We start from the raw sequence: 265,451 nt of genomic DNA, 5'->3' as shown, positions 1-265,451 counted from the left end.
ACAAAGGTGGGGACATAGAGCTTGTAAAATCAAAACTCAGCTTTTATAGATAGAATAATATATATACAAATGTGCGTTCTAAAAAGGATAATTTTAGCACGTACATTTGTTTGCCCACTGACTGTCTGTGGGTCAGATCTAGTCAGATCTTGGAAGCTGAGCAGGGCAGGACCTGCTTAGTATTTGGAGCAGGACTGTTGGAACACCAGGTGCCACAGTGGGGAGCTGGAGGAAATATAGTTCTGTACAAATGCACTGTATTATTTGTTCATAATGACAAATTCAAGTTCAATCAAATGTGTGCAGATGCTGAATGTGACGCTTCGTTTAATCTGGCCGTACCGCCAAAGACATTCAAATCACAAAATGACCCCTCAACATTAGCAGCCTCTTTCCGGTTCAGACATTCTCAATTGTTTTCATCTGGACGTTGAGTATTTTTCAAATCAGGCAAAATGACTGTACATGTATTAAACATGGCCTCCGTCGAGATTTTTCATAGTTTGACCAAATGTAATAATTCCCTCTAATGCAGCACTGCTCATTAACCTCAATTACTCTTGCAGGAGGCTATCAACATGGCTTTCTCCATCTCCTCATAACTCCAGCTGCTCTGCTCGTTAGCCAGTTTAATCTGGCCGTTCAGACTGGGACGTAAGCCAAAGAAAAAACGGTACATGAGGTTAATCACCCTGAATTATTCTCCTAGAAAAGTCATTTGTCCATTCCTTGGTACTCTCCGTTTGCTAAGATTATGTACGTTGCTATTCAGTATGCATGGACTTATATGGGGTTAAGATGTTTCTGATTATGTCATTCATCAAGGTCTAAATGAGTTCTGACTTTGTTTTATTGTTGTAATTGTCCAATTAAACTGGAACTGAAAATTACACAGATGTCATTGATAAGTTCCTATGTGCTGATAACTTATGTTCAAAGATGTTTTCTATGAAGTACTTGTTCATGTTTCAGTTGGTGCCAGTGCTCCAACAGCCTAATACTGTCTCCAAAGAAAAGGTGATGGTCAGTGGTAGGTAGGGGTGGACAGTAGCTGTGCACCTGTCACAAACTTTCAGGACTTAATCCAAACAGAAACAGGCCGTTGAAGAAGCAGCAGAAGTGTGGGGAAAACAGGCTTATATGGATATATTTTTTATATATAGTTGTAACACGCGGTTATTTGAGATTTTATTTTCCATTTTTCCAATTTCATAAATTATACACGCTTTCCTGCGTCATGGTCTGGGTCCCTGGTCACTGCTGGTCACTGCTGGTCACTGTTGGTCACTGCTGGTCACTGCTGGGCACTTTTGCTCTTCAGCAGCCGTGCTTCACTCGGCCTTATAGAAGCAATAAGCCTCTCGCCGGCTTGTGGCGCTCGGGTCTTATAATATTAATGCATTTGCTTTAAATCTACACAACAATTTACATTGCAATATTTATTCAATATATATATAGATATTTATTGCCCAGGGGCAAGCTGACAGAAGCGCTAATCTGCACCATCGGCCCCTCTGACCTCCACCAATCGCTCACATACTCTCCAGATTCATACCAAATCGGGGAAATATCTTGGATTTCTGTAACCTATAAATATATTCAAAGTGCTTTACAGTAGTGGTGAGCTGTCCTGGGATGAGGGAAGTGAGGCTAACATTCTGTGCCATCGGCCTCTGACTCAACACCAGTTTGCAGTGAGCATCAGAAGGGCTTTCTACACGATGTGTCCTCTGTGCGTAACAGATAACTGCGTCCCAGCTTGAGTCGTCCTTGAGTCCTAACAGAACAGAGGAAATACCTGTTGACACGCTCCTCTCACCAGCTTGTGTTTTTAGCCCGTGACATTTCATTTACCCCGGTGTTTACTTCACTTTGACCAGCACTCGGAACCCCTCAAGTGCATTAAAACAAATTGATGCCTATCCGCGCCTCTTAGTTAAGAAGTCTGAAAAACAAAGGCCTCCAAACGCATGCAAAATGAACCCAAGAGGAAAGGAAAGTGACAGAGAAAGGAAAATCCCAGGGTGATTACCAGATCCGCGCCACGCTACAATTAGCATCACTCTGAATGTGAGATGGCCGTTTAAAGGGCAGCCGAGCATCCTGGAGAATTAAAGCAGGGCCTAATTAGTGCACTCCAAGCTGACAAGGGAACAGCCTTCAGCCCGAGTGAGCAGGGCAGTGAGGCGCGAGGAGGTGGATGGAGAGAGGGAGGAAAAGGAGAGGAGAGGGAGAGGAGAAAGGAGAGGAATAAGTGTGGGGAAAGGAGAAGTGTACAGTGAGGAGAGAGGGAGGAGGTCTGCTCGGGTCGACAGCAGCACAATGACAGTTACAGTGTGAAGATGCTTTACTGAACGTACAAGGTCCACCACAAAAACACCACATGTTTGTCATCTCAAACAGCGTTTCCCAACCAGCGGTACGCGGACACTTACCAGGGGGGAGGTGGAATGGTTTCAGATCTTAAAAGAAGGTGAAATGGAATAATATTTGAATAAAAACGTGTTTGTTGTAAAGATTTCATCCTTTAGAACGTTTCTGAACATCAGCATTGTTAAAACAAGAAAATATCCTTGTAATGATTGAAAGGTTTCTTAATAAACTATTTATAAGGCATTAATAAGCACTTTGACAGTTACTAGCATTTTTAGGTGGCTTAGTACCTAAAACATAAAAAAATGTTAATAAGCCATTGAATAAAAACATTGTGTTAATTTAGTTTGAAGGAGCCTTAATAATCAAATAATAAAGGCCTTAAAGGGCTTTTAAAAAAAACTAGTGCTTATGAATGCATTATACATAGTTTGTCACATTCACATCATTTTGTCTTTCACAATCACAAAATGTATGAATTTAGATGAATAAATAAACTTAAAGATTTCACTGTCGTCTCATAATCTCAGTAACTGTAATTGTTAAATCATGATGTTTCTTCTCTCAATAGTTGTAATAAAAATATGATATCATGACATCCATATATTTGAAATCTACAGGTCATAAAGCTCCTGTTATTTAACTTGTATTACTTTACAAGTACACATATTTAAACAATGATCAAGTCAAATGTTTCTTAAGTGTTGAAATGTTTGACTTTGTTTCCCGATCAAAAATGTCTTCAGTGTTTGTTTCGATTGTAAGGTTTTGCTTGAAATGAAATGACAGAATGTAGAATGTATGAAACCATCTCTCATGTTCTGTTTTCTTTTCTCATTCTTTCTGGACGTTTGAATGACCTTTATTTACCAGGACTGACACTTTCAAACAGCTTTTATCAGGGGGTAATATCCTGCTCAGCTCCAGCAGAGGCACGCTTTCCTTTCCCTCTCCTCTCATCTCCTCTCCCCTCTCCTCTCCTCTCCCCTCTCCTCTCTCCTCTCCCCTCTCATCTCCTCTCCCCTCTCCTCTCCTCTCCCCTCTCCTCTCTCCTCTCCCCTCTCCTCTCCTCTCCCCTCTCCTCTCTCCTCTTTTCTCCCCTCTCCTCTCATCTCCTCTCCCCTCTCCTCTCCTCTCCCCTCTCCTCTCTCCTCTCCCCTCTCCTCTCCTCTCCTCTCCTCTCCTCTCCTCTCTCCTCTCTCCTCTCCCCTCTCTCCTCTCCTCTCCTCTCTCCTCTCTCCTCTCTCCTCTCTCCTCTCTCCTCTCTCCTCTCCTCTCTCCTCCTCAGCAGCAGCAGTGTTCAGGTCAGGCCCCTGTGAACTTTGACCCCTCACCGTTAAATTACCCGCGCCCCGTCGGGTGTTGTGCCAAATGTCATGAGCGGCTCTAATCCTGTCTCTCTCAGCTCTGCTCTGTTCCTGTCCGGACCAATCTGCCTGCACGCTAACCTCCGCACAACCCCGGACCACCAGCCGAGGTCCACCCAAGGAAGCCCAGATTAGCTGAATATAGCGTACATAGCGTACACAGAAAGAGTCAAGTATGGGCTCCACTGAAAATGACCTTCACTTGGCAGATTGATTACGGAAGTAGTGGTTTTAAAACCCTTTATAATAACTAGCCTTAACAAAGCATGAGTAACAGGTTAAAGTACACAGATTGTCCTTTTCCTCTCCCTCTGTGCCTCAGAAAAAAGCTGTTTAAAATTTCCCAGTTTTGTGATCTCATAGATCAACATTAGCATGTAGGGGCAGGCTAGCTTCTGTTGTTTCCCCATGCTAACACAAAATGCTGATGAGGGAACGCCTCACATTTATTATGCAATGCATGCTTTCTGTATATTTGACAGACACTCATACTCAGGAGCAGGTTTAAAGGCCAATAACAATACAAATAATGCAGAATGTGTATTTTAATTCAATTCAGGAATATACACATTTTTGTTCAAAAGAAAATGTATCCTTTCTTTATATTTAGACTTTATTTAACCAGGAAAAGACAGTATTAAAGGCGGTATGGACGATTTTTCGGTGATTTGAGAACGCAGGCGGAAGTGCACATGCCACTCCCCCGTGCGGACTGATACAATACACACGTGCGTTTGTTTATTAGCGCAAAGGAGCGCATCACATCGCTCGTCTCCCGTAGATTTCTGTCCACTTCTGCGTCAGCTCGAACTGTCTTTCTCCGTCTTCATTTTGCCCCGTACACTGAGGGAACTATATTATGATAGATCCATGCGCTTAGGCACGCGGAAACGTGGGGACGAGCCTGACGCGGCTGCAGGTGAGCGGTAGGTGCGTTTTATGATTGATACGTGGCAGGACAAATGATTTATCCACGCCACGAGGAAATATGATAAAAAATTTGCTGAAAAAAATCGTCCCTACCACCTTTAACATTTCAATCCTGAAACTAGGGGATATATTTGATTCTCAACACCGATTTGGATCCCAAAATTATGAAATAAAAATATATATTTTGATTTTAGACTATAAATTGGCATTTTCAACACAAAATAAATGTACTGTCTTTATAAACCTTGTGGTTTTATACTAAAACTGTTGTTGTTTGGATTGATACTTGAGCATCTAGTTTCTAAACTCAGTTTCAGTATTGATTGATCTCTGTTTTTTGATACTTCTAATAGTGTTAAGACATGTCAAGAGATGTCTTTAACATTTAACCCGACTGATCAATCATGTGTGTGATAAATATGAGCAGACTGGTTCATAGTGGTTGGGTTTTGCAAGAAGATGCAAAAAGTCTAGCTGCTACTTTGGGTTGTAATAGAATTGTCTCGAACCGTGACACTGACCGTTGTGTAAATCCTTAGTTCCTTTTTCCTTTTCGAGAATCATTTATGTTCTTCTTGACACATTTACCGATATCAATAAATAAACAGTTCCCCAAAGTTTATCACACACAACTGAACGATTCTGCTGAAGAACAGTTGGACTTTCTTGGTGTAACTTTCCCCGGTGGAGGTGTGTGTGGTGTGGGTGGGTAATGTGGTGCCGCAGGGGTGTAAAAGTGCTGATGGCAGGTGAATGGAGCCCTGTCAGTGCAGCTCTGTGGCCAGGCGTGGATCCCAGCCCGGGGGTCTGAATGCTCCACACAGAGGAGCAGGCAGCACACAGCCCCCTGGCTATAGCTGTCACACTACAACAGGTTGACTCTAACTCCCACTGAAAACTCATGGAAACCATCACACACTTTGGACCAAGTTTGGAACCGGGAAGTTTGGTGTCGTGAAGGAAACGAGGGGAATAGTTAGTCAGACTCTGAAGCTCCAGTTAACTTTAATTTCTGTAAGAAAATAAAAGAACAAGGTCTACACAAGTCATACACAAGATGTATGTCTAAAGCACTAATTCATGATCATCATAAGTATTACACTTAAATGTGTTCTTTTAAAAGCAGCTCATGCAGTGTTATGTAATGCAGTGACGAGTGAAGTACATGTCATGGAAGTCCTAATAAAGTGAACTCATTCTTCAGTTCCCCCAGGGCAGTCAGGAGGTGTCCAATTAGGATAACATATTTTTTACCATAAAAATGTTTTATCATTCCACAAAAGACAGGCTGGAGAAGGGTGGGTCATCACACATTGGCAGGTAAAATATGGGTTATTGAGAGAAAAAGGTTGGGAACCACTGTGTAACAAGCTGTAACAAGCAATGTGTTAGAATCTGTAATAACCATTGTAATCTACACAAACATTGTGTAATAGCCTGTAATAATGTAACACACTGTGCAACACACTGTGTAAAGGCCTGGAAACATAAAACCCCAAACCTACACCAATATTCAGTACAATGTGATCATGTTAGAACACATTGTGACTAAACTCGTGTACAAACAAAGTAGAACAAGACCTTATGTCTCCTGCTTGTCCACCAGTGTAGGTCTGGGTATGATATTTTCCTAAACACATTTCATTCACATTACTGGCGTCTCCACTGGGTTCTGGGGTCAAAGTTCATCCATTCATTGTTACACTTCACTCATTTGTCATGATGTATTCTCTCTGGATTAAATCAATCCAACAAAACTGTTCTTTATCTGCCAGACTTTACATAGCAGTTCATTCAAATAATTCTCCATTATTAATTATTATGTGAGTAGAGTCAATGTTTCTCTCAGTATGTCCTCCAGCATCCTGATTTCCTGTACACGGATCGATCCAAACCTGTTCAGGCGACCTCTTTGACCTCTCCAGACCTCCTGCATTGTCTGTGGGCTCGGTTAATTTGATTTGACTGAGAAGTGGGGCTCAATCACTGGCTATTAGCTCAGATTTAATTAAACTAAATCGTGTTATTGTGCAGATGAGAAAGAGCTCTTGTGTGGGGGGACCTCATTGTCACATCATTGTTCCGCGGCCTCATTCAGCTCACTCAAAGGTTGGCAAAGAAGACACACAGCTGCTGATACAGGCCGTGGAGGCACACGGGCGTTACACGAGGGTTACAGAGGAGCAAGAGGAGCAAGAGGCTGCAAACCAGGCATTTTGCAGTTTTTCCTTGGTTAGGACAGGGGATGCTGGGACATGATCCCCTTGCTCCTATAAAGATTGTGTGAAATGAATTGAAAACGAATTGGAAAAAAAAGTAAATCAATACAACTATTGAACAAATATTCTTATATCTTTATTTAAATGTTGTAACCTGAAAATGCATTGGCTATAGTTTATCATAAATGCACCAGTTCATATATTGGATTTCCTATGCTGCTCCATAGTGAATATTCGTAGACTGCCGCTTGTTTTTGGCATTAGCATCCCTCTTCAGGCCTCAAAGCTGACTAATACTCTGGCCTCACATCGAGGAGGTTGCAGGTTCAATCACCTGGGAATCGATACCGCTGCGCCACCGTGTTGCCCGACTCTTTCCAAGCTTCCTTTTGTTATTTTATTTCATTAATAATATGTAAGTAACAATCATGTTAAAGTACATACATTATGAATGATGTGTATTGTTCTTGACCTTTAAACATGCTCTTGATTCACTTTACTTTGGTGTATCATGTTCTGGAACGTTAAATAATGCATACAAAGAAACACACTCTCTGTAAGGCATTCTCTCATCAGGGGAATTACCGTGGGGAAATAAAGAAAAACTAGCTTGCCCTGACATTTAATGTAAGCACAAGGTTGTAATGAACGTGATTTAATGACAGAAATGAGCCTGGCGATGATTAATGGACTTAAACAGGAGAGCTCTGGGTGTCGTCACTAATGTGGGAAATTTGAAAGAGTTATTGTGAGGCTTTGAGAAGACAAGCTCGTAAACAGCATTAATGAAACAAGCGTGAGCGAAGCTGAAAGTACGTTTTGATGAGGGAACAGTGTCATTTAGCATAATGTGTCCTTTAATCTGTTCTATATTGTCATTTTTGTATCCATGTATTGATCCAGCCTATGCTATTACCTCCTACTTTTGACAATTGATATTTACACAACTGTAATTGGCCTTCTTAACTTGTCAAGCATTGTTCTCTTTTACATCATTTCAACGCAAAATAATCCAAACACGTATCGAGCGAAAAGTGCACATCAATCAACCTCCCAACGTAAAGTGACATAAATACCATTCAATTCCATGAGATCTCACTCTACCTCTGTCTCCTTTAATACCGTTTTCTCATCCGGAATGACATGACATTTGTGCCGACGTGACGCGCTCTGTAATTGACAAAGCTCTCGTCCTCCTTTTGCCAGATCCGTATTGAACCGCTGTCTATTTGAAGAACGCAAATTCATCCCCAACCTGAGGTACTCCACCAAAAAACGCTGCCAATTTAAGACACCCCCCCTGAAAATGATCGCTGGAGCGGAAAACAAGGCGATGAAGATGAATGCGACTCTTCCCCTTCATTTGACGGGATTTAATTGACAAGCGGCCCGTGGATGTAAAAAAAAAAAAGAAAAGAAGATTACAAACGCGAGCCAAGCCGACGTCTCCGAATGTATGCAAGACTGAAATTAATCTACATATTTTAATAAGGTGCCAGTCGCTGAGGAGGTGTGCGCAAAGACATTTAAAGGATTATCAGACGCCGTGTTTGGTAGTTCAGAAATTCAATAAATATCTCGTACGTAGCGAGCAGAGATGATAGGAGAGGAGAGGATTTGGATTCTAAAGCTTGTATCTCTCTTGGATGGACCATATTTGAGGCAGTCTATGGGTTTCTAATACTTGGGCCGATTGGACTAATACCATCCATTCCAGAGTCTCGTACTTGGGATTTCATTGTGTAGATAATATAGCGGCTAGAATTTAATAGATTGTAAAAATTAGAATATTGGTTGCGTAATATTCATTCTTGAAGCAAGTGGGATTCTCTGTGGAGAAGTTGTGGTTTATAATCTTAGTTTTAGCCCAAAATATAAAGATTCTGGAAGCTTGGAACACGTGTTAGAGCTTAGTGACCAGCAGTTAAAAGATGCATGCTAAACACACAAGTAGTTGATAGTAGTAGAAGTGGAAGATAGATCGAAACATTCATAATACAGCAATTGTTTTTGAGGGAGGCAAAATTGGAATATCGAGTCTATCATCTATAAAATTATTGAAAATGACCTCAAAAAGTGACAGAAACATTGCGTAATCTTCCAAATAAAGAGTTTAAAGTGATGTTTTTACGCTTTTTACGATCTGTTCATGTTATATAGACTTTAGAGCCACATTTTAGAACATTCCTGATGCTTTGTGAAAAAAATGTCTGAACATTATTATCAAAATATGGCAAAAATATATTAATTTAAGTCAATATCACCCAATAGCAGGGACACATTTCTGGCCCTTGTTTACAGTGGTTGCTGCTGTTCATGTCCAACAAGAATACAATTACATACATCATAAAAAATAAAATTAAAAAAGAGAAACTAGTAGTTTAACCTGTCATGCACCAATGAAATAAGTGTATATAATGAGTGTAATGAAATTAAATACTTGAGGATATGGGGAACGAAGGAAAATACAACAAAAAGAAATGTGTGTGGATTTTTAAAATGTATTCGGATCACGGCAGCGAGCAGCAAGCTAATCGTTTTACTGATGAACACTGTTTAGTCGTTTATTTCCGTAAAAGTGTCTGTAATTGTGTGTCTTGTCAGTGCACATTGGGTCAGATGCCTCGTCTGATCATAGAAATGCTTGAATAGCTTTGAGGGCACGTCGCTCTCTTTTAGCTAGTGTCCAGGTCACCCCAAAACCCCTCGTAACCCTGCAGTGCCGTTTATCACAAAAAGCCCGAAATCTCTATTTTAAACAGATCAAAGTTCAACCCAAACGTGCCCTTAAATCCTCTTTGTGCATCATCCAGTCCATAGACGCTATCTCCACCCTGATTACTACGTGTCACCAAACAGATTTCTGACCACAAGCCTATCTCTCCCCGCACCTCTGTAGTGATACCCCGGGGTCACGTGGGGTTCAGAGGTCAGATCTAGACAGGTGTTTGAACATGAATGAAAGCAGGTCCTCAGACTCTCCACGTTCAGACGGGCTGGTTCCTGCAGGAGACCTCCTCGTGACCCCCGGCCCGCCATTAGACGCTGCAGATAGATGTTCTTATCTTGGCCTCCAGCTCCCCCGCAGCTAAGCCACAGAGCAGCGGCTGTCAATCAAGCATGTCGCGTAACGTCTTCTTCAGCCGGGAGACGGGACGGGGCGCAGTGATCGTTGACAAATGGCACAGGGAAGGAGGTTTCAGGACGATCGGAGCTCTGAGGGATGCAAGGGAATATGCAAAAAGATGTTATCACAGATGGATAATATCATTTGAACAGGAAAAGGTCAAGGTGAAATTTAACTGAGCGTCATGTGGTTGCACTGACTCCGCCCATCACGAGACTGAGGGAAGGCTTGAACCAATCAGTCTTTTAGCTGGACGCACGGTATCACAGATCACGGTATTTTGATTAATTACACCTTAATTATCCTTAATAAAGCATGAACAAAGTCTTAAATCATGACAAACAGTTTATTAAGAATGATTGAGACTTCATTAAGGAGTTAGGAGTTAGGGTTAGGAGTGAAGGTTGGTATATTAATAAAAGCCTGAATCATTTTTAATAAGTACTTTGTTCTTTATGTGTTAGATCTTTGTTCATGCTTTATCTTTATATTTGTATATCTATTGTTTATGCTATTTATTTAATACTTTGTACAACTTTACAATAAAAACACCCTAACAGAGACTTAATTCATATTGATCATACAGTTTATTGAGAATGATTTAGGCTATGTAACTACTTAGTTTCCTGATTTTTTCTTGAATTAAATAAGTCTTTGTTCAGCATTTTGGTTTATTTGAGAACCTCCCTAATTTTGTATTATTTAGTTGAAGTACATAAACTGTAATATACTGCTCATTTTACCCCGACTTGACCACTGAAATACAGAATGTTGGAGAAAACGACTCGCCGAGGTCCAAGTTCTGACCGACTACAATACAGACATAGAATTCAGTTTTTTTTTTCATTTTCAGGTTTTTTCCCATTTAAAAGATATATTTTGTTTTACAGTGTTAATCGAGCAACAGTTCTAATTTCTTCACATTCTAAAATCCATGAATTAATTAATACATAGCCAGGTCACAATTGAAACATTATTACTAGAAAAGTGTTTATTTACTTGGACACAATAACTGCAGAATTCCCTAAAGCCCATCTTTCCACGAGGTGCTAATTGAGAGCTGTGACCGCTGTGACAGGACCAGTGACCTCCCCCTGTCGCCCCGCTTCTTTATAAAGACACACATAATAACACGGGCGGTTAACTCTATGTACGCGCCACCTTCAAATGTAATGGACACTTATCTATCCTTGCTCCGTCGCCAAAAGGTGACAAAAAACAATTTATAACTCCGCCATCAGAGCCTCATTGTGGCGTGGATGGAGACGCTTGTCATTTGGGGTCTTTTATGGTGAAAATAGGTGTTTTTAAGGAGGGCAATGATGAGTGTCAGACTGTTAAGTACATGTTTGTGTGTTCTGCATTGCAAAAGAGCCGCGAGGTGAAAGGTCAAGCAGATGTAGGACAGACTCATTCAGAAAAGATAATGAATGTGTTACGTTGGCGAGTCTGAAATGTTGAATATGTTCTGTTATAACTGTTACAAATAAGAACAATTAAATAAACTTAATAGTGTGTTTTCGTACTGGACTCGTCATTCACTCACACATTCATGCACTGGAGGCAAGATAAATTGAGAAGAGTAATACAGTAGTTGTTTGGTTTTAATCTGACATTTAAATGTGTTAGAAATATATCATCACTATTTCATTAAATGTCAGATTTCTACCCCTCTGACACTGTGGCAGAGGGGCACTCAGGGCCAGCCGGGCCTCTCTGTGAGGAGTTTGCATGTTTCTCCCTGTGTCGGGCTGAGGTTCCTCCAGGCTCTGATCTACCCAAAACGTGTCCCCCAGCTCAAGATCTGGAGATGGCCCACTGCTCCTGAAGAGAGGAACTGAAGGATGGGTCAAATACACAGGCCACAATCAAGTGTACCATAGCCTTATCTTTGCCTCCCCAAAGATGATTAAAAGCTGTTTTGGCCGCAGGCTTTATTAGACAGGACAGTGCAGCGTGAAATGTGGATGAGACTGGAAAAAGGACATTACAGCAAACTTTTCGAGAGCTGGATTCAAACACGCTGCAGCCCGCTCCACATGGCAGGCATGTGGACCCTCCACTTGACCATGAGCAGCAGGAAATGACACATTTTTTATGCAACTTTTTTGTATGCATCCGAACAAAAACCTCTACAAACAAAAAATTCTACAGGGCAAGTATTGTAGATAATGGGACACAAAGCCAAGTGTGTTAGCCGAAGTGCCCGTCTTTTATCCGTCTAAACCCCTTTATTTGTCTTGATACAAAGGCAAAAGCAGAATGGAGCATGGAGGGGGGCACTGCAGTGAGGAGAGGAGGGGCGAGGATGCCACTTAACCCCAAAAAGCCTGTGTTTAAAGCCCTCGACATATGTAGTCTAGTCTGGCCTGGTTTCAGTCTCCAGCAGGCTTTTGTAATGTCATTAGCGTAGCATTAGCTTGTTGTTTGTTACAGTAAAGGGGTTTGGGGTCCCTGGGGTGCACAAGCTGTACACTATATGCTCAGGCTGCTACAGGAGCCTCAAAGGGTCAAAATATACAAGAGGATTGGTGTCTTCAAAGTAAATCAGGACATTTTAATTACCCGTCTAGATTTCACTCCACATATGTCACTGCAAATGCAAGGTTATCTGAGGTGAGTCTCGGAATGTCATTCATCAAGAACTATTCAAAGCCAGACACTGCTGGTGACTGAGAATGACTTCAGTTTAGAGGTATCAGTTTGAAGTATTTTCCGTGGTGTACTTTCATATATGTAAGAAAAAAACTGCATTACAAGATCTTTATGTCTTTATGAGAGAAAAATGCATTTGGAAAAACGTCCCTTGTAGTTACAATGGTCTTTAGGAGCAGGTTTGACAATGTTGTTTCCAAGTTATTTTTTTAGTTTCTATGTTGAGAGAGCCAACTGCCTTTAAAAGTGGGTGAGAGTTTTCTGACCTCATACTTTTAGTTAGAGTAATATGTTTGACATCGTGTTGTTTTGGTCTGTTGTGTTTTGCTCATCTATGTTTGCCAAAAGTCTGGTTATAGTATGTATGATAGATGTTTTTATTAGCAAGTAGAGCTACAGAGTTTTAGAGCTTAATTACGTCTCTTAGACCCTTATTTGCACCCAATCGGTTCTTTGACCTGCTGCCGACTGGAACTGGAGTGATCTCACAGGTTTTGGGGCAAAGACGACTTGAGTTTGGTTATTTAGTGCACACCGACTTCTCTGTGCATGTAAACGCTGCCTGCATTCCATAAGCCGGTACCAGGCCAGGAGTAAGCACTGATGCACTTTCAATGGGAGGGTTAGCGATAGCCTCCAAACATCACAAACTACGAAAAACCAGGCCTGTTTTGGCAAAGGACAAACCCTCAACCACACAAAAGTAACACAACATTCCTTAGAAAATATTACAGTTTGAAGTAGTGTTTTGTGGTGATTGTTACTGTGAGAAATAAGCGCCAAAATTAGCATACATGCTAACGACCTTGTAATAAAAATGTCTTGAATCTAACATTATTCTGGACATTAATCAACAATAACATAGCGGGTCACAATAGTTTAATATATATACACATATTATACAAATTCCCTTCTCACTTTTCTGGACTGAGATATCTGATGTTTTCCATACACATTTTTTTATTTGCTGCCTCATTAAAATAAATGGACATGAAAATAACAGAAAATATCCGTCCCAGGCAGTGTGTGCAGCTGTTATAAACACAGTACTGTTGGATGGGTCTCTAGAGGATGAAATACCAACTCCAATGTGTACAAAAGTATCTAAAATGCCACAGAAAGCACTTTGAGCTCAAGTAAGATCTGACCAAGCGTCAACCAGCAAAGTACAACAATCCCAAAACTCCCAACCCATCCACCCGTAACCCACGGCTGACCTTGTGTCTAAAAGCAGACACATGCAAATCGAAGGAGGAAGTGAACCACAGGACATTTGGAGGAGACAGACACTCTCTGGTATTATCTCAGTCATCAGGCGGAATAATGGCCCCGTGCACCAAAAAGCCCCCGTGTACCCCGCTCTCCCCTCCCCGCTGCCTGCCAGTCAAATCGGACGTGCTCAGAAAGAGTCGGGGGTAATCGACTAACCCACCCCAGCGACCCGAAACAGTCGTCCTGCTGGAAACCCCCCGGAGATCCCCGCAGAGCAAACACGATGGGGACATTAACCACTCACGCACATTTTTAACCATTATCCTAAATGGCTAGGACTGCTCTTTTCTCCTTCCATAAGGTTTGAGCCATTGAACAAACTCAAATGATAATCCGTCAATTTATTTCTACTTAGCGTTGGTGAATAATGGAGCAATATGAGTCGGAGGTAAAGAGTGTCTGGAGAGAACCAGAGTTGATGACAAAGTGTCCAACCCTTTTGCTTTCGGGAGATCTCGAGATCAAATAGCAGAGTGGAATTTGTATTTTCAGAGGCATTTACACAACTTCTCTTGCATTGGAGTTCAGTTGTTCTTGACTTAAAGAGTACATTGTAAAAATTACAATTTACTATTGTACTATATACCTTTCATTAGGGCTAGTGATAAAAAAACAACAAATCGTGATCTTATTATGGGACAATATCCTACTGAGATTAACAAATGTATTTTGTGTCAATGCAGCTCTGTCCGTAAATACTAAGGGAAATTGTGGCCTTTCAGTAACTCTGATTTTACCTTTACATTGTACTACATCGGTCAGAATGTGTATAATGCGTATAACGTCTTGATAGGACAGTTTGTTACAAGTGGCAGGCACCAGTTGGTCACTGGTTAATCTGGGTCTTTTTGTCACACTTTTGTCACATTTTGTCTGTGAGAATATAGAATTTTTGTAAAATCGAGCACAAACATGAGGAATAGTAACATGTTAGACCACGGGAGATTTTTGGTCACAGTCTCAATAATTGTGAATAATCGTTAAACTGTGATGTTTTTTCTCACAATAATTGTAACACTAAAATGTAATATTGTGACCATCTGGGGCCTTCAACATCTACAACTATTGACCTATTGAGTCTTAGGCGCTGTGACCACTGCATTTGACCCTCTAAAGGAAGGAAACTATATATATTTTAAAATACATAAAGACTTTTTTTCATATACTACACTAACAGTCAAAAGTTTGAACACACCATCATTCAATGTTCTTTTTTCTTTTTATTTCCATCGTGATTTCCAATGTTCTATATTGTAGGTGTGTATGCACAAGTATTAGATTCAGATTCCTTTGTTTTTATTACATTCCACTTGTCAATTCAGAATTTTAATGCCTCTGTGATGTCATGAAAAAAGAAAAAGTGTGACCAAACCTTTCGGGTATATAAAACTAATAATCCGAATCGAACTTAGTAATAATAGTGAAGAGATTAAAACTGAAATAGCTAGAATTATGCCATCCTAATTCCTTGGCATTTGCTTGATATGATATTCTATTTCCTGGCAGACACACAACATCAGCCTTAGTCTTTTGATTGTGTTCCATTCCTGGCTGAGTGCTCTGGATTGGTCACATGACGGGGCAGGGCAGTGTGCCAGGTCTATTGTTACTGTAAACACTCCGGGCCCGCACATTGGCCCCTGGGGAACACCCGTTTAATTGTAGCTTTTTATATGAATCCTGTGTAACGTGTGAACTCAGTCTGCCCCCAGCTCCGTTCCAGTCCCATGTGGGAACAGATAGCGCACTGCTGGGGCCGCGTTCTACCCATTTCTGTTGAGTTCAATGGATCAATTACTCAGACTAGTAAGTTTAGCAAGCTTCTATTGTAGATCGTGAGCATTTGTTCATTCAAATTTCAAGAAAATGCCATAAGACAAGAGTTTTTTAAGTTGTTTCATGGACTTTCCTTGGCATTTTTTAAGAGGGGAGGACGGAATAAAAATTAAAAATAAATGTTATTTTCACGTTTATCAAATCACATCTCTACCATCCAGAAGTCGGGTTGAATTTAAAAATAAAATAGTATTCTAAATACGTTTCTTGGATTCTTAGAATATAGGCCCTACTACCACCTCTCTACTGTATCTACATAATTATAATTATCAATGCATGACATCTAAAATAATAAACAATAATTCTGAAGTAACGATTATTCTTCATTTGAGAACTTTTCATTAAACAGTTTTATTTCAACAAAAACTTAGACAGAGCAACATTGGATGTCTAACAAATTATCAGACTTATTAGGGATATTAAGCTGCCTTTAACGATCATAAACATTTATGACAGTTATGATACCAAAAGAGTTAGGTCAAATCTGTCGAGAAGGATCTTCCGATATTATTTGAACGCAAGATTGACCAAAATACCTTGCGGACTGCCAGCTAGCCTCCGTGTTTGAAGCGTGTTACACTGGCCTGATGAAGGACTTTGGCCTTACGGTACGTACACACCGCAGACGCCTAAACGCGCCTGGCGCAGAATTTGAGCGTGTGTACATTTGAAAGGTTTACGCAGTGGACGCGCGCTCTCGACGCCACTATACACAGGCGCGAGTACGGCGCGCTCAAGCTCTCTGCGCACATGCGCAGTAGAGGTGTTGTCGCATGAGCAGTGGAGTTGTTGTCGGTGTGGCCTTATATTGTGTAAAATTGCAGATATCAAGAGTGTTGTTTTCACGTTTTTGGTTTGTCTCTGTATTTCACCGTGAATACATCGTACAGCTCCTTTCTCCCACACACGGCCACAATCAGTCTTTCGTCTGCCATGGTTGATGAGCAAGGAAAAAGTGACGCTTCTTGGGGAATTCCACGGGGAATACCGGAAATGCGAGGGGAAATACATACGTACGTCACTGGAGCGTCAGCTCTGATTGGCTGCTGCGGCGACTGCTACGCTTTAGCTGCAGAGACCTCAACATCTTTGAACGCGTCGCGCAAGCCGCTTTCGTCGCCTCGGCCGGCTCATACGCGCTCAAAGCGCCGAGAGCGTAAGAAAACGCACCAATCGCGCCGCAAAAACGAAGAAATCGCGCTGCGGATAACGCACTACGTGCTCGACGCGCGTTTACTATAGACTGGACGCTTCGGCCGCGGTAGTGTGGAAGCCCCTTTACAGTGAAGAGCCCTGTTCTGAACAAACATGCTGAGGTTACTGGTGTCAGAAATAGTTTGAGATACTGGGGACAAAAAATAGATGCATTTAAAAGTGAATTGAATCCAGTTTTAAAATACAATGGTTTGATATGGACATAAGAATAAATCTGCAAAGAGCATTGAAGAGTACATTCAGTGGTCTTAGATGTGAGTCATATGTATTTTGATACATTATAACAGCATAGTCAATGATAGGAAAATTAAGGTCAGGGTCCATCCAAAGTCCAAGATATTTGAGAGTCAGCGTTATGCATCATGGACCCTTCACTATATTGGATCTGAAAGTCAGGCGAGTGTAGTTGTACTTTTTGCACAAAATAGCATTTTTAGATGAACAAAAGGTAAATAAACCTGAGAACAGACTAATGTGATGGCACTTCCTGGTTCTAGTCAGGACCTGAGCAGCAGCGTTCTGGATGTTCTGCAGCTGTTTTACAGCGAGGCCAGTGAGCAGGCCGTTACAAACGCATGGATAAGTCTCTCCAAGTCTGGTTTAGACACTATACTTTTCATTTTGGCATTGTTTCTTAGATGGTAAAATGTTATTGATTTGACGTGGCTGTTAAAGTTCAATCATTATTTACGACTTAATTTAATGACAAAAAGCAGAGCTTCAGGCTCGTCGTCATTTAGGACCAGTAGCTCTCACCTGCCAATATGGCCTCCTCAACACATTTAGTAACATAGATGTTTTAGGTTAATGGGGGAAATCGGAGCACTGAGGAAATCGCCCAGACACAGGGAGAGCATGCAAACTCCATACGGATCAGACACTTTTCATTCTCATATTTCTTCTACAGAATAATTTCCCACTGCCTTGTAAATTTAACTTCTTTCCACGTAGCCACGGAAACAGCAGGTTCATGCGATTCCCCATTGTCTGCGGCCCATTACTTTGTTACTGTTGAATGCTGTAATGAAATGTTATGATATAAATACCGTTGCACTCTTGACTCCAGGAAGCCACATCCGGAGCTGCAGCTTTATATTGCAGATTTACAGTAAACGTGCTCACACTTCCCTGTCTCTCCTCTGCGCAGCCTTCAGGTTTCTACGCCTCTAATTTTAAAGGTGGAAATCTCACTCTTTGACATGTCCCGGTCGGGGTTGATTTGCACCCTGTCCAGCGGCACAGCTGTCCGTCCTCATGATGTCCAGAGGCGAGATGGACCGCTTTATTAAAATGTGTGAATGTAGGAAAAAAAGAAGTGAGACACGCACACTGTCATCAGTCAAGAGACGGAGCAGGAGTAATACTGTTGGACGAGGAAATGAATGCATACAAGAGTGAATTAGTAACATTTTTTTTGTTTTTAAATCCTCCATTATTCCAAACATGATAGAACATCAAAAAGTAGTTAAATCAGAAATGTTTCATTCCATTCTCAGTGAACAGAATGTTTTAAATGGGGATTTGCAGTGTGGACGGAAAAGTGCAAAACTAGCAGTAAAATAGATGTAGTTTTGCTGAAGTGAGTAACTTAAAGCAGCCGTACATGACTTTCTGGAGGTGGAAAGTTAAAACCATCCTTCTGAACAGATCCTATAGAGATAAATGATACTGTGGAATATTATATTTAAAGAACAATTCCATGGAACAAGCTGGAGGAGGCCGTTTAAAAAATGTGAGATGAATATGTGAGATATGGGTACTGACCTAAATATAACAAGAAATATTGGAGTAGTATAATCTAACTATTAAAACCAAGCCAACTGATCTATAAAAAACGGCCTGGAAACCCATCACATGGTCACTGTTTGATTCCAAACTTCCTGGGACCCCCATACCCATCCCACACTTCAGTACAGTACTACTCCTGTGTAGTAATCATTTGTATTGTGTACTGTTGGGGCCATGCACGGTAAATCTGTGCATGATTAATGATGTCTCTTCACAGCACGGCTTTAAATGGGATTTGGTCATAATGATACATTTATATGTATAACGTATATATAACTAATAACTTCATGCCGTCTCATCAGCATCTTGCAATGCCACATCTGTGAGTTGGGATGGATTATTAACATTAATATGAATTGCTCAGTAAAACCAATTTTGCCACAGATTCGTGAACAAGATTTGAGAGAAAAGGGTATTTTGCTTGTAGAAAATATGTTTAATATCTTTGAGTTCAGCTCAAATGGGAGCAAAAACTAAAGTTGCGATTATATAGTTGTTCAGTGTATGTGGCTGGTTGTGATGGGAAGGGCATCCAGCTTAAGTCAAATTACTGTGTGGCTGTGAGCTATGTAGGGATGCAACAATTAATTGATATAATTGAAGTTAAAAATAAAAAAATAATAATTGCTAACTTGGTGACTACTAAAGTAATCCAAAATCTATTTATGTAGTGGAGAAGATTTTCAATATCTTTTTGGGGGGCTAACCACACCCATCTCCTCGTCTCACATCGCCGCTCTGAGCTGGAACAATAGCTCTTTAATGGGACCGGGATCCGTACACGTCGCAGCCTTTTCTCTCTTCACACATTTGATTAGAACCGTGTTTTAATTTCACCATCAAATCCCTGCTCCCACCCGCGCTCTGATGCTGTCTACCCCCCGGCGCGCCTTCGGAGAGCAGCCTTCCTCCCCGGCGTCTCCCTAACTCCTAATTCATTTGGAGTGTGCGCGATTAGGGGACAAAAAGCCTCCTAAATTACTGTATCACACATAACAGCATAATTAAATTAATATTGGATGTAATAATTGCTTTGTGGATTCTCATTTTTCATACACACATCTGCTTTGTTGCCCGAACTATTAGCATTTGTCTGGCGTAATTAACAATTCGCTAATGGCATTTCTTTTTTTTCCAATTCAATGGTTGTCTATGAGCGTGGAGTCGGCATTTTTTTCATTTCCGCTAAGCCATGCAAATTCAAGCTACAAATATATCTTGTGACACGATAAAAGGCTGTTTTCTTTTTCTTTTTTTACGATTGTCTCAGGGCAGAGTCGTTTAGCCTCAATAAGTAGGTGAACTTTAAGGGAAAGGTGGAAAAGTTGCAACGTTTTAATGGTGAAAGGTTGGAAATTCTCAGAGGTGCCAAGAAAGGTACATTACTCTCAATATGAAGGCTAATATATCCTGCCGCTGGTGAAAAATAGCTACATTTGTCTAATGCATGTCGTGGAACTGGCTTAATTCTGAGAAATTATGGCGTCCGATGGTTTCATTCACTTTCTACCAAGGACATGAGCCTTTTACTACTACTTCAACACTTTGGCTTTTGGAGCACGACGACTTACGAGCATTTTCAAGCAACTACAAGCAGATAAAACGGCAATGAAGTTCGATTTAGAAATTTCCCAAAATATTTTACGAGCTATGAGAACATATTTATAGCGTTGCTTCCAAAATGTATGAAAAATGCAACTAAATGTGCTTGTATTCGGCGCATCACCTGTGTAAGTCAGAAATGTGATATGTGATAAACTTCAATGAATTGAGAGGTAGGTTACTTTTGATCGAGAAGAAAAAAAAAGGTTTTAAATTGCGACTTGGGTGGTGTCTAGATTGACCCGATACATTTTGAATATAAGTGAACATAAGTGGACATATTATGCAAAATCGTCTTTCAAGAGTATGCTACAATTGTTTTTCATTAAACCACACAAAGTTGTATTTAGAGTGATTCGTACATGTTTGAGTCATCTTTTCTCTGTGTAAACCACATTAGAGAGCATGTGCAAAATGGTACAAACAACAACATCCCATTTAACTTCAGAGCTATGAATCTGGGCCTCAAACTCCTGCCATGATCATAAATAGATACCTTTGGAGCATTCACAAACTGAACCAATAATGAAGGATTGGACCCAAACAATAATTTACATTGATAAAAAGGAAAAAGTTATCTTTGAACTCAATTTTAACCCAAAGTTGTAACTACAGTATACAATAGACAATGTGCCGTAGTGTCGCTGGATGACTTGTGTCGTCTCACTCTGTGTCGAGTAAAAACTGATAGAAAGAAACAAAAATGATCGAGCGGAGCGGGGCATTGTTGTGATGAAGGTATGGTGGCAGTGATGGTATGGTGTGTGCAGTGTAGAGTTTGCATTAGAGAAGGCTTCACATTGGACACATATCATGCACACGAGCCAAAAAGCAACAAGCAGAACAACAGCTCAAGTTCGCCATTTCTAACCATCCATCCATCCATCCATTTTCTACCGCTTGTTCCCTTTTGGGGTCGCCATTTCTAACCACTTCATGAAATGCCAAATCACACACACGGGCCAAAAAGCGACAAGCAGAAGAGAAACAAGTCCAACATATCTGACAACTGCAAGTGGGAGAGCCTTATGGGCCAGGACAATGCTAAAGTCATAGGCACAGAGAGCAATATATACAATCGTTGGATAAGGGAGCCACCAGACTGTAAACTGGGATGAGGGGGCTTACCAACTCTCTCATACCTGGGATAACAGTTCTGAAGAGTTGAACTGCTGATGGAGCTGTTTTCCTTCTGCTCCAAATTAGAAGACAGTGCCAAAATCTGTTTAAATCAGCCGACCAGTAACACCGGTGACACTTCTGAATACAAGTCTGAAGAAAACGATTCAACCGTGAATACCTAATGAGCCTAAGCAGACTGGAACTGATATATCGCCCATCCCTAGTTTGCATATTCTCATTGTGTCTAGGTTTCCTCAAAGTAATCTGGTATCCTCTCTCAACACTTACAAGAGTCAAATACTCCTGAACATGGAACATGGCTCAAATCCGTCAGTCAGCTTCAAAATCTAGTTTGTCTCCATCGATCGGTTCGGTTCAAGACACTTGACAAAATGTCCATCTGACTTCAACAATCTCTAATTATAATCAACTAAATATCAAACCGTATCATCCAGACATCCTGACAACTTTCATTTCGCCACATCTTCTTGTAGTAGCGTCACTCATCAACCTCGTTCCATCACCAAACCCTCACCAGCGCGTTCGTCGATATCTGTCGCCGAGCGTTGGCAGTTCGAACCCCAATAGTGTCCGGGCTGTGGTCTTGGAGATAACCCTCTGTATTTACCCTGACAACAGCAGCAGCAGCGTGTACATCAGTGTGGAGCAGAGAGCAAGCTAACTGACAGGTGAAGCTCCGACACTCTCCCCCTGCCAGAACTGTCACTCCGGATGAAAATGTCCCCTAGTTATCTGCCTGTGTAATTGCAGGGATGTTTGGTTAGCAGATTAGCACTCTGGAAGACTCTGCGTGCTGGTGCAGATTGAACAAACATGGAGGAGTGTAGGAAGTCCTGTCCAAGATCTCCCAGACGAGCTGCAGTCCGTGGGGAGCGGGCGGGGGACTGGACCAGCTGATAATGGTGCTGGTGGTTTGTGGAATGAACAATGTTGGAGTTGTTTGGAAGCCACTGTGTTTTGCGTCTTAAGTTGAAGATTTTAAAAGCTGTATCTTTGTTGGAGGCTTTTGACGGACAGCAACGTGAGATGTGGGTGAAGACCGGTTGGATCAGAGTTGCCATTTGAGCTGCAACTGTTAAAAAAATTATAATCATATTTTGATCACCGTAATAAATAATACACTCTTAAACTTACCTTTGTCTTTAGTAGTGTAGTGTCTGGTACATGTTTGTTGTGTCAATCCTGTTTTGTCGTTGTGCCAGTTGAAAAGTGACATGTCACTAATATGATAATATGATAATGTTATCAGTTTCACAGTTTTGAACAGGAAGTCAATTGACCTGATTCTATTAATCAGCTGTTTGAGACCAATATTGTGGTTTACAATGAAGCAAATGTAAAATAAAGATCTACTTATGTTTAAGTACCTGAAAAAGCATCATATGTCTCTTTTAAATCTCTACCTCAGGCAAGTTGAATTGGAATGTGCAGATGCTGTTCTTGAGCTAATTTATTTAACATGTTTTAAACACTTGACTGATGTAATGAACTTGAAAACCTGTCATGGTTAAATTTCTTCTTCTCCTTGACGGACAAATGAAGAATGTTAAATTTGCTTTATTCTAACTTTTGTTTTAACAGTCTGGCCATACAGAACATAATTACTTGTAACTACAAAAGGTGAGTGGATTTATGCTGTCAATAGCAAAAGACAATTTTATTCTGTCAACTGGTCAATAGTGTTTAGAGTGAAGCTATGTCACTCATCCAAGTAAGCTACTACAGTTCATTACATTCAATTACAGTAAGCACAGCTAGCAGTCACTCTTTTGTTGAAAATTAAAAACCAAAACCTCCCCACAAACTCCTGAAAATTTGTGTTTTTTAAGTTTTCCAATCATCTTAAAAACTTGCCCTGCATTGTGTCACTATGGTAACTACGGAAAGTGTCAGCGAAAACTACCAGCGCCTTCGAAAGCTTCCTCGACCGCGCGTTGCACTTTCTTCAGCCGCTGTGGCGCGAGAAAGATTTCCCCCCGCACATTTAAAGACACATTAAACGGTCAAGTATGCAATCACGCTGTCATCTCCACAACGCTCGGGTCATTTCAGATCCTTTTCATTCCACAATCGCCACTTTACACTAAGAATGCATTAGTTGGCCATGAGTGTAGCTACTGTATCTGGAAGTGCACCGGTTTGTGCTCCGGCTCCTTTGTGGCTGAATCTCCTCACCGGTTGACAGGCTATATTTGAGACGGCCGCGTTTCCCCTCCCTGTCTCTGAGGGTGGTATCCCATCAGCCAGCCCGCCTCCGCCTTAGCTGCCACAATACCGCCGTTCCCATCCACACTATTAAGACCCATTTCCATCCATCTCCTTTTTGGCCACGGCGCTTTTATTCCAGCATTCTTGCCTCTTTTCTTCCGTGTCGAAGAGTGACGGGCCAGGCTGGAGGTTCATGTTTGATACTGTCAGATGGGCCGGAAAATTAAAAACCCAATTAAAGTGGCAGCGCGGGGGTCAGCTCGTCTGCATATCAAAAGCCCTCCCCCGGCTACTGGGGGCAAATTATATCCGTTAGCGACTCACTTTGCTTAGCCGGCACCAGCACTTAAAGGCAGGAAAGAGGGCTTTGTCGTGAGGATTCCCCTTCATGTGGAAACCTCTCAGGCTGCTCAGGCTCTGGAACTCAGCCATTAGCGCTCTTATTTTAAGCCAGCAATACATGTGGATCGCTGCAAACAGACAGTACAAACAGGTTCAGCACCTTTAAGTTATCAAAACTTTCTTTTACTGTCAAGTCAAAAGCCATTTATCCCAAGAAGACATTGTACTACACATCATTTGAAGCTAGAAAATGTGAAATAGCGATGCCAAAATGTCAAATTTCCTTTCGAAAAAGCCAAGTAAATGATATCTTCTGTAAAAAGTAGCCCACATTAGCATCGTGCCCAGAGTATTGTGTCTGGGTGGTCATCCTCTGAAGTGTTTATGCTCAGAGCTTGGATAACAATGACATTTGCCTTTGTATAACCTCTTCTGCTCCCACTTTCCCGTTCCCCATCTCCGACAGCAGCATCACCAAGGCTCTTTTAGCTCCATCTCATTTACATTTAATGACATGATAATACACATTAGCAGACGATTTCAAATAATTACAGCCTTTCAGTCGCTTTTTACCCTCACCTCTCTCTCCCCCAAATGTGCACCAGTCTTTGCTCAAAAACTTTCATATTTCTAATGACAATAATAGAAACGCTTTCCCCAGAAACAATGCGTAATAATAGACAGAGGCAGAGAAACCCGGAGCAATTGAGAAAATGGATCCGGTGCAACGGGTGCAGCGGGTGGAGCGGGTGCAGCGGGTGGAGCTGGGTGGAGCGGGCGGGGTGGAGCGGGGTAGTGTGTATTTTTTGCTTAAATGTATATTTTTTTGCATATTCCATGTGCAGTGTGCGTCTGATGCATTATATGTATTTATTGACCTTTATCAGGAGTCCTGGCTCCAAAGGGGAGGAGCAAACTGGAGCGCCTGGAGGAAACCAACGCAGGCACGGGGAGAACATGCAAACTCCACTCAGAATGGCTCTGTGTCTCTGGGTCTCAAACCCAGGACCATCTTGCTGTGAGGCTGAAGTGCTAACTGCTGCACCACCTGCCGGCCACAAGAGGGTCACTGCTACGCCACAAGAGGGTCATTGTAGAAGCAAAATCACACATACACTATTTTAACTTATACCAGTGCATTATAAACCAAAATGTATTAAGAACCACAAGTATTCAGGGAATATGAAAAAGTAACTAAACCGTCATTTATATTCTAAATTTGTATTTTTGCAATTGCTCTTTTTCATATTTTTTCATATTTTCCAATGTTGTGTGTGTTTTAAATCCCATACACAGGAAGAACATGTACCTTCAACACCACAGTACTAACTTTGCACTGAATGTGTTCAACAGCTCTAATATCATCATCATGTCATATTCTTGGCTACTATATCGCATTATAGGATCTTTGCAAAGTGGACAGCACATGCAGCCTCTGACTGTCACGTCGGTGGATGTCACAGTCTGCTCTCAGCGCCAAGAGCTGGTTCAGCACCACAATGATACTTAAATGTAAAAGTATTCTGTTTTTACCTGATTTTATTCATACTATAATACTGATCTTTTTTTTTTAATACTCTGTTTCTTTTGCTGATTGGTTACACGTCAAAACATGCAACAAAGATAACGGGGATGGATGAAAGTTATTCTAATTCTGATGTGATATACAGTCCAAGCCATAACTTATATTTAACATAACACAACGCGACATGGACACAGAACACAGACTTTTCATTGTTCTTTATCATTCCTCATAGAATTATATTACCCAAACTAAACACTATCAAACAATATTATAGAATTCAATTACTGTCTGTGCCGCGGTGCAGCTTGTCTAATTACCATAACACAAAGCTATACACTTCCATCTGCATATGTATCCCTCCACGCCGCCATGTCGTAATGCGAAACAGAATCAGCTCCACTCTCTCCAATAACATTTTGTGAGAGAAGCGCCCGTGTGGAAGAGCAGGCAGCAGCCGCAGTGAATCTCCTCCTCCCTGTTGCACTGTCCTGCTCAAACAAATGGAAGCGCGCCGTCGGGATGTAAGTAATTCTATGTAAATTACAGTGTTAATGTTGTGTGTCGGGCTGTTGATGGTGGGCTCTTCTCTGGTGGCCCGGAGTCACGAGCCGGAGAGATGAATAAATGTGGCAAACAGCAGACAGCCTGGCCTAATTTCTGCTCTCCGCTCGGGGGACTCGGGGAAGACGGTGCGTGTCTTTAAATATAGCTGCAGGGTGATGCAACGAGACGACTAAAAACGGCTTAAGCGTGGTTATTCGTTTGTGGACTTGACGTTGAAAACATACTTTATGGACTTTGTGTAATCTTATTATCGCCTGTAATGTTCCACAATATGACAATAAACTGATATTATTTATTCGATTCTAGGTGTTTTTGCAGAGGTTTTACACTGACAACACGGACTCTACTGACATTTTTGTCTCGTTTTAGCTCAAATTAACTTTATACGGTCAAATGTGAACTGAACATAGTTTCTCTGTTGTTGTTCCGACTATGCAGAGCGTAGCTAGCATGATTGCTAACAGCGGGGGGAGATAAAGGACACTTCAACTCACCCAACAACAGTTACACATGTCCTCAACACTCAAAATGTGTTATTTAAAGAGAGAAAGGTCATAAGTTAAACAGTTTGTGATCCCAAAAACTGTATATGATTTTATATTTCAGATACAGTACAATCTAAATACTTTATATAGCGTTATAGACTTTTGTATTATTTGTGTTTTCATATGTTACAAGAGACAATGTCATTACTCACCATTGACTTCCAAACCCAAAGGTTGTGATGCAATCTTTATGTAATCTGATAACTTCTGTTGATATAACTATTCATTATTACTGTGAGATAAGTATAATATCATATTGACGTAAGCGGCCTACAGATGACCTCAGAGCTTTGCCATGTTAATAAGAATGCTGGACATATTCCATATTCATATTTATCTGTTTAATTATTTGGTCTATAAAACCAAAGTTTGTAAAGAGTTAATTTATGTCCAGAAATGGGGTAAACATCGCAGTTACGTTCTCATTTTTCTTTTGCTTTTTATTAATTTAGATATTTAATTTTAGAATTGTTAATTGCCTAATAAAGGCTGGTGCCCCGCCTAACTCCTAAAATATGATAAATAATCAAACCCACACTCATGCAGTTTGTCTGTCTTTGAATAACTACAGTACTTGGACTAGTAGAAATATTACATTGTGGAACTTTTCAGGTCAAGCAATGTCACTTCTGAAGAAACAAGTATAACATAAAGTATTTTTAAGTTAAAACGTACAAACCAGGCAAAATCCTCCCCTTACGTGATCCTGGCCAAGTTTTGACCGAAAAAATGGTATCCTAAAGTATAGTATGATAGAAATTAAGTGTTGGCTTGGCCCAAAATCCTGAGCAGAGGTAAAGTAAATTAAGACATAACACACAAGCTCTGGCCCTATCAAGTCACCACATAAAGATAGAAGTAACTAAAAAATATGTATTAAAATGATTAGAAATGCTTTATAGAAGTCTGATCATTTCTGAAACTTCTCCTATTTTGACTTTACAGAAAACAGAAGCAGATTCTCTTAATTTTTACACACTTCAAATTCTCTCCACTCTTCTTTTTAAAACATGAAATATACATACTCTATTTTTATATGACAATGTTCTCGCCATACATCTCAAAACAATATGATTACTTTGCCTATTTTGTTTTAGCATTTGGAATTTCACACTTTGCAACTTTTCCCCCCTTAACACACAAAATTGACATTGATAACATTTCACAAATCACACAAAAGTCATCAATGTTACAACACGTCGATGGCAGTGCAATAACAATATAACCGTTGTCCCTAAACCGTCTTATGTCCCAGATGGGCCCTCCCCGGGTGATTGTTTTCGGGACCATTTATAAAGCCGCAGGAGTAGAGGATTTACAGTGGATTTGGGCTCCAGCCTTCTCTGCGAATGAAGAAGTGTATCTGTGCATACCATTAGAGCCAGGCTAATGAGACGCCCGGCTCTCCCCAAAGAGTGCGTGATGGAGTGCCCAACGCCGCCATGCATACATTAGCACAGTGAGGTTAAACGCTGGAACTGACTCGTGTATCACCACACCGTCCTCAACTGCAATTACCTGGAGTTTTCATGCTTTGACTAAAATATTTAAGATTTTGCTAAATTCTTGTCAAGTTTTCCCCACCAGTTCAGGTTAGTTTAGGTATTTTCGCACACGGGCAGCAGTAGACATATGATAAATAGACACGGTGTTCAATGCTCATGCTATCGATCGCTTAGCAACTCGGCTAATCCGGGAAGATTTGAGGAACTCGGGAGCCAGGCCCTGTTTTTTTTCCTGTAGCCGTTAGCATCAGCGATTAGCATTAGCACTTAAAAAATGCAAGTCATGAAGAATCAAGAGGGTTTTGGGCTGAACCCATTGACCAAATTTAGGTCAAAAGCTTTGTTTTGTCATTGACGTGTGTGAACATTTTGAAGTTTTATTTTAGATAATAATGAATAATGATAATAATTATCTGAGCTGAAGGCTAGCTGACTTTAAACTGAGATTTTTGCTGTTGTTCTTCTGGTGAGAGGAGCAGATAAATTACATAAATATCATGGAATTAGATATCTTAAGGTTAAGATATTTTATTGTCCCTGTAACGTTTGGTTTGACATGAATCTGGTTTGCTAAAAGAATGTTAAAACTGTGAGAAAATGTTATTCTAATTTATACAGATGGAATTCTCTTCTTATGTAGAACGTGAGCAGGTTCTTTAACTGTTTTTATTACGTTTCTTAGTGTTTACTATGGATTTGGGTTGCAGCGATTAATTGACTACACACACCAAATGATTTTTATCATTTAAATTATTACATTTATATAAACAAACAAACAAACAAACAAAATAAATAAATATTGTATGCCACATGAAGGAGCATTTCTGTAAAAAAAAGAAGAAAAAAAGAAGAAGATTAACATTGGTCCTGTTTTGACCTACATACTTGGGTAGACTAAGCAAGTAAACTAATAAATTCAAGTAAAAAAATCGAATGAAAATGTAGACAAACAGGACCTGCAAATTCTTATTCACATACAGTATGTATAATTCACTTTTATGAATTCCGTTGATTTTGTGAACTTCCGCAGCTTCTCTCAGCTACCCCTCAGTCCTGGACTCCTAGACTTCCAAGTATTCCCAAAAGCCTTCGAGACGACTTGATCATCACCTCTAATTGGTACATCATTTTCATAAACCCTTGTCACCTACGCTCCTTCCAATCCAAATCCAGTCTACAACTCTACTACCACTCTTTGCCCAATCTTCCTCCTCCCTTTTTTTTAAAAACTGAGACGCCGTGGGCAAAAAGTGTGGCGGATATCCCAGGTATACTCGGCTTTGGGGTCCGCTTGGGTGTAATGGACTTTCGCTGGAGCCGTCCCCGTCCTCTCTAATTAGCGCTCCCCCCCTCGAGCTGTAACAAGCCGGCTGACAGGGGAGTCCTCTTTCCCCCGTGATAATGCCGGTGGATACCTGCGGGGGGAGATGCGGGCGCCGTTCTTCATCCTGTCAGCCATCGTGGGGCCTGCGCTGGGGCTTAATGAACCTGAAAACAAGAGGCTGTGTGGGGTAAAGTGGAGTGTGTGCGGAGAGGCCAGATGTGGAGGAGAACTGGAGAGAAGGTTGTGTTCTTCAGTGGGAGTATACAGCGCTGTTTGGGGATAAAGTCAATGTAATATGTGATGTGAAGTAAAGAGGACTGTTTAATTGTCGGATTGCAGATTTGTTGACCTGGTTTTTGGTTCATATCTCTGGGCCAATCCACATGAAAGAAGAACTGCCACAAAGTTCAATGTCATCTCTGTCAGTATTCACCTTATTCCAGAAGCCTGTCGGGCATCGCCATACGACATGATCTGATTTCCGACTGCCAACTTCAAGAGAAAATAAGTTCAACACAGACTAAAAAGCCAAATTCCCAGAGAATAGGTGCATTGTTGAACATTGGAGATTTTACACAAATCAATCTACTTTAGAGCATGTTTTAGTGGCCAGAATTTTCCCTCGTTGTCCATTTAAACTGAGGGAGTTTCCGCTGGACCGGAAGTGAGATTACAATGGCAGTGCCGTGGGATCACATGGGAAAAGAGGGAAAAGTGGGTGCGGTGGAATAAGGCATATATATATATGTTTAAAAGTTAAATCCCTTTTGTTTTGTTTTTCACAAAAGCCTGAAATAGTTTGATTGAAAGGATTTAAACCATGAGATGAATACTAAACTCTAACAAATAATGATATATTTATAGAATTAAATGTTTTACATTTTTTTCAAAAACAGTATATCTCCCATGCACGTCTTTGAAATCATGACATCAACTAATTCTGGAACAAGAACGCGACCTATTGGTTGTTTTCAGATTTTAGAATGTGATGATGTCGTAATCTCAGATCTCATTTTATCTGACAATTACTATTAGTGACCAGACTCATTAACTTCTTGTATTATAACACAAATCTGCATTTTAAGAATATTCGTTCTAGCTGCCCATCCATCTGTAGTAAGGGATCGTCTCAAAATGGGTTTGAAGCTGAAAAGACGTAATATTTTTCATCTTGGGCGACATGGTCCACGGCGGTGACATTATTTGGAGAATTCATAACTTCTACTGATAAACATACCAAAGGATGTTCAGGGAGCAGGGTCTATCAAGCTACTATCGTTTACTATCGTTTTATCAACGCGTTAACATTTTATGTGAAGCCAGTCTTTCGTCTTTTGAGGGGGGGAGGGGGTCCAGAGAGAGACAAACAAAATTACGTCTTTTCAGCTTCATCCCATTTTGAGAAGATCCCTAAACACTATTGGCCTGTAGAAGGTTGTGATGTCATCTGAAACGAGATGAAGTCACCACTATGTGATGTTTTCATAGACAACAATCTATTTTTGTGAACTGATGCGTTTCAAACAAACTCTCTTTCTCCCTTTCCTTTTTTTTTTTTCTTTTATAATTGCGTAAAACACATATTTTGAAGACGTAGAACTACAGTAGATGGTGGTAATTTCGCATTTGAGTTGGCTGTCAACGCCATTAAAAGTAACACAACAACAACCACCACCGCCGCCAATCCTCTTCACACATCCTGACTCTGTCCCTTACAGTAAAATATGGTTTGTGTTTGAGACATGGCCCTGTCCCAATAGTATACACATGACTAAAGTGTGCATTTTCTGAAAGAACATGAAGTGCACAAGGGCACGTGAGCTAAACAGCTGTTGTTAAACTGCAGGTACATTAATAATAAAGTCACAGCCCAGTTTAGTTCTGATCATTTGTTGAATGGGCCTCAAAAAATGACAGTTCTTAATAATTTGACAGTTGTATATTTCTTTAAAACATCATCAGTTGAATCCATTGTTTCCTGTTCGTGGGTGATCTGAGGATATGCACCAGTGGCACTGATCAGATGGGTCAAATATCCCTACAGGTACAATAAAGTGTACATTAACCTTAACTTAAGCTTAAATGCATTGTGAGGAATATACTTGCCTGAAGTCTGCATCGCTCCACACACTGGCTTGAATTACAAATCAAAACATTGTAAAGACACCCTGGACCCTTCAGCGGTTCGTCGTGAATACACATTTGAAGTATCGTATATATACCAATGGACTGATTCTATCCATAAGCAGTTAAAGCAATCGTTCATATCATGTAATATATACTACTTGCTGACAATGACAAACATATAATATTCTATTTATTACCAATGAATATTATCAGAAAACAATGCGAAGTATTAGATTGTTATTATCTTGTTGAATCCCACTTGTTAGTATACAGAAAGAATGTCAAGACTGTGAACCACAGAAATGTCTCTCACAGCCCATGAGTCAGCTCCTCATAACAAAGTGCTCTAAAACTAACTACGCACATTGCGTAGTTATTTCAGCTATTGTCCGGGAATAAATTGTACAGCAGCAGCACAATGTCGAATCTAGACAGTAGGAGAACATTTCATTTCAGCTATGTACTGTTTGTCTATTTTATTTTTGTGTTTTAATAAAAAAAATCCCCCCAAAAACTCTCTCACAAATCTCCCTGTCTCCAGACGTTTTTCACTTGTGCTGCTGACCACACTCCACATTAAAAATTGATCCTGACATCCTTTGGTCCTCTACTCTGTTTATCACAGGAAAAGTACACGGCTCACTTTATAAGAACTTAATGCTTGTCTAACACGACACCTATCGTGCTTAATAAACCAACACATCATTCACTGTCAGAGGGTCAGAGAGGAGGGGGGGAGCGGGCAGCCGGGGCCCGGGCTGGCTGTGGTGGTGGAGAGATGACGACAGGAGTGATGTGGCGCCCCAAAACGACAACTCATTACCAGGCTGCGCGGTGAGGGAGAAAGGGGTGTCCAGCACGCATACGCCCATGTGCTGACTACGCAGTTTGTCCCGGCCGTTCCCCCCGGCAACATCCTCTCACTCAACTGTGGCAGCGCCCAATCGATCATGTGTGACATTTGTGACATTTGGTGTGCATTCTAGCTGTGTATCTCCACCTCTCCCAAGGCAGAGGAGGGTCGAGGGTGGCTCATGTTCAGAGCTACACACAAACAACATGTAATCATGAATAGTCAATAGTCAGTTCAGCCGATAGAAAATTGAGTGAGGTAGTTTATTGAATGATAAAATGTTGAGGTTTAGACGCTGTTGTGATGAAAAAAAAATGTTTACTGTTGTCACGTTTTTGTCCTTGACTTTAAAGGACTTTGGAATGGGTCGTTTCATGGCAGAAACTGTCTTCACGCTCAGGTCCTGGTCCAGTCCTGGCGACATGAGAAACTGATAAATGTAAATAAAATCGAAACGTTCTTGAATTATAATTTCTAATCCTGAGGCTGAACTCTGAGCAATTCACAAAAAGATGTTTAGTAATTCCAAGTTTGTGTCACTACGAGACATGGCTAAAGCTAAACTAAGAAATAAACTACTTCCAGTTTCTGTATTTATTTCACTTCTCTGTCGCTGCAACACCACGTTTTAACCTTGCTTTATGTGATGCATTGGGTTTGAATAAGTTTTGCTGCATTCTTGTGAGTGCCATGCAGTTAATGCTAATGTGCACTATTAGCTTTGTATGCTAAGTCTGTCTGTTGAAACACTAATCAAGTTTGCGGACGACACCACCCACATCGGGCTCATCTCGGACGGGGATGAGTCTGCCTACAGGAGGGAGGTGGACCGGCTGGTGTCCTGGTGCAGCAGTAACAACCTGGAGTTCAACGCCCAGAAGACAGTGGAGATGATCGTGGACTTCAGGAAAGGCAAAGCCCCCCAGCCCCCTCCTCACCATCTCGGACTCCCCCATCACCACTATGGACTCCCTCCGCTTTCTCGGCTCCACCATCACCAGGGCCCCTAAGTGGGAGCTCACCATCAGCTCCCTCATCAAGAAGGCCCAGCAGAGGATGTACTTCCTTCGGCAGCCGAGGAAAGCCAAGCTGACAGTGCAGATGATGGTGTAGTTCTACACGGCCATCATTGAGTCCATCCTCACCTCCTCCATCACTGTGTGCAGTGTTGGGAAAGTTCACTTTCTACATGAACTAGTTTAGTTCATAGTTCATAATTCAAAATTTTGAACTAAGTTCACAGCTCCAAAAAATGAACTTGTTCAGTTAATTTTTTCAATATTAAGAGTCTAAGGACAGAGGACCCTGGGACATCGTCCCTCGCCACCACAGACATTGTCTGACTTCATCGCCACCACAGACATTGTCTGACTCCCTCGCCACCACAGACATTGTTGATTCATTTCTCCCTGTGGCCCTCAGAGGCAACTGTTGTTGTGATTTTGGGCCTTACAAAAATAAATTGATTTGATGATGATTTGATGATTATGCAATAATTGTTCTAAATTATTTCCACAGCCCAAATACAACCACAGGCAGCAATTATTTGATTAGTTTAATGCTGAAAATATGTGTCAGATTTCATCTTCATATCCAATTTTTAATCCTTACACAACCAGGATTTACATTCACATTGAAGGAACAGACTTCCCCCATGTGTTGCTGTCCATTCAGCCCACACTAGTAGTACTAGTAGTAGTAGTAGTAGTAGTAGTACAAGTAGCAGTTGCAGCTTTCAACCCCACAGTATATTCTCAAAAACATGAGGGAAAACTTGCTGGGCAAAGTTTGCACATAAATGTTAGATTGTTCCCATCCTCACCGACCTTATCATAAAACTCACGTAAATGGTCGTAGCAGCTCTCACACTTGCCAGATATAGGCTCTTTTTGGGAAACTTAACGTTTTTTTTTTTCCGCCTGGAAGTCTCTAGAAATCTGACACTTTATTGAACGAAAATAAAAAGAACGAATTTGCCGTTCACAGGCACCAGAATGAACACGTTCATATTATCGTTCTTCAGCAGTAAAACCGTTCGTTCAGTTCACGTTCACCAAAATTATGAACACGTTCATGAACTTTCGTTCAATGAACGCGTTCAGGTACAACACTGACTGTGTGATACGCTGGAGCCACAGCCAGGGACAAACAGAGACTACAGCACATTGTGCGCTCTGCTGAGAAGGTGATCGGCTGCAGACTTCCATCTCTGCAGGACCTGTACGTCTCCAAGGCTCTGGGACGAGCAGGTCGGATCACAGCCGACCCTTCTCACCCTGGACATGGACTATTTGAGCCACTCCCCTCAGGCAGGAGGCCACTCCCCTCAGGCAGGAGGCCACTCCCCTCAGGCAGGAGACTACAGTCCATCCGGACCAGAACCTCCCGTCATAGGAACAGTTTCTTTCCCTCTGCCGTTGTACTCATGAACACTGCCTAAGCACTTTGCACTCACTGCACTGTTCACTTTTAATTGCACTACATATTTTATTTATGTACATCATCACTTTATTTATCCATTTGTAATATCTGGTAGCTATTCATTGTCCATTGTTTTTGTATTTTTTATTCATTGTTCAATGTTTGATGTTTGTGTTACCACCAGGACAAGTTCCTATGTTTGTGAATCCTGTTCACTGACAAATGGCAATAAACCTTATACTGATTCTGATTCTGATAACGAAAAAAAATAAAGTTCATAAGTCCAGCATCCCGTGTCCTTAGACAAATGTCCCAAGCTCCCCTGTCCTTAGGTACTCCCTAAGGACAGGGGAGTACCTAAGGACAGGAGAGTAGGAGGGTCTCCTTCTCTGCAAAAAAAACTACTACAAAACCTCTTTGGGAAAAAGTAGAATCCTGGAGTTCCACAGTGAAGGAGAGCTCCGACTCAGATGGACAGGCGGATGCGAGATAGACAATGGAGCTGGAGCCACTCAGGAGGAGAACCAGTTCTTCCAGGCAGATGAAGAACCTTCCAGGCAGATGAAGAACCTTCCGGAGAGTTGACGATCATCTGGATCCATAGGTCATCGATGTGCCTGTTCCACTCCCGGCGGCGGGGAGTAGGAGAAGAAGGAAAAACAATGAACAGATTGCAAGTGAAATTGAAGATTAAATATTGTTTGATACAGTGGTTTATCACAAGATCAAGTCAAGTGTTGGGTCAGAAATTATTATTTTCTATTTATACTTGCCAAAGTGAGCCAGACCACTTTGGACGCTAGATCTTCACTGCCCCCTTTAGATTTAAATAGACCTGTATGATTTTGAGCTTTTGGACTACACTAATCAAAACGTGGCTTGTGTAACTTTTGGGTTGAGGAGGTCTGCTCCCTGCTTGCCACTGTCCCGTCCAAAAAGCCAACGGGGAAATAAAAAATAAAAGATCTCATCCACTAAAACATTATCAAATGACACAAATTAGAAGAAAAAAATAATCTAAATAACATGGTGTCACTTTGTCTGGCTCTAGCAGCAGTAGTTTTTGTTTCTTTTCTTGTTTTGAAGTTTGCTCAGGATAATCCAAAATCTTTACATAATTTAGATGAATTGGTCAGTTTTTAGTTTTTTGTGGCACACTGGCTGAAAATCAATGATCCAGGTTATGGCAAACTAGTAGAAGTATTTTCACATACTCACAAAAACACTTGATCTAGGGATTGTCGGAATTCTTTTCTGGTCATTACAGAAACATGCAACTACATTTTTCCCTTTTGCATCTTCTTCAAAATCCACTTTATCATACTAGAAAACCCTCTGAGGAACAGTCTGGAGTTGGAAGAAGGGCACCGCAGTCGTGTCGGGCCCCGGGCGTTACGAGCCATTACGGTGTAAACGGCTCCTGTGGTCATGTTGTGCGGAGAGGTCGCCGTATCGGGCCTGTGTCAAGCAAGATACACAATCTACCCCCACATACACACTAAAACATGCTCTTATGAAACAAGAGAACATCTGGACCAGCGCCACCTGCCTGGAGGAAGTCATCCAGTTTACACGCCTGTACATGAGGGGCTCGGGTAAAAGACTAGACGGGGTAAGGGGGGGGTGTATTTCCTGGATGTACAACCTTCACGCAATGGTGCTCCGCTGGGACGAGGCTGGAGGACGAGGTGGGGAGTGAAGAGCGTGCAAAAGCAATGACACACCAAGCTCAGATCGAGTGTAAAAGTAAACAGCCGTATTTTGGGTCGGGGCAGGAACTAGGTGGGGGAAATGGGACACCCCTGTCTGGTCCCGGACACGACCATAATGCCACTGCAGTTGCTTGTTTTACTCACGTTTAGGATAGCGATGTCCACTGAAAAGCGATATATAAATAAAAGTTATTATTATTATTATTATTATTATTATTATTATTATTATACAGGCAAAAGATGACATTTTTGGCAGCACTTTCAGTCAGGCAATAAAACACAACACCGTATTCAAAGTTCATTGTAAACATAATCTTGAGTTAAATTTCAATATACTTTAATTTTGTCTATCTATTTATTTATTTATTCAAGCCAAGTGCTTTTTTTAAAATCTACAATTGAATATAAACACAACAAAAAGGCATGCATGTAATGTGCAAGGTTATTTTCCACTTTGATGAGCTAAATGTGCTAAAACCAGTCTTTACATGATTGAGGTGAGGTTTAAATATCAGACAAACATAAAAGGAATGTGAAATGAATAATAACAACATTTGCAACATTTTGAGTTGTACTATAAATGTTTTGCTATAAATGATATATCAAATATTCAGATGTTGCATTCTTCAAACCAAAATTTACGGCATTAGTGATATAATATATGTGTTTTAAAATCATCATCAAGTTTCATTTGTCAACATTTGTCACCTACTTGATGATCTATGAGGTTGATGACACAATCTCATTGATCATATGCCCAAAGGATGACTAATTTGGTGTTCCTTTTGTGGACTTTATCCCCCATTGTTGAATTTTTTGTTTTGTTTTACAATATTGATTTTCCAGAGCGTATGTCGAAGTTTTCAAAAAGTTACAATAATGTGCCAACAGTATTCAAATGAAAACATTACCTCCCCATTGTCAGATAACTTCAATTCAACTGTGCAGCTTAACTGAGCTCTAAGCACTGGCCATCTGGCACCAACCCAACCTAGCATGCTACTAAACAATTGCATTCATTAGCTTAATTTATCATGGCAGTAAGCTCAATTTACTTTAGCCTGCCCCAGCTTAGCTTCATTAGCATTCAGCCTGCTGTTTCCTCGGGCCGTCTTGGCGATCATTCAAGCCGACTTCACGCATTCAGTACACAGATAGGAAGCACTCCAGGGTTATCTCGCCATACCTAAAGTGTTTAAATAAAAGCGTAGTGGAAGGTGGGAGTAAAGAGGGTGCGCTGTGTCAGTAAAGAATCCTGAAAGAAGGGGGAAAAAAAGAAGCTTGAGGCACGTGACTAAATGTATTCTGATAACTGAACAGCAGATGTCTCGCGCCGAGTTCTTTTGTTGGCCGGAACAGCGGGACCCTTGCACTTCAGTGGGCTCACTTCACACCGCATTCATTTGCCTGCCAGCTGCCAATTTGGGCTGGAGTGAGCGGAGGGGAAGACAGAGGAAGAGGCTAGGAGGGAGGAGAAGGTGGCTGAGTTGCGGTAGGGGGGCTCGCTTTTGCCGCGTTTTCCCCCCGGTGGCCAGTACAATTAGTGCTGTGCAACTATCCACACCTCCGCGCACAGCCAAGGGGGGCGGCCTTTTGTCTTTTGCCTGTTCCACAATGAGGAGCCAGGGACGGGGAGGACGGCGAGGCCTCCCGGGGTGCTGGTCGTGCTTGGGGTGCTTCCTGGTTTGGTAGGTCAAAGGATGCCGTAGTTTTGAAGGATGGAGCATGTTTGGATTGTGTCATGTTGGTTCATTAAGAGGGAAAACAAAAGTGCACTCCAGGGCACAGCAACGTGGGCGGGATGTGGAGGAATCTGAGCTTTTTATTGGCTGAGCTGAGGTTAGGTGACTACAAGTAGCGCTGCAGAAAGACCAACGTATATCACTTAGACAAAGTATGGAAAATATACATGTGGTGCAATTCTCACAAATGTCAATGTTTCCTGCGGTTGTTTCTTCAGACAATACACTTCCTAGATTATATCAGAATAGACAAGAGTTTATGCAGATTACATTTCTTGACATTTTCTCACACCTAAAATGTGTAAGAGCTGCTACATAACAGATGACTGCAGATGGAAATTAGCTTTCAAATAAATAATCTGGTATAAGGAATGGTACAGTAACTGTACGTCGTCCTCTTAACTGATAATTAAAGGCTTCAACTCAACTTAATATTTAGATTGTTCTGGACATCAAGTCAAAAGTTGTAGAAAACAAGATAAACAACAGAGCACTGCAGCTACACTCAACCTAGTTCAGTCCTAGAGCATCTTCAGCTTGTTTGTCCTGGTTCAATCCTGGTTCAAGCCTAGTTATGCCGACGACACTCAGATCTTTCACTGTCGGCAGGTGGATATGGACCAGTAGATTCACTCCGTCACTGCATCCAACAGATCAGTGTGTGGATGCAAAACAACTTTCTCCAGCTGAACTCAGACAAGACTGAAATCCTTGTCTTTGGCTCAAAGAAACAAAGAGAAAAACCTCCAGAGTCTTGCTCTAAAATCTACAAATAAAGTTAGAAATCTGGGGGTAATAATGGATTAAGCCATGAACTTAAACAGTGACGTCAAATCAGCAACTATTTACCATCTAAAAAACATCAAACAATCAAAAGTATAGTGTCTAAACCAGACTTGGAGAGACTTATCCATGCGTGTGTCTCCAGTAGATTAGACTGTAACGGCCGCTCACTGGCCTCTCCAAACGAGCTGTAAAACAGCTGCAGTACATCCAGAACGCTGCTGCTCGGGTCCTGACCAGAACCAGGAAGTACCATCACATTAGTCCTGTTCTCAGGTCTCTGCACTGCCCCCTGTGGCTCAGAGAAGAGACTTTAAAGCAGCTCTGCTTGTGTACAAGTCTCTCCATGGCCTAGCACCAAAGTACATCTTGGACATGTTAGTGCCATATGAACCATCTTGGACTCATGGGGCGGCCTCCTGCTGGTGCCCAGAGTTAGAACTAAAAAGGGATCGGCCTCCTGCCCAGAGTCAGGACTAAACACGTGTGACTAACCATCTGTGTTTCAGTTTTATAAAGCTATATCTGGAAGTCTTCCTGAAGATGTGAGACAGAACTCTACTCTGACAATGTTTAAATCCAAGCTTGTTTAGCTGTGCATATGCATTTTTCTCTTTTATGTCTTAAACTCCTTTGTGATTTCTGTCATGTCTTTGTGATTTTAATGCTTTTTTTCCCTACTGAATGAAGCACTTTGAATTACCTTGTGTACGAATTGTGATCTACAAATAAACTGTCCTTGCCTTGCCTAGTTTGGTCCTGGTTCAGTCCTGGACCATCTGCAGCCTGTCCGTCCATGGGAGTAGGATCTCTCCTTTACAGTGGTTCTCCTCGAGGTTTCTATTTTAATGGTTGAGAAGGAGGGTCTGAGAACAGGGGATGTTCTAGAACCATTATACATCATCTTTTTCACAGTTTATTTTCAATAACTTTCTGCTGTTAGAATCAACTATTTGAGTGTGTTTGTTGAGGACATGAATTGTTGTGGGGTGAGTCGAAGTATTCTTTAACACAACAGCAGTCTCCTCGAAGGGCGACAGTGAGAACAGATTAAATAATGTTCATAGGGACTTGGCAATGTCCCAGCATGCCGTGTCTATGGAAAAGAGATCTGACTCCCTCGGACAGACAAGCGCACACGTTCCAATTTGCAGATAGACAGTGGAGCTGGAGCCACTCTGTTCATATGGAGTAGAGACCGTTTCTCCAGGGACTCGAGGAGGATTTGGGTCCACAGGTCATCGATGTGCCTGTCCCACTCCCGGGGATTGTGAAAGAAGAAGAAGAAAAGGATGTGAACAGCAATGAACAGATCACAAGTTAAATTAAATATTAAATATTGTTTTATATAATAGGTAGTCAGAAGCAGAAGATAGTGCTCAAGCTGCCATACTTCCCCCAGCATAGGGCAGCGTAGCTAGTTACATACTCCCCCTTTAACTTATGTTAGCACCATTTCACTGTTATGCTGCTTCTGATCTGCATTTTAGAAAATGTGGATGTGATTTAGCCCTGAATCCCCTCATAGATTACAATGGACGAGTGACACGACATCTGTATCAACAGTTACATTTACATGCCACTGACACCTAATGCAAGTGTGAGATCTGATGTAACTGTCCTGTGTTGGAGCCACGTCCCTCTCCACACAGCAGCCCTCGCTCCTCTCCTCCTCTCACCGTTATTATCTTAATTGTGAGGACCATTCAGTGAGAGTGAGTGGTGGCTTTGTGGCGCTCCCTCACCCCATGATTAAAGCTGGTGGGAGAGATAATGCATGTATTGATCAAGGACTAGCCTCGTACAAAAGGCAGTACTACCACATCCCTCACTGTGCCCTCCCAGATGTCATTTCAGAGGACAAGCTCCACAAATAGCACCACCCTGTCCAATGTCATGCGCTCCTTCTCCTGAAAGTGTTTCTCCATATTTTTAAAGTCCATCGTCTTTAATTGGTCCCACTTTGACACTGGCAGCAACAGTTTTTAAGCACAGATGGTACATACTGTTATATTGTTGTTAAGCTATTATGAATGTGGTGTGAGTGATACTTTATTCTGTCTGCCCCAGGGCAACAGTGGCTTCAGAAGTATGAATGAATAACGCACAAAACTGTAAAGTGACTTTGAGCATCTGGAAAAACACCTGACTCACTGACAAGACGCATAATCCCTTTTTTCCCATAACTGTAAATTCATTCACCTGTACCAGGCTCTGGACTGAGGTCTCTCTCTCTCTGTTTGAAAAGGCTTGTAAAAGACTTTACTTGACTGAAGGTTACACTTGTGTCACTGACTGTGGCCTGCAGTGTGGGAGTGTTTGTGGTTGTCTGTTCTCAGCAGCAGAACATGAACCTGCTGAACAACTGTTTTAACTGAGTCAAACCTGATCTTGGTATTTCTTGTATAAATCCATAAAATAAAATGAAACGATCAAAATTGTTGATTAAAGACTTAAGATAAATCCAGACTAGACCAGCAACTTGATTAGTCACAAACTAATTGATTATTTAAATAATTGTCCAATAATGTTGCAATAGAATAATGGTTTTGTGGTCCAGGCACTGACTGTTCTGAGAGAATATGTTTTGTGACTCAGGCAATGCAGCAATTACACGAAAATAATGATGAAAACACTTTTGACTGTGAATATACTCCACCAGAATGTCCTCACGCAGCTTCACTTTAGGCACTTTATTAATCTTTAGAGGTTATGTTGCTAAAATATCTAAAATATGAGTTAATAAACTAGTGTTACACTTAAACCCCTCTTTTCCTTCCATCATTTGAAGTTACAAAATGTGAAATGCTAATGCAAAGGTTTCCTAAAGTAGAATTAGGATAACAGCCAGAATAAAGCATTTTACGGTGTAGCTCCTTTAAACAAAATGTTTTATGTAATTCCGTTTTGCCGAATGGAGGATTAATCTTAAGGCCTACATTTCCCTGCCTATCCGCGCTCCTGTCTCCAATCCGAGGGAGTGAATAATGGGATGTCCGTCAGCCGTGGGGCTCAAAACCGGATTGAAAATTTTCTCCGGGGATAATACAAAGCATTGGGACATTTGATGATTCATAATGTTCAGTTTTAGCCCAGCCGTGAAGTGTAGGGAAGATGACAGCAATCTCCTCCGAGTGCGCTGGTGCTGAGGATGGGAGAATCCGCACTAGATAAATATGGATGTAGCAAATCTCGCATTCTGTAATTCCGAGATGTGACAACTTCAAACTACTTATTCAGGCGCTCATGTGATGTTTAAGAATGGTTTAAAAGTAGGGAGTGTCCAAAAAGCAGTTCAGAATAATGGGGCTATGCTAGTCAATGGAACAAAGTTGTCAGCGTAGATAATAAAAAGTGTTTGACAGTTTTTGATTCATAATGCACTGATTTAGCTTAGCGACGGCGTCTTCTATTGTTAGCATTTGAGCGTTAAGCGAGGACAGCAATCTCTTCAAAGTTCTGCTGAGGACTGGAGAATCCCAAGTAGATAAATATGGATCCAGCAAATCTTGTATTCCGCAATTCTGACTTCTAAAAGAGCCAAGGCTGATTCGCTTGTATTGTCGGAGAATGCTTTAAAAAGAAGGGAGGGTCAGAAAGTGGTATAATGAAGTCATGTTAGCGAAAGGGAACAATTGCTAACAAAGTTGTCGTGTTAGCAGCACCTGTCCTGTCAGGAGCTGGGGGGTTGGGGACGCTATCCATCAGCGCTTCCATTTGGTATTTAATTTAGACTTTTATGAGCCTTAGAGGATGGGCCGTGTCATTTCTCTCTGCGTACAGGCACGGGGGATAAATTCCTCCCATCCATGCAGAAGCTAGAGCGAGATTTATCACAGTGTGGGTGCCAAGGCTGAAGATGGAAAAGAAATCTAAGATGGGAAATTGTTGAATCGAAGTAAAGTCCACACTTATCTGCTTCTTTAGCATTGTAAAAGGATAACTATACTGTAATAGATTGCTATTCATAATTATCTATTTAATTTACGACCCAGGCCACTGTCATAGCGACACTATGGAGACACAGTGGAAGAATGATGTCAATTTAACTAAGCTACTATTGACAAAGCTTATTACACACTATTTACGCATCATATACACGAAAGTGAACGTTTGATTTCTCCGCAAACAATCCGGAGCCTCAAGCCGCTCGCTTTTCAGTATTTCGTGGATTAAAAAGCCCTCCTCACTCTCTAGCTCCAGCCTGAACTAGCCTAGCGTAGCCTAGCCGCTAGCGTCATGGCTGGATCTACCTTTACCTGTTTGAGCTGTCATATGTCGAGTCAGAACCCTGGCTCCTTCTCTGATGATAGGTGCGTGAAGTGCAGTGTAGTGGTAGTTTTGGAGGCCAGGGTTACGGAGTTAGAAGCGCGGATCCGCTGTTTAGAGGAGCTTAAGTCCAGTTATAGTTCGGTTTTAGCGCGAGGGCTACCGGACCGCGCTGCAGGGCGTAGCATTAGCATTAGCAGTAGCAGTAAGGCCGAGCTCAGCCCCTCAGCGTCTCCCGTGCAGCCGGGACTAGACCAGGAACAGAATAGGGACCATTTTGTGACAGTTCGGAGGGGACAAGGCGCTAAACGCCGAACCTCAGAGCGCCGTGAGCTTCACGTCTATAATAGGTTTTCTCCCCTCAGCGATCACACGCCCGCTGAACACACGAGAGAAACTCTTGTAATCGGGAGTTCTATTGTCAGAGACGTGAAGCTGCCAGCTGCTAGCGTTAGGTGTTACCCGGGGGCCAGAATGGGTGACATCGAAGGAAACCTTAGGATCTTAAAGCGGAGTAGGACCCGTTTCCGGCGAGTCGTGGTTCACGCAGGCGGTAACGACGCCCGGCGGAGACAATCAGAGGTGCTCAAAGTTCAAGTAGCCGCGGTGTGTGACCTAGCGAAGTCGATGTCGGACACTGTAATATTTTCTGGTCCCCTGCCCAATCGGATCAATGCTGAATTGTACAGCCGTCTCTCAGCATTCAACAACTGGTTATCCAGATGGTGCCCTCAAAACAACGTTGTCTTTATTGATAACTGGAGTGCGTTTTGGGGAAAGCCCGGGCTCATACGCAGGGATGGCATCCATCCGACTTCGGAGGGTACATCCCTATTAGTTCGGAATTTGACCGATAGTCTTAGTCGTGTTAAGTGACCATCTAGGGATGAGCCCCAGGTGCAGAGCAGCAGTTCAAGACGCTCCTCTGTCGCTGAACTCTCGCCCGTTCTGTTACATGTGAAGTGTTCAGATTCAAGACAGATAGAGACTGTGTGTGTCCCTCGTGTCCCTCGTACAAATAATGCCAAAAAGTCACATCTCAGAAAAAATATTTCAGGCGTCAGACCAAATAACTTAAGGAAAATAACAATCACAAATGACACAAATACACAAATGAATAAACACGTAAAATGTGGACTGCTAAACATTAGAGCAATTTCCTCCAAATCGCTCTTAGTTAATGAATTAATTAGTGACTATAACATAGATCTTCTAGCTCTAACTGAAACGTGGCTTCAACAAGACGACTACGTCAGACTAAATGAGTCCACCCCACCCACCCATGTTAACTTTCAGACTGCCAGGAGCACAGGCCGAGGTGGTGGTGTGGCAGTGATCTCCCACTCAAGCCTACTCATGAGCCCTAAAACTAACAATGCATTTCACTCATTTGAAAGCCTTATGCTGTCAATCACATGTCCAAATATGAAAAACCAAAAAGGAGTTTTGTTCATAGTTATCTACCGACCTCCTGGTCCCTATTCAGAGTTTTTAACAGAGTTTTCTGACTTTATATCAAACTTAGTGTTAGCCTGGGATAAAATAGTTATAGTTGGAGTCTTTAATATCCACGTGAACGTGAGTGATGACTCTCTCAGTAATGCGCCTTGTTAGACAGCATTGGTTTCACTCAGAATGTAAATAAACCGACTCACACTCACAAGAACACTCTGGATCTTGTCCTAACGTATGGAACAGAGATTAGTGACCTCATTGTCCTCCCTCAAAACCCTATGTTGTCAGATCATTTCCTAATTACCTTTCAGTTTATTCTTAAAGATCATCCAGTCCCACAAAATAAAGTTATAATGAAAAGGACAATATCTGAAAAATCTATCTCAAAATTCAAAGAAATAATAGAGCCAATATTCAGTGACATGTCATGTGATCCTGCTGAGAACAGCTTTAGTCCCAGTTTAAGTGATCAATGTGTCGACTTGACCATGAATTCTCTGAAGTCTGCTCTTGACGTTGTCGCGCCGTTAAAACAGAAGGTCATTAGGCCAAAGCGCGCCTCCCCATGGTACAACCAAGAACTGTGTTCACATAAACAAAAAGTTAGAAAGTTAGAGGGATTATTTCGTCGCTCTCACACCGAAGAATCCCTAAAAGCATGGAAAAGTTGCCTGCTGTCCTATAAGCAGGCTCTGCGTAAGGCCCAAACCAGATATTATTCAAATCTAATAGAAGTCAACAAAAGTAACACTAAATTCCTTTTCAGCACTGTAGCTAGGCTAACAAACTGTCACAGTGCAGTAGAGCCCTCAATCCCAGCTACACTTAGCTCTGATGATTTCCTCCTATTTTTTAATAATAAAATAAAAACAATCAGAGATAAATTAGATGAAATTACCCCCGCTATTAGCCCTGAACTAGCCCAAGCTGTAAATCTAACGTCCCATATAAATCCACCTGTAAACTTAGAAAGGTTCACAGCTGTTGATCAAGCAGAGATAACTTCAGCCATTATGTCCTCTAAAAGCTCAACTTGTGTCCTAGACCCCATTCCAAGCAGACTCCTCAAAGACATTCTTCCCCTAATTATAGACCCTATTCTTAATATAATAAATACTTCACTCGAAAGTGGCTATGTTCCACAGTCCTTCAAACATGCAGTCATTAAACCTCTTCTGAAAAAGCCTAATCTAGATCCCGACCTATTGGTAAACTACAGACCTATTTCAAATCTTCCCTTCGTCTCTAAAATCCTTGAAAAAGTTGTAGTAAAACAGCTTTGTCGCCACCTGCAGGACAATAACTTATTTGAAGTTTTCCAGTCAGGGTTCAGAGCCCACCACAGCACTGAAACTGCACTAGTTAATGTCACAAATGATTTGTTATTAGCCGCTGACGATGGACTGGTCTCAATCCTGGTTCTGTTGGACCTCAGCGCAGCGTTTGACACCATCGACCACAACATTCTACTGCAGAGGTTAGAATGTGATGTAGGTGTTGGAGGAACAGCCCTCAGCTGGTTTAAATCCTATCTATCTGATAGGTTCCAATTTGTTAATGTAAACCAGAGCTCCTCACCAAGCTCTAAAGTAATTTACGGTGTGCCACAGGGTTCGGTACTCGGTCCAATTCTGTTTACTCTTTATATGCTACCATTAGGCAACATTATCAGAAAGCATGGCATTAACTTCCACTGCTATGCAGATGACACTCAGCTGTATTTATCAATGAAACCTGATCAGAGCGATCAAGTAGAGAGACTTAGTACTTGTGTGAAGGAGATAAAAACCTGGATGACACTAAACTACCTGCTTCTTAACCCTGAAAAAACCGAGGTCATTGTGCTTGGCCCTAAGCATCTACGAGACGCTCTATCTGAGCAGATAGTCACACTGGACAATGTCAGTGTAGCCTCCAGTTCTACTGTAAGAAACCTTGGAGTCTTATTTGACCAGGAGCTCTCATTTAAAGCTCATATAAATCAAGCTTGTAAAACAGCCTATTTCCATTTGCGCAACATCGCCAAAATCAGAAGAATCCTGCCTAAAAGTGATGCCGAAAAACTTATCCATGCATTTGTAACGACTAGATTAGACTACTGTAACTCCTTGCTTGCAGCGTGTCCTAAAAGCTCCATAAAAAGCTTTCAACTGGTTCAAAATGCAGCAGCAAGATTACTAACAGGAACAAAAAGAAGAGAGCACATTACGCCAGTGCTGAAGTCTCTTCACTGGCTCCCCGTCGAGTCTAGAATCAAATTAAAAATTCTACTCTTGACCTACAAAGCCATAAATGACATGGCCCCATCCTACCTCAAAGATGCTATAGAACCATATCATCCAAACAGAGCTCTTCGCTCTCAGAATGCTGGCCTTCTGGTGGTGCCAAGAGTCTCTAAAAGTACTGTAGGAGGTAGAGCGTTTAGCTACCAAGCTCCTGTGTTATGGAATCAGCTCCCGACCCATGTTAAATACGCTGACACAGTCTCTTCATTTAAGTCCAGGCTTAAAACGTTCCTCTTCGAAATCGCTTATGGTCAGACTAGTTAGGAACAGAAAGATAAACCCACAGCTTCAGCTACGCTGCCCTAGGAGTAACTATGCTGGGGGAAGTATGACAGCTTGAGCACTATCCTCTTCTTCTTCTGACTACTTATGCTATCAAACAATATTTATTTTTTGATTCCACTTGCAAACTGTTCACCGCCTTCTTTTCTTTCTCTCACTCCTGAGGACCTGTGGACCCAGATGCCCCTCCCCTGGTGAAGTGGTCCCTGCCCTGTGTGGACGGTCCCTCATCTGCCTGAAGAGTGGCTCCAGTTCGCCTCAGTCGGTCCCTCATCTGCCTGAAGAGTGGGTCCAGCTCGCCTCCGACGGTCCCTCATCTGCCTGAAGAGTGGGTCCAGCTCGCCTCCGACGGTCCCTCTTCTGCCTGAAGAGTGGGTCCAGCTCGACTCAGACGGTCCCTCTTCTGCCTGAAGAGTGGGTCCAGCTCGACTCAGACGGTCCCTCATCTGCCTGAAGAGTGGGTCCAGCTCGACTCAGACGGTCCCTCTTCTGCCTGAAGAGTGGGTCCAGCTCCAGTCTCCTCGTGTCCGTCTGTCCGTCTGTGAGAGTCGGATCTCTCCTTCACTGGAACTCCTCCAGGTTTCTACGCTTTTTTCCCAAAGAGGTTTTTTTGTAGTTTTTCCTGGCCGAGAAGGAGAGTCTAAGGACAGAGGACCCTGGGACATCGTCCCTCGCCACCACAGACATTGTCTGACTTCATCGCCACCACACACATTGTCTGACTTCATCGCCACCACAGACATTGTCTGACTTCATCGCCACCACAGACATTGTTGATTCATTTCTCCCTGTGGCCCTCAGAGGCAACTGTTGTTGTGATTTTGGGCCTTACAAAAATAAATTGATTTGATTTGATCGTGTCCATGGGAGAAATACTTGACTCACCTCGCCTGTGCGAATGTGGAATGGGAATAAGCGATGTTTGGAGACACAATAGGTATTTGACCCATCTTTTATCCCTGCGAATTCTCCACATTGATTTCCGATGTTTCTGGACTCGCTTCCATCCATCCATTCTCTTCCGCTGCATCCGGGAGGTTCTGGAACAGCCTCAGCTCCTCACCCTTTATCTAAGGGAGTGCCCAGCTACCACTGCTTGTATTCACGATCTTGTGCTTCATGATCAGAACTATGTAGAAGCTTGAGGTTTAGTCTGCATGTGTTTTATGAGAAGAAAGGCTGCTAATCTTCACAGAGGCGGATATGTGGCCTCCTTTAAGTTTCTTCCAGGTACTCTACCTTAAAAAGGCACAAAAAGATGCCCTACATTTGTTGAAAGTTAAAAATATTTGTACTTTCCCTTTTATTTTCCCTTTAGCTGCCTACACAACCCTATCAACAAAAGCCAAATATAGAACAATGCTTTCAAAACTGTAAATGTAAAAACAATGTGTATGTTACCAAATTTTGGCTGCAACACTGAAAAAATGTCACGGTCCAAGTTCTAACCTCCATGGACACCTGGAACACAGGATTGAACCTGGGCGTTGTATTACTTATCCAGGCTAGCTTCAGAAATACTACAGAAGAAGTCATAATTGCGCTTGTAAACAGGTTTTATGTCCAGTAACACACAAAAACCTGCTGCAAGGGGACCGTAATGAACAAGCACTCTAACCAGTATAAGCCAGAGCAAACTGGTACGCTTCATTTTGCCCTGAAAACCATTGAACAGTGAAAATAGTGCAAAATAAATATAAACCCGCCTGTAAACTGGGTTTGCCCCAATTTCTCCGCACGAACTTGGAACAAAGTTTGCAGAGAGAAGCCGTGATTCACTGCCCGTTTTAGTGTGGCTCGTAAAAGCTGACCAAAGACATTATTACATTGGCATTAGAGCGAGGTAATGATGATGTCATGCGGCTGCCTCGGATGCACAATATTCACATTTAAAAGCGCTGCCACAAAAATCAATTCATTTAGCATTAATCAGGACAGTTAGTGATATTAGGCATACATGTTTTTTATTTCCATGAGTTATTGCCCCGCGTAGGATATTCCACGCAAGAGATTTTAAGGACTTTTTATAAACTAATCCTCTCCTAATGGTCCGTTTTAACCAAATTTATAGCTTCATTCATTATCCCTTTTGTATTAGTAATTATTTCTAAAATACCAAAGCGCCATCTCTCCTCTCCTGGTTCTTCTCGGACGCAGATTTACGGCGCGGCTCTGGCCTGATGCTGTCTTCTGGAGGTGTGACATTTGAAAATATTTATGGCTCCGGCACATTAAAGGTGTCGTGGTTTGAAGGTGACCGAGCGCTCTTCTTCCACACCAATGTAATTACGGGAATCTCAGCCCGGCGCTCGGCCTCGTGTTATTTATCCAGGCGAGCTTCGGAACACTATGGAAAACAGCACGGTGGTCACGCTCGTAAACAGCTTTTATTTCCGGCGACCCACAAAGCACTGCAACGAGATGGAGCAGGCGTGTAATGTCTGATGGCCGGCGCAGTGAGTGGACATTTGTTTTTTTCAACATTATAATTTATAATGTTGCTGTTTTTTGTGTAGCTATCGGTTTAGGACCGTGATGGTACAAAGTGTTCAGTTCGGCCACCAATATTTTTATTTATTTATTTCGAAACTTGATTTACTACATTTTTAAATCTAAAAAATTAGGCCAAATTTGAATGTTTAGCTACGTTTTCAGTCAGATCTAGTTCATTCAAATAGTACAATAAGAAATCGAAAATCCCCTCAACAATTTGTAGAAAATTTCAACCTAGCTCCATACATTTTTTGGCTTTATATGTCCCAAATGTGAGAATTCTTGGCAGTTTCTAGACATTTCTTAGTTCCATATAAAAACATTAAATTATGAAAAACTTGTAATTCTTTTTTCTTACATTTCTGTGAATAATCTACAAAAGAAGTTCCAAACAGAAATCTTGAAATGTATTTTTTCTTCTTTTCTTTCTCGTGCATTGTCTTGCCTTAAACGTGTGTGTTGTACCAGATGCCCCGCAGACACCTCCAGTTAGAGTTCAGCTGAGATTGATGTTTCTGAAGAGAAGTGGCACAGTGTTAAGCTCGGTTGCCTCACAGCAGAAAAGTCCCCGGTTTGAGTTCTGTACAAAGCGTGAGTGTGTTCTTCATATGCTGCCCCCATCATCTACACTATAAAATATGCTCCGGCTTAGTCTGGCCATGATTCTGGCTCAAGATCCTCAAGGCTGTGGTGCCTAATTTTTTAAATAAGGAAGTATTTAAACATTTCGAACTCATTCCTAGCTCACAAACCCCTTTTTTTTTTTTTTTTTCCATTGTCATAAAGTGACTCACACGGCTCTTTCTTACCAATTTGAAAAGAGTAAATGTTAGATGAGTATAAGAAGAAGATTTTTTTTGTTTTTTACACAAACTTCTGCTTTTACGTTTCTTGGGTGGGAACAGAATTGAAATGTGAAAAAACATTATAAGTGCTGCATCATGGTCACCAAGTTCTGACAGGTGAACTAACAGGATTGGGTCAAATGCAGAAAACACATTAGAGTATTCCTTATAAACTGCACCGTGAAAGAGTAAAAAACACAACAGTGGTTCAGTGGTTAGACTCTAACTAAAGAGTGTTACCCCACCAACCTTTACTAACAGTTTGACTGGTTCGAGCCCAGCGTAGTTCATACTGTTGTGTTGCCTGACCAGCCATTCCCAACACATTTTGGCAGACTACTTATCAAAACTGTGAGTGGGTCTGGGGCTCGACGGCTGCGTTTCAATTCCTAGGGCGGAGTTTAGAGCAGAGACAGAACCAATCACATAAAGCCAGAAGTGACGCAAAAAACACGCTTAATCGGATATTACGTAGCCCATGTCAACAAGGCGTGTTCCGCGTTATCCGTCCCCGAACGCAGAAAATGTCTCCTTCGTATAACCGCATCTAACGCACGTTCATCATGGCGAGTAGAGCGGACTTTCCTGACTGTTCAAACCGAAGCGAGAGCAGAAGTAAACACTCGGTCACGAGCCGGGTCGGCCATCTTGAATGTTTTGGAACGGGGGTGGAAAGCTACTTCCATATCTCAGTGTGACGCGTTAAAACCTCAGACTGGGATTGGATAGGTAAATGGATTACCGACGATTTCATTGGCTCTGACTCCGATTCCAGACCCTTACGCATTTGAACAGACTGTGGGCGGGGCTGGCGGGTCAGGCAAACTGTTGTGTCCTAGGGCAAGACACTTGACACGCTCTGCCTATGAACGGGAGCTGTATGAGGGGTTGATGCTGGTCAGAAGGCCAATGGCACAGATTGTCACCCTCCTGTGCACCCTAACCACCACCAAGTTACAAGTAAATGTCAAACTACAAAGCCACTCCAAGAGTCTGTTAAAGCGCTGTATAATATTCATATATTAGTCCACCATGAGTCATTCTGCAAAACAAATGTTGCCTTTTGGCCTTTTTGACCATCAAACATGTTGACGTTTGAATATATACACTCTAAAAAGGGCGCCTTTAACATTCTAAAAAAAAAACACATTTTGCAACCTGTTTCCACAAATAGTTTGTGATTCAGTTTTTTTGTATTTATTTACTAATTTATTTAGTAAGCCTTTGGGGAGGTATATTTTTCACAATTCACTATCCTGTCATCAGAGTTACCATGTAAATGCATTTTCTGCATTGTAATTCTATATAATGTGGAAATCAAATTTTTGTTGGGATCTTACTTTAAACATTTTGGCTCCACAAATATTCAAGTAAAGTCCTTATAATTGACTGTGTAATTTTAAGAAAGAGTGATTAACTTGGCAAGTTACAGACACTCAAATCACTATTTTTGTACCAATGAAATAGAACCAATTGTCAATACAAGTACATTATGAGTATTTTGATGAAGACCAAATGGTTTGACAAAAAAATTACATTTGTTGTTGAAATACAAATTCAAACACTGAATTTTGCACATGGCATGATTTGCAATTTTAAGACAACAACGATAAAAAGTTAGTTTACTCTTTAAGAATTACAAATGCTTATTATCTGATAAACACCACAAATAAATAACTAGTTCTGCCTCCCATCCAAATCTGAGGACTCAAAAGGCACCAGTTTTGTAGAATGAGCCTATAAAACTATAAAACATTGAACAACAAATGAGTTGATTAGTAACTTAAATATTCATCTATCTGCTAAACAATCATCTGCTAGCTGTTCCTAACCGTGTCGTGCCACTCAAACATGCCTCGGAGCCCAAAAAGTTCCATCTTTTATTGATCCCATCTAAACCTTCTGTGTAACGCTGGCAATTAAAATTCAATTAACGGGACCGCGCCGCCAAACGAAGCTCCCGTCTTTATGAGCTGCGGATAACGCTGGAGGACAGGCCCAGGATATAATCACCTCCTCGCTCGCGCACATTATCATTTTGCCTTGTTCGCTATAAAAGTGACACTTTTAGGTATACTTCTAATATTTCTCTGCTATAACCTTCTAATGAACAAGCTTTATAGTCTTTAAATCAACTGTTATTGGGCGTGTAATGAAGCCGCACACTGCTCTTCGTTCACACCAGGCTGCACGAGGTGACAACTGTTCGCCGTCACTGAAATGTCAACAAAGCAGTGAAATATTACTCACGCTTTTGATGTATTGCTAATGTAGGGAAATGTTGTTGAATTGCACACTTTGATCGTGTTGTTAGTCGCATAAACTCTATCGGAAAAAAAAAAAAGAGAAGAGTGTGATTGGTTCTGGTTGATGAATCGGTCGCCAACTCCAAATGGATATCACGTTGATGCTTTGGTTCTGCCGGTCGACACGCTTAGAACTACAAGGGTTAGACTTCTGGAACAGTTTTACAGATGGACTTAAAGTATGTACCGAAGTTTAAATATATAACTTTCAATCAGCAGATACATGATTTCTGAGTCTAGGCCACGTTCACACTGCAGGTCGAAGCTTCTACTGCTCTGAAATGAAACACATGCCACTTAAATGAGACGAGACTAAGAGAGGTATAAACAGGTGAAACCCTCAAACGACAGACAACAAAACAAAGTTCTGAAGTTTTGAAATTAATTGGTTTTATAAAGTGTGACAAACATAAAACATTTAAGGCTAGGTTTGTATTGACAAATGGTGCTTCCTCATTATAATATACAGCAGGCCAATTCAACATCAGGCCCAGGGGCCAAAGCAGGCCCGCCAAGTGATTTAATCGGGCCCACGAACCAGCTTCCAAATATCAAACAAACCAAACCTGTTGTTTATTGGTTTAATTCTGGGTTAGCACTAGTTTAGTTTGGCCCTGGTTTAACTCGGCTTTAGACCTGTTTTGATTCAGGGTTAGTCCTGGTTCAGACCTGGTTCGGGTTTAGTTCTTGTTCAGGGCAATTTTGCAAAGCATTGTTTGTTATTTATCACAAAAATCAAATCTATCAGTAATTATTTTATTGTATTAACTCAATTGATTGAGTTGTTGGGGATATTTTGTGCGACCCAAATTACAGTGGTTACAGTGGCGTGTTGTGCACCTCCGTCCCAGAGGACTTGGTCCTCTGAAAAATCTGGCCCTCAGGAAAATGTATTTGAATAGCCCCGTTATGCAGAATGTCTCATCATGTGATAACAGCACCACTCCTGGTTTGGTCTTCTTTTTATTCTCCACATCAGACAATCACGGCCTATTGCATTCACGTCACATTTTAATTACAATGTGAATCTGATTTGGGGGAAAAATCATCATGTCTGTTATTGTGCAGTCTTCTTTTGCTCCCTAGCAAAGAAAAACTAATAACTACCTTTATTATGACGGCGGAGTATAAAGAGTCGGCCTAATAAGCCTTTTTGTCCATCTGCAGGTCAAGTCTTGACTGTTTCTGTCCAAACAAACCTGTGACCGAAACAAACTAATCTATCTAACTAAAAACTTCAGTTGGGTAAAGAATGAACCAGGATTTTTAGACTGGATCATGTTGGGTCTGAATGTTTGATGGATGAATAGATCTGGTTTGCTTGTTGGTAGTTTTTATACCAGGGCCAAATCAGGACTCTTGATTCATTGACAATAGTTATTCGTATCCAAAACTGATTGTCCAAAATAATTTGGATCTTTACTGTCTTCTCAAATCAGACCAAAACATATTCTGCCCAAATTTAAAATTTTAGATCCAGTCTTGTCTCATTGTGATGTTTGTGCTATCTGGGCTCATAGGAGCTCAGCAGGGTCACCACTGGACTCTGGGGCTGGAATCGACTTAAGACAAAAGACATGCCCAAGACATGGCTTGTGAATTGATTAATCAACTAAAAGGTGGAGCGCCCGAAGCAGAAGCTCTCAAAATGATTAAGATCTCGCACAAAAACATATGCAGAGAAATGCTCAACAGCATCTTCATCAGGGAAAAGGCCAGTCACTCCATAAAGTCCAGCTCACTCACTCCAGGCGTTCTCCTTTCTGTCGTGGTCCATATAAATCCATAGAATGCCCATCAAATTATTAGTCAGCTAATAAGAAAATGTATTGTCTAAGGCACCATGGATGGATTACTCGACTAAAGGACTGAAGGACCACACCCCCCTGCACTTTGTGAAAGTTAAGTTTTTTAATGTTCTTGCTTTTTACCAAATCTTAGTTTTTTTTGAGAGGACATACTAAACTTTCTTTATTTAGGAGTAAACTATAAAACACATAGATCCTTATTTTTGCTTCCTTTGGTTCCTAAACTGAAATATTTATCTAAAACATACATTCATTTTCTACCCCATCCTGTTCGAAGTCGCAGGTGACTGGAGCCTATCCCAGTAGCTTTGGGCCTTAGGCAGGGCACAACCTGGGGCCAAGACACACAGACAACCATTCACTCTCACTTTCATTCACTAGGGTTTACCTCACACATGCATGTGCACGGACGGTGGGAGGAAGCCGGAGAAAGTGAGAACCCACGATAACACGGGAAGAACATGCACCACCCAGAGAGGGAATTGAACCCATGATGTCCTTATTGGCCACCGCGCAACTTTATCTAAAACAGCCTAACCAAATTGGTCCATTGACTTCATAGTAGCAGATGTTTTTATGGTTGAAAAATTGCTGATGTGACATTCTTGAATGAGTCTCATTTTTTTAATAACTGGAAGCAAGTGGAGAGAAATGGGCGGAGATAAGGGGTAGTTGAAATCACAAACTTTGAGCCCTAAGTCAAGACAGCAGTCGTAATCAATTAAAATACAGCTTGAGCAAGTTAATGATAAGCAAACCCTGTTATGACATGGTCAGAGCCACATAAAACATATAATATCTCTTTGAAATTCGATGGCAGATTATTCAGTCTAGCTCCAACAACTTACAGAATTTGCAGAATTTGATTTATTTAGTTACAGTATGCAGGCATCTAAAAAATGAATAAAAATCCTTCCCTCTCACATCCACATCCACATCCACGGTCCTGTCTAATAAAGCCTACGGGCCAAAAATAACATACAACAGTTTACTCTGAGAACTTTACACGACCACAGGACATAAACAAAGAGTACTATCAGAGTTGCCAAGTAGCATTCCCCCCTGTTCTGTTTCACGTTAGAAGACCCAATGGTGACTGTAAGATATGCAATTAAACATGCTCATCTCATTTCGCTCGTTCAGTAGACTTATATTGCCCTATTGTTCAAGGGCTTGTTGCACTATGTCTCTACCAGTCAAAATGTGATTGCTTTTACACTTTCCTTCCCGTTTCCCTGGCCCGCCGCTGTCCCCGAACACACACCCCGTCGGCCCCACCTCAGCAGCGCGTGTGGGCGAGTGCAGATCTTGTCAGGAGAGTGTCTTGTTTCTCGGCAGCGCTCGCCTGTTTGCCGTGCGTGATTGTCTCCGGTCCTGTGCGCTGCTCCGCCTGTTACACTGATATGCATTTGGCTGATATGAAAATCTGCCCCGCGCTCCTCAGTGATGTCAGGAGGTAAACAAGCAGACCAAGGGATGGGATGGTCTGACATGAAATATGAAGTGTCTGAACCAATATGACACGCCGCCGCGGTAACTAAATATGGAGTCTAATGGAGTGGAGTGCCTTTTGCTGAGTTCCAGTAGGAGAATGCAATAATGTTAATGTAGAGGAATATTTTAGCATCTTTATGCTTTAGGGTTCTTACTCTTTTGAGCAGTCCTCGTGTAAAGCACCACTGAGACCTTTGAATCATTCTATTGTCATTATTACATTTTAACTGCTCAATCTTCAGGGTGACGATCTGGTGAAGATGTTTGCAAAAGACAAAGGAACTTCATGGAGAATAACTAGTGTTGTGTAAAGACTGTAGGTATTCTTGTGCAGGGCTCTCACCTCTCATGGAAAACTAAACCAAAAAAAATGTAGTCAGGGGATGTACAAATGATTCAAGCTCAAATGTCCTGCCTAACTCTAAGTCCGCTATAGTAAGTACTAAGTCAATTTCCCAGGAATTTTTCCGATGGATGAAACACACAAATTAATATCCATGGTTAGCACATAGCTGATTAACCCTATGAACGCTCACATTGATCACAGCCTTCTGAAAATGTGAATGTGAACCATTGAATGGATGGTTTGCAGCTTTAAGTTGAACCGCTGATTGTAAACCTGAATTCAAGTGCCTTATTTTATGTCTTAAATTAGAAAGAACAAAATACAATACAGGTTTGCAGTCTCTTTCTGTTCCACATCACAGACATTCCTTTTCAGTGTCATACCTGTTTTACTGTCTCCAGCCCTCTGCTCCTTCATTCACCGCACATCCGCTAACTTCTCGATTCTCTTCTCAGTAATTTAAAGCCTTTATGGAATCCCAATTTCAGGCCTGGCTGCTTGTTTTCCTTTTCTGTTCTTTTTTCTAAAATGTACTCAAGGAATTAGCCACTCCAACCACAAATCAGAGGAATTTATGCGCGGCTGTAACGCACTTTATGGTCTTATACGCTACATTGCTTCCAAAACAGCAGATGTAAAATGATGATAAATATAATTACAGATTTCTCCCTCCTTCTTTACCTCCCTCAAAGGTTGTGAAGCGTGTTTACTTACCGCCGTACAATGCATTTAATGTCTTTGTAAGGGGCCGCCAACAAAAGCTGATTAATGCGCTCATCCCTTTTATTAAAGATAAGAGTGCCACTGCAGTCAGGAGATAGAGGGAGGGCCGTAAATCATGGACAAAACCAGCAGTCAAATAATCAGCCATCAGAAATGAAATCTACATGCATTAAGACTAAGGGTACTCAGCTGGGCATTAAAAACACAAGGCTACGGGCCAGAACGGGCTCCCATTTATCCACAGGTTTGGGCTGGAGGCAGAAGAGGAGTGAGTGACTGGGGTCTAGTGAAAATACTAAGTAATGTTGAGTAGCATGCTAAGGTATGAAAGGTGTGGGAGTGGGAGGAGCTTTGGTCTGTCTGCCCCAGGACAGCTAGGTGTGGAGAGAATGAATAATGCAATGTAAAACAGTGCTATATAAACTATGATGGACCATGTCTGCTGCTGACAGGTCTTTGAAAGCAGATAGAGTTTATAAGAGATCTGTTTTTGACTAATCATACATCTATGATTCAAAGCGTTTTTATCCATCCACATTCCTCTATGTGCAAACAGCAGACACATTCACACTTTCATTAACACTATCTGATTCCCCCAAGCTTCCTTCAGGACCTATAGCTGTTATGTGGAGTTATAGATCAGGACATGCATGGGACAGTGGCACTGACCCTGATCCTTTCATTGTGTACAGTGAGCGAGGGTTGGCCAAGCAAGGGCTGTGAAAGGAACATCTATGGAGGAATAGTGAATGTTTTTGCTGCTTCAAAGATCTGAAGTAATAATCAAGAATGTCTCTTTTATTTGGTCACAGATGTCACTTCATCTGGTTCAAAAGTTTGTCAAAGCAATTCTGGAGAACATCCAGCAATCACATATTTAAAATCAAGAGCCCTCATCTATAAACCTAGGTGCTAAACTGCATGTATAAACAAAAAAATGTATGTGCTTTCTGTGGGCGTGTTGCAGCTGATTTCCTTTTGGAAAATGCACATATTATTTCTTCTGCAAAGCTGATATGTAATTGAGGGTATGCAGCAAGTGTAACCGTGTGCGTGCCTCCGCTCCTATAGGGGGTGTGAGAGTAACGCACACATAACGCACAGCATTTGGATCAAAGATCATCTGATGGAGAGCGTGAAAACTGGTAACAATAGGTTAACTAGCACTGGTGGTTTGGGGAGTAATGATTGTGGCCTAATGTATCATGCAGAAAAGGAATCTGTCTCTCCAACAAACAATAAAATCATAGAGTTATAGCATTTAAAGTTGTGCTAAATCAGTCAGCTCGCACTAAACAACTTCTGTTTTTAATATCAAGCAACAAAAACACACATAAAACAAACAAACAAACACAAAACATACATTTAAATCCTATTGTGGAGGGGGGAGGCGTTCTACTACAGGAACCTGTGGGTCATCCAGACCCAAAGAGAGCACGAGGGTTAAAATGCTCGGTCTCAACTCTCCAGGATCAGGGTTAGATGACTCCAAAAAGTGCCTCACTGGACTTCATTTCAATACTTCTATCAATAACAGTCTGTTAGCATCATGCTGCTATGGCATTCTACACTGCTTCCTTCACTCACAGTGCCAGGCATCAAATCCAAGCTTTCAAATGGAACGAGAACAAGTATGAAGTTCAAAAGTTTACAATCCCACAACAAAACATGATATTCTGTATGCGTTTCATTCATACAATGTTGTGACTGTTACAATCACCTCGCTTTGCCTCGGGCGCCTGTGACATCTGTTGTGATTAAACTGAACTTAAATAATCACAATTCTCAGCAGTCGCACTTTTCTTTGCCACAGTGTCAATCACAGCTTCATCAGCCAAATGAGCTCTTTTCTCATCAGCGTTGTGGCATCTGGCACTGGCAGGCTGATGCACAAATAACAAGGAGGAGATTTGCCAAGCTTGATAAAAGTCTCATGTAATTAGACGAGTGTCACAGCGCCTCCTATAGAGTCTCCACATATTGACAAGAACGATCTGCTTGTGCTGATAGCGGCTGAGGGATATTCAACTTTTTGACTTCTTGACACTGAGTTCTCACAGTGATGTGCCCAAAGAGCGCTGCTAAAGGTCCACACTCTGACAAGCAAATAAGCAATGTAGTTTGTAGATAAAAATATGATCTCCATCAGTAGATATATTAGAGTGGAATGCATCCCTACAATTTATATTTCATCTGGAAATTGAGATGTTTCATTCTAACAGCAGAGAACAATAGGTTAGTTAGGTTAGAATGATCCCATACTAGGTTTGCAAGTTAAAAGCTGTGAGGAAGAGGCCAACTGAATAAACATATGAATTGAAAACCGCAATATGGATTTAAAACAGCTTGGCAATAGAAACAGGTTCACTGACTTTCTGCATTTCACTGTAACAAGCAGCAGATTGTCATTTGTATTTATTTTATTAAAGTGGCTACATGGCATTTCAGAACTCTACGTGTGTCACTCTGGGTCTTAATTTTTCAAATAATCACAACTAGGTACAGGGATGTTGGCGGGGATAGGGGGTAGGTTAAAACAGGACTTTCATAAGTAAACTGCCAAGTATTTAAATTGCGTTTAGTAAAATGTAACTAACTAATCAAATCGTTTTCTTCATCACTGCTGCAAGTAGAGGGCTTCAGAAACCTGCCCCAAGCTTGTGGAAATAATGTGCACAATATAAAAGCAGTTTTTATTTAATTATTGAAATGAAAAAGATAAAGAGAAAAGACATTGTATATATGACCCCAGTGTTATGCAACTCCTTTAGCTTCTCTGTGTGTTATAGGCTCAATATTACCACCAACATGTTCCCACTCGGCTTCAGCTCGACATCCGCTGCTTCACAGTCCGTATATTTCTCTCCATATGCTCCTCAAATGGTCACTAGCCCCGTCATCGTCGGCCAGCTAACCTGGAACAGCCATGGCCAATATGCCGCTTGTTATTCCAGGATCATTGGCGCTAAAACCCGAGCAATCACGTTAGTTTTGTGGAAGCTCATTGGCTCAGCAGGGCCCTGATCTAAAGCATGACTGGAATGGTGCGAGCGGGTCGTTAGGTGGGATTCCCGTGATAATGATGCATGTTAAATTAGAGCCATGAATGAGGATTGCCAAGTGTGCAGAAAGTAGTTTTATACGGTGGTTATAAAGGATTAGGGACATCGGCGTGAAGTGTAGAAATTGATGTTACTATTAAAGGCACGAGATGGATATGTGTGTAACACTCTGTGCAAAGCTCCACACAAAAAAGCACCACCAGGACCAGGACCTTCTTGCTGTGAGGGGAGTGTATGTGTTTGTATTGTGCTTTTTAACACATGCCAAATAAAGTGTGTGCTCTATTCTCACTGTTAACACACGGCAGAAATCTGACATTCATAACCGTGACTTAGTTGTGCGCAGTCTCTTGTCCGTGTGGTGAAATGTGATGGAACAGAACAGCTGAACCGAACGGAAACAACTGCACCCTCATAAATACTCTAGAGAAACATTGGGATATTAATAACACCAATTAGCCTTCATCTTGTTGATTTGACGTTTCATTGTTTTGTTTGTATGTAAACCATTCAGTAAAGTAGATTTATGTTACATTGTTTTTGCTTACAATGTTGAATACTATGTTGCACAAAGAAAGAACTGCCTTCCTGTTGCTGAACCGACCTTGTCTCGGTTTGGTGGTGTCATCTGGTGGTTTTCATGCAGATTGATAGGTTCAATGCCACATTATGGAACCTTCTAGGCAGAAAGTAGTGGTGGTAGTACAAGCATAAGAGAAACCGATGGTCGATTAAGCTCCTATTAAACTATAAGAGTGCGGTGCAGTCCCATTCTATGCAGCGAGAGTTCAAAAAAGATGTAGGTGTATTCTTTAAGGCAACAGGTCAGGTCAAAACTGCATATGAGCCTGTCCTAGATAAATAAGGCTGATATCTGATATGATTAAAAGTGCATCAATCCATATATTGGTCTATCTCTATAGCAGCACACCCATACACCCAAGTCTCTCCCCAACTCTTAATGAGCCACCGAAATGTTGTCATTGTGCATTAATCATGACTCCCCTGTCAGGAACAGACTCTCTTCAAAAGCTTATCTTGGTAATTAGCATTTGCAGTTCTGATGCTAACTGCAGATCTTTTCTGTGACGGAAAGAACCATGGATTGGGTGATGAATGCGCACTGCTCCTGTCACATGAAGCTAATAAACAAATATCAAAGCCAATGCAGGAGGAGGGGCGGACTGACAAAGCTGGGGATGAAAGTTGTGTTTAGTTGAATAGAAATAAACATGTGACATTAGCACACACCAGGAGTTTGATGGTTAGACATGCAATATTAGAATTAGAATCAGAAAAGGTTTATTGCCATTGAACAAAATTCACAAACACAGGAAATTGCTTTGATGATTTGGTGCAATATAAAACAATGATAAAACAACCTATATCAAATCAAAAAGGGCATGCATTACAGAAAAACAATTCAAATCTAATATAGGCTAAAATTAGGCTCACTATGTTCACAAAATGTACAGTTAAATTTACAGATTTACAGTGCACAAAGTGAACAGTGCAGTGAGTGATTGACTAAATTGTCGTTAAAGAGACACATGTTAGGAAGTGTTCATGAGTCCAACGGTAGCGGGAAAGAAACTGTTCTTGAGGCAGGAGGTTCTGGTCTGGATGGACTGTAGCCTCCTGCCTGAGGGGAGTGGCTCAAATAGTCTGTGTCCAGGGTGAGAAGATCTGCTCGTCCCAGAGGCCTGGAGACGTACAGGTCCTGCAGAGATGGAAGTCTGCAGCCGATCACCTTCTCAGCAGAGGCACAATGTGCTGTAGCCTCTGTTTGTCCCTGGCTGTGGCTCCAGCGTACCACACGGCGATGGAGGAGGTGAGGATGGACTCAATGATGGCCGTGTAGAACTGCACCACTGCATCATCTGCGCTGGCAGATTGGCTTTCCTCAGCTGCCACAGGAAGTACATCCTCTGCTGGGCCTTCTTGATGAGGGAGCTGATGGTGAGCTCCCACAAAAGCGGCCCTCAGACCAAATTTTGTTGGCCCTCCGGCTTCCTGCTAAGTTTGTCCAAACAGAATTTTTTTTTTCCTTTTAACTGTAAAATTTGAAAAATTCAAGCATTTTGATGTTGTACCAACCTAATATTAATGTTCTATGTATTATTAAAGGTGTGGCGGCTCATGGAAACTATGTCAAATGTATTCAACAAATTCAACGTTGTTTTTTCTGGCCCTCAGCCACGTATAAGTTTCAAAATGCATCCCTCGGTGAAAAAGGTTTGGACACCCCTGCCCTACACCATCTGGGGACCCCCTGAACTCACTGATTGCTCTCACAACTACAAAAACACAGCTCTTTCTTAGTTTTTTGATGTCCTGATCCGGTTCCGTCCGGTTGGAGCACAAACACATATATTTTACAGCATGCTTGGACTCAGCGCTGCATGGCCATAACAAGTCAATACAGCCCAGTCACATTTAGCTCATATTTAGCGCGTAATGTGTGTATTGATCTTCATATCCCATCACACAGCTCCTGTTTACATAAATAAACATTGTTGTGTCCGTTACCGGGGAAACAGTGTAAGCAGGTTGCCTAATAGAGCGGGATGTTTACATGGATCGGGCCGCAGGGTAATGGCCCATCTCAGCTGTCAGATTTCTCATAACCAAACAATATGAGCTCATGTGGACTTTAGGGAGACAGGCTGTTTACAAAGTTCAGCGTTTTGTAGTTGAAGACCTATGTAAAGATGTTTTTGGGTGTGAATATGAAAAATAAAGTTATCTGCCTTGTTTTCATCCTAGTTCAAACATTTCCTTTACTGACTATGTTGGCTTTTCATCTCCAAATGTTGAAATATCACTAGATTTATTCCCTCACAAATGCATGGTTCTGTCAATCCTCTCTTGCTGGAGTTTCCATTTCTCCGGTTTAGCTGAAAATATTGTGCCTGTTATCCGTGCCAAGTGTTGGTTTACCGGTCCTTCGCCTGTGGTCAGCCCCATGCCTCCCTGACCACTCATTATAACGGACATTACGGAGTTTAAGAAGCTCCAAACATCCGAGGAGCGTGACGTTTCCTGTGCCGAGGAGCCAGAGCTGCATGAGCTAACGCAGTGGTGACAAACATGGAACAGCTCTCACACACATCAGAGTGGGAAGCTCCAGTTACTAATGACATTACGTTCTTCTGGATTCAAAGGACTGTTCGCCATCAGGATTACGTGTACTCTCGTCAAAAACATAAATACAAGTTCTTGTTTGCTTTGTTTAGCACGTCACCTGAACTCAGACATCACTGTTTCACTTTTCCCTCCACAGATCAAGATGCTTCATGATGCAAAAGGATTTGACGTTTCTATACATTGGCATTAGAGCATGTTTAAAGCCTGATAACAATGCTGAAAATACCCTTTTAAAGTACTTTGAATTAACCATAATTGCGCCAAGTTTTTGAAGCTTTTTTTAAATATATAGGTTTAAATACGTTTGCCTGACACAGACTACACTGCATTGTGCCAGTTTTTGTTTCACATGGATATTTCTACTAATTACAGATGTATTAACCTGATATATTAATCTGCATTTGGACAGTTAAAAGGCTAATTTCACCTCAACGTCTGACCTGCTTTTCCAGCTCAGTTTGAACCAACAGATTTTTTAGAACGTTGTGGTGTTATGTGACCACTTTAGGTCGTATAGACATTCAGATGACTCCTTGTTCCCCCTAATGCTGCCTTTACTCAGACTGTCACTGACCACCTACAGGGCAAGAAAAGGCCAGAACAAATGTATGTTTACTCACCACTTCTTCACGTCAGCCCGGCACAGACAAAGACTGAAGGTTTTAGGTGTTGAACAAAGAAAAATTATCATATTTTATCTAGGACTGTAGTCGACCAATGCGATTCTAGGTCGACAAATTCGACTAAAAATGGATTGTGGCCAGCAAACGCTCCCAAAACTTAAATGTTTTGATAATCCTCTCTGCTGTTGTCCCATAGAAATCCTTACATTCAAAATAAAATAATTTGTGAACTAAGGCGCCATCAACCATTTAATTGACCAAACAACTGTGGTGTTATGAAATATGTCATTTATCCATCAAAACCAACTCAGAACTGAATAGACTGAGACTTCAAACTGCGTTTACTAAAGCCTTGTTTCCATTTGCTTTGGAATGTAGGATTGATTTATAATTATTTAACGTTACAGTTTTCATACACTTAATTCCATAACCGTTCTGTCACTTTTGCCGCACATGTCCAACCAGGAAATCAAATGATGAACTTATTACTCAACATTTTAACGACATGAGTGGTCTGACCTCTCGTATGCACTTTCAACTTATGCATGAATGGAATAATAGAACATCTGAACGTCTAAATTTCCCTTGAAACAAAATCAAATGATCTTAATCTATACCTTGACTTTACATATTATGCAAATGAAAGCCCCTGGTTCACTCATACGCACCACTTTAAACATACGTTAAAGAAAGGCATGTTTGTTTACTCCTGATAAACACATATTCCCTCCACTGGCTCCTCCCCCGCCCCCCCGCTGCCACAGTCACACAGCGGTCTGAGGAAACGCCCCCTGGAGGCAGTGCCGTGTACGTGCCAGTGCCGGCGCGTGCATATAAACATGCCCATCACGCAGCCACACGCGTGTCACCGCCTCACTTTGATCACGCGCCGCCATCTTTGACAGGTCAGAGCTGTGGAAGCGTACGACGGCGCGGCTCTCGCTAATTAGCCGTTGTTTTGTCAGGAGTAAGATGGCCGCCGGTAGTCACGCTGTCATGTACTTCAACCAAACAAACAGGAGCCTCTCCCAGTCATTACCCAGGCAGATTGTAGTGTGACTGCAGCAGTAGGAGGTGACCCGCTGAGTGCGCTGGCTTTGTACTGCTAACATGCGCTAGTTATGGAAATAAAAGCAAAGGACTTTGACTTAACCTGACTTTCTGCCTTAGAATAACACTTTGGAGACGATGTAGAGGCTTTACCACATATGGGCTCATTCCTCTTATTCTCCTCTTGCTTTTGTTGTCTGGTCAGTTTGCTCTCTCAGCATAGAAAAGTTCACTGGAAACAACAACATTGTTCAACCCTCAGAGGCTGTTTTTTCCAAATACATTTTTCTCCCATAAAGACGTAAAGATCAGCCCTTAAAGAGAATATACTATGTATAGAGTGTTTGACTTGACTGTGTAACTGTGTTTCCTCATCATTAGTAGTTTGAGTTAATCCTGTTTGTCCTGCCACTGAAGCTCCAGTGCTCAGGAAAGTCCAGTTTTCCCCTACCCCCTATCCCAGCCCACATCCCTGTACTTGAAGGCTTGAGTGACACATTCAGAGTTCTAAACTGTCATGTTACCACTTTTCAACGAACCTGTTTCTATTACAGCTGCTGTGATTTACTATGAAGAAATGTAAAATAATAATACAATGATTATGGTATAAATCAATACTAATACACCTACTACCACTACACACCAAACTTTACAATCTTGTAGTTAAGATTCTGACAGATCGTACAGGAGGATTTGTTGACTTCTAATTCTTAGACTGATTTATTCAAGTTTTACCAAAGAGATAATGAGGCAGATTATACCTACCAAGTCAGATTTAAACAAAACTCCTACTTTGACTTTTCAATATGAACCTTCTTGATATGAATTTATGATACAAATAAAATAAAACTATAAAAGAGTGTGTGGAGTTTGGAGTTTGCATGTTCTTAGCACTGGTGCAGTGTGTGGAATAGGGATGAGACCGTGGAGAACCAGATTTGAACTCTGCACACGTGCTATCCATTCCACCACTGAGCAGCACAGACCGGAGGTTTTCAATGATCAATCACCAAACTGATGATAGAAATACAATCCACTCCAGCACTCTTCACTTTGCACTTGCACTGCTGTTCTGTCCATGTCCATGTACTGTATTGTATTTAGTCAGAGTCTAATTTTATATATCATTTTATTCAACTCCGTCTTTGTATGCGTGTCGGTTTATATCATAGTTTATATTTCACTATTATTTTTCATAGTTTCACGTGGCACCTATCGCCGAAGCACATTCCAAGTGAAGTCAAAGTAAAGGCTTTCTATCAGTAACAAACACAACAGTATAAATGTTGCATTTGAGTTCTCTTATACAAAGGATGGAGAAAATACCCAAATTGGGTGTTTGGTATTTAGACTACAATGACAAACGACTGTAGGGCCAACTTAGAATGAGTTCACATTCTACAAGTTGAAGATGTCACAATTTCAGATGGTGGACAAGGGCGTGTCACTCTGAAGGGAGATTCACAGTTTTTGAATGAAATATCCAAAAGAGAAACCCACAAATGTTTAGGTCTCTCTTTCTTTCTCTCTTTCTCCTTCTCTCTCTCTCTCTCTCTCTCGCTCTCTCTCTCTCTCTCTCTCTCATGATCAAATATGATGGGCTTATTATGGCGTTGTGTCAAGCGCGTTCAGGTAAAGGGAAATAGTGTAACTATACAACTAAAATACATAAAAAATAAGAGTTTTTCATTCAATCTAAAAAGTGTAGAGCAGCAGAAACTCAAGGTGAAGCTGATTACGCGCCTGTTGGAAGGTCACATGACACTAAAGGTCCGTTTGACTTGCTTGTGCGTGAATCCTCTTCCATGTTAGTTTGACCCTAATGGGGTTTTTGTCTGGAGTCGTGCTAAAATAGTCAATATTTAAAGATTACGCAACGTCGGGTGGATAATCACAGACAGTTAGATACGTCTGTGTTTACTGAGGCAGGTGTTTGTCTCAATGCTAATGCTAGCCTAAAATAAACTGAATGATTACATGTAAAAAAGCACCACAGTCTGATTTTTTTTGTGATTTATCTTCTCATATTCGACCTGTGCCAAATATCACTTCATCACTGATCTTCTGTGATTAAAGCTGGGGTCCCTGAAGTAGGTTTAGAGCCCTCGTCCTGATTACCCACAGGCGTCTGCCTCCGCCTCCCGCCACAACAGGAAAGAGTATTTTTGTGTGTGTTTGTTTGTTTTTATGCTTGTTTTTTATGTTATGTAAAAAATAAATGCCAAAAATAAAATGGGTTTATCTTGCAAACAGGACACATTAGTCCCATTTTTGTCACAAAGTGCTGCTTTTACAAGATACTTTTAGGTGGAAACACAAAATTAACTCATTTACCTCAGCTTTAATTCAAATTTCTCCATTGAAATCACGTTCTGTTTGGCTCCTTTCCAGTATTTACATGTTACTTCATGTTTCTTTACAGATAAGCACAAGCACGTCCCAGTCACCATCTTGAGCGGCTCCATCCTCCGAGCCGCCCTGGAGAAGCCTTTACCTCCTCTGATGAACTCACCTGTGCTTTAACGACTAATTCATTGTCTGTTTTACTGCCTGGCTGCGTACAGAGCCCGTTAACGACTCAAGCAAGGTTAAAAACAGTACAGCACACCGTTTTTCCTCCGCCCGCCATCCATCATGCTTTAGATAGTCTCCAGAGCCGTGGAAATCGAAGGTAAATTAGTAATCCGTCTGATGGATGAGAGCGCGTCTGATAGGCGGAGAAGGTTAGCGCTAGCCTTAAGCAGCGCTGCAAAAGTAGCATTACACGGAGGACATTAACGACGGATGAGAGGAGGATTAGAGCTAAGGGACAAAGGTCGAGACATTGCAAAACATGATCAAATATGATGGGCTTATTATGGCGTTGTGTCAAGCGCGTACAGGTAAAGGGAAATTGTGCAACTATACAACTAAAATACATAAAAAAGAAGAGTTTTTCATTCAATTTAAAAAGTGTAGAGCAGCAGGAACTCAAGGTGAAGCTGATTACGCGCCATTTGGAAGGTCACATGACACTAAAGGTCCGTTTAACTAGGTCGTGCATGAATCCTCTTCCGTGTTAGTTTGATCCTTATCAGGTTTTTGTCTGGAGTCGTGCTAAAATAATCAATATTTAAAGATTACGCAACAGACAGGGAGTGTCGGTGGATAATCACAGACAGTTTGATACGTCTGTGTTTACTGAGGCAGGTGTTTGTCTCAATGCTAATGCTAACCTCAAATAAACTGAATGATTGATGATGATTGAATGTAAAATAGCACCACAGTCAGTATTTTGTGTGTCACAACAATCGACTTAATTGTAATTTTATCAGTTATTTAGATTTTCTCAATATGTTATAACTGTGGATTATTACAAAATGTAGCAAATTATTACAAAAATGTGGTTTTATTACATTTTGGATTAGTATTACATCATGCTTGTCTCAGTTTGTTTTAGTGTTACGAACAACACGATTTAAAGATTTTTCCCAATTACTGAGAACAGTATTTCACATTTCATTTCCATTGTGTACATCACACATAGTCCTCAGGTTTGTGACCTGCTTTATGAAATCAAACTTTCTGTTTAACAAATTAAATTAAATGTGCCTTAAAGTGCAAGATAAAATAGTACTGTAAATTTAAATGTACATTTATTAGGCCCGAGCGCCACAAGCTGGCGAGAGGCCTATTAATCTCGTAAGGCCGTGCGAAGCACTGCTGCGAAAGTGCGCACGTAGTGCGCACGAAATCGAGCGCGAAGCGCTCGCCCACTTCCAAACACTCACTAACGCACTCCTTCACTCATGCACGCCCCGTGCATACTAATTAGTAGTAGGAAAATGGAACATTACCGTTGTAAACGGGCGAAGCCCGTGCAAAAGTGCGCACTAAACGAGCACTTTACATTAAGATGACGACCGCGAAGCGGTCGTCATCCCCATATAAAGCACTCATTTGCGCTAAGTAGCTCACGAATACGTTCCCCATCTCTTGGATGTTCCGTGCATATAAGCATGTAATGCAAAAATTGAACATTATTACTGTATAGAGGGCCAAAAACACAAAGTGGGCGGAGCCCACTCAAAATGAACGAAAGTACCCGTCAGTGACCAGGGACCCACACCATGAGGTAGGAAAGCGCGAGCGCTTTCCGAAAATGTATAGTTTATAATATTTGAAAAATGGGAAACATTGTTTTCGCATCGGAATATTATTAGGCCCGAGCCCCAGCAGGGCGGAGGGCCTATTGCTCCCGCAACGCTGCCGAAGGCAGCGTTGCAACTGTCTGACCAAACATGCGGGCGCAGCCCGCATGTTTGGTACCCCGTCGCCCCTGACAAGTACAGTGAACTAGCCCATGCCGAAGGCATGGATCATGCATACTTACTCCTGCTATGACAGAAATAGTCAACAATTAGTGAATGGGCGTAGCCCATTCACTAATTGTTGACAACAGCAGCGCGAAGCGCTGCATTCCTCCAAAAACCCTCCTGGCATCGTCCCGTACGCGAGAATCCATGCCGCAGGCATGGGCCATGCTTGTATCTGCTCAAATCAATGGAAGTCTATGGGGAGTGGGCGGGGCATCCCGATGGAATAGGGAGTGACGAGCGCGTAAGCGCTCGTAATGATGATTCCACCCCATGGCGGCATGGGGAAGGCTTAGAGCTTTCAAACGATGTATAATTTGTTGTTATAGTGGAAACGGCTATATTGTTTTTGCTAAAAATATTATTATTATTAGGCCCGAGCCCCAGCAGGGCGGAGGGCCTATTGCTCCCGCAACGCTGCCGAAGGCAGCGTTGCAACTGTCTTACCAAACTTGCGGGCGCAGCCCGCATGTTTGGTGCCCCGTCGCCCCTGGCAAGTACAGTGAACTAGCCCATGCCGAAGGCATGGATCATGCATACTTACTCCTGCTATGACAGAAATAGTCAACAATTAGTGAATGGGCGTAGCCCATTCACTAATTGTTGACAACAGCAGCGCGAAGCGCTGCATTCCTTCAAAAACCCTCCTGGCATCGTCCTGTACGCGAGAATCCATGCCGCAGGCATGGGCCATGCTTGTATCTGCTCAAATCAATGGAAGTCTATGGGGAGTGGGCGGGGCATCCCGACGGAATAGGGAATGACGAGCGCGTAAGCGCTCGTAATGATGATTCCACCCCATGGCGGCATCGGGAAGGCTTAGAGCTTTCAAACGATGTATAATTTGTTGTTATAGTGGAAACGGCTATATTGTTTTTGCTAAAAATATTATTATTTTTATTTTTATTATTTTTCTTGTTCTTCTGCTTTTCGAGCTCTAATTTGACCCCCTGAACATGCTCAAAAACTCACCAAACTTTGCCCAAAATTCAGAATCGGCGAAAAATTTTATTTTTTCTGGGCCATTTTTTTTTTCGTTAAAAAATGGCGCGACAGCGCCACCGACAAAAGTCAAAATACATTGCGCCTATGGGAGACGCCCCGAGGTCAACTTTGGCGTAAAGCTACGAAATTCGGGACACGCATTCCTCTCGTGAGGACGAACAAAAAAAAATATTGTGGCCACGCCCCCAGACTTACCCTATGGCCGCCATCTTCCTTTGAAAATGAAAATACGCTGTGTTAGTCATTTTGTTCACGTCAAACTTTGACGAACTCCTCCTAGGGCGTTTTGCCCACCGACTTCAAAATCGGCGGACGTCCTCTGGACAAGTGGGGCATCTAAAGTTATTCAATTTTTTGAGATACCTTTAACGGTCTGTGTGCGGCGCAGCCGCAAAGTTGGACAACTTATTTTGGAATATTGCAGATCTAAAAATTGCTCCCATTTGATCAAAACCAGTCCGATTAGGACCAAATTTGAATCAGTTGTTAAACTTTCTAGTTTGGACCAGTTTAGGCTGACAAAATTGAAATGGCCGCGATAGCGCCCCCTACAGAGTGACCTTTGAATTAACATTGAAGGTCAAAAATTAGTTTTACCAAAATTGTCTAAACTTTACCCAAAATTCTATTTTGCCGTCCCGATCACAAAAGCCAATCACAAAAATGCCTAAATTTTTACGGCGTAGTCGTAGCGATGACAGAAACCTCCCATGTTATCCCTATGGGAAAACCGCAAAATCTCTCAAATTACCACATTTTTATGTTTTACACTTCAACGAACTCCTCCTAGTGCGTTTTGCCCACCAACCTCAAAATCGGTGTACGTCCTCTAGACAAGTGGTGCATCTAAAGTTATCCAAATTTTAAGGATAACTTTTACGGTCTCTGTGCGACGGAGCCGCAAACGTTTCCCAGAATTCTGACTATTTGGCCTTCAGAGTGGCCTATAAACAATAGAGTTTTTCCAAATGACATGACATTTTGCACTAAATTCTAATTTGCCATCCTGATCATACAAGTATGAGAGCCAAAGTCATATTTTGTACGGCGTAACCGTAGCGTTGACAGAAACATCCCATGTTATCCTTATGGGAAAATCGTAGAATCGCTCAAATCACCACATTTTTACACTTCACACTTTAACAAACTCCTCCTAGGGCGATTGTCCGATCAAGCTCATATTTGGGGAAAATCATCTACACAAGCGGGCCATCAAAAGGTATCCATATTTTGATTCTAAGTGCTACGGTCTCTGTGTGGCGGACCCGCAAATATATGTCAGAAATGGGAAAACAGCGAAATCTCTAAAATGACCACATTTTCACGCTTCACACTTTCACCATCTCCTCCTAGGCCGATTGCCCGATCAAGCTCATATTTGGGGAAATCATCTACACAAATGGGGCATCAAAAGTTATCCATATTTTGATTTTAAGTGCTACGGTCTCTGTGCCGTGGAGCTGCAAATATACTGTCACAAATGGGAAAAACGCCAAATCCTTGAAATGTTCACATTTATGCTTCACACTTTAATGAACTCCTCCGTGGGCAAAAGCTCGATCAAGCTCATATTTGGGAAAAATAATCTACACAAGCGGAGCATCAAAAGTTATCCATATTTTTATTCCAAGTGTCACGGTCTCTGTGCGCTGGAGCTGCACATTTGACCGACATTTGTGTTCATTTGCACTGGTTAAGCACAGCATTGTACATGTCCAATGTGTCGCTGTCTTAGTTCTTAGACAATTGCGTTAGCGCCATCTCTGTAAAATGCAGAGAGCAGAGTCGGAAGGCCGGCGGCCCGCGAGGGCCGTTGGATGCCGCTTGCGGCTTTAATTTTTCTTGTTCTTCATCGCTTTGATCTCTAATTTGACCCCCTGAACATGCTCAAAAACTCACCAAACTTTGCCCAAAATTCAGAATCGGCGAAAAATTTTATTTTTTCTGGGCCATTTTTTTTTTCGTTAAAAAATGGCGCGACAGCGCCACCGACAAAAGTCAAAATACATTGCGCCTATGGGAGACGCCCCGAGGTCAACTTTGGCGTAAAGCTACGAAATTCGGGACACGCATTCCTCTCGTGAGGACGAACAAAAAAAAATATTGTGGCCACGCCCCCAGACTTACCCTATGGCCGCCATCTTCCTTTGAAAATGAAAATACGCTGTGTTAGTCATTTTGTTCACGTCAAACTTTGACGAACTCCTCCTAGGGCGTTTTGCCCACCGACTTCAAAATCGGCGTACGTCCTCTGGACAAGTGGGGCATCTAAAGTTATTCAATTTTTTGAGATACCTTTAACGGTCTGTGTGCGGCGCAGCCGCAAAGTTGGACAACTTATTTTGGAATATTGCAGATCTAAAAATTGCTCCCATTTGATCAAAACCAGTCCGATTAGGACCAAATTTGAATCAGTTGTTAAACTTTCTAGTTTGGACCAGTTTAGGCTGACAAAATTGAAATGGCCGCGATAGCGCCCCCTACAGAGTGACCTTTGAATTAACATTGAAGGTCAAAAATTAGTTTTACCAAAATTGTCTAAACTTTACCCAAAATTCTATTTTGCCGTCCCGATCACAAAAGCCAATCACAAAAATGCCTAAATTTTTACGGCGTAGTCGTAGCGATGACAGAAACCTCCCATGTTATCCCTATGGGAAAACCGCAAAATCTCTCAAATTACCACATTTTTATGTTTTACACTTCAACGAACTCCTCCTAGTGCGTTTTGCCCACCAACCTCAAAATCGGTGTACGTCCTCTAGACAAGTGGTGCATCTAAAGTTATCCAAATTTTAAGGATAACTTTTACGGTCTCTGTGCGACGGAGCCGCAAACGTTTCCCAGAATTCTGACTATTTGGCCTTCAGAGTGGCCTATAAACAATAGAGTTTTTCCAAATGACATGACATTTTGCACTAAATTCTAATTTGCCATCCTGATCATACAAGTATGAGAGCCAAAGTCATATTTTGTACGGCGTAACCGTAGCGTTGACAGAAACATCCCATATTATCCTTATGGGAAAATCGTAGAATCGCTCAAATCACCACATTTTTACACTTCACACTTTAACAAACTCCTCCTAGGGCGATTGTCCGATCAAGCTCATATTTGGGGAAAATCATCTACACAAGCGGGCCATCAAAAGGTATCCATATTTTGATTCTAAGTGCTACGGTCTCTGTGTGGCGGACCCGCAAATATATGTCAGAAATGGGAAAACAGCGAAATCTCTAAAATGACCACATTTTCACGCTTCACACTTTCACCATCTCCTCCTAGGCCGATTGCCCGATCAAGCTCATATTTGGGGAAATCATCTACACAAATGGGGCATCAAAAGTTATCCATATTTTGATTTTAAGTGCTACGGTCTCTGTGCCGTGGAGCTGCAAATATACTGTCACAAATGGGAAAAACGCCAAATCCTTGAAATGTTCACATTTATGCTTCACACTTTAATGAACTCCTCCGTGGGCAAAAGCTCGATCAAGCTCATATTTGGGAAAAATAATCTACACAAGCGGAGCATCAAAAGTTATCCATATTTTTATTCCAAGTGTCACGGTCTCTGTGCGCTGGAGCTGCACATTTGACCGACATTTGTGTTCATTTGCACTGGTTAAGCACAGCATTGTACATGTCCAATGTGTCGCTGTCTTAGTTCTTAGACAGTTGCGTTAGCGCCATCTCTGTAAAATGCAGAGAGCAGAGTCGGAAGGCCGGCGGCCCGCGAGGGCCGTTGGATGCCGCTTGCGGCTTTAATTTTTCTTGTTCTTCATCGCTTTGATCTCTAATTTGACCCCCTGAACATGCTCAAAAACTCACCAAACTTTGCCCAAAATTCAGAATCGGCGAAAAATTTTATTTTTTCTGGGCCATTTTTTTTTTCGTTAAAAAATGGCGCGACAGCGCCACCGACAAAAGTCAAAATACATTGCGCCTATGGGAGACGCCCCGAGGTCAACTTTGGCGTAAAGCTACGAAATTCGGGACACGCATTCCTCTCGTGAGGACGAACAAAAAAAATCATTGTGGCCACGCCCCCAGACTTACCCTATGGCCGCCATCTTCCTTTGAAAATGAAAATACGCTGTGTTAGTCATTTTGTTCACGTCAAACTTTGACGAACTCCTCCTAGGGCATTTTGCCCACCGACTTCAAAATCGGCGGACGTCCTCTGGACAAGTGGGGCATCTAAAGTTATTCAATTTTTTGAGATACCTTTAACGGTCTGTGTGCGGCGCAGCCGCAAAGTTGGACAACTTATTTTGGAATATTGCAGATCTAAAAATTGCTCCCATTTGATCAAAACCAGTCCGATTAGGACCAAATTTGAATCAGTTGTTAAACTTTCTAGTTTGGACCAGTTTAGGCTGACAAAATTGAAATGGCCGCGATAGCGCCCCCTACAGAGTGACCTTTAAATTAACATTGAAGGTCAAAAATTAGTTTTACCAAAATTGTCTAAACTTTACCCAAAATTCTATTTTGCCGTCCCGATCACAAAAGCCAATCACAAAAATGCCTAAATTTTTACGGCGTAGTCGTAGCGATGACAGAAACCTCCCATGTTATCCCTATGGGAAAACCACCAAATCTCTCAAATTACCACATTTTTATGTTTTACACTTCAACGAACTCCTCCTAGTGCGTTTTGCCCACCAACCTCAAAATCGGTGTACGTCCTCTAGACAAGTGGGGCATCTAAAGTTATCCAAATTTTAAGGATAACTTTTACGGTCTCTGTGCGACGGAGCCGCAAACGTTTCCCAGAATTCTGACTATTTGGCCTTCAGAGTGGCCTATAAACAATAGAGTTTTTCCAAATGACATGACATTTTGCACTAAATTCTAATTTGCCATCCTGATCATACAAGTATGAGAGCCAAAGTCATATTTTGTACGGCGTAACCGTAGCGTTGACAGAAACATCCCATGTTATCCTTATGGGAAAATCGTAGAATCGCTCAAATCACCACATTTTTACGCTTCACACTTTAACAAACTCCTCCTAGGGCGATTGTCCGATCAAGCTCATATTTGGGGAAAATCATCTACACAAGCGGGCCATCAAAACTTACCCATATTTTGATTCTAAGTGCTACGGTCTCTGTGTGGCGGACCCGCAAATATATGTCAGAAATGGGAAAACAGCGAAATCTCTAAAATGACCACATTTTCACGCTTCACACTTTCACCATCTCCTCCTAGGCCGATTGCCCGATCAAGCTCATATTTGGGGAAATCATCTACACAAATGGGGCATCAAAAGTTATCCATATTTTGATTTTAAGTGCTACGGTCTCTGTGCCGTGGAGCTGCAAATATACTGTCACAAATGGGAAAAACGCCAAATCCTTGAAATGTTCACATTTATGCTTCACACTTTAATGAACTCCTCCGTGGGCAAAAGCTCGATCAAGCTCATATTTGGGAAAAATAATCTACACAAGCGGAGCATCAAAAGTTATCCATATTTTTATTCCAAGTGTCACGGTCTCTGTGCGCTGGAGCTGCACATTTGACCGACATTTGTGTTCATTTGCACTGGTTAAGCACAGCATTGTACATGTCCAATGTGTCGCTGTCTTAGTTCTTAGACAATTGCGTTAGCGCCATCTCTGTAAAATGCAGAGAGCAGAGTCGGAAGGCCGGCGGCCCGCGAGGGCCGTTGGATGCCGCTTGCGGCTTTAATTTTTCTTGTTCTTCATCGCTTTGATCTCTAATTTGACCCCCTGAACATGCTCAAAAACTCACCAAACTTTGCCCAAAATTCAGAATCGGCGAAAAATTTTATTTTTTCTGGGCCATTTTTTTTTTCGTTAAAAAATGGCGCGACAGCGCCACCGACAAAAGTCAAAATACATTGCGCCTATGGGAGACGCCCCGAGGTCAACTTTGGCGTAAAGCTACGAAATTCGGGACACGCATTCCTCTCGTGAGGACGAACAAAAAAAAATATTGTGGCCACGCCCCCAGACTTACCCTATGGCCGCCATCTTCCTTTGAAAATGAAAATACGCTGTGTTAGTCATTTTGTTCACGTCAAACTTTGACGAACTCCTCCTAGGGCGTTTTGCCCACCGACTTCAAAATCGGCGTACGTCCTCTGGACAAGTGGGGCATCTAAAGTTATTCAATTTTTTGAGATACCTTTAACGGTCTGTGTGCGGCGCAGCCGCAAAGTTGGACAACTTATTTTGGAATATTGCAGATCTAAAAATTGCTCCCATTTGATCAAAACCAGTCCGATTAGGACCAAATTTGAATCAGTTGTTAAACTTTCTAGTTTGGACCAGTTTAGGCTGACAAAATTGAAATGGCCGCGATAGCGCCCCCTACAGAGTGACCTTTGAATTAACATTGAAGGTCAAAAATTAGTTTTACCAAAATTGTCTAAACTTTACCCAAAATTCTATTTTGCCGTCCCGATCACAAAAGCCAATCACAAAAATGCCTAAATTTTTACGGCGTAGTCGTAGCGATGACAGAAACCTCCCATGTTATCCCTATGGGAAAACCGCAAAATCTCTCAAATTACCACATTTTTATGTTTTACACTTCAACGAACTCCTCCTAGTGCGTTTTGCCCACCAACCTCAAAATCGGTGTACGTCCTCTAGACAAGTGGTGCATCTAAAGTTATCCAAATTTTAAGGATAACTTTTACGGTCTCTGTGCGACGGAGCCGCAAACGTTTCCCAGAATTCTGACTATTTGGCCTTCAGAGTGGCCTATAAACAATAGAGTTTTTCCAAATGACATGACATTTTGCACTAAATTCTAATTTGCCATCCTGATCATACAAGTATGAGAGCCAAAGTCATATTTTGTACGGCGTAACCGTAGCGTTGACAGAAACATCCCATATTATCCTTATGGGAAAATCGTAGAATCGCTCAAATCACCACATTTTTACACTTCACACTTTAACAAACTCCTCCTAGGGCGATTGTCCGATCAAGCTCATATTTGGGGAAAATCATCTACACAAGCGGGCCATCAAAAGGTATCCATATTTTGATTCTAAGTGCTACGGTCTCTGTGTGGCGGACCCGCAAATATATGTCAGAAATGGGAAAACAGCGAAATCTCTAAAATGACCACATTTTCACGCTTCACACTTTCACCATCTCCTCCTAGGCCGATTGCCCGATCAAGCTCATATTTGGGGAAATCATCTACACAAATGGGGCATCAAAAGTTATCCATATTTTGATTTTAAGTGCTACGGTCTCTGTGCCGTGGAGCTGCAAATATACTGTCACAAATGGGAAAAACGCCAAATCCTTGAAATGTTCACATTTATGCTTCACACTTTAATGAACTCCTCCGTGGGCAAAAGCTCGATCAAGCTCATATTTGGGAAAAATAATCTACACAAGCGGAGCATCAAAAGTTATCCATATTTTTATTCCAAGTGTCACGGTCTCTGTGCGCTGGAGCTGCACATTTGACCGACATTTGTGTTCATTTGCACTGGTTAAGCACAGCATTGTACATGTCCAATGTGTCGCTGTCTTAGTTCTTAGACAATTGCGTTAGCGCCATCTCTGTAAAATGCAGAGAGCAGAGTCGGAAGGCCGGCGGCCCGCGAGGGCCGTTGGATGCCGCTTGCGGCTTTAATTTTTCTTGTTCTTCATCGCTTTGATCTCTAATTTGACCCCCTGAACATGCTCAAAAACTCACCAAACTTTGCCCAAAATTCAGAATCGGCGAAAAATTTTATTTTTTCTGGGCCATTTTTTTTTTCGTTAAAAAATGGCGCGACAGCGCCACCGACAAAAGTCAAAATACATTGCGCCTATGGGAGACGCCCCGAGGTCAACTTTGGCGTAAAGCTACGAAATTCGGGACACGCATTCCTCTCGTGAGGACGAACAAAAAAAATCATTGTGGCCACGCCCCCAGACTTACCCTATGGCCGCCATCTTCCTTTGAAAATGAAAATACGCTGTGTTAGTCATTTTGTTCACGTCAAACTTTGACGAACTCCTCCTAGGGCATTTTGCCCACCGACTTCAAAATCGGCGGACGTCCTCTGGACAAGTGGGGCATCTAAAGTTATTCAATTTTTTGAGATACCTTTAACGGTCTGTGTGCGGCGCAGCCGCAAAGTTGGACAACTTATTTTGGAATATTGCAGATCTAAAAATTGCTCCCATTTGATCAAAACCAGTCCGATTAGGACCAAATTTGAATCAGTTGTTAAACTTTCTAGTTTGGACCAGTTTAGGCTGACAAAATTGAAATGGCCGCGATAGCGCCCCCTACAGAGTGACCTTTAAATTAACATTGAAGGTCAAAAATTAGTTTTACCAAAATTGTCTAAACTTTACCCAAAATTCTATTTTGCCGTCCCGATCACAAAAGCCAATCACAAAAATGCCTAAATTTTTACGGCGTAGTCGTAGCGATGACAGAAACCTCCCATGTTATCCCTATGGGAAAACCACCAAATCTCTCAAATTACCACATTTTTATGTTTTACACTTCAACGAACTCCTCCTAGTGCGTTTTGCCCACCAACCTCAAAATCGGTGTACGTCCTCTAGACAAGTGGGGCATCTAAAGTTATCCAAATTTTAAGGATAACTTTTACGGTCTCTGTGCGACGGAGCCGCAAACGTTTCCCAGAATTCTGACTATTTGGCCTTCAGAGTGGCCTATAAACAATAGAGTTTTTCCAAATGACATGACATTTTGCACTAAATTCTAATTTGCCATCCTGATCATACAAGTATGAGAGCCAAAGTCATATTTTGTACGGCGTAACCGTAGCGTTGACAGAAACATCCCATGTTATCCTTATGGGAAAATCGTAGAATCGCTCAAATCACCACATTTTTACGCTTCACACTTTAACAAACTCCTCCTAGGGCGATTGTCCGATCAAGCTCATATTTGGGGAAAATCATCTACACAAGCGGGCCATCAAAACTTACCCATATTTTGATTCTAAGTGCTACGGTCTCTGTGTGGCGGACCCGCAAATATATGTCAGAAATGGGAAAACAGCGAAATCTCTAAAATGACCACATTTTCACGCTTCACACTTTCACCAACTCCTCCTAGGCCGATTGCCCGATCAAGCTCATATTTGGGGAAATCATCTACACAAATGGGGCATCAAAAGTTATCCATATTTTGATTTTAAGTGCTACGGTCTCTGTGCCGTGGAGCTGCAAATATACTGTCACAAATGGGAAAAACGCCAAATCCTTGAAATGTTCACATTTATGCTTCACACTTTAATGAACTCCTCTGTGGGCAATAGCTCGATCAAGCTCATATTTGGGAAAAATAATCTACACAAGCGGAGCATCAAAAGTTATCCATATTTTTATTCCAAGTGTCACGGTCTCTGTGCGCTGGAGCTGCATATTTGACCGACATTTGTGTTCATTTGCACTGGTTGTCCACATGTCCAATGTGTCGCTGTCTTAGTTCTTAGATAATTGCGTTAGCGCCATCTCTGTAAAATGCAGAGAGCAGAGTCGGAAGGCCGGCGGCCCGCGAGGGCCGTTGGATGCCGCTTGCGGCTTTAATTTTTCTTGTTCTTCATCGCTTTGAACTCTAATTTGACCCCCTGAACATGCTCAAAAACTCACCAAACTTTGTCCAAAATTCAGAATCGGCGAAAAATTTTGTTTTTTCTGGGCCATTTTTTTTTTCCTAAAAAAATGGCGCGACAGCGCCACCGACAAAAGTCAAAATACATTGCACCTATGGGAGACGCCCCGAGGTCAACTTTGTCGTAAAGCTACGAAATTCGGAACACGCATTCCTCTTGTGAGGACAAAAAACAAATATTATTGTGGCCACGCCCCCAGACTTACCCTATGGCCGCCATCTTCCTTTGAAAATGAAAACACGCTGTGTTAGCCATTTTGTTCACGTCAAACTTTGACGAACTCCTCCTAGGGCGTTTTGCCCACCGACTTCAAAATCGGCGTACGTCCTCTGGACAAGTGGGGCATCTAAAGTTATCCAATTTTTTGAGATACCTTTTACGGTCTGTGTGCGGCGCAGCCGCAAAGTTGGACAACTTATTTTGGGATATTGCAGATCTAAAAATTGTTCCCATTTGATCAAAACGAGTCCGATTAGGACCAAATTTGAATCAGTTGTTCAACTTTCTAGTTTGGACCAGTTTATGGTGACAAAATTTAAATGGGCGCGATAGCGCCCCCTACAGAGTGACCTTTAAATTAACATCGAAGGTCAAAAATTAGTTTTACCAAAATTTTCTAAACTTTACCCAAAATTCTATTTTGGCGTCCCGATCAAAAAAGCCAATCAGACAAATGCCTTAATTTTTACGGCGTAGTCGTAGCGATGACATAAACCTCCCATGTTATCCCTATGGGAAAACCGCTAAATCTCTCGAATATCCACATTTTTACGCTTCACACTTTAACGAACTCCTCCTAGTGCGTTTTGCCCACCGACCTCAAAATCGGTGTACGTCCTCTAGACAAGTGGGGCATCTAAAGTTATCCAAATTTCAAGGATAGCTTTTACGGTCTCTGTGCGACGGAGCCGCAAACGTTTCCCAGAATTCTGACTATTTGGCCTTCAGAGTGGCCTATAAACAATAGAGTTTTTCCAAATGACATGATATTTTGAACAAAATTCTAATTTGCCATCCTGATCATAAAAGTATGAGAGCCAAAGTCATATTTTGTACGGCGTAACCGTAGCGATGACAGAAACATCCCATGTTATCCTTATGGGAAAATCGTAGAATCGCTCAAATCACCACATTTTTACGCTTCACACTTTAACGAACTCCTCCTAGGGCGATTGTCCGATCAAGTTCATATTTGGAGAATATCATCTACACAAGCGGGACATCAAAACTTGTCCATATTTTGATTCTAAGTGCTACGGTCTCTGTGTGGCGGACCCGCAAATATATGTCAGAAATGGGAAAACAGCGAAATCTCTGAAATGTTCACATTTACGCTTCACACTTTAACAAACTCCTCTAAGGGCAATAGCTCGATCAAGCTCATATTTGGGGAAAATCATCTACACAAGCGGAGCATCAAAAGTTATCCATATTTTTATTCCAAGTGTCAAGGTCTCTGTGTGGCGGACCCGCACATTTGACCGACACTTGTGTTGATTTGCACTGGATTGGCCATGTCAATTGTGTCGCCGTCTGTCAAGTTCTTTTTTAATCCAACACAATAAGGGCGCCATCTTTATCAAGTCGAAAGCGCAGAGTCGGAAGGCCAGCGGCCCGCGAGGGCCGTTGGATGCCGCTTGCGGCTTTAATTCTTTCTTCTTCTTCTTCTTCTTCTTCTTCTTCTCGGGACCAACCCCCCTATTTTTCACCCAGTGAACATTGACGAAAAGTCACAAAAATGTTCACACCTCTAAAAATCGTGCCTCTCTACATTCTGGCTATTTCCCTTTTCTAAAATAAAAAAAATTGGCGCGTCAGCGCCCCCAAATGCACCAAAAATGCATTGAGAGATGGGAAATGACCCAAAAAAAATCTGATCGTAGAATCATGAAATTTGGCGCAGAGGTAGATGGTGACAAGAGAAGTAAAAAATATTATTACGGCAACGCCGTCCGCCCAACCAAATGTCGGCCATATTGCTTCAAAAATGGCTAAACATGACTTCGGAGTTTTTCCAAACGTCGTACTTTTACGAACTCCTCCCAGGGCGTTGGCCCTAAAAAGCTGAAATTTGGTGAAAATGCTACTGAGGAGTGGGACATCAAAAGTTATCCAAATTACATTGATACCTCTCACGGTCTCTGTGCGGCGAAGCCGCAAACTGTAGCTAGAATTTCAGAAATCTCCCATATTTAAAATTTCTGCCGTTTGCGCAGATAAAGTCCGAATTGCGTCAAATTAGAATCAGTTGTTAAACTCTTTGCCCTAAACCTACTTGAAGTGAAATAAATTCATTTGGCGCCACAGCGCCCCCTACAGATTTTATATGGAGGTTAAATGTTTAGTTTTGCGAAATTATATGAAATTTGACACACAACTCAATTTTAGCATCCCCATCAAAAAAGTCAATGAGACCCATGTCATAATTGTTATGGCGTTGCCGTAACGATGACCGAAACCTTTCATGTTATTCCAATGGGGAAATCGCCAGAACATGTTTACACTTTAGACTTTCACAAACTCCTCCCAGGGCGTCAGCCCTATTAACCTGAAATTTGGTGAGACTCATCTTCAGGACCATCAAAAGTTATCCACATTTTCATTCAAAGAGTCACGGTGTCTGTGCGGCAAAGCTGCACATTTTGCCAAGAATTCAAAATAAAATAGCTTTTTGATGGTAAAACAAAGGGGAGAAGATGTGACAGCGTCACAGATTCAGCAGTAGGCGTAATAAAAGGACAATTGGGGCGCGTTAGCGCCCCCTCCTCTTGCGGCGTGGCGGCGGTGTGGCGGCGGCGTGGCGAGGGCCGATCATTGCCGCTTGCGGCTATATTTAATGTTATTTTTATGAATTCATCATTGTATTGATACAGTGCCTTTCATAAAAACCTCCCACCCACGATCTAACCGGGCCCAGAGTTGCTTAGCCAGATCTCACATGGGACAAGCAGGTCTGGCATGAAGTCTAGATTGAATTAAAACAATTTTTGTGCTTCTAAAATAATCAGGATTAGGAGGAGGGGTCGCCTTTCCACAGATCTGACCTATAATTCGGCCTTGTCTCTATGATGATAGATAAGTTAAATGTCATACTGTGAAACATTCCAGGCAAAGCAAAAAATCCCTGCATCTTTATTAAAATATGTATTTATTCTTATTTTACTTTTAAATTTTGATTGTATAGTTTGTGTTTATCTCCATTTTGAATACTTTTTGTTCTATTTAGTGCATACACATTTTGAATACCGTATTTTCCGGACTATAAGTCACACCTTTTTTCATAGTTTTGGCCGGACTTATAGTCTGGAAAATACGGTACTTGTTATTGTTATTGATTGTTGTTATTTAGCACATACACACTGTGAATACACATGGCTCCAGTTCGCCTCAGTCGGTCCCTCATCTGCCTGAGGAGTGGGTCCAGTTCGCCTCCGACGGTCCCTCATCTGCCTGAAGAGTGGGTCCAGCTCGCCTCAGACGGTCCCTCATCTGCCTGAAGAGTGGGTCCAGCTCGCCTCAGTCGGTCCCTCATCTGCCTGAAGAGTGGGTCCAGCTCGACTCAGACGGTCCCTCATCTGCCTGAAGAGTGGGTCCAGCTCGACTCCGACGGTCCCTCATCTGCCTGAAGAGTGGGTCCAGCTCCAGTCTCCTCGTGTCCGTCTGTCCGTCTGTGAGAGTCGGATCTCTCCTTCACTGGAACTCCTCCAGGTTTCTACGCTTTTTTCCAAAAGAGGTTTTTTTGTAGTTTTTCCTGGCTGAGAAGGAGAGTCTAAGGACAGAGGACCCTGGGACATCGTCCCTCGCCACCACAGACATTGTCTGACTCCATCGCCACCACAGACATTGTTGATTCATTTCCCCCTGTGGCCCTCAGAGGCAACTGTTGTTGTGATTTGGGGCCTTACAAAAATAAATTGATTTGATTTGAATACTTGTTCTATCCAGCACATACACACTGTGAATACTTGTTCTATTTAGCACATACACACTGTGAATACTTGTTCTATCCAGCACATACACATTGTGAATACTTGTTCTATTTAGCACATACACACTGTGAATACTTCGTTCTATCCAGCACATACACATTGTGAATACTTGTTCTATTTAGCACATACACATTGTGAATACTTGTTCTATCCAGCACATACACATTGTGAATACTTGTTCTATTTAGCACATACACACTGTGAATACTTGTTCTATCCAGCACATACACATTGTGAATACTTGTTCTATTTAGCACATACACACTGTGAATACTTGTTCTATCCAGCACATACACATTGTGAATACTTGTTCTATCCAGCATATACACACTGTGAATACTTCGTTCTATCCAGCACACACACATTGTGAATACTTGTTCTATTTAGCACATACACACTGTGAATACTTGTTCTATCCAGCACATACACACTGTGAATACTTCGTTCTATCCAGCACACACACATTGTGAATACTTGTTCTATTTAGCACACACACATTGTGAATACTTGTTCTATCCAGCACATACACATTGTGAATACTTGTTCTATTTAGCACATACACATTGTGAATACTTGTTCTATCCAGCACATACACACTGTGAATACTTGTTCTATCCAGCACATACACATTGTGAATACTTGTTCTATTTAGCACACACACATTGTGAATGCTTCGTTCTTCCTGCTCACAACAAAGCAGCTTCAGACGAAGCTTGGAGGACAGAGGAGGAGGCTCACTCTACAATTCTGCGCCGGCTCGGAAACTTCTTTGACAGCTTCTTTACTTTTCCTCCTCGTGCACTTCTTGTTGTGAATCCCAGTGAAGAATCAGAAAAAATGAAATAAAAAATAACAATGGAATGGCAGGAGGAGCGCTGGGGCAAGAGAGGAGCAGGTTTACACACTCTGTTTGTCAGAAATGCCCACGTTGTATTATTAGGGACTTCACATTTACTTGTTTTTCATATTATGTTTTGTTTTATATGTATTATTTTATTAAGGTGAGACACTGCAGATGATCATGACAAATAAATACATTTAAAGGTATACATTTATTTATTTTATTTCCCATAGTTTACTTGCATGATTGTAAGAAGAAAATATGAATATGTCTTTCATCATGCAGTGCTTTTAATGTGTAAAAATGAACCTGAATTGCACATAACTGGGACATTTAAATCTGAAAAATGTACCTTTACTCATGCGGGTGATACATTTTTTTTACATTTTACTACCAAAATGTAATATGTCATAACTAACCAAAATCAGAATCTTACATGAATGTGAGTCATATAAAAATAAGGCATTTTATGTGGAAAAATTGCCAAATGCCTGATCTGAAAAAATGGATAGAGCCAGGTTAAAATGTTTTGCTTCATTTTGCAAACATATTAGATACAAAAAAATGTACAGAGAGAATTTTGAATATCTTGTTGTATTTGAGTAAATGCAATTTTACAGATTTTTTTTGGTCAAATGTCTAATTCTGTGTACTTTTTGGGAGCTAAAAATGTATAAATCAGACTTAGAATTAGATCTGAACACATTCCTCTGTCTGTTCCGTCTGTTTGGTAAGTGTAGGTGCTGCTTTAGGGGCTGATCTTTACGTCTCTGTTGAAGAAACAGAAGTGCAAGATGGAAATCAAAATGTCCAATAAAAAATAAATCTATGGATGCAAGTGAATTCAGTGAGATAATAATACATCTTCAGGTGCAGATAAGACCAAACTGACACAAAAACTAAAAAGTGTTTTCCCTTTATTTTATTAATATTTCAAACAGTATCTCTCAATGTTCATGATTTAGCCACAATCAGATTAATAGTGACATATAAACCTTCTTTTTCATTCCCCACAACTTTTTTTCCATTTTCAAATAAAAAAACAACATTTTTTTTTAATAATTTTTGTATTTTTGGGGGGAAAGCCTTCCACAGCCCCTTGAAGATTGGTTATTCATTATATTTTCGACAACTGTGACAAGCGACTTCAAGGTACGGGTGCTTGGGTGCTCATACGTATGGAGGAGGAGAACGGAGGACCTTTTGGGAGGCGGCTGTCCAGAGACGGTGGGAGAAAGTACAAAGGAATGCCTGGCGATGCTTTTTTTTTTTTTTTTTTTGGAAAAGGGGGAGCGTGTCACCGAAACGGGGGAGGCAGGCGCTCGGAGACGGCAGCAGACTGGAAAATAATGGGTAATGGAGGAGTTTAGCCTGGGGCCATATGCCTGCTTTGCCTACTTCTGTATAACTAGTATATTTATAATTCAAATACATACCTTTAATAATTAACAAGCAGTGAATATTAAAGGGGAAATGCCGGGGATCTTTTCGACGCACGGACGCAAGGAAAATACATTTCACTTTTGACAATGCGATGGAACAAAGAATGGAGAGGACACAGAAATATATCAATATAAAAAAGATGGAATCAGTGTTTGAGCGCACTGACAAACAGGATTGAACTTGGAGTGCACAGGCTGTTTTTTAAAAAGAACCGTATGACGGTGATACAATCGGAAAATTGTATCCAGTTAAATGCATTTTAAGGGAAACCATAAGAAAGAAAATGATGCAAAATATACTGACAAAACCTGATGTGGTATTGCTTGTCGTAGTATTTAGAGAGTTTCTTAAAGTTATGGTTTGGTGCTTCATTTATTGTACAGGTCACGTGTCTTGCCCAGGGACACGAGAAGAGTCTCGACCCTCTGAATCTTAATATTGGATGGTGAGTTACTGACCAATGACAATGAGACAATGAGTTGCACTTTACTTCTCTCCCATTGTCCCACTAATACATGTGCAAAAGTGGCAATGGCTTGACTGAATACTTCCCTTGTGTCCACTTCACCCACCACGCTTCGCTTGTTTGTGAGAGCGAATGCGATAGACATTAACCTACAGTATAATCCAGCGTGTTTTCACTATTCTACAATAGCTTATCTAAGGTTCAAGTTTTCCTCCGAGGGAACTGAGGAAAGGTTGAAACCCTCTGTATAGTAGACGAGCTGCTCTGTCACCTACAGTTCAACAACTATAAGAGCACACATGACTTAAGGAGTTATATCGTAGCAAAGACGAAAGACATGGAGAAGGTCTAATGGTGTTCAAGAATCAATGAATGCTAATGCTAACAATTTGCAAATAATAAAGGGAATAATGAAGTACTTACAGAGGTGGGTAAAAAAGCCCAAATGTATACTCAAGGGTAACATGTAAAAAACAGTATGTAAGAGTAAAAAAGTATTTGGCAAAACTACTACAATAGAATGGGGTTCCGTCTGTAATCGGTTTGTATGTTCTGCGCTGTCCTTCAGTCTGATCCCAGCAGACTCTTGAATGTGGCATAGAAAATGTGGAGATAAATCTGTTTCGAAGAGGATACTTTATTATCATAGATACTGTAACTTTTCCTTGAGATCTTTAGAGCCAAAGAGTGTTTTTTACCCGCCCCAAAGACCTCTCTGTCCCGTCTTTTGAGATCCTAGTGTAACTGACAGCAATACAGACGCCTCTATCACTGATGAGGACCAACTCATTTTTTTACCTCCCGTAACAGCGGTCATTCAGGACCTGACCATACGGGTTGAACCTGCTGATGATACGGGCGTGGCTGCTCTCTGTGGCTCCAGAGTAAGTTCATAGAGATATTTCCTCAGACCTGTCCGAAAGGCTCCGACCTGATAGTGTCCAGGGGACAGTGGGGGTCATCCAGAGCAATCAGGAACTCTGCTGAAGGTCCTGGATAGTTGTAGCTCAGCTCTAACTCTCTCAGATGCAAGTGACCATCCCAGTTGCTAAGAGATCAACAGCATGAGCATCGAACCCCGTGTCCAGTCATATTCACTCAATGCGTAATGTTAGAGACAACCTAACGGCTGCTGCTCCTCCTGGCAAAGTCCTTTCCGGTCCAGCTTGCTGCTCGTCTCGTCAGGGTGGAATCTGGAATTTCCAAAGAGTAGACGCAAAATTGGAAAAACTAAATCATATTTGAAGGAGCGGCACAAGAAACACAAATGTTCTAATCATTCCATCCTGTCAACATAAGGCCTTTGTCACTTTTACTCACAGTGGGAAGAGGAACCAACCAATGTTCTAGTTTTGACTTTGGTGGAATAGCTCAGTTCTAAAACACATTGATGACATCACAGGGCGACTCCAAGAAACATATGAGACTCGCCACCGGAATTGTCGGACCATGTCGGCCTCGGTGAAACTGAGAAAAACAGCATTTTACTTTTTTTTCCCCAAATTTGTGATTTTCGTTTTTTTGCAGAATGTGCTAGTTGAAGATATGGACCAGCCATTCGATGTATCAGATAACAGTATTTGCAGCATTAAAAGCATAAATAAAGCCGTTTAAAATGTGGTGTTTTCGGGCGCTCTCTGGACGTGCAGAGGGGTGTGACCGCATTTCCATATGAACAGCTGCGCTATTGTAGTCAGCCAATGGGCTGAGCCGCCAGCCGCATGGCTACTTGATAAGCAGCAACACAGGGAGCAACACGCGCTGTGTAACATCAGTTGAAAAATGGATCCTTCTGCTATCGCTCCGTAACTTTGACTGCAAATGTTACTCAAGAAGAAAAGAAAATTCTCTACTCTCAAGCAAATTGTGTAGCGGGAAACTCACTCCAGAACTCATGTCTGGAGTGAGTTTCTTCTGTCGTAACTTCTGAGCTGACGACGTCCACGAAAAAGCCCCAGAAGAAGCGCAAGTTTGCCCGGACAAGCTTTTTCATAGGAGGCACGGAAGTCTGCAGAAGTACTTTCCTGTTCCTCATGGCGTAAGTAATGATTAATATTAAATACGCCTGTTTTAGTGTGCTGTTGTGGTTGTGTTGTGAGTGCCTGTTTTGTTGAGCCATCACAAGCTAGCTAGCCACGTAGCGCCGCTAGCCCCGGCCGTGTCCCGCTCCTCCGCGTTTTAAGTCTTAAATACGACGTAAACGTCAGAATGTGAATAATGCAGAATAAATGGCATCACAAACACGCTTGAAAGTTATGTTTTGGTGTGCTGTTGTGGTCGTGTTTGTGTTGTGAGTGCCTGTTTTATTGAGCCATCACAAGCTAGCTAGCCACGTAGCGCCGCTAGCCCCGGCCGTGTCCCGCTCCTCCGCATTTTAAGTCTTAAATACAACGTAAACGTCAGAATGTGAATAATGCAGAATAAATGGCATCACAAACACGCTTGAAAGTTATGTTTTGGTGTGCTGTTGTGGTCGTGTTTGTGTTGTGAGTGCCTGTTTTGTTGAGCCATCACAAGCTAGCTAGCCACGTAGCGCCGCTAGCCCCGGCCGTGTCCCGCTCCTCCGCGTTTTAAGTCTTAAATACAACGTAAACGTCAGAATGTGAATAATGCAGAATAAATGGCATCACAAACACGCTTGAAAGTTATGTTTTGGTGTGCTGTTGTGGTCGTGTTTGTGTTGTGAGTGCCTGTTTTGTTGAGCCATCACAAGCTAGCTAGAATTGGCAAAGACACCCTGACTGACATAATTAAACACTATGATGAAAATGGAGCAACACCACGGTTGAGGAAGAAGCGCGCACAGCCACGTTCACGCAGGTTCATCAGCCATGAAGTCATCCACACCGTTGTAGAGTTTATCAAAAACTATGCAGAAGTCCATTCCATAATGCTACCTGGTCGACATCCTGGCCATAAGGACTGGCATGTGAAGTTGCTCCCAACCCATGTGACTAAGGCCTCAGTTTGGCGTCTCTACGTGAAGTCTGCTAAGGAGCTTGGTAAGTGTAAAACATTATTTTGGTGATTTTCATGTTTTAATGATTAGAGTATAATTAACCATAAGCAACATCTGTTTTTTAGGTGAGCCTGCAGTTTGTAAATCAAGCTTCAGATCACTGTGGAAACAGCTTCTCCCACACATCAGAAGCTGCAGGCCACGCACAGATCTCTGTTGGCAGTGTCAGAGCAACAACGAGCAGCTGATACGAAGTGCAAATGTCCCAGATGAAAGAAAATCTGAAGTTGTCCAGAAGCAAGTGCATCATCTTGCCCTTGTGCAAAGTGAGAGGACTTTTTACAACACTTTGATTGCTGCCTGCAGACTGAGCACAGAATCTAATGTGCTGTCTTTCGGACCCTCACCGCCAGCAAGCAAAGACATCAGGATGCATTACAGCTTCGACTTTGCACAGCAGGTACTACTAATAGTGCAAATGCAGAATAGCAATTATAGAGACATATACGTCTTAATCAAATGTCATATGTATTAATCTAATCTCCTTTCTCTCTCTCTGTCAACTACAGATACACTTTCCCTCAAACCCTCTGCAGCCGGGGCCAATGTATTTCCTGACTCCACGAAAATGTGGCCTTTTTGGTGTCTCCTGTGAAGGGATGCAGAAGCAGGTCAATTTCCTGATTGACGAAGGCATGTCGTCAAGTAAGGGAAGCAATGAAGTCATAAGCTACATGCATCATTTCTTCAACAACTTCGGGGTTGGAGAAAAATACGTGGATCTTCATTGTGACAACTGCAGTGGCCAAAACAAAAACAATTTCATGTTGTGGTATGCTGCCTGGCGTGTTGGACACAAGCTTCACCACACAATGGACATCCACTTCCTCATTGCTGGCCACACGAAATTCTCCCCTGATTGTGGCTTTGGACTTATCAAGCAAGCATACATGAAGACCAGGGTTGACACTTTGGAAGACATCGCTGAGGTTAGTTTATGTTATTTGACTACTGTAATGTGTAAACATTAGCCTGGCAAAACTTCAGTGCAGATATTTTTCTTCTGTTCTAATTTTTTTTTACAGTCTCGCCCTTGTCATCAGGTAGTGGAAAACAGCTCTCCTGAGTCTCACCTCAATATCCCACAGCTTGTTGGAACGGCGGATGGCAAAGTGTTCGTCAAGAACTTCGACTGGCAGAAGCATCTGAGTCCCTTCTACAGACGGCTTCCAAAGATCAAGAGCTATCAGCACTTCAGGTATTTATATTCAAACAAACAAAATTAGTTAATGAGTGTTTCATGTGAAGGTCTGCCTGTCAATGTTCAATCCAGGTGGGACCAGGACATGGAGATTGTCAACCGGAGGCAGAACAGCTGTAGTGCGTAGTAGCTGAAATTCCACTGGTTCTGCTCCACAGTGACTTTTCGCAAGCACCACACCTGGTCTCTTGGCATCAAAGCTGTAAGCAAATAACAGGACATTTAAGAAATGGCTAACTATTTCACATGAAACACTCATTAACTATTTTTTTTTTGTTTGAATATAAATACCTGAAGTGCTGGTAGCTCTTGATCTTACATACCACAACATGAAATTGTTTTTGTTTTGGCCACTGCAGTTGTCACAATGAAGATCCACGTATTTTTCTCCAACCCCGAAGTTGTTGAAGAAATGATGCATGTAGCTTATGACTTCATTGCTTCCCTTAGTTGACGACATGCCTTCGTCAATCAGGAAATTGACCTGCTTCTGCATCCCTTCACAGGAGACACCAAAAAGGCCACATTTTCGTGGAGTCAGGAAATACATTGGCCCCGGCTGCAGAGGGTTTGAGGGAAAGTGTATCTGTAGTTGACAGAGAGAGAGAAAGGAGATTAGATTAATACATATGACATTTGATTAAGACGTATATGTCTCTATAATTGCTATTCTGCATTTGCACTATTAGTAGTACCTGCTGTGCAAAGTCGAAGCTGTAATGCATCCTGATGTCTTTGCTTGCTGGCGGTGAGGGTCCGAAAGACAGCACATTAGATTATGTGCTCAGTCTGCAGGCAGCAATCAAAGTGTTGTAAAAAGTCCTCTCACTTTGCACAAGGGCAAGATGATGCACTTGCTTCTGGACAACTTCAGATTTTCTTTCATCTGGGACATTTGCACTTCGTATCAGCTGCTCGTTGTTGCTCTGACACTGCCAACAGAGATCTGTGCGTGGCCTGCAGCTTCTGATGTGTGGGAGAAGCTGTTTCCACAGTGATCTGAAGCTTGATTTACAAACTGCAGGCTCACCTAAAAAACAGATGTTGCTTATGGTTAATTATACTCTAATCATTAAAACATGAAAATCACCAAAATAATGTTTTACACTTACCAAGCTCCTTAGCAGACTTCACGTAGAGACGCCAAACTGAGGCCTTAGTCACATGGGTTGGGAGCAACTTCACATGCCAGTCCTTATGGCCAGGATGTCGACCAGGTAGCATTATGGAATGGACTTCTGCATAGTTTTTGATAAACTCTACAACGGTGTGGATGACTTCATGGCTGATGAACCTGCGTGAACGTGGCTGTGCGCGCTTCTTCCTCAACCGTGGTGTTGCTCCATTTTCATCATAGTGTTTAATTATGTCAGTCAGGGTGTCTTTGCCAATTCTAGCTAGCTTGTGATGGCTCAACAAAACAGGCACTCACAACACAAACACGACCACAACAGCACACCAAAACATAACTTTCAAGCGTGTTTGTGATGCCATTTATTCTGCATTATTCACATTCTGACGTTTACGTTGTATTTAAGACTTAAAACGCGGAGGAGCGGGACACGGCCGGGGCTAGCGGCGCTACGTGGCTAGCTAGCTTGTGATGGCTCAACAAAACAGGCACTCACAACACAAACACGACCACAACAGCACACCAAAACATAACTTTCAAGCGTGTTTGTGATGCCATTTATTCTGCATTATTCACATTCTGACGTTTACGTTGTATTTAAGACTTAAAATGCGGAGGAGCGGGACACGGCTGGGGCTAGCGGCGCTACGTGGCTAGCTAGCTTGTGATGGCTCAATAAAACAGGCACTCACAACACAAACACGACCACAACAGCACACCAAAACATAACTTTCAAGCGTGTTTGTGATGCCATTTATTCTGCATTATTCACATTCTGACGTTTACGTCGTATTTAAGACTTAAAACGCGGAGGAGCGGGACACGGCCGGGGCTAGCGGCGCTACGTGGCTAGCTAGCTTGTGATGGCTCAACAAAACAGGCACTCACAACACAACCACAACAGCACACTAAAACAGGCGTATTTAATATTAATCATTACTTACGCCATGAGGAACAGGAAAGTACTTCTGCAGACTTCCGTGCCTCCTATGAAAAAGCTTGTCCGGGCAAACTTGCGCTTCTTCTGGGGCTTTTTCGTGGACGTCGTCAGCTCAGAAGTTACGACAGAAGAAACTCACTCCAGACATGAGTTCTGGAGTGAGTTTCCCGCTACACGATTTGCTTGAGAGTAGAGAATTTTCTTTTCTTCTTGAGTAACATTTGCAGTCAAAGTTACGGAGCGATAGCAGAAGGATCCATTTTTCAACTGATGTTACACAGCGCGTGTTGCTCCCTGTGTTGCTGCTTATCAAGTAGCCATGCGGCTGGCGGCTCAGCCCATTGGCTGACTACAATAGCGCAGCTGTTCATATGGAAATGCGGTCACACCCCTCTGCACGTCCAGAGAGCGCCCGAAAACACCACATTTTAAACGGCTTTATTTATGCTTTTAATGCTGCAAATACTGTTATCTGATACATCGAATGGCTGGTCCATATCTTCAACTAGCACATTCTGCAAAAAAACGAAAATCACATTTGGGGGAAAAAAAGTAAAATGCTGTTTTTCTCAGTTTCACCGAGGCCGACATGGTCCGACAATTCCGGTGGCGAGTCACATATTTATCCCACTATTTAAACATTCCTTCATTTTCATTTATATAGGTTGCTAGGTTATGGAATTGCCTAGTGTGATGTCTAGATTTACAAACAGGAAGTAAAATTCTAAACCTAAAAATGGCTAAATGTGATTACCCCTACTGTACCCAAACCTGTCAGAGTACTGCCACTTCACACAAAATATTACTCAAGTAGAAGTAAGAGTATAATTTCTTCTCAAAGTAATATGTGGAAAGCAACACTGAACAAGCTTTGAAAATATATATAGGTGTATTTTATGGAGCAGGTTTGCTTGCAATACGTACCACATCAACGTGTCTAACTGCTGGACTAAGAACTAAAGTATATCCATTCAATTTTGATCCCTCCTGACTTACATTTGCTTTGCTGATCATTGCCTTCGTCCCAAGGCCTTCCACTCTTTACAACCACATCCTCCTTTACATTGATTCACCAAAAACCATTACATTTAAAACATTTTCCACATAAAACACCCCTGAGGACCGTGCGTTTTGCCTCCGCTTGAATCAGCCGCGCAGTGCTAACAATTCACGTGCTATTAGCATTCTGCCGCCGCCTTCTTCCCGCTTCTCTTTATTCTTGGACCTATTTCTGGTGTCGGCGCTGGCTTTGATGCGGCTCATGCATATTGACGACGCGCTGAAGACGAGGAGGAAGTAGGAGGCGGCCATGTTAACCAAAGAGAGCGTGCAACCCACTTAAGGACGCCCCGTTTAAGCTAATTAGCCAAAGAGATATTAGACAATTAGCGATAATATTGCTTTAAAGAGGATTTCCATATTGCTTAAAGGGGAGGTGGTAAAATATGTAGTGATTGTGGTGGCATTAAAGGGGCAATGCAAAAAAAGTGATGTTATTGCTCTGCCTGGAATGTTCCGCAGTAAGGCTTTAATCGACCCTTTAAAAGGTCATTATGGGTCATTATGAGAAGACGTGAGCAATCTTACCTGTAACTTGGCCTGGTTTCCAAGTTTAATGTCAAATTGTGGAACATTTTAGACACTGGACAGTAAATCCCTCCTTTTGTTCCTCTGTTTTGTCCTAAATGAAGTGACTGTTCTGCAGTGTGGGCCAGTTCATTGAAACCATTATGACGTTGTTTATTTCCAATTTCTGCAGTTTTTCTGTTCAAAGACAGAACAAATGCAACACAAAAAAGCTCCAGGATCAAAATTCTGGGTATAACTTTTAAGAGACTGGTTAAATTTCAAAATCCCAAGGCCAGTAATAAAGAATATGGAGCAAAACTGTGGAACAAAGATGTGGAGCTGAAACAATGTCAGGACTTTGGCCAATTTAAAGTCAAACACAAGCAGATGCTCTTTACACGGAATAAAGAGGAGGAACAAAAGAAACAGGAAACTCAAGAATGAACCATATATTCTGTAGTTTTATATTATTGTAAGTTATTGTACAGTTCCTTACTTAATCCGCACAAGGGAAATGATACAGACAGAGGCAACAGATTTAGTATGAGAGAATTGTTCTGTATGTTATGTTGTAAATGGAAAATAAGGACACATCAACACTTAATTGTATATGATAATCCAACTTTTTGATCATATTTTATAAGCCTATTATTGGCTTGAAATAATGTGTATGTAACAGAAAATGTAGTTAATGCACCTTAAATCAAATCCCAATTTTCTGACAGTTGATCAATGGTATTTCACGCATTCATCCTGCTCAGTTTACAGACACTATCAAAGGCTCGGACATGACATGGTTTGATACGAGACAAGCCGGTAGAGAAGGGCCGAAGCAGCAGAGCGTCGCCGGGGAGTGACAGGCCTCTGCTGTGGCCACGCCCCCGATCTTCCTCTGCGTCGCTTCTTTCTGCTTCGTTTCACCGCAGGCCGCGTCTTACTTTGTTCACAAACTAGCCCATATTTCTCTGGTGCAAAATGCTACGTAAAGGTTCAGCTAACAACAACTAAACGCTTCCTGTGGCCTTTAGAAATAAAAGTATCTGCATTACCAAGCTGCAGAAAGTGTTTAAAAGCGTACAGGCCTTTGCTTTGGTACTTTGGACTTATTGTGAAAAAAAAACAACACTGGAATGTATGTGGCAAAGTGATGATAGGCTGGAGCGAAGCAATTTAAATGAGGCTGCAATAATAGCTGCTGAGTCTTAGTGAAGGCAAATGGAGTTCTGATATTTCTGTGAAGTAACGATAAAAACATGATTAGGGATGTCACAATATCAAATGTTAGTGTTACGATTATTGTGAGAAAAACATCACGATTTTTGAGACTGTGACTAAACAACAGTGAAATCTTTCATTTTCTTTCATTGCTGCGGTCAGACACATCAGACAAATGTGTAAGTGCATCCAATTTGTGAGCGGCTTAATGAAAATGAACTTTCTGAATGACAAAATATAGTTAAATTAAATAAATATAATAAAATATCAGCCAGATATGAAAAGTAATTTATATTTAGGTATATTTTTTGGGAGGTAGAGTGAAAGAAAATACTAAATTTTTCTTCTTAAATTGGTTCTTATGATTATATTGTGACCTCACTGTACAAAAACTTCCTGGATTACTACTTTATGACATCACAAGGTGGAACATAGCATTGTGAGTACTGGAAAGGCTAAATCTGCAGGAATATTAATAAAACACAGTCCAGATTTGTGTTTGGTGAGGAAACATTTTACCAGTTGAAGGCTCAAAGTGTATTCATCCATATATTGCTCCTTTAAATATGTCATGCTGTTTGAAATGTAACTTAGTATGGTTTACAAAGACAGAGACGGGGAACTGGATCACCAGGGGGAAGAGTTCATTAAATTCACATCACAATGGGATAATTGTTTGAAGATTTTTGTCCCCATTCAGTTTTGTCAACATGCGTGACGGCTGCGGCTGCTTCAGTTCTGTCCATGACAACAAAGAGACATATTTCAGAGTGGATATGTAGGTCGTGGAGCTTCTGATCATAATGAAAAGTTTCTCACGCTTTTTCATATCTGCAGAAAAAGTCTCTAATTATGAAGGAATCAAAAGGAATCAGCCAGTCTTAGATGAAGCTTCTCAAAGTAGGATAGTAGTCGCACGCTGATTAAATAAGCACTTAAAAAAGCACATTTGCCTACAAAAATGATTTCACTAAAATAGAATTGCCAACACAAGTAAGCAGGAACAAATGTGGTAAATAAAATGCTAAAATGATGCCATGACAACATAGTAAATACTGCGGATGTGCCTGATTTGTTTTAAAAATGCAAAACAAAAGAAGTAGTTCCCTTCAAACAGTTTGCAGCGTATTTCTCACTTTTCTAAAACATTACTAGAGTCTTGACTTTCACAACTTTCAGAGGCCTTTGGGGAGATGAATTTTGATGTCGACGTAATGCTAACATCAGCAGCTAACATGCTAACAGCGCACTTCCAGACTGCAAAACGCATTCTAATTTAACGCAGACAGTGGTCTCTTTTTGGCCCTAAGAGCTGCTTTTACAATATCACAATATAACTGGCAAAGGCCAAACAAATGTCACTTTATAACGTGGAAAAAGTTATAATAATAAGATCGGGTATAGGTCCTTTAATTCAAGCTATAACATATTTGTATCATTTTTTTTTAATATACAACAAAAATAACAGAACACAACCAGAGAGAGAGTGAACAGGGAAAAAACAAGACTGCAAAAAACATCCCAAAAATGTCCTTTTTTCTCATTTTAATGTTTTTTTTTGTTTCCTTTTTTTTTCCTTTTAAGAATAAACACAACACAAACACAACAGAACTTTATCAGACAGCTCAAATAAAATGCAAACAAACATAAACTAAACATTCAAAAACTAAATCATGGCGTTTTTGAATTAAAATAATCATCTTATTTGGTCCAAAGTCTTTCACATTTGTCCCATGCAGTTTTTAAGTCCATAAATCATCACCAGGCTCGTTCTGAGCATTTTCGCCTCAAATTAATTGACATTAGCACATCCAGGCAAGCTAGCTTTTGTTTATCTCTTCATGGTGATTCCCTCCGCTGGCAGTAGATGGAGCGCTAACACAAATCGTGATGAGGGAATGCCTGACAGACAGATTTTCAGAATGCACATATTATCTTAAGTTCTAAAGCATGAGATGAGGTACAAGTGCCAGTCTAAAGGACAATAACAATACAAACAATGTGCATTTATGTTCTTTTAACTATGAATTCTTTACATTCAACACTTCAATAACAACCGAACACACATTTTTGCATTTATTTTGTTCGAGTCTGGTATGTGGTGTATTCTTTTTCTTTGAAGGAGACACTTCTTCAATTAAATATTTGTCCACTTCTCCCATATAGTTTCCGTTTCTACGGCCCAACAATGACACGCGCAGTACATTTTATTTCCCGTATTAAAAGATGATATTGCATTGCCTGGTATTTCCGTGCGCACCTTTTTCCCCTAAACATCTCGTCCACCAAAATCACCCCCAACAGCGGCGACCATAAAATCAAATTCACGAGTTAAACGCTGAAATATTACACGTCTTTTTTCTGTTTCATAATTAATATTTGATGGAATATTTGCATGTAAACGTGTCCCGGGGAGGCTCCCACATGCCAGAGGGGACGCAGGCTTATGTGTTTACTATATTACAAACAGCCGCAGCAGAGACGCTTGTGCCTGGAACTATAAAAAGCATCTGCCGTTAAAGTGTGTGTTTTATTTGTTTTGGTACATGTAAAGCATTCAAGTGGCATTGTGTCGCAGAAGTGAGATTACAGGTGCAGCGGCGAAGTCCCAGGATGCTGCTTGTCTGTGGAGGCTCAGGGGAGAGAAAGGAGAAGGCGCGACGGGGAAGAGAGGGGGAGCGTTAGAAGTGTGAGGGAGAAACGGCTCGTATTGAGTTACAGATTTACATTTGGTCGTTTGGAGCAGTGATTCACAACCTTTTCTGACTTGATTATTATTGTGTCAGTTATTACTATTGCACTATTACTCTTTATTGGTGTCCGACATCAGCCAAGACGTTCTTAGGGATATAAAATGTACATTCCAGCTACTGCTACAACATTTCAATTAAAATTAATCTCTGAAAACATTCTTTCCTACGATGCGTGCGCAATTCTCGAACCCGTGTTTTCGGAAATACTGATATAGAATGATCTTGTGATTACTTTAACAACATTAGGCTCACTTTTGTTATGATCTTTTACTTTTAGCTTATGATATTTTTGAAACCGACCAAAAAATGAAACAGAAACACTGAATAATTATATTTATAATTATACTTTTAATAACCTTAAACACATGAACAAAGACTTGATTTGTTATGAATAAATAGTTTATTTAGAATGTTTAACTTTTTGGTCCAAAAATAGACTAAATACATTAAATCCTTGGAAATGTTGTATCATGTCTAAAATATTGCACAGTTTAGCAGACACAGAATTAAACACATCTGTCTCTGTGGAGAAAGTACAATTTTAACTTTAAATTTTGATGGAAATTTACGCTGTGATGTTTTTAAGTAATTACTAAGCCTGAATCATTTTTAATAAACTATTTGTTAATTACAAATGAATCTTTGTTCAATCGTTGTTATTAAAGCTAACTAAGGTGTAGTTATTATAAAGTGATACCAGATAAACTATGTTTATGTTTAATTTATGTTGCATTATGAAAATAAGTGAAAGATTGAAAATACTGTGTTCACATCTTATAAATTAATAGAATGTAAAACTTGAACTGATTTTTGTCATTTGAAATACTAGATTCACATAAAGGTGTTGCACAGACCTCAGAGCTCCATGTGAGGAGGGACGCCTGACTTCCTCTTGCATCATGTTAGGGAGCTTCAGTTGGACACGAGCTGAGGCCTTCACCCCGGTCTTGCAGCAATGGCCTACTTTCTATTTCTTTAAATGTACCCATCACCATGGAGACATGGTTACAGGTAGGCTCTGTGGAGAAGCGACTCCGCTCACAGACAATTCACAATGTGCAATAAAAACAACTGTTGAATTCATGCAAGATAACAGATCATTTAATGTGGAACATTCCAGGAGAATGAATGACATCTCCATGGAGACAAGCAGGCGGCGCATCCCCCATCAGAAAAGTAACATAGTGCACCTTTAACCATTTCTTTTTATATTTTTTTAGAGCTCGGAGTAGAGCTGCTGCTCCTCCAGCTGAGGTGGCTCGGGCATCTGTTCCGGATGCCTCCTGGGCGTCTCCCTGGGGAGGTGCTCCGGGCATGTCCCACCGGAAGAGGCCCGTGGAAGACCCAGGACACGCTCGAGGGACTATGTCTCTCGGCTGGCCTGGGAACGCCTCGGGACCCCCCCGGAGGGGTTGGAGGAAGTGTCTGGGGAGTAGGAAGTCTGGGAGCCCCTGCTTAGACTGCTGCACCCGCGACCCGGCCCCGGAAGAAGATGGATGGAAATTAATGAAGGACAACTTTTTTATTATTTACTATGTTTATGCCTGAAAAAATAAAGAACTAAAGAAAAGCAACAAAAGGAAACAACTGATGTCTGAGTGTATGTTATGTTCAGTGTTGTTACTGTGTTACCCACGGCATATGACTCACACCAAAGAACAAAGTATTACATGTAGTACTATATCTGCTTTTTACAAAATTTTGTTATGAAAAATCTGTAATTGAATAAATCCATTTAGGATGATACATTCCATGTACTTAATAAGAAAAGTGAAAACGTTTATAAAATAGTCATTTGTTTATGGTTTTATATTTCATTTACGATACACCACAAAACACTGAATAATAACAGTAAAGATTGAGTCATGACAATAAGTAAGTAACAAAATGTACAAAAAGCTCAGTGATATTAATATAATTACACTGCATTTTGTTACATGTAAAAAAATATGCACAAACAGAAAATAATTTGATTATGATACATTCAATATTATAACAATATTTAATTGTAAGTTTAGCACTATGTCTACAATATGATAATTCAATTGACGTATGAAAATAAAATTGTTTTAATAATCAGATGTTCTGATGTGTTGTGTTTGTAAAAATAAAGAAGCGGCACAACAGCATTAGGCCATGAGCAAGACTTTAAGGTGAACCCAATATTTTAAGAGATCCATGGGTTTATTTTAGGATTACACAATGACAGTGGGCTCACTCCTCGTCCCGTGCGCACCATGGAGCTACTAAAACGCCTTTTATCAGGTCACTTTTTTCTGTTTCAAAATCCCTTTGGTTTTTTCAAAATATTTAGCTTAATCTCGCACTGGCCAGTGCGCATCTCTAGTAACAATTGTTCTGATTGGTCAGAGCGATCATATGGTCCTACGTAACTTCCGGGCCACACTGTGCTAGCTGCTAAAGGCTAACTGGCGACATGCGCAAATGAGCAGCCGCCATTGACTTGAATGGAGTCCACACCAGTGGTTTAACGGGCAGGTGGGACTGGAACCAATCACAGCGCAGCATTGGGCATGATTGGTGGTTGAACTATTTTGTTTTTCAGAAACATGCACACAATGGCACTGTGTACATTTGTGGGTGAGAATGAGGACTGTGCTTTTCTGAACACTCGATTTATCACAACATAGATGTTTCTGCTTCTTTTGCTGTTGTGACGCTTTGACCAATCAGCATGAAGTATTTTTTCTACGTCCCAGTGGCTTTGGCAAGAGACTTCCCAGATTGATTCATGTGAAGAACTTCATTCAGAGTGAGATACAGATCAGTCTGGAGTGAGCCAGGTTTGGTTAATTTGGTAAAATGACCCAAAAGGACTTGAAACTCAAAGCCCAGGACGTGGACTTGACTTGGACTTGCCTTTCTTTGACTTGGACTTGAATCGGACTTGAAACCAAAGACTTGCCACTTGAGACTGACAAAACAAGGACTTGGCCCCATCTCTGGAGCTAAGAAACCTTTGACCTGTATATGAGTACACTTTACCCTAATTTAGCCATAGTAAGCCCTTGTAGCATGCAGCTAGCTGAAATGCAACAGCAGGTAAACTAATACATGTGCGCTGGCGCTTTGCTGTTCTTTGGCAGCTATTGCAGCCTCAGATCTCCTTGATGTCTCCTCTGCTCATAATGGCGAATGGAGCTTTGATATTTCGCATTGCGTTTGAATCATTGGATCACGTTGGTTTGACAAGACCAGGTAATTAGAGCGGCTGTACCGGCGCTGGAGTCTAATGGACAAACAAAGCAGGCTTTTGTTTACCCGCTTTGCTGTATGGTCGGGTGAGTTGTTAGATTGTGTTTTAAAGGGAAGATGGTGCAGGTTTGGTCAATGGTCACATGCTGAGTGTGAAGGGAGAGACGGAGAGCCAGGGAAACGAGGTACGATTCAATTTGCAAGAATGTTAATTAACTGTGGGAAATCCAGCTGGAAGAGTGTACAGAAATGCTAATGTTTCTTATCCATGATAGTCAACTCATAAAATGTGCCCCTAAAGGAAAGAAGAGGAGAAAGAAAACTGAATTGTGCTATTTCTAGTGTGGCAGGTGTAAGCACACAGGTTTGGGATGAGTTGGAGAGAAACATTAACATTTCCTCATCTTTGTTTATTCTTTAAAAGGAAACTGAAATATTATATATTCACAAAATAATGAACCAAAACACACGTAAGCCCTGATGTAGAGCTAGTCCACATTTCCAGTAGTGAAGAGAAAATGCAGTGTTTTATGCTTGTACCATATATTGTGTAATAAACATCTACATCTAACTAAACTTACAGTTGGAAATGGAAATGGATGAATACATTTGTATCTATGGCAAGTTCAGGCGCTTGAAGAACGATCCTTTCGCAAACTGTAACACATTTTTTATTTCACTAATTCTTTTTCTTCAAATTGTTCATGTAAATGCTCCAAAGCGCCCCTGCAGTCCATGTGTGGTATTACCACACGAGGCAGCAGTGTGGCCTAAGTAAAACACCTTGATGTAAAGCGCTTTGAGTGCCTTGAAGGTAGAAAAGCGCTATTAATTCAATTAATTTTGGTGCAACTATCACATAAATAGCTTTAACACTAGTGCTGCAACTATAGTTATTTCATTAAACAACTAGTCAGTGATTACATTTTAACCTAAAATAAAGGTTGAAATATGGATGGAGTGTATTACTGAATAAAATCCTACCAAAATAACACCCTGTGAGTGGGAAATAAGGCTGGTTAAAACTGATGTAAGTAAGCTAACATTTATTAGCATGTAGCCACGCAATAATATGTAAACTAGCATTAGCCGGCTGCTAAATGCTTGAAACAAACAGCTCGGCTTCAGTCTGGAGTGATTTCTGTCCCACCTCCTCACCACAGTAATCCATTTCTGGACAAACGGGGTCTTTGGGGTTTTACAGAAGAGGAATCATTTGTAATAGACCTTTTGTTGGAACAGCTCACAGTGAGCATGCGGCTTTCATCCTCAAGAGGCCAGCAACAACTTCCATGAATAGTCCAGGTTTAGTATCGAGTTTAGTTCCAGTGTAGTTGAAGTTGTGTGTGGTCAAGTCTAATTATTAAATACTATTCGTAAAAGTATTAGAGCTACATTATATTATGATATACTCGAGTGTGTACATGTTGCACTGCACAGTCTTCTGGAGTCACTAAGCATGTGTTTACTATATATTTAGCATTTGATTATTGACATGTTTTCTATTCACATATAAGTAATTCTATATTAAGTATTTTAACTCTCCCTCTTCCATTTCTTTATGAAGCTGCACTCTGAATATCATGCTTATGTAGACATGTCTTTATTGTATTGTTAATATGACATACAAGATACATTTTGTTGCAATATTTGAATTTGTCCACATACAGTACAGAAGCTTGATTTTTAAACTATTTTTGAAACAAATGACAAAAACACATTTATTATTATGATGTATTTATTTAATTCTTCAGGTTTAACACACGTACAACAACAATGACCAATAAATACACTTTTCAACACAACACATTACCCCTCCATTCTGGCTCTTTCCTCTCACGAGCTGCTGGCCTCTCGGTGGTGCCTGTGGAGCTGGTCAGGGCTGGTGGAGGAGCGGGGCCCGCTTACACCTCACTGTGACTGGAATACCAAACGTGGGGTTGTGGTTCTGGAACCTGCAGCTGTGGTCATCCGCCCCTCCTTCCCCTGTGCACGCTCAAAGCCACGTTTCCACTCGGACACTTTTCACGAGTGCTTTGGAACGGTTCTGATGTCACCCAAACACAATTTATGTTTTCTTAATGTATCAAATCTAAATCATACCTTAATTTGACTTTTTTTTAGCATGAGGTTGATATCAGCAAATCACAAAAAGAAAGATAACAACTTCCGGTTTATTTGCTGCTTTTTCTGCATTTATTTCACTTCTTTGCATCTTTTTATGTAATTCATTGGGTTTAAATAATTATAGAGGTATTATGCACATGAAATACAATATATTTCGGTCTTGGCGCGAGTGTTGTGCGTCGATAAACAGGAAACAGCTGATGCTAACGTGCTAAGTGTGTCTGTTCAACATAAGTTAGTTTATCACTGTAAATACTGCAGTTTATCACAATATCAAGTCAGTGTTTGGTGAGAAATAATTATTTTATGTTTCTGTTTGCTTTTTGCAATCTGCTTTTTACCTGAGTGTGCATTCTCTCTTGTCCAATCGCTTTCCAGGAGCCGAAAGCGAGCCAGACCACTTTGGAAGGTCTCGCGACCCACTTGAATGGGCCAGTAATGTTCATTTAAGACAGTGGAGACAGGTCCAAAGTGAACCAGTGGCTTAACAGTAGAGACACTACCGGGAACATTTCCTTTTAAGGATTTATTGATTTGTTTCTTTAAAAAGTCAAAATCTGAACCAAAAGGGTGTAATAGTACATTAAAGTATTACCGGTAAAAGTTAATAATGAGCAAAACCTATGTCAAATATATTATTTCAAAAATATATTATTTTAGGGATTTGAGATGTGTTTATTTTTGTGCATTGTGTGCAAACATTATAATAGTATAAAGGGTCTAAACTTACGACCCATGAAAGTTCAATTATCAAATGACACTTGTGTTGCTCAAAGATGATGGAAAACTACAGTAGCTATTAATAAACTTAATGCAGGATCTGACTTGTTCTCACTCTCACTACACCTTTAATGACTGATGACACAAAATTATGCAGCATTCAAGCAATTATAAAAATATATATTTATATATATATAAAAGAGTTAAGCATAGACAGATCTGTCATTTATGTATAATACTAAAGTATTAAGTACAAGGTAAAGATATATTCCATCCATCAGTGAAGAACGTGTAAAACAGGACGCAGTCATAAAAATACACTATTACATCATGTATCAAAGCATAATTACTCATATTAATGTATGTATATACATGCTCATTAAGTGGTTCAATCTAGAAACAAAATAATAAAATAACATCAGATCCGAATACAAATTATTTTTAATCTTTCTAAAAGATGTAAGCAATAATTCTGAATTTCCAGTCTAGAAATGTCCATTACGTTGTGTTTCTATTGTTGTTGAACAATTATTATTGTAAACATCTGTTTAAATCAAGTTCTGATCTCACTGGATTTTTCATACTTGATATTCTGAGGTTCATCCCAGTTTCTCCACTGAAATCCCATTATGTTCCACTTCTCTTTTTCTTCATTCCAAAATGCTTTTGCTTATAAACTTCAACAACAAAGGATCTACTGGAATATATTTTTTCATGAAGGTTGCTGTAGAGATTACTTTGGATTATTCCATGGCGGAGCATTTTGACATTTTGAGGCAGTAAATACTCCAGAATTCATATAACAATTTTACCACTTTCACCGCATCGAAACTAGGATTTAACCAGGACTAAACCCAAACTAAACCTGGACTTAACCAGAACTAAACCCAAACTAAACCTGGACTTAACCAGGACTAAACCCAAACTAAACCTGGATTTAACCAGGACTAAACCCAAAACTAAACCTGGACTTAACCAGAACTAAACCCAAAACTAAACCTGGACTTAACCAGAACTAAACCCAAACTAAACCTGGACTTAACCAGAACTAAACCCAAAACTAAACCTGGACTTAACCAGAACTAAACCCAAAACTAAACCTGGACTTAACCAGAACTAAACCCAAACTAAACCTGGACTTAACCAGAACTAAACCCAAAACTAAACCTGTACTTAACCAGAACTAAACCCAAAACTAAACCTGGACTTAACCAGGACTAAACCCAAACTAAATCTGGACTTAACCAGAACTAAACCCAAACTAAACCTGGACTTAACCAGAACTAAACCCAAACTAAACCTGGACTTAACCAGAACTAAACCCAAACTAAACCTGGACTTAACCAGAACTAAACCCAAAACTAAACCTGGACTTAACCAGGACTAAACCCAAACTAAATCTGGACTTAACCAGAACTAAACCCAAACTAAACCTGGACTTAACCAGAACTAAACCCAAACTAAACCTGGACTTAACCAGGACTAAACCCAAACTAAATCTGGACTTAACCAGAACTAAACCCAAACTAAACCTGGATTTAACCAGGACTAAACCCAAACTAAACCTGGACTTAACCAGAACTAAACCCAAACTAAACCTGGACTTAACCAGAACTAAACCCAAAATTAAACCTGGACTTAACCAGAACTAAACCCAAACTAAACCTGGACTTAACCAGAACTAAACCCAAACTAAACCTGGACTTAACCAGAACTAAACCCAAACTAAACCTGGACTTAACCAGAACTAAACCCAAACTAAACCTGGACTTAACCAGAAGTAAACCCAAAACTAAACCTGGACTTAACCAGAACTAAACCCAAAATTAAACCTGGACTTAACCAGGACTAAACCCAAAACTAAACCTGGACTTAACCAGAACTAAACCCAAAACTAAACCTGAACTTAACCAGAACTAAACCCAAAACTAAACCTGGACTTAACCAGGGCTAAACCCAAAACTAAACCTGGACTTAACCAGAACTAAACCCAAAATTAAACCTGGACTTAACCAGAACTAAACCCAAATTAAACCTGGACTTAACCAGAACTAAACCCAAAACTAAACCTGGACTTAACCAGGACTAAACCCAAACTAAACCTGGACTTAACCAGAACTAAACCCAAAACTAAACCTGGAATTAACCAGAACTAAACCCAAAACTAAACCTGGACTTAACCAGGACTAAACCCACATTAAACCTGGACTTAACCAGAACTAAACCAAAAACTAAACCTGGACTTAACCAGAACTAAACCCAAAACTAAACCTGGACTTAACCAGAACTAAACCCAAACTAAACCTGGACTTAACCAGAACTAAACCCAAAATTAAACCTGGACTTAACCAGGACTAAACCCAAAACTAAACCCAAACTAAACCTGGACTTAACCAGAACTAAACCCAAAATTAAACCTGGACTTAACCAGAACTAAACCCAAAACTAAACCTGGACTTAACCAGGACTACACCCAAAACTAAACCTGGACTTAACCAAAACTAAACCCAAACTAAACCTGGACTTAACCAGAACTAAACCCAAAATTAAACCTGGACTTAACCAGAACTAAACCCAAAACTAAACCTGGAATTAACCAGAACTAAACCCAAAACTAAACCTGGACTTAACCAGGACTAAACCCACATTAAACCTGGACTTAACCAGAACTAAACCAAAAACTAAACCTGGACTTAACCAGAACTAAACCCAAAACTAAACCTGGACTTAACCAGGACTAAACCCAAAACTAAACCTGGATTTAACCAGAACTAAACCCAAAACTAAACCTGGACTTAACCAGGACTAAACCCAAAACTAGACCTGGACTTAACCAGAACTAAACCCAAAATTAAACCTGGACTTAACCAGAACTAAACCCAAACTAAACCTGGACTTAACCAGAACTAAACCCAAAACTAAACCTGGACTTATCCAGAACTAAACCCAAAATTAAACCTGGACTTAACCAGAACTAAACCCAAACTAAACCTGGACTTAACCAGAACTAAACCCAAAACTAAACCTGGACTTAACCAGAACTAAACCCAAACTAAACCTGGACTTAACCAGAACTAAACCCAAAACTAAACCTGGACTTAACCAGAACTAAACCCAAACTAAACCTGGACTTAACCAGAACTAAACCCAAAACTAAACCTGGACTTAACCAGAACTAAACCCAAAACTAAACCTGGACTTAACCAGGACTAAACCCAAAACTAAACCTGGACTTAACCAGAACTAAACCCAAAACTAAACCTGGACTTAACCAGAACTAAACCCAAACTAAACCTGGACTTAACCAGAACTAAACCCAAAACTAAACCTGGACTTAACCAGAACTAAACCTAAAACTAAACCTGGACTTAACCAGGACTAAACCCAAACTAAACCTGGACTTAACCAGAACTAAACCCAAAACTAAACCTGGACTTAACCAGAACTAAACCCAAAACTAAACCTGGACTTAACCAGGACTAAACCCAAAACTAAACCTGGACTTAACCAGAACTAAACCCAAAACTAAACCTGGACTTAACCAGGACTAAACCCAAAACTAAACCTGGACTTAACCAGGACTAAACCCAAACTAAACCTGGACTAAACCAGGACTAAACCCAAAACTAAACCTGGACTTAACCAGAACTAAACCCAAAACTAAACCTGGACTTGATCAGAACTAAACCCAAAACTAAACCTGGACTTAACCAGAACTAAACCCAAACTAAACCTGGACTTAACCAGAACTAAACCCAAAACTAAACCTGGACTTAACCAGGACTAAACCCAAAGGTAAACATGGACTTAACCAGAACTAAACCCAAAACTAAACCTGGACTTAACCAGGACTTAACCCAAACTAAACCTGGACTTAACCAGGACTAAACCCAAAACTAAACCTGGACTTAACCAGAACTAAACCCAAAACTAAACCTGGACTTAACCAGAACTAAACCCAAACTAAACCTGGACTTAACCAGGACTAAACCCAAAAGTAAACATGGACTTAACCAGAACTAAACCCAAAACTAAACCTGGACTTAACCAGGACTTAACCCAAACTAAACCTGGACTTAACCAGGACTTAACCCAAAACTAAACCTGGACTTAACCAGGACTTAACCCAAACTAAATCTGGACTTAACCAGGACTAAACCCAAAACTAAACCTGGACTTAACCAGAACTAAACCCAAACTAAACCTGGGCTGGATCAGGACTAAACCCAAAACTAAACCTGGACTTAACCAGAACTAAACCCAAACTAAACCTGGACTTAACCAAAACTAAACCCAAACTAAACCTGGGCTGGATCAGGACTAAACAAGGACAAAAACCGGACCAATCCACATCAGGAGTAAACAACAACCACAGAGACTAATATTTAAATTATATATTGCATATTGTAAAGAATATTGACCAAATCATAATTTAGATCACTGTTATTCTCAATGTAAGTTTTTTAATAGATATTTTTGAATTTTAAAGTTTTTTTTTTTTCAGTTTTAAAATGAAGACAATGAAAACACAACAGAAGAAGAAACAAAGGCAGCTAAAGACATCCCATTAGGTTACAGCACACATTGTCCAACATGAACGACTTATTTCAAAGTTTTTCAAATTTGTCAACGTTCAAATTAAGTCTGAATGCCATTTTTCCATTTTTCTAATGTCTATGGCGGTCCAGTCTTTGATCGTCGGGCCAGTTTTCGTGATGGTCTTTTCCCCTAGGGTTTTATATTTCAAACACTTTCTCTGTTCTCTAACTTGTATTGTACTTGTGTTTCTCATTCGACCGGTTTTGCCTGTTTTTGTGAACTGACTTTTAATATTGTGAACCAAGAGCAATGTAAAAATGCATCTTACAACAGCAGTATCTGATCATCTTCAAATAAACATGAAAGCCTTTATATAAAAAGTTTGCTTTACGTGTGATTTTTATTTTTGTCATTCTTTATTGTTCCGCTCCAGACACTGTTGGTGATCATAGAAAATCTTACATTTAAAGAACTTTTTCTGTAGTAAAATATGTATTAGAAGTTTTTCATGTAATATATTTTGTATATAAAGGATACATAATATCTGTGAAAATGTCATAAATTGCACATATTTGGGACATATAAATCTGAAAAATGTTTTGAGCTAGGTTTATATTTTTGACATATGAGATATGACAAACAATATGGAAGGAGTTTGGGATTTTGGAGAATACAACAAAGGGCTTTGTTAAAATTACAATAAATAAGAGTTAGAATTCGATTTCAACAAATCCTTTGGTACAATAGATGAAAACCTTGTTAAATCCAAGACTGTAAAGTTCCGTGTGTGTAGATGCTACTTTAATGTCCGATCTTTATGTCTCTGTGAGAGAAAATGCATTTGGAGAAATCTGCAGATACAATGTTCCATATAAATCTAGGAATGACTGAAATAGTAAAACATATTTAGGTGCAGATTGTTCTCACGTGAAAGCGTATTGCTTAGTGAGAGCAAACTGAAGTCTCACCAAACAAACCCAAACCACATGGAATCATCCGTGTGCGTTACAAAAAACACACCTTCTACTTTATTTGGTCACGCTTTTGTTGCGCATAACTTGAACCAATCCTTAACACTATTTCATAATCATGTACCACCAGCTTATGTGGAGATTTGGCGTTGTCCAAACAGACAGTCCAGCCGTGTTTCGGGGGGAGGAGAAAGAGAAAGGAGAACGCGCAGAGCAGAGACAGTCGCCTCCAGCCATTCTCCGTGTGATCGGCGGCGGCGGCACAGGCGGAGGAGGAGGAGGAGGAGGAGGAGGAGAATAAGGAGGAGGAGGGCCACTTTATTGGACACCTTTCTATTTGCAAACAACGCGCGTAACAAACAGGCAGCGGTGCGTGTCGTGGACTGGAGTCTCCTTCTAAAATGTAGATAAGACTGTGCGTTGTGGCGATGCTGCTTCGTGCGTGGAAAAAAAAAGAGGAAGATGTAAAAGAAGAAGAAGGTTGGACGCGTGTTTAAGCCCCTTAAGCCTGATAAATGATGAGCGACAGTGGCACAGCGAGTGGGTCACCGCCATTAACTCCTCGCGTTCTCCACTTAAACTTCTCTCAATTACGCGTGCTAATGCGCCGGGCACGCGCAATGCCACCGGGTTGGGGAAGGTGTTTTGGGGGGATTACGCACGTTATTGATGAGTTAGACAGTGGCAGTTATGGGCTCGTCATGGGGGTCCATTTGTTTGTAGAGAAATAAAATATGTTCGCTTTTGGATGTTGCTAAAATCATTTTTTTAATTTTTTGGTTTGTTTGTGCAACACTTTGGAAACTGTTTTTGTTTCTAAAATATGTCCCAGGGTCAGATTAAAAAAAAAAAAGTATTTTGAGGGACTATTTTACCTTTTTCTTTTTTTAGAGCTAAATTTCAAATAAGCTTTTTTTATTTATTTTTTTAACGACCAAAATATAGTTATATCCTCTAATATGTTCCTACTCTATGGAATTTTAGTTTACCACTTTTTTCCCAATTCAATTTATTTATATAACATATTTCACACCCAAAAACAGAGTAGGCCGTATATGATACAAAACAAACTCTATTTAGCTAAATTGTGCCATTGCGCGCACCACGTTTGGACACTGCGGTCTCCCGCGTGTGAAGGAGAAAGAGGAGGAACAACAACAAACAGACAAACAAACAAACAAACAAACACTTTACGCGCGCTGGTATCCCGACGTAAGGCTCATTATTACGCACGCTTCGTTCAAGTTGCTGCACGGGGCGCCCTAAACTCAGCTGTGACCGGGTCCCAAGGGTGAAAAGGAGTCCAATCCACACAAAAGTCATGACATCCTTAAAAACAGAAAGTGGAAACATCAAAACTACCACGTGAATCGCTGTTTTCGTGCACATTTGATCCTTTTACATTCTAAATAAATCGGACATATCAATACATTCAGTCACGTTGTAAGAGTTGGTCTATTAAATCACGTTGTTTTCTTATTTTAAACAGCACATACATGTTTTAGGCCTGTAAAAATAACCAATGCTGCTTCAAACGTGCCATAATGTACAATACATTTAGATTTTAAATGAATTGTATTATCCATGTTTGTTTTTGATGTTTATGTCCTCTGCAAAAACACATATTCTACTTTGTTACATTTAAATATTGAAATTCACGCATTTTCTTTCTAATCCATGAAAACAAGGCCAGGATGTGTATTTTTCTATTGCTATTTTTAAACAGATTTCTAAAAGTCAGCATTTTAGGTGTGAAACAAATGAAATAAAATGCTTGTAAATGTTTGGGGTGGAACAGCTTTACGCACACGCCACGTTCAAGCCCCATCACCTCCGATCCGATTTGTTTTATATTTCTATTTGCATTTTTGTGCTCAAAGTAGAAAGATTCAAGAGGGCCCATTTTCCAATCGAGAAAACGCGCTTGTTTTGGAAAATCGTGCCATTTTGCCATCGGAGAGTTTGTTTTTCCTTCCTCCCGAGGCCTCCTGCTCTCTCCTCCCAGAGCTTTACGCGTGAGGCCGCCAGGTGTCGCTCTGTATCCGCGGACAGACCGCGTGGAGCTCCTTTCTCTTCCCCTGATGCTGCAAACACACGCGCCGCTCCGGTCCTGGCTCAGACACTTCTTCATGGACTCGGCAAAGACGCGGTCGAGGGCGAAAAATGCCTCGTTTTGGGTTTTTTTTTATTTTATTTTTTTGTAACCGAAAGAATTTACAGTCGGAACTTTAATTTACGTGTTTTTGAAGGTTGTTTTTTGGTGCAGGGTCACGATGAGTTCAAGCTTCTTATAACAACAGCTAAACAAAATATGAATTAACTTTACTTTTTACGATGACAGATAGTGCATTCTTGTTGCTGTATTTCATTTGCGTAAAACAAACTCATTACGTCTAAATTCCATTACTTTTTCTGATAAAACAAGGCAAAACATTGTCATTGAAAAAACGTGTCTCTCTAGGCATTTTTTGTCGTGCGTAAAACTAGTCAAGGTTGAATAAACAACGCTTAAATTCCAAAATAAAGTTAAACGTGTTGCGTATTATTCAACATCCAATCCAGTTTTATGTGTTTGAACCAAGAAAATATACATTTGCATAATCTGCCAGTTTAGAGAGAGAGAAAGGGAGAGAAAAGAGGGAGAGAAAAAAAGTTACTAAAATTATTATTACATATATGGCCTATAGTTTGACGATTTGTCGATTTGCGTGTTTCGAAAATAAAAAAAAGGAATAATGTATTTTTATAGCCACAAAAACAACAATAATTTGAAATCTTCCAACTGTTTTTTTTTTTTTTTTAACCCAAAGTTCTTTTCAAATACCTTTTGGATGTTTCCAGTCCCGGGATTCTGTCTTTCTTTCATTTTTTTTAACGCTTCGCTCGCTGATTGTTCCGTTTTTTTTGGCTTGAAATAGATCCTCCCGCACCAGACCCAGACCCGGGACCCCCCCCTCCCTCCTCCCTCCTCCTCATCCCCCCCTCCTCTTCTCCTTAATGAAGCCAAACGCAGCTGGCCCCGTCCCACTTGGACACCGAGCGCTTTAACCCTCACCTGACCCCAACCTGACACCACCAGATGAAATTGTACCGCCTGTTAATGCCGTCCACTGATTTTTATTTTATTTTTTTTATCGATTTTTTGGATCCAAAAGAGTCCAAGTATTGCTTTCCTAGTTTGTTGATGTTGCTTTAAGCCGACTTACTTTAAAAGAGTTTAACCAAAAGTGTCATATTCGTCTTTGTTTGCGTTGGAGTGCGACCTATTTTAGCCTGACAACAAATGCGTGTTGACTTATTAAAGATTGTATTAGCTTATTTATTACATTTAACCACATTTTTTGTGTAGAATTTATACTTTTTTGGTTACCATTGCGCATCATGTTCCAATTTAGCTGGAATTAAATCATACAGTTTACTTTCTTTCTTTCTTTCTTTCTTTTTTAACCATTTGGATGTTTTGGTTTGTTTAATTTGGACTAACCCTGAAACTAAACCAGGACTAACCAAGCACTGAAACAGAACCAAACTAAGAAGTCCTCAATATAAAATCATGACAAATGTGAACCTAAACCCCCCAAAAAACAAGATCCACTTAAATCGTGTCACGCCTAATTCTTTCATAGCCTATTTTATTATAATTATTGACTTGTATAAATTCTACAAATGAATAAATCTTGGTCAAAACGCATCTAATTCCACCGTTAAGTGCAAGTATGTTATTTTTTCTTCCTCTTCGTCGTGGAAAGCCTGGAGATTGGACACGCGTAATTAGTCGCTGCTATTTTCACACGCTCCTCGCCTGTTTACATCACTCTCCTCGGGGGCAAATCACATATTTCCGCGCGGAGGAAACGGCATCGAGGTGGTGGTGTAAAAAAAAAAGAAAATGGAAAAATAACCTCCACGTGTCAAAAGTAAGATTATTTCAAACGATAATTACACGTTGTTTAAGCGGGACAAACGTGGAGAGCTCCGTGCGTAAAAGTTACATCAAACCAAATGAAAAAAGAAGAAAAGCTGGCGTACTCACCGTGCAATCCAAAAGAAATAAATGCTAAAAAGTGAGCATTTAACCAGCCACGTATCCTGTGTAGTATATTTTTTAATCTTAAGTGTTTACAACGCCATGGCAAGGCTCGCCAAACGCACGGAACGCCGCCGCGGCTGTGCGCTCTTTCGCTCCCCTCGTTCTTCCTTTTCGCCTTTTCCCTTCCTTCCCTTTCCCTTCCCCGGCGCGCTGCACGTTCAGATGTCCACACGGCCGTTTGTCAAAGCCAGCCACAACCCTTCCCCCCCACACACACTCCCGCACACACACCCCTCCGCCGCGCCAACAAACACCTTGTTGTCACGCGTTCATTTATTAAACCTCTCTTTTTAAAATCTCTATCTTGTTTCCCCCCCTCGCTTTTGGATTCCACCAGACTTTATTGACCCTTCCTTTCCTCATTGACCCTCCCTTTCCCTTGTCCCTTCCCCTCACGTTTTCACACCGTTGAGAAAATGTCACGTAATAAGATTTTATGAAGCATCTATGAGTGGTCTTCTTGATAGTTTATTAGCGTTGATGGTTTTAAAGGGACACGCTTGCTTTTTTTTCTGTTTCCTTCTCTATCCCCCAAAAAAAAGGGAAAAAAAGGGAGGAGGAGGTGGTGGGTAGAAAATCGGCTTCACTGTGTGCAATCGATGCCCCTCCTCTTCCCCAACAACATGATGGATGACCCTAAAGGGGGGTGTGTGGGGTAGCTTTGATAATTGAGTGAGGATTGGAAGGAACATAAATGACTTTCTCCAGAACTTCTCCAAAAGAATCAGTTAGAGCCGGGTTGTTCTTAGCGCGGACAAGTCGTCAGCAAATCAGAATTGTGTCGTGTTTGTAAAATCCCGCGATTGTTTGATACGACTGCCCTTTTGTGGCGTTCGCACACAAATGGATGAAATGACACAAAAGTAGAGCCGCTTGCGCAAATGTGTGGAATGTATTTGGACAGAAGTGGTCACGTGACGCCATAAGAGCTGCAAAAACACTCTGAAATATGAGGAACGACTCGATCCGATCTTATTGCAAAAGGTGCAGGGCTGAAAATGGCTGAACAGTCAGTTTGAACCGTGCGTAAAACGTGTTGGTCCATAAATAAGAACATTAGGTGTCTTTACTTTCATGTGCAGAGTAAAATACATTTAGGTAGAATGATTAAGAAATAAAAAGACAAAAAGGTTATAGTATGCACAATGTTAATGAACACTTTACTTTAAGGCCTCACCGCGTAACCTTTTATACTCGAATAAAGGCATGTTTCTGTTTCTCTTGCATTAAAAAACGTATAAAACACACCTTCTCCCTGTGAGTGGGCTTGCAGCTCCACAAACCTGACTCGTACTTGTTCCAAACACTCCACAGTATGGCATTATACGGTTTTCTAGTTCATCATGCAGGGGATGTGCCACCACTGGAAAGTTACAGAGTGTTACTTTAATCGGACGAAAAGAGTAAATGAGCTGTGTAGAATATCACCATAGACAAAAAATAAAAGCATCAAGAAGTTTGTAATGAATGAACAGAGACAATGAGGATGTTTTTACTGGGGTGAATATGGGTAAAGTGGGATTGAAATGTGACAAATGATTAAAGTTGCAGTGATAACAGTGTTCAAATTAAGACCAAAATAGTGAATACTGTGCTTGCGTTTTTAAGTGTTTCACAATATAGTAATGTACATATGTGTGTGTTTAAGAAGGAAAACTTAAAAAGACTTTGGCATTCAATTTAAAGGCACAGTACATCATATTTAGCCAAAAAATAGTCTATAACAAAAGCATTTTATTTTATTTTTTCATTTTGGATGTTTTTGTGTGCTAAAAATGTAGTTCAACATCAATGTATCCACTATGAGTGCGCTTGCATCTCCATAAACCTGACTAGTACTTGGCCTGGAGGAGCCTCCTGCTTGTTTCCATAAAAAATTACCTTTGGCTATAATCATTTACAGTATGACATAAAACATCTGCATGGAAAAGGTTCAGAACTATCTATTTAATGGAATAATGCAGGTGATTTTCACATCCTGTTGTTTTAAAACAAAAACAAAACACTTCACATGATTAGTACCTCTATAATGACGAATGCTGTGCCCAAACTAAAGTATTTCCAAACTTTCATACAAGTTTAGTGCATGTCTAATAACGTGATTCTAGTGCGTAAAGTTGCGCCACGGACTCGGTTTGGCTGCGCTCTGAGCCGCACTCCGCTTCCCCCGGTCTCTGTGGCACAAAGGCGCTTCTAGGCGGTGTTTTCTGAAGCAGAGCCGCGTCTCCCTGCGCCTTTTTGCTCCACTCTGCGCCTTTTTGCTCCTCTCTGCGCCTGGTTGCTCCTCTCTGCGCCTGTCTGCACCTCCCTGCGCCTCTCCCCGTCTCTCTCCCCTCTCGGTGCGCGCGGAGGAGCTGCTGCTGCTGCTGCTGCTGCTGCTGCTGCTCTTGTACGACTGGCTATGGCCACCACCACTTCCGGGATCCGTCATTCCACTCGCCCACCGCTCGGCGCAGCGAACTGACTCTGAGCACTCGGAGCAGCTCAGAAGCAGCCCAACCTGCCAACACTCGCTGACACTCACTCATCTCAGGCTCCGCCAGATAGAGCGCATACCTCACGGACGCGCGGCGCATCAGACTCACGATCTTCCACACTTCTGCGCCCGCTTTCTCCTCGACTTTTGCTGTTTGCGGCGATAATAAAAGAAGATTGCGATCTGGACGCGTTATTGAGGACGACGCGCGGAGTTGCAGGATGAAAACGGACTAAAAAAGACTCGTGCTTCTTCTTGAACATCATCACCGACCGTCATTCATTCATTACCTTGACAACCTCTGGCTTTGATTGACAGCTGGAGTGGCAAAAAGCCATGAGACACGACAGTTTAGTTACATGCAGCTTGTTGATGGGCCGATTGTAACCTTCACTTCTTGGGCAATATTTTTTTGACTTTAAGAAGAAAACAGGAAAAATTGCAAAAATCCCCTGATGCCACGCTTTCTGCTGAAAAAGACTGGCGAATAGGACAATTCGCACAAAAGTTGTTTGAAAAAGAGACTCGCTGCCTCTAAATCTTTGCTGCAGCAGGACGGGGAGATTAAATATACGACAGATTCAGGAGTTTATTGGAGCGCAGCCTCATGGCGCAAAGGGTAGGTTTCTCTCTGCTCCGCTTTGCCCCGCTTCCACTGCCACAGTAGGACGCGCAGAGCACGACACAGAGGACATTTTAGAGCTGAGTTTGTGTTTGTGTGGCTCTGCTGCAGCTCGGGACCACACTCACGGGACACTCCACTCAGTCTCACACGCGCTATGTTCCTGGTCCGTTCAGACTAAACACATTTCCCGCACACTTTTGCCTGTGTTTTCAAGCGCTTTGTGCCATGTTTAGTGACCGCTGTGTCTCTCTGCAGTACGATGAGCTGGCCCACTACGGCGGGATGGACGGCGTGTCCGCGTCCATGTACGGGGACCCGCACGCGCCACGGCCGCTGCCCCAGGTCCACCACCTGAACCATGGGCCACCGCTCCACGCAAGCCAGCACTACGGAGCCCACGCGCCGCACCCCAACGTCATGCCCACGAGCATGGGCTCCGCTGTCAACGACGTTTTAAAGAGGGATAAAGACCAAATTTATGGGTAAGACGAAAGAGGAGTCGCGGAAAAGGAGACAGCATTTTTCCCCACAAACTTTTTTCTCTGTTTCACCACCGAATGAACGCGCTTTTGAGACGGAACCACCACTTTTTTTTCCGGAGCCATTGTTGGTCAGAAGAGTTTTGTTGAAGTGTAATTTTAGACGCGTTGTAGAAACAGCGTCAAGCCGACAGTAAGTCAGAGCAAAGCCCGGAGCAGCGGCAGGACAGCGGGGAGTGTCGAGCTCGGCACGGGACTCACACTCCGCGGACCGACACACACTTCACCCCGGAGCCTTTCGCCCAGACCAGTTCTCACTTTTTGAAAGTTTGTCTTGGAAGCGCTGGGTCATTACTTTTTTTTTTTTTTTTTTTTTTGTACCTTCCTCAAACTGTGAACACGCTCCTGAGCCTGTCCAAACCCTCCAGAGCTGCAGTCATAATGCTCCAGTCTCCTGCTGCTGCCCGGCTCAACTTCTCATGTGTTTGGACGCGTTTGTTTTACGCACCGAGCTCTTCTAATCTAATCTGTCCGCTTTACATTTTATTCTGTAATAATTCTGGACAACAGTCACCGAGTTGAAATAAAAATAACACGTTAATTTGTGATCGAAACGCGTAAAAATACGCCCGTTTTCTGGAAAGTTTTAGTGTGCGTAATTAGTCGTAAATTAGTGTAATTATAATTTATGATTTTCGAAAATTATCCGAAGCCGATAGCAACAGTTGCGCACAGACTAAGCATAAAATAAAATGAAAAACGTTATGTTTCCCTGCCTGACTTTATTGTACGGGCCTGTAAATGATAACTACAGAGCTGCGTCTCCTCCGTAAAATGAGAGCTTTTACGCACGCGTTTAACGTCCAGAAACTAATGTGTCATCACTATGTTATGGAGTTTAGCTGAATGTTTTTAGTTGTCATGACCAAACTTTAATTTTGACAAACTTGTAAATTATTTTTTTAAATCTCCAAGAACAACCAATGCAAAACTGTGATATATTCTATAAATGAACAGAAGCCTGCGTAAACACACCGTTTAATGTCGTGTTTTAATTGGATTCACAGCAAAACTAATGATGAAAATTACAAATTCTTCAAAATAAAAACTCACATCTTGCTTGAGTTCATGTATAAAAAGTGGCTGCTCTTGTCAAATTAAAGCCGCTGTTGAAAATTGGAGTACTTTTTTGTCACCGTGCGGAGACGCGGGATCCTCCGCGCCGCCTCCCGCCGCCCCGCGCCGCCTCCCGCCGCCTCCCGCCGCCTCACGCCGCCTCACGCCGCCTCACGCCGCTGTGCCTGTGTCTGTTGCAGCCACCCTCTGTTCCCGCTGCTCGCTCTGGTCTTCGAGAAGTGCGAGCTGGCTACGTGCACTCCCCGGGAGCCGGGCGTCGCGGGCGGAGACGTCTGCTCCTCGGACTCCTTCAACGAGGACATCGCGGTCTTTGCCAAACAGGTCCAAAAAACACAACAAAAACACCCCACAACTTTTACATACTTCATACATTTTTTACATGCATGAAAATACTGCTATGCTGCATGTACTGTAGTGTAGATGAGCTAAAGTGAATAGTATTTTTTTAAACAATTTATTACACATCTAGAAAACTTTTAAAAACGGGAAAGATTTAAACTTGTGTATTTCTTGTCCAATTTTAGGTCCGGGCAGAAAAACCTTTATTTTCATCAAATCCAGAGTTGGACAATTTGGTAAGTTCACGTTTCTCCTTTTTCTCTCTCTCTTTGTGTTATCATCACGCACGGCTTGGTTAAAAAACATCCAAAAAACATCTAAGTCTAAAAAAAAAAAAGTAGCATTGCTTTGTGTCTTATTATCTTCATCCAAGCGCGTGCATGTTTGACCACACTAACCATTGCCAATGTCCTGCTGTCCCACTGACTGACCGCTGTGTTAGGCTTGTATATGATGTGTCCTTTTGAGCGTTGGAACCGCTGTGCGCTAAAGCGACAGTGCGTAAAAGTTCAAAACGCTCATTCTCATGTTTTCCCCCCTCTCTGTTTTGTCTTTCCAGATGATACAAGCCATACAAGTATTACGATTTCACCTCTTGGAATTAGAAAAGGTAAATACATGCTGTTTTGAAAATGTTTTATTATGTAATCATAGAGCGTGAAATGTGCAAACATGTTAAAAAAAAAACGGGTTAAAGCCCCTTGTCCCTTTGCGCATTGCTATCGATCCACAGATTTGGTTTCATCCACGCATCCTTCTTCTGCTCACGGGGCTGTTGTTGATTTTGTGTCGTTCAAACTTGTTGCTCGGGGTCTCAGAGGAATAATAACCACCTCCAACTATTCGTGCTCTATTGTTTCCTCACCTCGCCAGCGTTAATGCCCCTTAATTACTTTGTCTTCTTGGACTTGACTCTCCCTCATATGCATATTTTGTCTTCTCTCTCTTTTTTTCTGTCTTTATCATTCGGGAACAATAGGTGCATGAGCTCTGCGACAATTTCTGCCACCGGTACATCAGCTGCTTGAAAGGAAAAATGCCAATAGACCTAGTCATTGACGAGCGAGACGGCAGCTCCAAATCCGACCACGAAGAACTCTCCGGCTCGTCGACTAATCTCGCCGATCACGTAAGTAACAAGCATTTTACCCGCATTGTTCCAGGCTGGTAATGTGTGTGTGTGTGTGTGTGTGTGTGTTTACGCATTAATAATCCCATTAGATCTGCGTCTGCTCTATGTGTGCGCGCGCGTAAAATGTGGTGCGCATTTTGGCTGCGCCGTGCGTCCCCCGGGGGTCAAAAAGCGGCGTGTGATCCGATGGATATTGTTTTTAAAAGTCCTTTGATTGGGGGCCACTCGTGTGCGCGTGGGTGTGTGAGCGGAGTATGTGCAGGTTTATGGATTGTGTGTGTGTGTGTGTGTGTGTGAGGGCGCGCGTGCATGTGGCGTGCGCCCGTGGCTCGTTGGAAAGGGTGTTGTTTAAAAAAGAAAAAAGGGGCAGAAAGCAGTGCGTCGTTGTCGTCTTGTTTTAGGCTGGATTACGTGAACATTTTGAAGGTTTCACTGAATAAAAGGTCTTCTCCCTTTAGTCCATGTCATCTGTGTGAAGCTGGTTTGCTGCTGGCCTGGTGCACGGTGGGCTTTAACATGCCACAATGGGATGCCCTGCGTGTTCTTTGCTGGATTACGTGAAATTATTGAACGTTTCATAAAATACAAGTCTTGTCACACGCTTGAGCAGCATTTTGTGAATATATTTGCTAATGAGGCTGTGTTTGCTGGCGTTGCGCACCACACACTCTGCGCGTAATGACACGGGGCTGGGCTGTGTGTTTAAGGCTGGATTACGTGACATTTTTGAACGTTGCACTCACATACAAATCTTGTCACACGCGTGGACAATATTTTGTTTGGTTCGCTGGCGTTTCGTTCCAAAACACATCCAAAACACGACGGACACGCTTCCCCATGTGTACTTATTTAATTCGTGTGTTTGGAACGTGTCCTCCTGTTTGTCCCTCTGCTGGTGTGTTGCTCCAGGCCAAGAGGACGTCAGGTCTGGTCTGTGGGAGCCCGCGCCGTGCGTAAAGGCTGCAGCCTGGGGGTGTGGGTTTGGTTTTGACATTGGGAGGGATCAGAAAAAATAACTCCCTTTTATACAGATTTATTATAATAAAGGCGACTTCGTGGATAATGATCAGACGTGCGCGTGATCACGTGCTGCTTTTTTGACTAATATTTGGATTAAATCTGAAAGGTTCTAATTGCTCTTTAGTCGTCCCGATTAAATAAATAGTGATATTGACGTACAAAGCTAAAACCCCATTGTTCCATTTGCATATTTTACGTCGAATTACCATTTCAAATCATGTATTCCTCTATCAAAAACCGTAACACACCAAACCAACTGCATTTACACATATTTATTATTGCTATTCTACGTTGTCTTAACCAGCCGGGCACGCAGCAGGCCTTGCGTGTTTCTCTTGTCCTTTTTTACGCACGCTTTCATATCTGGGGAAATTGATTTTTGATGCGTAAAAGGCGCGCGTTTAAATCGCCCGTAGCGTCGTTTTGAATCACCACTGACGCGGACGTGCTTGTGCCATAAATGCCCAATTTCGAGCCTAATTCGAGGGCCCCCGGATTACGTTGCAAAAGGGTGGAGAAAGTGGACTCGGGGTGAGGTTTTATAAGAAGGGCTTATACGAGTCAACGGGGCTTTTTCTTTTCTTATGGGTGATGTTAATGTGTTTTAATTGTTTTCCATCGATTGCCGCGCGGTTTGCTGCTCTCTGTGCTGCTCCTGTGCTGCTCCTGTGCTGCTCCTGTGCTGCTCCTGTGCTGCTGTCTGTGCTGCTGCCTGTGCTGATGTCTGTGCTGCTGTCTGTGCTGCTGCCTGTGCTGATGTCTGTGCTGCTGTCTGTGCTGATGTCTGTGCTGCTCCTGTGCTGCTCCTGTGCTGCTCCTGTGCTGCTCCTGTGCTGCTGTCTGTGCTGCTGCCTGTGCTGATGTCTGTGCTGCTGTCTGTGCTGATGTCTGTGCTGCTGTCTGTGCTGATGTCTGTGCTGCTGTCTGTGCTGCTGCCTGTGCTGATGTCTGTGCTGCTGTCTGTGCTGATGTCTGTGCTGCTGTCTGTGCTGATGTCTGTGCTGATGTCTGTGCTCATGTCTGTGCTGATGTCTGTGCTGCTGTCTGTGCTGATGTCTGTGCTGCTGTCTGTGCTGATGTCTGTGCTGCTGTCTGTGCTCATGTCTGTGCTGCTGTCTGTGCTGCTGTCTGTGCTGCTGTCTGTGCTGATGTCTGTGCTGCTGTCTGTGCTGCTGTCTGTGCTGATGTCTGTGCTGCTGTCTGTGCTCATGTCTGTGCTGCTGTCTGTGCTGCTGTCTGTGCTGCTGTCTGTGCTGATGTCTGTGCTGATGTCTGTGCTGCTGTCTGTGCTCATGTCTGTGCTGCTGTCTGTGCTGCTGTCTGTGCTGCTGTCTGTGCTGCTGTCTGTGCTGCTGCCTGTGCTGATGTCTGTGCTGCTGTCTGTGCTGCTGTCTGTGCTGATGTCTGTGCTGCTGTCTGTGCTGATGTCTGTGCTGCTGTCTGTGCTGCTGCCTGTGCTGATGTCTGTGCTGCTGTCTGTGCTGCTGTCTGTGCTGATGTCTGTGCTGCTGTCTGTGCTGCTGTCTGTGCTGATGTCTGTGCTGATGTCTGTGCTGCTGTCTGTGCTCATGTCTGTGCTGCTGTCTGTGCTGCTGTCTGTGCTGATGTCTGTGCTGATGTCTGTGCTGCTGTCTGTGCTCATGTCTGTGCTGCTGTCTGTGCTGCTGCCTGTGCGCTCTCCTCTCCTCACGTTTTTATGACTCCAGGCTCCATAACGCTCTATTCAATTACACCTGAACTACAGTAGCTTTAAATTTGGCGATCGATTTTCCTCCTCGGTTCAAATCGGCGCGTTTTTTTTGTTTGCTATTAAGGAAAGGAAGTCCAACTTGATCCATGGAGAGAGCAGTGGTGGAAGAATAGTCAATTTAGCTAGTTTGGTAAAAGAGCAGAGGCAGAAGTACAGTTTAGAAATGTACTTTGAGAGTAAAAAGTATCTCATGAATATTTTGAGGACTGTGAAAGCGTTAAATGTGCTGGTTCTGATGCTGATGAACTGTTTTGGTCTTTGGTCAATAAAGATCAATTCAAAAACATGTGTTATTTTTTTATAGTGAATTTTGTGTGTACATTTGTGTTTGCTCAAAGCTGGGATCTAAATATGTAGATATGATTCCTCAAACCGTATGGAAAGTACTTTTGATTTTCAGTCCAGTTAAAAAATGTAGGTAGTGGACGAAAGTAACAAAATACAAAAGTAAAAGTACTGTACTGAGTAACTTATACTCTGCTACACTTTTGAACTGTACTTAAAAGTAAAAAGTACAGTTTAAAAAAAAGTAAAGTTATTTTCAAGTCCCACAAAAATCGAGTAAACAAAAATATACACATAAAATTCACATAAAAAAATAAAAATAACAATTTAATTCTTACTGTTGACAAAAGCTAATCACAATTCTGAACCAAAATTTAACACAGTTTTTTTTTTTTAATCTATGTAACATAAACTTAAATACATACTTCAAGATTTTTACTTAAGTAGATTTTTGTATGTGCTACATGAACTTTTACTTGAGTATTTCTTTCTTGAATGTAGGGAAGTAGAAAGTATGGATACCTCTGAAAAGTAGTAAAAGTGAAAGTATCCTCAATAAAACAGCACAAACAGCTAAACATTTGACTTTAGAACAGTTGTTGTGAGCGGCGTTTGGATCAATGTTGTGTATGATTATGGAGCTGCTGATATGTGGCCCATTACGAGCCGTATCTGTGATGAAGTTGATTTTATGGCTCGGTGGAAACGTGTGGATGTTTGTGACGAAGGGGAAGCCTATTAGGAGTGAAAGCTGATTTGAGTCACGGTGCTTACGTTCACCGTCCCGTCTCCGGAGACGGGACGGTGGTTTGAAGGTGCGACTCGTACCGGGGCCACGCTGGACTAAACGTAACTCACTCGTCACCAAAACGCAGCGTTCCATGTTTGATTTACGCAAGAAGTTATGGTTTTATTGTTGGACTGCCAGACAACAAACAAGGCGAAATGCCACGCTCTTTGCTCTGACTCACGGACAATAGGCCACCCAGGTGCATGCTGGTCCAACTGTAGTGTACCAGCTGCAGAAAAGCTACTATATATGTTTCAGAAGTCGGTTTCTGTTTGACTCTAGGAGCATTAACATTTGATAAGACACAAATGTGAACATTTTTTAAACATGTTTACAAGATTTTTTATATAAAGTTTCCATCGTATATTCTCATAGACAAGTTTAGAAACATGTAAACAAGTTAGAAATGACTTGAAATCACTATGAAAGAAAAACATACAATCACTGATATGCATTTTGGAGACAATACATTTTGATATTATTAATTGTATTTTATTATTTTATGATCTAATATGCTTTCAGTTGTTTTAAGGACAACAGGAAATGCAGTTTTAACTTATTAACACTTATTCCTGTGCAAAACTGTCTCAGCATCACAATAATACGTTTATTAATAGGACAGTGTTGGTTAATGTGTAATTAGCAGCAAAATAAAAATACAAACAAATACTAATTAACATGGAATTAATCATTTACATATAAGCAACATTTAGGTGTTAATGAGTGTGCTCTAAAATAGTGAATTATTTTCTATGGCTAATTTAGTGTGATATGTTCAAAATCTTGTCGTAAATAATGATTATAACAAACTCTGTCATTGTTCCACCAGTGCAAAGAAGAAACACAAACCAATACTTTTTGCTTGTTTGACAGTGATAACCTGCTGCTAACAATATCAATAAAGAATACACATTTTTAGAGTATTACCTATAAAGTGATGAGTGTGTAAACAGAAGTAAACCTCTGCTTCACGTGCACTCTCCGGCTGCAGCAGACTTAGACTTTGACAATATTGCAGCGTGGCGGACGAGTGCAGAAATGAGGCATGTCGTTGTTTATATTGGCCAGATTAGATAAAGCTCGCTGTTTTAGCCAGAGGCAGATGGCGCTGGGGATGCTCCAGCCAAGCCTCCGCTCTCAGTCCACTCACAGAGAATACTCGGATAATTACCATTTCACAATGAGCCAAAGACGACCAGAGAGAGAAAGAGATTCATAAACATAATGTATTTATCATGATCTGACCGCCTCGTTATATGTTTTTCATTTTTTTGAGTTGAACTTGTGGTCACTTTGTATGGGTGCTTGGAAGTGACAAAAAGCTGAAGTGTTTTTGTGATGTTTGCATATGCGGATTATGCAAAGTTATGAAAAACTTATTGTCATAGTTGAATTTTAACATTACAAGAAGCTCATAAATCTTTTTTTTCTAACAACACACAAAAATACACACACAAATATATATATAAAAAATAATACAATATCATTTTGGGTAAAGGAGTTGTTTTGAAATAGTTTATTATTTATCTGTAATTGTTTTATGAAAAGTTATGGAAAATGTTTAAATGGCAAATATTATAGGTTATATATATATATTGTATTGTGAGGTGGACACACACTGTAGATATTGTGGCACAGTGGTGTCATTTAAAGCTGTAGTAGGCAACTTTTAAAAATAGTTGTGTGAATGGAAGCCGAGTGCAGTGAGGAGGGTTGACCAAATGGCTCCTAATTCCAGAGTATTTACTTTGGGACAGCTGCCATGTTGTATCTGAGGGCTGCTCCGACTTTCTGCTCTCGGCCAGAAAAGAAGTCCCACATAGAAGTAGTAGTAGTAGTAGTAGTAGTAGTAGTAGTAGTAGTAGTAGTAGTAGTAGTTGTAGTTGATGTCCATGCCAGATTTGCACAGTACATAAACATTTAATTTGGATAACATTAGGGCTGCAGTGAACTTGAAAAATATAATGGTATTTGTATTTTGGTATTTGTAATAGTTCTCCGGACTAAGACTCTAAAACACCAACAAAAACACTTTTCTAACAAAGACTGTTGCATCAAAATGTCAAAGATTAAAAACAGTTTCTGGATTCAATAGGACAAAATATGATGTAAATGTGATGTATATAGAAGTCTTTGGTAACCATATGTCTGCATTTATTCACTTTATTATTATTCACTGTTTGACTGGTCGACTACTAAATTATCGTTAGTCGCGGTACTAGACACTGCATGATTCTTAATTAGCGCTAGCATGAATAGCACAACAGCTAATCTCGCTATAGCTAAGAGTGAAAAGTTGTTTGCAATATGGCATTAGAATATTTGTGTTGTGTAAATGTTTAACCGTGTATTTGTTTGAAGTTCATTTGCAAAAACAGATGAAAATGTGTCACAAAGTTCTTTAGTTTCGTTAGCTCTTCAACACATATTAATAACTGCACTGAAATATATGACTGAAAACACTGCCAGAAAAAGAGTTATTCTCGTCCTTCACTTCTCCATTTGGAATGAAAAGTTGTCTTCGAAGATATAGGGAATAAAATTGGACTAAACCGGGCCTTAACTGGACCTAAACAGGGACTAAACTGGGACTAAACTGGGCCTAAACAGGGACTAAACTGGGACTAAACTGGGTCTAAACTGGGACTAAACTGGGCCTAAACTGGGCCTAAACAGGAACTAAACTGGGACTAAACTGGGCCTTAACAGGGACTAAACTGGGTCTAAACTGGGACTAAACTTGGACTAAACAGGGCCTAAACAGGGACTAAACTGGGACTAAACTGGGCCTAAACTGGGCCTAAACAGGAACTAAACTGGGACTAAACTGGGCCTTAACAGGGACTAAACTGGGTCTAAACTGGGACTAAACTTGGACTAAACAGGGCCTAAACAGGGACTAAACTGGGACTAAACTGGGCCTAAACAGGGACTAAACTGGGACTAAACTGGGTCTAAACTGGGACTAAACTGGGACTAAACTGGGCCTAAACAGGGACTAAACTGGGACTAAACTGGGCCTTAACAGGGACTAAACTGGGTCTAAACTGGGACTAAACTTGGACTAAACAGGGCCTAAACAGGGTCTAAATAGGGACTAAACTGGAACTAAACTGGGACTAAACTTGGACTAAACTGGGCCTAAACTGGGCCTAAACCTGGACCGGACCATGTGGAATTGTGAGCAGGGCACATGCCTCAGATGTGTTTTGAATATTGCTGCATTTCCCTGCCAAATGTGTGCCACAGCTCCTCTCCTCCTTCTTATTCTCTCTCTCTCTCTCTCTCTCTCTCTCTCTCTCTCTCTCTCTCTCTCTCTCTCTCTCTCTCACACACGCTCTCTTTCTCTTTTCCTCCTTCTCTTCTCTCCTTGTCCTTTCTCTCTCTGCATCTCCTTCTCCATTCTCTTTTCCTCCCCTCGTTTTATCCTCTCTCCTCATCGTCCTTCCTCGCTTGCTCTCTCCCTTCTTCTGTTTTCTCTCTCTCTCTTCTTACCCCCCCTCTCTCTCTCTATAGCCTGATTTATTGGACTTTATGTATTTCACTCGCTCTTCCTTTCTCCGAGTCTCCCTCTCCTTTAGCATTCTCTCTCTTTTCCTCTCTCTGTCTGTGTTTCATTTGATCCCTCTCTCATTCTTTCCCCGTCGTCTCTTTCGCTCCTACTTATTCTTTCCTTCTCCTCTTCGTCTCACCTCCTCTGTTTTTCTCCCTCTCCTCTCACACGCTCTTTCTCGCCTCCTCTCTCCTCGTCTCCTTCCTTTTCTCCCTCCCTCCCTCTCCCCTCCTCTTTTCTTTTCTCTTCTTCTCTCTTTCTGTATCTCCTTCTTCGTTCTTTCTTCTCTCGCCAATGCCAGATTTATTTGCCTTATTCATATGTATTTTGCTGTCTTGTTTTTTTTCTCCTTCTTTCTCTTCCTCTCTCTTTCCTTTACATGCTTTTCAAACTAATTGCTGGTAAAAGTATGTATGTAAAGTCAAAAGTCTCTCCTCATAACTTCTTTTCCTCCTCTTTTCTCTTTCTCTCTGATTTCTTTGACTTATGTATTTGCCTGTCGTTTATTATTAATCCTATTGTGTCCTGGCTTTCCGTCTGATAGTTAGATATGCTAATTTATTTAGTTGCCACATGCTCTCCCTCTTCTCCCTCTTCTCTCTCTTTGCTTTGATATGCATTTTTAATATTCAGCCGTAGGGCACCACTCATTCTCTCTCTCTCCGTCTCAGTCGCTCTTTTTCTGGAGATGATGAGGACCATCTTGGCGCATGTAATTTATTATTATTTCGAATTATTTTTTAGTTTAGTTTTAGTTTAGCCGAGAATCTTTAAACCTCAAATCAACATTTTTATTTTTTTGTATAGAATCCTGTGTCAGTTAGATTTATAGGTCTACATTAAAATAATGACTTATTAGTGTATATAAGTATAAATGATACTGTATATGTGAAAGGGAGTATTTACATGAAATATTAATCTTCAACTTGATTTTCAAGCTTAATAATATAAATTTGTCTCTGTCAATTATATGTATAAAGACCAAAATAAAGGTTTACAATAAGATTATATACGAAAGAGAATACTAAACTTGAATGTTCAACTTGATTTTTAGTTGGAATATGAAGAAAATGTCAAATCATCGTGTAATATTTTGTCTGCAAACTAAATGTTGCCAATAAAAAACATTAAGACAAAGACAAGTTCATTAAAAGCACAAAGTAAACACATCTACACGAGTCACAATTCCTCAAACCAAGATTCAAATCAATTCAATCTAAATTCCAGTCGCTGCAGTGTATATAAATGTGTCAAAAGTGTGTCCTCTCTTGTCTTTTTAATTACTGTACAAAATTCCCGTCTCCCGCGCTACATCCAATTAACCAGGCAAATAGAATTAACGCTGTCGGGAAATGATCTGCCGCTGAGAATGAGCTTTTGTGTCGTCTGCCTACGCTCCGTTTGTCGAGCCTTCCCCTTCAAGCGCACGGGAGTTGTTTGGGAATTCTGCGCTCTTCCTCCCCAAATTTGTTATTGGGATTTTGTGTGGGATTTGTAAGTGCTGGCTATAGGGCTTAATTTTGTTTTTGAGGAGCAGCGGTGAACACACAGGGGAGAGATTGTTGTCCCGGCAGCTTATCTTTGCTCGTGTTGCCTGCTGGGGGAAAAGGGGGAGGTATTTGATGTTTACACAGGGTTCAATGTTAGGAACCGTATGACACAGGGGGAATTTTACCTACTTTATGACAGCAATTTGCCAAAAACGCAAAGGAAAAGAAAAATAAATCCGACATTCTTGAAATAGTGCTGTTAATGAAATACATACAGCATAAACAAACAGGCCTCTATTATTGTTGTTCGAATGTAATGGCTGCGTCTGGTGGAGTTTTGAATCGGAGTTATGATTTTTGGTGAAATGGAATTACAAAATTTGCTCGCGGGCAAGATATATATATATCAATATTACAGTTGGAAAAAAAAACATTACATAATCTGAAATACCGTTTCATAATTCACAAACAAAGTATTTACTAAATGTTGGCGTTGCTGGCAGGATTCCTATTGTAAAGCGGCCATATATGATCTACAGTATGACTTTATGGTGCTCACTTGTTGCTTTACCCACAATGCCTTGCTTTTAAGAGCGCTCATGCACGTGCGCCTGTAAACTGTAGTAAACAGGGTTACTGCTGGTGCCTTTTAAAGATGGAGTACATAAAGACAACTGATAGTGTTCATCAAATATGTCTTTAGCATTTTCATATGTGTAGCATTTTAGATTCTTGGAAAACAATTTTGTCTTGTGTTATGAAATATGAATGATGCCCATGACTGGTATTTTTATGTTGATTGCAATGCCTGCCCCTTCTAAGGTTCATACTTGCATTCATCATCCGATGCCCTACCAGATGCTATACATTGCAATAGCTGTATTATAATGTTCTTAACTTGTTCTCATGATTCTATGTTTAGAATCGTCAGGTCAGTTCCATCGCTCAGAGAACGTTCTCACAGCATCTACATAAGCAAACGTCTGTAAAACTTGCTCAGATGAATTATTAGCTGCTAAATTAAGGTGTTTTTTTTTTTTTTTTACATTGTGGGTATAATTGCGGGTTTGTAAATATGCAGTTGTTCCGTTCTCCTGCACTCCTTGAACACACCTCTGTGTAATTACCCTCACATGCGGCGCTTGTTTGTGCCATGTGGTGAGATGTGTGTGGGAATGTCAATTTAGGCCTGATTTATGGCCATGCAGTTTTTCGCTTTGTTTAGCTGTTTGTAGCATGTCAGCGGTTTTGCCTGTCGCCATGCTTTCTGTGTCAGGATCCCACTATTACTACTACTACTACTACTACTACTCCTTTATTGAATACCAAAGCCACACTTGGTCTAAAAACACTTACTCTAATACATATATTTTTAAACTAAATAAATAAAAACAAAGTGCATGGTAGCGTTAGGGGTTACGAGTATTGGTATCTTTGTTCATGCTTTATTAAGGCTTATTAAAAGTGTAGTTGTTACTGTAATGTTATTCTTACGTATTCTTTCCTTGAGTGTGTTGTGTTGTATCAGCTGTTTGCAGTGAGTGACACACACAGGCCCAGACAGGGGCCCTCCCAGGGGCCCTCCCTGCTCCTCCACACTCTCGCCCGCTCCGTGCCGCTGCTTTCCAGAGGGATTTAAAGACAATTCAATGATGGAGTTAAATTAATTTGATTGTGGATTCCTGCAGGGAGGAAACAGCGGATGAGGCGGAGGAGAGGGCAGGAGTTTGGATTGATGAATTGTTGCTTCACAATCCTTGTAATGTTACTCAAGTAGAAGTAAAAGTACTACTGTACCACAATGACTTTAACTTTGGGCAGGGATACTTTAATTACCTCATCACAAAATGTATTACTTATGCCCACTTCTATTAGGATTGCTGAGTATTACCACTACTACTACTACTACCACTACTACTACTACTACTACTACTATTACTACTACTACTACTACGTTACAATCTGGGACATAGAAAGCCTTAAAAGCAGTCCACTTCACGTTTTGTAGTTTTTGCTAAACTTTAATTAAAATTCCATAGTAAACTATTTATAAGTCGTTAAGTACTAGTTATTTAAAAAGCACTTATAATGTATTTACAAGTATTTATCGCCGTTGAATATAGTTAAATAAAGCAGCTTACACACATTTCTACATGCCTTATGAACACACATGTTTTAGATGATGGCCTATTAACATTTATAAGGTGTTATAAGTAAATGCCTTATTGAGCGCCTTAAGTGCGTGAACAAATACCTGTGGATTAAAAGTATCAACTATTTCAAATAATACAGGCTACTACTAATAATACTACTACTTTTATGGCCAATACTAGAAATTTAAAAAATCAAGAGCTGGACCAAAATTATAATTGATATTGATATTCGTCATTTATGTTGCTGGTTTATTTCATTTTGCTCATTCCATGTGTTGGGAAGATAAATATAGAGTTTTGTTGTTTTAAATTGACAAATTGAAGCACACAAAAATATAAGAACATACTATAACTTAGCATATTTTATTGGCTTTAGCGTATTGTGCTAACTAAATCCTCCCAGTTCAGTTTCATACACAATATTTGCTTTGTGTGTTTTCTGAAAATCCAAGCTTTTAACACATTTTTTTATAGCCTAACTGATTAATCCCACAGTCTGTTGCTTTACCCGTTCCTTACCCTTTTATATTGCCTCCCCCAGACCCCTCCTTCCTTTTTCACCTCCCTTGCGGAATTCTCGCGGAAATCCAATGACGCCGCTAAATCAATTTTATTCCGATTTCCCAAGCAGGCGGTGAGATTGTGGCGGGCAGGTGTTTGTAAATGCGAGGCGGGGGACTTAGCGCTATTGCTCGCTGCTCTCTGGTGGCTTCTTCTCTTTGCGCTATCTGGCAACCTTTCCTCTCCCCATATTGCCTACTCCTTTTATATTAATTACAACTTGTATTAAGGGATGTCGGTATCTCACCCGGCCAGTAGAATAGGCCCTCCCTGGAGACCCGGCTTCTTTTGTATCTCCTCCTGCCGTCGCGTACCCATTGTTTTGCATTGCACTTTTAACACAATTAGCAGCTAGCTTACAAGAAATCTTTGGCTCCTAATTATAGCTAGCTAGCTTCAGGGAATACTGTTCCTGCTGCTGCTGCTGCTGCTGCTGCTGCTGCTGCTGCTGCTGCTGCTGCTGGTGCTGCTGCTGCTGCTGTTGCTGCTGCTGCTGGTGCTGCTGCTGCTGCTGTTGCTGCTGCTGCTGGTGCTGCTGCTGCTGCTGTTGCTGCTGCTGCTGCTGCTGCTGCTGCTGCTGGTGCTGCTGCTGCTGCTGTTGCTGCTGCTGCTGGTGCTGCTGCTGCTGCTGTTGCTGCTGCTGCTGCTGCTGCTGCTGCTGCTGCTGCTGCTGCTGCTGCTGCTCCTGCTGCTGCTGCTGGTGCTGCTGCTGCTGCTGCTGCTGAAGCTGCTGCTGCTGCTGCTGCTGCTGTTGCTACTAAAACAGCTACTACTATCAAACTTTGTAACTCACTTTGTATCATAGAGCTGCAAACCCATGTTTTTAATATCGTTAATCGTATATAATATGTATAGCTTTACAGTGTATATATTTATGTATTAGATATTGATGCATCTGTCCAGGTAGAGCAGGTGAAAAAGGTTGTTTAGGCTAATTCTGGTACATTTACAGACATTTTTATGAATATATATTGTCCCTGTTAAATAAACGCTTGGTTCAACATATCTAGCTCATATCATCCTTAATTCTACGCCTGCATTCGGATATTAGTATTACCACTACTACTAATGCTACTACCACTACTACTACTAACTATTAAGGCATATTTGTTTTTCTATGACTTAATTCACCAAGAACAAATAGTTTATTAAGAATGATTCAGGCTTAGCAACCTAATTAAAAGCGTAACTCCTTAATAAAGCTGTTACTAAGCCTGAATCATTCTTAATCTGTTTGTTCTTGATAAATTAAGTCTTTGTTCATGCTTTATTAAGGCTGTAAATTGTGTTTACCTAGCTTGTTTTATCCTACCGTCTTGTAACACACCTTGTTAGTACTACTATAATATTACATGACTACTTTTACTTGTTGTATTGCTGCTACTTCAACGTCATTTGCTTATTTTGCGCTTGCTTCAGTCTTGAACCCAAATTCTTGTTTAGCTCTGCACTTCAGCTGCTCGCACACACACAATCTTTCACTCCTAATTATGTCTAGCTTACGGGAACAGCACAAGCTCTTTATCTTTCCTATTTTGTCGCGTTTTGCGGTTATTTTGTTGTGTTTGGGTGACTGTTTGAACTTTATCAGACCCACGGGGCTTGTGACAAAATGCTGGTGTTGTCTTGGCAGCGTCTGTGGTTGCACCCGCCTTCGCTCGCAGAGAAAAATGTTCAATAATTCATGGGAAGGAGAGGCTGTTGCTTTTGTTGCTGCGTAGAAGAGCGGGCAAAGTTGTGGTGCGGTAATGTGTTTGAACAAGGTTTACACACAGGCTGGGGAAACCTGGGTTACGCTTGATATGGTTATGGAAAAATGAATTTTAAAAGATGAATCCGGATTGAAATAACCATAGACAAAGGCTGCATTTATTCTTCATAATAAAATAACAAATGAATAAAAGATGCTAACACAGTAGTTTAGACCTCAAATATGTTCTTGAATTTGTAAAGCATGTCAAATTTCTTTCAAATGTTAAAGTGTAAAATGTAAACAAAAAAAATATATGTATTTTCTTATTTGACTGGTTCAAACTTGATCGACGACTACACGTTTTTGGAGAAGGGATGGTGCAATATGTTTTGATGTTGTAGTCGGTGGTTGTAGTAATCCTAGTTTTGAGTAAGAGATATAAGATGTGTAGGTGAGTGTTGTACTCAGTGAGGAATATCTTCAGTACTTCTAGTTAAGTCATATTTAGTTTGAAGTAACCGTACTCTTACTTGAGTACATGCACCACTTCATCATATTTAATTGTTTGAGTCTGTTCAATTACATCTGCTCATAACTCATAAATCAGATTTTTAATGCATTTTATGTCACACACTTATTAGTATTTAGTACTTCTTACGTCTAACTACTTTTTACTTTTACTTGAGTTGTATCATGTATCAAGTAATTTTACTCTAACTTGAAAACACATTTTGGCTCGTCCCAGGTCTGTATGTTTTGTAGTAGATTTAGTGAGCTTAATGACAGTAATTGGAAGTGTAGTTGTGAGTAAAAGTTAGTGTAAGAGTTAGTAATAGTTACCGTATGCAGTAGCAGAGGCGGAGCAATCTGTTTTGTAATTACTACAATTTAGCTTGAATCAAATACAGGCAAACTTTTTAATATCCAGACAAACATTAGAATTTCTAGTCATTTTAACAGTTCTTGTAGTAATAGTGTAAAAAGGAAAATATAAGAATGAGATATAAATGAAGCCAGGTACCAGAACAGTAGTAGACGTAGCATACTAGCTGTGTACTACTATTACTACTTCTACTATACAATAAGAAGTACTACAAAACCACAGCCTCTCCCTTCCTCCTTTTCTCCCTTTCTCCTGCGCTCCAGCCACCAGCGCTTTTAATGCAACATCCCGATCGATAGGACTTAATTCAGCTATCATTGCGGGGGTAATGTGTCATTTTTAATAGCGCTGCCACTAAATTAAATTCAAAGACACCTCGGCTAATGGCGGCGAGGGGAAGGATGTTTCGCAGTGATTTGCTATAGCCCTGGGTTTAATGTTCATACGCGCAGATGTATTGAATGAAGAGTTGATGGTTTGGGGGCTTCAGGGCAGAAGAGTAAAGGGAGATATACAGATTATTCATACGCAAAGACATGTTTTAATAACTCTATAGTCATTTTGCGTTCATTATTCACCTAAATTACAGTTAATAGATTATATTTCAGGACCTTTTCGAAATAAAAGCTACTACTACTACTACGATCTAATACTTCTATGATTTAATACTTATAAAAGGAATTGCCATTACTTTAAATTCTAATATTTGTCTAGGTTTGCATATTATGAATAAAATCAAATTGTATTGTCAGTTTGGAAAGAATCAGACTGTAGCCAAATGCTTGATGATATTCCGTGTTTCGCAGAGTGTTTTTAGGTCGGCTGCACTTGTTGACAAGAGGATTCTTTAATACGCTCTTTGCTTTCCAAACTTAACTGAAGCTATGTGTAATTATAGCATCGTTTTGTGACATGATTTACGGTCGTAGACATGATTTATTGTCCCGGGAGTTGCTGCTGCTGCTGTTAAGAACACACTTTGGAGACTTGTAAAAAAGAAACGCAATGCAATAACGAAAGTCCAAAATGCCCCAATTGCTGCTACATTTGAGATATTTTTGAAAGAAGTAACAGTACTCTATTGCAGTTACAGTTGCTCCATTTACTTTCACAAATATATGCATTTTGAACCAATATTGTTTTTAGAAGTAGTAGTTTTAAAATGGTACTTTTAGCTTGAAATCTATTCTGATATAACTATACAAACTTTACCTTAGATTCATCGTTTGCATATTCCCTCCATCTCTGTACTCTAACTAACACTAACTGAAAGGTTGGCAGTTAGATCCCTTTAACTACCAAAGCACACAGCCTTTGGGTCATTTAGCAAGACATTGCTTTCTCTTGAACTTTTCTCTTTATGTTTGCTAATAAAGTTTTGCAAAGAACACTTAGCGTCTCCCGCGGGTGCCTTATCCTTTCCCTGCTGTTCTGCCTGGGGGCCGTAGCCTTTAATGTGCAGGGGGCTCACCTACGGGTGCCACTCGGGGCCCTCTTTGGATAAACTCTGCGGTGCATGGCAATCAAATAAAGTGCCGGGTGAGGGACTGGACTGGAGGGGTCTGGAGGGGTCTGGGGGGTCTGGAGGAGGCTGGAGGGGTCTGGAGGAGGCTGGAGGAGGCTGGAGGAGGCTGGAGGAGGCTGGAGGAGGCTGGAGGGGTCTGGAAGAGGCTAGTGGGGTCTCGAGGAGGCTGGAGGAGGCTGGAGGAGGCTGGAGGAGGCTGGAGGAGGCTGGAGGAGGCTGGAGGAGGCTGGAGGACCGGGGACAATAGCGCTGAGGTAGATTTGAGCTCTCCAACTAAGTGGCCCTCATTGTGAAGAGCTGAAGTGTCTAGAGCAATCAAGCACTTGCCTTTTCTTTCTATAAATATTTAGCTTTGTTCACATGTCTAAATGTTGTCTGGATCATGATGGTTTAATTGCTTTGTAGTAGTAAATGTGTTTCTTTCGTTGGGCGATAGTTGCCAAATAGCCTGCGAACACGTTGCAAAGGAAATAAAATAAAACAAGAAGAATTATAACAAACAACACGCAATTAAACTTACTTTCAAATTCAATTAAAATCTTCCAATGATTTTGCAAAATACATCTAAACTAGAATCAAGCCATTTTATATACAATGCTTTTTATTTATTTTTTCGTTCTCTTTGTCTTTTTGTTTGTTTACTTATTTCTATAATTAATGAACAACTTACTTTGGTTTGTTTGTAAAAGGAACGTAATTTTTGAATTAAAGTGATGGTGGTTTAGCTTATTGATTTTGTTCATTTCTGTGCGAAAGAAATGTTTTATGGCAGACTTACTTTCGAAAATCCAATATGAAATAACATTGTGACGAACAGTAGCATGGAATTCTAGATTACAATATGCAGACGAAATTACAATCACAATGAAAAACACAGTAAAACGTATAAGCTACGTTCATAAGCAAAATTTTTATCTCTTGTAGTTGAATTCGGTCCATGCAGTTTTTAACGCAGGATTATTATGGCATTCCCTTCTGCCGTGATACTTCCTCGGCAAACTGAGGCCGGATATTGGTGAGAGAGATGACCTCAGATAACATGCATAAAGTTGCTTAGATGGGGGCTTTCTCCGTTGTGGCTATTTAAAAAAAAAAATTGTCGGCATTGAATTTGACTGAAAGTTGTACCAAAAGCGTGTTGGCCTGTGCTGTGTGCTCGAGGGACTGGAGAAGTGGGCTGAGGTTTGTGGCTGGCCCCGGTGTACTGCTAGCTTCTATTTGTTTAGCTTGGTTTCGACCCAAGGCTCCCCAGACAACGCTAGCTGCTAACGTTAGCCAACTAGTTGTCATCAAACTCAGGTGACATGCAATAGGCCTTTATGGGTAAACCAATGGGGTTATGTTTCCCAAAATGTAGTATGCTAGCTTTGTTTGGTGGTAGTTGTCTTTTGCAGTTCCAGGAGTTTTAAGTTCAGCAGGTTTTATTCCTGTTCTAGTCTTGGATTAGTTTTTGTTTTGACATGGGTTTTTTTCCAAACCATTTTTCCAGGTTTGGACTTGGTTTAATCCTGGTTTAGAATGTGGTCATCTATATTGTAACCCTGGTTCTATGAGTGATGAGCTCTCCACACTATATTAAATAAAATAAATTATAAAGAACAGTTAGAAACTAAATTTAAAGCAGATTTTAACTAAGGGTGCATTTACACATTATTTGGGCTTAATTGGGCACATTTCAGTCCTAATATGGACTTGGTTTGGTTAAGTTCTAGACCTTGCACATTTACACAAAACCAGGACTAAGTCTGGAACCAAACCTGTACTAGGTCAGGAAATTTTAGTCTTAGTTTTCCAAATGTAGAATTGGTTTGGTCTCATTCTCGTTCTGGTTTAGTCCTGGTAAAGTCCAGATTTAGTTCCAGGTTCAGTCCCAGTTTAGTCCCAATTTAGATGCAGTGATGTGCAAGTGGGAACGCACCCTAAATAAGGACTAGAACTGAACCAAACCAAGTCCTTTTGGTTCAAGAAGAAAAATGTGTGTATTTTTAAAATATCCTAAAATTATCAGTACAAATGGAGTGTGCAAAGTGTATAGCTTTCTTCAATCATTGAACCAGGGTTAAAATGTTGGTTGAATATTGGTTGAGTCCTGATTTAGTCCAGTCCTAGTTCTCCTTAGCTTATTTGTGTTGCAGGATCGGGCGTGTTAAGCAGTTTGCAGTAGAGTAGTGACGTAGTGGTTGTATGTCTCTGGGTTCAAAAACCAAAAGCCAAAGGAAATTCCACCTCTGCCTCGACTGATAAAGGTTTTCCTGTGCAGTAGAAAGCTCGGTGTTCTTCATGTGTGGAGCGTGGGCAGTGGAGAGGACGTGGGGAAAAGGAGGACAAATCCAGAGTTTAACCATGAGAGTTCCCACGACAGATGGGAAAAGTCTGCCATAGCTCCTTTTATCAATGGGAAAATCACAGTCAAGCAGTTATTGTTTTTTATATATTTAGTTTGGTTTGATATGGGATAATACACTGTAATAGCAAAGTATCATCGAGCTAATGAACCACTTTTAAACATGTTAAATGAATTGCCCCGTGCTGTCAAAGCAAATATACGGTAATAAACAATGGTGAATTTGCAAGCATAGTCTACATAGTTCTAATACTCAATTAGTATTAAAGGTGCACTGTGTAACCTTTGCCACCTGCCTGTTTCTATGAAGTCGTTATTGCTTTGCTTGGAAGGTTTCACATTATGGCTTTATAACTGTGTACGAAGCTCAGAAATACAGAGATTTTTTTTTTTATGAGCACGGTGCCCTCTCCTTTCCTATTACTTTGTCTTGAGACGCCACATCCTTGTTTCCATGGAAATTGATCACTTTAATGCCATACTGCGCAACATTCCAGGCAAAGCTATCGGCGACAAGCAGGCGGTTGAACTTCCACCCAGAAAAGTTACACGGTGCACAAAACTGAAAAACAACTGTAACTGACGTCTCCTTCTTCTCTTGCGGCTTCAGAACCCCGCCTCGTGGAGAGACCATGACGACGCCACCTCCACGCACTCGGCCGGCACCCCGGGGCCCTCCAGCGGGGGCCACGCCTCCCAGAGCGGCGACAACAGCAGTGAGCAAGGTGAGCCAGGACAGAAACAGAAGGGCATGTGTTGTAGGTGCCGGGACTCCCTCAAAGTGGGATGGCCTGAGTGCTCCTAGTCCACCCCATAATCATCCACCTCCCATCCACCTCCTTACTCAGTTATGTCCTAGAATAAGACGGGAACTTCAACCTGGAAATCCATTCTTTGTTTGGAGTTTCACCGTTTGGTAGAGAAGAATTCAGAAAGGTTTTGACGTTTAGATCCTGTTGGCGTAGTTCCCTAACACAGGCCGGATTGTAGGAACTTGAAAGAACTTTAATCGTGAGAGAAATTGAGGATTTTCTTACATGGAGAATTTTGTCAAAAATGGTGCCTCGTCCATAGAGTAATTTTGTCCCCTTCAGTGTTTGATGATTGCATTCTATTACTAAATTGTATTGGTAATAGCAGTTTATTCGGTCTTTTACAGTTAGATAAGCATATAAACAACAATCCTTCCAGAATCTTGGCTGAAAGGATTTAAGCTGTAGGAAACCAAGCGCATCAGCAGCAAACGTTTGCAGTTCCAACACTTAGAAACCAATATGTTTAGAGTAAAATACATGGATCATTCTAGAGCTCTATAGTTTTTTAAGTCAGTAGTTTTGTAGTTTTGTTGTGGAGTTTTTCATCCAGATTGTTCCATATATTATTGGAAATAATGTGCTGCTACTTTTGATTTGGCACAAAACAACTACTTTTGATTTAGTACAACTTTACCAATTCCTAATCTATATAATACAGAATAATGATAGGCTATTTTCAATTGTTTCCAATTCAATTTCCATGAAAAATACTCCAAACTTGGTACAATAATTGTAATTCATAATTAAATTACTTTTAGTGCGTGAACATGTTAAGGTTAGCATATCAGCAAATAGCATTACAACATACATTCAGGTGTGCCATATTCGTCATATTTAAGCCAAATCTAAATGTAATAGATGTAAGCTATTTCTTCCTTTTTAAACGGGATTAGCTCATGTTTTGACTGGCGGCCATGACAGTTTCACCTATAAAAAATCCATCCACCCTGAAGCTTTGCTATTTTAGGAAACAAAACCACAAAAGCTGGAGATTAACACTATATTTCTGCCAGTTCTTGCTTGTATTGAAAATCATATTAAGTTTGCGAGCACAACAGATGCTAATTATGCTCGGCGCGACCTGCCAACGTGAAATAAAGCATCTCAAAAGAAGTGCATTCGTGCTGGGTACAGATAGTGTGAGCGAGTGACTGCAAAGTGCCGGCTAGTTTAGTCACGCTTGGATCAGCTTTGACAAGTAAGTTTGAGGAAGAAATGTGGGATTAGAAGGGTAATATGATAATATGATAAACTGAAAAGAATTATAGCAGTATTTTGATTTGATAATGGACAAAAAATATCAAGAATATAATGGCAAGAAGTTGATTAGCATGTGTTGGCAAGAAGATTGGTTTGGTCCTGTTGTTGTCCTGGTTAAGTCCTGGTTAAGTCCTGGTTGAGTCCTGGTCTTTTCCAGGTTTGGTTGCAGGTTTAGTCTTGAATGAAAGGTGGTTGTAAATGTACTTTCACTCAGTTTAGCAAGTTTATTTGTTGTTTTTTGTAGTTTTAATTTTGTAGTTAACTTTGCTAGAATCCAATTTAGTTCAAACTTACCAACTGAGATCTTACTATAGTTAATATTTTATGTCATTTTGTTTGGGACAAATTGGGTTTTTGTTCAAAAATGTCTTAGGCAATTATGCTAGAAGGCTAACGATATTAGCATCTCACAACCAGCATTTCTTAGTCATAAACACTAATCTTACAAGCGATTAAAAATGTGATAATTATGACAAACGTAATAAAAGCGAACTTAAAATTACATATTTTCCTGAGGCGATACTCAGTAAAGAGGAAAAAACAACATTTATCTGCACCAGCAGAAAACAAGATAAATCTTAGTATTTTGGAACCGCTAATGCTAAAGAACGACCTCGTCATGGTAGTCCAGTATTGTGACTAATTAAGACAAGAGAATACCGAGAATGTTTTTATATGAGGTCTTATTTTGACAGAACGCGCTTCAACATATGCCCTCGTCTTTGTTTTGAATGCACCATATTTAGTCTCTCTTCATTTTCATTTCATTTTTTTCTCCGGCTTTCTGGCAGCGTCCTGGTTTTTGCATGAAATTTCATCACACCATCTCCTTCTCCTCACAAATCCTTCCAAAGATACGAACGGAGGAAGCAGAGAAAGGGAGACGGAGAAAGCGGCGGAGCTATCGGTTTGCCAATAGGCGATCAGGGGTATTGATATGGGCGGTCTGTGGTAGGCCCGTTTAAATCATTGTCTCGGCTGCAGTAAAGTGAAGAGAACATGATGGTTTTTATCTGTTCTTGACCGCAGGCAGGAGGCGGGCGAAGAGGGCTGAGCTTTGTGGTCGGAGGTGTCACGAACGCTTGGACCTTTGAGATGTTTTTTGATTATTTGCGTTTACGTTTCTACATTTTGGGATTCTTGTAACCAGTTTTGTAAAGATAAAAGGAATACGAAAAAGAAAAGAGTGTAATTTTTTTTTGCCACCTTGAAACCTTTATGTATGTAGCGTAGTAGTTAGCAAGTGTTGTGTGCTAGCATGTGTAAACCACATTAGCGACTACACCTATTCAAAGGACTAATTCAGGTATTAGGAGGAATTTGTGCAATGAATTTGACCCATTCTTGGACATTTTACAGACTTCAGTACAGGATCTTTATCAGCAGTACCTCGCTGAAAAATTAGCATGTTTTTGATTAGCTGTGAGTGGGAAAACACAACAGTTTTGAATTGGAACCTGGAATTTTCTTGTGGCATCTTTTTTGTTAGTCAAATTACTGATATTTATGTAATTTAACTATAAATGCCTAAATCTTTGTCCTAATGAGTGATTGAAATTGATGGGAGCTAAATCTACAAGAGCGCATAGCCGCATATTGCTGCTTATTTGAAGAAGGCAGGCGAGGCAGCCATCGCTCGAGGTTTAAGCACCAAAGACGTGAGCTCATAGCGTATTATCAGCCATCAAAAGACAGATCATGGACAGCTTTGAGTGAGATGAAGGGAGTCGGGGGGAAGAGGAGAGGGTTGGGAGAAGGAGAAGAGGAGGAGGGAGAGAAATGCACTGCTTATTGATTATCTTACACACATAAGTACAAGTGACCTGTAATCCGCAGAGCACTTATCGACTCCTCTGTGCAGCGTATCCAGTAACAGCCGGTCGATACGGGGCACAGACAGTTACGGTACGGCACCCGGCGCTGGGGCAACCACCGGGCCGGACGCGAATGACCTACAGGGAGCCGGGCCAGAGGATGTGAGGGGTAGCTAACCTCCGAGAAGCAGAGTAAGAAGGATGTCGGAAGGATTTGTGATTGAAGAAATTGTAGTCGGTCTTTTTTGGGGGGTTGAAACTGACACACAAGACTGATACAAATGAGAGGAGAACTAAATGTTGAAAAACCTTAGTGCTAGTATAGTTTGGACTGAAAGGATTGAAGTGGGAATGCGACAATAAGGCTAGTTGGCGAACTGAAGTGTGAAGCAGTTTATAAGAAGCTAAATTAATAGCTGCTATCACTGAAACTGATTAGCGACATCAATTTAAGTTCCCACATGATTAGAATGAAAGTGGTGACTTCAAAAACACAGAGAAGCTTTTCTGGATAACCATTTGATGACATACAGCGGGAGTGAACCTTTTAATCTCCCAAAATGGCCACCACCTCAGTTACGCAGGATTAGTCAAATATGCGTAAAAAACAACTCCAGGCTACACTAAATGACATTTTCTAAGTGTTAAAAGTTCATGTTTGTTTTCCATACAACAGGACCTTAAAGTTGCTTCCTATTTTGCATTTTAGCTCATAAATAATGCTTCATTTTAAAAGCTGTCAAAGTTGTGATTGAACAGAGTGAGTCTAAAGCGGCAGTGGGCAGTTTGTGACGCTAACCCAGCTAACGAGTCCAGTTGTTTTGTGCGCTCTCTCCGCGCTTTGACCCCTTCGCTTCGCTCGCCTCATTTTTCACATTCTTGCAATTACGTTAACGCTTGAAGCAACTCCCGCCCTCCTGGCCCTCCCGGCTCTGCGGCCCTGCTCTCGTTCTGACAGATCCACCTCACCCCTTCACCCTTCCACTCCACGCATGAACCGCCCCCCATCGCACCACATAACACTCGCACATAAAATTCTCGGTCCACACTCCGGAGTCTGTAGAAGTACGCGGCGCACTGCAGTAATGGGCTCTTTAACAGCCTGGCCCCGGTTAAAAGGGGTGAGGGTGAGGAGCAAGAATATATACTGGAGATGGAAGGACGGAAGCCAGGGAGGGACACCAAGTCAGAAGCAGCTGTGAAATGTGTGCGGCGTTGGCAAGGAAATCATATCTGTGGTTATGTGTGGACATGTAAGACTCGTTTATACAATATTGGGTTTTGTAAGCTTGAATATTTAGTTATTGAGCAATTGCTTTAAATGTGACACCTGTCCATGAAGGCTGACAATAAATAATCATTGTTGTCGTATTGTGATGTTCATCGTTCTCTGGACTATAAAATAGAGGCTAAAATACAGACAAAACGACCTTTTATAACAAAGACTTTTATAACAAAGGCAAAATATCAAAAAAGAATAAACTATACCTGATTTTCATCAATAATACACTTTATTTGTAATTATTCTCTATCTAGAAGCCTTCAGTCACATTTATTTGGTCGATAATTTATTGGAAAAAGTCTGAATGTACAATAGAAATAATAAGCTAATCGGAAAAATGAACTGCAAAAAAAAAAAAAAAAAAATTATTTGTTGCAGCCCTACTGTCCACACATCATACATTAAGTTAGTTGAATACCGGTAGTTACAGTTCATAAAGAATAAGGGTTCTTTATTCTAGTGATTACTGAATATCATATAACATGAGGAGATAATCAAATCAACAAAAGGAAATGTAATCACACAATTTTTGATTATAAATGTATTCATATTCACCAAAATTTGACTGAAATGTCCAACTGGCTCGTAACTTTTGAGTGATGTCTCTAAGCCTTCTGCCACACTTAAAAGTTAAAGGTCTTCCATTCAACACAAAACAACCATCATAAACAAAGTATTTTTATCCCGCAGAGAAAATATCAAATTCAACCGCTTCTGCACCAAAGTTATTTTTTTTTACCTTAGGGATTTCAAATGTTATATACAGCGATCTTCCGACTTAGCTTTTGTAAACTCTGCACCAGCCAAACAGCAGTTCCACAATCTGCATCATGCATCACTACATCGCTCTGAACCGCTGCCAAAAAACTATTTAACAAGAGCACAAATATGTATTGCTTCTCTTGCAGGAATAATTTATGGTGGAGCCGTAAAGCCAGGGCCGTGCGTGTTGGAAGCTGTCAGCAGAGTTGCCGGTTAAGCGTTCCAATGATGTTTTTTTAATTTTACATTTTGAACTTTTGAGCGACTGACTGCTCTGCTTGCACTCTCTCACCCCTTTTACCAACAGCGGCATTTACTTTTTCCAAATATTACCTACGAGATATGATCGTTTGTTAAACTCAAGGTCTAAATTGTGCACGCTAGTTGCTTTTAAAAGTTCATACTCTTTTTGTGTATTAGATCATTGGCAAAACTGATTTTTAGGATCTCTTAGTTAAGAAAGAAGACTAAATAAAGAAAAATAATCTAAAATAATTGATTGGTGATATAAATTCCACCAATGCTTTTTCAGCCCAAACATCTCTATCACTGTTTAGTCTGTTTTTCTCCTGGATAAGCACTGATTCAAGGTTAGAAAATCTTCAACATTATAACACATAGTTATCAAGAAACTAGATAAATGCACTTTAAAACAGTTTTTCCTTTACCAGGTACGACCAGCCTTGTAAACAGCTTAACCACTATTCAAGAGTCATTGGGATTTTAGAATTAGTGGCACTGAGCCTGTTACTGTATCCAAGAGTCAGACTAACAGTGGTGAAAAAGTGGCTAAAAATAAGTCATTTTGTATTAACTCTATTATTTAATCATTTAAGTCAGTACAAGATGAAGAATAGTTGGCAGGTGGTGAAGAGGAGGAGACGGAGAGGCTGAGGAGGCTGACAGTTCTGCTGCTGCGCTTTAGATGGGGTTGAGGAAGGATAAATGGCACAGCTCAAATAATAAAAAGGAGGGGAGCATTTATCGAGGCATTTTGCACTAAAACTTAACTTCAGTTCATACAAAAAATACCTTTTTTATTATTATTTTTAAACAAAATATGGGAACATAATAAATATTTTTAACATTTTTTTTTGTGGACATTATAAATACATTAAAAAATATTAAACAAGCCAAATATTAAAACAAAAAAATACATTTTCCACTACATGATATATTTCAAGCATATTACAACATCCATTCTTTTCCCCTGGCTTGGGCGCAGTAGCCCTCCCCTTATTGTGCTGTACAGTTTGTGATTACCAGTCGTGCGTCCTGCCCAAATCCACGCCGACATGTGGACTCCCTGAGCCCACTGCCCCGCACTGAAGAGGCTGCCTGGCCCAAAGAGGAGGAGGCGTTTTGTACATTTTCTCATCAATTGAACAATCCCCCACGCGCCGTGCTCTGCGGATAGACAGACTCCCCTGAGAGGAAGGCCAGAGCAGCAGAAGAGGAGGCAAAGAAGAGTGGGGAGGATGTGAGGGAAAGATCAGGGCAGTTTAGATGTGCCATTTGTGCACTGCAAAAAAACATGTCTGGATAAGTTAGTATTGATTTCATTTGAGTAGTTTTGGATATTTTTGGATTGTTTATTTGGTAGATCTAGATTATTTGACCCCTCTCTTCCAATTTAACTCATTCCTCAATGTTTGAAAAAAAAAAAAAAACTACATATTTGCCCATTTGTTTTCTTATTTTCAGTTAAATTCTCTTGGAACCAGATGAAATGACACATAACTGCTTCATAGTCTAAAATCCTATATGTATGTAGGTGGGAGTACCTTTGGTTTTAGGCTTGAGTGCAAAAATATATTTTGTTTCGAATCATTATTGGACATTATTAGAAAATGTACAAAACTTGAAAAAACATTTTTGCCAAATGTTTTTTTAAGTTTTAATTGTGTTTTTTGGATTTAAAACAACCGTGCTATGGACATTAGTTACCATATCACCCTTAATATTGGAAATTTGCAAAAACTCAATGGAAAACAATGTGTGGGAAATTTACTTCAAAGTTGGCAAGACTGTTTCTCCATTTATGCAATCAAATATGGCAGAGAAAACATCCACTTTTATATCATTATAGAAAAGAAAACAGGCTGAGTTTCAGTTGGACTTATGAGTCGAGTTATGACATCACTTAACAACTCCGTATTGTGCCCAATATGTGGCCGTAAAGGCAAACCCAGTCAACCCAAAGTGTGCCAGACCATGTAAATTAAGTACATATTAAAAAGCCACTTAACAGGAGCAACAAAGATGTCGGCCGAGCAGGAGCAGTGACCAGTGAGGTGTGTCTGTGCGTATGTGTGCGCCGCTTTCCCGCTAAGTGGCTGTTAGACTTTAATTTAGTGTAGTAATTAAAGCTGAACACTGGCCCATAAACAAGAGATAAACAATAAAGGCTAAACCAGGCCCTGCTGTTTCATGATGGTAGCAGTTTTCTTGTTGTTTTATTTTGTCCACAAGAGCAGCCCCGAGCAGCCTGCAGGAAGTAGCACGCTGGATGATCCCTCTGTAAGAGCCTAGTGGTCAGAAAGTGCAACTCTTTATAACTACACTTTTATTAGACCTTTAAAAAAATCATAATAATGAACAACTAACTTATTATGAATGCTCTAGGTGATTGGTTGAGAGGGAAAGGAAGAAAATACAATAAATTCATATTTCCAGGCAGACTAACTGCTTTGATCTAATCTAATCTAGTCTAGTCTAATCTATTTACCCTGACTTTTAGCACAAATCACATTAATAAGTTACATATTGAGCTAATTGAATGATGCTAATTTAAAAATGTTCCCTTCTACGTGTTAAACCATCGTTGCTAGTCAGGACATTTGTAAGTTGCGTATTGATTGAGTTGCATGATGCTAATAATGCCAATGGTTTTTATTATTCATGGGTTTCAGAATGATGAAGATTACGACTGTTGTCAATGCAATTAACAATTTAAAACAATACATTATGTTTTTGGGATGAGAAAAAGCTCAAATGTTGCAGATAACAGGAGGCTCAAACCCATGAATAGCTGTTAGTGCTACATGTTAACCATCAATCCTATCCAGGAAATAACATTTATAAATTACATATTGACCAAATTATTCCAGAAAATAGCTAGTCAAGTCTAGTCTAGTCTAGAAATCACATTCATCAGTTACATATTGAGTTACTTCTGATGCTAATTATTTTGCTTTTTCCCCTATAGCTATTAGCACCACTGTTACACATTAGCCGTTGATGCTAGTCAGGTGCATGGCTTGCTAACTGCTGGTTTGTTGGGAGGAGGCTAGGCTAGTTGTTGAAAGCCGAGAGGGGCCTGGGGGGTGGTGGTGCTGCTGGTGGGTGGGTGTGTGTGTGTGGGGGGGGGGTACTTTTTCTCCATTAGCATAAGAGAGCTTAAATTATTCATGCCGAGTGCTTAATCTACGGGGAAAAGTATAGTTAATGCACATAGTTTTAAAAGGGATACCTCCTCCCTCCCCTCTCGCCGCTCCAGTCCCAGCGCTGGATTCTTGCTAGATTCAGCATTCGCGGGGCATTTACGGGAAGGCTTGTCAATCCTACACACCCCATCTACAGGGAAGGCCGGCAGACTGGCAAATGATGGATAAAATTGCAGCCAGACGCATTAGACCCTTCCTCTGATATTTGGGGAATTGTGTGGTTTTTTTTGTTTTTTTTCATTCAATTATTTAGCGAGAACGGCTAAATTTGGACAAACAGACGCTGAAGGTAGAGCTCAAACACCACATTTTTAATGACCTACGGTTAATGTCAAAGAAGAACGTTATTATTTTGTGCAATTATTTCACATTTTGCTGTCTTTTGTCAAAGTTGGGTTGAATTGCTTGCTGAATTGTGTTAGCTAAAGTTCACAACTTGTTACTAACATCTATCGGAAAACCTTTGTTGTCATTTAAAACAATATTTATTGGTAGCATATTAATAAGAAATATGTATTATTTTGTAAGTCTTTGTATAAGTTGAGTTGACTTTGTCGCGAAACCATAGCATTTGAGCTAGCCAAGCCAACGGAAGCTAACGTGCAGTTCCAAGTTTTAGATTTTCTGTAGTTTTTCAGTGATTGACAAATACACACACTTACCATTTGCACCCTCTTGTACTTTCCATCATTCCAGTGTCTGCGTTTATTCCTCCGCGCCCTCTCTCCTTCACCCGTCCTCCCCCCATGTCTCTCTCTTTCTCCCAGCTCCGCAGACTCCCTGGCCCGCGTCCAAAATGTGATTAAAGTCAATGATCGGCTCCCCTAGCTCCTTCCTCTCTTCCTCCCTCCCTTCCTCCCTCCCTTCCTTCCTTCCTTCCTTCCCACCTCTCTCCTCGTTCCCTTTCTTCTATCAGTCTTCCTTCGAGATCAAGAGGGAAACAAAATCTTGAAAACTAAATAAAAAATGTCTGATTAAAGTTGTTGCGGGAATGATTAAGTCTACCAAAAAAGAGAAGGATAGTTTGCTAGCCTCATAGCATAATTGCCTAAGTCATATTTAAGATTATATTTAAAAACAAATCTGTTTTTATTGTTTGTACTGGAATGACAATGGAAAAAAAGCACACAAAAAACACAAAAAATCATCTATTAATTTCCAAGTACATTATTATACAAAGGCTTTTTATGCTGCACTGCTGCACTAGGGATACTATAATAACACGTCTTCTGATTGGCTGATGAGAGAAGCAAAGTTGTAGAAGTTTTGGAATGTAGAATGAGAGAAAAAAACAACTATATATATTTTTAAAATGACTTAGCTGATGATGGTGTGAGGCTGCCGTACAGTGTTGTTGCTTGTCCAGAGGTGGCTCTGACCATAAGTATTGGTTCTAGGGTTCCACCAGCACTTTGATGGGCTAAACCACAGGCCTGGTTACCTCAGGGACTGGGATATGCATTCCAAGGATCATGGTAATTCACATTTTTCACATTATTTCTCAAAAAAAGCCTAACATTGTACACTTTTATGTAATAGGGATGAGTTGAGATGAAGTAGTGACGTAATGACACACGTTTGTTAGCGTTAGCATATTGGATCATTGCTACATGATGGCTGCTTGATGTAACTGAAAAATGCCGGCACTTGTGTTGACAGAATTCCGTTACAATTATACAAATCAGGAATTACAAAAAATATATATAGTTTCATTGTTGGACAATATGCACAAGTTTGGCATTGGTATATAATATGCAACTTATAGCTTTTAACACATGGAATCAAATATTGTAGGCTTTGCGATCATAATTTTTCAAAAGTGGTATGACTGAGGCCTTTTTTGGAATGAAATGTTGTGTTTTGACGTTATTTTTGTTGTTTCATCCAACAATTACCCAAAAATGACCACACTCTTACACTTACAGAAATGCTTTTTGTTGAAGTTTTGTTGTCTTGGTTACTAGGCTTGCATGCAAACAGTATGGCCCAGTTATGACTCATGAAATTATTTGAACTGTTGAAAGAACGCCACCAAGTTCTATAGACTTTAATGACCAAATTTGGGATACAATTACTGCCGCTCGTTTTCCTTTAAACTCTCTCCATTTCATATTTCAAATGTTATGCTATTCCATACTTGGCTGAAAACCTTTCTTGCCCTTATAGTACTCTCTCCCCAAAAATGAAAGTCCCTCTGGTCTGTAATCACGTCCAGGCCCCCGGCGCGTTTGACCCGGTTCAGCTCAGCCCGGTCGGCACGCACGAAACCGGCTTTGGTCCAGGTCCATGCAGTCGGAAGAAAGCCTTAACTAGGTCAGGCTAATGTGCTAACTAATGTTTGGAGAACATAGGGAACACATTAGAGAGATTATTCTGACAGCAGCACCCGAGAATGTATGTTTTTGTAGCATTAAAAAGGGAGCTGGGGGAAACCACTTTCTTTTACATTAATAGAAGTAGATGAAGGCCCGATTGTATGCAGGTGTAATTATGATGTAAGGAAATGGAGTTCTAGGGAAGTAATCCAGACAAAAGAGCTGAAACGTATTTTGACTTTCTCCTAAATTGTATTTTTGGTAGTTTTTGGTTTGAGTATTTTTTAATGGTTTAGACCTTGATTAGCGTGATGGCGTAAGCAATTTTATCTCGTTGTCATAAGGTCTCAAGTTCAAATTCTCTGTGGAGTTAGCATGTTCTCCGTCCCACTCTCAATACCTTGTTAAATCCTATTTTAGTCCATTATGTTTCTAGGACATTGCTCAGCACTGGTTCGGTCCAGACATGCGCAAGACTTAGATTAGTCCTGGTTTAGTCCAGTTTTAGCCCTTATTTGTACTGGTTTAGTCCTGTTTCACACATGCATGGGACACTAGCTTAGTCCTGGTTTAGATCTTGTGTTTAAGTCCTTGTTAAGTCCGGGTCAAGATCGTGTTTGTCCTGGTTTACTCCTGTTTCAGTCTTTAGACTTTAGACCTAGCTTAATTGTGTTTTAGATCTTGTATTTAATTCCCTGTTTATTGGTGATTTAGTCCTGTTTTAGACCTTGTTTCTCCTTGTTTAGCCGTGTTTTATATTCATGTTAGATCTTGCTTTCGTGGTTTAGATCTTGTGGTTAAGTCCTATTTTTTTCTGGTTTAGTCGTATTTCACACATGCTCCAAACCTAGCTTTCCTGATTCAAGCCCTTGTTTAGTCCTGTTTTAAATCGTGTGTTCGAGGTCCGTGTTCAGACCCGGTCCAGTCCTGTTTTAGACAGCACAACACTGCTCTTTACCTTGTCTTAACAGCAGACATGGTCCCTTCCTCACCCCTCTCCTCTCCCTGTTGTTTTGCTGAGGTCTGCTCATGGGCCGTCCTGTAGGCCATGTTGCCCCCCCAGCACCTCCCCCCTCCCACACCGTAAGAGCATTCTTTCCGGGGTCAGGGGGTCATGCTACACAGATGTCTCCTGCAGACCCTCCAAGGACTGCATCCAAAACAATGCACCCTCCTAACCCCACCTCTTTCTTTTCTTCCACAAATATTTTCCTCTTTTTTTCATTTAACTTTCTACGGGTTTTATTTTTTTTGGAGCATTGTTTGATAGTGAATGCGACTGAGCATGTTTTTTCCAAGGTGGAGTTGCGCGGCGTGGGAGATAATGAACGAAAGCAAGTGGTTATCACAAGATAGTGCTAGCTTAAAACACTCCCCGTCTCCCCAAGTTTCCTCCAATTGTTCAAGTGGGGCCTTAGTCATCCTACAGCCCGGCGGCGCAGGCAAAGATGCTTTTAAAAAACTAGCTTTTTCACAGTTGCCAGGGAGGAAAATGAAAACATGTTAGCTAGCAGTCCTGAATTTCACACGTATAGAGAGCGAGCGAGCTAAGCAAACAAGAAGAACGGTCCAAGAGACAATATTTGACGTCTTGGTGAAGAAACTATTTCAACATTCCAACGGTTAATTGAAATAAAATGAGCTTCTTTTTGCGTCTGGGTGGGTTTTCTTTAGGTGCTCCTCTGTTTTTTTCATCGAAACATACAAAATGTGCACAGTACGGAAATCTTCCAGCTTGGTACTACTCCTGACCATGTAACTATATTGCTAGAGATCGGAAGATTAGTCACCCAAGCCACTGCTCCTGACACGTTACTCCAACTGCACTGAAAGATGGGTCAAGAAAAATGCAAAAGGCAAAAAAAGATCTGTGGTTAGACCTCATTTAGTCGTAGTTTAGTCCTGGTAAATCCTATTTCTGATACTTTGAAAGCCAGCCAAATCTAGAGACAACATGGTAAGCTTCAATTTCTACAAACCGATGCATCATTAAAACAAAATCAGTTTTATTCTTTCAGAAATTGGGGGGAGCATGACATCAGGAATGGCCATGGGAATGTAGTGATTAGCATGTAGCTTCTAGCACTGTTTAAAACTACGCTTTGCTAGTCTTTTCATCTCGCTCGTGTTTTTGCTCGCTGTTTTGCTTCCCCCTCCAAACATCTTCCTTGTCTTCTGTAAATTGATAACCCTCTAAATGAATTATGTTAAATCTCTCTTTGCTTTTTTTTTTTCTGAAGCATTTCTTGCCCCGCAGCCAGCCAGCATTCTCAGTTGGCATGTTTGATTTGGTTTTGTTGCACGTTTAGCCCCACTGTTCCTTGAAGACTCTTGGCTGCTCAGGGCATGTAAATAAGAAATTATCCTTGCTGACTAACCCGCCTTTAATACCTCCTCTGGGGTAATCAAAAATTATTAGACGCGTGCTTCCTGTAAACATTATGTGGGCTCGTCGACTGTATGTGTCAAACTTCACACCTCAAACAGCCATAAAATGAATTAACAAAAGTGATCAGGTGTGGAGAAGCGATGGAGGGGAAAAAGGAGTGAGTTTGCGGCACTGTTTGGCTATTGTGCCGAAAAAGAAGTACCGTAGGCTTAAGGAGTCATTAAAGCATGTTTTGGAGAGGGAATCAGACGTGGAAATGAGCTTATGCAGTGTATAATGCCCTCAGAAGCTTTGCATAAGCGCCAAAATGAGGCAGATTGTAACACACTTCCTTTTGCATCCTCCCACACATCGAGAGATGAGCCAGAGTGGCTGAGGAACTACCTGTAGGGCAGAGAGTCTCAACATGGGGTGCATGGGTTTTCTCCTGTTCTAGGATCATGGTCCTTTAGCCTACACTTGGGCTGGGTTTAGTCCTGTTTTAGACCTTGTTTGTCCAGTTTTACGTCCCGTTTCATGCTTTATATTTAGCTTTTCTAGTTTAAATCTTGGGTTTCAGTCCTTGTTTAGACATAGTTTAGTCCTTTTTTGTACCATTTGTCCTACTTTTGACCAGAATTAGTCCTTTATAACTCCTTGTTTAGTCATGTTAGTCATTGTTTGAACTCATTTAGTCCTGGAGCAAGTTTACCTGAAATTACATTGTCCATTCCAAGTGTTTCGAAAGTGCATAAGAGTGCGCTCACGCTCTAATGTAGACTTGATTTGGTCTCATTTTAGTTGCTGTTTTACCCTGGCTTTGAACCGTTTTAGTTCTGGGTTTAATCCTAGTTCAGTCCCAATTTGGATGTAATGTTAGTGCAAGTCCTGGTTTGTACTTGGTTTAGCACTGATTTTGGTGGTCCCTGTACTGCCAGATATCTTTCAGATGGCTCTTGGAATGAAATTGATTTTGTCTTGGTATTATCCTGGTTTTGAGTCCTGCCTTGAGCCAAAATCACACCTGTTTCAGTCCCGGTTTTGCCCACCTTGTATTGCCTTTAGCAGTAGTAGTAGTGCTTCAGCCCGGGTTTACTCAAGCCTTAACCGCAGAGCCAGGTTCCAATCCCCACAGCCCACGAGCTAAGCCACTCCACTGGACCACGCAGTCCTCGACCTGGCCCTGTGATGTGGGCTTTTCGGACATTAGCGGGGAGGAGCGCTGAGGCTTGGGGGTGGAGAGGCAGATTAAAGAGCCGAGCGAGCCGGGAGAAAGAAAGAAAGCAAAAAGCGCATAAGGCCCATTGGTCAAACACAATAGGGCTGGAGTGAGGAGACAATCGGAGTCAGGGCTAAATTCCAAATAAGAGGACTTTAAACGGAACAGGGTTCGGGTAACTTTTGGAATTGTACTTCAAAGAGAACCTTTACCTCAACACTTGAATGTACTTGAAGAAGTCAGTACTTTTATATGATGCTGAACAATTTTGGAATAATATCTAATCAAATATTTTATGATGAAGAGTTTTGTTTCACATTTTAAATATGTGAAACATCTAATCCAAGAATTACGTACAATTCAGAACATTGTTGTGTAAGTCTAAAATACAGCTTTTATACATTAGTGCAATTGGAATGTTTTTTACTTAAGAAATTATGTAAAATAATACAGTCTTTATGACCTGGTAATTGACTTTAATTTAAATTGTGATTTTATTTGGTTACAATATATATATCTCTACATTTACTTGACCAAAACGTCAATCCAATTTTGACACTAAAAGTTTTTTTTCCAAGGACAAAAAAACATCTATTTCTTGGATAGATTGCTCTTTTTATTAAAACTTCAGGCAAGCTTTTTCCACTGTTTTTGTGGCAAAAAGAATGAAATTTGATATTTTCCATTTTGTTTCCACTACTTGGATGACTACTATCCAAAGCTTAATAATATAGTAACTTCAGAAGTAACACGGTGTTCTTATTTGAGTACAGTTTTGGTCTGTATCCCAGCTCACCATTAACACAATTTAAAAAGGCAGAAAAACGACTAAACTTAAATAAGATGAATGGCCTCCAGCGCTGCACATTGCACCGGAGTGACATGCTTTCACAGTCAGTAAACACACACAAACAGCGCACAGGGCACGACAAATGTGGCCAGGACCGCCGCCCAATTGGATTATCAGCTCTTAAGGGCGACTTCAGGGGCTGACCTCCTCCCGGCTGCAGGGCACGGGGAGCAGAGACCCTCCTCTCTCCGAGCTGGTGTCGTGCTTATGGACACGCAGCTTTAATGGACAGGGCTAGCCTCCTGGGGCAGGTGCTCAAATGCCTTTTAGCCATATTACATCAGAGCCCTCTCATCACCACATGTGCACCAGCGGTCAGCAATGGAACCGCCAAGAACTCATACAAAGCAATAGGCAAGAGTCCATTTTCAGATCAGATTGTAATGTTGTGAATAGATTTGCAGTATTATTTTTGAAACCTGTGGTCATTATAAACAATATGAGGGTTATATTTCAAGTTTATTATAAATTGCCTTTGGAAATGCATTGAAAGTGTCTATTCCTGCACTATTATTAGTACTTCATAACGAAACAGCGCCACAGAGAAACCACTGAGCTCTGAGCGATGCGTATACAGTTTCAGCGTTTATGACAGATTAAACTAAAATACTGTAATTTTCTTTTTGTTTAATGTTATTTCAGTTCAGCTATTTTTTTTAGGTTTAGAATTGTACTTCCTGGTTGTAAATAATGACATCAAACTGGGTCAAAACAAATCTGATGTAGTAAAAATGTGTTGTTTCTTGCATTACCTGCCCAGTGTGATGTCATCAATTTATTTTTATTTCCTGTCATTTTAAACAAAAATCAAGTTGTCGTTTGTGGAGAATAGTTTAAAGATAACTATTCTCCACAGACGACAACTTGATTGGTGTAAACCTATAAAGCAAACTTATAACTGGTATTAATATACCAATTCAAAATAAAAACGCACTTTAAAAACCGAAGCTGCTCACAATAAGAGAGACGTTTTGCTTTTTAATGAAGGATATTTGAGTCCAGAACTTGGCAAAGTGTAAACGTGTAGGATTAGCCTACTGGTTTCGGGTTTGCCTGTGTGTTTTTCACCCAAAAAATATTAAAAAAGTTAAAAGTCCAAAGTTCATTGCCTTAATCTAACCTCGCTTGCAGTAACTATGTCGAGGAGTATAGCCTAGTAAGCAACATCGTACAAGACCATACACAAATGGGGCTCTTGTTTTGTGGATGCCTCCTGGCCCTGGCACTCTCTCCCGCTCCGTCTTGCCCCCCCATGAGATCATTTTCACCCTTTATGAGTCAAAAGGAAGGGCTTGAAAATGAAAGGTTGCACAAGCCAGTGTTGGCTAGCCCGTAGCATTAGCCTCAGCGCTGCACGCATTCAAAGCACCTGCCTTGTGTGGGCGCTCATCCATGCCCATTGTTACGCACAAATTAGTCGTGCTGCTGCTTTGGTTCCCTTCGGCGTGCTGGGCTCAAGCTTGTTGGACTATCAGGACTTGCTTTGGACCTATGCTTTGCCCTCTCGTTCTGTTTTAATTGGGATTTTTGGCCAGCTTGTTCCCTTTTAATCTAGAAACTGAGGAATTGTCACTGGCTTTATTTGTTCAGATTTTTGGAGCTATAAGATTAAAGCAAAATCATCTGATTTCTTCTTGGTCATGGTTCCTCTGATTACTCACAGTTTGCGTGGCTCTGAAATGATTTTAATGGTCCGGAAATCAGATAATAATCCAATTCTTGTGTGCATGTAAACACCACCCCAAAAAAGACTATTTTTAATTTACAGAGGTTTTTTCATCCTATCAATAATTAAAAAAAAAAATAGTTTTAATTAGTAATTAAAAAAATAAATAATCTGATTTTGTTTTAGAAAATTATTGCAATTTTTTAATCAGACAAAAACCTTACCATACATTTTTGCCCATATTAGATCAACAATCTAATGTCAAAGTTCAAATTCATGGATGTAATATAAAATCTGCCTTAAACCGTGCCCTCTCATCAAGTTGCATGGCTCGGCATTCCTTCGCTCTTTGGTACTCCTACTCTCCACGCGCATTGTTCTTCCTAGCACCCTCATTATACCCTCAGTTACATTTTAAGGGCCGCTCGCTTTGATTCCAATCCCACGAGAAGCCACTGGTAGGCTGCCGGGGAGAGGAAAGGCTAGGCCCGCTGGTGCTAAGATAACCGTCGAGGGATAAAATACCACTCCGGCTTGGGGGGATTGGTCGGTTGCTTGGTCGGCTTGGCTGCTTGCTCCTTGCTGATGTTGCAGTGGGTGGATGCAAGGGGGAAAATTGAAAAGTCAATAAGGAGAGAGGAGGAGACGCGAAAACAAAAGGAGTCGGCGAGCTTCAAACGGAGAAAAGGCTGAGGAGCATGGGTAATTAATTGTAGCAGGAGGAGCGTGTGTTTTTCTGAAGTGGAGAACGCTATTGTGGAGAAGCATGACGATTAACACAGGAAGTCAAGGAGAGCACATTGTATGAGGATAATGTCTAATTTAAGGACGGATAGGCAAGCGAACAAGGTTAAGAGACAGGATACAAATAGAGAAGCAAAGTTACAGCATCAAAGAAAGGAGAAAACATGAAAGACTTCCTATGTTGCTAACAGGTCAAAAGTCACTACAATTCCTACTGAATAAGAAAATACTGTATAAAAGTATAATCTTTCATTTTTACATTGGCTGTAGAAACAGAAATAATAGTAGTTCAATAACAACTGAAGAAGTATATTGTTAGTACAAGTTATTACGATCTTACGCAGTACAAAATAGCTTTGCCAGCATTCGAGTAATAGAAGTTGGATTTGAACCTATAACCTTCTGGTTGTAGGGTGGCTGCTGTACCACCAGAGCCACCCTATAATCACAGTCATAGTCTTTACATTAAGATGATGATAGAAAAGACATCAGTAAAACTAAACTTCTTCAAACTATTTGTTGAAATACTATTTGAAGTAACGGAACTTAAAACATGTATGAAAGACACATGCAAATAGAAAACATTTCCAGCTTTTTTTGCCAATATTTTTCATCAAACCTCCGTCCGTTGTCTTTTTACTGTTGCGAGACAGACTGACATATTGAACTGCCGACATTAAACTTTCATACAGTCAATCTAAAAGCAGTTAGGAACGCTGCCAACATTACATCGCGGATCCAAAGTTTGCGCATAACAGCAATATTTCCGCCAAAAAAAGTACTTAAGATTTCACTTGCAATTACGGCTATGGAGAAAAGATGAGAAATCGGGCCAGGCCTGCTATTGTCAATATGGTTCTCCCCGGCAGTGATATCTTGCAAAATGGCTCGGCTTCAATTTCTATCTTTCGCACCGATAATAGCCGCCCTTTGCAATTTCCGACTGCCGTCTACCTGCTAACGTCCAAAATTAGTGCCACTGAATTGGGCTGTAATGAAATGACCCGCAGAGCTTCCTTAAAATGGGCAGTCGATATCGAAACCTCATCAGAACTCAGCATTCCAGTCTCCTGTTAATGCAAGGAAACATGAACGTGTGAACTTCCGCCTTCTAATTATATTTTCCTATCTCCTCTTGATATTAAAACATAATTTGATCCGTCGTTTTATTGGGTCATCCGTTATTTGTCACTATCGATTAGTACCAATGTGCCATGTTGGACTTTGGACTGGCAAATGTACTTTGACAGCCTGGACTATGGAAATCGAACTGATGATACTGTGAGCGTATTGTTTAGGTGGTCTTACCCTGAACAACAGCTACTATGTGGTTAGCTGAGGATCAAACCATCAACCTTCTTGTTAGCGGGCAAACACTCACACATTTCTCTCAGAAAACGCATTTTTAGATTTCCACACCCAACAGCATTTGCATGATACATCTGTGAGTGGTTCACCATAGTTGGCTTCATGCTACTTCCTTCCTTCCTTCTGTGGTTAAAAGTCAATGTGTACCAGGCCCGTCGGATGACACTTGGGCCGGGCGCGGTTATTGACTCGTAAAGGAGTCTGTTAGGTGAGGGGTCCTGACAAGACAAGAGCGCTCCTCTCTCTTAAAGCTGAACGTGATTTTGCCTGCTGCTAGTTAGCTCCCTGGAGATCTACCCCCAAGAAACCCTGTGTTGATCAGACTTTCTCTCACCCCTCTCCCACCTCCGCGGCTGTACGGAAAAACGCAGCCATGAGAAAATGAAAGAGGAGTTTTGTGAAAGGGTATACGAGCAGGTTTTTGAGGAGGGAAGGGAGAGAGGGAGAAGAAGGCGGTAGCTGCGAGGTACAAATGCTGCGCTACGATGGGGGGCTAACCAGGGAAGGGTTCGCAATAGAATCTTTTTGAATTTTAAGCAAGAACATATTGAAGAAATTTTTTTGGGGGGGGAATTTACAATAGAAAAGCAAGAAAATTGAAACAGATGAATGTCATAAACTATTAAACATTGAAATATGGAACATTGCAAAGAAAATAATGAGGACCTGTCAGTGTTACACACCTAGCATAGCATCTCATAATAATGTTCATAGAATATATTCAGTAATACATGGATCATGTATTTCATGTACTTAATGCCATATATTGCATTTGTGTCATTAAATAAATATCTTAAAATTCAATGCCATTATTTTGAAGTGAAAATTTAACTTTACCTGCAACCTGAAATTATTAAAAAACTTAGTAAATACCCAATCACAAAAACACTCCAAAAAAAAATCATGTCCTTCTCCTCAATTGTCACATTTGTCAATTCTAGGAAAAAAATCAGTCTAGACAAACGTTATTTCTCAAATTTTACTCATCTTTTGCTCACCATAAATCAGCAGTCAGGTCAAAACACGGCATGAAATATGAAATATATTACACACTTTTCCCTCGATTCTTCTCTACTTACTATTGCTAATTTATGAGTCTAAACTGCTTTGAGTGCGAACCAGGTGAAAGCACACGTTTCCACCGGCTCCTCGCAGCGGCCCTAGTGCGGACCCTTGGGGGATCCCTCTCAGTTTGAACTTTATCAAGGGCTACACCTAATCAATACGCTATCGGGAAAAGAATTAATTACTAAAGCAGAATAAAACAGCTGCATTTGAAAGCACGGATTCATCAATTCTGTAATCTCTTGGTTACTGCTCAGGTGTCGAGAGGATCATTCGGAGCCGGTGTAATGAGCAACACTGGGAGTTTAGCCCACAAACTCCCCATTCCTCCAAACAGGCTCCTATATGTGCATTTTAACACCGTCTTCTTCAGCTTGATCCAATAGGCTGAATTCAAATGCTGTCACAACTGGGAGATTGCATAAAAATGTGTTTAACTTTGAGGGCAGCTATTATTCCACAGTATTTTTTATTTTCTTTTGTATGAAAAAGAAAGTGTTTAAATTCAGTCACTCCTAATTCACTTCAAAAAAAAAAAGGTTTCGTAATAGCAGCTACAATTTGAGATCATATTCAATTCCAGACTTGAAGGAATGAGCTGATAGCAATTTTTTGGACCCAATTGCCTTTATAAAATTCATGTTTTGACAATTCTCTCAAAATATCCTTTAAAATAACACTGACATTTGACCTCCATCTGCATATTTGACAAAAACAATTTCTTGAGCTTGAACACAACATATTCCCAAGACAATTCCTTCAACATAACAACGCGAGCTCCGATCCTGTCCGACATTCCCTTCCCAGAGAATTCCAGTGCTGGTGGGGATGGGAAGGAGGAGTATTAAAAAGTTGAGATGTCTGGAACATTGGGACATTCCCGCTGGTAGAGAAAGTGGTCGTAGAGCCGGACATTCCTGCACTCAGGCTGAGACACCACAAGGGCTGGAGAAGGAGAGGGGGGCTGAGTGTAAAGGGTACGGTGGGAGGTGGTACTTGCAAATGATGAAAAGTTTTAACTGAGACGTTGGAAAGGCTTGTTCATTCAAATATCCCCTAAGAAATAAATATAATCAAAAAGGAAGCAATATGAACAACTTAGAACAATGTAGTTTCCTCAAAACACTTGGAATTTCATATTTTTGTCTGACAGATGCCTTACTGATTGCAACACATGCTACACTAATACAGGAGGAGTCAGCAAGGTTGCTTAAGTGTCTTGCTGAAGGACTTAAATCAAGTCTGTGCTTGTGATCAAGTTTGAACCAGCTTCCCTTCCATTTGGGAAGACAACACTTTATCAACTATGCCATCTATTTTAACCAATTTCATCATCAAATCATGCAAATAAGTTCACCTAATAACTTGCCTAAGACAGATATTGTAACGATAGGTCTACAAAGTGCTTCTTTTAGTCCTCAATCTTCAATTTCACTTTGTTGCGTAATAATCTTTCAAAGTCCTTCAAAAACTTTCCTCCAGTAAACACCACACACTGTGTGTACCTCATTCTGACCCATCCCTTTCTCCCCCGCGCCCTTGACCCGGCGTCGGCTGCCTGTAAGCGCACCGTCCTTGGGCTGGTGGTCATAATGGGAGGGACTTCAGGCGGGCAGGTTGCGAAGGGGTTATGGCTGATGAATTGGGGTTTTAGTGCGCTCATTAGGAAGCCAAACAGACTTTCGACTGGCGGAGCGGGGCTAGCGCGCAGTAATCAGTTCTGCTCGCTTTGTTCCTTGCCTGCAGGACATTTGTGTGCAAGAAGAAAAAAAACAAAACATGGCGGTAGCGAAAGATGACGCCTGATGAGAGAGCGGCCGAACAGAGGCTGTGTGCTACGCTCTTGATGGTTGACTTGTTGATTTATAAACCTTTTAATACCGCCAACTAGCGCTGAAGAAGTCTCCAGTCCATCACGGGTGCCAATAATAAATTTGACATTTCCGAGCTTGTTTGTCTTGTCTGTTTGTGGGTTGTAAATTGAGCGAAGAGAATTAATGCAGATGTAGTAAACTGTGCAAGCCCCAGAGTGCTTCTTTAAATCCCAAAAGAGCTGGTTGGCTAGTGTAGATGTTAACGTTTGAAAGCTGCTTCTCAAATCCATTCCGCACACAGACCGTCTTGTTAAGTTCTGAATTATATTGAATTAATTTGGCCGGGAAGAGATACGTATTTACATAGAAACACATCTTTCAAAGTTGCACTGTAGGAACAAGGGCATATAAGATTTAACTTGGCACAATTATTTGATGCTGTTAACTTGGGTGTTTTTTTTTTATTGTCATTTTACCAAAAAATGGATGCTAAGAAGGGCATAAGTTTTAAAATTTCAAAAACAATTTTTAGATCAAGCTTAATATCTCCCAATATTTGTAATGACTGTATTTATACAGCGTTGCATAACCATGAGTATACAGACAACAATGTGTATTTGACCATTAATCAAGGTTCTAGTTGCCACACGGTTGGTAAATAACCTCTGGGCTATAGAAATGGAGAACCTTTCCTAGCCCTCTATTTGCTACTGGAGCTTGTCTGGTGCACGGGGCAGTCATGGGCATCCCCTTTCAGTTCTCCCCCCAAAAGAGTGACTGGGCCAGAGGGTCGGCCCCCACCACCCCGACAATTTGGCCCTTTGCTGATGATGCAAATTGGGCCCTGACATCTGCAACTGCCTGCCTCCTTTCCTTTGACACGTCTCTATTCCTTTGCTCTAGCTTTTTGTGCCTAGATGAAGTCTTGGAACATCTTAACTGACACCGAGCTTTTAGACCGATTCTAAAGTGCTGCTGCATGGGGACTGCTGTTGGGACATTAGATACACACAAACCTGGCCAATAGAATCTTGAAAATTGTAATATAGCATTTAAAATAGCACAACTCCAAAACGAATCCCAATAATTTAAAGAAGGAGAGTTGTGCAAGACACATCACCTGCTGCATGATACATGTTTGTGCCACTGGAACAACTGACAAAAGATTGAGCTTGGGATTGTGTTACACCTCATAGAGTTTTAGTTCAGTTTCTGTTAGCCTAATGCCAAAAGATTTAGTCAATAACACTGTTTTTTAACTAGCTAATAATGTGTGGTTAAAGTGTGGCACACCTGCACTGTACTCAAATATGCTTGAGTGATAACCTCTTGGTCAGAGATAGCTTCATCGCACACACATAACATTACCTGCCCCTCCCTTAGCCTCGGGGAGCGCTCTTAAATGCTCGTCCTGATCTGTACTTTGGGTTAAAAGGTAAAGCAGCTTCACCTAACCGAACTGACTGTGCAAAACAATCCTTAACCTCAACCTCCAACCTCCTCCCCTCACCCTCCCCTCGCTCACTCGCTCTTTCCAGTATTCTCTCTGCAGGCCACGGACCCGAACACGATAGTTATCTGCAGCATTCCAGGGATGACAATGCAATATCGGGCCGGTGGTTGGGTTAGGGGGCTTAGCAAAAGTCGGCGGCGAAAGAATGGCAGGCTGTGACCCCCTCCCTCACCTATTACTTCCCCCTTGCTGGTTAATGGTCTCGTACATGTGGACAAGCCACTAAAGCAAGATTTGTTGGACAGTTGGTCTTCTTCAAATTGCCAAAAACTAAATAAAATTAACAATACAGGTGTTTTTATTGACTTGTAATTCGGTCTTGTAGCCTCATCTACTTGTCTCCAGATGGACACATTTAAAGCTATACTGTGGAACATTCTAGGCAAAGCAATACCATCTCCGTAGACAACAAGCAGTTGGTTGGCTCTTCACCTGAAAAGTTGCATAGTTCAACTTTAAAATCCTGCCAAATCTTCACGTAAAAAATGTAGAAAAAGTAGTGATTTAACACATTTTCACATACCTTTTTATGGTTGTTTTGCTCACGCTAATTAAAATACATCGTGCCTTTGAGTTACTGTATCCCAAGGATGACAATGCAATATCTGGCCAGTGGTTAGGTTAGGGGCTCAGCAAAAGTGGGCGTTGAAAGAAAGGCGTTCCGTGACCCCCTCCCTTACCCATTACTTCCCCCTTGCTGCCTGATTGCTTCACTTCACCACACAGAGGAGGGGAAAAAACATGTCTAATTAGGAGCTCTTATTCCAGTTCATTTAAAGGGAACGCTTAATGACGTGTTTTTGGGGGTATAGGCAAGTGCACATTAGTTCTCATGCAAAAACAAGGAGGCAGCGGCTCGGAGCGGGCCAGGATGCACGGACAGCTGTGTTGGGGTTTGGGTTTGCACATCAACGCTTAGTGCGCAACGTTATGGCGATCACATTACAGTAATTTGATGTTGTTTTGATGTTTGGGAACAAGTGTAATTATTGAGCCTCGTGTTTCCGGTTATGTGGAACGCAGGTGAATCGTAAGTTAATTTGTTTTAGTTTTTTTTTTTACATTTCAGCTATCCTTAATGAAGACACAGGGAGAACATGCAAACTTCTCACTGAAAGGAAAGGCAGGCTTTAGCTAAGAATGGAAACTTAATCTTACATCTGCCCAAGTGTTTTATTTATTTATTTTTTGACCATATTTAGTTTTTTAGGTCTAATTATACACTCCAGAATGTTAGCTACGTTTTCAGCCAATCAGAACGTTTTTTACAGTCAAATAAACGCAAACTGTCCAAGTAATTTTCTTGACCTTGGCAGTTTCTTTATCTAGTTTCCCGAAAAACCTTGAAAAATGACTTAAGCAATTATGCTAGGACGCTAACGAAAATCGACAATTTGACAAAAATAAATGCCTACAACCATAAATGACCTAGCATGTAGAATTTTCACCATTGTATTGCCTTCAATTTTCCCAACTATAGCTTGTCATCTGTGACTGCCCCTTATTTACCTCTTTGCTTTCCGGAGGAGGTGAGCAGTGGTGTTTCGCATTTGGCAACGGGGACTTGCTAGCATAGCGGGTTTACATGGTGTAATTGCTCTGACAGGTTTTAGGGCCGTTAATGACTTTGGCCCGAGCGCTACCCAATTTGTCAGCATGCTCGCTAGCTATTTACCAAGCTGCTGTTTTATGGTCCATCGCAAGCTAGCAAGGGGCCGCCACTTGTTTAAGCAAAGATCAGGAAATAATCAGCGTAAAAGAGTGGACTGCATTGGAAGTGGATGCACTAAAATGGGCTATGCTAAGTGTATGATGGGAATTAAGCACTAAAACATATGGTGAGCGCGGTGAATGGGCTGCTGAAAGATGCTAGCTGCGCAACTGTGTGCTATTGGTAAATATGTTAGAGTCATTAGCACTTGTCGGGCTGAGGAAGCTAAGAGTTGAAACATATGCTATTGTGGAAGAAGTGATGAAGAATTGAGTTCAGGAATAGTTCGTCTTTACTTCATCTTTACTTGAGCTTAATCTATTGTTGTGTCATTGAAGGAACGTGAAAAATGTTAATTATTTATTTTGAATATGATTTAAAAGTTACAGTTTTGTTCGTTTCATACTACGTTGGAGACAGATTTTTTAACCAACCTAATAGTATTAGTAGGCCTAGTAGATGCCCAGGATAGCCTAATAATAGTAATAGTAGCCTCGAAGTAGTAGTATACTACTGGTAAAAGTAGCATTTCTAGACATAAAAAAGTAGACAAAAGTGTAGTGGATATGATGAATACATTTATCACATTATAGAGTCAGAATAATTAACGCCTCTTATAATCTCCATTGGTTTAACATCAGGCTAAAAGTCGATGAGTTATGTGTAAGAAAACTATCTAGAGCTTTATAGATGCCTGTCTCAGCAACTTTGGGCCGTACGTTAGTCGCGGATACGTAGCTTTTGTTTGAGTAATATGAGTTATGTGAGAAATAACTGTTTTAAAATCCACTATAAATGCTATTTGTTCCAATCCCATGCAGTTTGGGGGGCTAAAAGTCTGTGTCTGCACCCCTCTCCTTTGGCCTGCACCTTGCTCACAGCTTTGGTTGATCCATTCCCTCATACAGCCTCCTTTTAACCCGCCTCGCACCCCCCAGGCTCGGCCACTGAGAAAGCCCCAAACTGAAAGGATCCTCCCTGCTCCCCCCCTTCGCTTTTTCTCTTCACAACTTTTCAGGCCAACACAAGCAGCGTTTAGCACATTCAGTCGTCCAAATAGCGGCGAATCACACAAGCGGTGGGGGGCGCTGCTTTTGTCCCCCTGGTTACCCCCTTTTATTTACTCTGGATTTATGAAGGGGTCCTCGGACCACATGCACTCTCACACACACACTCACACACACACACACACACACACACACACACACACACACACACTCACACACACACACACACACACACACACTCACACACACACACACACACACACACACACTAGCAGCAGGAGAATGGAGGGAGAAGGGATTACAGGCGAGCTGAAGAGAACCGCATGCTATCAATATGTTGAGTAGCGCTCGAGGTATCGCCGATTGGTGTGGTTTCCTAATCTTGACGCTATAGGTTTAAGAGAAGTTCTAAGGAGTTCTTTTATCTTATATAATGCAGTATGTTGGTGAGAATAACTTTTTTGTCAAAACGTACACTATATTCAAGTAAACATGGCATTGCAATGTAACCAGAATGTCTCTCTGTTCTGTTTTTGGAATAGTCCACCAAGGTTGAAAGTAATGGAGGATGTGCAGCTTATAATGACAAAATTCAGTTTAATTGAGCACATTTTGTATGAAAACAATAACAAAACTCATCTAAAACAGTTCTAAAAAATACTTTGAGTATAGTTTTTCATGCATATTTTGTACTTTTTGAAGTACACATTTGGCAGTAGTACTACATTTGTACATTTGTACATTTGTATTTGTACTCTTTACAGCTGAGTACAAGCTAGTGGAGCTTTTTTTTTTTTTTTTTAAACTCTGAGCAAGGTTTTAACTTTTGTACTTCTTGAGTACTTCAAAAGGGTAGTAAAATTACATATATTCCCTTAATGGGAAGCGTGTGTTTTAAACTTGATGTGGGGGGGGTTACTAATTAGTCCTTTTAACCACAGCTTCCATAAGCCAGTGCCTCTACACACTTTACTGCTTCACTGGCCTGAAACAAATGCAGGGGCCCATTCGAAACTCACAAGCACCAAAGATAGAATGGTACAAACAATACAATACAATGCAAACCAGTCAGGAATACCTCCAAACCAATCAAATTACCAACAAATTTGAGCAACTACAAGTCAATTGAATCCACGCATAAATGCATACTGTAATGGCAAGTGACATTAAAATTCTCAATCGTGTTTATTAACGGTAAACAAGCAGCAGCTGACATTTTGTACAGTGGTGTGCAGCACAAATCACATGTATTATGCATGTGTTATTGAAAACATATGTTGGATCTTTTATGCATGAGGCCAAATAAATGCTTAAGCAGGTTGGTTATACACTCTCACCTTTAAGGGAGGGCCACGTGTTTTGTATAAGCGGTGGGAAAGTTGCTAGGAATAGTACATTTCTTATAGTTAAAGAGGTTTTTCATTTGTTTCAGTATAGATCAGGGTTTGATTGTTGAATTGGGTGATTAGCGTTGACATGTTCTCCTTGTCTCACTAACCTCAAACAAGCACCATAGATAATACTAATACTACTAATACTAATACTTAAAGTGATTTCAGGATGTGTAAAGTTTACCATGGAAATTGCGTCAGGAAAGATCCAAAAGTCAATTAAAAAATGTTGTGATGTAAATTTTTATTATTGGTTTAAATAATTAACACAATTGATTGGCGGCTTTTACATTTTCCTGTGTAAAAATACTAAAATGCCTAATCGTCCCACTTTATCTGACTACATCCTACATACAGTATTGATATAGTGGGCTTCAGTATCGATATTACCACATTTTTTTTTATATTTTAGCGCTACCATTTTGTTATTTATTAAGAGAAAGGAAACTTGCCTTTTGGTTATTAAAATGGGTGTGTTTCATATTAAGCTTATGCAGGTACTGATTTAACAAAGAAATGCTGACACATCACATAAAATCTTGTGCAATGTCTCGATTATCGCATTCGTGTCATGATATCGTATCGAGAGCCACTGGTTTGAATCGTGACGGACCCTGTGATTCCCAGTCCTACTTCAAATGCTACTATTACTATGAAAGTATCCCTTACTCTATGTACTTTACACAATTCTCTGACATCACTTGACTGCAATAGGTGAGTTCAAACCACAAATGTTGGACTCACTGCACCACTGTCGCCTCGTCTAATTAAATATGATCCTTTTGAGGCTGGCAGTATATTACCCACTTCCCTTTCTACTCCTCCACTCCTCGTCACCAAAATAAAAAATATAGCCTATTCTTTGTTGCTCGATTTTTTGGCCGACGTGAGATATTTGCGCGGTTGGTGTGGTGTTTACAGTCCTTTCCCCCGTCCTTAATGAGCCCAGCCTGAGAGCAGTTTACACACAGAGATCCATCTGAATGCATTTTTAATAAGCGCCCACTGGTGATGAGAAATGGCTGGGCGAGCGCTGCCGAAATGTTTGTTTGCAAATTTCTTTTACACAAGAAAAGTGACCATTTTAAAAAGCTTCAAATTGTCACTTGTAAAAATGAGTAGTGTTTTGCTCTGTTTTAAAGCTGCACTGTGTAACTTTTCTGGTGAGGGGTTCGTCACCTGCTTTGCTCCACGGAAATGAGTCGCCTGGAATGTCACACAATATGACATTAAACTTAAATCAATCAACAAGAATGCATGTTTTTCATGATTTTATTACACAAAACTATCTTGAAAACTTGCACTGCTACTGGGAGCGGAGCCGCCTCTCCACAGACCTGACCTGTAACTCGCCTGGTGGTGCCATTTTCTTCAGTGCACCTTATTAGTTTGCTCAAAGTTGTATTTTGATTGATTCCTGCATGTTTGAGTTAATTCTGTATTGTCCTGCAACTGAAGCTCGAGTGCTCAGAGAAGTCCTGTTTTCACCTACCCCCTATCCCGGCCCATGTACATGTAAGATTCTAAAATGTCACAAACACGTAAATGAGTGAGTAACGACTGAGACGTGAGAGACTGTAGTGGATGTAGGACAGAAAAAAAAGAGTACAGACAGATTTATTTCTCTTTTTTCCATCTCCAACGGCGCTGCTTTTCCAGAAGTGCCCCAGGCTACACCCCAGCACCCCGACTCCCCCCAGGGCCCTGTACGAGACCTTCCTCCTAATAGCCCCCACCTCTCTCTATGTCACATGGGCCAGAAGATGATGATGATGATGATGGGATGCCCTGCCCGGTACACTCCTTTCTTCCTTGTCCATTTTTTTTTTTCTTTCTTTCTTTTAGCTAGCCAAAGCACAGGTTAGCATGGCAGCAGAAGCGGAGTTGCCAGGGAACAGTCAGAAGCCATTAGCGTTTGGGACAATTTGCCCTCCAGCGTTCCTTCTCTTGCCTCCCCGGCTCATAAGAAAAAGAACGAAAGAAAAAAAGAAAGTGGGGGTGGATGCAAAGGAACCAGCGCTGCTTTAAGATGTAATGAGGTTGAGCAAGTTGGCTAGTCTTTAAGTCTCTGTCCTTTTAATGTCTTTAATGTGTTTTGATAGCATTTCTTTCTTTGGCCAACTTTTGTGCTTTAGATCAGTGTAACAAAAAGTGGGAAGCATTATTTTTAAAAAAAACTAATTGTAAAATCTAGACTACAAACACATACTTTTTTTTAATCATTTGATCAAAACTTGATGATATGAGTGAATGATACTGTGCTTCAATCATAGAAGGACTCCTGAAATATTCTGCTTTTCATCCCTATCCCTAACTCTGAGCCTAACCCTAAACCTAAACTAACCCTATCCTTAACCAGATCAAAATCATACTTTTCAATTTAAGTTGTTTTTATTGCACTAAAAACCATGAAACACACGTATCCTTACTCGCATCTCCACAAACCTAACTTGGTCTACTTGTTTTCATGAGAATTTTGTTCCTTTGGCTATAATAATCCACATAGAACTGATCTATCTCCCTGGAGAACGTTGGGAAGTATGTAGGTTTGTCACCTCACCGTGTCAAAATTCCATATCCAGTCTCAACAAAGTGACATATTACGCAAGTTTTCTGAGCAATACCATCAACAATTAATCTAGATTTTCCTCCATTTCTCACTATATGAGAAAGCGCTCCGTGTACTTATCCGCAAATATCCGCGCTCTCATATCGCATGTTGGAACCCCCGCCGTGCACCCGCCTCGCCCCCCGATGCATGTGAGATCAGCCTGGAGCGGAGAGAGAAGGAGCTGATAGCCCCGGAGTCCTCTTTCACCCTCCTCGCAGTCCGGGGCGGGAGGCCGACAGAGAGCATGCTGGGTAACCGAGTGACAGGTCAGTCTGTAAATACGCCGGTTGGGTCGCGGTAGCCCTGACCGAGAGAGGGAGGGATGGAGGGAGGCCGGGGGGGTATCGCGTTGCAGTGAAAATGGAAACGTCAATAAAATTAATCTGGCCGGCGTTTTTTTGGCCACTGTGCATGCGCCCGGGTCCGGAGCAGGCTGAGTGCGCTCGCAGCGGGAGAGCGGCTCTTGGAGACAAATCAACAGAAACAAACAGCAAAACAAAACAAGCCCAGAGTGTGTCGGGGTCGTTCACTGAAGGGAGATGGAGAGGAAGAGGGAGGGGCATGTGGAACGTGTTGAAAGTCTTACAAACAGGGAAAGAGTATTAAAGCTATTATTAGTATAGGCTGCAGACGACCTATTGCATACAAATTCATAGTATATGCTACGGTTTTCAGTTGAAGTTGTAAGATTTTGAGACGTTCAGGCATATAATATATCCAAAAGGAGTTAAACTAAACTAGAACAGCTGGACTTACTTGATTTTAAAGATGAGGTTTCTCCAGTAAATCCAGCTGTTTTTGTTTTATAGTAATCCGTTATTATTGGTAAATTGTGTCCAGTTTTTACTTTTAACTCAACAGTGCTACTCTGACGCTACTATTGCTCAACAAAACCAATAAACAGTTTTTTACCATTGAAGAATCACCATATGAAAAGTTCCTGGCGACTTTCTGTCTTACTTTTCTTTTCTTTTTGCCTAAAAAGAGTGCTGATCAAACAATCAATTTCCATGGAAAAGTTACAAGTCAGATCTGTGGAGAGGCAACCGCGCTCACAACAACAACGCACGTGTAATTGAACAAAGTTGCCACATTTTCCTCATTAAATTACAAATCCTACTACAATTTGATTACTTTAACAGTCAAATTGTTGCATGGTCGAGGATTTTCTTATTTTTTTTCGCAAACTAAGACCACCTAATAAGCATCTTGAACAGGTCCCACACAAAGCTGATTGCAGTCAATGAGAAATCACCCTGGCTTCTTTTCCTTTTCGCAGTGAAAGCAGACTCACATTTCTGCAGGAAGCCCCTCACAGTCGGAGCAGGACCAGGGCTAGACCCGCGTTTATTGTTTTAGGCTTTCCTCAACAAGGATTCATACTTAGCCGGGGGATTTACGGCATTTGCCACTAATGAGCGGGCCGTTCTAAAGTTGCAGCCCCCCCGTAGCGCGCGTGTGTCTCCGTGCGTCCGTGTGTCCTTCACGGCGCGGCGGCTTCTTCTTTAACGTCACGCGGCGGCTTTGCAGAGTCGGCACTTCTGTGTTTGCCTCCGCTCGGCGCTGCTGTGGCCCTGCGCTAATGATGTGGAAGCAAAACACAGGCAAGGCGAGGCAGACAGCAGGCCAAAGTACAGCCAGTCGGAAAACAAGGGGGACGCGGGAGAGGAGGAAGTGAAGTTAGTTTGGCACGTTGTTAAAACAAAAAAATACAGTTGGAATGACTTGAAATGTTTTTGGTTCTCCTCAAAGTTTCTCTTTTTACAACAGTTTTTATTTTTTTTTACTTTTTCTTGGGCGCTCTGGGACAGTTCTCCATTTGCTTGTTTCCTATGTTGTCTTTCTGTTGGTTAAAGTGCCTATGACAGGTTCTCACGTTGTTTGGTTGGATTGAACCAGTGGTAACAATTTCTCATAGTTTTACATCAGTTAAGTTGCAGTTTGTGAGGAAAATTTGAAAAATAAAAGTTGAACATTGCTGGAAGTAGAGCTGAGTTCTAAATGTCATCTTTAAGTGCTATTCCAACCAACAGACTAAACAATCATTTAACAAAATAAAGGTGGAATCAGGAAAAAGAAAGTTGTATAAATTGTGGCAAAAAATATATAAGTAGAGTATTCCCACAGACAAAAAGGTGGAATCAGATTTTATTATTTGTCAAACCACAATTATTAATGTAATTTCTATGGCTTTGGGTCTTGTTGACAGTACAGTTGCTAGGTAACCGTTATGGAGTCTACAGTACCTCCCTATGTCATGTCTGCTGCTCATGTTCAACCAGGAAGTAACATTATAAACTTAATTGTCAAACTGTGAGAAAATAGGACAAATGTAAAGTAAAATCTCAAATATAATCATGTTCCCTATGTTTGAGTGAATTGTGTGGTCTAACCTGTCATTGGCCCTTTAAATCAACCGTTTTGCAAAGAAGACTGCTGTTATCATTCTCCAAAAAGGAATTGAATTCAAATTTTGATTTGCAGGGTTTGTTGTGATTTAAGTTTAAAAACCTAATAGTCCAATGTATCAATGATCAAGTCCAACATTTTGGGGAATTTTTTTATATTCATATTTTTTGCTTCCTTTTGAGGACGTTTTACCATTCAAAAGATATAATGTTTAATTTTAAACTGTTAACTGCTGTTCCAGCAATACTAATTTTTCGTCGTTCTGAAACCCATGGATAAAATCAGCAGGTCACCCATAGTAAAAAGGAATTACCGGTTTCAATTTACTCATCTAAAAACAAGAAGTTTTTAGGTTTGCGTTAGGACTTTTCTGTTTTGACTGTTGCATGTTCTCCCTGTGTTTGAGGAGAATTTGTTTTGTCAGTTGTTCTCAAACTTTAAGTTCCTTCAGGTGGTACACATATCCATCGGTAGTTCAAATCTTTACTTAAATTAGAATCCTAATTTTTGACTTTGCTTAGGTTAGTCCTTGTTTAGAAGTATTACGGCATGTTAGATTGTACTTGAACCGAAAAGTTTTAGAATCTTTGCCTTATGTTATTTCATTTTATCCCTTCAACCAAAAGCATGATGATTGCGAATACTTCTGACCAAGTTTGTGTATCAATTCTCTTTGGCATTGCCTGTGAACTGGCCACTCTCTGGTTGAAGGGCAAAGACACTCCCCAGTAGATCAGTTTGGTTACTGCTTATGAGAAAGAAAAACTGTTGGAAATGCCTAAAAATACGTCATTTCTGATTCTGAATTCAGGTCACTTTTGCAGTCGAGAGTTCGCCCCGGCTGTCCTTGTATTCTTCATTTATTTTGCATTTGATTACGCCATTTTCAAACTCCTTTCCCTTCCTCCCTTTTTTTTTTAACATTATTAGTTCAAATATTTATGCAAGATTAATCCTCGTGTAGATGCTGGTGATTGATGCCTCCCCAAAAACATGCAGACGTTTGGGGCTAGCTTTGGCGAGCGTCAGGGTCCTTGCGTGGCGTGGTGGAGGACTTTTTCAGATACATAATTTAGATGCCCTCAAGGAAGGCTTTCAAGGCATTCTTGGCCTGAGGCTAGAAAAAAATAACGACGACTGTTAAAAGTAAATCATTTTTTGCTAATGCACGATTAATGCTAAGGAAGAAGGACTTTCGATTTGAAGGAGAAATGTTGTAGGCCATGCTTCTTTCAGTATTTTTTAAGGCTTGGAATGAAAGTGATGGAGCATTAATGCAAGCCAAGACGCCGCTGTTGTTGCTACTAGCCCGTCATGCTAATCTGGCGGAATAGGGAGGGGTGGTTGGGTCGTTGTTAGTGCAGGGGAGTAGAAAAGAGAGAGAACGAGAGGGGGAGGTGGAGGAAAGACAAGTCCATTATGTGCATCCAAGTGAAACAATGAACCAGCCCCAAACTCTCTACCGCACGACCTTCAACGTGAACTCTGGAGTGTTCAAGTTGGCAAAAAGTGCAAAAAAAAAAAGTGAAATTCACTTAAAAGAAAAGTACAATCAAGGAATTGTTGGCCCAACTCTCTTGGTGACGTGTAAATTGTTGGTTTACTTACTTTTGACTTTTTAGGCCAAAGTTAAGATGGCTTTTTCAACTAGCAATTACCATGTTGCTGTTGCATCAGCTTACATTGAATTTCCTTGCAGTTTTATGAAACTAGAACACTGGCAGTTGTTTCATTCTATCTCTAAAGAGGCATTTGAGAAACCGTTGAAGTTACAATGTCAGATATTAACTAATAATATTAGAAGAAGTAGAAGTAATACTCTTACTGTACAGAAGTACAGTAAGAGTAATCTTGCTTCAACTACTTTAATAAAACAACTCAAATACAAATTCTGAATTCAGTCCTTCTGATGTGGACTTGGTTTGATCCTGTTCTAGTCACTCCAACACTCCAAATTGCAACACACTCAAACACAACACTCCAAATTGCAAACAAGGCCACTGCCGCTTGCTTCACTCCTCTACGTCCCCTTTGGCCATCTTCAAACGACAGAAAAAACCTCCACATTATGTCAAGCATGCAAATTTAATTGCATTAATGACAAGAGTCCGAGCTTGCCCTGTACTTGAAGGCTCCTTGTCCGCCTTGTCATCTTTGTTCTAGTTTTTTCTCCTCGTTCTCTCTAAAAATTCTCTTCTCTCCAGGTCACTCTTCCCCATTCTCCTCTCTTTTCTCCTTTCTCTTTTCCTTTCCCTTCTCCTCTCTCCCACTCTCCTCCCTTTCCCTCTCTCCTTTCCCTCTCCTTCCTCTCACCGACTGTGCGAGTGCAATGAGAACCCCAGTGTTTCAGCGTCCAAGCATAACATTAGAGTCATTAACCCTCGTTCCCCTCTTCCGTGCTCTGGGGTATAGAACAAGCATTCTGGGGCCTCCGAATAAAGCCCCCGCTCTCTGCAAAGGCATCCACGAGGCAGCCGCCACTCCTCTCACTTCACAACACATTTTTTGGACATTTTATCTCTCCTCCAGGCTGTAAATTCTATCATTGATTTCAAAATGGGGTTGAAATCACAAATGAATCACAATCACAATTGCGTAGTGATTTTGGAGGTAAAGTGAATGACCTCGACTTTTTTGGGTCTTATGCCCGAGAAAATATCAGTTTCTAGACTCTGTGTTGGAAAAGTCTTTGTGTTTGTGTTGGAAAAGTCTTTGTGGTTGTTACTTAAGGCTAGCGCACGACATGCTAGCAGAGGTTTGGCGTTTGTAAAAGTAAACAGTCTGAGTTTTTCTGCTGTTGCTTTGAGTGTTGATTGTTGGTCACATGTTGGACAGATATGGTCTTTAGGTGCAAATTGTAGAGGACTCACTCAGCGACCGAGTTTCCAAAATGTCAGACAGGCATAATACAAATCGCAGATTGTCTTTGGTCGTAAGTTCCATCTTTGTCTCTGTCTCAGTGTGAGACTTGCGTCCCACGTTTTTGAGCTACGCCTCAAGAAGTTCATTGCATCTGAAATGCATGGGACTGTTGTATTGGTTTAGCAGTTAAGATTTCAACTGTTTGGACCTTGTACTTGAATATTGACCGTTTGTGTGCCAAGTGTTATGTAGCTGGTAGATTTCTTCACCTAAGTGTCAAACTATGATTTTTCAGTTTTAGATCTATTTCCTTCCAATTCCCCTCGTAGCCCAGTGATTCATGCTTGGGCTACAGCCAAAACCCCCCATATCTTAGCAATAGCATCCATCTAAGGCCCTTTAAATCCCTACTCTTGCCATGAAGTCTAGTCGAGTGTTAGCCCCAGCTCTAAAACTCCACCATACATATCCATTGTCTTTGTCCACTTATCCACCCATCATAAGCCTTGCGTTTCTGCCTGGATCACAATTCTTTCCTACTTTGCACTATGAAATCCGATTGGCGAAGCCGGGGATGTTTTTAATGCTGATTTTGTTTCCCTCCAGGAGATGGTCTAGACAACAGCGTTGCGTCGCCCGGCACAGGAGATGACGACGACCCCGACAAGGATAAGAAGAGGCAGAAAAAGCGCGGCATTTTCCCCAAAGTGGCAACCAACATCATGCGGGCGTGGTTATTCCAGCATCTCACGGTAAGAGCTGATGATATGGTGTGGACAGTGTGTGTGGAGTTGACTGGTGAGGAGTTTGGATGTGCCCCGAGTATCTGTGAAAGGTTTGTGCTATGGAAGCGTTGTTTCTGTTTGACGGGGTTCGTTTTAACACACTTCACAATCAAAATGGGGACTAAACAAAGACGTGAACACAACAAAACCAAACAAAGACTAGTGCGAACAGTCTTTGTGGGAGGAGGACGTCTTCTATTACTCAACATTGATGTATTTCTGGTTTAGTCTTTGAATAATCCTTGTCTTGTCCTGTGTATTCTTGTCCTTTGAGGCGAGACATTGCGGGTGAATAGGAAAATATATTGCTTTAGAAATATCAGTTAGAAAATTCTTCTGTAGTTTACTCACATAAATGTAAGAAAATAATATATTCCACATTTGTAATCATGTAATAGATAGAGCAAGGTTTAACTGTCGTGCTTAATTTAGTTGACATTCTAATTTCAAAGTTGATTAAGTGAAACAAACTTACTTTTGAATGTAAAGTTTCGCCTTAAGAAATAAATGGGTGTAAAATCTGATTTGTTAAAGGCTGTGTTTTTCTAGGTTTTGGGTCAATATTAGGAAATAAAACCCAAAAAAATGTCTTGTAGCTACTTTTACACCTTTCTATTTTCTTAGCATGCAATTATATCTTACAATGCATGCTGGAAACGTATTTCCACACTTTGGGGAAAACAGAAATCCCCCAAAAATCTCTGTGGATTCCAAAGCCCTTCCATACACCTGTCACAAAGTTGTCAGGAGATAGAGGGCTCACCTGTCGGACACCTGTCAGCTGGGCACACTGACCAGGTCAAGCTAATCACGGCAGACGTGTTTGCTCCCGTCAGCACTCCGAGTAAGACGCAATAGCACAAACAAGGCCTGACACCCTCTGCAGTATGAGAAGAAGCACCCATTTAGTCCGGGCCACAGCGCCGTTGAACGAATGGGGTCAGTGTGAAATAATTGGGGAGCATGATATGGAAGCGGTTCATGGGACGTGTTGTCTAAGCACTTTGTTCACTGAATCACTGTTCTATTTAAAGCTCCTCCCACCCTCACTCAACCTTTCTTTTGCTTTGCACTGGATCTTATGTGGCTGGTTTCACAAAAGCTTCCTTAGCTACATTAGCAAAAGTGCATGATATGTTTTGTCTCAATATGTTTAAGAGATTATGTAGAAAGTTGCAGATTTGGATGATAGTTTTGTAGCAAAGGGCAACAAAATACGACAGCGGTAGTTTGTTAGTTTTTTAATGTGTTCTTGTGCTAAATGTTGATTTGATATATAAATACTTGAATTAGGGATTAAATAGTGAAATTTAAACCAAAATAGAAGAATGCAGCAGTGGTACAGTTAGTTATGAAGCAAAAAGTTGAAAAATTACACGTAAATTAGCTGTTAAAGTTATGAAATTACAAGAAAAAGTAGTGGTTGGTTAAATGACAATACGTTTCACAGTTATACATGAATTAGGGATTTAAATGATGGACTGCAGCTTAGGTTATATAGTACGTTTGAAACATAAATAGAAGCATGCAGCAGTGGTACAGTGAGCAAAGGGTTTAGCCATCAATCAAAGCTCACCTGGTTTTACTCAGACGACGGGCAAAACAAATCACAAACATGAATTCAGGATTCATCTTCTGTCGCTGTTACATAGATACAAAACGTTTAACAAGTGTGCTTTATATTGCTTATTTTCAGACACCTTCACTTTCGCAGCCTCTTACTTTAGTCCACAATATCGCCGTCTTGCTTGGGGTTTGTGTCGCAGAAGGAAAAGGAGAGCTTGTCCGCCCGCCCTGGTTGATGTTGGGACATGATCACAACATCGTGCTGTATTGATTTTGCTGCGGAGGTCAGATTTCAGGAGGACACCAGAGCTGCTCCGTGTCCCGGGGACGCGGGGACAATGTACAAGGGGGGGAAGGGACACGCGCACGAAAAGGAAAGAAAAGAGGCGATCCAGACATACAGGGTTGAGTGGGTTTATCGCTTGATTACTACATCTCTGACGAAGACAAACCATTGAACAAACGTACTTTACTCTCTCTGTAAAAAGAATTTGTCCGCTGCATTTGATCGATACTACAAATCAATTAGTTGGGCCCAGATCTTTGAGAAGTAGCTAGATTAGCCAATTGTCCATGTGTGCATACAGTAGATGCAAAGGAAAGTGATTCAATATTGATATGGTATTATGTGAAAATACGCTTTCAGTTATGTTAATATTATTGTGTCATTATCTTCTGGATCCCTGCAGACCAAGAGACAGATGTGGAAAGTAACACAAGTAGTTGGTGGATTCTTTTTACTTTTACTCCACAAGAGCATTTAAGAGGTATCTGTAATCTGTAAATGTAGGCCTTGTTTAGTCTTGGTTATTTCTCACATCTGTTGGTGCAGCTTTTTAGAAAAGGCCAGTGTAGAAACGAAAAACATTCTCAATTCAGTTCTCAAAATGTTTGTGAACTACTTTCTTTACTCTCAAAGATGACTTTTAAATGTGAATGTCAATACTAATTCTGTCAGCAGTACAAACATTTAGCCATTTAGCTTTTTCAGTTAATCTACTTTATTTCCTTTGTGATACTATTACTTTTGATATTTTCTTCACTAAAGAAACAAAATTGAATTGAAAGTTGTTCAAATTTGCCAACGATTGACAAATCAGGAACCAAAAGGCTCTGCATAAGGGCCTTGTATGGTTAGACCTCTCCCTGTCACTGGCCAAATATCAAAGCACGTCTTCACCTTAAACTTAGTCATTATACATTTGCTCCAGCTGTTCTGAAAATTCACACCATCCACCCACCAACCACCCTCTCCAGGCCCTCCTCTCTAAATTTGACCCACAAAAGCAGCGGATTACCGAACCCAAAGCCCGTATAATGAACGACCAGCAAACACGGCTTAATTGAACGGGCTCTAAATGCATTACATATTGGTCAGGGGATAATCAGGAGACTTTAATCACTTTTATCTATTCAGGGGCAGTGAAGCTTCAACAGCCGAGCCCCGAGCCTCTCCAACCACTCCGACAGTAAAGCCACACCAAAAACCGCCGCCACAGTCCGCAGTTTAGCTCCTGCTGCCCCGCGCATTATTCTCATCATTATCCAAATGACTACGCAGCTGTTTGCCGCTTCCACCGTTCGCTCGCCGGCCAAATCAAATCAGGACGGCAAAGCTTTGTTTACAATCTGGTTGGCTGTAAAATTGGTCTTGTTTGAAATAGTTGGGAGCTAATTGGTATTTCTGGCAGCAAGAGCAAGAGGAATCTGTAAATTGTTGCTTATTATGGGTTAAAAAGTGTGTTAAATGTAATTGCCACGATGATTCAAAGAGAAGTTAAGATGTTATAACATTTAGGGCTGTTCATTTGTGGGAAAAAATGGGAAAAATGAACTCATCGTCGTTCCTCATCAGTCAATTGTCTTTTTGAGATTAGTTCTAGAAAAGATCTTCCAATTTAGACCTGGTTCTAGTTGTGTAGTCTTGGTTTAGTTTATAAGACCTGACAAAGTCCTGGCTAAATCGTAATAATCCAGACCAAATTATTTCAGTCTGCCAATCCTTATTTTGTCCAATCAAAAATGAAAGTGTTTCCATTGAACTTCTTTTGGTGCAGCTTTAGAGAAAAAGGCCAGTTTCGTGTGCAGCTTGGAGGCGCAATTTTCTTTAGAATTGTTTTAAAATCCAATTGAAAGTGTGCGAAAGTATTGAGGTAGAAAACCCCATTGCACTTTATAGACTCCTTTCATTATCGCAGCCCCAGTCTGTAGAATCTCCTCCATCTTTGTTTGTCTTTTGTGTTCGACCCTGTACAAAAATAATCCTACTCTTCTAACTTGCCTTCATTTCTCCTAATTGAATTATCCCCATGCTGTTCTCCCACCCATAAACTCTCCCTCACACCCATTAACTATTCTTTTCCCCCCCTCTTTCAATTTGTTAAGCAAATGTACGTTCCATTGCCGGACCCGTTTGTGCCCAAAAAAAAGGTTGAATTCTTGGGGACTTTGCGGCCTCTGAATGGCCAATAGCTGCATTCATGAAGTAAAAGGAGAGAGTTGAGTGTGAACTAGGGGTGAGGGAGTAGAGAGAGAGGGGGGGTCTCTACATATGTTCTCAACCACCAGCTTTTGTCCAGGCGACTGAAAACCTCAAAAGAGAAAAGCCCCCCTCCAAGCTCAAAAAACAACAAGGCCGATAGAAACAAATGTTGGCTTTTGGATTCAATATAACAAAATTGCCCCCTTTAGCCCCTTTCTCTGGACGGCACTGACCCCACAAAATGGCTGGACATAGGAGGCTATAGGAAACGACAGAGCATGACGTCAACTCTGATCTCGACCTTTCAGCAAGAAACTTACAACATTTGTTAGGTTATTCCATACAATTACTTTGGGTTTACAATTGTTCTGGTTTGGTCATGATTCAGTCTGGATGTGGACTTGGTTTGGTCCAGTTCTAGCTCTAATTTAGTCCAGGTTAAGTTGCGGGTTAAGTCCCAATTTTGATGTGATGAGAGAAAGAAGTCGATTATGGATTTATATATATGGTCACATAATATGACAATTGTATAGAGTCACTGCATTCACTCTTGCACAAATTCCACGAAATTGGGACTAAACGGGAACTAAAAACTCAGATCTAGTCAAAGACAAAGACAAAACCACGACTTGAACTAAAAATATCCTCAAATGTTCATGATTTTTAGTCAAAATATGAACCATTATGCAATACTGACACAAGTTATGATTTTGGCATTCGTTTCTGCTGTAATTTTCATGCATTTTTCCACTTATCAACCAGAAAATTGTAAAAATTGCTTGCCGCTTTTCAACCACAATCCGAGCACCTTCCCTGCACCTTGGCTGTGGCGTCCTGCAGCTCTTCTTTCTTCACCTCCGTGCATGTACTCAGCAGGAGCACACGTGATCAGGCCACCTGTGTAATTGGCACATGGCTGGGTGGATCAGCCGGGGCGAGCTGGCAGGAGAGGGTCAGGCTGGATCCCGCTCACCTCCCCTACTCGCCCTCCCCTCCAGGCCCATGACTTCTGGATACTTTCCAGTCACGTTAGGCCAAGGGAAATCCCAGGCTGTGGACGTAAGCTTCTCAATACTATGTAGAGCTTATTTTATCAGAAAGGTAAACTGGAACGTGGTTAGAGGCGAAATGGACAAGTGCAGTTTATAAGATTAGAAGTATTTTGGGGGATGAGACACAAAATGAAAAAGTCTTATAAGCAATATTGTCTGCAACTTTAACATGTCAAATAATACATACATGGAAAGATTTGTTTCAAGCATGACAACAAAAGTGGTTTAAGGTTGACATTGTTAATATATTCTCAGTATTGTGGAAGGGAAGGGAAACATTGCTTCATAGTCTTACACATCTCTTAAAGTTTCATTCAAAAAACAACACAAAAAACACAACAAAAAATGATCAAAAAGAAAGGGTTTTGATTGAGGATTTGGAATCAGGGGAAACTTATTCCAAGCAAACATTTGTAATATTGCATACATCTCAGTACAACCTACTCCTCTATATGTAAAACTACCTAAGCACAATCAGTCCAGTTATTTTGCTTTTTCAAATTCATAAAACCCTAATCCACTTGCTAGTTTTGTACAGTCAATGCTTACGGTGATTTGATTGAAAGCCCAGAGTCTTTTTCTTTTCCTCAAAAAGATTCTGCTGCCCTCTTGTTTTGGCCCAAAGCAAATGTTCACGTTCACAATTAGCCTTTGGGTGCTGCTTTTCCCCTCTCTCTCCCTCCCCCCCTTTGGCCTTCCTTCCCCCGGCTCCCCGCTAGCCCGACCTCACCCCTGTAAAGACAAGGGTCGCCCGCGCAATGAAAACAGGAAGCACTCGGACACAAAGATATCACTGCGAGCCCGGGTCTACTCTTTGGCCCAGCCAAGCCATTGAAAATAAATACAGGGAAACGTAAGGCTCGAGGCAGAGGGGGGGGTGAGGAGGAGACGGGCAGGATAAAGGGGGAATTAGCCTCTTCAATATTTGGATGATTATAAGATGTGAAAATGTATTGCAATAATTTATCATTCGATTATAGAATGCTTTGAATGTTTTTATTTATTCATTTCTCTATCTTTTATCACGATTGGTGAAAGGAACTCTGTGAACATCTGCCACATTGTCCCATTACAAGCGCCATTAAAAAACTGGACGGGACTCTTTGAAAGCAAAAGCAGGTTAGGTAGACGGTAGGACGGCGAGAATGGAAGGTGTTGAGGAGCTAAGACAAGAGTGGTCAGTGACTATAGGGAGCTAGGGGGCTTCAATGGTCTCAGGTTTAGCGCCTCTCCACCCTTTGGCCCTGCTGTTTGGGGGGAAGGCTGTTAAGCTGCTAAGCCAGGTGTATTGGTCCCAGGGGCGGCTCAGAGGGAAATTATATATCCCCTGCTCATTGGAAAGTCCTTGAACCACAAGCTTAAAAAAGTGAAGTTTTAGGACAGTTAAACCAGGTCTGCAGTCCATTTTCGTGATTACAAGAGTGGCTGTAAAGGCGGATACAATTTAGCACGTATAAATGTACAGCATTTTACAGCTTTTGATCAAGTACAGAAGAATGTGAATTTTGCTCTGAGTTTGTTATCTGTTCACGTGTCACTAGGCAAGACACTTCATCGGAGTAGACTGACTATAGTCCTGGTATAGACCAAGTTTTATCTTGCACTCTCCACAAAGTCTAAACCCGGACGATGGCAGCCACAACTTTCTCATCAGCCTCAGGGCAGCTATGGTGACTGGGAATGAAGGAATAATGGAATGTAAAGAAAATGTGAGTGTCCACGATTATTACTATAGTAACATTACCGTAGTTCAAGACCAAAGTGCACTGAAACCAGCCTCATTAGCTACACTAGTGACAGAGCCCGACACCCCCTACCCCATCCATCTCTCACCCAACATAGCATTTGTCTCCATGGCAACGGCGGGGTGTCATCGCCAGGTCGAAGCCCTCCGAGGGGAGCTGCTCTCTCGCTCGGCCCCTTTATAGACGGACATAAAAGAACTGGCGTGGGTCATTCTCCGAACATATAGGTAGTTGCAGCCATGGGCCCGGACTCCAAACCCAACCCAGCAACCCAACGTAAAAACCATAGCAACGGATGTTTGTGTGCGCCCAGTAAACACTTTTTGGAAAAGGAAAGGGCATGTGGCACGGCTAGACTAAACAGTTGTGACCAGAAAGCATCACCACTTTTACTTAAGCTTCCCTAGTCCTTCTAATCCTGCTTTGTTAGCGGAGTACAAGGCATTTAACAAGGGGACATCTGCAAACACTTTGAAACACTAGACTTTATGCTCTTTGGGACTGGGAGGGAGCCGCAAGTGCTGGATTCCATATTGTTAGTTAGTTTTTCATATCACAATTGTTGGTTTGAAGTTGTAGGTAAACTTTCACTTTTTGCACACGCGAGCAAAATGAACTACAAGGCAAAATTTACTCTCTGCAACTTTCTTGTAAACTTTTAATTTGAAATATTATTGGGCAAAAATATTATGAATGATTCAGACTAAGTAACTACTTAAATTTCATTCACTGTATTTTCATTAAAATTTAAATTAAAGTCTTTATTAAGGCTATTAAAAGTGTAGTTACTATAACATGTTTCCAATAATTCAAATAAATAAAATGTATGAAAAGTGTATCAAATAGTATAATTGTTTTTCTTAATTTACAGCCTTTGACTGCAAATTGTTGTCCATTTTAAATGTGTTTTTTTTATTTTCTGTTTTAGTTTCTTGTTATCAAGATTTCAACTTGATCTGGCAAATCGGTTGTTGAAAGACAGCAAGAGTTAAGCTTATCCCATTCACAAAATCCCTTTAAAAACTAATATTTGCAGTTTGACAACTTAAATCTGTTTGCGTTTCGCTTCCTCCGCTTGTTAAGTCTGAGTTAGGCCTTGGAGGGGTTGAAATGAGCGGAGGACTGGAAGCTATAGGCGGGGTGAGAAGGAGGCTAATGCTAAAGGGGTCACGCAGGAGCCCCACACAAACTAATCCATCATGTACTTGTTTGCCTGGGAGCCCAAAAAGTCAGCGCCCAGTCACCCTTAGCAACCAGGGCGATGTTAGGGTTCACCGCCGCCCCTGCCCCGTGCGGGTATCGGCCTGACGATGGAGAGAGGGAGGGGGGCAAAAGAGTCATCAAGGAGATGTGGACAACAACCGCGGCTTTGTGTGAATGTTGACCAAACAAGTTAGAGACGGGAGAGTTAGGAAAGTAGTGCTGAAGAAGTGGTCGCCATGGCTGCTCAGTGACCCCAGTGACCCCAACAGACTCAAGTTGTTGATGTACAACGTTTGTCCTCAAGGCAAGTGACACTGTCTCTATGAAGATGTTATTGCTGCTTTTGATGATCTATTTCCAAGGTACTTTTAGTTCAAGGAATCTTCTATAGCAGTGAAAAACACCTGTATTTGAAAAGTTACTTATCTTTATGTTTGAATGAACTTTAAATTACAATTCAAATATCTTGCCTTGTTGGTATCACATGTTTTCATTACATTTGGTTGGTAGGTAGCGTTAACAAGCCAATACATTTCAGATTATTAAAACAAAAAAATCCACTCTTGCAAGTTTAGTTTTAGTAAGTTGTATTAACAGTTGTATTAACAGTTGTAGTAACAGTTGTAGTAGCAGTTGTAGTAACAGTTGTAGTAACAGTTGTAGTAGCAGTTGTAGTAACAGTTGTAGTAACAGTTGTGGTAACAGTTGTGGTAACAGTTGTAGTAACAGTTGTAGTAACAGTTGTAGTAACAGTTGTAGTAACAGTTGTAGTAACAGTTGTGGTAACAGTTGTAGTAACAGTTGTGGTAACAGTTGTAGTAGCAGTTGTGGTAACAGTTGTAGTAACAGTTGTAGTAACAGTTGTAGTAACAGTTGTGGTAACAGTTGTGGTAACAGTTGAAGTAACAGTTGTAGTAACAGTTGTAGTAACAGTTGTAGTAACAGTTGTGGTAACAGTTGTAGTAGCAGTTGTGGTAACAGTTGTAGTAACAGTTGTAGTAACAGTTGTAGTAACAGTTGTGGTAACAGTTGTGGTAACAGTTGTAGTAACAGTTGTAGTAACAGTTGTAGTAACAGTTGTGGTAACAGTTGTAGTGGCAGTTTTAGTAACAGTTGTAGTAACAGTTGTAGTAACAGTTGTAGTAACAGTTGTAGTAACAGTTGTGGTAACAGTTGTAGTAGCAGTTTTAGTAACAGTTGTAGTAACAGTTGTGGTAACAGTTGTAGTAACAGTTGTATTAACAGTTGTAGTAACAGTTGTAGTAACAGTTTTAGTAACAGTTGTGGTAACAGTTGTAGTAGTAGTTTTAGTAACAGTTGTAGTAACAGTTGTAGTAACAGTTGTAGTAACAGTTGTGGTAACAGTTGTAGTAACAGTTGTAGTAACAGTTGTAGTAACAGTTTTATTTACAGTTGTGGTAACAGTTTTTCTCCTATTAGAATGTCATTAGCAGTAAGTAAAGTGAAAGAAAGTAACACTTTGCCAACTCTACAATGAGTATTATTGGTTATAACTTACTTACTTACTTCTCCATTGCCTTATCGCTATAGTGTTCAAATAAAACAAACTACAATTTATTTCAAGCTGTGACATCACACCTTTACACTTTTGCCCCTAATTCACTTTAAAGCCTCACTTTCCTCTAACGGAATCACAGTCTCTCATCATCACCTTCTCAACATAAGGTGCAATGAATAGGCAACTGAGTGGTTTATTACTGTTTTATGGCATGGGCCCTACTTGATGTCCATTTATCCAGGCTTGGAACTGATAGCACAGCAAAAGGTCACACATGCCACATGAGTAAGATATCGGCAGAATACTATGGCTGCAGTGAGACTCAAACTACCCAACTTTGTCATAACCCAATGATTATAAGTACCATCTAAGAAAAAAATCCCTTTCTGAGTGTGACCAGATCCAAACCAGGCCTAAAATATGAGAATTTCAGGTCAATATTAAGGCTAAACTAGATATGAAATAGGACTGTAATTGCTGTACTATTTCCAAACAAGGATTAACCCATAGAAAGACAAATTTGGGATTAAATTGCCCTTGATTTCAGGAAATATTTGACTTGCAGATGAATCCACGTACCACAGTTTGAGAACCACTGAGCTACATTATTTCTACACTTTGACAACTGTCCTCACTTTGATAGTTAAGTAGTTACTAAGCCTGAATCATTACCATAAAACTGTTCATCAACTATTCTTTATGCTTTATTAAGACTATAAAAGTGCAGTTATTAAAAAGTGCTCACGACTGGCTTAGATGCTAACGCTAATTCATCCATTGTGTCCTGCTTAGCTTATTGCAGCATGTTGCGTGCTCAGCCACGTGGGCTTAAACACACTAAAGGGCTTCTCATTGTTTACTGAAGAAAGAACAAAGATCAACCCACAACATACAATATCCTCCCTCCAGTAACACATCAACAAAGCCAGGAAAACAATACCGCTAACATGACGCAACGCTAGCTCTCAGAATGGGCATGTAAGTACGGAGGAGCCGCGTGGGGAGACCAGGGGCCCCCAGCATGAGTACCAATGGCCCCTGAAGAGGTGACTGCACATGCTCTGACCGTGGTGGAGAGGAAACCGACCAAAGCTGGCTGATTTATAAACTTAGCCTTCAGAACCGCAGGGTTGCCACATGAACTACAATAGCATTTGGCTGTTGGCAAGTGGAATGCGCAAAGGAAAGTGTGTGTTTACTACAGGGTTGTGTATTGCAGTGGCTAGACATAGAGTCATACTGATACAAAAGTATACCCAACATAAGGTAATAAAGGGATGATGCACCCCTTTTTCATCAGGTCATAAACTAAAATCATTTTGCCCCTGTACAGATTGTAAAAACAGCTCTTAAGCTTAAAATGAGATTGCTGTGTGCTGTCTGCATCTAATTACGGTGTATATAATGTTATTCTCAGTGAAGCACAAGTGCATGTTAGCATGCTAATGTTTGCTAGCTTCACCGTGCCAGTAAACTTTGCTTTGGGCTCTGAAATATGAAAGCATCTACAAAGTAATCGCAGGAAAAAGTGTAAAATACATTTAGACGGCTGCAAATTGTTTAAAAATGAACCAAATTCTGTTTCCACCAATTCTGTTCACATGTTGTATTTGGGGGGAAAAGAAACTTGCAGGCACCTGATATAGATATGAATAGTTGTGATGACGTTGGCACATCATTACTGTATATATTATAATCAAGACGGAATAATACATACATTTTTCCGCCTAGTTAGTAATATTCAAAAATACTATTTTGAAGTAAAGGATATTTTTTATTGCCTTTTCTTTCAAACAAATATATACAAATAAATGAATGAGCATTTTCTTCCTCCTCATTGCAGAATGATGGCAGAGTGGTTAGCTCTCTCACTCTCTGATGTTTTTTGTGGCTATGGGTACATTTCCTCTCCAATTACCCCCCAACCTGAAAACACTGTTTGCTAATCTGTGCGGTACCTTCAATATGAACCCTCAAAAACACACTCTAGGACTACTGTATCCTCCACTGGGACTAGCGCCTGCTACAATAGCCTACCATTTCCGTTCCCTGGGCAGCTGTAGCCATAACACTGATACTATGACTTCATCTGCACTGCTGCCCATGTAGTGGCGTGTCTGTGCCCCCAGTGTAAAGCCGGGGTATTAAAATAGCAGGCGCACATTCTGCCCTGTGTCGCCTGCTCTACACATTTGAGATTATCTTTGTCATACAATAAAAAATACATACAGCCATTTCTTTCAATAAATTCCCTCAAGCGTTCCCCGATTAGCTGTAGTAGTGGGACGCGGAGGCCCCTTTCTGACACAAAAGATAATATTACACAGCATTAAAGGCGCTGTAGAACCACCATTTTAAACAGTTTTTAGTGGTCTAAAGTTCACTTATCTATTGCATTCCGAGCATTGTAATTATTCACCATGATGAGTTTATGTGAGTTTAATAGTTTAGAGCATGGTAAAGCTAACAAATAGAATGCTAACACTCATTGCTAATGCTAACTAATTCCTGCTTAGCGGAGAATAAAACACTATTATTAGATGCAAACAGTGCACAGAGGTCTCATATTGACAAATGGAAGCTGCTTTTCAATATCTCTGTACTGGGGAAAAACAATTCTTACTTTATCACATGAAAAGTAGTTAAATATACTCATACATGAGTATTGCTCCTTTATTTGATTAGAAGTTTTGATCTTTGACTTTTTGGGGAATATTTTGGTCTCAATAATGTAAGAAAATGTATCTGGAAAAAGAATATCAAGTAAGAAGAAATCAAGAAATACGTTTTGAATTCAAGTCATTTAATTCCTTTTTTCTACTGTGTGAACCACTATTAGAACAGGGACAAGGAGGGCAATGTGACTCTGTTTGCTCCTTTGAAATTCATCTCAGCAAGAAAATGCAACAAAAAAGAAAAAATGGAAAAGAAAGCAAAGTACAGTCGAGAGGGAGGCAGCCGGCGCGGAAAGCCAAATGTTGTAGGATGTGAGCGAGAATCAAAAACAGACCTGGTGTTTGACTGCTCGGCTTGTCCTGGGACCTGCAACTTTCAAGCTATTCCCAATGCAGCAGTTTTCTCTCTCTCTTTTATTTTCATATTTACTCTGGCCTTCTTCCACAGTACCAGAGAATATGGTTTTTATTGTTTGAAAAAAAAAAAAAGAAAAGAGAAATGAATTTAAAATAAAAGTAATCGGCTAGACAACAATATAATGAATGCACTCGCAAAAATGTAAACTTGAAATATCGATTTAAATGTAAATATAAACGAATTTAAAAAATGTGTTTTGCTATTGTTAAAAAAATATATATATAAATAAATATACTGGTAAAATAAAGATAACTAGCTAGAAAATAACACTCATGCACTCATAAAACCAGATTTTTTTTCCAATTTAAACAAAATAACAACAAACACAAAAACTAAATATTGTTATTGTAAACATGATTTTTTTTTGCTGTATAGGGAAGACTTTTATGATCGATACAACTATAAATTATAAAATGGAGAAACAAATACATTGCACTTACAAAACCTTATGAGAACCTTTAATCGTCCATGTATTCTCCAATGACACTTTCTCTCGCCGCTTTTCCTCTTTGCTCTTTTTTTCCCCCTTTCCTGGTTTTGTTTGGCGTCCAGGGGCCGGCCGTGAGATTCCAGCGCAGTGGGGTCCTCACAAGTGGAAGCCCTCGCCTCGTGTTCTCACCTCTCCCCGCACACCATTGATATTCTGTCTCTTCCTCTTTCCGAACATGTGGAAGGAGAGAGAGAGAGAGAGAGAGAGAGAGAGAGAGAGAGAGAGAGAGAGAGAGAGAGAGAGAGAGAGAGAGAGAGAGAGAGAGAGAGAGAGAGAGAGAGAGAGAGAGAGAGAGAGAGGAGAGAGAGAGAGAGAGACTGGTCCACATCAAAAAGACCCGGGCTGAGCGAGCGGGTCAATTTGTTGCTCCCTTTTTTCCAAGCCCCAAGTTCCAGTCCCTCTGAGACTTTCCCAACTCCGCTGCAGCCATTTACCCATAAGTCAACACTGCCCCAACCTAGAATACTCATCTATATATATACACAATCCAATACACAATAAATACACAATCAGTATCACTTATGGTGGAAGTGTATTGCCCAGGGACACAATAGCAGTATGCATTTAGAAACAAGATTTGAAGTCTTAAAATCTATATCTTAACAATTCTGAATTCATTCTGATTTATTTTTTAATTTTTTAAATAGTTAGGCTTATGCTACTACACTACTAGGGAGACTTATTCTTACATACTGATTTGTATCATTCATTTAAAAAATGAATAATTAATCCATTTAAATATAAAGTCTGATTAAAAAAATGCTTTGGAATTGAAGCAAAAATAATAAGTCATGACACTCCTCCCATCATTTTTGTTTTATAAATTAAACAATAATATTCAGATTGAATTGCCAGGCACTAAAAGTTTCAACACAAACTGCTTCACCGTTGTACACATTCTCGAAACGTACTGAAAAACATTTGAAGCTGGATTAAAACTTGAACATTTCTAGTAGTCCGTGCTCCTTGGCTGTTTTACATTTGTTCAAACCCAGATGGCCTCAGGAGCATGTAAGGCTACGCAGATGAACACGGCTGATAGCCAGCAGCTCAAGCCGCTGATAAGGAAAAGCTGGATGGATGGAGAGAATAAAGACCAGGGGAAAAAAAAGAGGTCTGGATTAAATAAATATTTCAATCTAAATAAAGCAGGCTCCAGATGTGGATCTCTGAATATTGATCACAGGCAAAGCTTTACGCATGTGTCCCCGAGGCAGCAGCCCACGCCACATAAAGGCTCCAGCCAAGCTTTGGAGTAGTTAAAGACTCACCGCGCAACATTTCAGCCAATAAATAACACTGCTTACACACTAGTCGTATAGTATAGAATTCATGTTTAGCAGTTTTAGAGACTATTACGTTTTTGCTTGTCCAAATATCCAAAACCAGAAACTCAATGTTTTTTCCCATGTCAAGTAATTCCACCAGGATATGCTTGATTAGACTCCATCTACTTATCAAAATATGACCAAAACTGTGGGCAATGTGCAGCTCAAAGACATAATCCGTTGAAAATGACGCCGTGCTCGTTTGTCACACTCAGTCACAAGTCGGAGGCACTTCGACAGTTTCCGTAACGCCGCAAATCTGGGCTAACCATAAGTAGCAGGTTAGCGAGGGGCCAATCCTCTTAGAGTCTTGTTTTCCCTACACAAACAGCAGACACCTAGCCGTTAGCTCGCTCCACATTAGCCTGTGTAGTAACGCGCAAGCTTTCATCCTCTTATAGGCGTCCTGTTTGCGCTCCCAATCCCTGCTGCCCCGCCTGCCCCCGCCTGCCCCCTGCTCTGGCTCACTCAGGACACCTCTTTGGGTTGAGATTAAAGCTGCACTATGGCACTTTTCTTGGTACTGAGATGTAAAGGTGTTTATTTCGCTCAAAAATAACTTCAATACATGCATTCTTATTGTGAGCTGGGTCCCAAATCTAATCCGAGTACAAATCGACTGCACGTTCAAAAGCCTTAATAAAGCATTTATTTATCATTTATTTTTTGCTACCTTTATTAAACTATGAATTGTCTTACTTGTTTGGTGCATATACAAATTACATTCAAAAACAAGATTTTATTTTAAATATACAAATAATTTTATCATTTGCATTTATCAATAGTAAATAGAGGTGAGAAGAGCAGTCAAACTTTGTACAAACTTTGTTAAAAGTAACTCACTTTAATATAAAATTACTCAATTAGAAGTAAAACTCTGTGGCCCAAACGATTAGGATGTTGGAGTAAAAAAATAGAGTTCTGACTAGCAGTTTGGACATAAAATGTATTTAAAATTTATGATTTATGAGTTATTGTAATGTAATGTAAGGTGTAATTAGCCCAAATGTACAAATAATGTTACTATATTTGCAACGTAAAGCTTTTGTCATTAGACGCACTCACAGTTGTAAGAGTCACCAAACCTTTAAGTAAGAGTATTGTTACTTCACATAAAGAGAAAAAGCAGAGTGTCAGAAAACGATTGCACAAGTTCTTCAAAAATGTACTCAAATAAATGTAACTGCGTACTACCCAGCTCTCTAAATTTAGCTTTATTATTGAGGAAAAAGAACGTTTCCACCTCTGCTAGCACCAAATCCTCAATACCCCTTAAACAGACATTGATACACTATGTCATTGTTTTTTCCGCCTGTCCAGCCTGTTGGAACACGTTACCTGGATTCATTTGATTTGTCCCACAGATAGACTTGCTAATGCCCCAGGTGGCTGCGTCTCGGCCCCTCTCATCCCTTGTCCGTTTTTATCAGTCTGCTGTAGTCTGCTCTTCTACTCTTTCGCCGCTCTTCTCCTGTTCCCACATCAGTTAGACTCTTGTTCGCGCCAGTATTGGAGCGGCGATAGGATCTGGGACGCGCCTCGCTTGCTCCAGTGCCCATGCTTGGCCTGTCCTGCCCGCCACCCTCATTGTCCAGGGTGCACTCACCTGGGGGACGCAGGCAGGTCTCAGAGGTGAACCATGGATTGCGTGAGGCTTAAGTTGAATCAAACTTCAACTTTTAAAGACATGTTTAAGACTTTTTTACACAAACAGTATATTCATGGGTTTTCCCTTCTTGTCCATAAGTGATATTTGATGACTTAAAAGATGTAATATTTAGTTTTCAATCGTTAATTCCATTTTCAACTAGTGATGATTCGATCTGATACCAAGTATGACAAGTATAAATCCAGTGTCAAAGAGCTTTGTATTACAATGTAATGAAACTATAAAGACTTTGCTCCATCTTGGCTTGAACTGATCTAAAATGTAATATATGTGCAGATAAATTGACTAGTAATGTTAATAGTCACTGATGGAAGTGGCTGCCAATCTGTGCCAACACTCCAACCACAACACACCATAGTCATACTGAGTAGGAGACGTGTCATACCTTTGGACGCAAAGACAGTACGTCATGGTCAGGACTAGGTTTGAACCGCTACTCCAACGTTTCTATTTTTACCACTATTGTTAACAATCTAGTCGAGTCTCCAGCGAATTGAATCAAGTGTGTCTGGCTGTAACAGGACATCGAGAAGTCATTTTTCACAGGGGGAACGACATCCATCTCTGCAGCCAAAACGCGAGTTGTTCCATTAAGTAGCCCATCCAGGCAGAGAGACTGTTCAGCCACACAGCCATGTTTGCCTATGCGAGAACGTGCATTAACCCACAATCCTTTGGGGGGAGATTAATAGGCGAGCAAACCCCTTTCCATTGATTATATCCATGCCTCCTTCCCCCCCTGCTTTTCTTTGGCTAGATATTAAAAACTAATGGAGCCTATTGAAAAACGGCAACGGCGAAGCTCTTCACGGATCATTTTCGGTTATTTGGATTCAAACAGAGTAGGATCTCTTTAAGGCACAGTTTGAGGCGAATTAAGAAAATAAATGTTGAGTGCGCAGGAAGGAAGAGAGGAGAGTGGAGGAGCGTGACTGTAAAAGAAAAGAGACGGAAAGACAACCAGGCTTTGACACATGAAGCGGAGACGAACCACATGTTAGCAATTCGCCGGAAAAGCAAGGCATTCCGAGTGTTGGAAGCAGCGCCTAATTGCCGTAATGGAGGTGGTAAGCGCTGACAGTAATGCAGCAAGCCGAATTAGGGGCCACTCGGCAGATCCACTTCAAGATGGCCCCCGGTTTTTGTCTCCTGCAAACATTTATTTAGTCAACTCTAGGCGACAACTTCACCCACTGCAATTTTCGACAACCAGACACAAAGTGACGTCATGGTAATATTATGCCGTGGAATGAGCGTGAGAGAAAAGCAGGCTACATAGTTCTTGGGGTCTGTTGAACTCCTTGATCTTATCATGAAGTAAGGAGTCAGCTATGCTAGCCTGTTAGCCAGCTAGCAAAGCAACTTAAGCCGCACCACGTTTTGACTAGCTTCATTTTTTTCCCCAACCACTTTTGATGAGACTAGGATCAGGTCCAGGAACAGGTAATGTGATTATTGGCAGAACTATATTGTGGAAATAAATTACACATTCTAGCTAGGTGTACCTATCGGCAAACAAACACAACAACACATTTGGCCAGACACTTCTGGTACTTCTGGTAATGTTGTGTGTAAAATCTATTCAAAATTAATAAAAATAATTCTGATTCTGATGGATTGCACTATTTGTCAACATATATTGGCTGTGCATTAGGCCAAGAGAGTCATGGGTTAAGCATTTGACTAGGAACCCTAAGGCCACCAGTTTTAACCCCTGATGAAAAAGGGAGTAACCAAATGTAGACAAATATGAAGAATTTAAGAATTAGCTTCCAAAATATATTTTTTCAATTCTAGTTTTGTGCATATTAATATTCCTTTGCCTCACTTACATTGCATTAAACCTCTTTACTCACCAAACACCCACTTTTTACTTATTCTTTGTGTATCTACCCTGTGCAAACAAAGAGTTAAAGTGTACAGACGGCGCATTGCGTGTGTGTGATGGTGCGATGGGCTCACCTCTGCACTGGGCCCTGCTGAAAGGCGGCAGGGCGCTGTCCAAGAAAATGACTTCCTGAAACATTACCATCAATCAGCGGACAGGTCAGGCCCCCCGATCCCGCCATCAGCCCGGGAGAGGCAGGGGCCAGAGGGGTGGAGGGGTGGATGGGGCAGGGGAAGGGGGATGAGAACCCAAAAGAGTTGCTACTTGAGGACATTAACAATCCTTCTTTCTCCCAATGCTTGACTGTTTTATGTCTCATTCCTGGTTGGACTATCAGTCACTCCCGAGTCCATTCACTTCCCACCATAAAAGCTGGTGAGAATGTCCATGTTCGAGCGATTGGTGCACCTATACTGCAGTGTGTCAGGTTGATTGTGGCTCAGTTAGTTGGCTCATTTGCCCCCTAACCCTAATGATGCCGGTTCAGTCCCAGATATTGGAAGTAGATAGTCGTGGTGCTTCATCCAACTCATACAAAAGTGCACCAATTCAACTTTTAGCAGCAGGAAAAGGCCAATTAAAGCTCATGTTTCTGTTCTTAGTGTTTGAAATGTGCTGACTTTTTGACACAACCATGTATGTGTGGCTTAGTCAGTAAGGTATTTTGCCCGCTAAACCAAAGCTTTCTCAAAGTATTCACGCACGTCTCTTTTTTAAAGATTTTTTTGGTCCGAAGGCTTTATTAGACAGGAAAGGACAGTGTGAACTGGGGGATGAGAGAGAACGGAGGGTATACGGTACATTGTCAGAGTCGGGATTCAAACTTTTAGGTTAGGTGGCAACACTTACAATATTCTTACTCACTTTAACTCTAGGAAAACAACAACAAAAAATTTGCCCTTTTGACCTTTGAAGGCAGAGAATAAGTTTGGGGAACTGATTTCTTGTCCTTTTTTAACCCGTTTTACAGTTTTGTCATCATCCAGAGTCAGGCATGAAAGCCAAGGTTGGATGGCGGATGAGAACCCAAAAAGAGTTGCTACGTGGGGACATTAACAATCCTTCTTCTCCCACCGCTTGACTGTTTTATGTCTTATTCTTGGTTGGACTATCTGTCACCCTGCGTTCATTCTCTCGGTCTACTTTCCGGGCCCTCCATAAAACCCGGTTACCCAGGCATCCAGGAACTGCCCCCGCTGGTCCGGCTCCTCACCTCAATTGCATCATTAATTATTCCACAGGCTGTGGTGGAGAGGCGAGCCTAAAGAGAGAAGAGGAAACAGGGAGGAAGCAATAGTTAGGTGCCATTTACACATCAACGGTGATTGCGTAAATGTGTTGGCTTTCAATGCTAGTCATAGAACAATGGGGTTTCAGGGGCAGGAAAGCAGGCTGGAGTTGTCTTTTTTTGAAAAGTTCGCTACTATGTACTCTTACTGTAGTTGCCTGCATACTTAAAGGCACAGGCCTTTTTTTGCCAGAAAAAATACTAAAATAAGGTTATTTGATTATGTTTTTATTGCATAAGTATCCATACAGTGAGCGGACTTCCATTTCCACAAAACTGACCCAAACTTCTTTCCATGGAAATGTTGTTCCTTTGATTGATAGTATATTCCAGTGTGGCATAAAATGAAAAAAACAACCTAAAAACTAACTAAATGAATTAAATCATTGATTGCGAAATTTAAACAAATCTAAAACAATTGTGAAATTAAAATCAAACAATGTGTGCTATATTTATCCAACACAACTTCACTATCCTTAATTTACACTTAGCTATGTGACTTAAAAGGGAAATGTTTCCTTTCCGGCTTGTTTTGGAAAGTTTTCAGGAAGTATGTTGATGTAAACATTCTTTGGCGTAAACTGGGTGTCGAGATGAGGCGCAGCTGTCCCCGTCTTGTCCTTTAACTTTCCTCCCTCCGTATTTCCCTTGCTGTAAATGAAGGATGGCGAGTAGGGGAGGGGCTAGGGTTACCTCAGTAAGTGGTTGTGTTACATTCCTGAGAAGGGAAGCGATGTGCGGGGGGGAAAGCTCGGTGCGACTTGTTGAAAAGAACACAGACGCTTGTCAACAGAATCCAGGGCCAGGGAGCCATCAGGCCTCGCTTTAGGCCCAAAAGGTCACTGACCCCTGGGTGCACCCGTATATACAGAGAGCCGTCAGAGAGCAGGCCACCATAAGCAAAAGTTAAAACAAGTCCAGCATATGGTTCATGTCACTGGGGTTTGGCTTTGGAGTGAGACGGTGTGAAAAGTTTCTCAATCGAGCTATGTCAACAGCTAATGCTAACTCAAATTAATCTTATGTACACTATATAAGCAATAAGCAAAAACTATAATCAACACTTTTAATCGGATCATTTGCTGTTGACTTTGGTCTGTTATCTTGCTACATATGTTGAACACCGAGATAATACTCGAACAATAGCGTTTTGCATCTTGAGTGTGGAAATCTTGGCTCATTTCATGTTGTTCTATAGCATAAGAGCATGTTTGACAAATAACAAAGACAAGTGATGATTGTACCGCCTATGGCATGACCATTTATAGTTTTAACTATTCATTCCTTAATCAAAACTGTCCCCAAACAGCATTTTGCATAAGGGCCCCATGAAGCCAGAAGCGGCCCTGCCCAAACCCAAAACTTGGCTCTTCAGGTGATCTAATTCGAACTATCCGTTTTGCCCTCATTTTTGCGCTAAAAAGACTGTCAAGAGGTGAAAAAGAGCCAATACAAGTCTATTCCTCTAAAAAGCACAATAATTGAACATAATTTAGTCATAAACATATTAGTAGATGAAGGTTTAATGTGAAAAAACACAATAGGTTCAGCCCTCCTCCCAATAATGCATAGTCATTTTGGCTCACCAAGTAATAAAGTTTGGTCACCCCTGATGTAGACGCTTTATATAAACCCTTATATTTTACTCTAGAAAATAACTCTAGTACCACTTTAAAATACTTACACACTTATACATCTTCGTAACTACTTAATTAAGAGGTTTGGTAGGCCTAAATCATGCTTAATAAACAATTTGTTCATTAAGAATTAAGTATTTGTTCATGCTTTATTAACGCTATTAAAAGTGTAGTAATTATGTTATGTCCCATCCTCCCCCAACCTGTCCGCCACTCTCCCTCACTCACAACATTCAAATCCCGCCTAAAAACATACCTCTTCACCCAAGCCTATGACCTCCCCTACCCCTAGCCTCCTCTACCCCATTGCCTACACTTCTACCCCCTGTTACATCCCCATCTTTTTCTCTCTACTTCTTCTGTCTTGTTCATTTTATCTGTATATTAATGTGTTTTGTACGTGTTGTCCCCCCCTGTCTGTAAATACCCCCCCCTTTTTTATATATGTTCAGCGTCTTTGGGTCACTGAAAAGCGCTATATAAATAAAAGTTATTATTATTAGGCCCGAGCGCCACAAGCTGGCGAGAGGCCTATTAATCCCGTAAGGCCGTGCGAAGCACGGCTGCGAAAGTGCGCACGCAGTGCGCACGAAATCGAGCGCGGAGCGCTCGCCCACTTCCAAACACTTACTAACGCACTCCTTCACTCATGCACGCCCCGTGCATACTAATTAGTAGTAGGAAAATGGAACATTACCGTTGTAAACGGGCGAAGCCCGTGCAAAAGTGCGCACTAAACGAGCACTGAGATGACGACCCCATATATAAGTACCTCACGAATAAGTTCCCCATCTCTTGCATGTTCCGTGCATATAAACATGTAATGCAAAAATTGAACATTATTACTGTATAGAGGGCCAAAAACACAAAGTGAGCGGAGCCCACTCAAAATTAACGAAAGTACCCGTCAGTGACCAGGGACCCACACCATGAGGTAGGAAAGCGCGAGCGCTTTCCGAAAATGTATAGTTTATGATATTTGAAAAATGGGAAACATTGTTTTCGCATCGGAATATTATTAGGCCCGAGCCCCAGCAGGGCGGAGGGCCTATTGCTCCCGCAACGTAGTTTTGCCCACCAATCTCAAAATCGGTGTACGTCCTCTAGACAAGTGGGGCATCTAAAGTTATCCAAATTTTAAGGATAACATTTACGGTCTCTGTGCGACGGAGCCGCAAACGTTTCCCAGAATTCTGACTATCTGGCCTTCAGAGTGGCCTATAAACAATATAGTTTTTCCAAATGACATGATATTTTGAACAAAATTCTAATTTGCCATCCTGATCATAAAAGTATGAGAGCCAAAGTCATATTTTGTACGGCGTAACCGTAGCGATGACAGAAACATCCCATGTTATCCTTATGGTAAAAACGCAGAATCGCTCAAATCACCACATTTTTACGCTTCACACTTTAACAAACTCCTCCTAGGGCGATAGCCCAATCAAGTTCATATTTGGAGAATATCATCTACACAAGCGGGGCATCAAAACTTATCCATATTTTGATTCTAAGTGCTACAGTCTCTGTGTGGCGGACCCGCAAATATATGTCAGAAATGGGAAAACCGCGAAATCTCTAAAATGACCACATTTTTATGCTTCACACTTTAATGAACTCCTCCCAGGGCGATTGTCCGATCAAACTCATATTTGGGGAAAATCATCTACACAAACGGGGCATCAAAAGTTATCCATATTTTGATTTTAAGTGGTACGGTCTCTGTGCCGTAGAGCTGCAAATATACTGTGACAAATGGGAAAACGCCAAATCTTTGAAATGTTCAAATTTACGCTTCACACTTTAACAAACTCCTCCGTGGGCAATAGCTCAATCAAGCTTTACTTTGGGAAATATCATCTACACAAGCGCGGCATCAAAAGTTATCCATATTTATATTCCAAGTGCCACGGTCTCTGTGCGGCGGCGCAGCAAATTTGACTGACACTTGTGTTCATTTGCACTGGATTGGCCATGTCCAATGTGTCGCCGTCTGTCAAGTTCTTTTTTAATTCAACACAATAAGGGCGCCATCTTTATCAAGTCGAAAGCGCAGAGTCGGAAGGCCGGCGGCCCGCGAGGGCCGTTGGATGCCGCTTGCGGCTTTAATTCTTTCTTCTTTCTTTCTTTCTTCTCGGGACCAACCCCCCTATTTTTCACCCAGTGAACATTGACGAAAAGTCACAAAAATTTGCACACCTCTAAAAATCGTGCCTCTCTACATTCTGGCTATTTCCCTTTTCTAAAATAAAAAAAAATTGGCCCGTCAGCGCCCCCAAATGTACCAAAAATGCATTGAGAGATGGGAAATGACCCAAAAAAAATCTGATCGTAGAATCATGAAATTTGGCGCAGAGGTAGATGGTGACAAGAGAAGTAAAAAATATTATTACGGCAACGCCGTCCGCCCAACCAAATGTCGGCCATATTGCTTCAAAAATGGCTAAACATGACTTCGTTTTTCCAAACGTCGTACTTTTACGAACTCCTCCCAGGGGCTTGGCCCTAAAAAGCTGAAATTTGGTGAAAATGCTACTGAGGAGTGGGACATCAAAAGTTATCCAAATTACATTGATACCTGTCACGGTCTCTGTGCGGCGAAGCCGCAAACTGTAGCAAGAATTTCAGAAATCTCCCAAATTTTACATTTCTGCCGTTTGCGCAGATAAAGTCCGAATTGCGTCAAATTAGAATCAGTTGTTAAACTCTTTGCCCTAAACCTACTTGAAGTGAAATAAATTAATTTGGAGCCACAGCGCCCCCTACAGATTTTATATGGAGGTTAAATGGTATTTATTAAATGGTATTTATTTATTTATTTGTCTATGGGAGTTTTTGTTTATAGGAGATCTTCTACTGAAAGTGTTTTTCAGACTTCCTATAAGTGATCTGTTCTTCTGTATCTACCTCTGTATCTACCTGCGTTGCACCAATGAAATTTCCCCATGTGGGACAATAAAGGAATATCTTATCTTATCTTATCTTAAATGTTTAGTTTTGCGAAATTATATGAAATTTGACACACAACTCAATTTTAGAATCCCCATCAAAAAAGTCAATGAGACCCATGTCATAATTGTTATGGCGTTGCCGTAACGATGACCAAAACCTTCCATGTTATTCCAATGGGGAAATCGCCAGAACATGTTTACACTTTAGACTTTCACAAACTCCTCTTAGGGCGTCAGCCCTATTAACCTGAAATTTGGTGAGACTCATCTTCAGGGGTGGACCATCAAAAGTTCACATTTTTATTCAAAGAGTCACGGTGTCTGTGCCGCACATTTTGCCAAGAATTCAAAATAAAATTGCTTTTTGATGGTAAAACAAAGGGGAGAAGATGTGACAGCGTCACAGATTCAGCAGTAGGCGTAATAAAAGGACAATTGGGGCGCGTTAGCGCCCCCTCCTCTTGCGGCGTGGCGGCGGCGTAGCGAGGGCCGATCATTGCCGCTTGCGGCTATATTTATTATTATTATTATCATGTGTTATCAAAATTCCTTTTTCCATTTCCATTCTTGCATGTACGCACGTATTGTATCAGCTTTTCTAACGCTGACTCGTACCATGTTTAACCTGAAGACACAGAAGCGAGAGGAGAGTCAGACATGAGGCAGTGAGCTCCGGCAGACACCGGAAAATGGCCCATTAGATTTAAGGCGTAAAAGTTCATCAGCTTTATTAATGGCACAGTGTATAAATGAAGTATGAATTACCTGACTTTTATGGACTGGCCCAAGCGAGTGCCGCGCTGATGAACAAGGCTGCGGGGAGGGAAGGAGATAGGAGACAGGAGACAGGAGAGAAGTGTGCTGTGCTCCCCAGAGTCCCCTAGCTGGACCACTGCCTGATTGTCGCTAACATGCGTAGCTGATCGGGTTAGCTTTGAGACAGGGACGTTTCTAGCTGGCGGGGTTTTCGCGTGGTGGTGTCATTAGTTGGGTAGAGAGGTAAAAATCCATCTGCATGAAAAATAAAGGTCAGGCAAAGCGCTGATTTGCTAGTGCTTAGCTTCGTGGTGGTGTGTGAAGGCCAGTGGACAGGACGGGGGGCAATATGTGTAGGGTTTGGTGTACAGTAGCCTAATGCAAAGGAGGCTGAATAGTTAGGGAGTCCCATCATATTGAACAATGAATTTGATTACCATGCTACGCTAACTTGAAATGATGTGTTGTTGTGTTTGTTGCTATTAAGGGTGAAGGAAAAGTGTATGGATTGTTACAGTTATTTGAGAGTACAGGTGTCACAAGGACAAAGAAAAATGTAAATCACCATCTTTTCACCATGTTTAAATGACATTGTGACATCACTGGTTGAAAGAAATGCCCGTCTGTAGCAGAAACCCGTCCGAAAGCCAAGGACAAGCGGTGCACACATGCTCCTATGCTTCGTCCTGTAATGCGCGGTAAGCTGAGCCCGCTGATGGTCATCCTCCCGTGGGGCTGCTGGGTGGCTGCCAGCTTCCTGCCTGCTTTGTCAGTGCATAAAGCCCCTGTAACAAACCAGAGCGCTGCAGCAAGGGCCAGCCGGGGTCAGAGGTCGTATCCTTGGCCTAGGGGCAGGATCGGGCCTAAGAGCAGCTAACAAGAGCACCGGCGCAAAATATGCACTTAAAGTTGGATTTTAAGACTTTCAGGTACTTATGTTTGACATTTTACTGCTTAACAAGTAAATTATTTATTTCTTTTTAACTTGAATTTAGCTTACAGTTAAATACATACCCTACCTAAGTAAGTACTCTGACTTCCATCTAATTTCATATTAAACTTGACTTGAATTTTAAGAATAACCAAAAATATTAGAATTCTCAATCCAATCCTCCAAATGAGTCAAATCAAGATTTAGATCTTCCTTTTGTCAGTGATGGGATAGGAGTGTTGAGAAAGTGAAAGATGCCCAGGGCGGTTCGTCAGTCCACACCGTCTGTGCAGCCAGTCGCCCTTGGGTGTCGAGCGGTGACAGCACATATCTCCTCCAAGTTATACGCCCTGAAAGATGAAAGGAATGCTTCGAGATTGTGCATTTCTGAAAGGCTATTGAGTAGAGAGGAGATAGGGAGACACAACAGGTAGATGACTTCTGATGAGTGATTGAGGCCTGGAGAGCTTTGTTCGGTCGCAGTTCTTGTGATCTTGGAAGAAAGACCTCGCTGGCTTGGTCTGAAATGTCTGTCGAGCCTGTTTGGCAGAAAGAGATTCCGGCATATTTGTGCTGAAATGCTCGCGGTCTGACTACCTGTGTTCCATTGAAGTTCAGAAAGAAGGTACGAGTGAAAAGTTTGATTGTAAATATGTTTCATTGTGATAAAGAAGATATAGTTTGAAAGCACAAACTGTAAAAACTTGAACTTTCTACTGCATTGTCGTTAAAGAATTCACCTATGAACCAAAAAGATGTCGCTTTGATTCCCATCCAAGTCGGTCCCTCTTTGGTGATAGACTTTACCTCCTTTTTCCACTCAAATGACATGTATTCCATTGAAACAAAAAAGGTCTACACCTACAATTAAAAATAAAATCATTATCTGTGTTGGAGTTTGGATCAACTACAGTCCACATGCTACATGCTAATTCATCCATCAAGTTCTGAGTTCTCCTCCCGTGGAAAATAAGCAGCGTCGTCACATACCTAGAAGATCTCAACGACTAGCAAAGGAAAAGGAAGACCAGATAATGGCGGACAGTGTTGGGAAACCTCTCCTCCCCAGCTGTCCGTTCGGAGGGAGTGAAAATTTGACATGGTCGGCTTGTGCACATTTAGCATCATTAGCAAACAGGAAATGTCCCCCGCAGCTGTTTGATGGCGGGGGAGGGGGGTGTTCCTGCCTCGGACTGTAATGGACAAATGTTCCTCACTCCGTGTTTGCCTTTGAATCCTGACCTTAACCTAGAAAAAAAAAATGATGTTACAAATGCCTTGTCGTAGCGTCCATATTTGACATTGCTAACCTGGGGGGCTTGTCTTGTTTGTTCTGGGAAAAGGGTTGATGGCTGTGGCCAAAGGGTTTGGGTGTTTGTTTTGTCTTGACAGAGGAGAAATAATGTAAAAAATCACTGGAAAAAGCATCAAGAGGTCAATTTATGTGCATTTACTTATGGTGGCAGTGTGGAAAAGCTATAGCTTGACTCACCGCACAATGGTCTCAGGTTTGTCTTTGGGTTTGGATGTTGTCGCCGTGACTTGGTGGGTTTCATCCTCCAGTTTCTTCCATCGTGATCGTAATCCTATTGCTCGAGATCTGGAGAACGGGGAACAATTACAATACAAGAACAATACAGTTTACAGCAAAGCACAAACAATGAAGAAATGCCAACTAACTCTCCTGGAACAAGGCGCAAAAACTGTATTTCATGTCATGTTTACACCAACAAGTTTTATCTTCTAGTATTCATTGAGAAAGCTGCATTCAAATTGTGGTTTTATTTGAATTTGTATGGCTTAATAAATCCATTGCATTTTGCCAGTTTCATAATTACCACACAAATAAACAAAACACTATTGCGAACGTTTCTGGAATTGCTTTAGTTAGCTATATAGTGCGGCTGTGCTAACATCAGACGAGAACAGATCGCGGTGCCCCTCAGTGAGCAGCCTGTTACCACAACAAAGCGGCGGGCAGACTGGTTGGAAAAGCAGGCCAAATTCTTGTATGCCCTCTAGGACCTGGCTTCAAGCTGGAGCGGAAACTTTGAAAAAGAGGGGGACGAGAGGAGAGGGTGGCTGGGATATGAAAAGCAAAGCAAGATCTTGTTGTAGGTTAGCAATGTGGTACAAGAAACGTGGTCATGTTTATTTAAGAGAAAGTTGTTTATGAAATTGACCCTTCCTTCGATGCTGTTATGGCAACCTGTCAGGAAGAGCTGCCGACCACGGAGCAATGGCCAGGGTCAGGAGTACCTGGCTGGAACATGATCTATAGCAAATGTTTTATTTCTGAAATTACAGAGACAAACACCACATAATAGATACTTCATCAAAACACTTAAGTTAAACGAATAATAAATAAAGTAAATGTCACTGCCTTACGTGTATAAAAAGTAGGTAGGTATCAAAGGAGTTGATATTTAATTTTTTCCTACAGATTCATCTCTAATAATTATGTAGCCTATAATAACTACATAGGCACAAAATCTGGAGCTTAACGTTAGCATAGCATTCCAACATTGTACTGCAGATAGTTTATAATGTGCCTTCCAATTTAGAGATGAAGCAGTTTCAGCAAACATAACAAGACATTTGTCTTATTGGCTTTACTTTCTGCCCTTCCCCTGTTGCGACCCGTTTTCCATCTATACAGCCACTAACAGTAGCTCTCATTTTACAGTAATTCATTCCACGCAGGGATTTTACTGTAAATCAGCAACAACCCGACAAATTTCTCACTCTTTATTGGATAAAAGTGATCTGTTATCCTTCCATTATGCATGAATAGAATTTGGAAGCGTTCCCCTCAAACATGCTTCTCCCTACGCAGGTCGATGCGCTTAGTCTGGAGGTGCATTGGGATTGTGTGGGAGTGATTGCTATTTAGCCTCACGGAGCATCGGTACAATCAGGATCCCGCATCTCGCATATCCCTCTAGGGTTCCTTTTACTCAGCCTAACCCTCTGGCTTCATCCACTCCCCCTGCTCCCTGGATTGGCAACGGAGCAAGTGCAGTCTTCTTGCAACCTTGCACCATCTCCAATGAACATAAATTAATGGGTGTAGAGCAAACAGGCTTCTGCTGGCCGGCCTCCAGACAGCAGAACTCAGGATCCGTGCCAGAGATTGTGGCAGAGGGGGGCGGGGGCATTAGATACAAGGAAATAGGCAACGGTGCTAGCAATACAGATGTGTTCCCACTAGCCCAGCAGCTCCAAGTGTAGACGTACTTAAGGGGTCCTTTGTTCCATTTGCTTTCATATTAAAATGTCAATCCGATATTTGACTGCGGATTAATTCATTTTTGGACCCTCAATGTTGTGATGCTTCGGTCGTGTTGATTAAAAAGAAGATTTCAATCGAATTAAATTGAAAAAGGAAATTGTTGACAACGCAGATGCCGCAAAGAAAAAAGGCAACACTTTGTAATAACTACACTTTAATAGCCTTGATAGAGAAACAAGGTTATTAAGAATGATTTAGGCAAGTAATCAGTTAATGAATACCCTAACCCTCTCTCCTAACCCTAACCTCTTAATTATGTCGTTTCTAAGCCTAAAACATGCTTTACTACTATTTTTTTCCTTATGAATTGAGAGTTCATTCATGCTTTAAGTCTTATTGTAAAGTAGCACCAGAAATATGATAATACCACAAAACTAATCAACTGAACTGCGCTATAACTGATTTAAATTAACGAGTGGATTGAGGTTGGTTGTAGTGCAGTGGGTTAAGCCCATGCCCTCAAACTATCAGACCACCAGTTCAAACCTCTCTGCGTACAAACTGGCAAATAATAGTCATAAATGAATATTTGTAGAACGAACAGGCCGCTCCAGGCTCGTCTTCAGAAGGTAGAATTGAGGATCTGTGCCAGCGACTGTTACAAGTGAGGTCAAAGAACTAACATCGCCAGTGATACAGATGCTAACCTACTAGCCAACCGCTTACAAGAGCCACACAGATTAACTTAAAGGGTCATTTTCTGCTGCCCTGAGCTGAAATAGAAGGTCTCATATGAGCAGTAATCACTTTTTTATTGTCCATTGAGAACCGGAGTGCAAGGAACGGCTCGTATGTAGAGACTCGGGATGGAAGTGGGGTTGTACTTTCTTTTTCTGTTATCAGCGGTCGGCATGTGGCTGGAGTTGAAAGGCCCGCCGCCACGGGAGTTCTGTTTATAAGTTGTATTGCCGTATCTGAATGATTGTATGCGGGTGGAGAGGGAGGGAAAGAAGAGGAAGGGGGGGCATGTGGCATTCTTGAGTGTTTGCAAACTGTTGTCAGGAAGCAGAAGGTTGGAGGAGAGATCAGGCCAGCGCTGGAAAAAAGAAAAAGCTGTATTAATTTGTACTTTGAGACTTGGCATGTAAAAACTGTGGTGTATTTGCAGTGTTCAAAACTGGCTCTTGTTTTGTCCAATTTTATGATATTGAGCTAATGCAACAACTTTACTGTTAAATCTAAAGAAAAGCAGTAAATTGTAAGAAAGCGCTGGCTAGACTCCTGTTCACAATATTGCTTACATAACTCCCTGCCATTTTCACAATCTTTTAACATCTTCTTCTCTGTCTTTAATTGTCAGTTGTCAGTCGACGTGACGTTTTCTATTAATTACTCGTGCATCGCCGTCTGTCAGAAAACGTGTTCCCAAAATGCCACTGTGCGTCGTAAACACTTTTGATGGATCGGGCCCGACTACAGTAACTTACCGTATCCGTTTGATCTCGCCGTATAGCGCCGATACGCATTCACTCCCATTGTCGCTCGTCCCGGCCGCCAATTGGCACGTTATTAGCAGCTCCGAGTTGATATTTAAAATGTGCCAATCTCTGCCGCGCTCCGTGCAGATTCCATATGAACATGTCACCTTCTATATTTGATTGCGATTCCATTTTTGACAGTCAGTGCTGTTATTATGCTTCAGTCACTTTGATTAAGAACAGATAAGACGGCGAATCAATTGGAAGGTTGACAACATTGACGGAAAGTGACAACAAAAAAGACAATCAACCGTGCCAATATTTTGACACAAACAAACTTGGAAAAATATCGTGATTGGAAATGCGGATTGGGGTGGCAGTGGTGCAGTGAGTTCAGCGTTGTTATACAAGTAACAGTGAATTAAGCATCCAACAACCCACCAGAAGATTAGCAGTTCAAGTCATTCAAAGTTTTTGTACCCCTGGGCAAGACGCAATCGGAAGTGCATCGGGCGTAAAAGCCATCCAAATCACTATGGAAACTGCTTCATCACGGTGAGGCATATTGAATAAAGTGATCAACAACAAAAAATACTAAAATATTGATAATAAGAAGATGAAAGGTGTGTAATAAACCAAAATCGATAAGCTTAATAAATACTGTCAATGACCGAGGCCATGGACATCGCCATGGCAACCAGGGGGGTAAACAGTCGATGTGCCCTACGATTTCCTGGGAGTCATTAGCATGGAATAGGTTTGCAAGCCGCCGCAACCTCTCGACCCAGTCTCATAACTCACGTCTCGCACTGATGATGTCATCCATCAACGGAGGTCCACCAGCGGCTCGGTACGAGAGGGGCAGCGCGGGTTAGGCGGGGGTGGGGGGAGGAGGGGAGGGCGGAGTCATACGGGATAGCCTGGATAATGATCGGGCTGCGGGATTTGTCGACGGCAGCAAATAGGTGTCAGGAGAGTATGAATGTGAAATATAGTGCGCTGGATGGCGAATGAGGCCATGTGTGAAAAGAGAGAGAGTGGATACGCTTGTTGTATCGTGGGCAAGTAACAAGACGGGAGTTTGAACATGTTAGGCTTTTAGCGTGTATTTTTAATACTCTTTGGAGTGATATTTCATTTAAAAATATTCATATATGCTGTGGACATGATGCTAACTATATTATCGACGGGATGCTAACTATATCGTAAACATAATGCCAACAATATTCTTGACAAGATGCTAACCATATCGTTGACAAGATGCTAACTATAATTATCGACAAGATGCTAAATATATCATTGACAAGATGCTAACTATATCGTTGACAAGATGCTAACTATAATTGTCGACAAGATGCTAACTATATCATAAACATAATGCTAACAATATTCTCGACAGGATACTAACTATATTGTCGACAAGATGCTAAATATATTGTCAACAAGATGCTATATATGTATAGAAAAGACACATTAGCAGCATGGCTATTGTGATGCTAACAGATTGATGTTTTACAATAAGGGCAATCTGAACTACATTTCTAGTTTCTATAGCTTACATATGCATGAATGAAAAACATTCACCAAGGTAACCAAAGACAACATTGCATACGGAACAATATGGAAGACGTCATTTCGCTGGCAGTTGACCTGTAGGTAAAGCTTATGTAGGTTGAGTGACAGAATGGGAGCCGCCTGTCCGCGTGTTTGTCGTTATGTTTCAAGGCAACAGTCACAATATACTTCAAATGGGGCCCATCGATTGTCAACACAAGTTCAAAATGTCAGCTGCAAAGAGTATTTAAAAATCACTTCTTGATTTGTGGGTTGAGGTTGTATAAAACTGATCATCCGGCGAGACCAAAGATTCAAGTAAAAACGAAAACAAAACTTGAAAAAATATATAAATATAAATAAATATAATATAAATCATAAAAAATATGATTCTATTATGCAAATATAATAGAATATCAGGGTTTAAAAAGTCTTCAAAAATAATCTTTTGCCAAAAGAAATGTATTTATAATTTCATTAAATTCATCGACAACATTTAAAGTAAATAACAAAAAAAAGAAAATTCATCATATAATTTTCTTTTTGATCCTTTTTCCTCCTTTTGGATAAATAAATAGTAAATTATATAGTATAGTACAGGATCTGCGAGTCAATGTATTGCAAGTTTGTGTTGTTGCTGAAAATTTGAAATATGGCTTTATTTATTTTTCACGATCCACACTTGGGCCGTTAACAGGTTTTAGCGTGATTAACTGAGCTGCTTCCGTTTGCGAGCTGCAGTAAACCTAAGTTGCTCATCTGCGCCTGTAATCATTTATAGACTGTCTGTTTTTATGCTTTGCGGTCAGTCCTCTTTTAAGGATATTGGCCTTGGTGTTTGTAGCTGACCGTATCGAGCGTCCGAGCGCCGGGCGGGAGAGAATTATCAATAACATCTTTGATCCTGCTCGTGTTTGGGTTTCATCCATTTAACAGACATGTCCCGGCTGTCTCCTGAGGCAGAGACGCACCACCGCCCATTACCAACGTTTCATTTGAATATTATTACTCAAAAAGATAGTATACATGAGTTAAATTATGTCAAAATAACAATCTTGATTTGCCTTGAAATTTGAATACAATCTTGCAACAATTAGTCAGAATATTGAGACTAATCCACTAATAAAATAGTCTTTGATAAATAATAATTGCTGATCACTATCTATTCAATACAGGCACTAAAAAGTTGATTAGTCATAAAGAAAGTGGCATTAATAAATCAGAATGACAAAAACATGACATGCTTGAGGATTTTTTAAAATAAATTATACACTTTTTTTAATAAATATTCTGTATTTGAAAGCATATATTTTACTTGTATCTAGTTATAAATGCATTTTAAAAGCTTAAGTTACAATATAAATTATATTAGTGTTGACTATTCAATGATTTAATTTTAAAGTTTGCATTTAATTGAGTCGTTTTGTCAAGTTGGTGACTAATAATTCTTAGTTTGTAGAGATGAATTATTTTGTTTTGTGTTTTTACGCCAGCTGGTTGAAAATGATTACGTAGATTTAACATAATTCGTCCCTGAAATAAGATGATCAAGGCACACTCTCTCAATCGATCTCAACTTGTCAAAACAACTCGAAACAAGATTGATATTTTGACGTCATTCTAACTAACATTCCTTTTTTCTTTTGCAGTGCACTTTTAGCTGTTGATTTACTGGCATTTTCCAACCGCAGCAATTAACATGAAGAGGTCACTCAGAGGTCTAAATAGCCATTCTCAGATTTCATAGCCACCGACGCCGTGTAACCGCTAAGCCCATGACAAATGCATGTGTGCTGGGGCTGCTGTCCACGCCCTGGCTTTCTCGCTTTCTCGCTTGCTTTCTTGCGTTTTGTCGCTCCGTATAGTGGAAGTTCTGAGCTACAGCCACGACATAAAGTGTGGGTGGCCCGAGTGACAGCCATAAACGTGTGGTGTGTGTGCTACCGAGCGGGTCGACAAAAGGCGAGTAACCGGAGAGGCAAAGGGGGCGTACAGGTGTGTGGAGCTGGGCTTTTGTATACATGTAAAGGGTCAATGCCATGTGAAGTTTTGCGAGCTGTTAGCAATGATATCATGTTACTTGAAATATATCTGAAGTTGTGCTTTGAACAAAGACGTGCGTCATAAAACAGAAAAATGAGCTGTTTATTACGAATTAACCTCTTCTTAATAAACTATTTGTGCATCGTGAATTAAGTCTAGTAAGGCACGATTACAGTGTAGTTATAATGTGATAATAAAGTGACATTAAGTCATATTTGTGTCACTGAAAACACTTGGGCCCACTTCATGATGTCATCAGGTGGTAATCCCATCAATATGTTATTCATTTTTAAGATAAGATTTTGGGGATTTCTGTGCTTGATTTCCTTATCTATGCTGCCTACCTTTGCACCAGCTAATATTCTTAGCCTTGTTTAACATGTGTACCAGTAATTAGAGTCATGAATACAGTTTAAACAAGGATGAAAGAAAACTATACAAAAATGTCCTAAATTGAGCCAATTTTTGTTCCGATTTGGACTTGGCTTGGTCCTGATTGAGTCCAGGTTTAGTTCCGGTTTTAGTTCTGGTTGTTCCCAGTTTATATGTGTTGAAGTGTGAACACACCTTAAATCTAGACAGGATAAACAGTCCTGACACAAATAGACCAAACAGGAATAAATCAGTTTTCAATCAAGCCTAGCTCTAACAAATGATCTAATTAAATTATAAGTAGAACAGGAAGTAGACTCCTCAGTGCTATATTCTCCATTGTTTCCAAGAATATCCAGCTGCGTGGTAAGCAGGTATCGAGAGGTCTGCGGGTTACACCTAATCTGACACAAATAAGGGACTGAGCCTGAGCTGGAGGGCCCGTGAGCCGATGGCAATAGGATTTTTCACTGTGGTGTCTGTATGGTCAGACCAAATCTCCTTACTCAGGGCTTTTGTGCGCGCGGGGCCCTTTAACGTCCCCACTCTCCTTGATGAGACATCTTTCTTGTTTGTTCAAACCATCCATTATGCCACGCTGCCGGACGAGCCGTGCCGCTGGCTGGTGTATTTATCACCGGGCAAGAGCGCGCTACACGGCTGACAGTGGGCGATTGATGACCAGGCAGCGTCCTGAGAGGCTGAGGAAGCCTTAATACAATGTAAATGACCCAGTCCCATTTCCAATCCCCCCCGCCCACCCACACCACATCAACTGCACATCCACATTTGTCTCGCATGTTCGGTTACATATCAGGCTTCGGCCATAATGGAGAGCGCACTGTAAAACAGAGATTGGGTACAGAATTGTGATTTGAGTAGATTTGACGGTGACGCTTTAAAATGGGGTTCTTTAGGAAACAATTTATAAGGCGTTAAAGTAATACCAAGTAACTCTGCGATAGAGCTTCCCCTGCAGCTCCCTTGTAAAAATAACATATAGTCAGAAAATAGACCAAAAGCGTGACTTTTTTACTGTAAGACACATACAAAAACATTGGACATTGCCGAATATAAAAAAATGGCCAGGGTTTCTCAGTCGAGTTGTCTTTGGGTCGATGTCAGCTGGTTTCACCCCCAGAGACAGCGACGACGGACACTTCAAACACCCCGAAAAATACATATTTAACCATCACAGAGACTTACAAAGATATTTAATAAGGTAAAAATGTTACTTACTTCTGCTTTAATAAACACTAGTTGGTTGTGTATAAGTACATATAAGGCATTTACTAACATAATACATTTTAGTTGACTACAAGGCGTTAATAAGCACTAGTTAGTTGTTATAAGCCCTTATGAGACATTTTATAGCATTTTTAGACTTTGACTTGTTCAGAGTGATCTGCGTGTGGAATCATTTTAAAACTGCCTACATCTCTTGAATAAAAACAACATTTCTCCTTTGGGACAAACTGAAACCTTCATTTCTGACTTGGTTTTTAATGTATTTAGTTGGAGAACTGCACAAAAATACTGAATACTGAAACCAGCAGATTTAATTGAATCTTGCAAGGGAAATGAGCTTTGATTTTTTTTAGAAAGAAAAACATTTTGCCTGTTCTGAGAGGTTTTTTGTGGTCCAAATGAGGGTTGAGGTTATCTTGATGACCCCGCCTTGTCCTTAATGGATGGCTTCGGGTCAGGCTAACACTGGCCAACCACAATTTTCTAGCTCGTGAATCTGAAGCACTTGCCTCGTCTTGCAACTCGCAGCTTAGTTAATGTTTTGTATTTGTTATATATTCATCATCAATAAAATGCAGCCAACCATTCAAGTAACAATCTCAATCATTTCAGTTTAATAAATCAAAAGTGAAATGGATAAAATCTCAGCACATTTAACTACTTTAACATCATCTACTGCTAAAGAAAGAAGCAGAAATAACAATGAGTTTTAATCTTACTATTGCTTTCTTCAGCTTTAATCACACTATTGAGATTCTCGTTAGCATTAGCATCTTCTTCCCCATGAATAAAAACCTCATTGATATATTTCCATGGCCAGATTGTCCTATACGGCTAGTTTTACAGCCTCTTGCTAATGATCTATGCGTGTTGTTACTTTCCTGCACAGAGGCATAGCACGCGCACTCGCACAAAGAAGGAAAAAACCGGCTGCGTCTCCTCTCGCCAAGGAAATGTCAGCACCAGGCAATCAAAAAATGTATTTCCAGGCGTGCATTATCATCTTTCCTTTGTTAATGATTTTAGCATATTAAAAGGGCCCCTATACACAAGTACAAATCAGATTAATCCTTTTCTCCGACCGGGGCCCTCATTATTTGTCCAATCTTAGCCTTGTTTGTTATTAATTGAAGACATTCCTCCAGACAGTTTTTTTTTTTTCATCTCACCTTTAATTAAAAGGGACTAGACAAGCGGAGACGAGAGGCTGCCTCTGCTGATACCCGCCCGCGCACTGATTCATTAGTATGACATTAGAATTTCAAGGTACAATTTAATTTGAGTCGTGTGCGACTTATGGTTGTTTGATTTTTGAAACATTTGTGCGTTGCTGCGTGGATATGTAGTGTATTACATGTTAGGGACATTATAGAGGTTTGTTTCGGGTTCAGGGATGAATAGCCTCTCACAGCGTACTATAAAATGGAATCAAAAGTATCAAAAGTAATAGTTATTGCATTGTCCACATTGTTATTGGTAAGTTCTATAGTGAGTGAATGAACTAACATTATTCCTGTACGTTTACATTGGCAAAAGATTCCATTTTGACCAATCTTCTTTAAAATTTCAAAGAGAAAAGCTAACAATAGCCTTGGCATCTCAGCTTTTGTACTTTGATCAAAGGACGTTGTGTACACGCGCTACTGAGTAATTGTGGTAGAATATTTTTGTCTCTCCTCTAAAGTTACCGGAACGCTTGTGTCTTTATATCGTCAACCTTGGGTATCCTTCTCTGAAATGCAAATATTCCCCAATCACATTTGAACAAAAGTGCCATTTCGGCTGCTTTTGAACCCAACTGTAACAACTTGACAAGACAATCAATGCTGACAAGATTTGACAGTGTCTAAATATAGCTGATTTCTGTTTTCCCAATATACTGTATGGGTTGTAATGTTCTCCTCTTGTCTGCGCTGGTGAATGGCAACACATAGCATCTCATTTATTTGCTTTGCGTGCGCTCTGACTCCTAATCTAGCCCTTAAAGACATCTGTCACCAGCGATCACTGTTGTTTTGTCATGCTTCATAGCTAGCCCAGGGGGAGCGCGCCAAGCCCAAGGTCTAGCATTTATATCATCCCGTGTTCCTCCAGATTGGACTTGACATAAATAGTGTCATTGCATCCCCCTTGTTGCCGAATTACATTTTCAGGTAAAATTCTTGGCGCCTCATTCGAGCTTGCTTTGTTTTTTCTTTAAGTCTGTAAGAATCGCTCTGGCTAAGCTGAAAAAGCCACCACAAGACACATGTCAAACGGTGAAGGGGAGATAAATGTGTTTTCTTGCAAATCGGCGCCCACTCGTTCTCATGAAATAGCATTTTAAAAGGATCGTCTTCTTCTTACATTGGCTATAGTATGTTTTATAAATGAAGAACAACATGGAGGGCCATTTTTGGTCTGTTTAGGTTGATAAACTAAAAACATCTATACTCTGGATTTGGGATGTTGGGGAAAATTGCCCAAAATCAGTCTAGCCGATAAATGCATGATTAAAAATACAAAAACCCTATAGAATTGTATTGTTTTTGTCTGCATATAATTATAGAGCATTTTATCTTGCGCTGTTAGCATGCTATTTGTTGTTAGCATTACCGTGATGGCAAACCAAAATGTTAAACAAGCTTGTCAACTCATCGCGGTAAATAATCAGAAATAAGTTAGGAAAGAGAAATAAGTTTGGGTGTTTAAAATGAACTAGCTCATGTTTTCGAAACCAAACATTGTCAGATACAGCGCAGTTTAATGTACACATCAACATGGTGAAAGTAGATGAACAGATAATACTGTCTTGCTGCATCTGTGTCCACTCATTCTCACGACATTAGACAAGGTTGTACACGGTCTCCTTAACTCTTTGCGTCTACTGTACATACAATAGCACATGTAGCTCTGCTGGATGCCAGGTGTGTGGGCAGAAATGGGGACAAGCCAATTGGGTTATCCGTGTTGACAGTTTTGATGAACCTGTTTGGCCTGCTCTGACAGCTTTAGCGCTGAATAGGAGCTCTATGCAGCTGAGTGGGTGGACACGTGTAGGTTTTCCCAATGTCTACAATGTTCAAGGTTGGGTGGAGGTCAGCAACGGGTGCAATCTTGGGTTTCACCGAACAACAAGCATACACAGGCTAGCAACTTGACTCGGGGCGTGTGTGTGTGTGTGTGTGTGTGTGCGTGAGTGCGTGCGTGCGTGTGTGTGTGTGTGTGTATGTGTGTGTGTGCGTGAGTGCGTGAGTGCGTGCGTGCGTGCGTGCGTGTGTGTGTGTGTGTGTGTGTTTGCGTGCGTGCGTGCGTGTGTGTGTGTGTGTGTATGGAAGGTGCGCTCGGGTTCTGTTTCTTCGATGCATGTATTTATGTTAATCTATGTTAAACAAGCTCATTTGTGTGGTTTCTCTCCTCCTCGCAGCACCCTTATCCTTCTGAAGAGCAGAAGAAGCAGCTAGCTCAAGACACAGGCCTCACCATCTTACAAGTAAACAACTGGTGAGTCAAGATACTTCATGCTGAAAGGAATATCTACAGGTTAAAATTGACTTGAGTTCAGAAGTACAGAAGTGAGTAGTAGTAGTTCTCATATCAGGCCCTCCATCTGTTACCCTGACCCACTTATTGACCTGATCTATTTTTGCATACTCATAAAAACAAATGTCTGAACATAGGATTTTAATTGCCCAGAGTGGTTTTAGTAATTACATGTACAACTTTCAGTACAAAATATTGGCAGATAAACAATGTACAAGTGTTTCCCATCCGTGACTAATTGAAAATATCATAAAACAAGTTACATTTATTTAGATTTTAGACCAGCTACAACTATTCATGATTCTGAATTCTGGATTTTAGCTCATGTTGACATTCCTTTTTTCCCGCACCCATCCTATCTCTGCCACCAGCACTGCATTTTTCATTCAAGACATCTAATGCTGGCAAAACCGTTTCGCCATCCCGCACCAGACACTCTTTGTAATGCTATTACATGTAAGCTAAGAGGAGGATGTTCCGCTGTTATCCTTCATGGTCTTTGTGGATATTTTTAAAGGCGAAAGATCATCAAACCCAAAATCAAGAAATCAAAAAAACGTAAAAAATGGCTGCCACCCCCTCTTTGGTTTTATAGGAGCGACAATATGTTGGATTAAGGTTTTCGGTGGCCTGGCCAGCAGACCCCTTTGTACAGGGCTTAACGCATAACTGGGGGTGGTGGGATTAAATAAAATGATCACAGAGGCAAAGAAATGATACAGGAATTACTTATCAAAATACTAGCCCAGGTTTTATCGCCGTGGCTTAATTTAGTTGCGCTACATTCTGCGTCGTGATGTTCAGATTAATTGAAGTGACAGCTCCCTTTCAAAATGGCAGGAAGGTATTTGCACGGATTTCAGGTCTTACACAAACTTAATTATATGGCGGGCCTATTTTATCATTCTAATTCCATGTAGCGGGGGTGCTATTTACAAATGACAAGTCTGCAGCCTTTTATTCGCGGCTTTTCCCTTAATATATTTATCAAAGCGGGTTCATTTACAAAGTGCCCTATCTGTCGAGCGCAGGCAGGCCGACATTAACGGAGCTTTTAGGTTTATCACGCTCGCAAAGCCTGACAAGCCACCCGAGGGTCAATTGATTTTTTTGGGATTCTGTGATTCATTTTTTCCACCACCTAATTTTTTCTTTCCGAATCACAATGAGAAACATGCCTGGAGAATTAACCGAGTTTGTCATTCGCTTATCTTTCTCACCCCCCCCTTCTAGCCTTCCCTCGCACCGACATTCACCTAACCTAACCGAACCCCCCCCCCCCACACCTCGCTTTCGCTGCTAGCCAAGGCAAGCTACTTAAATTGGCCACAGGAACCAGCGTTATCACGGCTTTAATGCACCCTACAGTGTGGATAGCATTTCAATTACAACAGCAACTAAAGATTAGCCCCCACCACCCAAGTCTGGTTGTTGTTGTGGTTTTTTTTCCATGCAACCTCACCTAGCAAAGCAGAAAATTGACTTGCCTTGCCTGTGTCACGGTGATTAATGATAAAATTGTGGTCTGACCTGGGATCCGTATAGATGGATGTAGTGGGGGTTTGAATTGTGTTGGAACATGTGAACAAACCCCTTATGCATTAAAGACAGAATATTTATGGAAGACATGGAATCCTTGGATGCACTGTCTTTACAAGATTAGAAATAAAAATTGTATTTCATTTATCTTAAAAGTGTGGCTGGGGTTCTATTTAAGGCTCCCAGTCACTATTGTATTCAAATTGTACATTTGAGTAGCACGTTTGTAGTCTAGATTTGTGCATTGATCATTTTGCTCGTAATCTCAGCACAAAAAGTAATTCAATCTAGAATATTCAAAACAAAACATTCAGAATTCAAGTCCTTTTCATCTCACATATTAGACAAATCTATAAATCCCATCACACGAGCCACCGCAAATATGTTCTTTCAGTAGAAATGTATCTACTGTACACGGGACAACACTGCAATACCACAGCCCTCATTAAGCCCAACATGCCAAAAGCACTTTACTCAAATGAAGACATCACAGGCGCTTGCTGGTCTGTCTCTGGGGACTTGTCATCTCATTTGGCACAGGATTCCGCGTTATTGGCTCTTTTACACCAGAGAAGACAAGAGAGGAAGTGCGCTCTGGCCAATCAAATGAAAGAGATCCGTCCTTCATTGACTGGTTCCATCCTGGCTATAAGATTATCAAGACGCAGGACAGACTATATCAAACCCCTGAAGAGCTCCTCAAATACCTGAAGAGCTGACCTCCACCGGCAAGTATGTGCCAACATTTGCAGAGAGCACATTAATAATTAGCATTAAAACAAAGGTGATGCAAAGCTCTGCAAGTAATTATGATTTAAACACTATCTAAAATGCTATCCAGTTCTGTGAATCGTGTGTGATCCCTTTCCTCCAAAAACAAACCTGGAATTGTATTTAGCTTCATTCACGCTAAGTCTTCTCACTCTGAGCCTCACAAAAACACTTGGTTTAAAATTTCTCAGTTAAGTGACATCATAGTCTGAGATCATCTCTGCCTCAAATTGTGATCATAACTGCTTACATTATCCTGTCGGAGGTAAGCTAGGTTTATTTATCTCCCCTTTACCGCGCCTATGTGGATAGAGTTCTAAAACTATTTCTGACGAGAGATGGCCCGAGTAGTCTTGTCCGTTTGTTCATTTAGAATTTGCTGCTGTGGAAGTTCATTAACTTGTCCTCTACTGGCCCTAGCTAAGATTATCCAGAGGAACATGGCAGAATTGACTCCAAAAGAGCTCTTCAAATTCCTGACTGGCTGGCCTCCCCTGGCATTGTTCGCCGGCTCCCTTTGATGCCGCTGCACGTAGCTCGTTGAAATGTAAAGAGCGGGAGATAGGGCGGCGAACGAGGGAGGGAGGGAGCGAGGCAGAGGAGCAGAGGATGAGTGCAGGAGGAGGTAGGGGAGGTGAAGGGGGTGTGCCTGCGTGCGTCTACGGTTTCCCCAGTGCAGCCCCGGGGGAAGGATGTGCTGAATCAGCCTTTTGTCCACTGGCACAATCGCGGCTCGCCCAGGGCACAAGGGTCTCTGTGTCACAGTCAATGGACGGTGCATTTGCCTGCCCCATCAACCGTCAACCTGCCTCCGACCACAACTGGCGGCCGGCCTCAGCACTTACCTGCGACCCAAGTGCTGTGGTATAATTGTGCTTTGGAAGCTTATTGCGGGGTTTTTGTGTGTTTTTTTTCCTTGTTACTTGCTTTAGTGGTATAGTACTTGTGGTCAAATGTATAGTATAGTTTTACATCAACCAAGGAGCACTTTGTGAAGAAAAGTTGGGCAGAAAAAAGATGAATCTACGTCCATTCAAAAAGCAAGGACAGTTTACATGCGGAGGAACCAATTTTTTGGACAATTTCAATATTCATTTATTTTTATTTGTCTAATTTTTTGTATTCGAAGAGTTTTGGCCCTTGTTTGTTTCGATGGTTGCTAAGTATGTATCTCCAAATATAAATATTTGCTCGACTAAGAGATTAAAAGACTAAATAAATACAGTCTTAGTAACCACTTTACATTGTGGCATTGAAACTTGTGTTAGGAAGTGAAAGTGCAAACTCTATTATCATGATAATCCAATAGTTTCCCCTCTTGTAGTCCTGGTACATATTACTATCTTAAGTTAAAATCAAAAAGCAGAAGAGTAAAGTCCGCCGTCTGCACTGCCCACCTCAGACAGTGGGCGGGGCTTATTTGTCTGCTAATAGTACACCTATGGCTTTACTGTTCTTTATCACGTCCTATGTGCTCAGACACCATTAGTTGTCTATTAGGTAGTTTGTTTGTTTCCGCGCGAGACAACTGGCGTCACGCTAACTGTACGGGGGAGCGGTCCTGGGCGTAATGACATTTGTTTAAGATTACAGCGGTGAGGTGAGGGCCGGGGTGCACGTGTCGGTGTGCGCGTCGTAAAAGCATCAGCTCAGGTGTCTGCCACTAACATAACAGTAGACAGTGTAATCAGCAGCCGACAAGGAAGATCATGTGGTCACCGCACAAAAGATAACACATATTCATAATCTCGACACACATGATATGATTCAAGTGGTCAGGATTTCGAATGAACGCTTTAACGTGTCCGCTGTAGTTATGTAATGTATTGTATTCTATGAACGCTTTTTAATCACGTTTTGAAATGAATTGTTTATTTAGCTTATCTGCACATATATATCATTTTTAGATCACTTCAAGTAGGAAAGTAAGGCCTATTAATTTTTCAACAATTTTAATATGAAACTCATTGGAATCGATGTTGAGATTCTTTTATTACTTTGTACCAATTTAATAATTACTTGTTCTCTCTTCCACGTTTACCCTTTATTTAGCCTCATGCATCTCTGCTATGGAAAGCTAATAATGTTTTACAGATGCATAGTTATTGTAAATGGGCAAAAATGTACAACCTCACTCTAATACTAGCATAATTAGCTTCTGTATCATCAAGAGAAGGGATATAGTTATTCAAAACATAGGAAGTCTTGGTGATGATACAGTTTATTCTTTCTCCTGCCTTCCTTGCAGTTTTATCCACATTACATTACGCTGCAGACATGCATCTGCCGGCCTCTGCAGCCCTTGGTGTCTGCTCTCCGCCCGGGCTAAATGGGGCCTGACCGAATCCTCTCCCATCCCAGCGTCAGGCTCAGCACGCCAGCTTTCATAAACCCACACGCCAGCCAACCACTCGGCCATTATTTACCACTGTGCACAGGCAGAAGAGCATGCAAACGCGCCTATACAAGACACAGACAGGCAATGTACACTTCTCCCCGTTAAAAGCCCTGTAAGTGAGTTTTACTGTCTTAAAAATGTGAAAAACTAATTACCGGTAGTTCATTTTAAACTGTTTGCAGCGATGTATTCCTCAATTACCTAATACGTTCTGAGCCTCCTAATTAATCACTGCGGTGAGTTTATAAGCATTTTTTGCAACTACAGAGACAGTTTTGCCATCACACTAACAACAACTAGCATGCTAACAGCACACTGTACAGAGAATAAAAAGCTGTATATTTTGACGCAAAGAGTGGAGAATGGACTCATTGTCACACAAATAGATGCTTTTACAATGTATCTGGGCTGGGACAAGACAAATTTGACTGATTATTACTGCAGATCAGACACACAGAGATTTAGGAAACTTTGTGTTGTAGTTTTGGAGACTCTGCTAGCCTCCAACACTCTACGAACGTGACAATTTTTCACAGCAATGATGCAAGCAGATTTTGGGATACTCAAATATGTTGTAGGCTAATTCATATTGCTAATCTAGTTTTTATTATCCTTTCATCCAGGGGAATCCGCCCCAAAGCCACGAGCATACATTTTGCTAGCTATTGAAACGTTAATAAATTGAATTCATAAAATATAGGAGGAGTTATGCATATATTTATGTGTTCACGCAATCAGAATACATTGTCCAAGATGTTAGCGTCGCGGTCAATGATTAAGTCATTCAAAATGTACAACCGATTATTTTCAAAGGGTGTAATAACTAAACCTTAATTAGTCTTAATAAAGCATGAACAAAGACTTAATTCATGATGAAAAAATAGTTTAATAAAAATGATTCAGGCTTAATAACTACTTAATTATGTTTAAGGATTGAGGGGAGTAATTAAGCAGCAAAAACGCTTAAATAATTCAAAATAAACCATTTGTTCACAATGAATTAAGTCTTTGTTCATGCTTTTTAAGGCTATTAAAACTGTAGTTTATAGAAAGTGTTACTCCAAAGATGTTAGCATAAACGGCATTAGCCTACTCCCGCGTCAAACTTGAACCTCAAAAGTCTTGCTGGCGAAAGCAACACATTATAAACAAACAGACGTCGCCCAATATAGCCACCTTGGAGTTTGTCCCATCATAAGATAAAGCTTGCCCGCGGTGCCCTTAGCTGCTGTTTGGAGTGCGCGTAGCAGGCACAGCTAGCTTGGCGCCGCAGTCTGTCGGATTTCCTCTCCTTATCGCGTTGACCTGTGCTCAGGCAGGGTTCAAAGGCCGTCTGCAATCCCGCCCCTGTGTCTTAATAACTCACTCATTGTATTCCTTTCTGCCGCTAATTAGACGCCCTCCCCCCGCGGCTGCGTCTATCCCCTCCGGGCTGGAAAAGCAAGACCCTCCAGTGAAAAAATACAAACACAGTGGCTTTAGGATGGCGCTCTGTATTGTTATTAGCGCTACAGTAGCACAGCAGTCAGTCCGGTCGTCAGCACATGCCAAGAGCGGACATGTTCCGTGTCGGACGCCCATCGATGTCCGGCTGTGGCGAGATGAGGGAATAATGAGGAGATCGTTTCCTCTCTGCCACTCTTCCCAAACGTATGAGGCCAAAATATGATGATATGATGTTTCTTTGGCCTTGAAATGATCAGTGGTGTTTTGATATTTAGACTGTGTTGTTGTAACTGGATCTTTGTTTCTACTTTATAATGAGTAGGTTAGATGTCACATTAACTGAAACAAACAATGGTCTAAAGGTGAGTTTGCACTAGACCAAGACCAAACCAGGACCAAAACAGGACAAAATCAAGTCTCTATCCAGTGTACATAGGTCTTTAACCAGTGTGCCAAGGAAACAAGTGTGCCTTAAGGGAAAAAACAGGTTTACCTTCATGAAAAAATAAAATAAAAATTGGTTTAACAAATCACATTGTTTTTCAATGCTTTAATTGAGTTCCCCGGGAAAATGTTTGACCCAAAAAGGCATTCAAAAAAATCACACACATACAGACGCATCTCTTTTTCCATGTGTTGCATTCAATCTTTTTAGCGTTTTTTGTTCTTATGTAAGCAAATATTTCACTCAGGGGAAGTTCAGGGTTATTATTAGGGTTTAGGAGATGTTGATTATATGGTCTTTAGTGCACAGATGTTTACATAGACCCACTTTCTATGACTATGTGAATATGGAAATAAAAAAATGTCTGTACTAGATTCTCTTGTTTATGTAGAAAAGGCAATTTCGGTTCCTACTGGCAATTTTTTTTTAAAGTCATTTGCTAATGTTCCCTTCCCTGTCAGTGCCCGCACATTATGACCACATTCTGATATCGTGTTTGCATTGGACATTAGGTAAAGTTAAACAGTTAGATCTGATTTCTGTAGAAGAAAGTACCACCATGATCACCATGAACACCTGGTGACGTAACTATTGTATCTGGAAGACAAAGTACAACTATTTCACCCTTCAACATTTTTTTTTCCCATGTTAATTTGACCTTTTGTGCATAGTTTCCTTGTCAAAACCTGCACCGGTGTAAACAATGAGAATACTCACATCAGATGGAAATGTTTACATGACATTTCAATAATCTGATAACCCCACAAATCAAATTATGATAAGATTTGTTGGTCTGCATGAAAACATAGCAATTAACTGACTTTTCAATGTTATTTATATTGTAAATTAGTTTTTTTTTCTCCACTTCTTCACTAAGAGCAAACTCATTTGGCTTTACTCTTAATACGCATTAAGAATCTCTACAGGTTTTACATCCCAGTCTTACATAATCACATTTGCTGGTATCCAGGCAAAGCAGATCAGTACAAAGCGACTGCACTGTTCCAGCCTGCACGCTTCATCAGCCCAATACGAGACTCAGAATGCCTTTTATGATTTTTATGATCCGGGTTTTGGCTGGCGAGCCCATAATGAAATGCAAAAATAATAACTAATATTTTCCAAATGTAAAAAAGAAAGCAATGGAACAGGCCCAGCTGAGTTTTTCATAGTCTTTATAAGTGGGTTTATGAATCTATAACCGGGGCTTTTGAGGTCTCTCTCATTAGTCTGCTCAGCTCTTTCAGTCCAACCAAGTCTGTGTCAAAACTCAATATGACTCATTTACGGTATTAAACACTCATATTTGGGGCCAATTTACATTATGTTTTGATTGCATTTCATTAATATTGTATCGTAAAAGTATTGCATCAAACATTAAGTTATAGAACTATGATTAAAAGTGTCCCAAGATGAGTTTTATACCATTACCACCATCTGCCACCTGCTTGTTTCCATGGAGATGTTTTAGTTAGCTGGAATGTTCCACGGTATGGCATTATCCATCTTTTTTACATTTGTATTTATTGAAAAACTTGAAAAACTTGGCCTTTGACACAGTTGTAGACATTTTAATCAGATTGTATTGATTTTTATTATTTTTTTATACATGTGTTTTATTGTTTTTATGTTACTCTTGCAGCACTTGTTGTTTTTAAAGTGCGTTATAAATAAAGCAGCAGTTGCATTTGTAATTCTGACTGATCTGACCTGTAACCTGCTTGTTTCCATGGAGACAGATACGTTTTTGTGCCATACTGTGGAACATTCCAGGCAAATAGGTTTCGCACCACAAAAGTTACATTGTGCACCTTTTGGGCTTCTGAGGTTTGAAATGTTACACTTTGACTCTTGCTTGGTTTATGATTTAACACATTTGACCATTTTTTCAATTTACTTCATCAACTTTTCGTGATGTTTCTCCCTTTGTGGATTCTGTAGTAATTTGCACAATACATAGCAATCAAATTAAAATTTTAGTTGGTGTGATTTGACTGCGAGTATTTTAATAGAGCATATTTTTATAGATTAGTGCACTTTCAACTAGAATCATTCTTTTAAAAATATATGACAAATGGAATTGCAGTACTTTTCAGAAGAAATTGAAAACAGATTGACTTTCCAAAACCAAGCAGCAGTATTTTTGGCCCGTTTCACTGTCCTTTGTGACATCAGGTGTAAATACAATCCCGGTCATTAGAAAAGGGCCACTGCGATTCACCCAAAAGTCCTTGAAAATTCCCGGACATATCGAATTCCCCGTTTCTGCCTCGAGTGAAGTTGCTTATCCATCCAACTTTGACCCAGATGCAAATGTCAGACCTTTTTTTGGCTGCGACTGGGGAGCTTCGGCGGCGTCCGTCCCCTTGCCTCTGCTTTTCTAAATATACCATACACATGTTGTACCCGGGTGAGAGTATAAGCACACTACGAGGACGCTGCCAACACTAGCATCATGATCCCTCTCATTTAGGGAGCGCTAATTGGCAGTTAATTAGCAGAATTGACTCTGTTGTCAGATCCCAAGTGCCAGCCCCCCTGCTTCCGTTAGCTTCATTGGATCTGGCAAGCTTTACCCCCGTGCTGCCGTAATAATAATCCCATTTTATCGCTTTTGAAGGGAAAGGCAAATTTGCTCAAACATATTTCCATTATTGGCAGTGTGGGAACAGAGTGGGCTCACTGTTGCCCTAGGAGTGGTTTTTGGTAATGTAATTATGCACATATTTATCGTGGAGTCATTAGAAACAGAACAATTTAACATATCTAAAGATTTAATAGTTTGCTACTGGGGTTTGTTAATGGTAAAGGTGCGGTGGGTCTGTTTCGGATGCCAAAGTAGAAGTTTGATGACTGTAAGTAGGGCTATATGTAATAGGTATATCCTTACTTACCTTTGAACACATCATTTATGTTCATAAACTTCAGCCTAAACCCTTCTGTAAAATACGGCTATGCTTTGCTTCTGATTTACTTTTCGTCGAGGGCCGCATATTCAATGTACAATAAAGTTCCACTACATTTTAGTTTGTAATATTAGGTCCGTCTCAAACCAAGATGTTGGTTATTGATGTTATAACAGAAGATGATTTTAAATTATGAGTGAAATCTACTTCTCCGGATTATGTGGATGACATGAGGAGCAATAAAGAATGGTCTGAGGGCCGCATTTGGCACCTGGGCCATAGTTTGGACACGCCTGGACTATAAGATAAGATAAGATAAGATATTCCTTTATTGTCCCACATGGGGAAATGTCATTGATGCAACGCAGGTAGATACAGAGGTAGATACAGAAGAAAAGAACAGATCACTTACAGGAAGTTTGAAAAACACTCTCAGTAGAAGATCTCTTATTAACAAAAACTCCCATAGACAAAACCTCCCATTTCCCAACAAGGGATGGAGGGGAAAAATAATAAAGATAAAAATAAATAAATACATAAATACCATTGCACGTGATCACGACAGTAATTGCACATGAATATGTGTCACGACGGCACATAGATTGCACATGAATTTCACAGTAATTGCACATATGACAGAATTGCAACATGGTTAGGTCAGTATTGTGAGTGTTCAGAACTAACAGTGTTTGTTATAAAGTCTGACAGCAGCAGGAAGGAAAGACCTGCGAAACCTTTCCTTCACACAGTGAGGGTGGATCAGTCTCTCACTGAAGCTGCTCTCCAGAGCGGAGAGAGTGAGACTCATGGTCCAACATAGATGTGAATCTAGCCAGGACCCTTGTGTCCCCCACCTCCTGCACCGAGTCCAGAGCGCAGCCCAGGACGGAGCTGGACTTCTTGATGACTCTGTCCAGCCTCTTCCTCTCCCTCTCTGTGATGCTGCTGCTCCAGCAGGCCACACCATACAGGAGCTGATGCCACCACAGAGTCGCAGAAGGTCTTCAGGAGTGGCCCTGTCACTCCAAAAGACCTGAGTATCCATACTGACCAAAGAAATGACACCAACTAATCTTACTAACAGAGCCAAATATGTATATTTTGGCACAGTTTCAATAGAATGAAGTTCAATTGATTTGAATGGCTGGAGCAAATAATGGAACAGTTCATCAAATCAATTCCAAGTCGGCATTTCCATCCAACGATTGCCCGCTCTTTGTAGCTCTAGCTAAAAGTAACCGCACGGCAGCCAAACGTGCCGCCGCCGCCGGGTTTAGGTTTTAGCTGAGGAAGTCTTAAACAGCTGATGCTAATGCGCGGCAGTGTTTATGTCCCCCTGTCCTCGTACATGTATGTGTGAAAACGCCACTGCCATTAACAGGGCCCGCTCACACTTTAGCAGCCACCGGGGGCACATCGGGACATGGCACAGCTATACCCCCCCCCCGCCTGCCACGCCCCCATTACAGCCGGGATCGGACCGCTGCCCAAACCCTGATGGAAAGCAGCTGCTGCGCTCGGGACGATTGGCTCTGATCGGCGCACACGCAGGTTTATGGGGTCAGAAATGGTTTATTGTGTTGTGTAAATGATCGCTTGGTCATCACAGTAAAACAAGGTGATTAATTCATCTTTTTATTCAATCTGACTGAATCTTATTGATGTTTTTACACCTTATATGGCATGTTTCTGGGTGATTTTGAAGTAAATATATCTTTATATGAAGTGAAAAAATAAAGAAATACAAACTTTCTGAAGCCAAACAAACTATCAGCGTTTTATGTAAAGTATGACGTTTTATGTAAAAATGACTCAGCTAAACAACATTCAGTGAGGCAAAGATTAATTCCAATAAGCAAAAGTACAGTTACCTGGTGAAAATGTGGTCAATTACAAGTACAAATAATGCAGTATAATTTGTTCTCTTGTACTAGTTTCAGTATAATTTTAGATAAATACAAATGTTCAAAGCTGAATTAGGTTTCGACTTAAAAATAAATCTACTAAATTACCTCAATGTGAGTAATTGTAATTCCCATCTCTGCCAACATTATACTGTATATATCCAATATGAAAGCTAGTTTCTTCAAAACTAACAATACAGGGCTGAGTTAATTAGGTTCTGGCCAAGTTTTTTCAGTAAAAGTCACTGTGGTGTAAAGAAAAATCCAATTCTCCGTCAAGTGTTTTATGCATGTTCTCTCATACAATGCTCTCCAAAGAAAGAAAGAAAGAAAGAAAGAAAGAAAGAAAGAAAGGAAGAAAGAAAGCAAGCCAGGCGGGTTGAACGATCCTGCAGAAGAGCGACGCAGAGGCAGGGAGGGGTTAGCGCTCCTTTTGGCTCTTTATGCCTCGGTTTTATTGGCAGGTCGTTTAATAACAAGGGCTTTTGAAATGAAGTCGCTTTGCGTGGGTGAGCCTCACTCCCAATTCTTTTTTATTTTAAGATTCTCCCACTCTTCGGGGGTGAGAACTGGAATGGAGAGAGACAGAATCCACCCGAGAACGAGCCAGGCGAAGGAGGTTAATTTATTTCATTGGAGGAACGGAAAAAAAAACTTTAGAAAAAGGTTATAGCGGTTGCAAAAAAAAAAAAAAAAAAAAATAACGAGTGAAGGATGCGCGGGCAGCCTTGTTAAGCTCCTCGTTCGAAATTCTCACCAATCGCGCCCGGGGCCGTGTGTGAGCGGAATAGCAATTTTATTACTTTGTCATTAAACCAATTTCGCTGCGGTATTGTTTGTTAATGAGCGAAGGTGTCACGTACTAGAAAAGCACCAAGATTTGCGACCTGGATTCCTTCTCCGACCTGCGCTTTCCGTGTTGCTTTGATTTCATTCCGATTCCACTCTCCGCGCTCGCTCTTCCCTCCCGTTCCACAGGCTCATAAAAGGCGAAACTGCTGAAAGATAAAATGCAAAAGTCTATACAGTCAAGCCAGTGTTTACGAGTTCCCATTTATCTAAGAGACTGCTTGCTTCTCTATAGGGTTGAAGCTGGGAGGAATGGTCTTGGTCTTGTGGAAGGGTAAAGTAAGAGGCTAGATGTTTTTGAGGAATTTGGAAGGAATTTATTTTAAACACATCAAAAGAGCTGTCATAAATATAGAAAAATTAAAATGCTGTACAGAGGTTATAGGGCTGCAAGTGTTTAAAATGGAGGAGGAAGAAGAATAACTGATTTAATCCCACCACCTTTCCTAATTATGACTTAAAATGTTCCTTTTTCTGCGATATGATTATAACTCGTATATATAATAATCAGAAAAACATATGGAACCTAGCACTTTTCATTATTTTCATAGTCCATCTTCATGTTCATAGTTATAGAGATATAGAAGCTTTTCATTGTTGTCCGAAATGGGTCAAATGTATTTATTGACAAAGGTTTTAGATATTATGCTCTGGATAAAAAGGTTTAATGTTTGATATTTGACAATGTCCTTGAACTTGAGTATTTTTTATTTCAAAAACGCTGTATTAGTGTGATCAAGAGACTAGATTTGTTGATAACTATGGAAATTTCAGCCAGACTTAAATACACTATTTCTTCAGTTGTTTTATAAGCTTTATTTATTAAATAAACTACAAAAGTTTTTTTTTTAAATAATAATCAGCCATTAAAGGTTTTTTTAAAATATATATTTATGCTTTATTTTAGTAACAATATTTAATGGAATTACAGCTGAAAATACCCTAAATGTTTCAAATTATTGGGTAATGTCTCTGTCTTTATGGTGCAAGTAAAGTATCCTATAGGAACTTTTACTTATGCTTATCAATATTATGTAGTTACTTCAGAACACATACACGGATGTTGCGACAAAAAACAAGAAAAACATTCATTTCAACACAACGTCAAATAAATCTGTTAAATAGTCCTGCTAGATCTGCAAATTGTTCTCTGACTGATCTGCAAATAGCAAGTCTGAGCCTATAATGGAATAACCACAAACCAGGAGCGCGTAGACTGGATTAACCTGCCGCGCTATTTCTTGCTAACTTGAGTTCATGTTGCAAGAAAGTTGCTTAAAATTGCTCTCATCAACCTTTATATCAAGGTTGGATTTGCATTAGAAGTAAACAGAGGCAGTTGCGTTTAGTTGAGTACTTTTTTGAATACATTGTACTATTCAGAGTAGTTTTCTGACTCCATACTTTTACTTACAGTACTCTTAGTTGAGTAAAAGTCTTGGTTCCTCTTCCCACTGTCTACAATGTTGCCTAAGAAAGCTGTGGTCTTTCTCGTTCATGTATTGTGTGAGGTATTGTGTCTTCTCCTTGTTTCTGGATGACCTAAAAAAAAAGACCTACCGGGTACTCCCAACCGAACGAGCTGCTCCAAACACCCTTTAAAGTTCTCTAGTAGACCAGTCTTATCTTGTTCTCCGAATGCCGCCCAGCTCCGTCGTAATCCTCTCACAACCTATGAACTAAGGAAGTTAGCGTTCAGTGTGCGGTTAAGTGTCCTAGTCTGTTTTGGGATCGGGATTAAGACAAAGATATACCTAGCATGCTGTCCTTAGAAGATTATAGACTACCGCACATGGCAATCTAGGACTTTTATTTATTTCTCTTTTTTTCCCCACTGCAGATTGAACAGGATTTAGTTGGAAATGAATTTGCGTGTGTTGTTTGGCTTGGGCTGAGAGAGGATAGTGACCAGGTGGAGAGGTAATATGGCCTTGGGGGCAAAAGTGTGTGTTCCAAGTTTAGCTTGAGCTCTTTAGACTCACTGAACCTAGCAGGTATTTTCTTTTTCTGTCCAGGCATGTTGTTCTCCAAATTCTCTACTCTTACATGCATTCTCTCCATCCCCCCTTCACCTCTCCACCTCTCAAAGATGAAGAAAAACTGTGGGTAAACAAGGCAACGCTGTCATATTTGGGACGACCTTTGGTGATCCCGAGGCCCCGACGACGCACAGAAATAGCTCTGTTTTCGAAAGGGGAAAAATAAACCCGGGCTTTGATTTATGGCTGTATCAGAATTCGAAAAGAAAGCACGGAGCTGAAGGTAAACATTTTGGGTGGTGGAAAAAGGTGGATGAACTTTCGTCCGACCAGGTTTTGAATGGAAGGAGTGGCGGTGGTAGGTGTTGTTGGTGGTGAAGGTGAATGCGGCTTTGTTAACCGCAGTGATCGGAGCACTCCATGCATTCATACATCATAATAAATCATGGAAAGTCAATATGCAAATGTAACGTCGAGACAAAATTCTGTTCAATTAGGTGGGCTTTTATGCCCAGATGGGGGCCTAAAATGGACAAAGCAAAGGATTCAAAGTAAAGGATGTTACGTTCAGGATTTTGTAAATAAAGATTCATTTTTATAGTAATCAGCGTAATGGGTGATACCAGTGATTTTGGTTTCTATACCAGAATTACTATGGTATTGTAAGTATCGCAATATCGATCCAATACTGAGACAAATGAGTTTGTATTAAAATGCATTGAAAAATGATGATGATGATGATGATGATGATGATTATTTATTATTATAATTATTATTAGTGGTAGTATTATTATTTTCGCTCCACCACAGCCTGAACTCATCCGAAAGTGTTAAATATGTGCATAAAACTACAATATAATCGAAGTATTTGAACATTTTATTAAGATAAAAAAAAAAAGATAATGTATTTTTTTTAGACATTTTAAGAAACAATATTTATGCATTCAACTATATTTTTCATTACTCCAGTCAGTATCGATGTATGACACACATTGCTTTAGTATTTTTGGGAATATAGATATTTGCCCAACTGGTGCCTTGAATGAGCATCATATTCACACTATTTACAACAAATCATATTGCAAAACGCCTCTCCATAATTGAGGCTTTGTTTTGTACTATTGACACTACTTTAGAATATCTTCATGTAAGTACACTAAGCCTTTTGTATCCCGCCCTGACCCACTCTCCCCATCTCGTACCTACTGCGCTCTCCCCACACTTGATTCATAGCCTGGCGCCCACGGAGGCTTGGAGGTGCCGGCCAATAAGCCCATCATGGAAGCCCCTATAAATCAATATGTTCCTTTTGTTTGTTTAAGCCACTCTTTGGCCCAGTTGAGGCCTGTTATGGATGAGATACCAGGCGGAGTATGTGCCAAAACACAGTGAGGGGAGGCGAGTACACGGGGGAATCCAAAATGAACAGAAAGGGGGGAAAAGAGAAGAACCTTGCCCAAGATTTCAATGTAATTTGGAAGAGATTACAAGCAACCAGCGGAGCGTTACCCTAGGCGCAAACATCCGCGCACCCTTGATGAAGTTATTGGGAAGAATTAGCCGCCATTAGCCGACTGTATTACGCCCATAACAAGATGCAAAGATTTAGAGAAAAGAGGAACAATGAGCGCTATATTAGCCTAATCTTGGATTCCTTGCTCCGAGCCTTATGAATATTTATCCATCCCATTATGGACAATGATGTTTCAATTGGGAGTGAGTGTGAGGAAATGGGTTTTGCCTGCCTAAGGGTGAGAGGAGACCAGAAACCCACAAGATGTATGGCATATTTATCATGTTCTTGTTAAAGCATGGACGGGACAGCCTGAATCTTGAATGAGATTCAGAGAAAAATATATGTGTAATTAGGAAATCATTATAAAGTATATTTGTGAGTTATTGGATTTTACTGTGTGCATAAAAAGTCAGACAGAAAATGTGAAAAATATATAAAATTATAAAAATGTGTTTGGGTCTCTTAAACTAAAACATATTAACTTTTTTAATAGGAAATGTATTATTATTATGCTGATTCTGATTCTTAGATATTGTAGATGAACAATTTAGGTTTCAAGTTTATAAAAATGCTATAGAAAATCCTAATACCAGGAACTAAACCTTTTTTGCACTTTTTTGGTTGAAAATATTCTGCGGCGTGACACCACCTACGGAATCACCCATTTTACAAAAGAAAAGTGGTAAATAATGTAGCAATTAATATCATTGGATAATTGTGTACATATTAACTGTTAGCATTAGCAACCTAGTATTTTACAGATATTCTCCCTGCCAAAAAAAAAAAAGTATGCTCGAAAGAAAAGTATATGAACCTTTGGAGAATTGTATTGGATCTCTTCTGTGGATTGTGTGAGGGATGCAGGATGATGCAGGATGATGCAGGATGATGCAGAATAATGCAGGACAATGCAGGATGATGCAGGATGATGCAGGATGATGCAGAATAATGCAGGACAATGCAGGATGATGCAGGATGATGTAGGACGATGCAGGATAATGCAGGACGATGCAGGATAATGCAGGATTATGCAGGATGATGTAGGACGATGCAGGATAATGCAGGACGATGCAGGACGATGCAGGATAATGCAGGACGATGCAGGATGATGCAGGATGATGCAGGATGATGCAGGACGATGCAGGATGATGCAGGACGATGCAGGATGATGCAGGATGATGCAGAATAATGCAGGATGATGCAGGATGATGCAGGATGATGCAGGATGATGCAGGATGATGCAGGATGATGCAGGATGATGCAGGATGATGCAGAATAATGCAGGATGATGCAGGACGATGCAGGACGATGCAGGACGATGCAGGACGATGCAGGACGATGCAGGACGATGCAGGATGATGCAGGATGATGCAGGACGATGCAGGACGATGCAGGACGATGCAGAATAATGCAGGACGATGCAGGACGATGCAGGATGATGCAGGATGATACAGGATGATGCAGAATAATGCAGGATGATGCAGGATGATGCAGGATGATGCAGGATGATACAGGATGATGCAGGACAATGCAGGACGATGCAGGATGATGCAGAATGATACAGGATGATGCAGAATAATGCAGGATGATGCAGGATGATGCAGGATGATGCAGGATGATACAGGATGATGCAGGATGATGCAGGACAATGCAGGACGATGCAGGATGATGCAGAATAATGCAGGATGATGCAGGATGATGCAGGATGATGCAGGATGATACAGGATGATGCAGGATGATGCAGGATGATACAGGATGATGCAGGATGATGCAGAATAATGCAGGATAATGCAGGACGATGCAGAACGATGCAGGACGATGCAGGACGATGCAGGACGATGCAGGATGATGCAGGACGATGCAGGGCGATGCAGGGCGATGCAGGACGATGCAGGACGATGCAGGACGATGCAGGACGATACAGGACGATGCAGGACGATGCAGGACGATGCAGGACGATAAAGGACGATGCAGGACGATGCAGGACGATGCAGGACGATACAGGACGATGCAGGACGATGCAGGACGATGCAGGACGATGCAGGACGATGCAGGACGATGCAGGACGATGCAGGACGATGCAGGATGATTTGTTTTGGAGTTGTCGCTTGTGAAAGAGGCCAGTCTCAGCGTGGGCTTTTGCAGATCAGAGAGTCAGGGTGAGAGGGGGTCGCCTTGTCCTGTCCCCACGGTCCACTTCAGCGTGTCAGTCCTTCCTCCTCAACAAACTATTTATATTTACACATCCTCACCAGCTACAGCGCCATCTAGCTGCAAACTGGATTTGGCGGTTTCATGCTAAAAACTGGATATATTAGCAATAGTACTTTTTGACTGTAATGGAAAAATAGTTGTAGTTGATTGCAGTTGTTGTATACGCATTAGTACTTTTGACCAGTACTGGATATCTGTCAGTTAATTAATAACTTTCAGCTAAATCCAGCTTTTTCCAATAAAATGCTGTAAATACATACGTCCTTAATTACAAGTATTATAAATGAAAGTAAAGTAGACCAAATTTGATAAAGGAGGGTTAGAATAATAACTGTTTAGTTTAATTGATTTACATTAAACATTAATTCGTACCTACATTCCCATTATACGTTCATTTGAAGCCTTTTTTTCTTCTTTACACATGACATTTACCCACACACAGATACATTTCATAACGCTTCGTAGTGTCATGCGTTTGTACCTCAGCACTATCTGTCAGACCAATTATGTGCAATTGAATCTGCGATTAAAAATTCATGGTGGAGCCGAGCCGACAACATTTGACCAAAGCCTCTCGCGGCCACAATAATGTTCTCACTCAGACACTTGACGGTCAGAAACGCTCCCTCGTTCACCGCAAACGCAATGACGAGGACAAGAGGACACCTGACGGGAGAGCGTGGGGTCAGTGCTGGGCGAAGTGGGGGTTAGTCAGTGTGCAGTAGTAGTAGTAACATGGTAGTGGCTTTTAAGCATCCCACGAGGCAGTGCCACCTAAACCGCGACGTTAGGGGAAGCCTGACAGTCTATCCAGCGGCTCTTGTGTCACATTTAATTGGTCAAACTGCCGTGCCGTTTCACTGGCCTACATTCATGTCTGATGGCGCACATGTGTAAGCGAGGAAACTAGCAGCAAGGGCACTCTAAGCATATTTGTGTCTGCGTATCATACTATATCACGCTTTCAAGCCAAGCCAAAAGTTAGTTCCATTGATTATCATTAACATATAGACTAACTTGTTTAATAGTAAAAATAATGTACTTAACTGATGGCTTTTTCATTTGTATTTGAATTCTTGCTATCTGCTACTACCACTATGTGCTTTTTCATTCCATTTTTTTTCATTTGCTAACCTAAATAACGTGGCTAACACACGCCGTTCTTGTACCCATGGCATGTACAGTGCTGCGTACATGTGTGATGCATATGGGGCCGCTCTCTGAAGCCGCTCTGTCCTCCGTCTCCTCCGTCTCTCTTTGAGCAGAGCCTATTACAGCATCACAGGGCGGGAGGAGCGGCGCGTTTGATACCGAGCAAGGCAAAGCGATTGGCCTTATTTCCCGCAAACTCCGCCGTTGCCTCCGCCCGCCGCGCAGGCAATTGACACTCAATTTTGTTTGAAATATCACGCCTCTGTCATGTCATTATCTGCTCCCCTCGGTAATCCACAAAGCCGCCCTGTTTGATATCTGACAATAAGGCGGAGTGGGAGAGCGCCACAGTATCTATGGATGTGATTACCAGGGGAGGAAAGAGAAGTCAAGTGGAGAATCAGGAGAGGGTGGAAGAAATGAGATGAGGGGATAGTATATGGTGAGGAGAGGTTTAAACGTCTTCAGCCTGATTTCACTGTGTTTAGATAGCAGTGTTTGTGAAGTAACGCACCGAAAATACTTATTCAGAATACTAAGTTTGAGCAGTGGAGGGAGAAGCACTCAATTGTGTTACTTACAGGAAGTGCAGATACAGGAGGAAGAAATAAAGAATGATATGATAAATACTTGTTTATATGTTTATGTAGTTTCCTCAAACTTGGGAACTAAAAAAAATTTACTGATAGTCAGGACGTCACCATGAACGTGCTAAAAACCTTACAGAAAATACTTTTTCCTTCTCAGTCCTTGCAGTAGAAAACACAGATACCTGCTCTCAAATGTAAGAAACATTAGTGAATTCGTATTTTTTATTTCTGACAAACATAAAGCCGTTTTGAATCTCATGTCACGTTTTGTACACTGTAATCTAATGCACCAGGATGTAAAGTTAGTCTGTGTATTCAGTAACGTTTAAAAAAAATTTCAAGCAACAGTGCGACGTGTACAATAGCTTAGAGGGATCCGACTTGAAAAATCCGACCTGTCCTTCCTGCAGAGACAGACAAAAGCCCCCCTGCTAGCCTCTCAGTGGTGGAGTGGGTTACATCAGGGCAAAGGGGGCGGCACTTTCCGTTTTCAGTATATTGGCGAGTGTTGTGATCACACCACTTATCTGGGGAGCACTGGAGTAGGTGTATTAGAAATGATAGCGCTTGAGGCTTACCTGCCAGCATGGTTCTGCTCTATTCTAATCTGGCCCTAATGTAAGCTAGGTATACTTCATTGTATATTTAATTATCACAATGTCCGCCACGGTTGACCCATCATTCAATTAAGTGTGATCAAGAGTACCTAGTGGAGGGTTAGCTGACTGTAGGTGTATGAAGTTGATAGGGGAAAGTAAGCAACCTTGATGAATCCCACTCAGACAGAGCATTATACATTTTATACATGAGGCCGATTGTCGAAAAGACGTTTAGTGATTCTAAGTTTGTGACGTTGTGAGACGTGGTTAAATCTAGAGTAAAGTAGAAACGTTTTTGTGCTTAGTTCACTTCTCTGTGTCTCTACGCCACGTTTTAACATCTCTTTATTTAATGCCTTGGGTTTGGGTAATGTTAGATGCATTATACACAGGAAATATATCATATGTGGGGGTTTGATGCAAGTGCCGTGTGTCAGGAGACTAATGTGTGCTACTGTTGTTTTACTAAGCATGTCGGCATAATATTTAAGTTAAGACATCACTGGAAATACAGTGGTTTATCACAAGATCAAGTCAGCGTTTGAAATTATTATTTTATGTTTATATCAGCTTTTTTTTGTCTTCTTTTCACCTGAGTCTTGTGTTTTTCTTTTTCTTTTTTAAAGACAGAACACTTAGCACAGAACTGAACCCGAGAGCAAAGTAAAACGAAAAATCACAGCACATACAATTCATCATAAAAGTCCTATTTTGTCCATTTTTTTTTTTTTTTTAATTTTTCGAATGTCAGTTGTAATTTTGGTCCTGTCCTCATTTGTTTGTAATGGCCTTTTTCACTGCCGGCCAGAAGTATACTCTAAATGTAAACTCTAAATATATACTCTAAATGTATACTCTAAATGTAAACTCTAAATATATACTCTAAATGTATACTCTAAATGTATACTCTAAATGTAAACTCTAAATATATACTCTAAATGTATACTCTAAATGTATACTCTAAATGTATACTCTAAATATAAACTCTAAATGTATACTCTAAATGTATACTCTAAATGTATACTCTAAATGTATACTCTAAATGTAAACTCTAAATGTAAACTCTAAATATATACTCTAAATGTATACTCTAAATGTATACTCTAAATGTATACTCTAAATGTATACTCTAAATATATACTCTAAATGTATACTCTAAATATATACTCTAAATATATACTCTAAATATATACTCTAAATGTATACTCTAAATGTATACTCTAAATGTATACTCTAAATGTATACTCTAAATGTAAACTCTAAATATATACTCTAAATGTATACTCTAAATGTATACTCTAAATGTATACTCTAAATGTATACTCTAAATATTTACTCTAAATGTATACTCTAAATGTATACTCTAAATGTATACTCTAAATATATACTCTAAATGTATACTCTAAATGTATACTCTAAATGTAAACTCTAAATGTATACTCTAAATGTATACTCTAAATGTAAACTCTAAATGTATACTCTAAATGTATACTCTAAATGTATACTCTAAATGTATACTCAAATATATACTCTAAATGTATACTCTAAATGTATACTCTAAATGTATACTCTAAATGTAAACTCTAAATATATACTCTAAATGTATACTCTAAATGTATACTCTAAATGTATACTCTAAATGTATACTCTCAATATTTACTCTAAATGTATACTCTAAATGTATACTCTAAATGTATACTCTAAATGTATACTCTAAATGTATACTCTAAATGTAAACTCTAAATGTATACTCTAAATGTATACTCTAAATGTATAATCTAAATATATACTCTAAATATATACTCTAAATGTAAACTCTAAATGTATACTCTAAATGTATACTCTAAATGTATACTCTAAATGTAAACTCTAAATGTATACTCTAAATGTATACTCTAAATGTATACTCTAAATGTAAACTCTAAATGTATACTCTAAATATATACTCTAAATGTATACTCTAAATGTAAACTCTAAATGTATACTCTAAATGTATACTCTAAATGTATAATCTAAATATATACTCTAAATATATACTCTAAATGTATACTCTAAATGTATACTCTAAATGTATACTCTAAATGTAAACTCTAAATATATACTCTAAATGTATACTCTAAATGTATACTCTCAATATTTACTCTAAATGTATACTCTAAATGTATACTCTAAATGTATACTCTAAATATATACTCTAAATGTATACTCTAAATGTAAACTCTAAATGTATACTCTAAATGTATACTCTAAATGTATAATCTAAATATATACTCTAAATATATACTCTAAATGTATACTCTAAATGTATACTCTAAATGTATACTCTAAATGTAAACTCTAAATATATACTCTAAATGTATACTCTAAATGTATACTCTAAATGTATACTCTAAATGTATACTCTAAATATATACTCTAAATATATACTCTAAATGTAAACTCTAAATATATACTCTAAATGTATACTCTAAATATATACTCTAAATATATACTCTAAATATATACTCTAAATGTAAACTCTAAATATATACTCTAAATGTATACTCTAAATGTATACTCTAAATGTAAACTCTAAATGTATACTCTAAATATATACTCTAAATGTATACTCTAAATATATACTCTAAATGTATACTCTAAATGTGGGACAATAAAGGAATATCTTATCTTATCTTATCTTAAATGTATACTCTAAATGTAAACTCTAAATATATACTCTAAATGTATACTCTAAATGTATACTCTAAATATATACTCTAAATATATACTCTAAATGTATACTCTAAATGTATACTCTAAATATATACTCTAAATATATACTCTAAATGTATACTCTAAATATATACTCTAAATGTATACTCTAAATGTATACTCTAAATGTATACTCTAAATATATACTCTAAATGTATACTCTAAATGTATACTCTAAATGTATACTCTAAATGTAAACTCTAAATATATACTCTAAATGTATACTCTAAATGTATACTCTAAATATATACTCTAAATGTATACTCTAAATGTATACTCTAAATGTAAACTCTAAATGTATACTCTAAATGTATACTCTAAATGTAAACTCTAAATATATACTCTAAATGTATACTCTAAATGTATACTCTAAATGTATACTCTAAATATATACTCTAAATGTATACTCTAAATATATATTCTAAATATATACTCTAAATGTATACTCTAAATGTATACTCTAAATATATACTCTAAATGTATACTCTAAATGTATCCACTCACAGTTTTCATGGCAGTTTTGAGGTACACAGTTCTGTCTTCTTTCTTATCCAATCATCAGCTCTAAAACGAGCCGAAGTAAGTCAGACCGTTTTGGGAGGAAGCACTTATCAGGGTCGTTTCACAGTCGAGACGCTTTCGGACCGTCCCAGACCGCAAAGCCAAAGCAGTGGAAACGTGGCTTACAGGACTTCTGTCATGTGCCGTGTGCCCAAACTGCTCACGGCAGAGGCTAATATTGACATACGCTGCATGTTTTTAGGAGCTTCTTCAAACAGGGCCCGGCACAGCTGTTGCTCCCACAGCTCCGAGCGATGCAGGGAAGAGCTGTAGCGCACCTATGCACGTTAATAAGGTGTTGTCTTAAGGGAGGGATTGAGAGGGCGAGAGAAAAAAGGCAGCGCTAACAAGAGAGTTGGGGAGTTACGCTTCGCTCTAATCCGTATGTCTGCTGCCCATATTTAAAAGTAACTCAGGTGCCAGTTTCACAAGCGAGAGGGAGAAAGACATTTTGGGAGGGGAATACCTGTTTGAAGATAACAAGGCAAAGAAAGTGTGGGAAAATCCCCCCAAAAATGTAAAGATATTGAAATTTGATTTGAAAATATTTTAAAATTGTGCTTAGTTGAGTAGATGGTAGACAATAGAGAATTAACATTACACATTTGATACGATAGTTAACAATGAGCAATATTCAAGCTTCTAAATGATAACAAACATCTTATCATCATGACTATTACCTATTACACTCATTTAATTGATTTAACTAAAAATAATATTCCTGCCATAATGACTTAAAACGAGGTTGTGATACTTTTCTCACTCAAGAGAATCAAACTTGTCTGACATAAGTCTACACTCCATTCACACCTACAAAACTCTGCAGAATGAATATTAAAAGAAAGGATTTGATGCTGGATACTTTGTTTTTTTTTGTCTGTAAATGTGGCATATTGTGTTTTTTACTGTTTTTAAACTCATAGTGCGACTAGCAGCAGAAATGCAGCACTGTGGCAGGTTAGCCGCGCAGCCAGGCTAGCAGAGTGCTTTCATACAGGTGTGTTGACGCCTCGGGCACTCCATTCACCCTGATTTGAACAATAACTATCTCTTAAAAGGCAGGGGGGTTGGAAGAGGCGTCAAAGAGGAGATGCCCAGGAGCAGAGCTGGGGCCAAGAAGCACCCTGCCGCCGATGTCAAAGCTTGTCGAGACTTTTTTCTCCTCTTTTTTTTCCTTTTTACCCCCGGATTCCACATCTTAACCCCCCTCTCCTCTGGTCGGAGCTAGCCAGGGTGTTGTTGCGCCCTAGGACAGAGCGCGGAGGGGAGACGGAGGAACAAAGTAGGGCTGCGCGCAAGACCACAGCTGCTGCTCGCCGGATCAAAAGCGGACAGAAAAGCGCGCTCTTCCTGGCCCTAACGGTGGATGTGGAGGTGTTTGATGGACAGTGGGCAGCTGGGGCCAGTGCAGCCCACAGTGGGAGGGTCAGGCGGGAGGAACACAGCAGGCACCCAGGGGTGACAGGGGAGAGAGCAGCAGATGGGCGGGAGACAAGGAACTAAAGGGATGTCTGGAGAGGACGGTAAAGGGTCACGAGGCAGATTGTTGGATGAGGATATATTCGTCTATGAATTAGGGCTGCTTCTTACTTTTGTTTTAATTATTCAGCTAGTAAAACACATTTTTCTATTGTGGTTTGAGACTTTTTAAAGACATGGTCAAGCAATTAAAGATTGAAATATGGACGGAAAGCTTTGAAAGAGATAATAATTACAAATAAAGTGAATTATTAATATAAATTTGACATTTTTAAAAAAAATTCTTTACATTTTGACTTAATATTTTTGACATCTTTATTCTAAAAAGTTTATTTGTATGTGTTTTACAGTCTTTATAGTCCATAGAACAAATTCAATTATCAAAATGGCTATGATTTTTTTCTTTTACAGTTGATTAATTGTTGCGTATGAATATATTCATAATTAATATGACTTTTATTCTCTGTTTTACAACGTTTTATATTTGCTCCAGTTTGTTTTTTGTTTTTTCCTATTCAGGCCATGCTGGAGCCGTTAGCTTAACTGTTGCTAATGCTATCCAATTCTATCCCAATGTATTTGTTGCTCACACTAGTCCTTATTTATCGGCTCAACCAGGCATCGGAAAACCCCAAAACCGCGTGGAGCATTCCTCTTTTTCCCACACTTTTCCGTAACGATGAAAGAGAGAAAAAAAAAGGAAGAAGAAGAAGATAGAATCACGGAAGCTCATCCTATCTCCTCCTCCACGCCGTTTTCCGAGCCTTAAGTCGAAACAGCAGTCAGCCGACATATGCCCGGCGCGCATTACCTCAGCCAGTTTGATTTAGTGCAGATGTGGAGTCGTTTTTAGGGAAGAGGAGGGAGAGAGACAGAGACAGAGAGTGGGCCTGTGTTTACATACTTTTACCTCCGTTCTCTCTCGCTCTTTCTCTCCTTCCAAACTCCACTCCTTTGTGTACGTCTCCAAAGGGGGGAGTGTTTCGCCTCTCCTGCATGGACTTTCACTGACCTGTTTTTCTTTACCGTTTTATTACAGCGCTCATTGGCCTTTTACGGTACCCCTCTACAGCACCCGCCCCACCCCCAAACCCGCCTCCACCCCCCAAACCCGCCTCCCAGAGTTTCTCAATCAAGGCAGACGAACTACCATTTGTTTAATAACTGAGAAGATATTGAACAGTTACAGTTAGCATACATGCAATCGGTGATATCAGAGGGTTTCCCCAAATATAAGTGTTCGTCCGATATCGAAAATGTACTCAGTATTTGGCACCGATATTTGGTTCTGTGCTGTCCCAGTCTGCATAAGCTCATGTGTCATTCCAGTTTGTCCTCAGATTTGTCTTTTTGAACAGACTGATGAGTAAAAATAGAAATAAGAGATGAAATTTGGCTAAAAATATGTCTAGATGTTCAACCAATCATGCCAGATATTGATTTATAACACACATAAATACATTTTAATTTTATTTTACTTTTAATACGTTTTTATTTTTACAAAAGTGAAAAATGTATTTGTGAACTTTACTTATTTAACATGAATGTGCGGTCTTATTACAGTTATTGGCAAATATGGGTTATTAGCGCTAGCGTAAGCCATATTGGATATTGATATTCGCTTTCTTCATTATTTATATGACTAAAAAATACATAAAACTCTTCTTTTTTTTATCGCATACAGTTGTTACCTCTGCTAACTGTTTCATCTTCAAGTTTAAACAGATCAAAAAGTTTCTATGCCGCCACAAGAATACACAGCCTTTTATTGTTCAAAACCCGAGTAGCAGAGAAGTCATTAAGGTTTCGAAAATCAGACGAAGAATGATATATGTGTGGCAAACTGGTGCGATTTAACGAGCGGCTAATTAAAATAAATCAATAGCACTGCGGCATGCTCGCTCTGCCCTCCCCCTCTCGTCAGGGGGAGACTGCTGTGCAATGAACAGCTGAGTGTTAACTGAGAGACACTTGTTACAATAAATAATGTGTTCTCTACTCACAGATTACAGTCAATTTAATACGGATTCAAACTTTCGCCAGCACTAATATTTGCGTCTTACTTAATACTTAAGCAGTGGACTTTCCTTGACTGTTTTTGTTTAATTCTGTTGAGGCAGGTGAACAGGAAAGACTTAATAATCTGGACGATCTGTCAAATTCTGGTAAAGTTTAGTGCTACTTTAAGGGCTGATCTCTGTGTCTCTTTGGGAGGAAAAAATACATTAGAGAAAACATGGGTTCAACGAAATAATAAAACATCTTAAATTGTTGTCGCTTCCAGGTGAAATGTTAGATGTCGAGAGAGCCTTTATTTTGAAAAGTAATGCAATGCAACATGCAAGAAGAGTTAACACATCCACCTTTGACTACTACCAGCCAAAATATTAAGACAAGATGACACCGTTCAAAGCTGTGGGTTGAAACTCTCTTGCGTGTTTGGCGTGAGCGGTGAAATCCCTGTGGAGCTCTTGTCCTGGGTCTTGATTGTGTTTCGTGAGCCAGTGGAGCGCGCGGGCTTATTGAATCATGCTGTTGACACTACACGGGTTTGGTGCTGGCCCCTGCGCGCTCCTCGTGTCCGACTGGCCGTAATGACTATTTGCTTACACAAAAAAAAAACAAAAAAAAACGACCTCCCCAATCAGCTCAATTTGCACGCACTTCCTGATCAAAAACATGGCGTTGTTCCGTTCACGAGGAAAGGATGGAGTTGGAGTGTGGCAACGATGGAGCGTAATATGAACCAGAGATTATGCAAAAGTCACTATCTGGGGCGTTTATAACATTATTCCCTCATCAAAAACTAACATGGAGTTGTTTTTAGCTTCAGTCACGTTTGTTTGATGAATCCTGTTTACGAGATCATCTTTTCTGAGATCTTCTGCGTTGTTTTTAACGTTTTAGATAACATACTTTTTGAATTACCACCTGATGGCAACATGCAGCGGGTCATGGATTTAGAAGAACTGGTCCAAATAATGAAAAACCAGTTTATAAAATGATTTTGTTGGTGTTTTATTTTTACTTTACTTTTTAATGCAGGATCACTCCGACATGCATGATTAACATAACATTACACCAGATATGTTTGTTTTTTGATGAGGAAACAATGTTATAACATGACCAAAGAATGTTGGATTCATTGACATAATAAAAATATATATAAGAAAAGCACTTATAAATAAAAACATATTATTATTATTATTATTATTAATTATTAATTTATCCCCTGTAAAATGTTCATTGTAAAGTTTGATTCTCCTCTCGCATGTTGAGTATTTCCATTTGTTACTCAAAGCTTTCACAAACTTGTCAAACGAGTGACATTGCCTGCTCCTGATTGGCCTTCTCAGTTCCCAGCGTCTTCAGTGATTGGTTAAACTGGTCCACAGAGGCTCGCCATGCCCCGCACTCTCACACTGTCTTGGCCGGGCTCCGGGCCAGGCTGGTTTGGCATGACAACTTTCCAGTGCAGGAATGCTGACACCACGAGTGAGTTAGGTGTGTCTGTGTAAGCCTGAACTAAAACAAGCCCCATGGCAAGTCACAGGAAGGTAAACAGTAGCATGGAGACGTTAGCTTAGCAGTGATTTCTTGTGCAAACTTTCATTCTGATCTGGTTGTATACAGTACACATATATACTGGATTTAAATGAATTTTATTCTACACATTTCATTTTACGTGCCCTTATTTTAGTCTATTCTTTTGTACTATTATTATAAATAGTTTTATGTTGCAGCTTAACACCGGAGCAAGTTCCTGGTTTGTGAATTGTTCACTGACAATTGCAAAAAAAACTGAGTATGATTTTGATTATTAAAAAACTTTAATTAAAAAAAAACATAGAACAATTTCAGATTTTCTTAAAAAATACACTTCAATATTATCTATCTAGAAGCCTTTGTTTAAGGATTGCTTTGGCCTGTAGGCTTTATTTGACAGTGCAGTGTGACATAGGAATGAGATTGTGTAATGACATACAGCAAATTGTAAAGAGCATTGAAAAAGTCTCAAAGCACAATAGAAATACCTGTTTGACTAACTGATAAGTAATTGCTGCTAAAATAATTGTCAGTTGCCGCCCTACATTTTCGTACTTATGTTACACATGTTCCAAAGTGCATAAACTGAACTATAAAGCAATAGCAGCCTTCTTCTTCACACAGGCCCATGCGGCATGTAGCAGCGTTACGTAAGCCTCATTTAGAAGCACCTCTCATTTCGCTAACCAGGCCTTACCCCAAGCCCCCTGCGCTCCAGCTCGCCGGGTATAGCATAACATTGTAAGCTAGCCAGGCTATTTAACACCTCGGCTAGCCCCTGTGATCCGCCCCCCTGCGTGACTGAGCGCGTGTGAAGAACCAGGGGCTTCCACGCTGAAATGCCAGTGATGCCGAGACAACCTGTAGAGAACCACTGGCTCGTTCTCGTAGCGACCAGCATTGCATTCTTAAAGCTCAATGAATAGGACAAGATAGTGTACATTCTAACCTTAAACGCAATGGTACTTCGAACCAAGAACCTAGCTCAACATTTAGAGATGGGTTCCACAGCTTCAGAGGGGGCCCCAAAGCTTCAGAGGGGGCCCCAAAGCTTCAGAGGGGGCCTCACAGCTTCAGAGGGGGCCCCACAGCTTCAGAGGGGGCCCCACAGCTTCAGAGGTCAGAGGGGGCCCCACAGCTTCAGAGGGGGCCCCAGCGGTATCGAAGGACGGGTCCATCACAGACTTATGTTTCTTCGTAGCTGCGGCTAATGATTATTTTGCTAGTTTGTGGTAGACTAATCAAACTGTTATTTCTAATGCACATTTAATAAATGTTTAATAAGGGTTGAAATATGGTTATTATAAACTATATATAAACTATAGTTGTTGACATTTTGATTTTATATTGACCATAAAATAGAACAATTATTTTTCATAGTCGACTAGTTATGATTAAATCGCTTAATTGTAGCAATTTTTCTTTGTTTTTTGGTTATTAGTATAAATAAGTGAGGCAAACCAAGAAAACATCCGTAAAACAAATGAAACATACATGCAATGTTTCCAGAATCAGATCATAATTCATAAAGCTATAACATAGAAATGTTTTGTTACTTTTGGTCTGTTCTTGCCCTTGGGCCAAAAATAGTCATTGCCTGTACCTTCCGGAGCAGCTGAACATCGCTCTAAATCTTGTTGACTTGTCACAGACATGTCCTAAAATATTGCACACGCGCCGTCTTTTTAACTTGTTGATCTGTTTTGTCGTATGCAAGTGTAATCCACCGGGCTGCACATGAAACAGAGAAGATTACTGTGGCATGATTGTGGTTAGCAAACAAACCTTCTGAGTTACGACTTAAGCTAGCATAATGTACTAGCAGTCTGTCATGTGATTTACCACGTTTTGAAGTTTGAGCATGCATGTACTGTGTACCTGGGGCCGTGGAAGTAAAAGTTCCCCTGTCGGCCAATTGACATCCTGGTGTCAAAAATGCGTTGACATTGACAGTATTGACAGTTATGTGCATGAGCTTTCACACCCACCTTCCAAAACATAGTTGTCATTTTTTATATGCAGCTTGAAAAGGTTTCCCGAGCTGCCACATTATAGTTACCATATTATGAACCTAAAGAAGACATTTGCGTATTTCATAAGACCCATTACTGTGACTTGTACTGTTTTACGACTCTGAAATATTGTGAGTGTATTTCTTTTAGGTGTTTTCTCTCAATTCTAAATACACTTCTTATCACTAGTTCAGTTCACAGAATGTTTCATGGTCTGGTTTTTCATACTCCTCTGTAAGCCTATTATTTGTATTATTATATTTGTATGCATTAACCTAATCTGTTACTTGCACTAAAGTACATTCATAATCTGGGTTTGTTCACTGACTGGGGCATTAAAGCGTTCCTGATTGAACTTCAAATTTGACACAATATGCTACTGTTTTTAGCCTCATTTAAACTGCTTCTTTCCTCAATATTGCCAACAGAGGGTGCAGAAACTACTGAATAGATTAGATCTGTAATGGAATCAGGTCGTAACGACTTAGATGATTACTTTTTAGGTTTCAAGGTTCATTATTTGATTGAACAGTGGTCCTTGTAAATAGCAGTGGAGCAGCTCCCCGCTCCCCTCCACACCTCTGTACCCTCGCTCTCCTTCTCCTGCATGGCCTAATGTACACATTCTGCGCCAGTATCCTGAGGAATGACCTCCCCGCGACCCGCTAACCTCGCCTTTAATTATTTGTTTGAAGACAGCGTGGAGTTCCCATGCTGTGAGCTAGCACTGCTAAACGTGTGTGCCTTCTAACATTGTGCAGAGGCCGGCCCGTAATAAACTCCACCACCAGATGTTGATAATAAAACCCTTTCTGCCTTAGAGATTTTTTTCTTGTCCACTGCGAGCTTGCTATGTTCTGGTTAGCCATCGGACAAGCTAGCGGCGGCACTTGTGGCTTGTCTATGTTTAGATTTACAGCTAGCGCGTATGTTTTAGCAAGTGGTTGGGAATTGTCGAGGTCTGCGTGGTCAACTTTAGGCTTCTCCCTCTCCAGGGCTTTGTGTCTTCCCATCATCTATCCATCTATCCGTCCCAAGTCCATCTCTGGAGGGTTGGCGCTCGTGTTGGTCTAAGCACACTTCATTAGCAGCTCAGGGGTCTGGGGAAAACACTGTTATCGGGCCCAGCCTGTGATAATCTCAATTGGCTTTGCTCAGGATGATAAAGGTGCACTAAGGCCACCAGAGGGAGGGACTAATGGGTGTGTGACCCCGCCCCACTATGCACGGGTGCCATGGGAACATGTTTGGGTGCACATAAACAGATGATTGTAAGGTAGGCTGACTGTAAAGAGAGTTGAAATAGGATGCAATGGAAGAAAAGAATTGCAATGGGTATTAATTTTAATTTAGAGATGTCGGAAAGTACATTACCTTCTTTTTGGTTGGTTATAAGTTTGTATGTGTTTCAAGTTGCTGATTCAAATATGATATTCTTATAGTCTCATAATTTTGTAAACATTATGTTGTAATTACTTATTACTGATTGTTCAACAACGATTGGCAACTAATATATTGTTTATTTAAAGTTGTAAAATGTCCAAATAGTTCAAACAAATACATATATGAATGAAAAACTACCACGTGTTCAAACATACTTTCTTTTCTATTGTCATTTATTTTGCATTATTACTGAGACAGAGATTTGCACTTGTTTATTCCAGTTCTTATATTCTAGAGTACTTCTATAGGAATGGTGTGGGCAGATTTGACACCTGGGAGTTACATTCTGCATATTACGTGTTTATGGATCAGAATGGGCACAGATACATGTGGTTATGATTTGGAGCAAGCTGTTCTTTGGCAGAAGCAGGAATGTCTCAGTTTTCTTGTCCAGCTCCTTTCGATGCCTCTCTATCTTTTCCCTTTTGCAGATTCTAAAAACACTACCTTTAGCATTAGCCTAGCATTTTTATTCCCCTCGTGTACATTTTAAATTTTATCTTTTAAAGTCAAGGGACCTACTGAGCACCCCCGCCTCGTGCCCTCTGAACGCCCCCTGGCAAATGAGCAGGCCTCACCTCTTTTGAGCACCGTACGATTGACCATGTGACTTTGAGCTAGCCTAGATTACAGCCGTTTAAGTTCATTGCAGAAGGTAAGGGCAGGTATCGGGGCTTCATGGGGGATTAGGAGCCCAAATTGGTTCCAGGTCTCTACGAGAGGCTAATGACCAGGTTGCGCTCGCCCGACTGATGGTGCCGCCGCGGACCGTACGTTACGAGAGGCTTTGGACTCCATGCAGGACAAGTCTGACGTGATTTGAAACCCCGGCATAATCTCAACCACATGGCGGTACCTGTAGCGCTAAGTCCACGCTACATGTTTAGTACGTGAAAGCAACGAGAGAGGGACGGAGAGAACGCAAGAGAGGTCAAGAAAAGGTGGACTTGATTGGTGGATGAGATATGCTAGATCTTTGTGCTGATACTGTAAAGATGTACAGTTGAACTTTGAACTTACCCGCACCATTGGGTGATATTTTGAACTTCATCAAGATGTACACGTTTAAGCTTTAGTAAATGCATTGTTGTATTGAATGATTATGTTTTTATCATCGAGTTTGAAAAGAAGGAATAGTCTAATATGAATTTATCTATTAACCTTTATTTAAAACAACAACAACATGAAAAGTGACCTGGGCCAAAGTGAAAACTGATCAATCATAAAAACATTTACACACAAAAAAAGAGATGAAGAAAGATTAAAACAGAAACTGCATTTAAAAGTACAAACAAAACATAAAACACATAATATCTTCTACATTTTACCCAAGCCACCAAAGTAATATAGTGTATTTTACAAATTAGTTTTGGTGTGCGGGAATAGTCTGTATAGTATGAACTGGACACCTCTAACTTCTCTATTTTCACAGCATAAACATTTCACATTTTTTTAATACACAAATTGCCTCAGAGTTAGCTTTGTAATCTATAGCCTCGCTCACGCCCGCACACACTCTGCTATAGCCACCGTGGTGCTGATTGGTCAGAACCGATTACACGGTACGTTTCTGTCATCACACTACGTCATCACTAGACCATATTATAGTTTCATGTAATAATTTTTATCAACAGAGTACCTGAGAACCCATTTCTGGAGACACCGTCACGGGATGAACGCCAATGTTTCCAGGAGTCGCCGCTACATGTTACACATTCATTCTCCTGGCAGAGCCTTTTAGAGACTGATTAGATTGCACCAGTAAAATGTTTCATTACACCATAGAATTATCGCAGAAAGATTTCTCCTAACATTTACAGTACATACCTATCCATTTGATCTTTCCAATTCAAAGCTTTCTCCAAGAGTGACCTAAAGCCGTAGTTCTAGGTCCATGCATCTCATTTCCAAGCCTTATCCTCTTGTCTTGGTCACCTCCAGATGACCCACCGCTCTACTCTGCCATAGCCACCGAACCAATGGGGCGGCCAGAGGAGGCTTTGTGGAGCTGGCTTTGGTGATAAAACTTCAGACAGCCTAATTGATGGGCTCGCTGACATAACAATGCCTCGTGAAAGGCACAGAGTAGCCCCACGCCTGGTCCTCATTTCTGGACAGCTGGAGAGGGGAGCGTGGAGCCCCTACAATGCACCAGGAGCGGGGGTCCCAACATGAGGGGAAGGTGGGAGCCGGGCCTGGAATGAAAGGAGTCATTTGTAACTCAAAGCTGACTTTCAGATTCCATTGGGTGATAGGAAGATGGAGGTGGATCGGTCATGATCAAGTGCACAGCGAAAAGACAGAAATACTGACCAAATGTGATGGATATATTTATAATACTGTAAGCATTCAACGAATTACTATGAAGAAGATACTTATTTTTTAATCATAGTAGAGGCATTCTTGTAAAAAATCTTGATGAATTGAAAGACTATGGATGTCACGATATCAATATTTTATACATTTATTGGCTCTATGAACAAGCAAAAGTTCAGAAATGTATGTTTAATCGTTCACTATACATATACTACATGAAAAATGTATCAACTTCATGTTAATGTTGTTGGAGATGTTTTGTTGGATATTCTAGTTGGACTTTATTTTTGAGTTCATCTCTTCCATATTCATTTTCTTAAGCAGTATTTAGTTGTACCATGGAAAATGTTGAGCTCATAGAAATAACTCACATCTTAGTTTGATTGTATGTTGGCATCAAACCCACAATCTTTTTACCAATCCATCAGATCTCCCGCTTTTGCATCCTGGGCTCGTACAATGGTCAGAACAGAGTGACTGCTTCATCCTCAGCCAATAGTCGAATGGTTCGGTTTTGTTTTGCAAATCAAAACTCATTCATCCTGTATAGCTGTGTCACCTTTGATACCCAGAGCTTCCCACTGCCCGCTCGCTTTGACGGTAAAATGCTGTAAAGTTGACATGAGCGAAGAAATTACCCGAGGAAAACGAGGGAGAGAATAGAGAACCATGACGCGTTCAACACCTGTGCTGCATTTAATACTTGAGGAATGTCTCCCCGGTGTCTGCAGCAACCCAACGTAATCAAAAGCTTTATTAAAAGGGGGCACGAATAGATCATAAGGCACATTAAAAATATCCTGGTGTTCCCTAGTTGACGGACAACCGTTCTTCTGTTGCAGGAAAATTGGGAACTTTGTGGGGGACCAGGGTGAGGCCCCAACAATGTAGTAAAGGCAGTTTAATACAATCCTATTAAATCCACTTTTTTTCTTGTGTCTTCCAGGTTCATCAATGCCAGGAGAAGAATAGTACAGCCCATGATCGACCAGTCGAATCGAGCAGGTAAGAAGACACGCCACAAATTACATTTAAACAAGACTCTATATTTATTTACACTTGTTATTAGCTTTGTATCTGCTTTCACATGAACATTTGTGAATTGCAAATTGTCCGAATATTCAAACGTTCAAAAGGAATATCTGAATACTGGAAAAAATCAAATGGAGCTAAAATTCTTTTTTCATTTAGTTGTTGGATGTTAAATATGAATGTAAGATGATAAATATGAATATCTAGTCTATATACCTAACAGAAAACACCTAAAACAGCTTTATTTTGACTGTATTAATATTTACCATTAATTGTGTAAATAAATAAAATAAAATGATAATAATACAAATGAATAAATAAATAAATACATAAATACATAAATAAATAGATAAATAGATAAAAAAAATATGCATTAAGAGCAACATGCATAAAAGAGGGCTGGAAAAAAAGATATTGCCCAAATGCATGATTCAGTCTGGTCTGAGCAGCACTGATTATATAGAATACATATAAAACATATTTTACCAGAGGAAACCATGCTCTGTGTGATTAGCGCTTCCTGCACACTCAGCGGGAGGTCATTTCAACAAACAAATTAAAAAGCAGATTCATGTTACAAGTGTGGGCGTCTCTCCATTTGTGCCATTCCTGTGATACGGAGTGGGAATTTTGACAAAATTTGGGGAGTGAAATGGAAAAAATAATCAGCATGACTAACTGCAACCACTAATCTGAAGCAACACGATAATTCCTGATAAGACTGTTAGGTTACAAGACATGACAGGAACAGTGCATGTATGAGATGTTTTTATCACAGGAGATAAGCAGTCATTCAGAACTGTGAATGCTGCTGAATGTCAATAGGGGATTTCCATGTGTTTAGCCCCTGTGTTGTTCAATAATTATGATAATTGGCGTTGTGGTGGAAAGGTTAAAAATGGATATGAATATGAAGAAAGCTATGGAATTGAATCAAGATTGGCAGTAGAATTAAGGAGCTATTTTCACCCCATTCATACAACCCATAATATGTTTGAATGTAGTATTAAGGCTATTATCTTACATTTTATTTAGCTTGTTTTGTGGGACTTGCCACATAATCGTTAGAATTCAGAATAAAATGAGTCAACAAATAATCAAGTTACTGATAAAAATATAGAAAATGTTGAGCATTCATTTTTTCTTTATTTTGGACACAAATGGGTCCCTCTAGAGAACAATTACAAACAATTAAAATAACATACATTCAAAAAAAAACTGCATCACTATATGTTTATTTGGAAAATGCTTTGTATATTTGTATTATATAAAAAATAAAAAAGTAACGCCACATTTTGCTAGTTAGACCATTTAAAAATACATATTGTCACCCATAGCCACCCGATTGCTACTCAACGCCATCATCTCTGCTAGCTAACCTCTCCACGTATTCATTTTGACCCCACACAGCCAACAACACAAGGGTTAAGCCAATCCCGCTGTAACAACAATGATGAGCGCATGTGCCTGTAGCCTCCGTGATTGGCCAAACGGGCTTCTGCTGCACATATCCTCTCCATCCTGTCGAACTGCATGCTTTTGTCTGCGCACAGTCCAAACAATGCTTCTCTGTGAACGCCTTTTGAATGACAGCGGCCGTGCTAGCTAGCGGCCGCATGCCGGAGAAGCCCGTGTGCGTTTGCGTGTGTGTGTGTGTATGTGCTCGTTTCTTTGCATGCCACGCGTCAATCAGTGCAAACATGACCAACAATGTCTAACAGTATGTCTGGGCTAGAGCTGGGACAATATGCTGATTGTCTGGTGTTTTTCTCTCCTTCTCCCCCCCTTTCCCCGGCCCCCCCTCCCTCTTCCCGTGTTGATGTCCACGTTTTGACTACAATCAGGTTTTCTTCTTGATCCTTCAGTGAGCCAAGGAGCGGCGTACAGTCCCGAGGGCCAGCCCATGGGCAGTTTCGTGCTGGACGGGCAGCAGCACATGGGGATCCGACCGGCAGGTGAGTGCGCCGCCCGGTCTGGACCAGGACATGGTTTTGAATGGACTGTATACGGCGCATTTATTAACAAGCATGTGACAAACCAGACTAACAATACAATTATATGGTCAAATGTATTAATTAGCATTGGGCAATATGGCAAAATAAAAAGCTAGGTCAGAATTTATATTCGAGGTGACTAAAGAAGCTGCAATAAATGACTGTATAAATATTTAGCCTGTATATTGGCGTATCAGATATAGTGCGGTTCTTTTGCTTATTGTTATATCCTCGAACTATTAAGGGGTAAGGTATTATTGAGTAGTTACTAGTAGTTACTATATAACTACATAAACTTTTGTTCATTGTAAATTAAGTCTTTATTAAGGCTTGTTATAAAGTGCTACCATTTGATTGAATGCCAATAGTTAAAGTGATTCTTGCACGCATCTATATATCTAATACCTGCTAGTTATTCAAAATGCTAAAATGCATGTGCTGAAAAGATATTGTCATCATAAGGTGTTCGTACTTAAACTTACAGATAAAAATACCTTCTGCACGAGTATCCCTAACACTTTCTTGCCCTAGCTCGCCACTACACCCTTGACCCGCCGCACACTCACACACCACTTATCACCTTGTTTAGCTTTAGCATTAGCTCCCCTTGTTAGCCGCTAATCCTCGCATTAACACCAGTCCCCTGAGCGCTCTGCTGCCTGTCCCGCTTGTTGTTCTTCCTAACCTGACACATGTGGGTGGAATCTCTCACAAATAAACTATCTCTGCACTTGTTTCCTCCCTTTTTTTCCCCCTTTGCTGACGCCTCTTTTCTTTCATTTCTCTCCTCTCTCCAGGGCCTATGAGTGGAATGGGGATGAATATGGGAATGGATGGGCAATGGCACTACATGTAACCCCTCCGTCATGTAAAGCAAAAAGGCAAAGGGGGAAGTAAGTACGGGCTCTTTTCTTGTTTTTCTTGTTTTGTTGAGGGTTTTTTACACTTGGTGGGTTGTGGGTTCGTTGTATTTTTCTCACATAGTTTCATTTCACTTGAGCGTCAACGCGGTTTGCTTCTCAGCAGGCTCCACACCGCAACGTCATCATTTAGAAAGAGCTCAGATCAGTGCCGTTGAACTGTTGGATTGTAGGTTTGTAGACCTGGTTAATGGTTCATAGCACTGTAATTACTGGGACTATCTACATGCACAGAGGTCAATGTCTTCTCGGTCAGCAGAAACAAACACAATAGCTTCAGAAATCGGTGCCATTATTCAATACTAAAAACTTAAATGTTGTCAATTGAAAGGACTTGAAACCATGAGATTAAAATTAGAAGTTTGTGGAGCCAATCACCGGCTCAACATTTGTGAATTATAATCATCAAATTGTAGAATGTGAACCCAACTGGATGCAACAAATTATATCATTAATTTTGGTACGAAAAGTCCAGTGGGTTTGGATGCAGGTGGTGGTGAAGAAGAGGAGACGTTGAGAGGTTGAGGAAGCTGGTGGTTCTTCTTCTGCTGCTGTTGTGGAAGTGGAGGTGGAAGTTAATTTATTGAACCTTGGCTTAGGAGACGATTGCTAAATATTCCACACTGTGATTGACGATCTTAAGTAACTAACGTAAGGAACTGCCCGTTACGCAGAACGCCTGGTGCAAGGACAGCCGTGCATTCAAACCATAACCGGTTTAAATGTATTTTGTGTTATCTTGAAAAGCTATTACAGCCCAAGGTCTGAGAACATGAATATTAACTATATGCTAATGCGATTCTAATATTTTGGCATGGACCACATCTCCCTTCACAGTTTTAGACCTTGTATCCAGTGTTCATGTCAACTCTTGTTCATCAACATATTGCTCTTGGGCTCCTTCAGCGTCCATAGACAACCAATTGACTAAACACTCCAATATTATGGCTTGGAATAGAATGTTTCTCTTGTGGTATAAAGTCTGGCCTGGAGATATTTGAGTGCAGTGAAATTCTACAGAAATGCAACAGTAAGTAATTGCATTAAGTCATTGTTCACACTTGAGTACATTTGCAGAGTTTTGATTGGACAATGTTGTGGCCAGTCAGGTTTAGTTAGATGAATGTAACTGTAATTTAGCTTGAAGCAGTATTTTTACAATTCATTTTAAAAGGATGGCCTAGCATGTTGTGCAAAGGGGCAATTGAAGATCTTAAGAAGTATTGTAAGCAACTAAATGTATTGCAGTTTTTTTCCCTACACAGTGTTGTGAAATGAAAATGGTTATATATATATTTTTTGTTGACCCATCATAAAAGTAAATTGTTTTCGAGTCAGTACGTTTTGCCACTCATCCAAAGAGCTTCTTCAGTTCTGACAAAGCTCTGGAACGACAGTTTTACAGTTTTGCAATGGACGACGACATATATTTCACAAACATCTGAGTTTTATTTTGGCAAATATCATGTCTATTTCCCCTTTCAAACGTTTTCCATGTAAGCTAGCTTAGTCTTAGTGGCGTTGCATCTGTCTCCAAATCCCAGTATAGGCATTTTCTGAGAAGGGTCCAGTAGTTACCAAATGAATAGAATTCTTCAGAAGAGGGAGTAAATTGTCCTGGGACAAAATGAGTCGGAATTGTGGCGCCATATAACCGTAAAACGAGGGACGACCCAACCTGGCAAAAAAATAAAAACCTACAATTTATTTATCGCCAACAACATCGGCATCACTCTCCCCATCCTGGACAGCCAATGCAAACGTTGGACATTTAGGGAAAAAATAACATCTCCAGGGAACGGGGGGCTGCCGGGGTGGAATTAAGCAGGCTCCAGTGAAGCGCTAAAGAAGGAGACGTGAAACTGTCCTCCGAGTGAGATAAATCTGTCTCGAGCCACGATTGATGCCCAAATTATCTTATATGCAAAGACGGGAACACGGCAGTACATTACAGGCCCGTAGAGAGATAAACGGGCCGGGGGGGACGTGGACTGTCTTTTCACAGGAGGGGATACAGGGAGGTGGGGGTATGTTTTGATTATTTTGTACTGGATGGAGACGATTTAAGATTGACTACCGTGACCAAAGACACAAGAGAAGAGAGACATTGGAATGGATTTATAAGGTTGTCGAAATTCCAGCACTTAAAATAGTGTTACTGTTTGCTCATTAATATGCAGAACTATGGCTTGATTGGAACATCCCAGTGAGGACCAACTGTCGAAACATCACAGAGATTTAAATGGATTTTAAATAAATTCTTAATGCAATTTCAGATTCCACCAGTTTGCCATCCACCTGTTTTCCTGGCACTGCAACGAGACTAAATTATTCTTCGCGCTGCAAGGTGTAATCTGATTATGACACACGACAAGGCTTCTTCTTTTTTGGAGTATGAATATAAGATACGCAAGCATTTTATGTAAAAAGCAATAATTGTATAATCTGAAGGTATACGTTCCATCCACCTCTCAAACCTTCTCTGAAATCGAGCTAATATGCTTACTCCTGACCTTTACTTTCTTAGCGTTTAGTTTTGCAGTAACAAGATAGCGTAAACATGAGTTTTAGCAACTAGCATGTAACTATCATCACTGTCAACAGCTAAATTGCTAAATCATTGCTTGTACTTTAGCATATACCGTATATTTTACAAGACATAGGTGAACTTCGCTAACACTAAATATTGATTTATAAAAGATTAAGGGAGGAACATTATCATTACTTTGTTCCCTCATTCTATTATCTTGTGACGTACATTTTCCCCCGCAGCCACTTTGCATTGGTGGCTATGCTAGCGAATATTTTATTTTGCAAATGATATTATTTTACAATCCAGTTAAGTTTAGGGTTAGCGCTGGGAGAGGTTTGCTAACTGGATTTTGGCAGAACTGCATCGGTGTAAAACTGACGCTCTTATGTATCGTTTTGCTGGTTTCAAAATGTGGCTAATCCTGGCTATTCATATTCTGTGTGTAAAAATATATATATTCCCTCCTGGACTATAACATTCATGCATTTTACACTTCCATATTCCTGGATACCTAATTCCACTTCTTGCGTGTAACTGCGCTCCCCGTTATAGCCCTACACACATTTACGGCTAAATGGCCATAGCCTGATTAAAGCGGGGCCGTTCTATGGAGCCACACTGCTGACATTTTGAAAAATCAAGACATATGACATCCCGAAGGCGGCAGGCTGGGGCAGACGAGCTTTTATTTAACACCTAAACTCCTATGCCCAATGAGCCACAATATAATAACACTTACCTTGATTAAAAGATCCCTTTATATGTAAATGGTCGCCGGGAATTTCCGAAGGGTCACAGCAGCAATTCAAGCAGTAGACATTTTTTCTCGCCTCTAGTCTCTCCCTCTTTTTCTCTTCCAATGCTCTTCCTTATGTCGCTCGCCCCTTGCCCTTTCTGTCTTCCCTAATGGCAATGTAAAAATGAAAGGAAAGAAAAAAAGATGACGAATTCTGGAAGCAGTGTTCCCTAAAACAGCCCCACATAGAGACAACATTTGCTCAGGTTGGCTAAGTCTTAATATAGGGCCATATAATTTGGAGACGACTTAATTGCGCAATGCACTTTATGCTTCATGACCAATTACATTAATAGCTTAATACAGAGGAATATTATCCGCTCTTGATTTGATTACACAGGCTCACAATATGGTATATTTGGTACTTAATTATGGACAGCCGTTGAGCAGGAGCGCTGTGGCAGAACAGAATTGTACAGGAGGCATGCGGAATGACGAAAGAGGGTGAGGTTATTGTCTTGGATGGTTTTAGCACTCTGGTTAATAAAAGAGGAAGGGGGGCATGTCGACTTTACGGAATGGCAACGGATTACAAGGTTGGAGATTAGCAGATTACAGTGGCTGAAACATCTGCCGGGCCTTTTCACAGGAGCTGATGCAAGTTATAGTGAGGTGAGGGTTTATTTAGTGGTGGTTTAAGAGACTTGTGATGGTAGAATTGGACCTGGAGAAAGGTGGTTAGATGATAGTGTAAAACTACAGGAATCACAGGTCTTTTAAAATGTCACATGCCAACGTTTCAATTAGTCATGCAGTATTTAAGTTTAACATTAATAAGCATTCTATTGTCCCTTGTATTTGGCGACCGCAGTGACCCCGCTCCAGTTTATAGCTATGAGTACCTAGCTAGTTTTTAAAGCCAAAGTACTTGAATAGAACCCACCGAAAAACAAGAAGGACATGCGGCTCAGGAATCACACCCAGAACCTTTTTGCTATGAGGCATGAATACTAAACGACAGCATGACCTGAAAGACAAAGTCTAAATCTCAAGCTAAACTAATGAGATGAAAATTGTGTTGTTGTTGTTGTTGTTAAAAGATTTATGAGTTTAAATTGTCCAAAAAGGGTAGAATTTGAGTATTACACAATAGTTGTGGACAAAGCTCGACTTGGCAAGAGCTTGAAATTGTTTACATTATGAAGTCGTCTGAGAAACAGCCGAAAAGCCAGAAAAATGCTCAAATTTACGATGCAGCGTAGCAGTATAAACATCCCCTTCGAAAATGGACCCGCTTTCAACCAATGATCCCTGTCATTAATCTTATAGCGGGCCTTCCCTCTCTCTTTCTGTGGCTCCTCACTCTCTCTCTCTCCACCCCTTTGCTAGGCCCTCCGGTGTCATTCCTTAATTGCGGTGTACTAAGGTGGAGGAATGCGGCGAGTGAGCATGCCTAGTGACCTTCCAGTGACCTCTCCCCTCCTATTACTGCTCCTAATCCCCCAGGGCTTCACGTTACAAGCCAGGACCAGGACCTATAGGTATCCTCCCACCACCACCACCACCTTGGCTCCTCAGGGACGCCCCGTTTTCCCCCTCGGTTTCTCCCCACGGGGCAGTCCTAGTTTGGCCCTTCTGATTCCGACAAACAGTGGCCGAGTGTAAAGGCTTTTCAGAACCCTTAGCTCTGGGGATGCATAGGGCCATCCGAGGGGACATACCCACCTTTCCCTTTCCGCTGGACGGCCTTTCATCCTCTGACGTGCTCTGGATGCGTCCTGCTTCTTTTTACTTGGAGTTCCCTCTTGGTTTCAAAGCGCGCAGTTGGTGATAGTTATTGACACTGAGGCTGTGAAATGTTGGATACACTTGTTGTAGAGGAGCTTATGACTTCATGTCTGATAATAAGAACGTACAAATCCTTTTTACGAGTGGAAATGTAACGGCTAATAGCATTCTTAGCTAGCAATTTTGCGTTTCTAGCATGCAAAATTTCCACCCCAAACTCCTACAACCACCAGTTTTCAAGTTTATTTTTGATGATGCACTTTGTAGAACTGTGTTCAAAGGGAAAGTTTAGTCATTAGCCATGTAAAATTAGCATATAGGATAGCATCATTAAAAGTAGGTCTATTTTAGCATTAGGTGGATTGGAACGCCATTAATGTTGCTAAGCCCTATTTCATCTGTTCCATACGCATTACTTTGGTTTATTAAAATTAAAAGTCAATACAATCACCTACAAAGTGATCAATATTAGCTTATTAGCTTACATGGTTTCTTAAGCTCTTTACATGACAGAAGATTTTACATACTCTTACTTTCCAACCAATATTCATAGCAGAATGTAATACTTGGAATGTTATTAAACGCCATCCAAGCCACAACACTAAAAGCCCACAAGAGAAATCCAAGTAACCGTTTCACCACGGAAAGTCGATACAAGACTGTATTTTAATGACAAATTCAGAACTTCCACTTCAGGTGACTGGACTGTGACAACATCCATAAAACGCCATACTTTGTTTGGCTTAAATCGTGGAGCGAATCTTAGCCGCTAATCCCTAGTGCGATGGTGTTACCGCCAGCCAAGTACTCAATTATTTAAGCACTTCTTTAAGGGGAGTCTAAATCAAATATGTCGGTAGTGGCTGGTCCCCCGGAGAGGACAGCGTGGGGACGGGGGAATTGACTACTCTCCTTGTAAAAGAATTAAGGCGAAGTACATGTCGATAGCTTGCTTCCTCGTGTTCGGTTTTCAAATGCAGAGGACTATCATGTTGTCTCCCATTGAAGTCCCGATTTAGTCCGTTTGAGACGTAGCAATATTTTTATTCAGTTTATTTGGGTTAGAGTTGTGTTAGTAGTCTCCGTTTAGTTATGACTTTTTAGTGTTCGTTCAGTCCTGGTTTAGTTATAGTTTAGTAATTTAGTATAGTTTTTGGTCCTAGTTTTTAGTCGTTTTTTGGTCATGTTATAATCCAGAATTAGTCCTGGTTAGGTCCTGAATCAGTCCTAGTTTTGTCAAACATAGTCTGGTAATAACCCTAATCCCATCCTGGTTTGGACCTGGTTAAGTCCTAGTTTTATGTACTGTAAACATATGTCTATTAAAAATCAGATTTGGCACTCTATGACCTCTATTTGGCCGTGTTTATATCCTCTCTTGGATCCTTTGCACCCTTGCGTCCTTCTACCCTTCCCTTTAGCCTAGCACTGTCTGTTTGTGGACCCAGGGATCATTTTCCAAACCTGAGATGTGACCACAACGCTACTGGGCATTGTAAACCACTCACCATAGCCCAAAATAGCCTCAAAGCAATGGCGTGTGTCTTTACTCTGCCGGGCTAAAGAGGTGTAGGCACGGAACGGTCTCGTAAAATGCGATCAGCTATTTGAAATTGAATTCACCCTTCATTGCATTGGGCTGTCAAGTGGCCACACATATGCAAGCTAATTTGTGATAGAAATACAGTGTGAAAGCTGTGTTGACATGAAAGATTAGAGTTGGAGTTTCGGTTCAAGAAGAAGAAAAAAAAAAAGAAAAGAGAACTATTTCATTAGATTTTTGCCAAACTTTAATGATATTACAACCATTCTTCTTATGGTTACGTTATTCCTGACGCGGCATCTTTTCATTGTAATGTAATGTTAGAAACACAGTAGGAATATTAAGCTAATTGTTGTAAATATTTGAAGTCTAATCTCTTGTTTGTCGTTTGTGTTTTGTGCTCAGGTCTGCCAGGCATGCCCGGTGACTTCGGCCCTCACGGCACTCCTATGGGCATGAGCATGGCACCCTCCTTCACCCACCACCACCCTCCTCACCACCCTCACCCGATGACCTCGCCCCACCCCTCCCACCTACACCACGGACCACCCCTGCACCACCAGCACCCCGCTGCAGCCGCCTACCTGCCCGGACACCACGCTCCGTCTCCCCACCACCACCACCACCCCGCCGCCATGCTGATGCACGGAGGAGCGCCCGGCCACCTCCACCCACCTCCGCACCACCCGGAGATGTCCACACAGAGGACCCCCTTAATGTCCCCCATCGACCCCAGCGCCGGTGGGCAGAGCTTGGACATCCACGCCCAGTGATGTCGGGGACTCGCCGGACTGAAAACCCCGCCCCACAAGACAAGCAGCTACTATGAAAAAACAAAAACATGTGATTTTTTTGCTCTTTGTAAGACCAGAATTTGACGCTCTTCGAAATTCCACAACGAGCTGTGATGATTTTGTTTTTTTACTTGTCAAGTTTGCTACTTTGATCCAAAAACGTGGACCAAGCTGAAACTTTGTAAAGACTTGGGATATTTTGGTTAAACATTGGCCCGGAAAAAAACAAAAAACGGACACGTGAAGACAGACTTGTTTTTCTTCCGCACCTGTTTAGTAACGTCGGGAAATCAATCCACTCTGGAAAAAATGGACAGAAAGACTCCAAGAGTATAACTACTGTAGTATAAAGTATAGATACTAAGTTAAAACTTGTGCATTTTTGGGTTGGTCACTAAGTTTGTTTCCTGAAGCTAGTTTTTAGACTATTTTCTCTCTCTCTGTCTCTCATTCACTGTGTGCACTCCAAATCTGGAGGAGAACTGTCTTGCAGCACAGCATCATGGGAAAAAAATTAAGTTTCCGAAACGCAGAGAGGGGCAATCAGATCCTGCCGATCCGACACAAAATGTAAGACACGGCGGGGAAATGGCTGCTAAAACGACAACACATCACACCAGAAAATTTACTTTGAAAATCCGATTACTTTCTTTTTTCTTTTTTTCATGAATGAATGTTGCCCTGTATTTTTTTCCCCCCGAAATTCTTTGAAAACGCCCAAGCACTGGATTGTGTTGGTTTTTATACATTTTAATTTTAATAATATTTTATTGTTTTTTGTACCCTCTGGACTCTCGTTGGTCGGAGCCCGTTGAAGGAAAAAAAACTTGGAAATATCCTACTAGCGCTTCTCTACTTGTAATTTTTTGTTTTTGGTTTTTTTGGCGAGGATCAACAAAAGTGGCCATACAGACTTTATATATTGACACTGTTGATTCAATGGCACTGGAGAAGCCGTCGGTGGTCGGATGCACCAAAAAAGAAAAAAAAAAAACTCAAAAAAATTGATGGGGAAAAAAAACTTAAATTATGAACTCAATGCTTTTGGCGGGAAAAAGCTGAGAGAATATTGTATCAAACTTCGTACAAAAGTGGCCATACAGACTTTATATATTGACACTGTTGATTCAATGGCACTGGAGAAGCCGTCGGTGGTCGGATGCACCAAAAAAGAAAAAAAAAAAACTCAAAAAAATTGATGGGGAAAAAAAACTTAAATTATGAACTCAATGCTTTTGGCGGGAAAAAGCTGAGAGAATATTGTATCAAACTTCGTACAGAGTTCAGTCTATTAATTGTTTCATGTTAGATATTCTATGTGTTTACCTCAATTGAAAAGAATGTTTTTTGCTAGTTTCAGATCTGCTGTGGCATTGATATTGTATGTCCATAAATTCCTTCCTTTTTCAGCACGTGTCCCTCACTAGATGATAAGATGCCGTCTCCCTTGAGCTTTGTCGAAAGTACATGAAATACTTGTATGAGGAGTGTGACGTAATGTTTCAAAGGTGTTCAGTCACAAAATGCTGTAATAAATATTTCATTTTTTGATTTTTGTTAGATTTTTGTGTGTCTAAGTGTCTTCTGAAAATGCACGGTTTGTTGTTTTCCTCATGCGGAAATTGTCCAAAAAGACTTGACATGCATTTTTTATTTATTTATCTTTTTTGAAAATGAATCTGAATTTTAGTTTCAGTAGATGAATTAACTTAAGCTTGGTTCTTATATAAAGTAGCCTATATTTATTATTTTAATTGATGCTCTAATTATGACTTGGAAAATTCTATTAATATTATAAATTGTATTATTTGTAGGACCTGCTCTTAAGTGCACCATTCCTTAGTGACAGTATTTTCCAAATGACAGTAACTAATTGTGTCTAAAATAGATCTCCCTGTGGCAATTTATTTAGCCACTCACAAAAACATGCTAATTAGCTGTCACATGCAAATGAAGGGAGAGGAATTGCACTTGGTGAATTTAAAGACATGTCAACTACGACGAAGCTCTTTAACACACTTCAACTTCAAAAAATAAGAATGAAAATAACTTTTAAAATGTTTTTCAGCATTTATAAAAATTGAAGAGGGAATTCAAATAATAAAAGTAGGGAAAAAAATGAATTTTCACTGTATATTTGAAAATTAGCAGTAACAGTAAAATTGCACTTGGTGAATTTAAAGACATAATATTCTAATGTAATAATAATACATACATACATACATACATATACACACACACACACATAAATATTTCTAGTCATGATATTTTGTGTGTCTTTACAGTCAGAAGTGGTACACTTTGATTACGTGTATTTTCAAATGCGTGTATTTATATTGTCTCAAACATTGTATTTGTTTCTTAAAATATATTAGAAAATTTGAAGAAAAAAATATCTAATTCTGCTTAAAGTCTGGGGGTTCCACACGACAAACCCACTGGAGCCCCCTGCACTGGACCACGCTTTCTCTGAGCTTTCCCGAGGCTTGGGGATGTGTTATTTCTCATTGTGGAGCTCCGCCTGTCGGTGCGTCTGGGTACTGCACGCGGCCGGGCCTCCACACACTTCCACAGACTACGCCGTCTCCTCCTCCACCTCGACCCGCGTTTCTTCCTCCTCCAGTGGGTCTTCGCGGTCGTGTTTGCCCCGCGGTCATTTTTCTCCTCCTCGAGCTGGACTTAAAAAGAAATGACAACAAACCCGAGAGCTCTGCGCTTTTCACACATGCTTTTTTTTATTATTCAAGTAACGTTTGGCCTTTCGCACACAATTAAATCAATAATGGCAGTTTTGCTCTAGATAATAATCGTCAGAATAATAAAGTGAAACACACCAAACAATTTACTCTGAACGATTGCCACATTTGTTCGTTTTTTTTCTTTATTTGTAATTATTAATGGAAGCCTTTAAAATGCTTTTCCTTTCTAAAACTGCGATTTTACCATTTCAAAATGGAACGGCCCTCCTTGTCCAGCTGTTTTATTTTTTTATAATAAAGTTGCTTAAATCTATATTCTGTATATTTATCTTTATCCAATCTGTGATATACATAGTTTGTAATTAATTTTAATTTTCTACCTTTATTTACCTGTATGGACTAAGATTTTTTTTTTAAACAATTTGGAAGAGAAAATATGATGATTTTCTTCAACTTGGGCCTTTCCCGTGAATATTTCCTCGTTGCAAAAAAGAGAAATAAAAAAAGTAACTATGATTAATGACATGCGTGATTCTCATTGGCTGAACGCGGTCACGCAAACGTCTTCTCAACGGCACCATCACGCACAAATCTTTATGCATCGATTTTTCAATTCGCATTTTTTGATTCTTTTTATTTATTTATTTTTTCATGTTGCTCTTATTTATTTACCACTTTTTTTCTTTTTTTTAAACAGCTCATCACGCGCCTATAATAGTTTTACTCTGCACCAAACGAGCGCGCTGTTTGTTGATCACATGTGGACAAATGCGCCACACGTGTTGGGCCTGTGACCGGGCCTTGTGCGTAATAATCACGTCGTATATGTGGGTTAACACTGCTCTTTCTTTCTTTTTTACTCTGGTTAAGATCTCAACCAGATTTCGTGTTTTGTTAACGGTCTATTATTCCCCAAACGGAAGGAAGAACCGTTTTGTTTTGTGCACAGATTATCAGATGGAAAGAAAAAAACATCAACGCGTGGATTACTCGAGGCTGGAGAGGATTTTAATATTAATAGTAGCTTTCTCCCTCTTTCTTTTTGCTCTTTTCTTCTTTCCTCCTCCTCTCCCTCCCCCCGATGAGACAGAAGGTAGATTGGCTCTTCTGCTGCTGCTGCCTTCCCCCTTCTTCTTTTTCTTTTTTTCTTTTTTTTTTGCCGATTCGCCGTGACAGGGATGATGGATGATCCAGCCAGGCTAAACAACTCCTCCCCTCCATCTCCTCCCTGTCACACACACGCACCAGCAGCAGCCACAGCGCGGCTCTGCACCCCTAACCCACCACCACACTCCCACCCCACCCCACCCACCCTCCCACCCCACCCCACCCACCCTCCCACCCCACCTCACCCCCCCACCTTCCCTCACCCTCCCCCCCCCACCCTCCCTCACCCATGCCTGCTCCAGAAAATAAAACGCGCTCGTAGCCTATACGTGTGTGTGTGTGTGTGTGTGTGTGTGTATGTGTGTGTGTGTGTGTGTGTGTGTGTGTGTGTGTGTGTGTGTGTGTGTGTGTGTGTGTGTAAAGGCCTGTAAAGAGTAAAGATTAGTTATAATGTTATAATGTTTGGCGTTTTATTCAAATTTGAGCTGTTGAGAATGGATGTATTTTCTATAAATATTAGGCTGATACTTTGTTCATGGTCACAGTGACTAAACATGACAAATCAATAGATCAAACTTTAAAAAGTCTAGTTTTTTCCAGGCTTAATTGTCAGCTTATTGGTAAAGTAAGTATTTAATTAATTAGACAGAAAATTGTGTTCCACTGGATAATGCATTTTCTATTTTTTGCTGTTGTCGTTGATGTTGATTTTTCATGTTTTTTGCTGAGTTGGACAAACAATTAAACATTTACAATCAAAACAACAAAAAACAGCAGAAGCTGGAACTTTTTAGACTTGTCACATCTTCAAGAAACAAGTGCAACATTCATCAGAATAATATAGTCAACAAACGTGACTAATACTGAGCAGTTCTGGATCTCCCTTTTCCTCCCGCGCGGGGGGCTCCTCCGCCCCGGCTCCTCCGCCCCGGC

The 265,451-nt window shown here is 40.8% G+C and overlaps 2 protein-coding genes across 11 annotated transcripts; both read left to right on the top strand.

Moving 5' to 3' along the window:
* The first annotated feature begins 90,404 nt into the window (after positions 1-90,404).
* On the top strand, positions 90,405-91,638 carry LOC140370339 (uncharacterized). Its single transcript, XM_072457451.1, has 4 exons — positions 90,405-90,524; positions 90,634-91,053; positions 91,150-91,289; positions 91,623-91,638. The coding sequence occupies exons 1-4, from the start codon at positions 90,495-90,497 to the stop codon at positions 91,636-91,638; spliced, it is 606 nt and encodes a 201-aa protein (XP_072313552.1). The 5' UTR covers positions 90,405-90,494.
* Positions 91,639-116,979: 25,341 nt separating this feature from the next.
* On the top strand, positions 116,980-262,263 carry meis2a (Meis homeobox 2a). 10 transcript variants are annotated; one of them, XM_072458173.1, is made up of 14 exons: positions 116,981-117,692; positions 117,954-118,180; positions 119,494-119,635; positions 119,839-119,889; positions 120,213-120,263; positions 120,633-120,782; positions 139,443-139,557; positions 149,609-149,686; positions 175,734-175,876; positions 214,841-214,917; positions 250,319-250,377; positions 252,249-252,359; positions 253,196-253,291; positions 260,324-260,589. In XM_072458173.1, exons 1-13 carry the CDS (start codon positions 117,681-117,683, stop codon positions 253,252-253,254), a joined length of 1,275 nt encoding a protein of 424 aa, XP_072314274.1. In that variant the 5' UTR covers positions 116,981-117,680; the 3' UTR covers positions 253,255-253,291; positions 260,324-260,589. The 10 variants fall into 10 exon arrangements, with proteins under 10 accessions (XP_072314282.1, XP_072314274.1, XP_072314273.1 ...); XM_072458172.1 differs by having other exon boundaries at positions 175,731-175,876; XM_072458175.1 differs by having other exon boundaries at positions 116,982-117,692; positions 175,731-175,876; positions 252,270-252,359.
* Positions 262,264-265,451: the final 3,188 nt, after the last annotated feature.

This window comes from Eucyclogobius newberryi, unplaced genomic scaffold (assembly GCF_026437365.1).
Source record: "Eucyclogobius newberryi isolate DKJ021-1_F unplaced genomic scaffold, fEucNew1.0.hap1 SCAF_21, whole genome shotgun sequence".
Taxonomy (NCBI): Eukaryota; Metazoa; Chordata; class Actinopteri; order Gobiiformes; family Gobiidae; genus Eucyclogobius; species Eucyclogobius newberryi.
Note: the sequence above shows the minus strand (reverse complement) of the source record. Positions and strands in the feature narration are given on the sequence as shown.

What these genes read in the sequence shown, in the direction of transcription:
- meis2a (XM_072458181.1), top strand. An exon ending in ACCTCTTGGAATTAGAAAAG is followed by an intron (nt 120,264 to 120,632) that starts GTAAATACATGC and finishes CGGGAACAATAG; the next exon opens with GTGCATGAGCTCTGCGACAA. An exon ending in CATGGGGATCCGACCGGCAG is followed by an intron (nt 252,360 to 260,323) that starts GTGAGTGCGCCG and finishes TTTTGTGCTCAG; the next exon opens with GTCTGCCAGGCATGCCCGGT.
- LOC140370339 (XM_072457451.1), top strand. Translation starts at nt 90,495, where the DNA reads ATGCATTACAGCTTCGACTTTGCACAGCAG. An exon ending in GCTTCGACTTTGCACAGCAG is followed by an intron (nt 90,525 to 90,633) that starts GTACTACTAATA and finishes TGTCAACTACAG; the next exon opens with ATACACTTTCCCTCAAACCC. An exon ending in CTTTGGAAGACATCGCTGAG is followed by an intron (nt 91,054 to 91,149) that starts GTTAGTTTATGT and finishes TTTTTTTTACAG; the next exon opens with TCTCGCCCTTGTCATCAGGT.